We start from the raw sequence: 288,358 nt of genomic DNA on the forward strand, positions 1-288,358 counted from the left end.
GTTACCCATATTGTGTTCTCAAATTTTCTCTCAGCAAAAGTATAATGACTCAGTATTGTATGGTTGCATAGACAAGAGCTCGGAACAAGAGACACTAGTTTTGTCTGACGGTGTGAGAAAGTCGTGAAGGGATCTTTTCTTCCAGATGGTGTTAAATTCAGCTGCCTTTTTAACATTGGCCTTGCACAAGCAATCTGCTGCTACCCTTTCACAAAGACTGCACTTGGTTCCCACTAGTTAACATGCATACTCACGCAACCTGCAACTTCACTCCAACTGTTTTACAATGCAGTGGCATGCTAAATAAACTTGATCCGGTTTCTGCCAATGTTAAAACTAGCTTTCAAAGAACTACTTAACTGATATTTACACTTCTTTTGACTTAAATGTACATGCTTTTGGAATATTTCAGATTTCAAAGAAATATCACCTTATTATAAGGTCATTGCAGGGATTACCTCACACACCCTTCAGACCCACGGTCAGATACAGTACCTCTCTTAAACACACACAAATAAAACAAAATGTCAAAAGTTTGATGTGTAATAGAAAAAAGAAAAGTTGGGACATGTTGCAGCAAGAGCAGTGGAACAGCAAAAAATAAAATGAAAATAATAACATTGAAATGCATTTTTATTGATCGATAAGTCATGTAACATTAGTATGATACAAAGCAAGTTTGATATGACAATGGCAAACACATAATTATAATATTATTTATTTTACTTATATGTTATAGTTAACATATTTACATAAAAGACCGAGATGTAGGCAAAAGCTTCAGTAATTTGACTCCATTGAGTGCTTTCAGTAAACAATAGGTTTCCCCAGCAAACATCTTATTGCCTTAATTGAACCTCCTTGAGAAAGAAAACCACACACTTTGTAATGTAAATGTTAATTGTAGTAGACAATGGGTCTAGGTAAATAGCACCCCTGGACATGAAGTAAATGAAAGGAATACAGGCACTTAACAATGAAAGGTTGTTTGCACAAACAGTGCTTCAAATGTAAATAAACAAGGGTCTTCTCAACGGTCACTACAGTAGTAAAACTTTGGCACGTGTTCCTCGGCCAAATTGAGAATTTAGGTTAACACAGTCTCTGGGAGTTTCTAACCGAAACTATCAGGGGTTTCACAGGCTTCTCCAGCCTGAAGTCCTAAAAGACGATGAAGCTACAAAGGAAAGTGTAGTGCTTTTGAAGAAGAGTTGCAGAGTTGGGACTGGGGTTGTCAGCCATCTAGGCCATGTGGATTTGGGGCATTTTCTTATTGCAACGTTTGAATTTGTGTTTAAATGCCTGTACAGATGTTTGCCTGGTGACATGTGGGCAAATGTGAAGATATTTACAAAAAGATTACTACAGGGGCCTTCAAAGAGTCAAAGTTTTGGTTAAGCATAGTCACTTTTAGATTAAATAAAAATGGCTGTTTAGAACGTTTCTAGCTGAGACTACACCAAAACAACCTTTTATCATATTGTTACTGTAATCAACTTTCTACAGGTTGATGATTTTATAGTTTTACTTCCAGTGTGTCAACTAGCATAATTAGGCTAAGTTTCTATAATTGTTATGTAAGAGGTAAACACTTTGATGAAGTGATGATAATGTCTGTTATATAAAGATAGGTACTTTTAATATTACTCATCCAAAATAAAAGCCAAAAGGTGATCACAAGGCCAAAAGTATGGACTGAGAATCTGACATGAGGAACGGGCAGGATTGGTGCTTTCTCGGAACTGCTTTCCTTAAATATGGAAAATCTCAACCAAAGAAGGGAGCCGAACTTAATTGTGGCCAGATTACACAGTGGTTATAAAATTCACAGAAACAGACAGCATGCAGCAGCTACAGACCAGTCCGTGCTTCCATTTGGGAGGCTGCAGATGGCTGTGGGTGGGAAATGCCTCTACTTTCTTAAGCGATGGAGATGAGTATGGTGTGTACTTGATGTTTTTTTCATACCCCCCCCAACAGGGCTGTCTGTCATAGGCTGCCCGCCCCGCTTTACCACTTGCCCCCGAGCGTGGGAATCAGAGCGTCCTGCCGTTCACATCTCCTGCATTCCGTTTAGCGGAATCAATTAGGCAAGACAGACCCTCAGATTCCCCACCCCCTTTCCATTTTTGTCAGGTCTATATACGTCCTAATTATTTCAGTTTGGGATGCCAGAGCTGTTTCCTGGATAGACCTGATCATCCTTAAACAAAAAGAGAGGAGGCGCACACGTGGGTTGTGGCGTAAATGTCACTTTCATTTCCAATGCTAGGCCCAGAGTAAGACAGAACATTTTTTTAACACTTTGACAAGAGGGGAGGCGATCTCGTCTCCATCATGTCTTTCTGCTTCAATAGCTTCCTCAAGGAAACCCTCTTAGAACAGAGAAGCATCTGTCCTTGTATTTTGAATAGAAGAATAAAAATCAGCCTCTGCTTTTTATTTTTTTTGCATTTCCCTACTAGCAGTATGTCCTCAGTAGACACAAAATACTAACCTTCCAGTATAAACTTTTCTGATAGTCCAGTGTCATATAATCTGATATACACCCCAAATACATGCAGTTTCCAAGCAAAATTTAAAATTTATCAGAGGAGGATGCCTCAGAAGAGAACAGTCTACATCTACATAATATAAAATCATTTTAAAATTAGGTATCGGTCATCTCTACAACAGCCTTCTAAAAAAGGGGGGGGACCTCATATTTAAACTTTTGCTTTTAAGTAGGACAGACTGAGCATGCCTCTTAACTCATTAGCACTATACAATTCTCCCTTGTAACAACCCCTCTCAAAAGACCTGGCACCTTTATTTTTGGCATATGTATGTCACTTAATTTCCTCTAATCCAACCTTTAATCATAAGGAAAACAAAAACGAAACAAAGTTAGATTCAATAAGTATTCCTGACCTTTCTGGTTTTTACTGTCTCTTGGTTGTAGTCTTTCATTCTCACATGCTCCCCGGCGATCTTGAAGGAGTTTTTACTTTCGGTTATCTAGCTTTATGAAGACCAATACACTCATACAGCTAGATAACCAAAGATAACAACTCGCTTCCCTCACATTCCTCTGTCTTCCTCTGGCCTGCATCCAGATCCCGGTCTTTCCGGCAGTACCGAAGAGCAGTCCTCCAGGACACTTGCAGGCGCTTAAGATTCCTCCTTGTATGTAAATAAGACCTGGTTTCTGTTTGTGTGTGCGGCTAAAACATCCAAACGAGATCTGTTGCTTTGAGAGTTTATTCCGAACTTTTTTCCCCCTTTCAGCAAGTAATCTCCGGCAGCGTTAGCCAACAATTCATCTATTAATATCAGAAAATAAAACCAGCTATTAAGGTGCAGCAAGCGGTTATGAGTGAGCAGCAGTATCCGTCCCTTCAGAAGCCTCTATTTGCATTGTAAATTGCTTCATTCTCACGCAAGACTCCTTAGCCTCCCTCTATGGAGATGTATGAAGCCAACGGCAATTTCCAGTGCAGGTTAAGGAGGAAGAAAAAAAATCCCATTCTATAGAAGTGACAGCTGATTCAAGGATCTGCTCCTGATCCTTTTTGGTTAGGCACCATGAGCTTTTTACCAAGCAGTGGCAGCTTGATTGCAATATCTCGTGTGTGTGTGTTTTAGGGGGAAGATCCTCGATTTCACAGGGCTTCTAGGCTGGGAAAGAGAAGATGCCTTCTTGCTGGCGTGCTGCTGCCCCCGGTCTGAAAGAAGGAGAAAAGGGCCATCATTGGAAGGGCTTTCACTGCCAAAATGTGGACCAGCCCGGCAAGGTCAAAGGTTCGAGACCGCGGGAGACCAAGGTAATGATGATGTCATGAGAAATCTCAAGTACACGGTTATTGATATGCATCAGTGATCAGCCAACTGCCCCAGGCCCGCTGCCTGAGCAGCGGCAGAGGCAGCAGCAGCAGCGGCAGCACTGCAATAAGCCTTATTTTCTCAATCAACATCTCTTCCGCTACCACTACCGACTGCTCCTGGAAGAGCTACCCGCCGCCTTTTACCTTCTTGGTGCTAGTGTAGATCGCTCTAATATCCAAAGACTGGAAGAAATCTCTCTCTAAGGACAGATAAAAGCATTTCAGATCTGGGGGACGTCTTTGCCTGAATTTCTCTTCTGGCAGATTGCATGGGCAGACAGATGGAAGGCACTTTGCTATTGCTTAAAGCAGGGCCTTGCTTTCTGGGGCTGGGAATCCGCTCTGCATTACGCAGTGAGTCGATGTGTGATTACATTGCTCTGGTGGTGTGTTTTTAATGGCTTCACAGCTCAGTCATGTTTTGTATCTATGTATCATGGTGATAGGGTAGTGTATTTTGTTCTGTAAGTTCAAAATGCATGCTGTAAGCAAGCCGACTTCATCCCGATTTTTAAAAAAAATAACTCTCTCTGTAAGGTGTGTGCCTTAGAATGAAGCACAGGTAAACACGGCAGCAATAGTTTCTAATGTTGTACACAACTCCACTGTAATAAATGTTGAGCCTTTGTCTATAGTTTCAAACATCAATTTTCACACAGAAGGTCAAAATGCACTAAGCTTCCTTATGAAATTATGAAAAAAGACATGAGAAAGACATAAACACTTGAATGGTAAGAGCAGAACTCTGCCCTTATCTTCCCTACCCTCACCCTCCTGTCTTCGGGGGAATACTGTTTTATGGATTAATTAGCAACATTCCTTTTCTTAGCACTTTTCAGAGTGTAAATATGATCACTTAAAAGAGCTCTCTTCTTCACAATGAGTAATCTCTGTCTAGTGTGTCTATAACATGTACAGTTCTAACAGTCAGATGCCCCTCAACAGAACACCTAAGGCACAGTCGATGGGCAAACTTTATGGACTATTTCCCAAAATTATGAATTATGTTGGTGTTATTACTATTCTTTAAAATATATGATATAAGCCAATGTCATAAATCTTCATATTCATTTCACACATCACTAGTTTATCACAATACTCTCATTTCTATAGAATAACTATTTTCTCCAATGACTAAAACACTTTCAGAATTAAAATGAACTCTTTCATTGAGTCACTAATTTATTAATTCATGACATGAGTGAGAATATGCTTACCAAATTACATACAGAGTACACATATATAAATCCTATAGAAAAGACTGATAAGTAAAGAAAATCAGAATTGCTACAAAAGCCTCCAAATAAGAGTACAAACAGCAATATTACACCAATTAAAGATATGGTTCAGTAACATGAATGCCAACTTTTCCCTAAATATTTTATTAATTTACTTTTTGATGAGCATTCTTATTCTGGTTACTGGGGAAAAAAAAACCTACACTAAGGAAATGCTCATCTATTTTTCTTATCAAATTTTGACCCAGGATGTACAATCAGAAATGGCTGCATTGGAATATATGTATGTATATTGCAAACTATAAACTAATTCATAGAAATATACTCCTATAGAGTCACTGTTTTTTCTTGCACTAAGAGGTGATAGCATAAGGTACTGGGCAAGAACTGAACACATCACTGAAGCACGTGCCATTTTTGACATTATGTAAAAACCCAATGAGCTTTTCTGCCCTGGAAGACTGAGATTATTTTAGACTTGCTTTCCAAGCCCTAGAAGCAGAATCATTGGTGAACTGGCATCTACTACATAGAGCAAGCATATGACCAGATAAATTCAATTCCTCAAGTCAAAACCCCAGGATATGCCAGATATTTTTAGAATATCTTTTGCTCTATGTATGTTTGGATGGGGGCTGGTGAAAATAAAGAGATGTGATACATGAATGCATGTGTATCACCTCCATATTTGTGTGAATTTGCAAATTAATGCTGCTATGTTTCCACAGTGAACAATCAAATGCATTTTTAGAACATAAGTAACTATCATGAAAGTCACGACACTGACCATTTGAGATGCTTCTACAATTAGAAGATACATAAGGTACTGTCTTAAGATAGCATCTTCTAAGGCAATACCACACAGTCATATCAACTGACTCCAGGACTGGCCTCCATGCCTGTTACATGTACTGTAGATTCATTATGAGAGCCTTGAAAAGTGAAAATAGCCAATATAATGGTTATGGGCAGTCAATTAAATATTGTACCTCTCCATCATCTTTCAAAATTCAGAGAAGAAAAAGATATATAGCAAGATTTAACACTGAGCACCTTATTATTTAATATTGCCAGTGTTCATATCATGGTTTATCATACACATTTAAAGGACAAGTTGAAATATATATGTGAGACAAATTGAAACAATTGTGCTCTAAAGATTCCTAACAATGTCTATAATACATTGTTAGGAGCAACTATTAATACCTACGGGTTCTTATTCCAGATATTTTCTGCTTTTCAAAAAGCTATTTAGCTGAGCTATAGAATATCTTTTTTTTTTGAAATCTGCATATTGAAGAATATACTGAATTCAAATGGCTTGCCTGCTTATTCTCTAATAAATTCCCATTAATGGCCAGTAGACTAGGACATGATTGTCATGCTTTTTAAAAGATCTTTTTATAGGTTTCTAGATGGCTGAAACATGAATTGAAACATCCTGGTTTTCTTGGGAATAAACAGTCTCTGCTTAAGTTAAAAGTGAAAAGTTATGAATTTCCACATATTTCTATCAGAATTATGCTATTCCATAAAAGCAAATACATCAGGTTTGCCACTAATATTTAGAACACCTCTATGAATCCTATTCAGACTATTGCAGAGTATATAAAGAATTGGCCTATCACCAAAATTCTTTTTAATATTGAGTTTATATGATTCTCATGCATGTAAACCACAGTCCACTAATACAGTCAAGACTACCATTTTCTACATAAAACTTATTTAATTTACAGTGAATTGTATAGTTCAGGCAAAGTACTTGACTGGCTTGCTTTCTAGTAACAAGTGTCCTATTATTTATCCTGTGTCCCCAATTTCTTTTTTATAGGCAGTTACAGGTTATGTTTACATTATCTTTAATATCTTAGATAAAAAAGCTACCTATGAGTAAAAACTGCACATATGAAAACTTCGATTTTTCTGGAATTGTATCTATTGCATGAACTGTGAGATAGGAGATACACTGCAGACCTGCCACCCAGTAAATAATATTCTATTTTGATTCTGTACATCACTTTAATTTTGTAAAATGTAGATTTTAAAATTACCTTTGGTTGGTGGGGTTGTCTATTCATTTTTTGCTTCTCTGTAGTCATCTGAAAAACAGTCAAGAAAACATGATCATAATTTTAATATAAATATATATATTTGTGCATGTATACATTTGGCTTCATTTAAAGTATTGCAATTGCAACGATTCCTTAAAATGCTGAGATTCCAGAAAACCCCAGTGCAAGGTATCCTGGGCTTTGGCACCTACAGAGTTAAATATGCTAATTTGCATTTAAATGGAGACTCGCATGATAATGGGAATGCAAAATATGCAGAATCTTGGAGGGATTTGGAAATTAATTTTTCTTCTTTTATTTTTAGCTTGGAAGGAAGAAGGACTCAAGAAATAGTAGGGATTTGAACATTGTAACCTGCCATACAAAAGAGGAGGGAGAGTTCTTCTCTGAAAGAATTTCAAGACTGGAACAAAGTCGTATTTTCTAAATGTTTAAGGGACTGAATTTCCAGGCCTTTCAAACAATGGGAATCCCTGGGTAAATATCTAATCCATTAGAAAGATGCAAATAGTTTACTGTAAGGCCACAGCACGGTGAGATGTGCATTCATATCTATGGCTCCTGATTGGCTATTTCCTCCAGTAAATCAATGAATAATGTAAAACCTGATTGCTCTAAAGTGGTGGATTTTTTATTCCCTTCCCCCACCCCTCATGGTTCAATCTATTCAAGAAGTCTTACGCTCCTGGAAATAGGTTGCTTTTCTTTTATGATTTTTTAAAATGCTTATTGTTATTTTGAAGTGGCAGGGTGGGGCTATTGGTTTTGCAAAATGAAAGTACTGCACTGGTTCAATTATCCTGACTATGGGAGCTTGTATCCTGAGACAGCGTCCTAATTACTGGTGCCAAGGTGGAGAAAGAGGGTGGTGGGCAGAGGTGGGCATCAGGAGAGGGAGGAAGCCGGATCCAACCCCACTGTTCTGGTCCCATGGCAGCCGTGCTCCAGAAGAGCCCCCGGCCGTGGCCGTGACTTGACAGGGCCTGCGGTCTAACTTCTGATCAATTCCATTGCTGCCCTGACCCCTAAAGACAGTCCTCCATTCAAGCACCGCAGGTACCTTGCAAGAGAAAAACGCCACAGACTCTAATGCAAATGCATTGCCTGGGTTCCCACTGCCCCGGGTTTCCTCAGACAATTCCAGGCCGCGGAAGGACGATCTTGCGTCCCTCAGCAGAGTCTGGGCTTCCAGCAAACCGCAGAGACTGGCCTCCGCTCGGATGCCAGGAGCTCGAAGTCCCAATAACTGACTGCGGTGGTTGCATCGTGATAAATCTGAACTTGGGATAACCCTGCAAAGCGTCCTCTTGCCTCGCAGAAACCAAAAAGCAAAGAGAAGGAAGTGGAAATCCACCAGGTCTAGTTAGCTACTGTGTATAAGTTTCCACCAAAATCCTATCAGACCCTCTCTTCATTGCCAGGTAATTGCAACTTTGAGGGGGTTAAAGGAATTTTTCAAAATACAAATCCTGAATCCAGGAATGCAAAATACAACCGTATTTGGCTCTAGGTTTAAGAAGGAAAATTCCCACCACCACCAAGACAAAATTACATACAAAATTTCCCTTCCCAGCACGAAATTTTCCTGGCTTCTCTTTGCAATGGGGAGTCAGGCCGCTGGATAATTAACAGTCTTGGCTTAGACAATTCATGAGATCAACAGGTTTAGAATCCAAGACACACAATCATTAGCTGAAGCAAACCCGGGACTGGCCCTCGGAGCGACCTGCAGCGCGTCGCTGCAGGCACCGGCTCGCGGCGAGGTCAGGAGCGCGGGAGCGGGGCTGCGGCGGCCAGGGAGGGCCCAGCGCCGCCGGCCGAGTTGCCGCCTGCGGCCCGCCACTGTACTCACTTGTGCTCTGCTCCTGAGCGAGGCAGTGTTGCCCCCAAATCCAAAAGCGCGGGCCAGAAGACAAGATCCAGTCACAGGGTGGCCGCAGTTACACAACCAGGCTCCTTTCGGCGTCTCAAAAAAAAAAAAAAAAAAAAGAAAGAAAAAAGAAAAAAAAAATTCAGACTATCCCTCTCCTTAGCACATTTAAAACTGCCGCTCAATTCCACACGGTGATTCTTGCTTGATTGGGTCTAAAATAGTTTGAAGAGACCTTCCCTTCTGGGGAAGGAGAGAAGGGCGCAAAAGACGAAGAAAGAAAAAAAGCCAACTTTTCCCCCCCACGCCAGGCACTTGCTCCTTGAGCTTCGGAGTGGAGAGTGAAGTGGTGTGTGCGAGGCTCGGCAAGTTTTTGGGGGGGCTGTCCAAGGTCTAGTCCAGCCCCCTCTGCCGAGGAGGACGTGCTCTGAAACTCAACCAATTTCCCCACTGCTTTTGTTACTGATGAACTGAAGCCCTATTGTTCATCCATTGCCACGGTCTTTTTCAGTCCCCACACTACGTTCTGCGTTGCCAGAGATAATGAATTTGCACCCAAACCTCTCATAGTCCCCTCCTGACAGACGGAACAAATTAGAAATGTCTCGTCTGAAGGAGGGCAATGGCTACATTTTCCTATTGTAGGATGCACAGCACACATTTCTTTGGAAACTTCTTTTGCCTTTTCTACCTTTTATTTTCTTCTCCCTCTTTTTCTTTTTTCCCCTTGATTTCTCTCTCTCTCTCAAAAGCAGTCCTGTTTTATTTTTCCAATGCACCATTTTATGTAACTTGTGGATCTTCTCTACCTTTCTTCTTTACTCTCTTTCTTTTTAAGACTCCTTTTGCTATTTTATTTACAAACTTGGAGAATGACCTTTTGACTTGCAGACTTTTTTTTTCCTTAAAGAAAGGTCTTTTGGTTCAAGTCCCCCTTCCTCCTCCCCTTCTTTCTGTAGTGCTCGTTAATGTGTTTGGCTAATTACAAGAAATACATTATGAGGATTGTTATTCTTTAAACTCCAGAGCTATTCAAAGATACCAGGGACTCGCCATAGGGATTATCTATTTGAGTGGGAAGAAAAAAGCGTGTGTGTGTGCGTGTGTTTCAGGGAAAGAGGCAGAGAGATGTGGAGGGTTTGAGTGGGAGTAGGCAGTGAGAGAAGGGTGGGGGTTTGGTGGGGAAGGTGGGCTTCCTGAAACACGATCGGGAAGGCTGTCAGGGATGTAGGCGCAAGAGGGAGGGTGCAAGAATCCTTTTTGCTGAGGGCTGCTTGTACCCCTGGGCCTGTTTGCGCGCCCTGGCAAGCCGCAGCCTGGGCACCGAGGTCTGCGCGCGCGGGCGCTTGTTTCGAGCCTGCGCGCGTGCGACGAGAGGCGGGAGGGGGGGTTGTAAAAATTCTGACGGGTGGCCCGTATGTAAATGATGCCTGCGGGGAGCAGGGAGGGGGTAATAAGAGCCGGGAGCTTGCAGCCCGGCTGGCGGCCCCCAGCTTTCCCGCCAAGTGCAGCCGGAGGACAGACAGCCAGGCGTGTCCTTGGCGGGAGGGCCCCCGCCCGCCGCGCGCGCCCGCCCCCCGTGCACACGCACACATTCCCCTCGCAGGCGTGGGGCCCAGTGGCCACGAGCATGTCAGGAAAACAAAGCTAGGGCTGAGAGGTGGAACGAAGAAACCGCAGCCTTGGCGGCCAAGGGCAGCATTGAGAAGCGAAGACCGCGGCTTCCGGAGCCCCTTGCTTGCCAGCCTTTGGCTCTGCCCTCCGCCACCAGCTCTGCACGGGCCCCGGTCCAGAAGAAGCCAAGGACCATTTCTTAGCTGCCTGGCAGAGGGTGGTCAGCAGAGGCGGAAGCAGATGCGCACAGGGAGTTGCCAGCAGCCCCTTGCCCAGTGCGTGGACACGCACAAGCTGGCCTGCAAGGCTCCGTGGGGAGGGGGGGCGGGTGTCTGAATGCCTCCCTGCCGGGTAAGGAAGAGACGCTACCTCCTCACCGGGGTTGCAGAGCTCCAAGTGAGAGACACACCAGGCTAAATCCGGCCAGGCATCGCCGGAGGCAGCGGCAGCGCAACGGTTCGCACCTCAAGAACCCCTCCCTAAACAATGTAATCCGTAGGGCCTGGCTGTTTAAGAGAGAACCTCCTCCGACAACCGCGCCACCATCACCACCAGCACCTCTTTCAAGTGGGTGAAACTCGAACTCCTGCCCAGCAGCTCTGTCTGGCCTACATGTCCCTGCAGATAAGTCCCAGAGGTGGCCGTGGAGAGACACAGACCTATCTCATCTGACTCACAGCGCCTGCCTCGGTGCTCACCAGCCCCAGCACCTCCCACACACACACACACACACACACACACACACACACACACACACACACACACGAGACACTCCCATCACATTAAAAAGCATGCTAGTGGCATGGCTGTTATTGAAGCCAACGTGCATAATGATTGCACAGGTAAACAGGTACCCAAACGAGAAGCCCCCACCAATCGACTGGGCGATTTACCTCTCCCTACTGGAAACACGTGTAGCTTATCGTGTTTTAGGAGTGATTTTCTGTTGTCTGAGGTCTCCCCTCCTCTTCTTGTGGAGAGAAGTAAAAAAAAAAAAAAAATTATGTTCCATTGTCAGTCTTCTTTCTGATAAGCTACCCGAGCATTGGTCTAAAACATTTGGGAACTGGCTTTGGTTTATCTGTTGTCTTTGGTTTGTTGCTTTTTGGGTGTGTTGGTTTTCTGAGGGAAGCAAAACAACGTGTATTTACGGGGCTGGAGGTTCAGGACCAGAGCCTGCGAGCGCGCCGGAAGGCTGGCGAGGCTGGGAGCCGGGCAGTGGAGAGAGAAGGTGGCTGCGCGTCCTCCCCTGGGGCTGGCAAGGACCCCTCAGCCCCTGCAGGCCTGGGCTCGGCCCCCGCCGTTGCCCCTGCCCGCACTAGCGGGCTCCGTCGGCTGCCGCTCCGTGTTTTCCCCCATCCCGGCTTCACGTTCAAGGTTTAGCTGCGAGGTCACGTCCATTGACGTCAGCTCCCCGTCTCCCACTACGTCCGGCTACATTTACATACATCAAGGAAATTAGGGCATTAAAAAAATATGCAAATCCTGCGCGAAGAGGAGCCGGTGAATTCCTGGCGCGATCGCCTTTTATTGAAGCTTTTAATTAAAGGGGCCAGTTGGCGAGCCCATGAAACAACCGCCAAAACCCCCAAAAGAGAAAAATAAACGCTGTAGTCTTCGGGAACGGTTGTTTCGGTTCCTGTTCTGTGGGCGGCTGAGGACCGCCGGCTGCCCGGCTCGGAGAAGAACAGGTTAGAGGAGGCAGCTCCAGCCCATGCATAATCAGGGCTCCGCGGCGCCTCCATTCTTTCTCCTCCTCCTCCTCCTCTCCTCCTCCTCCACCTCTCCTCCTCCACCTCCTCCTCCTGCTCCCGCTCCTGTTGGTTCCAGCGTGTATTATTTTTAATACTGATGCATATGTAAAGATATATTTGCATTTTTTAATTCGCGAAAAGTTCCGATTGTATCGTTTTATTGATTATACCCCTCCCTTTTTTTGCTATCTTATTATGTCTATCTGTTTCTCTTGTCCCTCTCTGTCTGTATTTTTTAGCGAGTATCTGCTACTGTCTCTTGCTGGATAATATGCACAGTTGTCTCCCTGCTTCTGTTCATTTAAGGCTCCAAATATGCACATCTGTCGTGTATGCAATGCCAGCTGTATAACCTCCTGGTTTGGTCATAAAAGAAAAGACACATTTTTTCCCTTTCCTGACATACACCCTAGATGGGCTGTAATGCCCATTGCTCAAGGCTCAAAGTTTGATTGTCTAATTAACTTCATATTAACAAAAAGACAGCTTGGGCCAGTGCATCTGAAATAATGTGTGTATAAAGGAAAGTGACTCTGAAGATTTCTATAGAATTTCTGTGCTGGTTAACTGAAAGGTGCGGCATTCACTGTCCTCTTGCTTTCTAGCATTTTTTTATTGCCAAAAAAATCTATTTTAGAATGTGTAGACACAGCAATGGACAGCCTTCTGCAAGGAAGACATTTTCAACCATGTTGTACATTGTACCTTATCTGCTGCATTCAAAATTTACTGAGTGTCATTTTTATCTTAGGATGGCGGGTGGGGGGGTGCCTATTACCTTGATTGAAAAGTGTCCTTAATCCCTGACTTTGAAATGAAAATAAATAAACAAAACACTTGGCTATATTAAGCCATTTGATTTGCCCTAAAATATACAGGCCTTGAGTTAGATGTCAAGCGATGGTAATCTTATTTATAGAGTAACATTTCCTTTCTGGTGATATATCTATATTCAGCACAATGGCTTTTGAACAATATATATGTATGAAGTCCACTTTAAAAATTCCCTCCAAGCCATTATTTTTAAAAAGATGAATCTATAATTGCATAGCCACAAAGAACAACAAATACGAACACATGCAGCTTATCCAATTAAACAAGTCCAAGTACATGCACAGGTAATTAGTTTTCTTATGAATGACTTACCTGCACAGATACCCAGGACAAGACTTAGCCCTCCCCAATAGCTTTCTTATATAAATATTCACATATATTTCCCCCATTTAAAATCTACAGCTACATACCACCTTTCATACTGGACTATCCAGCATCCATTTTTGGCACCCTTAATTCTTATGGCATTTTCAGCCTTGCCTCTGACTGTAGTTTTCCCAAGCCTACACCAAAGTGCTCATATGATATGTCACCCAATAAAAAGCGGTCAGATGGCTGCACGTAAAACGTTAAAAAATGGAAACACTCATCCTTTAAGTTTGCCCTTACCTTGCCATATATAGCAAGATTACCTTTTCTAAAGTACATTTTCACACATTTTATGAATAGTTGCTGGATTTCGCAAATGGCTGAAGAACTGCCGGTTTCTTGGGGGCACCTGCCTGAGTGAAACAATTCGGCAGGTTAAATGTCTTTTCGAGTTTGGCTGCAATTCAATCGTGCCTGTTCGTTTGTTCCTGCCTGGATTCTGGCACACACCTGCCTGCCTTTATGCAGGGATCAGGGCAAACACACCGGCCACGTCGCAGGGCTTAGAGTGGCAGTGCATATATTTAGATGGTAATAGCAAGGAATGTGTGCTGTGTAAGTACGGATGTTTGTGCGTACATGTGTGTACAGACGCATGTGTGCGTGTGTGCGCGCGCTCTGTGACAAGGGACATAGAGAGGTACACCTCATATCTGATCTCTCTGTAATCTTTTTCTGTTTCTAATCTCCTTTATTGGTGCAAGGTAGTAACCTGAAGCATCTGAACCGTCACCGTCACTGCCGTGTGCGCGTGTGGCTTACCCCGGGGACCGGTGGCTGTGTGGATCTCTGGTTCAGGGGATGTTGTGCTGGAGGGTGGATAGAGCCGCTGCCGCCGCCGCCGCGGGTCCCGGTGCTCTGTCCCAGCCCGGCAGCTGAGCGCGCGGTGCTGGAGCCCCCTCCCACCCGCCCTCACCCCCATCCTCTCCTCCCCGCCCCTTGGCACCTCCCCCCCACCCCGCATTACCACATGGAGGCTGAGTCCCTGCGAATCACAGCAGCAGCGGGCGGCATTTGAATAAGCCCAGCACAGACCCCAACTCCTCCGCAAGCAACGTGCCCTGCACCAAAGGCCACCACTCAGGCCGGTAACCTGGCGGCGGCAGACGCCTCGCCCAAGTGCCCTGGGCGCTGGTGAGAGAGGGTGCTGGGCCTCCCACTTGCTACTTTTATATTAACTTGGCTGATAGGATCAGACAATAAATGAGGAGGGGAGAAAGGTACAAACCGAGAGGGGGAGCGGGAGAGTGCGGGGCGGGGGTTGGGGTGGGGGAGAGAGAGAGAGAGAGGAAGAGGAGTCTGGAGAGGAAAGAGGAGAGGCCAGGGCACGAGGGGGGGGAGGAAAGAAAGACAGGCTGAGGAAACGGGAAGAAAGCGGGAGAGAGGAGACCAAAGGGTTGAGTGAAAGAGAATAAAATAGGGAGGAAGAGGAGAAACGATAGGAGGAGGAGAGGTACCCAAATATATGAATTTAGACCTTCCAAGCTAAAAATATCACCTCAGTGAACTTCACAGCCTCCAATTAGACACGTGTTTCTCCCCCACCCATGTCACCAAATGATTAATTTGCCATCTCAATCAGAAATAATTACTTAGAATTGTATTGCAGATATAGGATTTAACGGAAAGGAGCCAATTTCGTGAAACATAGCAAAAGGCATGACATTTAAAGATGATGTTGGCCACCTCACGTTACAAATTTAAGGCTTGCTTCGAAGACCCTGGCATTTGCCCAGCATTGCCCTGCGATATAGCAAGACCCAGGCCCAGGGTCGAAGGAAAGTGTTCCGAAGTATTTTGGACTTTAAGTAAGAATTTTTCTTTCTTCCTCTTTGATAATTGATTGTTATATTCTTTACATTTTTCTTCACGATTTGATTATGTTAAACCAAAATACAGATGAAGTGTGGGTCTTATTAAGAACTTACAGCCAAATGCCTCCACATTGTAAATGAAAATATGATTTCAAATGTTAGTTTAAATATATTGCCCATTGCATTTTGCATACTAATTCTCTCAATAACACAAGGTTCTGAATTTAACGTTTTGAACACGATCTCCCTCCCTATTTTCAAATCGCAAGTAGTGATTTCCTTCTACGAAACATTCAAAATCAAAATAAAATCTCCAGTCACCTATGGGATGTACCCATTGTAAATGTCCTTCTCGGTATTCAAAAGCCAAACCCCCTCCTCCTGAGACACAAACAAAAAGAACGCTTCTGATTAACAATCTCTTAGGCGGCACACTGAGGCCGCAGACAGGGAGCCCCAGGGTGCCAGAGAAGGGCGTAGACTTCTCCGCACCTAGAATTCAATCCAGATTCCCCAGACGTGCTAACTGCTGGGTTTCCAAAGAGGAATAATACGTGGCAAGCAGTGCTTTGGGGGGAGACGACCACGTCCACAAACTGACTCCTTCCTGGGCTGGGGGCGGGGGTGGGCGCCGCTGGCCCGCACTTCTGCGCACAGACCCCGGGGAAAGACGGCACGCGGCTCCCGCTCCGGGCCAGGCCCAGGTTTCTTTCTTTTCTTTTTTTTTCTCTCCTTCCCTTCCTCCCTCCTGGCCTCCCTCCTCCCCTCCCCCCACTTTAGGCAAGAAATTGAAATCAATCCACGCTCTCGGTGGCCAGCTCCCACGAAGCTGGGGTTTCCACCTCTCATTCGTATCTAAAGACACTGTGGAGTCCGCGCGCAGCACCCGGCCCTGGGCTTTACTAGGAGGCGCCCGGGCCGGGTCGCTGGCCACAGCAGGTGAAGAGAAGAGAAAGGGGAGACTTGATGGCTTCGAGCTGCTTCCGTCGGGGCCTGGGTTTTGCCCCAATAGACGCTTCTCTTCTTTCTCTCCTCGAGGGCGGCCCCGCTGAGCCAGGGCGCGGAGGCACCGGCCGGTCTCCGCAGCTCCAGCGCGGGGGTTCCCAGCCCGCCCGGCGCGGGGGCCAGCGCGGGGCTCCCGCTCGCGCCAGCAGGGGGACAGCGACACCTACTGGCTGTGCGGTCACGGCGTCGGGGCCGTCGGGGCGGCCGGGGCTGGGCAGTGCCCGGCGCGTGGACGTGGGAGGCCGCGGGAATCTGCGCCCGAGGACCGGCCCGCCCCGCTGGGCCTCGTCTGTCCTGGGAAAGGCAAAGCTTCTGCTTCTAGAGACGCCCCCACGGGGACTGGAGGGTGAGGCCGCACCGCAGCGCGGGCACACGCTCCCTCCAGCCCGCGGTTCTTCCTTCCAGGGACCCGGAGGCGCGGCTGGCCGCCTCCTCCCGTCCGAGGAGAAACCCAGGAGGAAACCGCAGCCCTGGCCTCTTTGGGTTCAGAGCCCGGGCCTCGTCTCCACCCCACGCCCCTCCCACTTCGGTGCCGACTAAAGATGATATCTTTACAAATTAGGTAACGAGGAGAGTTTATTAAGGAGGGAACTGTGCGACTCAAGGTCTCGGACTCCTGGGCCGTGGCTGGCGCCAGGCACGCGGCCCGCCAGGCCCCCCGGCCAGAGTCCGGCGCCCTGAGCGCGCCCTCGCCGCCGCCGGGGACTGAGACTTGGTAGCTTTTCTTCCAGAATTATGATCTCAATTACACCGGAAGTAGAGGCAAATATGGGGTGGTGGTGACATTTTCGAAATCGAAGAGTGGACAGATAGATAGATAGACGTGTAGGTCCCGCTAAATGCAATAGTAAATGCGCAGGTTGGGAAAGGTGGGAGAAGGCGCCAAAGGAGGGCGAGGCCCGAGGAGAACCCAGCGAGGATGAGGGTGGAAAGAGCCCATCCTTGTATTACAATTTTATTTCCTCTATCAATCTTTTCCGTTCAAACAAATAACCATTTCATATAAAAAGGAGATGTAGGTGGTCCCAGCATTGGGGGATGCAGCCTCTCCTCGTCTTTAGGATGCCTCCATTTCCAGTGTTAGGTTCTGAGGCTCACCTGGGCCGAAGAAACCTGATTGAACGTGGTTCGGGTGTTAACTTGCTTGAATGTTAATTTTTTTTCCCCTCCAACACAAATGGGAGTATTTGAGCTTATTTGAATCCTTGAGATTTTCCCATTTAAAATATTACGGTTTGAAAATCCCAGAATTAAAAAGCACAAACTCGTCACTGAAAGTTCCAGTTCACCTTAGAAATTGTTTTCTTTAGCTTTATACATAATGGTTGGAACAAGAGTTTAAAGTGGAAAAGGGAGGGTCTGGTAAGGGCTCAATTTTTGTCTGCATTCTCTATAATTGCAAAAGTTTTGCAAATTTTGTTTTGTTTAAGTAACAGCAAAATCTCTTAGTGCCCCTAATGTTGAGAGTTTTAAATCAAGTCTTTCTATATCTCTTTTTAATTAAACAAATTTCTAAAATGCTCAAGGAGCCTGTTCCTCAACTCATTTTTCAAGTATTTTTTCTGTGTGTGTGTGTGCAAGTGTGTCCTGGTAATATATGCATTCACATCCCAGAGCAGGCCGTTAGCAGTCTGTATGATGTATGAATAAACCACCTGTATTACTAATAATTAATAAAATAGAGCTATATCCTAATGGCATATCTCTCAATTGATTCTGCATCCTACTGCATATCAAAGTCAACTTTCTCCTTGTAAGATGGAAGTCTTAACAGGAAATTAATTACAGAAAAATTGAAGTACACTAGGTACACAGCAAGCACCCACCAACCAAACCCAGTTCAGAGGTATCTTTGGGTATTGAAAGCACATTGAAAAAAAATGCAGCACTGAATTTTTCTCCTTTCTTTGGAAGCATCGAGTTTCTAGAATGTAGCTTTTTTGTGTGGCTTGAAAATCTTAGCTTAAATGGATTCTCACTGTTGCTTGATATTCTTTGATTTTATTGACTCCAGAATTATTGATTAGCAATAAAGAAAATAGAAAAAGTAGAATTTAAGTGTCAAAATGATGGGATTTCTCTGTATTCCTAATCATCTCCAAAGCAAAAGCATATTAAACCCTAATTACAGGAATGTTTCTTGATTTAGAACAGAGAATTAGGCCAGTGAAATTGATTCTTATTCCACGAGAAATATCCATGATTATTATGGTGAAGTAAGGGTTGAGACAAGGCTTCTCATTCTGTTTAGGTCTTCCTCAATAGATTTCTCTTTTAATGCCTGTTGTTTAGCAAGAAAATTAAGGAGTGAAGTCAGGCTAAATAAACTGTCATTGGATTCTCTGTGTTCCTTTGTCACACCTGCCCTCCCAGTGGGCATGCCTGGTGTGTGTGTGTGTGTGTGTGTGTGTGTGTGTGTGTGTGCTTCCATTTCTCCTGGTTGAGGAGCCTAAAGGAAGGGTTTCAAGGATGGGAATATTAATCAGAAGGGACATCTTTGCATGTGAAAATGCAAAGCTGGATACATTTGAAACCTTGCTAAACCCCACCTAGATGTTTATCTGGGCAGGGCGCACGTAGGTGTGGGAGCTGGCAGGCTGATTGCATACATCGCTTGGGGAGAGAGGGAAAGGCTGCTGCGTCTGGAGTCTAGAGTCTGGAGTGGCCTCGCGTTTAGCTTCGGTGAAGTCCTCGGGCTCAGTGAGGTTCGGCTTCCAAGAGTAGAGCTCCAAGGGCACCTGTGTGCATCTGGTTGGAGATGTACGTGTATGTGTGTGTGCAGGGGTAGGCACTTCATCAAAAATTCATTTAAAAAATAGTAGTCCTAAAATTTTGCTCTGTCATCAGTTGGGGTCAGCCACCAAGGTCACTAACATGTCCTAGGTTCACTCATGGGCCGCCGCGATATTATTGCTTTTAATGGTAAGAATATGGCTTCTTTCATGTCTTTGGTTCTTTATGGTGCTTCCTAATAGTGGGGCAAGGCTAGAGCCTCCTCCCTTCTTGATCCCCGCAAAGAAAACCGTTCTGCCACTTGAGCCATCTGCAGCAGGTGTAATGGATGGCAGGGGGCCGACCTAACCACACTTCAGTCTCTTCTAGGTCGTCACCGCTCTGCACCAAACAAATGAGTCCTGTTTCGCCACTAGGGTGCCGAGGTGGATGGTGGATGCCGGCCCCCGCCCCTGGCATCGCTCAGCGCTTAGAAACCTGAGCCAGCTGACAACACACGAAACACACAGGCACAGAAACGCCGAGCCAACTGCGCGCTGCCTCTGCCCACTTCCTCTGTTCTCGGTACACATGGAGGACACATACGAAACCTTTACACATTTAAAAGCCCTCGCAACTCTGAATTCTTGGTTACTGATGACGACCTTCCCCACTGTACATAGTCCCTGGTGTGTGTGGTGTGTGCGCGCGCACGCGCGCGCGCGAATGTGCGTGTGTATTTAAAACGCTTATTGGTAGGTCATCAGCAGCTGATCAGACATAGTAATCCAATAATCTTTTTGAATACATACACATTTTCGTTAGAGGTAATTTTTTTTTTTAAAGGAAAACCGTCAATCTCCTGCGAAAGTCTCGGATCCCCAGTGTAGGTTCCAGGGAACCGTGGAGCTGTGCAGCCCCGGCCTTGCCTAACTTTCCCTTTCCAAGGTTTGAGCCGTGCGCAAACTGTCACTTCAGGGTAAAGCAGGAGCTCACTTGCACGCGTGTATGTTACAGAGGGGACCTGTGGGAACGCGCAGCATAGGGAGGGGAATCGGGTAGCTGGAAGCACCCCCTCCCCGTAGTCGCTTGGAATGCTTGCAGGACGCACTGGGTGCCCCACGGCAAGAGCAGAGGGTTCAACCTCCTGGGCGCAAAGCATCCTCTTGGTCCGGGCTCTCCGTCTGGAGCCTGCCCACCACGCTCCACCCCCATGTTCATCATTATTTTAGTAGCCCCAGGTAATGGTTTGCATCTCTCAGGCCCTGGGTCGGGGCGGAAGCTGGACTCTGCCAGGAACCGATCTCCACCGCCCCCAGAGTACTTACCTCGAACGAGGACCTTTCAAATGGTGGCCCAGAAGCGTCAAGTTTTCTCTCCCAGCCGTTGTGCCTGATTTCAGCCCTTGTGCCAGATTTCCCTCCTGTCTGCCTCTCCTCTCAGCAGGCTCTCGCCTCTCTCTCTCTCTTTCTGTCACACACGAGGATTACTTGTGACTTTTAGAGGCAAAAGCTTGCTTATTCAGAGGAGAGAGGGAGGGGAGAGGAAGAGGGAAAGGAGGCGGGAGGGAGGAGAGAAAGGGGGAGGGAGAAGTAGAAGGGGGGATGGGGGATGAAGAGGAGGTGGAGAATCTGAGGTGGTGAAGGCGTAGGTAGAGGAGGAGGAGGAGGAGGAGGAGGAGGAGGAGGAGGAGGAGGAGGAGGAGGAGGAGGAGGGTTGGGTGGAGTAGGGTAAAGTAACCAAAGATGGGCTGGGCTGGGTCGAGGAGGGATAAATTGCTCCCCACCCAGCTGCTGTGCGACGCCCCCAGAGTCCCGGGGGAGCCTGTGCGTCAGATCTTGGCTGGCCAAGGCGGGGCAGTACAAAAGCGCTGCGGGACCCCCTTCAAGAGCTTCTACCTCGTCAGACAGAGAGCCCGAGGCCGCTCCACGCTGGAGCTCGGCTCTCCTCCCGCACAGGGGTGGCTGTCTAGGGGCTCCAAGCTCTACGGAACTTTGATTTCCTGAGCGCCTGGCCATCCTCGCCTGCGTCTCAGACAAGAGCTGGAAGCCCGCACATTCCCCGCGGGTCCTCATCCTGGCCGCTGGCGCCCACCTTAGCCACAGCCCTGGTGCGGCGCGCTCACTGGGGTGTCTTCGCACCACCCAGGGTCAGCCACAGCCCCGCGTCTCTGTTCACTTTTGGGACACTCCTTCAGTTTGGGTTGGTTTGTCTGTTTGATTTATACAGAGGGGTGTGTGTGTGTGTGTGTGTGTGTGTGTGTGTGTGTGGCGAGCACTCTCCAGGCTAGAAAAAAAAGGTGAAATACGGAAAAAGTAGCTTCAGGATCCTGCAGCTCGGAGCCCAGGACGAAGTCCGAGCGTATCCAGTATTTGAGATACAGTTGGTAGAAGGACCAAGGCGAGAGCTCACCCAATCACTTCAATTGAGTTTCTAAACAGCAAGGATGGTGTATTATTATAAAATAGGAAAATAGGCTAAAAAACAAAAAGTAGTTGCAGAAAAAGGAGTGGGATGGTCAGGAACCAAAAGTGGTTGAAGTAGTTTTCTGGGACAAGAACATCCACTATGGATAAAGGTGGAAGTCTTGGACTGGAACAAAACAGATTCATTACAGTGAGGGGATTTAAAAAATAGGAGCAGGCTTTTCGACACAGACAATTCATTAGTTCTCTGTTAAACGTATTAAGCCAGTCCCATGGAATGATTGCGTGGCAGCCCTTAATGTACAAAAGCAGGGTTACTACAGAGGGTGGGCACAAGTATTCATAGAATCCTGTGTACACATACATACACTTATAGAGAGAAAAAGTTTGAATGCCAACACTCTAAGCTCATACATACCTATATATTCTGAAGCAACTATCTTTAAATATGGTACTTTTTCTCTGCTTTTTTTTTTTTTTTTGCTGACCTGTAGATGAGACAGCACACTTGTACAATAGGCTACCTAAGGATCAACAATTCTGCTTACACAGAAAGGTGAGAGGGCACGTCCTAAAATACCAGAGGGGGTGGAGAGACCTTGTGGGGCGGGGGAAAGAAGGCTTTTATTAACAACTATATCTCCCCAAACACTTCAATTTAAATGATAGCAATGATGTCATGATAACTGTCCCCCTCTCCCACACTAAATGATTTGGTCAAGAATGCATTTGTATATTTAGTTAAGGGATTATTATTGCTATAGAATTTTAGACCTATTCTGTGGCCCACAAAAAGTCTCCAAACATTAAATTAGAACATCTGTTATGTTTTAGAACCTGCCAAATCTTGTCCCAGAATAAGAATGATAAAATATTGCTGCTTTTTACCCACCACAATTTTGAAGATAAGTGGAACAAACGAGGTTGTTTTTTTAAAACTTATGTTAGTTTCAGGCAAATAAAAATATTTCATTTCAGCAAAACGAGCCACTGGGCAATCTATCCAATGAGAATCACATTTTGCTAATCTTCAGTAGAGTTTTAAAAATGCTTTTGGAGAGCGATGAGAGAAGACGAAGCATGAGGCACGCAGGACCCCAGCCCACCCAGCCCGCGCCGGGAGTCCCTGTGCCAGAAGCGCGCTCTGCGCCCAGCCGCGCCCCAGTGCTCCAGCAGCTGCCCGCTTTGGGGCCTGGTTTCTGAGGAGGAGGGGATCCCATGGACCAGCCACACATTTAGAAATGGGTATTTTTATAAGGGCAATGTTCAGGCTATAGTACAATGGCATGGTGGAGATAGAACTTATTTTTTTCATTATGTAAAAATTGCTCAATAATTAATTTCTTTGGTTATTGAATATCATTTTAGAGAATTTGTCTCTTTCTTTGAAATTATCAGGCAGTGTTTGCTCCAGTGAGGGGTTAGGATTGGGTTCTCCGGAGGATGGGGAGGTGGCTCCGGAAGCTACAGCTCTGAGGCACAGTGTAATTACTGTAGAAGGAAGGTAGAGGAGGACTAAAGCAGCTTTGGGTTATATCTACATAAAGCTTGTAGTTTGCAAAATTTATCGTTTTTACATTTTAAACAGCCAAGTTTATAAAGTTAAATTCCTTTTTAAAAATTATCTCAAATCTCAGAGATATTATCTTCCTTGCTAGCAAAATGCCTCCAAAGGCTTTAATGAGACACAAGTTGCCAGTTACGCCCCAAAGGTGCATGGCCTGCCCCTTTCTCAGAGGCCCTTTATGGGAGCCCAAGAACCCCACCCCCAAGCCTAAACCAGCTCAGTGGTGACCACACTGAAGAGTAAACGCTTTAAGTTTATTAGTCTGTTTAGTACCACGTGATTAGACAGAACTCGTAACTTGAAAACAACTTGATTCAGGGCAAAATCATTTTGTCTTTTTGGCATAAAAATGTCAGTGTATTTCCAAGTTCCATCCAGGAACATGGGGCTGCATATGAGGGTTGGTACCTACCTAGATCACTACAGGATCTTCAGTGGCAAATGAGACCCAGCCAATGGGATTCATGGAGAAACTCACAGGGTAGGGGTAAGGGGTGCTGCCTCCTGATTCCTCCCGTTGAGAGCTCCAGTGATAACAATTATTGGCTTCTGCAGCGCCCAGGAAAGCAAGAATTGACTACTCAACAGTTTTGACCATGATATGCTTCATGGAGCTAGTTCAATTTTTGCTTTAAAAATGCCCCTGCAGATATTACTTTTCTCTCCACTTATCATTTACAAGATTTTTAAAAACCTCATTTATAGGTAGTAATTACTCAAGTTTATTACTCTGTGCTACAGTTCACACAGAGGGGCAGGAGAACTTTGGGGTCATGTAATTATCAGAAAAAAGGGTCTTCCACCTTTACCTGGCATCCTTACCTCTGTAAATGAAAGCTACTCCAGAGAGACACATGTTTTTATCTTGTAGTTGCAACTCAAGTCTTTGTAAGTGTGAGCTTTCAGTTGAATTCATCGTTCTGAATTAAGGAGTTGGGACGCATGCCCAAATCTGCAGTAAAGAACCACTTGGACAACAGCCCCTTGTCAATGACAAGAGTTATTGTCATAACTCTTCGAGACTTTGTTTTTAACCTTCATATCACCTTTAATGAAATAAATTAGTCCTATTGGAACTAAGCGCAGAGATTCAGATTTAGTCTTTGAATTGTTCATGTAAACATCATTCCTTATTTTATCATTTTAAATTAAGCCTACTCTTCAAAATTAAGCATTTGGCTCATTAAGGCTCGAACCCTTCCTCTACTTTCTAAATGTACAAACCAGCCATTGACGTCCAAGTCCAGGAAGTAAACTGAAGGTTTGGAGAGGGAAATGCCAACGTTCCTAAATTTTCTTCCGTTTCTGCCTAATAAAGTGGAAGCTGATGGTATATGCAACCCCCTTCTACAGCTTGCCAAAATCGGTAACATGATTTTAATCCTCATTGGGTCAGAGTTCCTTGCTTTCATCTCTTAGAAATGGTCCCGAAAGGACTCCCTTTGGTTGATGTTTAGAGACCTGCGCTGCTGCTGCGGCTCTCAGGTAACGCTTTGGAGATGAAGGCGGGGCTCCCAGGCACCTCTCGAGGTATTTTACCCAGAATCTCCTGACTTTGCATTTTAACTCACATTCATCCACACTCGCAGGGGCTGGAGTGTGGATGAATTTATTAGCCTACCTCTGTGAAACTGGTAGGCTAATAAAAGGCAAATGGTCATGGGGTTGAACCTAACAGTTTCTGCCAGCGAGACCTCGGCTGGGAAATAGAAGGGCGCGGGCAACCCCTCACTCTTTTTGAGCCTGGACTTCAGGCCACACGTGCTGCTGCCGAGGACCTCAGGTGGGCGCGCCGGGCGGGGACGCTGGGTGCTGCCTAAGGCCCCTCCCTGGGACCCCTTTGACCTGGGCCGCCATTCCGCTTGGTCTTTATGGGAAAAGGAAAAAAACACCTGCTGCTGCGGATCAAGTACACCTGACACCAGATGTAGTAAAAAAAAAAGAAAGAAAAGAAAGAAAGAAAGAAAGAAAGGGGGGGAGAGGAAGAAAAAAAAGACCCCCCCCCCCAAAAAAAAACCTCACCCTCCTTAATACCGTTTGGTAAGAGCCCCGGCTGCCAAGTCCATTACATAACGCCAGCTCAAGCTGACACCTGTGCGGTGCTGGGGCTGGATCCGGTTCTGGCGGCGGCTCAGGCCTGGAACCTTGGCTCGGCAGCACCCGGACCAAATGCCAAGGGAAAGAGAAACGAATTTCGGGCTGGAGGGCGGCGCCTCCGTCTAGGGGGGATGGGGGAATGGTGGGGACTGGATCCTGGAGGGAGGAATCAGGGTGGCTTCCCAGTACTTTGGGGATGCGAAAAATCAAAGCTGCGGCTTCGAGGTTCCAAAGTTCTCGCAGGAAACATCCGACAGAGCTGGCTGCTCCAGGCTGGGGTGGGGTCCCTGGGGCGCCCCCTCAGCCTCATTCCGGACTGGCACCAGCAGCCCTGCAGCGGGGCCTCCCGGAGCCCTCCCTACAGGCCAGCGCCTGCCACCTGGGTGCTACTGACGGCGACTTTGGAGGTAGCCACGGCATGGCCTGATAGGATGCCCCTTTCCCTGAAGACGGACAGTAGCTTCATTAATCAGCCATCATTAAACCAACCCAGGAGAAGCTCTGTCCCACAATGGGGACACATCAGATTTCTTTTGCCTTAACTGAGCAGTTCAGACTAACGGTGGTTCACCCGCAGAACCGCGCTCTCCCAAACACCCAAATGTACAGATAGTTGGAAGTCTGCACCAGTGACTCTGTGAAAAAGGTCAACACACAAACTGCTAGGCTATGCACAGCCCCACTCCCTCCTGCTTCCCGGATAAAGAGAAAGACCGCAAACCCTGTAAACTCCTCTGTTAGAACCAGCCTTAATGCTTCCAAGATTTTTCTCCCAAAGAATTAGGAGCTCCTCAGGTGACTGGTCCACCTACCAGGACACCATGCCAAAGGAGCTTGTCATGACGGTTTACAAATACCACGAACTTGGAAAGTGTTACTGGTTAAACCCTGGCTTCCTTTCATACAGTTCTTAGGGATTTGGTTAAGGCCCTGAGACATGACTCAGTCTCCCCAGTCTATTGTGGAAAATGGATTTGAACTTTGGTTAAAAAAAAAAAAAGCTACATCTCAAGTTTCACGTGGATCTTTTAAAAACAAAACAAAACGAATACCACGCACACTCAGCAAGAGGCAGGGACCTTCCCTTGACATTTGCAGGTACTCCCTTACTCACGGGTTAAAATCACCAGAGGAGATTTCCTGGCGTCCTTCTCAACCATCCCCCTCCGCCTTCCCCAGACTATATCAATAGGCATGAGAAACGCTGCCGCAGTTTCCATTTTTTCCCTCTACCAATTTCAAAGACATCTGGGTGCGCTCTCTCTCTCTCTCTCTCTCTCTCTCTCTCTCTCTCTCTCGGTACTCCGTAGCCTAAATAAATATTCTTTTACTTTCGTGTGCGCTAGGACGGTGTGGACCTGGGCCCCTCACCCGGTGGCTAGCAAGTTGGAGAAATCCTCCCGAGGACCAGTTTGCTGGAGGGGCCAGAATGCGCCCTGCCCAGCCTCCGAAAGATGGAGCGCAGCGCTGGGCCCCACCGGTCTGCACTCGCAGAACGTTATCTTCACAGCAATTTAGCAAGCCCCGCAAACAAAAGTTAAAGCGTGATGTCACTATACCTTGCCCCGGTTACTCAGGCGTCTCCCATTTTGGACATGCTGGAAGTGTTGGGTTTGGGGAGATTTGCTTTGGCTGGGTTTGAGTTGCCTATATAAGCCCTGCTGGAGTACTGTACCGAGGAACGCGCTTTGATGGACTCGGGTGTTAATTAACGCGCAGCTAATTTGAGCTCCAGGAGCAGTAGGCGGCCGGTCGAGCCGCCAGCCGCGAGGGGCCAGTGACCTCTAGTGGACACGAGGGGATATGCCGCTCGGACTAGTTTGCACGCGGGGGCTCCAGAGCCGAGGAAACTGCGCTGGTGTCTGTCATAGCTCCCTTGCACGCAGAGACGCGGAGTGACACGAGTCCCCAATTTAAGAGGGAAAGGCCCTCAACAAGTGATGTCGAGCAAGGGCCTTAGTTCTTCTGATAGATCTGAAATCTAAACCCGAGGCGGTTAAAAATACAAACGTAAGCATCTTATTTAGCGCTCTCTCCGGCGAGGGAGGGAGAAGCCTGCAAGAAAGATCTGAGAAGTGAGTTTCAGGAACTTCGGGAAAACAGGGGCTTCAAAGCTCGGGGGTGGCGGGTGGCGTTCGGCCAGTCGGGGGAAGGAGTTGCAACGTGCTTCGGTAAACAAAGTCCATCAGCACTCCTATGACTTAATCTTGTTTTAAAGAATAAAAATAAATAAAGAAGATACTTGGTTGGCTCAACGAGAGGAAATCAACAGAAGACATGATGTGTGGAACAGCCCAGATGCCTGAGTTCGCACCCCTCGGGCAATGAAGCAGACAACACCATAGACGTACCAATAACAATAACACAAAGGAGCCTTTATAAATAATAAAAATAACAAAAAGGTCCAGGAGTCTAAAATAACCTGACTTCCCCCTCCCCCTCCACTTATTTCATTAGTTAGCTAAACTTGTGCAGAGGTTGTTTGGGAAATGATCTTCCAGGCACAGCGCACGTGAAAAGTAAAAGCAAGGGCGATTCAGGCAGAGTCCCCCTTTTTGGACAAACAATTCTGCGTCTTCCCTCTCCCCCTTTCCCACACAGAAACAGAACGCAGAAGCTGGCCAGGCCCCAAAGCAACACAACGACCCGCTGCCTGTGAGTCCAGGTTCCGCCGTCTGGCAGTGGCCGAGCTGACCGGTTGAGCGGCCCCTGTACCCGCCTGGACCCTCCCTCCCGGGTCCTGTCCTCCGGGCATTTGAGGACTCTTTGGTCTCCTTTCCTCACAGGCTCTCTTCCCGCAAGGGCCGAGTCCGAATTCGGATTCACCAGCCGCTCGGAGCCCTACTGTGGATGCGATCCCATCCCCGAGGGTAGCTTCAAGCCGGCCGCGGGCCTTACTGCCTCCGTGCCAGGCTGTCCTTAAGGGCAGGGAGGAGGATAGGGGGAACCTGAGGCATTCTCTCTCCCCAACTTGTGAGGGCGACCCTCTCGGAGGTGGTTTCGCACTTGCGGTGATGGAGCGCCGCAGTCGGGGTGCGCAGGCGGGCGCCGCAGGGAGGGCGTCCGGGGTTCCCTGACCGCGGACAGCAGCGTCTGGGAGACGCAGTGGGGTCAGAGGGACAGCAGGGAATCAAGTTTGGGCCGCGGGGCCAGGAAGAGCAGAACTGGGCACTGGGCGGGAGAGTAGACCATGGTTTATTTCTCCAAAATTTCCCCTCGGCCCTTTGAGCCTTGGGAAATGTCCTGGAAGTAAATCGCTGAGGCTGAGAAGCTGCGACAGGAGCAAGGCCTCACCCCTCCGGGCCGTGGCCGGGTTTCCTAGTGGAGCATGGGAATTGGGGGATTGAGCTCCCCCGACAGAGAAGCTCAGATCCCCTCCTTCCTCGGCCAGAGACGTTGAGGGTGCTCCATGAATTTGGTCCCTGTGAATGGGAAGACCCAGAGTCCGGAGTCACCCACAGGGTACAGCAGTGGCTACCCTGGAAGCGAGGCTGTCAGAGTGCAGTGCGGGGTGGGAGGTGGAGGGCCCTGTACTTCAGCAGGGTCAGGAGCACTCGATGACAATGAATCCATGGGGACCGAAGATTTTAAAGGGCTGCGTTTCAGTGCATACCAAAGAAGAATAATTGAGAGCTGCTTAAGAGAAAAGGGAGCATTTTAAATCCCAAATATAAACTAAATGGTGCAACAAAAATGCAATAATGAAATGCAAATTCTAATAGTTAAATGAGAATTGTAATAGTTTAAGAAATGATCTCTTCAGCAAAGTAAACCGGAAACGAAACAATTTTCAACTTTTAAACTCCCCAACCTGACCCGCGCAGCCCCAGCGGAGGGTGGGGAGGCGTTCGTCTCCGCCTCGCTCCCGAGTGCTGCAGGAGATTCCTGTAACCCCGAACTAGAAATATCCATCAGATTCTGAATCAGATAAAGAAAAAAGAAGACAAAACAAAGCGTGTAGCGCCCTAAGCCAACACTGATTCGCGTTGCTGCAACCTTGCTGAACCTCCTTCCCCCCAAGACGTGACTCGAATCACTCTGGGCGCGGCTTGGGGCGCTCGGAGCCCAGCTGCCGCCGCCTGTTGGCCAGGCGACCGCACACCTGGGGCCAGAGGTGGGGAGCGGTGCCTGGTTTCGAGCAGACTCCAAACCGGGGTCCTGCCTGGCTTGGGCCCTTGTAAACTCGGGGCCTGGCCTTTGGCCGGGTAGCAGCCCGTTTTCCCCTGTCATCAGAGGCGAAGGGAGCGCTCTTCTCCCTGTAAGTTGCGCCTTACCGAGGGCATACTTGAGCCCACCAGGCCCCCAGGGACCCCGTCTCAGGCCGGAGCACGCAGTTGGACCGTTGTCAATGGCGCTCACAGCTAGCAGCCTCCCTCAGCAACCTCTGAGTGGGTGCCAAAGAGCAACAGTCCCCTGATTGTTATGGAGAGTCAACGCGGCGAGCTCCGGGCGCTCGCCCGGGTCTGGCACCCGGGCTACTAACCCAGGCTCCGAACGTCTTTACTACTCCAGGGCTTATTCCCCGGTTAACAGTATCCGTAACCCCGGCATTACTATGAAAGGGGTCGCCACTTTTCAAATGGTTCAAGTTCAGGATCTTTTCACAATAAGATTTAGAAAAGACGGGACTGGAATAGTTAGCGCCTAGAATCTCTGAGAACTTGGCCAGAGGACGTAGCCACCACCACCCCCTTCCTCACCCCGCCTCGCCACAGCCTCTGGTGGGGACGAGAACACTCAAAGGCTGGGCCGTCCCTTCTCCCCAGCTTCAGGAGCCCCTGCCCCTGAGAATCTAGAGACAAAGTCACTCAGTGTATTTGGGAAATTTGAAAAATAAAACAAAAAAGCTGGAGTCCGGAGGCTGGAGAAAGTGTCGCAGGCTCAGAGTGCCCGAGGCCTGCGGAGCTCGCGGGCCGAGGGGCAGGAGTGGGTGTGGAGGAGCCGACCCGGGGCCCCGGACCCGCAGGCTCCAGGGAGCTGCGCCCACGACAGTGCCGGGCTTTCCTCCGCATCCAGGCGATCACACTTCCTTCTTGGCTCCGGTTGCAGAGAGATTCAGAGAATAAATACCTTTGAGCAGTTCAAGCTAGTCTACTTCTATTTAAAAAAAAAAAAACAACCCGAAAACTCTCGCACTACTTTTCCTGATATTTTTCTTAATTTTCTTTTTCTCAAATTGCAAACTTTTAGTGCCTGGATGGAGGGTAAGGAGGAGAACCAGTGGAGAGACTGGGGCGTGGGACCCGAGGTGTGAAAGTGAATTTCTTCCTGCCTTATTTACTTTCAATGTCTCATGCCATCTTAAATGACAACGACGGCGACGACGATGATAATTTGAGAGGCAACAGTCTATTTTGCTGACAAGATCGGCGGTGCAGTTTGGGGAAATCTTTGGAGCCAAACCACAGGACCTTAGATCCCCGTCCTGAAACTTCTGAACGAGGGAGGATGCGGAGTGGCCGGCTCCCACTCGGAGAGTGGCGTCTCCGGAACCCCTGAGAGCCGCCTCGGAGACTTCGTGAGAGCGGTCCATCCCATGGCTGCGCTGCCACCTGCACTGACCCTCCAACTTTGTCCCGTTTCATCTCCCCTTCGCGCTTTTCTCTGCCCACCTCTGCAGCTGCTCCAGCAGAAGAACATCCCGGGGGAGACTCCACTGTGCGGTTCAAAGGCACTTTTTAGGACGCCCGGGGAAGACTGAGATTTGGGCTGAAACTTCGCAACGTGGGCTGGGCGCTGAGGCCTGAAATTTTCTGCGGACAAGGACCTCTGGGTCCAGAGAAGGGTGGGGCGAATCTCCAGCAAAGGCGAGGCCCTGGAGAGCTGCCCCCACTGTGAGGGTGGGCGAATGAGAATGTCTTCCTGACCTCAGTTTCCCCATCTGCTTTAGATGAACTTGAAGGAATCTTACTCTTTTAACTGATCTCCCCACCCCATATCTCTTGTCTTCTCCCCCGGAGAACATCGTAAAACTCCCCCCGCCCCTCAGGGTTAATTTAAAAGAACCACAAACAATCCATGAGACAGAATTTACCTGCCCATACATTTCTGTTGCTGAAAAAACTATTTTTACTTATTTTTTTTATTTCTGCTGATTAAAAACAAAATCTGGAAAATATGTGGCTTTTAGTCGAGGTCAGCAGGTTCAGTACTCTCCAGTACCCTCCAACCTGTGACTCTGGTTGCCCATTAAAATGGATTGCGGTGGAGAAGCAGCAGGAGTAGAGTCTGTGGGTAGCCAAGATGCAGTTGACACCCAGGAAGTTCGAAAAAGGCCCGCATTCCCACCCTCGTCAAGGCTCTTCCCAGGGGCAGAGTCAAACCTTGCGTGATGTTAATCCTGGCATCCTCTGTTTCTTCTTGATCATTTCCTCAGTTTCTGTAAGAAACTCAAGGAAACATTTTGCTACTCTCCTTGGTGGTTTAAAATTGTGAGGTTAGAATTGTGGAAGATACAATGAAATAATATAAAAAGGAAAATCAAGTACCAAGAACAAAGATTATAAAGGAATTAGTCTCTCAAAGATTATTGGTAATAATGCCAACACACAGGAAAAATTAAGTAATAATTTAATAAAAATTCATGCTTTAAAATTTACTTTTAATTTTATTATTTCCGATATAATCTTTGCATTCAAAGATTTTTGTATTTAGCACTTTGTACTTTATGTATCCCATTTAAGACAAATGAGTTAAAATTATAAAGAGATTCTTCCTCTATACATTATGATATGTGATAATAAAGTAAATTTAAAAAATTTAAAGTGAATGTGTTAAAATATGCATGCAAGGTATTCATCTGGGGAGATTATGTACTTACTTGAATAAATCACTTTCTACAAATATTTGGATTCTTTTTCTTCTCTTCCTTCTCTTTTTTTCTCCTCTATTTTTTCTTATTCCTTTTTCCCTCTTCCTTCCACAGTTTTTGTCCTTGAGTCCAATTTCTGAGACAGACAAGAAAATAAGCCTCAACAGTTTATTTTTTTCCAATGGTATTTTTGAAAAATATAGAAATACCTTTTGATATGCTAATTAGTATGTCATTTCAGACGGTGGCAGATATTTAGGGCAATATATGCAGTCCCAAGAAAGGTCTTCTATGGTAGCTATTTTCTAAGATGTTGTTTCTGAGTTACAATAAATTTACTCTTTGGTTAATATCAAGTTAAAATAAGTACCATAAAATTCAAAATTGACATTTAAAAAAAGATTTTATTTATTTATTTTTAGAGAGAAGGGAAGGGAGGGAGAAAGAGAGGGAGAGAAACTTCAATGTGTGGTTGCCACTCATGCAACCCCTACTGGGGACCCAGCCTGCAACCTAGGTGTGTGCCCTGATTAGGAATTGAACCCGTGAGCCTTTGGTTCCCACACTAGTGCTCAGTTTACTGAATTACACCGGCCAGGGTGAAAATTGACACCTTAAGGGTACCATTGTGATGTGCACTGCAACCTCTTTATTTAAGGAAAACACAGTCTGGTGAGGCACAATCAGCAGTGGACACAATCAGAATACACACACACAAGGAAAATGCAATTTATCATGGCCTCAGGAACAAAAATGTTAGTTTGCTTTGTAGTCTCATATATTCTATTGCAGCAAGAAAGGGCATCCTTCCCTGTAACACTATTGCAGAACCACTATGTAGGATGGTTGATATTTGGAGCATAAAATAAGTCTTTATGAATGATCAGGTGTTGATCCTTTCCTGCTTCACTCCTTCATCAACTAAACTTAACTCGTCTTTCTTCTAGTTTTCCTGCTCTTTGCATTCCAAGCCAATGATTAGGTCATGTGATAAATAAATCCAGATAATATAGTCATGATTAGAAATGTGTGAATGTTTAAATCCTAGGCCACAGTCCCTTCCAGCTTCTCAGTTCAGGTGTCCATTCTAACAAATGTGTTTGAAGAGAATATGCTTGCTTTTGCTGTCGAACTTCAAGTGATGGACACAAGTCATACCACATAGGCTTCACTTTTCTAAGACTGTTCTGTCTTCATGCTTCAACTCATCAGTTGAAGCGATATGGAGAAAGCCCATTAGAGAAAGACCTGGAACACACCTCTTAGGAACACAAGTCTGGTGAGTAAAAAAATGGCAAGGACAGAATTAGTACCTAGACCATTTGGAAGACCAGTTTCTAACTCTTAGAAATTAATTTTAAAACTATTGAGTTTATTTAGAAAGATTGTTCTCCTGCTATGTTAAAACCACATTCATCTTTCTGTCCTCAGAGCTTTTACAATTACTGTTCCCTATGCCTGGAATACTTCCCACAGAAATTAATATGACTCCACCCTTACCTCTGCATTCTCAGGCCAAACCTAGGACCTCACCAGTCTTTTCCTGACATGTTAATATATTTTTAAATATTTTATTTATTTATTTTTAGAGAGAGCAGAGGGAGGGAGAAAGAGAGGGAGAAAAATATCAATGTGTGGTTGCCTCTCTTACTCCCTCAACCGGGGACCTGGCCCTCAACCCAGGCATGTGCCCTGACTGGGAATTGAACTGGTGACCTTTTGTTTAGCAGGCTGGCACTCAATCCACTAAGCCACACCAGCCAAGGCAATATATTTAAAAAATAGAATCTATAGCCCTGACAGGTGTAGCTCAGTTGGTTGGGCATCGTCCCACAAAGAGAAAGGTTGCTATTTCTTTTCTCGGTCATTAATTCAGCAAATACCCATAGAATGGCTACTGAATGAATAGTACAGTGCGTACAAAAACAATTGACATGGTTCCTTTCCTGGCAGGTTGGAGCAGTACAGTGATGGACACAAACATTCAGTCTATAGCCGACCTATTTTTTTTTCTTTAGATAATAACTTTTTGCCTCTGAGGGTGATATCATGACACCTCCCATTTGGGGATATTGGTGATTGTAACTTTTTTGTTTCATTGATGCCTTTGTTGACCTTAAACTAATATCTATAGTAGCACTACTGATGCATTTTATTTTTCAGAATATGAGTTTGCAGAGAAACAGAGTGAAACATCTTTCTGAGCACCATGGTCAATAGTCAGGCAGTTTCTCTCTCCAATTTGCCAAGCAGATTATTCCTTTGCATGCTTTCTTTCAGAGTGTTGCATATTTTACACTAAGACTTTTAAGTTTTTGGAAACCTGGGATTATACCCCATTTGTTTTATTCAAACTTTGAAGGCAAGCAGGATAAACAAACTAGCGTGTAAGGGGGTTGTGGAGAGAAAGAAAAATAGGTAGAGAGGTTGGGGCCCCAGTCAGCACAGCCAGTCAGTGGCAGCGAAGGACTTGCTTGTGAGGAACAGGTCATTCTGGAAAGTGTTATTCAGTTCCAGCCCTCTGCCTGTGGCCCAGCCTGGAAACTAGCTAGTAACAACAGCAGGATGTGTCCTCAGCTTAGAGACTTGAATTATTCATTAGTCTAACATACATTACCATTCAGAGGCAGGTGACACACATGTTTTCTCGAACAATTATTTTCACTAATCATCATTTTCTACAGTAATTTGTAAGCTTTCGTTATTAGTCCTTGATTTCTATGTAAATCCTTTTTATAAAACTGCCACAAGATGGGAGTTTTTTTTTATTGGCTCCCTTTACCTCTTGCTATGTTTCTTGGCATTTTTGCTCTCCTCATCTGGCACTTGATGGTTGGGTTTTCAGATTAGGCTGACTGTTGACATGCCCAGATAAAACATTCTTTCATGGAGCATATTGCATTTGTAGGGGAGGCCACCTTCCTTCACCTTCTGCCATATTGTACCCATATTTTTTTAAGATCAATTGTCCAAACATTGACTCTCACATTTCCCCCTTTTTGATTTTCATTGTGCACCATATTTGACACTTTAACTACTTTTACTATTTGTCCAAGCCTTGTCACAGAGACTGAAGCTGACACAGGCCTGCCTAAACAGTCGCCTTGAGTAAGTACATTTGCCATATGGATTTACCCTTTCAGATCCTGCAGAGCATCTTACATATTTTTCTTTTCTCTTTTATTATAGTTATATGGGGTATGGTACTTAGCTCTTTGAAAAGAGCTAACATTTTTTGCAACATTTTATATCTCCCAGATTCAATTTTTAAATAAACTTCAGAAAAACTTCTTGAAGCTGGTTAGTCCCTGGCAGCATGAGTTCCCATGTAGCCCATGAGAGAATGTCGGATGTTTTTGTATCATTCTACTGGTTTGTAAAACTTCTCCCCACTAAATGTAATAGCAACATTTTTCACCTTTAGCGGCAACTCTCTGCACTTATGGTTTAAGGGTCATAGGCTCAGACCATCTCAACTAAGTTCTGGCGGCCTGGTCTGCCAATGGGGTGACTTTGTGGCAAGTTGCTTTACTGCTCTGTGCCTCAGTGTTTCTCACCTGTAAAAAGTTTAACATTGTGCCTATCTCATAAGGTTGTTGTGAGGGTTCAATGAGTTAATGCATAGAAAGCACCTAGTGTCTGGCATAGAGGAAGTGTGTGGATAGTGTCGGCTGTTATTGTTATAGTGATTACTGTTATAACGTGGTCAGAATTTGTTTCTTGGAATGACGGGGTAGAGACTGAGTGAAATGGACAGAGATGTATATATAGGTTCTTATCCCTGGAAGTCAAGTAAGAATGGCCTGAAATGCAGGCATGTCCTGTAGAGAGCAGGCCTAGGTGGCAATTTCCAAGAGAAAGTGCTGGGCGTCCCCAGCACCGTGACATCATGGCTGCCCAGTGCTTTGTGCTTGGTCCTTCACAAGTGATGAGGACAGGTGTTCTGGCCAAGCTTTCTCATGAAGCTTTCATTACCTATTAAAAGCTTGAAGGAGAGGGAGGCTTAGTGATTTTTACCTAATGGTATATGGCCTTAGAAGAACTGTGCTTTTCATTATTCCTTTTGAGAACTAATGCTGTGATTACCCATTATATATGGGCATCACCAATTGGTTTCCAACATTAAAAAAAAACACTGTCTCAGTTTTGAGTTTTACCTCAAAGCTGGTTACACCAGGTTCTTTTCTGCAACATTTTAAATACATTAAGCCTGCGTTCTGGCTCATTGTTGAGTCTTGTCATCTGGTCAGAAGATCTAATAGTCTGTGGTCCTGGTAATGTCTTTACATAAAACACTGTTTTCTTAAACAAGGAAGAGAAGCAGCTGCAAGATTAGTGATACACACATGAGCACACACACAGACTTCAGAAATACGGGTGGAAGAAAAGATCGGTTAACATTTCTCATTGTCATGGAGCTTCCAGAAACACAAAGTCTGGGGACTCAATGCCACATCATTGTAGGAGATGGCACCGCATCCCGCCTGCTCCTCCTCCTTTTGTCGTTTCTGGAGAAGAGAAGGCGCCAGCTGCAGTTCTCTCGGATCCAAGCAGGAGGAACTGCACTGGGTGTGCCCGCGGGATTTGCATTGTAAACTGGGTTAAAATAACTTCTCTGTGAAATAAACACAATGGGAAAATCATGTCACTCCAGAAATGCAGTGTTTCACAGCTCCCTATCTCATTATCATTACAGCTTAAAATTCAATTATAGAATGCTGAATTGAAAAAAAAACCTGGGTACAAAATCTGAACATAAGTAACAACAATACGGTCATTAATACACAGCAGGTAAGTTTTCCTTAATCTGATGCTTTTGTTTTTGGAAAAAAATGTTACTCATCTAATCAAAGTAAAAAAAAAACTTGTAATCATGTTGCACACTAAAAAGCCTTGTTTTTTCTGTAGTCATCATATTCCCTTTCTTGCTTAACTTGGTAGTATGTATTTTATCTTTACCTAGAGATGTGCTTTGATGATATTGCTTATGATATAACCCATGTGTTACCACTACTGCCATCCTACAAACCACTCGGTTCAGCTGGCAGAGGATGGAGGTGAAGCAGCCAAGACATTTGGTTGGCATCCAGACCAGCAGGGCCTGGTTGGCTTGGCTCTTTGCCACAGCAACAGATATTTCTAACTCTTCATGACATCTTAGTTTCAAAATGCCTTAAGGACTGGGGCTATACTTTAGGAAAATCACTTTTTAAAGTACCTAAAATACTGATGTTCTGCACTCAGGATTTAATAACTATTTCTTTAGAGAGGGGAAAAACTAAGAGAGCATCACAAGTATCTCTGTCACGTTGTCCTTCAGTCACAAATGACTAGAAGACCACCCACCCCACTCTTGCTTAGTCGTATTCTTCAATAAAGCAAAAATGCTCGGTCAGAGTCTGAATGAAGTTACATACTCAGTTATTTGGTAAGTTTCTAAAAGTTGCATCAAACTTTCCACTATGTTGGTGCAATTTCCTGAATATATGTATTTTGTAATGGGAGAATAAGAAATTCATCTTCCTACTCTTCAAAAATCCTTAGAGTTCACCATCAGGGGAGACTGATCTGCAGGAAGACAATGCAAATAAATGCATGATCACATGTAACTGCTTCTTTTTTAACCCTCACATTTATGTATAGTAACAGTGTACACAATTATGTTATCTAGATGGTACCTGGTCTTTCAATGTAAGATTATTGAAAATTCTAGATTGCTTTGACTAAAAAAAATTTAGCTAACTTAAAGAACTCTGGCTTCTCCTTTTCCTGCTTATAGATATGAGATCTTCCTGCTATAGCAGACTTACATTGTTAAATTAGCTGGAATTCTCAGACAATTCTCCCAGGTGTCTGTGTAAAGTAAGCGGCAATAATACTGGAGACTGGATTTCCAATTAGAATACAACCCCTGACATCTAAATGGTTGCGATTATAAGTCTAGTCTTGGTAAGGAGGAACATGCTCCTATGGAATTATTCATTATTATGACTGACGAGACTATCCTTCACGAAACTGTAACCCTAAGTACCTGTATAATTATAGTAAGTTTATGTAGAAATTCTGCAAAGTTAACTAGAAATGGGACATTATCAACTTCTCAAATAATGGAGACGAGAATGATACTAACATAAGATTATGGGAATATAAATAAAATGGAAAAATTAGTATTTCTCATTAAACATTCAACTTTATTTTCTTTCTATGTATATAAAAGTCAACATTATAGTATTAGAAATCATTTATTTTGAGCATAAATGAAAATAGTATGTCGGTTTATTTTTCTTTTTAAAATATTTTATTTGTTTATTTTTAGAGAGAGAAGAAGGGAGGGAGAAAAAGAGGGAGAGGAACATTAATGTGTGGTTATCTTTGCATTCCTCCTACTGGGGACCTGGCCCACAACCCAGGCATGTGCCCTGACTGGGAATTGAATCAGTGGACTTTTTGTTCAAAGGCCAGCACTCAGGCCACTGAGCCACACCATCCAGGGTGGTTTACTTTTCTTTGTTTGAACTTAGTTCTTATGTTTCAAGGAGATTGTTAAAGTCAGAAATATTACCATTTTAAAAATAATAAATATAATAATAGTTAAAATAAAATATTTTAAATATAAACATTGAAATATCATTAAAATGATGTTTTTAAATGAAAATTAAAATAATTATGTATTTCAATAAAATATAATAACATTTATATTATATTTTATTTAAACTCATTAAAGTATTTAAATATATTATTAAATAAAATATTTGAATATATTAAGTATAAAATATTTATGCTTAAAATACAACAATAATATATTATATTTTATTTTTGAATATAAAATACTCAAGTACACAGAAAAATGCAAACAAAAGAAGTCCTTACAACCACCATCCACATTTAAAAGGTTTTGTCTTTCATTCAATCTCTTGTTTAAGAAAAAATAAATTAGCTATCCCTCCATTTTCCATCCCACTTTTCTCTCCCTTCTTCCCCAGATTAACCACTATCTAGGTTAGTATATATCTCTCATGCACATTTTGAAAACCTTTTCCTACATATGCAGATAACCAGAAATTTGCTTTTTCTCTAAACATTATTTTTAAGATTTTTCCACGTTGATACATGCAAACTAGTTGTTCATTGGTAGAGGAAATCACACATTTTTGTTTATTTTTACAAGCAATAGTAACAGGAGTTAAAATGCATAAATTAGACCTGAATGTATCAACATATTAAGCTATTTTAACCAAATTAAAGAACTCAAAAGTTGTGAAATATTTTATATTTCTCATATCACTCAATCTCTAAATCAATACATATTTTTTAAATTTATTTATTTATTTTTAGAGAGAGGGAAAGGGAGGGAGAAAGAGAGGGAATGAAACATCAGTGTGTGGTTGCCTCTCACGTGGCTCCCACTGGAGGACTTGGCCTACAACCCAGGCATGTGCCCTGACTGGGAATTGAACCAGTGACCCTTTGGTTCACAGCCCATGCTCAATCCACTGAGCAGCACCAGCCAGGGTTATTTATTTATTTTTAGAGAGAGGGAAAGGGAGGGAGAAAGAGAGAGAGAGAAACATCAGTGTGTGAGAGAAACATTTGATTAGTTGCCTCTTGTACACCCCCTACTGGGGACCTGGCCTGCACCCCAGGTATGGGCCCTGACTGGGAATCAAACTGATGACCCTTTGGTTCACAGGCTGACACTCAATTCACTGAGCTATATCAGCCAGGGCTAAGTCAATAAATATTTGTTGAGAGTTGATTCTATGCCAGGTACCAGTCTAACATAGTGTGTGTGCCATAGTGAACAAAACAGATAAAGCTCTGTTTGGGCTGGGCTGTCCCCTGGGTTTTATACCAGTTAGGCCTGCTTATGGTTTCTGTTAGGGGAAAAAAGAGTCATACCCAGTAATGGTCAGGGTGAATCCTAAATTTCCAAAATAGGTATATGTAACCATTTACCTTTTTCTGATCATCACCCAAGAGTCAGCCAAAAGGAGATGAAAGCTTCTGGTGGGCAGCTACATTCAGTGATCAGACTGCCTTACTAACATGTACGAAGGTGAAAAGGTGGTGTAGGCAGAAATCGTTCCAAGTTAATTTTTGAAAAGTGTTCACAAGATCAAGCGCCTATGAATGGTTCAGTTCATAGAATATCCATTAAATATCTTGACCTTTGGTTCCTTGTTGAGTGACTATGGAGAGAAAAGACATATATTTCAGACTGTAGATGGTCTAGAAAGCTGAAAGCTATAACATAGTTGGATTTCAAGACCTGTAGTAGTGTTACCAAAGTCAGATAATTAGCCTGGAACAGTAACGTCATAACCTCAAAATGTTTCAATAGTAGTAAAGTGTCAAATGTAGTCAAGAGTAGGTCAGAGGTCGATGTAGTCACTTTCCCAGGAACGGGCAAGGGCAGTGCCTGATGAAGGGTAGAGATTTCCTTCAGTGAAAAACAAACAGGCTGACTTTTGGCTGCAGTCAGAAGTCTGGCAAGCAGTGGCGGCATCTGTACCAGAAACATACCATCCTTTAATTTGTGCTAGTTTGCGCTGCTGTGGGAGATGTGATGTTGGAGCTATGGCTAATGGTGGCCTAAGCACCAGCTTGATTCCAGTTGTTTTCATTAGAAAATGGATGCTTACAAAGGCATCGCTCGACCTGAGTGACCCAGATTATCTGATCGACAGCCGCAATTTGTTTTTAGTTTACTGCCCTGAAGAGGGCTGTCTCTACTCTGTCGGTCTATAGTCTCCCAAGTTCTAGACCTAATGTCTAGGATGTTGGCTACAGACCAAGAGTCAGTAAAAATACAATATGCCTGGTCCTTAGAACTATTGTCTAAGGCCAGGACAATGGCTTTCAGCTCAGCTCATTGCAGTGACAGGCCTTTATTTGTGTTCAGTAACAAACAACAAACAAACAAACAGACAAACAAACCAAAAACCCACATTCAAGGTCAAAAGTTTTTCTGTAGTACAGGGTTCTTTGGGCCATTGCTAGCAAGAGAAAAAGACCAGTTTTGGGGCATGAAGTCCAAACCACCAGCGGCCTCCTAGGTGGAAAAGGCAACATGTTGCTGTCCTGGAAATATTCAGCGTTTTTACACATCAAGTATCGAGGAGAAGGATGGAACCTGTTCTGAAAGAATTTACATTAGCTATAGACAAAGGTGGTGGGAGAAGCTGATGCAGGGCCAGCTCTGGGATGCGTGCTGAGCCAGCAAGGAAGATACTCTGCTCCTGTGGCTTGGCTGTGGGCAGCAGATTGGTCAGTTCATGTGTAAACAAGATGTGGACGCTCCTGGCTGGCTGGCACCTGGCCATTGTCTCTTTCTGATAATCATGGACATATCTATCTGGAAGTTAATCCAAGGCTCCAACAGACATGTGGGAATGTGAGAGTCTTTTGTCAGCTGGGCCTCAGCCATGGAAAGGCTGTTCTGACTTTCGCTGTCTGAACTCTGTAATTTAATTTAGAACATCTCCGAATTTTGTCCTTGTTGCCTGTGGACCTTCAGCATCTGAAAAGGGCCTGCGTTCCGGGGGCTGCTTTCTTTCTGCTCCTATGTATGCCAGTGTATTTTGTCCTGCAACCTCTCAGCACTTAGCATTCAGTGCTTGGACTCTGATGCTGGCCACATCTGGCTACGGCACAGGCCAGGTTCACAACCATGGCCCGGTCCCACAGTCTGGCAAAGCTTTGCATTCATTTTACTTTTGAGGGATTGATTGCCTGCTCATGGGTCGACTAAACGAACTTTTGATGTTTTCAGTTAACCCAAAGGTCTATATCTATTAGCAAAGTCCCTTTGAAAATTTTTATTTATTTATTTATCAAAATATTTAATTAACTTATTTCTAGAGAAGGGAAAGGAGGGAGAAAGAGAGAGAAACATCAGTATGTGGTTGCCTCTCATGGGGGCAACCCCTACTGGGGACCTGGCCTGCAACCGAGGCATGTGCCCTGACAGAATTGGACCAGCAACACTTTGCTCCGCAGGCCCATGCTCAATCCACTGAGTGACACCAGCCAGGTCCAAAGTCACTTTTTTGTACACCATTTGTTTCAGCTTTGGATGCTACTTGACTCTGTAACCAGAACCACACTTTCCCTTGGGATCCTGCCCCTTGCCCAAGACCCATTGTCATGGTCACATCTTTTTCCCACCTGTCTGGAGGAGAGGGACTTAGCATCTGTAGCTAGTTTCTTATTGTTTATCATTTATTTTTATTTATTGATCTGAGAGAGAGAGAGAGGAAGGGAGAGAGAGAAAAACATCGATTTGCTGTTCCACTTATTTATGCATTCATTGGTTGCTTCTTATATGTGTCCTGGTCAGGGATCAAGCTCCCAACACTTATCCAGACGATACTCTAACCAACTGAGCTACCCAGCCAGTAACTCATTTGTAGGTAGTTTCAATCCTGCTTCTCATTTGCTTAGTTTTATGTGCCTCATTAATAGGTACTAGTGTGGATAACTGTTACTCTCCCCCCTAGCTACCACTTGGGCAAGAACATTAGTTACTGAATTCCAGGGAGACTCTTCATATCATTGAAGACAAATTGTAGGGCCTTTGTCTTTCCTGTTTTAAAAAGTCATGTTCCTTGCCAGAATGTACAGGCTAATAAGTTAACCGGTGACTGTCCCATGCGTGCCGGAAGAAGATCTGGTCAGAGACAAAGGGCTGCACTACTCACACAGAGCAGGTGGGGAAAGCATTGCCACGTTCCCATGGGCACCCTTTGTCCGCATTTCTGCGGGGGTGCTGAACTTGGGGTGAGGAGGCAGCACCCAGATGGAGCTTGTGGGTCTGTGCAGTAGCTGAGGAATACGAGCTTGAGGAGTTTCAAGTAGTAAAGAGGCAAACTTTTTGTCTTGAAGATATTACCCCATCCCTCAGAGATACTTACTGCAAAGGCAGCCCTGAGAAGTGGCAAGGTAAGTGTCTTACATTCCTGGCAATCCCAACAAGATGTATATTAATTTGAGAGGTTCATGGAGGACTCTATCCTGACAATAATTTTTTGCAATAGTTTTATTTTCTAGTATTTCTGCAAACACTCTAATTTTAAAAATGCATCATTAATTCACATTTAAAAAAGATTCAATATTTAGTTCACTACTCTTAAGGGTTGGTTCCAGGTAAGGAAAGCATTCATTTACCACACCCAGGTACTTCATGGAAACTCTTCGGTCATTGCGGCAGTGCATTTATTCTTCACTAAGATGATGTGAGTATATGTGATATAGTGCACTAAACTAGTCAAGTAAGTACTGAATGCCTGATTGGTATACACGTATAGGTACACATACACAGACATACAATATATGCACACACAACTATCTAAAAACTATATGCATATATAGTTTTATATAGTTTTAACTATATATATATACATATACATATATAGTTACTACACACAATTTTTCAAATCCTTACAATATCTGTAAACATAGATAGTAGTATTTCCATTTACAGGTGAGGAAACCAACCCAGAGAAGTTTAACAGTCTTCTGCATAGTCATAGTTGACAAACGGGGCATTAAACATGGACTGGTTTGCTTTGAAGTCTGTAGTAGTTTTATGATATCACGCTGCCACTTTGCCAATGACCAAACCACTGTAAATGAGACCATAAAGATTTAACACATTTCTTTTTTTTAAGTTAAATTATTTAATTTATTTATTTAAAAAAGACTTTATTTATTTATTTTAGAAAGGGGAAAGGAGGGAGAAAGAGAGGGAGAGAAACACCAATATGCAGTTGTCTCTCCTGTGTCCCTTTTTGGGGACCTGGCCCACAACCCAGGCATGTGCCCTGACTAGGAATGGAACCGGTGACCCTTTGGTTTGCAGGTTGGAGCTCAATCCACTGAGCCACCCCAGCCAGGGCCGATTTAACACATTTTCTTAATTCATAATAAATTATACCGTATTCTCAAGGTCTTAAGACGGTGAGTTTCAATGTTTTTATCTTATGGCACACATAAACTAAGTACTGCAATTCTGCAGCACACAAAAATATGTTATGTATTTTGCCAATCTGACAAAAATAGGTATAATTTTGATTGATTTACAGAAAATAACAATAGCAATTACCTACCCTTTTTGCAGCAAAGTGACTTTTTAAAAAATAAGGTGCCTGTATTTTTAAAATAATTTTATTTAGTTATTTTTCAAGTACAGTTTTTTGTCTATTTCTCCCATCCCAGCCCCCCCCCACCCTGTGCTCCCACCTCCCTCCCATTTCCACCCCCCTTAGTTCTCGTCCCTGTGTCCTTCATATTTGTTTCTCCAAATCCCTCCCCCTTTTCCCCCTTAAATTCCCTTCCCTCTTCCATCTGGTCATTGTCCCCTTGTCCTCTATTTCAGTCTCTTTGTTTTTATTCTGCTTGCTTGTTTGTTTTGTTGTTTAGCTTCCTGTTAAAGGTGAGATCATATGGTATTTGTCTTTCAACTCCTGGCCTATTTCACTCAGCATAAACATCAATTTCAAAAAACCTATGCACCACAATGTTCATAGCAGCACCATTTACAATAGCCAAGAGTTGGAAGCAACCTAGGTGCCCATCTGTAAATGAATGGATCAAAAAATTGTGGTACATATACACAATGAAATTCTATGCAGCAGAGAGAAGGAAGGAGCTACTACCCTTTGCAACAACATGGATGGAACTGGAAAGCATTATGCTGACTGTATTTGTATCTAAGTATTTCTGGTAGTAAGAATTAACCAGCCCATGCAAACTTTTTATGTATCATCACTGATAAGATGCACCTGTATTATATGACCTATATATTTATGGTTCAAGACAGGCCTTTTACACCTGGCTCTATTATTGTGTTGGCTATTGCCAACAATTTAACAATTTTAAGGGAAATTGTTAAATTCTTTTAATTTAACAATTTAAGGGTAAAGAGGTCAGTGGCTCTAACTAAATAGTCAGTTATTGCATGTTTTAAAAATTCTCGCAGCATACTAGTGTGCCCTGGCACACTGGTTGAAAATTGCTGACTTAAGATATTACTTATTGAATAATTAAAATAGCACAGGACCAAGACTAGGGAGTATTTTAATTATATGATAGCTTATAATAAAATGAATATTGGTGGTTTGCATTTCTGTGGGACCCTTGCTTGCTCACCTTTTTTTGCACATGTACACCCTTGCATTCTCCTCTTCAGTGTGAAGAAACCCTGGGGAGTAATACGAAAATCACGCTTTGATGTTACCAGGAAAAACAGAGTAGAAGCCGTGATCTTGTGATTGAGATGAAAATGTTTTCCTCTCATAGAGCTTATATTCTGGCAAAATCCAGTCTTCTTTTCTACCTTCATTGTATTCATCTGATTCATGTTCCTCACATACATACTTATGTGTATGTATGTATAGATAATATATTTTAATATGTGTATAAGTGCTGAATATTAATGATTTATATGGATGCATTTGGTTAAATGCATAAAAGTAAATAGTACCTAATATTTTATGCAAAATATATTATGTTTTAAAGTTTTGGGATTTTTTTCTTAATAATCAAGAAGAGAATGCCATGTTTTCTCACTGGTAGCTTCAGAGTACTTAAGCAGATAGGTCTTGCACTTAATTTCACTAAGTGCACCTCCAAATTCACTGAGGTTTTATTTTCATTTGTGTTGTCCTATATTTAACCTTCAGGGGTGGGTAGGTGGATGATCACTTTTATAGAAAAGTGGTAAATTATAAGGGTTGCATATTACTATCACTCGTGGTTCTATACATATTGCAACTTCAGATAGTTTCCCCAGAGGAAAAACAAATGAATTCTCTTTGGGATAGTATAGAAAGAGAAGATCAACAGCCTAGCTTTCCTACCCTCTTTGCTTTCTGAGGTTTAACATCATATTGAGCAAGACTGGGAAGAATATGGTATAAGACCCTTGACAGCAAAATAGTCAAGTCATTTAACATTCCCGAGTACACCATGCCTTCATCCTTGAAGTAGTCAATTCAAGGTCAGGATTGAATGGAAGTTTACCTCCCTTTGTTTATGAATATTGTGAGTATTTATCAATGAATATTGTGGGGGAATGTGTTACAGAGATTTAAAAGAATGAATAATTTTGAGCCGTTTATCTTGATTTGAGTTGAGGCTCAGGATTATCTGCATCGGAGCAGGTCCTGCTAGACCTTAACAGGACGCACACTGGAGCGGTAGTTCCTGCTACTCTTTCTTATTTAATGTCATTATATAAGATATATAACATGTCCCATATGTGATATTTCTTATACAATATTATAAATTTAAGGTTTCTCTTCACATAATTTTTTTTAAATTGAGGTAAATTTTACAGAGCGAAGTGTATAGATCTTAAAGGTAAAAGGAGATGAATTTTCACAAAGAATCCCATTTAAGATATAGTGTGATTTCTATCACTCCAGAAAGTCCCTTTGTGCCGCTTTCAGTCAATCACCACTCCATGGTCAACTAGTGTTTTGATTTCTGTTACCATAGAAAATGAGTTCTGTTTGTTCTTGGGTTGTAAGACCCATATGGAGCTACACAGTGTGGAATTTTATGCTGCATAAATGAAGTTATACAGTATGCTTGTTTCAGTGTTCAGCTTCTTTCCCTCGTTATAGTCCTTGCATACATTTCAATGAGTGACATTTAAATAATTATCACAATTAACTTCAGCATCGATTGCATTCTTATTTATCTAATAACAAGTCATATATAATGTTCTAAATGCAGAAGTTCAATGCATATTGAACTCATATTTCTTGATTCTGTACTTCATAGTACCTCCTCATTCCCGAATTTTACAAAGTGCACTGTTAAGGATAAAAAGAAAGCCGGGCTTCTCAAAGTGAGCTCTCAAGAGCTGTAGTACCTATTCTCATCTCATCACAGCATCTTTAAAGAGGATTCTGGAGAAGGTAAGCTATTTAAAAGAAGTAAGCAATTTTTCTGAGTTTTTAAAGAGGTTTTATTTATTTAGTTTTAAAGAGATGGGAAGGGATGGAGAAAGAGAGGGTGAGAAACATCAACATGCAAGAGGTACATCCACCCCAACTAGGGACCTGGCCCACAACTCAGGCATGTGCCCTGACTGGGAATCAAACTGCCAGCCTTTTAGTTCACAGGCCAGGGCTCAATCCACTGAACCACACCAGCTGGGGCAATAGCTGGTGGTGTTTTTTTCTTTTTTCAAAAGAAAAAAATACTAGTACTAAGTGAGAATTAAGGGGGAGAGGTGGTGAAAAGTAGTATTTTTTGTCTACTCTAAGTTCTACTTAGAGGAGAACTCTAGAGAATAAGTTTTTTGATTTGCCCAATACTTTAACATATTTTAATGGTAGAATGTTGTACATGTAATAAACATAAATCAGGATAGTAAATGCAGAGGACAGGAAGGTGGGAAATCATAAAAGTAACATTATTTTGAGCCCTCTACATCTTACCTGGAAATTTAGCTAATGAATTATAAACTACCAAAACATGATATACTGTACATGCTATTTCAGCTGTTATGGGCACAGACGTTGGTAAGGGAAATGCATTTTCTGTGTTTTAATATTATAGCTGGGTTGGTCACATGTGGGAGCAGCTTGCAACGACAATGAAGGGTAGCTGTAAATTCAACAAAAATCCATCCAAGAGCCTAGATTTTGCTATCTTAAATTAGATGGTTCAGTAAGACAAATAGATTCCTGATTAGGTAGAGTAAATGAAATGTTATGAAATAAATTCTGAATTCAGGTTAAAAAAAGGCAAGTAAGTGGAAAAATAGCAAGGAAAACCATGCATTCTTAGAAAAAAAACTTGTAAGTGAACTGTGGGAAACAGCTTACTTTAGTAAGGCTTTCCCCACCCCGGCACCTGGCTAGTGGAGTCAGTAGAGAAGCAAACCCCTAACCGGAAGGAATGAATATTCCTGTCATTTAGATGAAGATGAATGCTGAAGGCTCCTGCATCTGGAGAGTCCTAAACCAACATCCACTCTGAGGTTCGCTCTACTCATTGGCATTTTCCAAAGGCCTTGTCAGTCAGAAGAGAACTTTTCATGAATCCACTTTGTGTGGCATTTACATTTGTTTGCAAGGCCTTTTTTTTTCTAAACTAAAACCTTTCTCTTCTTGAATAAGCAGCACATTCATATAGTTTAAAAATCAAAATGACATTAACAAGTATACGTGTCAAGGCTTGCCTCCATTCGAATCACCTCCCACCTCAAACTCAGCATCACTTTGGCGATGACCTTGTCAGTCTCTTCGCCTGCCCTTCCAGTGTTTCTTTATGGAAACGTAAGTGCATTTCTTGTTTTTGCATCCTGCCCTTTTAGTTGAAAGATAGCATAGTGTATACACTGTTTCACTGCTGATTTTTAAAATCTAACAATATATCCAGAAAATTTTCTATATAAGTACATAGAGGGATTTTTGTTTTGCTTTGGTTCTTAAACTGTTGTGTAGTATTCCACTGTGTTGGCCTTCCATAACTTATTTAAACATCCCTTTTACAATGAGCACCTTCCGATATTTTAATCATAAACACTATACATACAAAGAAGTTTGCATTCCCTGGCAGGAGAAACAAGCGTTATCGTATGGAACATTTATAAAATCAATACTTGAAGAGGTAATTTTATCCATACAATGACTGCTTCTAGAAAAGTCTGTATTGATACACGGGGTCTGGCACAAATAATACCTCTTTTTTATTACCAAATTATAAGCATGTAATTCTGTAGCATAACAATATCACACTCAAGCACACCATATGACATTTTAGGTGACGTGTTCAAATTGCTGTCCATCTTGTGTGAGATATTCACGTACCCTGCCAACTACACTCAGGCAGGTGTTACTTCTGCCGGACCCTGTGTTCAGTACCATCAGTGGGATGCTGTGGGGTGGACGCTGCAAAGCAATGCTTTCTTCATAAGCAGAATATGCAATTTGGGCATTAGCAAAGCAGAGGCATACCAAAGTGTCCTTTGAGAAAGAATGTGATATTGCTAAGAAAAAAAAACAAAACAGAACTTTGCTGATTTTACAGAGTAGGTCATGTTTATTTTTAGTAACTTGTAGAGGAATAAAGTTCTGATCTTTTCAGTGATCAGCAAGTATAAAGGTCTTAATTGGGCCTCAGAGCAACTCTGTGAGTTACTGCTAAGTGAGAAAATCGATGCTTGGAATAAATAACTTGACAAATGCTACTTAGCTTGTGAGAGACAAAGCTGCTCGGTGTCAACCAAGAGACTAGCTGAGCTCTGGAAAAACTGCATCCAGTGTTATTAAGCAGGTTAAATAAGGTATGGCAGGTGAAGGCCACTGCAGAGGGGTAGTCACTGAGTTAGCGTCTTACCCGCACTCACATACCAGTTTCAGCTCCTGTTTCCTCAGGTTGCCTGTGCTGTTGGAAACTTCCAGGCATTGGGGCTCTTTGTGGAGGGCAAGGGAACGTGCATTTCTGGCATTTCTGGCACTGGAGTGTTTGGGTGAAGCGTTTCTTAACTACTTCCTATTCAGCATGGAATTGCCCCACAGGGAGTTCACGTTTTGGACTTTTCAGCCTGGCCCCGGTACCGCTTACCAGATTCAATGGTAATTATCATCCTATTTTGCCTAGAGCAAAGGTTGGCTGCTAGGAATGGGTGCTTTAGGGCTGGAGGTTCTTCCTTAAGCCCCAGCTGATCAAGACTGGCAGTGTGATGGGGTTGGTGATCCGCGAGGCTGCCACTAAAACCAAGAACCACTTTAGAGCCAGAAACTAGGAACATTTCTTCTCAGGTTTCTGTAACTTTAACTCTCAGGCAAAAGCGCCCCAGGAAAGAAGCTGTGCCTGGGAGAAAAGAGGTTAAAGGAATAGCCTCATTTTTGGTGATGGAGACATTTGTTCTTAGAAAACAGGAAGAGTGGGGATTCAAGGGAGACCTGCAGTGGGGAAGCGAACTCAGCTTTCCTCTTTCATCACTGGGTCTTGCTTAGAAGTCTGTCTGTAAGAATAACACATAGGAAAGCTGAAAAGTCTTCTCAGTTTAAAAGTGAAAACTCAGATGTTCTGTTCTGGGTAGTTTTCCTTTATCAAATTCAGTAAGTCTTTTAAATCCAGACTCTCAGACATCATTGGAATAAAAGACCCACATCCAAGTAGAGCCTGGGGCACAAAGTGCAATTCTTCAGCCTTTGGATAATGGTTCATGTCTGCCTTCTGCCCCCTGGTCTCCGCCAGCCCATAAGCATGCTCAGGTCCCACCTGGTCTCTTCAGAACCTCTCCCTTCATCCTTGGTCATGCTGACTCCTCACACCAGATCTCTCCTTTTAATCACAAACATCATAAAACATTAGTTCACACTTATTGCCTGAACTTTCACAACACCTGCTGGACAACCTCTTGCTCGCCCATTTTATTGAAATGACCCTCACATACCACCCAAGGCCAAAGCACTTGACACTACTTTGAAACTATTGATGGTTTTTCTTTCCTTTGAAACCCCTTTGCCTTAACAGCACTCTGGCTTTCTGTCCACCTGCTCCTTGGTTCCTTCACAGGTCCTCTCTCTGCTGCGAGTCACCCCCGCTCAACAGCCCCTTTGAGACCTGTGTATTAGCTCTCCCATCACCTTACCCTTACCCTTGACGAGTTCCTCACAGACAAGGCTTTCCCTACTACTTCCCTCTTAGTAACATCCAAAACTTTATCCTCAAAGTTAGCTGGTATCCTGAGTTCAAGTGTATATTTACAACATCTCATATTCTACGTAACTCCGCCGCACTGACATGCTGCAAACGGAATGACCTTGTTCATGAAGCAGTGGTCTCTCCATTTCAAATCTGAACATTACTAGGATCCTGCACATTGAAGCTTACAGTTGTACAGGTTAACACATCCTTATCTGTCATCACTCCTGCCATTAACCTATCATTTGCTGAATTTTGACATTTCCACCTTTCTTAAATCTCCCATTGAATTTTTTAAATACCAGACTTCTTAACTTGAAATTATATAATCAAACCCCAAATGACTCCTCTAGTCTGGCAAATTTGTCTCTTGCTTTCCCACCTCTGTGCCTTTGTACCTATTATTTCCTTCTTGAAGAATGCCCTCAGGACCAGAGTCATCATTTGTGGGGCTTCATGCTTAAGAAAACTGTTCTTTTTCAGAAAGTGGGAAAAAGGTTAAAGGTACTAAAATGAAAGCGTTTCACCTGCTGCGATCTCCTCTGCTCACACACACGTTCTACTGTCCTACCAGACTTGACTTATAAAACACAAGATCAAAGACAAAATTAAGAATACCAAGAGATGGCAGCAGAGCACAAAACTAAGAATGGGCCGTTCTTAGTGACTGCACAGGTCACACACATGCCCACGAATCAGCTCTGTGCTCTCATCTGTCTGGGATTTCCTCTGGCCGCCCTGCCTCCAAAGACGAGTCAAAGGCTGCCCCTGCCAGCCCAGTGATAGAGTCCCTGCTCCCAGCCTCTGCCCTGATGGGCCCCAAAGATGCCTCTAGTGGTTTCCTCCTTGCACTTGGCGGAACTTCTGAGAACATTTTCTTTCTTTTTTTTAATAGATGAATTCTTTTACTTAACCCATAATATCTGTAGACTCTCCTGTAAAAATCCAGCCTAAATTAAATATTATCTCAAGTTGGCATGCAGCTCAGTTCTTTATTTGATAAAACCAGGCCCAAAAGGAAGGTAAGTTTATATATTCCAAACTTAAGCTATGGATTTCTTCTGCAGTAACAGCATTTGCATGTATCGACTCTACCAGGCCCTAGTGTGAAAGGAGGCAGAATTTTTCTTAATAAAATCTCATCACTTGAAGAATATTCTGGTATTTTTTAATGAAAAAGAAAGTAAGCCTTCTGAAGACCTGGGTTTAACTAAAAGATGAGCTGTCTTTTTTCTAGAATATATCTAAGGTTTCATGGGCGAAAATGGTGGAAAAGCAAAAGATCATCGTAATTGGATATCATTTTTAGAAATATTAATATCTCTGTTTTTGAATTCAATCTTTTTTTATATGAGTAGCAACAGAGCATGAGCTCTCTCATAAAGTTAAGAATCCCACAATTAATTTGCTGTTCATTAAACGCTGCAGGCTGTGGACCTGAAACAGCTGCAGCTCCACCATCACTTGGGAACATTTCCTATTTGCTATTAGTCTATTAGTTTATGTTTCTTAAAAGCTAGGGCTAGCTCTTCATTCATCCTGGAATCTATGACTACACATAAAAATTGCTTAATAAATGTTTGCTGAACATAAATAAAGAGACCGAAGAAGAGAAAAGCACTGCAGTTTCAAAGCCACATGCAACCTTTTCTCCAGCTGCTAATGCAAAGTTCTTCCTTTGGCTGGCCAGGGCCTTCTTATTGTCCTTTTCATTTTCTAAATTAGTCTTTACATTGATCTTTCTAAGGGCGTGCCAATTATAAATAAACTTTGGTAATGGATATATATTACAGTTTATAAAAATGTTGGCATTTATTAAATTTCTCAACCATTCAGATATAAGTCTATTTTCAAGCTCTCTTTGGTTAAAGAAACTATTTTGATAAAGAAAGCAGAAATAAGCCTGGAAGTGCTTTTTACCCATTTTTGATTTCAAAAATAATTTAACTCACTGAATGGTAGTGCCTTTCGCAATGACTTCTGGAAACTTCTGTGTAATTAAACAAGGTATCAAAGACTTTCATGAAAATGCTTTGGTACAGAAGTTGAACTTGATAGGAACTGTGAACTGCCTACATTGGCTAAACACATGGATTACCCTAAGAACTATGATCCAATTCATATCCAACCTCCCCCACAAACACAAACATCCCTCTTTTTGAGCATTTTGAGTTGCAAATTGAGAAAGCTCACTTGCACCTGTGAGAGAAGCTACCTTTCAAACACAGGATAAAACAAAATAAATTTAAACAAGAAAACATTAATTAAAAAAAATGCACCACAGACACTGCATCACTAAGAAAGCCAGTAACTTTACTGAATTGTCTGCAAAATACAAATTATACCTTATTTCCATCGGAGAAACTTTGGAAAATTCCCCACTTTTATTCACTACAGACAGCTGAATTAAGTCCCTTGAGATACAGAGATGTGGTTCAACTTAGTTATAACATCTTGTCATCTAGTGGCGACAAAGTCCAGCTTATGCCGCTGTGAGCCTCTATTTGAATATTTGTTGCAAATGCTTGTATGCCCTCATTTACAAGCTATTTTAATTACTGTCATTGAATGGAAACAAATCCCCAGAAAAAGAAGGAAAATGATACAGCAAACCATCTGAAGCAATCCAAGTCCTATGCCTACAGTGACCCAGGTCTACTTGGCTCTGAGAGAACACTGGTACTGCATTCAAACCACAACAAAATCTGCCACTTAGCTGACCTCTCGGAATTAAAATGAGGTATGAATCAATTTGAGGTATGAATAGGGAAGGCAAATGCAATACCCGATTATGAACAGAACCAAAATGGACAAATTTAATGCAGAAGATATGTGGCTTGGATTGCTCCACATCTTTGGTTAAAACATATTTAAGAAAAGCCTTTAATTACATCTGTAGTCTGAAGCAGTCTAACAGACACCAGTATTCCATCAATCTTTAAAAGATCTGTAGTGGCAAGAAATTCACGCCATAAAAGCGATGACATCACAGCAGATGGCACAGACGGGAACAGATGAAGTATGCCATGCTTTAGCAGCAGCCTTTATTGAGGGTTCGAGTGGCTGCTTCTTCTTAAAAGAATTTTTTTTCAAGAAAGAAATACAAGCATTACTCTCTGGAAAAACAAACAAAAGAATAAAGGGAGCAAAACATGCTATTTCTAAATTAAAAGACAAGTGTGTAAGAAAAACAAATACATAGAATTGTGAGAGGGCAGATATTCTTTTAAAAAGTGTATTTGAATTTTTAAAAAAATTCTCACTTTAGGTAACCTTAAAGTGATCTGAGGATGACAGGCATTTTCATATTCATCACTACAAAATGCTAAATTCCACCTTTGGGAAAAAATAAGCCATTTTACTAAAAAACACAATTTTAAAAAAGGTTGAAATGAACAGCCTTCCACGCACCAATGCATACAATATACAGTTGTGCATCTTGCGTGTATTGCATCAGTGTTACCAGTATTTAAGCTTAATATTACCAAAAAATCTTTTAAAATAGGATTAGGTATAACAACACTTGTAGCTGTGTAAAATGCCACTTACGGTTCTTTGACTTGCAATGCAGAATGTCGCCTACCACGTGAGTCTAGGATGGGCTACGTAAAGTACCACCCCCTCAGGGCTCTGCCCTAAACTCCGGATACAAAGGATTTACTGTGATAAAAACCCAAACCACACTAGCTTTGCAAATACAATAAATGGTAAATTACAGATAAGGTATAAGGGTAAAGATAGACAGTAATTGTTTACAGAAAGTGACTCATCACAATCAAAATTGTGCTTCTTCTCATTAAATCATTTTTCAAAATTCTCAGATTATCCCTTCACTATCTTGCCACCACTTTTTGTGAATTCAGTAGTGGGAACAAGAGATGACTGGCACCCATTTTCAAGTGATGCTGTTCTTTCCATGTTCTTATAAAACTATTGTCAGAATTGCTATAAATAGCCAAGGCTTCTGCTGGTACTTCAGCATTAGAAATTCACTTTTTTCTTTGTCGCTGAGGCAAATTGCAGGTAAAAAATTTATATGGCTATTTTTTCATATTTTTTACATAATGACCCTTTCCCACCCACTGATAATTTTCTACTGATATTGATAAAGTGTTTTGCAATGACAAAGAACATCTGTGATATGTTTGCATATTTTATACACATCAAGTTATAAGGATGCATTGTAAGGATGGGATCAAGTTGATGGCGAGAAAAATGATTTTCTTCGTTTTCTTCCCCTATGTGTGAATGTGTGTGCATATTTTCAGGGATGATTTTCTATTTTTCCTTTGCATAAATGTTTTTCTTTCATGTTCGATGGGTACCTTGAGTAGTGAGTTATATGAAATGATTACTAGATTTTTTTGTTTGTTTTTAGTATATAAAACATTAGTACAAGGCAGGTTAGCATCCCATATGGATACCACCAAAGGTGCATTGCGGTCTAATTGTAGATTTCAGATTAAGTTAAGAAAAATATAGCCTAGTTTACTAAGGTCTCTTGGCTTTTGCCACCCAGCGGCAGCCTTTTTCAGTGAGAAACACATAGCAACTGTGCAAGGAAAAAAAGGGGGGGGGTTAAGAAACGTCCTGCATGTGATCTAGCAGTGTCGATCCGACTGCATCTTCTTTGCTGTGTATGTCAATGCATGTGATCGGAGATGAATCGACAGATCTTCACATTCCAAGAGAAGGAAAATCGTTCCTGGGCAGAAATCTTTTTTCAACAACAAATACGAACTTTTTGTTTATGGCACTCACTTTTTAAAGGGTCTGAAAATTAATCCCTTATGGACAAATATTAGACAAGTGTCATCATTACTTCTTAAAAAATTTTAAAAAGGGACATAGAGAGGTTCTTTAATGGGATTTCTTGAAATGGCTATTAAATCTCTTTATTGAAGAAAAAATAGATGACATACATGCTTTATGCAGAAGTGACATTTGGGGGTCCTGACACACTGGGGTCGTTCAACAGTCCTATACCGCTGACAAGGTTGAGGGTCAGTTAAAATAATTAAAACCGGATGGAGAAGCAACTATCCCTTCACCTGCTTCCTTCTTGTCTAGCACCCAATCTTTCACATTTTTCTTCTGTGGGAATTTACAACTTATACACCGAGTAAACATCATATCACTTGTTTCTAGGGCCATATTTGCAGGACATGGGTCCCAACACAGCTTCTCTATTCTGGGCATATTTCTAAAAAAAACATATGAAATTCTGGGCTGAAAACCAATCTGATAATCTAGGATACAGATAAGTTATGGTATGCACTTACTGAATTCCAAGTTGCATGATGAATGGTGAGATCAGATAGGGGCCCGGCATTTGGTAAAAATTCAAAAATAAAAAGGATAAAATAAACTAATTAGTGTATACAATGGATGTCAGTTGACCCAATAGATTGCTACTATATTAAAAACAATTTAGGGTGTTGCAATGTGATATGTTCTAATCCCACAGGTTATCCTTTTGACAGCTGACCTTGAACTTATAAAATGTATGCAGAGTAAAAGAAAACAGAAAGAAAATAGTTACTCAAATGTGCAACTGCACAAATATCCCCCCTCCCGCTATTAAGATAACAAAACTTCTGCTATTACCATAATATTATATATATTAGAAAGCTATACACAAGCATGTTAATTTCACAGATTTTTTTAAAAGATTCTTAATATTTTATATAATTAGAAATACACATTTCAAAAACAAAACTTCTACAAAGAGAAAACAGTTATCTTGGTTAGCAAAGCATGGAGTTCTTCATGGCTTAGGGTAGTGCTTTCTATACAAAAAGTCCTTTTTGGTTTTTACAGGACTGTTTAAAATATTAGCGAAGCTATCAAGGGGGAAAAACACATTTTGGCTTAAGTAAACTACAAAAAGCCACAAATGCTTTGCAAACTCTGTCTTACCTTTTATATGAAAATAAGCAAAATGTAATGTACATATTTTTATACTTTTATTTAATAAGAGATGCAGACCCATAATTCTTTATTTATTTAATTAAATACGTTAGCCCTCAAACTCCACATATTTTTCTAATAGGTATGGTCCTCTTTTAATGGTCATTGATCCTTTTGACTGAGTGCCATACATCAATGATATGCTTGCAGGTTTGTGAGCGTTCTCAGGATGGTAGGTGACTTTAACCAATGGCCACCCTTTGCTGGGTCTGTCCAAAACATCTATACATTTTTCTATATGTTGCATAACAGCTGCTCTCTCTTTCAGTAAAGATCTGCCGCTTTTGGCAAATGTTTCCTTTTGTCTATTTACATGTAAATAACGTTGAACCTGCAACATGACACTATCTATTGTAACATACATTTTGCAAAGGAGCACAACAGTGAAAAGAAGTTAGCCTTAAAATCTATTTTGTACAAGTGTTCTGTTGTACAACTCAAGTCCTAAGCTTATCTCAGCATTTCTGTTTATCTTTATACTGTATCACTGAGGCAATTTAAAAGTACTTTTACAAAACAGAGTACCTGACTTTTTTTTTCCACACACAGCACATATAATGCATATCGACCCCCCTTCCCCATTAAGGTATAGCACACACACACACTGCAAGAAAAAAAAAACTATTAAGTAATAATCTGATCATGTTGCCCATCCTTCAGAGAGTCGCATGCGCTTGACGGAGGGACTTTCCCTTTCGTCCGGCGAAGGTCTGGTGAGTCCAATGGGGGAGTGGAATTCGTTCCGGTGATCCTCTCGGTCGCTCCCGTCATAGGAACTGCTACAGCTGCTCAAGCTGTCAACAGGAGATCTCCCCGCCTCGTGGCGCGTGTGTTGTGGGTATCTCGAAGGGGTGGTGGTACGGTCTCTAGGAGGAGAAACAGGTTCTGACTTGATGTTGAGGCTTTGAGTAGAAGGCAGGGAGAGATTTGAACTCTGAGATAAATGAGTGCTAGTGCAAGCTCTGTAGGAGGAAAGGAAACCCAGTTACAGATGGAGGAGGCCTGGAGCCCCCAGGAACTCACAATTACATAAAACATCAGCTTAAAGACTTGCATAGACACCAGAGTATGGCCAGAGTGGGGAGAAGGTGCTTAGAAGCACAGAGAGGCATTGCCTTCTTAGGGCAATTTAGGACACCTCTGTTGATTTGTCGGGCAGCAATTACACAGTATTTAACTGGCCCAGGCTCATGAATAGCACCTCTGGTCTGACAGGCTTCCTCAATGTATAGGTACCAGTTTGAAAAGGTTGAACCAGACATGCTGAAAAAAGCACTTTTTGTGTCTGTGGAATTTCTCCCTAGACTAGTTCCAAAATTGAATTTAAGATTTAAGATACAGTGTTTAGCTTTTGAATCAGACTTCCTTGATTTACTAATGCCAGTGTTTGAAAATTATTGTAAAGACTTTATTATGGGTATAAATGTTTCTCTCAATTTAATAAGCACTTATACACTAAGTTGCATCATCTTCTAAGAAAGTAAGAACGAGTTCAAATTTCAAGTGAATAGAATCCATAAGAGGCTACCTACAACCATACCTAGTGAAAGGTCGGAGAAGGGAAAGAAGAGGAAGGGGGAGAAGCTGAAAATTATCTGCAGAAATTTTAAGTACTGGCTTAAACCACATTCAGACTTCCTACCTCACTGAAACTGCTAAAATTGTACTGTCTTCATCCTTTCTCAGCTACATGGGATGAAAATGCTGTTTATTTTCCACAATTGACCTCAACTTTCTGAATGTTAGTCTTACTCTGCTAGGGGACTTAGGCTCCACTCCACTTATTTTTAATAGGCATTTACTGGTGAATCTGGATTTGCCCAAGAAAAGTTTGTTGTAAAGAAAGATCTAGTGTCATTTTATTTGGCTTATAGCCCTTAGCCCTTATTCGTTCCGGAAGAGCATAACTTGCTCTTATTCCAAAATGTGGGAGGATTCAGATACTTCCAATTCTGGAGGGAAAAGCATTAAGCCCTGAGGGTAAATTAGCAATCTCAATGACTTCCATCAGGATAAATGATCGTAATGGCACTGATAAAAATTTTAAGAGGATTTCACTGCTCTTATACTCTGATTGTGCTGACAACCACAGCTAGAATCAGCATTACCTGCCTTACTGTCCAGAGAACACAGAAATCTGACTGAGGGAGAGTTCCCGCAAAGAATACTCCACAGACTCACCCAGTTTAAACAAAGGAAGAAAGCAAAGCCTACCCACCCATGTATGTGATTATGTTACCTTCCAATGGGGGGGAATGGATGGCATTAAAATGTCATTACAAGCCATGACAAAAATGGGCATATATTTCAGAGCAAAAGTGGAATTACTCGGGGCTGGCTTTTTGAAAGATGCAATTCAGGCTCAAGTTGTATAGAGATACAAAATTAGTCAGAAATGAGTTTATCTTTGAGTGATGTTTTATACAAAAGCACCACCTACTGGCAAAGAATTACTTTCCTTCTCTTATTAATAGATGAGATAATGTCGAAAATGACATAAAGGGGGATTGTTTGTTTTCCTAACGAACTTTTCTTCCTCTGGTTTTTATGATCTTATAGAATCAAAGCAGTTTTAGCCTTTATGTCAAGATACTTTAGTGAGTATATACATAGTTCTCAATCACCTGTTTATTTTATGGGTTACACACTAATTTTCTAAGAGTTTTAACTAAGTAAAGTTTAAGTCGGTGAGATATTAAATGGGAAGGGAACCTGTATTTCAAAAGGGTCCATAATGGTAGGCTATTTTATCTTGTGTCAACATTACTTAATAATTCATTTTGATGTCAGAGGAAATCAACTTTTGATTTCTGGAAGGAAGAATTTTCCTGGCTCTGGATAAGAAAGACTATTTCACTAAAATTTAATGAAATGTCTCTACTGTGAGTCACACACCGTTTGATAATGGATGTCAACTAGGAGTCTGAAAATAAAGTGGCGTATCAACGAATAGTTTCGTCTGCCCTCTGACATTTAGATTGTATTCATAAGCTGGGGACATGGAAAGCAGAAAGAAATACTTGGTGATTTGGACCAGTAAAAGCAGTTAATCTGGATAAAGCAAGCAAAAAGTAATATAATAAAAAAGCTATTTCTTTTTTTTTAAAGAATTTTTATGTATTTATTTTTACAGAGGGGAAGTGAAGGAGAAAGAGAGGGAGAGAAACATCAGTGTGTGGTTGCCTCATGAATGGCCCCTACTGGGGATCTGGCCCACAATCCAGGCATGTGCCCTGACTGGGAATTGAACAAGTGACCCTTTGGTTTGCAGGCTGGCACTCAATCCACTGAGCCACACCAGCCAGGGCAAAAAGCTATTGCTTTAATACAGTGTTTAGAAGCTGCATTATCTCCCCGTGCCAATTGGCTTGTGCAGGTTTTGTCATATTTCTTCCTCATAAAAGACAAAACACTTACTGTTATCCCTTCCCATGAATAGATAGGCAAGTCCCTAAGTTTATCTTTTGATAGCATTTCATTTTACACTGAAAGCATATATGAAGCATTTTGAGTAGTTCTGGGGACTCTAAATGCACAGTAATAATATATAAGTGATATCTGAGATTCAGCTTCATTATACTGTGGTAGAAGATTCAAAATAGAATGAAATTTAATTGGCTAGCCTCTGTTATCAAGGAAGAAGTTTCTTGAAAAAAAAAAAAGGAGCATTAACAATCACTTAGCTGTATACAGGCTGGGTTCAAATATAAGCAGATTAGTTTACTTGTTCTTGAAAACAAAATTTGTATAGGCACAGATAATTGTGGAATACTTCCTATGAGTAGGTGATAAAGAGGTGAGTGGGGAGGACAGAAGCCAGACATGCAAGGTGCCCCTATCAAGTCCTCTGCAAGTTTTCACCAACTACAGATGCCTTCCAACTGCAGGACACCTACCCTTCTCCATAACTGTTCAAAAATGAAATGTGACTGGATAGTTTTATTCAAATTTCTTACTGCCTCCACCTGGAAATTAGGCTATCAGATAACCTGACCTTTTAAAAGTTTTCTTTACTTGAAGTTACCTCCTTTCAGTGTGTACTGAACACTCACATCAACAAAGATAATGTACAGAAGAGCTTCCAGAAAACTGGCTGCCCTTGTTGTAGGTGATGGGAGGAGAACCCCTGCAAATTTGAGGGTCTTTTTCTCAAATCTAAGTATTCAAATGGCTTTCACTAACCTTTGATGGCAAGGTCCTTCTGCCAGTTGTCTCTGCTTCCTACATCAAATCAGGTTTTTTTTTTTTTTCTTTAAAGATTTTATTTACTTTTAGAGAGGTGGGAAGGGAAGGAGAGAGAGAAAGAAACCTCAATGTGTGAAAGAAACATCACTGATTAGTTGCCTCTTGCACACCCCCAACTGGGGACCTGGCCCACGACCCAGGCACGTGCCTTGACTGGGAATCCAACTGGGGAGCTTTCGGTTCACAGGCTGGTGCTCAATCCACTGAGCCACACCAGTCAGGGCTCAAATCAGTTTGCAATATTTATCTAACTTGCTCACATAAGATCAGACACTAGATAGTGTTAAAAATTTAATTTTGAAGAGTTAAAAATATTTCCATAAACAAAATACAAACAGCTCTTTTGTACTTTACAATTTTGAGAAAAAATCTTGGTGACCATCTTGGGCTGCTGGGAGTATCTACTTCAGAGAGGCTGAAATGCGTTTCACTCTGCTGTGAGCACTGCATCTATCCAAAATAATGTGAGCCCACCACACATGTGTATGAGACAGACCACTTTAGCCAGGGGAAAAAATCAATTTTTACAATTAATTTACACTGTAAGAAACTAAGTCAGCTCAGAAAATTCATTTTTATATAAATATTACAACTTGGGATTAAAGAAACATTTAACATTCAATTGTGTGAGCATGGACAAGTCCGCGTGAAGGATGGTCCTCTTGCAAAGTTACTCTGGGTCCGCATATGTGTGTGTATGGGGCGGGGGGCCTGGGGTTGGGGGCAGGGAGGAAGGACCGAAGAGAAGGAATCATAAATAGGTACGTGGGCCAAAATTAGAAGGATTGGATGTGTATCCCATCCTATCTGAGGGATAAGGGAAGTGATTACGTGCAATAAAAACTCCTAGACCAAATTCAGACTCAAATTATGCACCATGAAAACTGGTGTTGAAACAAATCAGAACTAAACAAAATGCTTCATGATTGTCTGTTGCAACGCAGTTCCTCTCTAGTGGAGTCCTCCCCTTTCTCATTTACTGAAACCTCTACTAAGAGCAGCAGAGAATTAGATTCTTCCCATGAAATAGAAGGTAATTTGAAAACTGTAGCTAAAATACACAAATAGGGGTTTTATATGTAAAATGCAAATTGTCAGATGCTATTAAAAAGAAAAGAAAGCCACGTTCAGAGAAAATATAGCTTTCGACACTGATAATTTCTAAGGAAATCTAGTCCTGTAACAGATGAATTTTCTGAAAAATGAGAAGCAGACAGCAACCTTTCTTTTTGTCAGGAAGCATGCACCCGGTGGATCACCACCGAGCCACAGGGGCGCGATGCCACACGTGTGTCTATTTGAAGACTGCCTGGACGGTAGAATATACTTTGTGACAATCACCTAGAAAAGTGATTGCAATGCATTTCTACCTAGTTAACATTTCTGAGGAAATTTAAATGTTCTAGAAACGCGCTGATGATGATCAATATTTAATATATCTCTAAAGTTAACAAATTTTCAAGAAAGCAGAGCAACACTGTTGTGCAAGTTTATTATTTACACAAAAGCTTAGCTTTCTGACAATAGTCATTAGTGAGCAGGGTGCAGGTAAGCAAACAGTGGGTGGGTGAGGACCCTGTTGCCAGAGTGCTTTGCTTTATGGCAGCCGTCTACAAAAGCTGCTGGGCCAGGGAGGGGCGAGAAGGATGCAGCTGGGACACCAGTCAGTGATTTTTATTCTGCTCAAGTTGTCTTATGCTCATTACCACCTTAGACACGGATGTGGGACTAGTTAACTACTCTAACCAAATGGTCCAGCGGAAGAGTAAAAGTGGGGTAGGCATACAGAATGTTTCCACAATATAAAAACTCGTTTTCTTTAAATATTTCATATCCTTCTAGTATTTTCTTTTGAAGGTCAATTGCAGTTGTAGAATTATTAATGAAACAAAGCATGGTCTTTGATTTGTGTTTTAAACTTTAAAGTAAAACCTATTTGTTTTACAAGGGATGTGAATATGACTTCAAAGCCTTTAAAAGGTTAGAACATTTCCATACTTTAATGACGGGAGTCATTTCTGTGATAAAGGAATTATCTCTAAATTACCACCAGGGGGCAGAAATACACATGTTCTGACCAGAAAAACAAAAAAATTACTTTTATACCCAAATTTAGATAATTAGTATATGGGATGCGCATATACATATATGTGTATGTTAATGAATACAATATCTATAAACATACACTTTGGATAAATTATAAAACCATGAAATCTGTATATCAATGGAACAATCGATCCTATGAGTATTACTGTAACATTAGAATGAACTATGTGGTTTATGCTAAGTGAGAGTTTTCCAGTATCTCAAAAAATTTTAGGAACTTATAACCAAAAACGTTGTCTTATGTCCTACATGGGCTACAAGAAAACTTCACTAAGTAAAAATATGTTATTGATAGAAGTGGGAATGAATATGGTCTAAAACAATAGGGAAATAATTTACATCCTTAGCACAGAGCTCCCCCTCCTCTTAAAGAATAAGTAATATTTAAGCTGCTTAAAAGCTATCGATTGACAATGACTTTCAGATTTCGATAAGGTAGAATTTTATATCCTCTAATGGGACAATGAGAGCACAAGAGAGATTGCCATTTGTCATTTAAAAATGCATTTTAAAAGCGCATTCTAACAGAAATGACACTGCTTACCCCAGCTGACTGAGGGCGGACGGCGGCATGTTATGTAGGTGCTGCTGTTGCCAGCCAGTGACTGAGCCCAGGTGCAGGGCGCTGGCGGTGTTGAAGCCGGACAGAGACGACAGGTCAGCGCTGCTCAGAGAGTACTCTGGGTCACACACAAAACCGTAAGGGAAAACACTTAATCTGGATATTGTTAAATGATGGGGAGAATAAACCTTTTCAATTTTAAAAACATTGTATTTGTATTATTTAATGCTTGCTATATATTTTTTAACTTTTGGGGTGGGGGAAGAAAGAGAAACACAACAGGGACAGTTTTAATTTAAAAGAGCTATTCTATGTACCAAAAAATAAGCATTCTATGAAAGCTTCAAAGGAACACAACTTGCAATTCCAGTTTATTAGAAGTACAATGTGGTATTACAATTTATGCATATTTGATGATTTAGAAATGTTTTTAAAGCAATCCCAAGCAAGTGAGCTATCTAGTACATTAAAGAAGTAAGCGCTCATTTTCCTTGAAATTGTTCTCTGTTGAAGTCAGGTTGGGTTAGTAAAACTTTCAGTCCCTTGAAAATGTAAATATTCACTCTGCCTTAGTGATGAACAGGTAATCATGTAGTGCTCCGAACACCACAGGTACTAAACAAAGCCTAACAGATTAAAAGGTAGTCTCTTTTTCATCTTGCTTTATAAAAGTATTTAATGTACTATTTGAAGGTGGCAAAGCTACTCACCAGTACCATATGTGGTTGAAATGGCTGATGGATATCCTCCCATCCCTTGTCCTGGTAAAGTAGGAGTTGCTACAGAAACCACTGGGGTAGCCAATGACTGAGCAGACTGGGAGTTATTTATCCTTTGATTCTTTTAAAGTAAATAAAAAGACATTGGTGAAATTTTTAAAAAGTTAAAAATATTAGATTTCAGTGTTGGTTTTGCACATAAAGATATAACTTGGTACAAATCTCATGAAATTAATCATTTAACATGTGTCTCTATGAACTCTGCCAACCCTATCATTTACAATCTTTCAAGAGACCAGTTGTTACCATAGTAACCCATTACATCAGTATCTCCTAGGCAACTGAACTAGTAACAAGTACCATTGCTTTATTATGGGTAAAAACAGACTATGTTGAAAACTGATGAAATATGTATACAGTACTTCTATTGTTTCAGTTTTTATTCAAATGCAAATTAAAAAAAAATTAAAATCAACCACAGTGGTTCTATCCTCAGTTCTATATACAGCAGAGCAGACTGGTAGAGTTTCATGCTGTATTCTGACCAGAAGGTGGTGCTCTGTCCACTTTTTTCAGATTCTTCTAAACTTCCCTCAAACTAGATGGCAAAGCAGTTAACAAGTATATTTAACTCCTCACAGCAAGGAAATTTAAGATTCACATAAATTTAAAAATCATGAGAGAAATTTCTTTGAAAAAGAAGTATCTTCGTGGTTTTAAGTAACTAAGAAATTTCTTGGGTGCTAGAATTTTGCTATAAATTGAGTCCTAAAATACATTGAAGACATGGCCTTCATTTGCAGAGGTTGACACAGAAAAATAACCTGAACTTCAAATTAATGGAATTTAAATATAGTCAATATTGACACACTGATAATCTCCCAAACCCTCCCATTCTGCTAGAGCTACCACTCCACAGAGAGTCCTTGCCCTGCCGTGCTCTCGCCACTTACCAAAAGCAGGTCGACATCCTCAGACTGAGAGCATGGGGAAGGAGTTTAGAAATTAGCGTCGGTAACTATTTATGATTGGGCGAAATCTTTTCAACACGAGGACAAGCATCTTCTGATAGACACAACAGTTTAAACGCCTTACAACCTCCACTCCAAAGATAACTCCTGACAAAGACATTCTTTGTTTCCCTTAATGAGCTGTTTGTCTCGAATGTGAAGACGATCTATCCAGGTTTCAGCCTAGGTCAGTGTCTCAACATTCATTATTTCACTGTCGTGTTTTGGGGGAAAAAGATCGTCCTTTAAAATCCCACTTGCTCAAGGAGGGGGCACTGCACCTGGCCGCCAGTGAGAGCCCTGGCGGAGCACTCAGAGTCTCTGGGAAAGCAGCAGTTTTACAGGACTTGGACTAACTAACTGTGCGGGGAGACAGCCTGCCCCGCGCGGCCCACACTGCTTGGCTGTGGCCCTGTGGGAGGTTTTATTTATTAGACCTAGTCTTTTCCTAAGGGAATGTTACATATTATATGATTTTTTTTGGTTTATATTCAAAATTAATCTGCACTGTGCCATAATAAACTAATCAGCTTGCAGGACTGTTTTACCCTGAAGCTTGCCACAGAGCACAGAAAGAAAAAAAATGTGTTTGCAGAATGATCTAAATTTGTCTACTGAATCTTGATTTTTAAATGTTCTCACTCTCAAGCAAAGCTCATTTGGAGAGCACTGATGTAAGTCTCTTTGTTGCTGAATTTAGTCCCACAGTATTATCTTCACCTTAGACCTGCAGACGCAGGAAAAAGAAAAATGGGAGGCTGGGGATATTCTTCCTCTATTTCTGTTTCTCATTTAGTTATTTATTCTTACAAGCTCCACAACTTTCTTTTGATTTTGTAAAATACAACCTTTTTTCCCCAAAATGCCTAGGATTTTGAACAATTTGCTTTCTGACAGGTAACTATCTGCCTGAAGCACGTAGAGGGAAGGCGGGAAGATGGACTGATGCCATGCACAGGCATGTGATGTATTAAACATTATTGCTACAATACACCCAAGACTGCGATGCATTAAATTTTATTGCTGCAGCATACCTAAGAAAACAGTTGTCGATTAACAGGAGAAAGCTCATTTAGAAATTACAGAAAAGGTTTTTTCATTGCCAGCACTTTGAGGACACAAATAGTTCAATATTTTAAAAATCTGTTATGAAATGATATACCTCATCCTGTGAGTTTGATTCTACTATTGGCCAAATCACATGTCCCATAAGCAAAATAATAGGTAATTTTTTTCTAATTATTGTAAATTTGATGCCTTAAAAGGAAATGTTTTCTTTGTACCAGAACATAGTCCTATAGTGGAATTTCACTGGGATGTTGGTCCTTTTTTTATGTAGAAAAGGGAACGAGAACCAGTTACCAGAAATAATAGCCAAATACAAATAGGACTCCAGCAATAGCACTGATGTGTTAATTTTATGGAAGCACTTAAATAATTCATAGAGTCAGACAAATATAAAAACAGCAAAGACATACACAAAACATTATCAACATTGATTTAAAATGTAGTTATTCATTACCACTGATGGCATCGTATTCTTGCTGCCTGGTGGAATAAGAACTCGGAGATCTGGTTTACGGTTATTCATCCCTAAATTCATGGGGGGAGGAGACTTCGCTTGCATATTCTTGTTCAAGTTACCAGGTGAGACCAGCAGACCTGGCGAGTTTCGGGGGTTGCCATATCCATTCCCTGTTAGCAGAAAACAATGAAAGCACTCAAGGAAAAATCTAGACTCAAATACGTTTCTAGAGAACACACTACATGAGATTAGGGATGAACTGTAACAGCCTAAGACATATAATAACATACAATGAAAATCCACAGGACGACTGACTTAACTTCCATCTGAAGAGTAACTTAATCAGTTATTTAATATTTCTCTGAAGAAGATTAAAACCTTTTCATGAGAAGAGAGCTAATATCTATCAACTTACTCAGAAATCAACATACACCCTTTTTTTTCCCTATGAAAAAAATTCTGGAAGAAAGTCAGACAGTCATTCAAGGTCTAAGAAAAGCCCACAATTGGTCCTGCACTTTAATTGACTGGCTCTGCGGAGGCCTGGCTGGCATGACTCACTCTTTCAGTTCAATGGTTTGGGTTTTATTTTGTGTGTCTGTGTGTCCTGAAATGAAGAAAGGGCACAGCAGCAAGGCTGTAATTTCTAGGACATGTAGGAGTAGCCTCTTACACAGCTTGCTGTTCAGTTCCCTTTTTCTTTGAGCGATTTCTCCCCATGGTTTTCTTCTGTCTCTTTTGCCCTCCTCACCAAGTTCAGTGTACGAACCTGAAGGCTGGCTCTCCTGCTCACACAGAACTTCAAAACGCAGGACTCCTTCTCAGGAGCTAAAGGAGAGGATGACGCCTCCACTAAAATGCTGACTCACCAAAGCCGGGGAGTAGCCGTCTAACACGAACACAGAAAGGGTTTTCTTAGGTCTCTGATGTTTAGCTCCCTATTAACAGAAAATGGGTATCTGAAGGACTCCATTTCTCATCGCTTAAAATATACTTCCCCGTGAGAGGAAGAGCTCTGGATGGAGTTGGTACAACTTCAGGATAGGCAGAAAGTCACCTGTTGGCTTCCTCCACTGCCTGTGGTCAGGGACTACAATAATCCAACTATCTGATTCAACAATCCTTTCTGGAAACTAGACAGTTGTTTTCTGCAGCTCTCTGAAGGAGACAGTCAAACGGCCTTGTGATTGTCACCATTATCATTATTGTAACACACAAATATCTATTACCCCAGGACGAATGATACTGTGTGCTATCCAGTGAGGAAGCAAAGACTAGGCCCAAGTCCCTCGAAACCTTGCTATTGCTCTGTGTTAATCTGGTACAGACATGTGCAAAACGTACAAACTCATTCCAGGCCACCTAGGCTGAGGTGCCCACAGAGTAATCCAGATTAAGTGTTACTGAGTTTCCAAGAGGAAAGAGATTAATCAATAAGATTCACGTAAGAAGCAGGAACTGGTGTAGGTCTTGTAAAAAGAGAAGTGATAGTAAAATATGCTGGGCTTGTGATTAGGTGCTGGGAAAGGGCTGAGGTGGGAATTTCCAGAGCAGTTGGGGACACACCTGGTTAGAAGGGAACCATGAAAGAGAGGAATGCTGGGGACTCTGAAGGTACATAAAAGGCGAGGCTGTGGAGACCTTGAAGTCCAAGCTAACAGGATGGATTTAAATAGTGGAAATGCAGATCCGGGAAGACTGCAGAGCAGAGGAAACAGGCCTGCAGGTGGACAGAAAGGTGTCCGGGCATTGGGCATTACTTATGGCCCCGTAATTAGGAAGACCTGGCAGTGCAGGCCAGTCTGAGAACTGCTGGGACAGTCTGAGCTACAGGTGACGAAGAACTGGGAAGGCGAAGCTCGGGTACGTGTCAGGAAGTATTTATGGGAACAGCTTTTGAATTAGAATACGTATGAAGCACACGGCATGGAGCAGAGCTGTTCTTCACAGCCATTCACCTACCTGTCTCATTTTATGCACGAATAAACAGGCTGAATATGTAACAAATAACTACAAGATTAAATCTGTCAATTAGATTATGCATAAAAGGCTTGCACTACTGGGGAAAATGCCCCCAAATACAATAAACATAATACCCCCCCAAACATGCCTTGAGTACACAGTAGTTGTTTAAAAGCTGTTGGTTGAATTTGAATATATATTACTCTTCTATAATAAACTTGAAGAAAATTAACTAAATTTTCTACAGCTAGTTAAGTATGTCAAAATCCAAAATTTTCTTTTTAGTTAATCCGGACAGCTTTCCGTGGCAAAAGTTATATGAAACAAACACATGTACCTTTTATCAGCAAGAGAAGTACAAAGAACGTGTTCACAGAGAAATGCTTGGTAAAATGGAATGCTGAGAGGAGTTTTACATTTAACGTGACCTGCTGAATCATTGTCTGGAATATGTTGGGACTTTAGTACTTTTAACTAGTAGATTCCACTGGATACAAAGACAAAGAGCCAGCCACGACAGAATCTGCACTGTCCTTTTCTGTCAGCTGAAGTCCACAATGACACACAGAATACATATGCCACTTGTCTATTAAGTCTGGTGAGATCTGGTTTAAATAAACAATCAAATGGAAAATTAGCTGGGTAATTTCAAAAGAAGGGGGGGATGTCAGTTACGCAGTGCAGTGAAGCTTGAACAGACCAGAAGAAACTAAAACCCCGGCTTGGTAGACGCCGATACTGGTTTGCATGGAGGAGTTATTTTGCTAAAAGGAAGTAAAACTGCTCCGTGAAATGTGTTGTCCTGTGATAGGACAAGCACTTGGCCAGTTGTGCGAAAATGGAAATGCTTCACGGGGGCTCTGAGAAAAGGTCGTGCTTTTTTTTTTAAGAAAACATTTTCTACAGTAAACTCTGAGAAATCCCAAAGCCTACATTTTAAAAGATAATTTGGGGCAGCAGCAGGGACAAAAGCCCCGACTAAATACACATTTTAGTTTTTAATCCAATAAATGCCTCATAATTAAAAACACTGATTTGAAAAGGATTCTGTTTTCCTCCTGGGATATTTCTTGTTATTTGGAAATTATGTCATTTTAGAAGATTACTCTTATTTTAAGGTGTTTACGTATTGAATATAAAGTATTTTGAACCATGATGACAGTTCTTAAATTCATATTTTTAGAGCATAAAGTTATTTTTAAGAACAAATAAATTCTGCCTTTTACTGGCGAATTCCTGCTCTTTTGAGCATATTGTGCCAGCTAGCATTTTGGAGCCGTATAATAACCATTTCTGTTTCCAGCCACCAAGTTGTTATTCTTCTGGCATAATATAGATTCAGAAATGCAAGACTGTGGATCCTAAACCAGTGATATAGAAACCTATCATTTCAAAATCAATGATGAATACATGCGTGTGGTTTGCTGCTAAGAAGAGCCTGCATTTAAACCAGCTCGGAAACCGCAGCCTCCTCCTCACTCAGAACGCTGCGGCCCGAGTTGCCTTCCCATAGGGTGAATTCACCGAAGAGAAAAAGCTCGTTCCAAGCCAGGGGTCAGGGGGGTGGAAAACACCACCTCTCAATAACCTTCTCATACACAGAGTCGACTTTTCTTCCCACTATGTTTTAAAAGGACCCTCTGCCTGAACAATGATCAATTTGGATGTGACCGTTTGCAGATGCCACATTCCCGAACCACTTAAAAGCACAAAAATTATAAAGCATGAGTGAATGGATTTCCTGATTATAGATTATGAGAAAATGAAGAACAGACCGACTTGAGAGTAAGATCGTTTTATAGTTCATTTGATTGAAAATATTGTTTCACATAACAAAACAATTTAAGCATTCACAATATAATTTATATGAAGGATATGAGAATCTACCTTCGTTGGTTACAAGTTTCTAAACACTCACGTTAAAACTCGTGTAAATATACAGAACTTGAAATGTAGTGTTAGGAGAAAAAATTTTTTCTCTCCAGTTAACTTGAAAACACTTGCTGCTTTTCTTTCTTTCCTTTTTTTTTTTAAATTGACTCCTATTTTAAGAAGTTGTAAATTCAAAGAACATATTCCTGGCATAAGTTGTAGTGAGGAGGACATTTTGCCTTGTCTCACAGAGCCCAATTGAGCGTGTAGCTCTCTTTGAGCCCAAAGCTCTCAAATTTTCTCTTATTTGGATATTTAGACATTATGAGTCTTTTCACTAGATTTTTCCCCTTTTCTGGGACTTTTAGTTACAAATACAAGCATACAAAATTAATAAGCACAAAACAGAAACTAGTCCTTATGGATCAAGGCTAATGTTTTTCATGGGCAAAATCTTTTTTTCAGTGTGTCAAATTGTCATGTTGACTATTTCCTCTCCCTCTTCCAACTCCAATCAGATACCAAATATTAATTTTTTAAAAAGAAGGACTCTCTCCATCTCTGGTGCCACCATCTTGGTTGAGGCTTTCTTGACTGTTTGACTAGGTCTTTCAATAACCCCCATGCAGACCCCTGGTCTATAATCAAGATGGGCTTCAGGAAGGCAGTGAGCTCCTAAGCCATATGCAAGCTATGTGCACATGTGTGATGATATTAAGTCTGATGTACAGTCTCAACTCATGCCAGGGGATCTTTTTAAAATTCTGCTCACATCGTGTTCTTGTTCAGATCATACTTAATACTGTTGGGACAGTGTCCTGGGTGGCTGTCAGGGCTGTGCAGAGTTCACCCATTCTATCATCTATCTATCTATCTATCTATCTATCTATCTATCTATCTATCTATCCATCCATCCACACATTCACCCACCCACCCATCCATCCTAATTTCCGATGGCCACAGCCAAACACACAGTCTTCTGAAAATGTCTCAGTCCTTGTTCAACAGTTTCACAACCTGTGTCTGCCTTCCTGTTTGATGCAAATTCATTTTTTTAAAAGAATCAGCTAATGTTCCAACTGTTTCATGATGCCTTTCAGACAATTTCAGTCCACCTTGAACTCACTAGCCTCTAAAATCCTGCTGCAGAGGCAGTGATACCATCTAGAGTATTAGTTTTTTAAGTGTTTCAAATTCTCACAAAATGGATATACAAAGTATGCTGAAAAATTAAAATTACTCAGGAATGGCACAAAAAGTTGTTCCTGAAGGAAGTGAGATGGCAACTGGAAACGTACAGAGTAACATGCTAACTCCAAACATTGAGGGACTCTCCTCTTCTTCATGCTACTTGAAAAAATTTTTTCTTTAGGTGATTACATACTGATGACTGAGTAACCAGTGAGACAAGCTGCTTATCAACCATATAGTATGAAAGTCAGGAAATCATGCAAGTGCCCACCTACTAAATTTGTTTAGAGAGTTAATGAAAGCTTCTTTTCTGCCTGTTAAAACTGTTAATCATTTCACAGCACATTCCCTTAGCTAACTGGAGTAGTAGAATAAAAAAAGTAGAAATTTTCTCTAATGAAAAAGACAACTCTGAGACAATGGATTATTTCATCTACAATGACAAGTATTTATTGTCATAGGGTGCTTCTATGTCAAGATGAACTTCAACAATAATTTACTCATACAGAACATTCTTGAAAAAAGTGGGCTGCATGGTGCTCCAGTAAAAAGAGTGGTGAAAGAGTGGCGATGAAGAGTGAATAGGATTTTACTCCACGGTTCAGGGAGAGACTTCTGGAGAGAGGAAATGCGGGACAGGGATCTCAGAGTCTAAACTATATTTGAGAAGAACTAGCATTTCTATGAAGATGAAATATCCAGTGTTTTAGAGTATGGAGTTTTCAAAAGTTGGAAAAGTAGGCTTGGCTAACATTAACTTTTCAGATAATGTTAACTTTCTACCTAAGACTTTATACTACATTTTATACCATAGAAAATGAGCAGCTGGATTTGGTTGGTGAGTGGTGACACCGTTAACCCTGTCTGTGAGGAAACTAAAAATACTGACAGCGGAAAGAATAGAGTCAAGGGGTTTAGGGTGCTCCTGGGAAAGCTAGTTAGCACACACTTGCCTTAGAACATGTGAAAAATGAGATCTGATGGGGGCAGCAGAGATGGGAAGAGTTACAAGGCAGAGGAGAGTCAAGAACAAAAGAAAAAAATAAAGTAGATAAATCCAAGTTCTAGTCATAAGGTCTCCATCAGAATTCCTTCAGCTATACTGAGCCTTAGTTTTCTCAACACTAAGTCATGCTTTCATTCGGGAGAGAGAAGTAATCCCATGTGCTTGCCCAATACAGCCATCACCGACATGACCATGTGATATTAATAACAGCAACACTTTATATGGTACATGATATTATTGTTAGCAATAATAGTAACAATATAAAGCACACATGTTAAGTACCTGGAACAGTACCAGGCACCTAAGTAACTGCTCTATAAGTGTTTGCTATTATATGTAGATATAAAACACCTTCAAATCTTCACAACCACAACCTTAGGAGGTACTAATAGTATCCCTGGATTATGTAATGAGAAAAATAAAGAACAGAGAGGTCCAAGAACTCGTTCAATGTCAAACAGTGATAAACTGGTGGAGCCATGATTGGAACCCAGCAGTGTGTCCAGAGTCCATACTTTGAAGCACAACGCTGTCTTGCTCTTTGAGAAATGAGTCACACTCTGAGATTTTGAAACCCTTTGTATCAAATGTCATTCTGGAATGACAGGAACACAAAGAAACAAAGGAAACAGATGAAGTGTAAGACCAGGGACATGACCAGAGACTCAAAGGTCCTCCTGAGTCAGAGATGATGTGGAAGCTTGAGAAACACCTTACATGGTCAGCTTGGCCATCATAAACAGCTATTCTGGTTCAGAAGGTTGCTGAACTTATATAGGGGTGGGCAAAAATTGGTTTACAGTTGAGTGGTTCATATAGAAAAGGATATGAAGGTTATGATGATTATGATAGCTTTATTATCTCAAAAGAACGTTACGATGCAACTATAAACCCAATTTTCCCACCCTGTATAAAGAGGTGCAGAATGGTGATGTTCTAAATCATATCTCTGGTCTCTTTCTGGATAAATATTACAAATAAGAAATACTGGGTTTAGCCACACTTAACTTTTGATGTGCTATTCCAGTAGATAATTAAATATACTCTATTATCTATTTCAGAGACCAGCTTCCAACAGAACCACTTAACATGATACTGAGATGCCTAGTATTTTACAGTATCTGTTGTTGGTTATCTGGAAAGCAATTTCTAATTATATATAGGTGCGTAAAATTTAATTTGTTTAGTAATTTGTTAATGATATCTTAATATCTTAATCAAACTGCCACAGAAAAACTGAACATATTAAGCTGAACATATAACTGAACCTCCAATGTATTGATTGTCTGCTTTTACTTAAGCAAAATGTTTTACCAACCTTTCATTAGAAAATTCTTGAGGACATTTACACAGTACACTGTCTTGTTAAATTAGAGAGGTCACATAAACAGGGATGCTCCTTGCCACCAGTTAATTTACATTTGACTTTGACGGTTTTAAGGTAAGTTAGTTTCTAATACCAGGACATTGTTTTGTGTCTCAAATAAACATACATATTTCACAGAAAATTCTTTTAAATTGCATACAGCAGAACTAGTTTATACAACCCAACAGTTTTAGTGGAAAATATTATGAACTTCTAGACAGACTTAAGTCTTACATGTATTTTGCCTGAAACCCTGTAAAAATTGCTAGGAACCATAAGTTCTCCAGCTGTGGTGAATCATAGTTTATTTTTTGTTTTTTTGTTTTTGAGCTTTGAGAAAAAAGAAGATCTTTTTCATGGGATAGCTCCAAGGGAAGAGGCAACCACAAAACATTTGGAGGTCAGAAATCTGGGAGTGATGAAAATCTCAATATGCCTCCTACGGAACGGGGGCAACTCAGATTTCTGATTCTCATCCTGGTTAAGACCCCTGATTATAGATTCTTAAACATAAAATCGCTCCACTCTATCTGGGGGTTTCTTAGGGAAATAATATAATAACGCATAATGTCAGACTATGAAGAAACTCCTGTGAAACCTCAATGCCTTTGTGGCGTATTCTTAGAAAAATACCCAAAGAATACACCAAAGCCAAGACTATTTTTGGCTGTACCAGAGGGCAGCAGACATTCTAAAGGCAACTCGTCTCTTCTGCCTGATCATGTCACCCTGATGCTGAACTGGATCTTCATGGATTTCACACCTACCCTACTTGTCCTTGATGTGTTTTGCTTAGTATCTTTTGTGAAGTTAAGTCTGACTGCCAATTTGATACTGAACTTTAACCATTCAGCACATATAATAAGCTTTGGATTGTGAGGCAGAAGCAAAGAATTTTTACCCATTACTAACTTGTTTCTCCAAAGATCATGAGTCCATGTCATAAAGTAGGTTTGTGTTGGCAAGCCACTTGCTCGTTTGTCCTAACAGTTTTGTGGGTTAGGTGTGATCATCCCATCTTTTGACAGATGAGGAAACTGAGGTTCAGGAGCTTCTGTGACTTGCCAATAAGTGGGAGAACTTTGATCTGAATTGAAAACACAAACTGCTTCCACTACATTATTACAAAAGCCAGATGTTTCAATTTAGAATGCATCCTTACATTTCTTCCCCTCTCTCTGAATAAGGGCTCCATTTACAAATAAGGAAGAAATAGACAATTTAGTATTTCTAGTGCAAAAAGGCACTTGAAATATCGTTCTGCTTTGAGTACTGATTTACTGCAGGGATAGTTTTTAATTGCACCATAAAAATGATACTGAATCTTGCTATCTTCAAAAAATTCCACTTAACGATGAATGATAGATTGATGACTCACTTAATTGTTCACTTCTTGTGATTTTGGGGCTGTCTCTTTGCTAAAAATGAGGGGGTGTCTTCATTATTGACACAATCGCTCATTCTTTCAGTCACTTTTATAAACAAAAATATTGAGACAGTACAAATTAGAGAGAACGTGACAGAAGAGAATGAATAATTACTTGTGGTTTTAACATTTACACGGCTGCAAACTCATCAGGAGATCATAATGCTCAAGAGAAACGTGGTGCATGCACTACACTGCACTCCCGTTCTGCCTCGGATTTATTAATGTATCCTCTTTACTCCCACCCTTGAGGGCAGGGGCCTTGGCAGACGTCTCTGGGAAGACTGCTAGCGCACTGCACATTTAATAAATATGACCGGAACTGCATTAAACTAAGCTTTATTTTTTGCTTAGGAAATATCAGTAAAAATAATTTTAATACTAACAATAGCTAACATTTATCAACAAGCACTTACTCGTGGGGCAGAAACTGCTAGGTGCCTTGCATTGGTTATCTCATTTAATTTTCACAACAATCCTGCAAAATGGAAATTCGCAGACATTCCAAGGGCAATAATGTCATCCCTGAAATAACTCGCGTATCATATATTTTCTTTGGTGATTTTATTATTTGAAATACTGGCTTCTGGAATATTTTCCCAAATAACTGTTTGAGCAAAAATTTTGCTCCATGATTTCACAGTTTTGAGTTGCTTAATAATAAACTAAAGGTTCCTTTTTCATGATTGTTATATAAGTTAATGTTATACTTGAATATGTAAATTGACCATAGACTTGGATTTGCTATTATTACTATAATAACTTATATTAATATAGCAAGGTTCTCTGCCCTACACACTATAAATACAACATAATCAGTTCTTTACCATAACTGTAGGTTGTAAGTGGAGTCCGAGGTCAAAACATTGTGTAAAGAGGGTGAAGTCTTTGGTGAAATAACAAGTTAATATTAAGGTCAGTTGAAACAATTGAAATGGAGTAATAATACACCCAGTGACACATCTGTAGTTTAAAAATTGAAATTGTTTATACAAGGTTCTGGTACAATAATTTCCTTTAGTTTATTGATCTTTCAAATATGAGACTGTATCATGACTATAATGCTTTGAATTGAAATTCAAATGAAATATACTATGTAAGTCTAACTATAAAATTGAAGTGACTGGCAAAGTTATATTCGAAAACAGCAAATTATACTCTTGGCTGACTGCCTTGAAGTCCTGAAAAGTCCCTGGTAGGTAAAACACTGACTTCTAAAAAAGGGGTTTTTTAACCACATCTCTCCTTTCAGCATCTGCTGTCTGTTGATGCACAATTTCGTATCACTGATGATTTTGAAAAGAACTTTTCTTTCCATATTATCTTCAAATAAAATCTTATGATGTCAAAAATCAGGAAGAAAGAAACCAACAGTATATAGAAAATAAGACTGCTTAAAAGACAAAGAAAACTTGAATGAAACTAATAATATAGGAGAAAATATTACCTGCCTGAATTAATATAAAAAATGATCAAGGTTTTATTATCAGTCACATTCCTAGGTTAAATCAATGAGCTCTGAGTGAAGTGACCAATTTCACATTGCTTAACTGAATGTAACAGAAGAATAGGCGATAGAAAAAAAATGCAATTTGTGAGGTCAGAGATCATGTTTTACAAAAAGGCTCTGAAATCTGTTAAAACACTCTCTAGGAAGTTATAATTTAAAATTCTCTTTTTTCCACCAGAAATCAAACTTAAGAATTAAGTCACATTTAAAGGGGTTGAAAGCAGATTTTACCTGCTCCTCACTTAGCCTATAACATGCTTCATCTGTCTTCTCTTTAAGCTGCCTCCCTCACTTCAAACTGGCCCCTGGAGAACAGTGCACTGCTCTACCTGTAATTTTTCAGGTCTTGTGTATGGAAAGTGGACAATGATTTTCACGGCTGTGGCTGTGAATCACATGCTGTAGAGATCACCCAATCAGAGGGCTAGGAATTTTTTTCCTTAGGATATATCTAGATAATATTAGTTTGGGTTAAAAATATCTTTGTTACTTAATTTCATAGTTACTAATAAAGGAATGTGGTTGGATCTTTATTTGTGTTTTGGGTGAACTCCCAAAATAAAACTCCAAACGAACTCAGAATTTTCATCCAGAACAAATCAAACTAAGAATACATTTAAAACAAGAATCCAGCAATTAACTTAGATTTTTTCACGTTACTTAATGATATTTAAAAATATATATAAAATTATATTTCTATAGTAACAAGAGCAGTTTACTTGAGAGCAACTAAATGGTATCCCTCTCTTTTTCTGCAGAATTGCAATATGAATTTGTGTTTTGTTAGGCAACTGGGATGGGAGAAATAGACAAAAAAACTGCACTTGAAAAATAACTAAATAAAATTAATAAAAAAACCGCAAACTTGTTAAAGCAATTCCTTTTACACTGAATTTTTAACCATTTCACTGATATTTTAAACCACTGAGTAGAAATTTCAGACAAGTCTTTCTGACTGATAAGAAAGCCAAGAAATTTTTGATAAGTATTCTCAAGAACAAAAACTTGCAAAAACAATGGTACTGGTCAAGAATAATAAACACTGTATGACCTTTTCCTCTCCTCACTTAGTTCTATTTTATAACATGATAAAAATTTCTTTTTCGATGCTAAATGAATTTCAAAGGAAGTCATGTAATTAAAGTTTTACAATTATATGATTGTAACACATTCCATTTAAATAGACAGTATGGATTTTTGTGCCTTACCCCCAGTGGGAGTGCTCAGTTCAAAGGTTCTAAGTCTAAGGTTGTGTGTGCTAGATAGAGTTTTTCAGTCTGGAAGCCAGGTCTCCTTCCTCATTCCCTGCTCAGCCATTTATCTACAGCAGCACTGTGACATCGAGTCTCCAAGTATGTAGCTGATATAAATTAAGCAATCTAGAAGTGATAATGCTTGACAACCAAATGCATAAAGTAGTAAACAATTGACAATCAAAATAAGGAACAGCTGTTAGTTTCTTTTTATATAAAATTATATCTAATTTACAATAAATGCCAATTAAAATTATTAACCAATATACATAAATCTCCTCTGCCTTATTGTCAAAAAGCTATGTAGACTCTGAAATTCTCTTAAAATTTTAAAGAGATTCCTAAAGGGTTTTTTTTTCTCTTTATCACAAATCAGTAAATCTTTGAGCATACTGGTCCCTCTGACTCAGGAAAAAACAACCATGTTATCAAAGTGAAAACAAAGGATACTAATAGGACAGTGAATAATTTAACACAAGGCATTGCTGAGCTAATGGTTATTCCTATTAAATCTAATCATGATGAAAACTCAACTGAACTTGATCTTACCATCATCAATAACCACTTAGATTAGCACGTTAAAAGCTTTAATATGCAGAGATATGGCAAAATGTACTTTTAAAAGCAGTGACTTTTCATTTTGGTTATTGAGAGGAAAGGATTAAGTAGTGGATGAATAACTGTCAACTGAAACCTAGAAATGTCACTATTACTAATGTATTATAATGACTTTCTGTATATTTCTCTCACACCAAGAGCACAAACCCTATCCGTTACTTCTTTATTACCACTTGCCTTCATCTTTGAAATTACTTCAAGTGGTAAGACGTTCATTGTTTTAAGAGGTGATTTGTGATGGTCTGAGATATCAAACCACATTTCATACACTGCTATATATATATATATATATATATATATATATATACACACATATATATCAGCTCTTTGGGTTTTCTATTTAGTAAGTTAGAAAAGTTAGTAAAACTTTATTGGCCAACAGTGCTCAGCCATTTAATCAAGTAATTAATTCATTATTCATTGTATTCAGTATTAGAAGAATACATTACTTCTTGAATTATAGATAAAGGGCATATCTTTTTTATTTAAAATTATATAATTTCTTTGAAATAGTTTCTGTTTTTTTACATAAACATTATTAAAAATTTATGACTACAAAATTAAATTTTCCTTTACTCAGCAAACAAACATTTACTGAGTATCTGCCATTTACTGAGTATCCTTCATGTTTCAAGCTAGGAATCCAAACTGGGTAAGATGCAATTTGCCCCCCGAGGGCTGAGGGGCAGGAGAGAGCTCTGTGCCCAGACACTGCAATTATACTGCAATGAGATAAGTAGTGTAGGTACAAGCAGCCACTAGAGAAGAGAAGTTCATAATTCCTTCTGGAAGAGACAGGAAAGGGTTTCCTCAATGGCTGAAGTGAATTCTGAGGGAGGACAAAAAAGGGCTCAGTGGCATGGAGCAGGAGTGCTAGGAATGCACATGTAAAGCCCAGTAGCCTCAGCATTGTTTGGAAAGGGGAAGCACAATGCAGCTGTTATGAGCCAGGACTCTGCAGACAGACTGCCTGGGCTGCAGCTTGGCCAAGTCCTTAACCTCTCTGAGCCTCAGTCCCACCATCTGTAGAAGGGCATATGAATATGTATTTTAAAATACTTCTAATTTTACTTTTTAAAATACTTTTAATTTTAAAATTAAAAGACTGCTATGAGAAAAGTGAGTTACTTTTTGTAAAGCACCTAGTCAGAACTATTTCAATGTTCGCCATTATTAGAGTTGGAGCACAGGCTTCTTGATGGCAGTGGCAGAAGGTAAAGAAGGCTTAAGACTAGAGAGCAGGTTGGGACAGAGAAACAAGGCTCATGGTTAATTGTGAAAGAGCTGGGAAGCCACTGCTGGATTTTAGGCTGTTGAATGATGGGCTACAAGTAGCTTAAGGATTTAATGTGAGAAGGAGTAATCGGTCATGGACAGAGTGGAGTGAGATGCAATCTGAAGCAGGGAGATGAACTAGGGGATCTGGGGGGTTGGTATGAGCCTGGCCTAGGGGAGTGGGATAAGAATGGAGTGAAAGGGGTAGATTTAGGAAATGCCTTGATGGCAGAGCTAGACATGTGGGGAAGTAATTCTTTCACAACTACACAGAAATTGTGAAAATTATATACTCATGACTACAAGATACAGTCAGCAAAAGATAATATTTATTAGCATGAGGGTGGAACAACTGTTTTCCTTTCTGTTTCCTTTGACCGTTTTTGAAGTAGAAGATTCTCATGCCTATGGCAGATGTCCTGAAGTAGAAGGATGAATTTGCTAAGCTCATATGATTTTTTTAGTTCAGTGACGCTATAACCTATATGTGCCCAACTTTTTTGCTTACATGACTGAGTATGTTCTCTGTTCCTAGAGGGCCATTAAACTTTGCAGACTGTCAGGGAATTGACAATGACAGCATAATTGAGCAACCAAGCACTTCTGATTTTTAATATAGGATTCTAAAGCATTCCAGCTGTTAAGCAGTACTAAGAGGCCACTTCCATCGAAGCTGAGAAACTCACTCCCCCCACTCCACGTTGTCTTTACTACTCCCAATAACTTTCAAGACCATTACTGGCTGTTCCCATAAGAGTAAGCAAACATATGCAGCAAGGTACTGGATAAAGTATCATAACATATATACCATTTTTCTTATATTATCTTTTTCTTGGTATTTGTAAAAACCCAGGTCTTAGTCTCCACCATTCTTTCTAACCATGGTGTTTGCCAGAGACTTGAATCCAAGAAAGAGTGGTCTGGTTTGCATCTGGTTCTGTAATGTTGAGGCAACAAGCCACAGAGTATTTTTTGAGGGGGAAAATGAACATTTCATTTCAATATTCAGCAAAATAGCAAGTTGTTTACTCATTAACTTGACTCTCACTAATTTAAAAAAAGAGACAAAATAGGAAGCGGTGCCATTGATTCTGTTTATTACTTCAGTGTATATTCTAATACTCTTTATTACTCACTGAATTAGGGAAGAGCTAACATCAAAAGTGAGAAACATTATCCCTACATGGATATATTTATAAAAATATTTTTATATGTCAATTTTCTTTATCTTCTTTCTTATAATTAGCAGGCTATTATATTTGACCCTAGAAAAATATTTTAATTAGACTATCCAGGGACAGTTCAATAAACTTGATTTTTTTGACATTTCAAACATAACCTGGTGTCATTCATGCCTGCCTCCTACTAGTTGAAAAGTGGAGCATGTTCCAGCTTTCAGGAATTACCATGGTTACTTGTTATGCCAATTGTGAACTGCAGTTAGCATTAAGAAATACTGTGTGCTGCTCTGCCTCTGTGTTGGAAGTGCCATCAATACCTCATATCGATAATGTGAATTAATATGGAATTCTGGAGGAATATGACAGTGAGACAACCGCTCAAGGTGGAAAATGTTCTTAAAAGCTGAAAACCATGTAAGTGTTTTTTTGGATCCACACTATATTAGATTCTCTAAGAGCTTATTTTAACTGAATATGGTTTTAGTTTATTAAAATTATTGTTGAATGGTTATAATCCCACCCTTCATTTTATTTTTATATTCTCTGTTAGAAATATATAGGAGTTTGGTACTTTTTTGGGTAGGAAGTGAGTCACCTTTAATGTGAAATGATTAACCGAGACCCAATGGCAAGGCTGGCTAAAGGCACTCATGGGTCTTGGGGCCATTTTTCCATACCTCTCACAGATCTCTCAACTTTACTTGGTTCAAAAGATGTATTTCTGGAAAATCTCCCAGTAAAAGACCCCCGAACCCTGATATATGCAGCAGCACAGTTATCGCTACTCACCTGCACTGGTGCCTGCACCGGATGTGAGGTCTCCACCCATCAGACCACCTACAGATTAAAGAGGAAAATCAGAAGGAGGAAGGCTAAAGGTCCACAGAACAATGCACTTCACCCTTAGCAACCTTGGTATTTTGTCCTCTCTCAAGAGTCCTACATTTTTAAACTATTACCTAAGTCAGATGGCTGACATTTGTTTTATTGTGACATGCTGCGCTCAATCACTGACATTTTGCAGAATCTTTATTCTAAGAAAAATTACTTTAAAGAAAATTCAGTCTTGAAATGGTCTCTGAATTTTATCTTATTTTCAAATCTAGTTTTTCCTAAGGGGATATTCAATTGAAAGTAAAAATAAAAAACTAAGGTTTACTACATATTCAGATAACCATACATTTGATGTTTAATTCTTTATAAACATTTTATACATTTACTTTTGTGCAGTGTTAATTGTCCAGGATTTTAGTCAGTTCAGAAATTCACCTACAGTGAACAACCTCATTTATTACCTGACTTTTACTCATTCGTACAATAAAATAGGTCTCACTAGCCACAAATTTAGAAACTTAGGCTTATTCATTGCTAACTTAAGAAACTAAGTTGAAATTTGTCAAGATTTATATGTGAGCATTGGAGTATTTCAATAATATATTAAATATAATAATTACTGTTAGTTGTTAAGGAATAAGATTTAGCAAAAAAAAAAAAAAAAGACGAGATAAACAGCTGATTATTTCCTAATCGCTTCTAAGAGATACTCTATAATTATTGGTAGGTTATAATTTGGAATTAGAAGGAAATGTTTATTATTTGCGAATGAATAATATTTTGGAAATAAAGCATAAGATTGTTTAAAATAAATGAGGCTAAGTTCATCTGATAGGAAATTCAACTGCATTTGAGTATTATCTGAGAGGAGTACATGATTATTAAAAATTCCTATGAAAAAATTTAATCATATTTCTAAGTAGAGAGAATGGCCTAATGAAGTCCTTTATCCACCTCTTTCAGACTGAAGATTTATCAAGATTTTTTTTTATCTGGCTGATTTTGATTTTATTTTCAATATAGAATGTTTGTACTAAATAGAAATATGTTTAGTTTTAATCATGAGGAAGATATTTAAGTAATCTAAAAAATTTCTTTTGTGAATAAATCACTTTTAATACAGTTATGTATGCCTAAGATATTAACATTTTCCTATGAAATGCTTTTAAGAGAACAAAATATAAATATATAGTGGTTTGCTGGACATGATTTATAAATGCAATTATTTATGTGGTCCTTCTTTTGAAAATATGCAGGGCATATACACACACACTTAGTTTCCACTGTGAGTCAGGGAAATCAAGAGGATATTCCTCCCTTCAAGTCTCTTTAAACCCAGTGGGGAAACAGATGCACACTCAACACAGACCTAATATGTTTTCCTGGATCTGTGAACCGAGAATGGTCGAAATTTCCCTGGACGATAATTTCTTCTCTATGGGACACTGTGGACTGTACCACAGCAAGGATCTCCTAGACGTGTGGAGATCTAGGAGGTATATAGATCCTTATGGCAGGTGGATATGCCCTTATGGCGTGCTCTTCACTTATTTCTGACTTAGTTTTGTTTTTATTTCACAATTTTTATAAATTATGCTGTCCTGTCACATTTCCTTGCTGCCTTAAATCCTTTGTGGTATAAGTTACTGTATAAATAAGTAGAAGTTGACCATGGAGTATATTGTAAGAGGACACAAGGGAAGGTTTCACAAAAGAAGTTATGTTCGGGGGCAGGATTGAGGGTGGGAGGTGGGGGTAGGTGGGGGAGGGGAAAGTGGTGGTGGGGAAATGAGACAACCGCATTCGAACATCAATACAAAGATAAAAAAGAAGAAGATACTATGTCTGGCAAGCAGGAAAAGTGGATTTTAGCAGGACAATGGCAGAAGCAAAAACACAGAGACAGGGTAACTGACATTCTGTTTGACAAAATTATGTGGTTAAAATAGAGCCACAAGAGGAGATTGGTGACAGATCTGAATAGATGCATTACAGATTATACGAGGTTTTGAAAGATATGCTGATGGAGTTAGGGGTTATCATGTGGCAGATCCAGCAGTGAAGGAACAAACTCAACATGTTGTAGTTAACGTGGCCTTTTGACAAGGGTGGCTCCTTCCGATGATTTGTTCCCATTGCATTCTTAGGGAGACGTACCTGTGTTACCTGCACTTGGAGGTCGATGTGTTACACCAGGAGACATACTATTCCTCTGCAGAGAAGGGTGGGCCAGTGGCAAAAGGTTGGGGTTTCCCAGTGAGCTGACGGGGTTGCTGTATACCAAACTGTTATGGCTGGACACCGGGATGGAGACTGGCATCTCAAAGTTGGGAGGTGGAACAGCCTACAGAGGGGGGAAAAACGGGTTAACAAAAAAGAGACTAGAAACAGAAGCTCTCAGGTACCGACAGCCTTCACTTTAAAAAAAAATGTCAAATTCCAAACTTCTTGGTGGCTAGAAGACCATTAAGAAGAGCTCTCAAGATGCTCACATCATAAATTGATTTCTTTAATGTGCTTAGAACTCCTTCTATGCAACTATTAGAAAACGTTTCACTTTTGTCTAAAACAAAGCCCCATTTCATTAGACTCCATTGTCTTTGAATTCCATTCTATTAAGTAATAATTGTTCATCTGTGATATCTGAATCTGGTGCCAGAAATGACTGCAAAATCAAAGGTACATGATTGGGATGACTTCACAGAGAAAAAGGAGGATTAAAATGCAAACCAGAGCTTTCGGTTTAATTGCTTATTGAAGCATATTTATGCAAAAGTTTAATGATATAAAATCATCCCAGGATTGTGAATAGCACATATACTTTAATTATTATTTTTTAAAGTCTGTCTTTTGAAAGTAACTCTGAAGATAATAGACATTTTAACATACAAGATCCAACAGAGCTTATGTCATTTAATAATTCATATTTTAAAATGATAGTTCAGATATATGCTGCACTTCACATTTTTGATATAGTAACACTGACAAATGGCAAGCCCTGCATTTCAAATGAGAGAGTTGGCACATATTTAGTGAGCTGAAGCTGTGTGGCTATCTAATTAATCAGTTCCCAATTATTGATTTTTTTATATTATTTTGGCAATATAAGCAAAGTCATGCTTACTTTTCTGCTTGTACTAACTAGATACTCATAGTTGCAACCCTCTTTTTAATATTATAAAGGAAAATACTGTGCGAATATATTGCCAGAGGGCTCATGGTGTCAGACCACAACAGCATTCTTAATATAAAATGGATGCGTGTATGTGTGGATCTAATACGTATATTGGGGATGAGTGTAAATAGAACATTCTCCCTCAGGTGTTCTTAAAAAAGCCAGGGGCAAATTTAAGTGCATAGATGCGTGTGGTTCAAAGACTTCTGTTCTTTTTATTGAACTATTTTGTTCTATAATCCTAACATCGGTTTTCTGTTACTGGTTGATTGGCTGGCCTGCAGCGCTCACCATGTTCTGCAGTAGTTCCGTGTTCGCCCCGGTGATGATTACGACACTCTTCTCTACATACGCTATACTCCTTCTACTCCTTATTCCTTATTTTTCCTACTTCTGTTCCTTCCCATGGTCAGGGTGTGTTGGTATTAACAAAAGTACATGTTTCAGAACTCTTTTCTTTTACATCTTGGATTTTTCATTGTTTTAGAGGAAAATAAAATAAATGCCCAAGTGCTATATTAACACAGTTGTTCTTTTTAAAAAAAAATTATTGACTGATTTTGGAGAGAGAACAGAAAGGAGAGAGAGGAACATCAATTTGTTGTCCGCTTATTTATGCATTCATTGCTTACTTCCTTTTTTAAAAAAATTATTTATTTTTTAGAGAGGGGAAGGGAGGGAGAAAGAAAGGGAGAGAAACATCAACGTGTGGTTGCCTCTCACATGGCCCCCACTGGGGCTCTGGCCTGCAACCCAGGCATGTGCCCTGACTGGGAATCAAACCTGCAACCCTCTGGTTTGCAGGCCTGTGCTCAGTCACTGAGCTACACCAGCCAGGCCACAGTTGTTCTTTATTAGGATTTATCTCTGGTAAATAGGGTATAAAAATAATTTTATACAGATACCATGATATAATGGAATATAAATGATAAGATAGCAAAGACTGAATATATCCCAAAATTTCCAGAAACCTTTTAAACAACAAAAAATATTAGTATATGCTATAAGATAAATGTCTGTAGAGTAAATAAAATATTGTATTCCTTTATTAAAAGATCATATCATAAGAATCACTGTAGTATACCTGAGAAAACACAGTCAAGTAACTGTGCTACGGCTTCTCCATCTGCCCCTCCAGAGTCACTGTGCACCCTGCTGCCTGCTCTGGGCCCAGCAGCTGGCCCTCCAGACTCCCTCTACCCTGTTCACCTTGCCCTCTGGTTTCAGCTTGGCCGGTGGAGGTACTGGCAGAAGTACAGAGCATGGGAAGAGGGAGTCAGGGTGTTTTCCTACAGTCACATCCCTTTGCTGGCCCAGGGGTTGGTAGAGGTTGCTGTCTCCTGATTACTTTTCTTAGCTCGTTTCCCTTCTATTATAAAATCAGTTGTGATGTTGGCCAAATAACGTCTCATTTTATCCAGGTGCTAAAGTTTTTTTGCTCTAAGGTAACGCAGAACCTAGTCTACTTCTCATTATGTGAATTGAATATTTTTCTTCGAAACAGAATTTTTAGGGAGACACTGTGCTAATACAAAAGTATAAGCTTAAAATTTACTGTATGTTATTTATTGAACAGGCACTGTACTGTATAATTTATATACATGATATGATACACCCCATTCAACATTCTTTCACTGCAGATATAATTCTTCCCTTTTAAAATTAGTGAGATTAAGTAAGGGGCTCAGTGTCATTTGACTAGTAAGTGGCTGAGCCTATTGTTTTTGCTACTGAATCACCTTGCAACACAGTATGAGTTTTGGGGTAGAAAGAGAATTTGCCAACAGAATCATACCATGAAGTGAGTAAGAGCGGATGCTAGTAGCTTATTATTTGTGGCCCACAAACATAATGAACTGAATGGTGCTATGGATGTGGGTGAGCATCCGAGTTAGAATGCAGTCTGTGCTCACTAATGGCCCTTCTGAGACTGAGGTCTCGGGGAAAAATAAACCTTCAAGTCTCCCCGCTTCTACAGTTACTCCAATTTAGCACTGTAAAGCTATCACTTGTTTACACATTTTTAAATTTATATTTATTCACTATTACTACTCATACAAGCCTAACTACTACTGGATACCTAAAGATCAGCTATAAAACTACTTGAATATTCTACAGCATGTTGACTGTATCTCAGTAGAGAGCAAAGCCTCTTTCCTTCCCTCTCCTGGGTGATTACATGCACATTGAAAATAAAGAGGATTATTAATAATTCTTTAATAAATTCTGAACCACCCTAATAACCAATTCATTGAATGTCTCTCTCTGTTTTTCCCTTCCTCAACCACAATCCCCAAGAATTACTCAGCTTCTGGCATTATGGATAGTAAACACTTTGACAATGATGACTATAAAAACTCTCTGTGATGGACTACACAGCAGTCAGGTATAATTCTGATATCACAGTATTCTTAAAATTGGCAAGTCATAAAATATGCTAACAGCCTTTGCATTTTCTCTGCCTTTTTCTTGGTTTCCTTATCTGCATCTGGAATTGCCTAGATAATTTTGAAATCAAATTATAAGCATAAAAATGACCACATGGAGAAGATATCTCAGAGAATCAGAAAGAACATCAGCCTTAATATCAGAAATCTCACAGGAGTCCAGCCTGTGTAATAAATTGCTGTTTAACCAGGCAAATCATTTAACCTCACTGGACCTGCTCTCAGACATGAAGTGATTGCATCCATAGAGAGACCAACTGGATCTAAAAGTTTTAGGCAAAACAAAGGCTTCAATAATGCATAAATATTTATAAGAGGTTGGTGTTATTCTTTTCCTTCTTGACTTTTCAAAACTAGAGAACTTAAAAGAATTAAAAATTTTAAAAAATTGTTTAAAAAGTGAAAGCCAAAAAGTAGTTAAAGACTCCAAACTTGCAAAGATGTCAGGGCCAGACTCCAAATTTCAGAGCACTCACAACAGAAAGAAAGAGGGAACTGGGGTGATCAAGTGAAAGGCTATAGGCAAGACGGGCTGTATCATTTGCAGGTTCCAGGGCAAATCGAAAATGTGGGTACCCTTGTTAAGAATTTCAGATGGTGGAGGCATTTAACCGTGTGGCTCTGTAAGAGCAGTGCCCTGTGTGACTGCACAGGGCAGACGTCAGTGACATGGGCCTGGCTGTAAGAGATACGGCCACAGCAGCTAAAAGCCTTTCAGTTTCTGTCCTGAATAAACTGATCATGGTTACCGAAGCAAGTCACTGTGGTCAGAAAGGTATCTGAACTCTTATCCAAAAGCCACTATTTTCCCAAACTTACCACAAGCAAAAGTCCAATAAAAAGTCAAATAAAATATTTTTAATAAAATATTTTTAGCTAATAAGCTCTCTTTTATTCAGTGCGAATGATTGAACTGAATCCTTTTTGGGGGGGGCACTAATGACACCCTTAGCTTTTGATCAACTGTTACTGGTCTGCTGAAAACCAGCAGCGAAAAAAGAAATCACACAGCTGTATTGACTAGTGACCACCAATTGCTGGTGTCCAAATTTCCTCAAGGCTCCCTGTAGTCTAGTAGACACTTCTCATTGCCTCTCTATCTGCAATACCTCAGGCCTCTTTCAAGCACCTGCTCCCCAGCCTCAATGTCTATAGAAACTACATTCAACATAAAAAAATATAGGTGGTCACCCACTCAGCGTCACTCTGTCCACCAACCACCCCTTAACTGCACTTGGGTCCATCTGCAGCTCTGTCTTGTTCCAATTCCATCCTCCTCCCTTCCTTGAGTGTTGCCATTTTATCTCCATTGTATCTATGTGTTCAATCTTTTCCTTCCTTCAATCGTTCTTTCTCTGCATATAAATAATCTCAAGTGCTTTTTGCCTTTAACCCCTTCTTAGTCCTAGTTAGAGTACGATTTCTCTCTCTTCACAGTCCCTTATTTGAAGAGAATAGAAACTATTTCCACTTCCTCCCCATTTGCTCCCCACCAGCCTTGCATCCCCTCCTCCTCCCTTCGGCCCATTTCCTAACTCCTGGTTCCTCAAATGAAGCTGTTTCCTCTTGCTGTGCAGCCCGGCATGAACTGTGGTGATGAACACCGCATGAGAAAACGCTGGCCAACAGGATTCCAAGCCATCCATGAATTATTTCATGTCATTGAGGAATATGGGCATAAATTACGTTTGTACCAACAGGTGACTGCAATATTAAATTTTCTGTTTTAAAAGAAAAACTCTTCGAACTAGGTCTTTGAAATAGGAAAACAGTCTTGTAATGTTTTTAAAGAGGTGGAGACACCCTCTCCACACAAAGGGCAGAGTGTCCTTGCCCTGCTGCAAATGTTTTAGCAGCTGTGGAAACTTTCAACAAAATTTACTTCCAGCAACTGAAAGCAATGTGCGAAAACTGGGCTTTTCATCCTGGAGACCGAAGCACTTACGAAAGAAATGGAGACTTGGAGGCGCAGCTAGGAGCTGTGCGGCTCCTTCTTGCAGCCCTGCCTCCAAACTCTGATGTGGTTTTTCATCCCCCACCGCACACCACTGCACCTCTTAAGAAATCGTGTATCCTGATTTTGAACTCTTTACGTGACAGGATGAAATACTGTGAGGGAATCTGGGCATGTGCTATGCCTCTTTCCCCGTAAAGCACAGGAAAAATGATCTGATGTACAAGTTTGGGCTTTCTCCCAGAACCCCTGGGGTTAAAGCTACACGGGTATTTAGCATCGCTGCCTTGGAGGGTGATCAGCAGTATTATATATACAGCCCCCTTCCCAACTGTGCCGGGGATTTCTCCTGTCTGAGACACCTCATAGGCTTCACCTTAAAAATCTGACATTCGCAAACCTTTGAGGCCAGCAGCTCCAAACCAGTATTGACTAGCAAGAGAAACTCAGGCCATAAGAATAAAAAATTGGCCCAAAGGAGCTGTTTCTTTCCTTCTTCTGGGCAAGGTAAAATCCCGATGGAGATTTTATCATTTAAGAATTCTGGGTATAACAAGCATCCACTGCAGCATCTGATGGGAAATATTTCATTTGATAAAGTACCCGCTGTGGTTGTTCTGTATGTCGTACTCGGTTTACGAAACCTTTAAGAATTTACAGCATTTAGCCTTCCTTCAGGATATAGGGCAATAATAATTCTGATTCAACAAAAGCTCCACTGCTGATAATATTTCACCTAACAGAAGAAGGCCTGTATTTATGAAGATAGAAAGTCTAAGAGCCACGCATTTTCTGAATGTTTTAACGTATTTAAGTCAACACAGGTGACTGTGCACCTACTACGTGTAAGACAGTGATTGACCTTGTGAGTGCACTTGTGGATTTTTGTCCCCAAATACACTGCACCTGCAATCTCAGAGGCACATCTTCACTGCAGTCTCTCTCGGTGCTCAGGTGGAGGATGTTGGGTTAAGTTACCAAAAATGTCCTTTTTTTGAGAAAGGAATTCATTACCAACTGAGGAGCCTGTGTACGAGGAGGGTGCAGACACCGGCACCGGGTATTCGGAAGGCACGTGAGCCTTGGGCTGCATCAAAGTCTGCCCCACAATTAACATTGGTCGACTGGCGGCAGAATATAATTAAAGGGACGTCCTTCTCCCCTCTTTATATGGGCAAACAAAATAATACATGCAGAGTTATTTCTCTCAAATATCTGGCAAGGCGTGTGATTGACTGTTAGAAATTCTTTGACTTGGTTAAGACACGATTTAGCCGATTGTTAAAGCATGGAAATTGTTGGTGTAGGCAAAGCGGGTATCTTGACGAAGCTTTAAAATCACCCCAGCACACAAACATGTTGAAGTCTTACCATTAGGTTCTCATGCAGTCTGTTTCCTTGCAGCGAGCATTAGCTTTAACCCTTCAGTGCTGCTGCTGAATTTCATGTGTCGGGAGAGGGACCGAAGCTTTATTCCGAAATAAGATTTTATTTGGGTGATGATCCTCAGTTTACAGGAGAGGACTATAGTTCCACTTGTGTAACTGGTCTCAGTGATATATATGAATATATATATGTACTTTATAGTAAGCCTTTAAACTCGCTGAGGAGATTCTAGTGCTTACCTAGTGCACTGTGATTTGGGTGCACTGTGTGTTTAAGAGATTGTGTAAAGTCAGGGTGTGCCACATAAATCTTTCTTTCTCTTCCTCCTGTGAATTTTCTACTTTTGAATGAACTCGATGGCAACTCGTTTAGATTACATAATTCGAGCGCAAATTAAGGGTTTGCTTTCTAAATGAACTGCCGTGGGATGAGATGGCTATTTTACTGCTTTGACTTTCCGGTGCTTCTTAGACCAAGCCATCACTGAAAGGGTTAAGGTGTGTTACTGCAGCAGTTATCAGCAGACCAGCCATCTACCTTTGGTACTTACAGGAATTTTATGACTCTTGATCATATTATCAAATTCTTCATTAATTTTTTTGTATTTTTCTTCAGTGCGTGGGGTGAGTGCATAAGAGGAGTCGGGATCGGGGCTTTCACAGCCTTTGTTTTCTTTCTTGTTCAAGGCCTGCCAGGTTCAGAGAAATATCAAGAGTAAAAAAAAAATGAAGGGCGTTTTGAGTACTTACACACAATCTTTGCCTGCTGATCATTAGATCAATATCTTCGTTAATTTTCCTGTACTTGTCCTCAGACTCAGGGCTGTGACCTACTGAATCGTCTGCATCGGGATCTGGGCTGTCACAGCCATTAAGGCCCTTCTTTCTCAACGTCTGAAACACATAATTCGGAAAGTTCAATCCCAGACAAAGGCTGTAAGAGACATTCAGGGCTGTTAACAGAAGTTTAAGCGGTCCGGTGTCCAAGGTTGTCATCACATGTCCTGCATTACATTAGGGTAAAGAAACCACAGAAAGAAACAGAGTCACTTCAGTAACACAGTCATTATTAGTTAAAGAAATAAAGGAACTTTTCCTTTTGCAATTATATTCCGTCAGTGGACAAAGACAGTAGGAGGGCTGAAGTTTCATGATATGGAATTCATACATGCTCCACACCATCGAGGTCAGTGCGCCCAACTCATTTTCACCAGGGGGCCACGTCAGCCCTGCAAAGGTCTGGAATAATTTTAGGACTGTATAAATGTAACTATTCCTTAACTGTTGAGGAGTTGAAATTACATTCGGCCCTGGGAAGGCAACCTCGAGGCTGATGTGGCCCCCAGTGAAAATGAGGTTGACACCCCTGATCTAGTGAGAGACAATCACAGAAGAACACAAGGAAGGTGGGAAATTACAACACTCCATTTTCCCACAGAAGAATTAGAAGCCAGGACGTTACACAACAATTTCGGAATCTGTGATCATGACAAAAGGAGAAATGCTGGAGACAGACCCTTAGTTCAACGTAATGCTTGGCACTGACAGCGTCCCGCCACCCCTTCGGGTGCGCACACTTGACAGGAAAGGCAGCAAGATAACCAATCTAATATTCTCAGAAAGCACCTGTTAGGAATGTTCAGACACCATGATCGTAAGGAAAAATCACCTTTGTTTTGTCTGGTTAGAATTCTGTATGTGTGAAAATGTGTACTGAAATTGATAATGCTGAGAAGTTTTCTGCCTAAACACAAACTGAAAGAAAAGTCAAAACTGCTGAATTTAGGGCTTCATTAACAGGAGCTGAGTAAGGAAGCCAGAGAGTACTGAAAGTCGGTAACCAAGTCAGTCACTTCCAAGCTGGCAAAAGTTCCCCCGGGTCCCAGCCGAGCAGGATCATCCTGAGACTGTCTCCTGACACATGGAAGTGGCAAGTCAGTGCCTTATCTTACACCTCCTGTCTCCTGAATGTGGGTCTGGTCTAGTCTCAGCTGTCACAGGAGGATAAATACGAATGTAACATTGCAACAAAAAATATGAGTCAGGAGTCCTGAGATTTCTTTTCTTTTTTTTTTTTTTTTACTGATGGTTGTCAACTTAATTGTACATGATCTGATTTACAGAGATAATGTTATGTTTTTAGAGATCATAAAACTTCTGATTAATCACACAGATTGCCATGTTAATTATTAATAGACAAGCAACATTTCTGAATTTTCCTGGTGCTACCTAAATTATTACAAAGAGCTGTGTACCTAAGTGTCTCTCATTAATGGAAAGTTCAGCAGAGCTCATCTTTATTAAAGACAGAATTCACATACAAATAAAGCTAAAACTGTGACATCAAGCTAAGGAATTCAAAGCTGAGATAACACTCCATCTTTAATTCATGCGATTGGAGAAAATAAATAAAACAACATGAGTTTAAAAGGGGTGTCAGTCTTAAAAATTTAAACTCCCTGGCTCTTATCAATGTGTAACAAATGTAACATTGTTTAAAATTAGATTCTGAGGCAGCAAAGATTTTCACTTAATATCAGACTAAGGGAACTACCATTTCTAATGCATTTCTGATACACTGTGGCTCTGTAAATATTTATTAATGTTATAGTGGAAAAATATAACAAATAAACATATGGTTACAGCTTATTATGTGGTAAAATGTTTGAATATTAAAATGAATATTTTGACACAAGATGATAAAATATACATTTACAATCTTGGGGAATTTATAATTGGTGGGGCCCCCTGCCCCCCCGTTGTGAATCCACAGTCATCATTTCCACCCGGAGTAAGTACTCCAAGAGGGCTCCATAATACTTAGAATAATAACTTTCTTTGCTAACTTAATTCCTTTCATTTTAAATTCTTTGCTAGCACTATCTCAACCACAAAGAGCATGCTTCTGGGTGAAAACTACTTGCTGTATTATCATGTGTCTTTGCTTTGATCTCCAGATACCCCTGGGCTTCCAACAATAATTCCTGAAGGTCTTGCATGGTACGCCACAGACTTTTCATAAAAATTCACTTATGCAGAGAAAAATACGTAAGATGAAAAAAATCTTCTATTTTTCAAACTGTACCTATCTTCCTATAAGGCATGTTAAGGATATTCTTACATAAACCTTCCATTTAAAGTCTTATCCAGACAGATTTTTCAGGGTGCACCCGAGTCTCTTATCCAGTAAATCTGATCATGAAAACCACGGCTGTTTTGATGCGCAGATTTTTGACAGCAGAATGCCAGGGTTAGGAGGAGCCTGGCGACTGTCGCGGCGGTCCATCTGGCACGTGCATGTGTGCTGCACGCTCCTCGAAGCTCTGGGGGTAGACACTGTGTTTGGCTTATAAAAATTCAAGCACCCATTACATGTCATTGAAAGATCTCCACAGACATTAACTCTTATGCCTCACAAGTCTTCCTCCCATAAGGGTTTCAGGGAAACCTTGGGCCAGGTCTCGGGCCAGCGCGGCCACTCACGGTGGCCCAGGCCTCCTGCTCTTTCCCTGGCCAGGCTTTGCCACACGGGTGACGTGAGGGATACAGAACAGAGCTCCCTCATTCCTACGCACCCACAGCAGGAGACTAAGCACTGAAATAAACAGGCAGACATTTCTACAAACTAGGCTGTGGAAAAATTTTTAGTATGAAACTAGGGCTAAAATATTGATATTTCTTAGATGTCAAAGTTTAGAGAGAGGGAATGCTCATGAGTCAATGAAACACATCAGTTTACCAATTATAAAAACGAATTTGATCAACAGCTCACTTGGTACCTGAAGAATTATGCAAACTATTAGGCGAACAAAGCAGGTGGTTCCGAGTCACAAAGAAAAAGGTAGTGATGAGATGAGGGGGGGAAGAGGCTCATTTTCTTCCAATAAATTCTTCTTGTACCAGAACACATTATCTTATAATGAGTATCATCAGTACTTAAGTAATGAAATACCTCTACCATTTAAATTATAGCCTTATTTAAAGTTAAATCATGTTATTTTAAAAAGGAGAATTTTTAAATTATACAAACACAAACTCCAAAAGCATATTAACACAGAGTTCCAAAATTCCCGTAATCAGAATATTGAAAAACTTGTTAAAAAATACTCAGCCGAGAGCTTGCAGAACACATTTCTGCCAAGAACAAATGACTACAGTGGGATTACAAAGCTCTGAAAATGAAAGTGATGGAGAATACCACAGTGTGCAGGTAGAACTGCAAGGGCCATCTTGTTTTTATTATATTAAAAATCTACAGCTGTTTCATAATGACAAAAGAATTCCTGTTGGATTCACCCAAGTCTGTCTTGATCACAGTAATAAACAGTTGGTATAAACTAAAGGATTACTAAATGGATAAATAAGCATTATTCCTTCATGCCCCTTTCTAGTAAAATGAAAATCTCTGCCGCTGGCCTCTGAAAGCTTCTTTGATCTTTTACAAATGTTATCGGTAGGATAATGTAGGCACTTATATCATTACTCTTTTACAGGGGCTAGAAGTCCTGGATTTATACGTGTCTCTCAGCCGCCTATATTTTGAAAAGATTTATTCTATATGTCAAGGTAAGGCGAGAGATCTACCCAAACCACCAGCTTCTCTAACTATGTACCCGCTGAAACTCACTTCTCAGGGAACTCTTGGAATCCTGAGTCTGTACACCGACCGAAGCCAGCTTTCCCTGTGGCACCGACACTGTCAGGTAGATCAATGGACTGCAAGGCTTCTGGGATGTTTTCGAAAGGCAGCAATTGTCATGCAGTGAGCTAACAGCCGTTTTTTCGAGAAGTAATTAGATTGACAGAAGGTGACATACTCCAAACAATAAAAGGGAAAAGGATTCCAGGCAGGTAATCCAAAAACCACGTGGCTCCCCCCTTCCCAGACATATGGACATATGGACCCTGCGTTATTACATTTGTTCATTGCAAAAACTCGAAATCCATATAAACTGATGATAGGTGACAGGTGCTTCAAAAATTCTAATGAAATAGATGAAGGGAACAGATTCTGTATCTTTACTGAAAGGAATATAAATGAAAAAGAATGACACATGGTGGGCTCATTCCTCATCTTAGGCATTATGTTACCAACTAGAAAACACCTTCAGTATACAGTGGTTAAAACTGAGTGCCCCTTATTAATTATTTCCTGTTAGTAAAAAAGATGCAAGTAGATTATTAGTCTTTTTCAATCAAATGAAGCTATACAATTTGCACTATTTAGGTAAAATCAGCTTCTTCCGGAGAGCTACCATCAGATTTAAAGCTTCCAACAACTCAATTTCTTTCCACATCTGCAGTTTTAGTTCTCAAGGATGTATATTTTCATCACCTGTATTTTTCTGTACTTGCCCACTATACAACAGAAATTTTAAATCCTTCTGTGAAAATCCCCAAAATACACATTAATTGTTTTAAAAGATTTTATTTATTCATTTTTAGACAGAGGGGAAGGGAGGGAGAAAGGAATGGAGAGAAACATCAATGTGTGGTTGCCTCTCACATGCCCCCTATTGGGGATCTGGCCTGCAACCCAGGCATGTGCTCTGACTGGGAATTGAACTGATGACCCTCTGGATCCCAGGCCCTTGCTCAGTCCACTGAGCCACACCAGCCAGGGCTCATTAATTTTTCTTAAAACCCAAATAATCACTTTTCTTGCACAGCTAGCATTATCCTCACTTCAGAGGGCTGATGTGTCAAGAACACATGCAAGAATTATTTCTATTAGTTGCATGATATCTTGTTCACACAAAAGCTGAGGAAAAAAAGACATCAACTTAGAAAAGGTAGTTTTCTTTTCTCTGACACTAAGTCATTTTGTGCTTGTCTTTCACAACTTTAGGAAGATAAGCAATCTACTCTTATACTGAATAACCTTCACAGTAGTAAATCCACACAAGACTAGGAGAAGCAGTTGAACTGGACACTGCCTGCATACGAAGTTTCTGAGAGTATTTCATACACATCCTCCCTCAGCTGCTGAAACTCATGATGCTGCTGCTTCTGGCCCCATCGGTATCTGGGGAATGGCTGCCCTAAGCATGTATTTCATTTAAAACATATTCAGCAAACAATTATTGAAAACCCACTGTACTCCAGATGCTGTTTTGTGCGTTTGTTTTGTAAAGAAGCAGGCAATACAAATTCAAACTAAAAAGTTCTGAACTGACCTATAATATTGTATGTATTTGGGGGATTTCTAGCAGAGATCACTTAAGCTGGGGGAAAGTCAGGTACCAAAAATTTCTGCATAGGTTTCATTCATTGATTGTTTGTTTGTTTTTGTTTAGAGAGAGAGAGAGAGAGAGAGAGAGGAAGGAGGGAGTACCGGTGGTGGGGGGAGAGACAGAAAGAGACAGACGGAGAGGGACAGATGTCTGTTTTCCCACTTATTTATGCATTCATCAGTTGATTCTTATATGTGCCCTGACCAGGAATCAAACCCACAGCCTTGGTGTATCAGGACAACACTCTAATCAACTGAGCTACCTGGCCAGGCCTCTCCATAGGTTTTAATAATCAAAACTGTTTGCGTCTTCTGCACTATATCTCCTCATTCCTTAGTTCTTCTTTGTTCTTAATATAAAAGTGAAAAGACATGAAAATACTGTAAATTTAGCACAATTAGTAGCTAGATTTTAGTTAGACAAGCAAATTATATCTAGTACAGAGTATAAAAATTAAATTTTACAAAAATTATTCATTTGTGGTGAAAGTTTTATAAAGAATTGAAGGTGTAAACCTTAACAACATCATATTTATGTAGGCTATAAATGCTCGTTGTAATTAGATATTAACTTCCACTCAGGAGAAGCTGGAAAGAGCTAGAGATTTTTGTTTTATTCTTTTCTTCAAAATATAATCTTAATATTTATTGGACTTGAAATTTTAGAATGGAAATAAAAGACACTAATTAAAGATTTGAAGACTTTTTATGTGTAAAACATAATAAAACACCTACCCACTGCCTCCTGATAGCCACAAATTCTTCATATAAACATCAGAAGGTGATAGAGAGTTTTTAAAGTTACTGGAACTCTATCTCGGGACAAGACCACTAAGGATCATCTGGCCAGTTGGTCCTCATGCCCAGAAAGGGGGGGTAATGGTGCCTAAGCAACTGGCCTCTCGCAGAAAAACCTCATGTGTCTCCTCAAGCTGGCGCCTGGAACCAGCCCTACAGCACTGGTTCCCCGGATACAGACGGTCCTCCAAGGCAGAACTAACACATCGTCTCTTTTCTAGAGACTTGTCTTATCACCAGGGCTGAATTGATTTCTCCCTCATTCATGCATAGATTTATCGTACACATTTTTCCATTAGAACCTTAGCACATATTATTACTTATGTGTTTGTCTCCTCTGCTAGCTTGCGAGGTAATTAACAAATCATCTTCTTTTATTCACTTTTGGAGTTTCAATATAGAGTAGAGCCTGACATGCTGTAGGTGCTCAATAAATGCATGTGGAATGAACAGAACACACATTCTCATGTCACTGTTAATGTACGCAGAGGGTTCCGCCAGTGGACCAAGGCTTTCTGAGTGTTTGGAGATGGAGATGGCAGTGGGATCCAGGCCTCCTGACACCATTGACTAAGTGCCACTATGTGTCAGGTGTTGTCTGTGGTCCTCTGGATGCAAGGGTGCTTTTTCTTAATATATGATTAAGATAATTTGTTTACATGTTTTTTGTCCCCATACATGAACTCCTGGAGGTGAGGGATTGTTTACTAGTCATCTTGTATCACTGGAATTTAGCACAGTCCCCGGCGCATGGTAGATAAATGCTTGTAGCGTTAATAACAGACTGCTGTAATTTCTTTTTTCACCATCTTATGTTGTTATTTCACATTAAGTTAAAAGTTAGTTATTTTACTCTTTACAAGTAACTGTTACAAATGATTTTTGAAGTGTACAGTTTTGAAGTTAGAAAGCAATGTAGGATACGCATAATTTATACAGTGATGAAACTGATTATAACTCAGGATATTTATGTCATTGAATACTTAAAAATTTTGGTATTGGTCTTAATATGGAAGGTCATAAAAACTAAGCATTGATTAAGTCATTACAGGACAAAAGCTATAAGCATGTACTTTCAGTGATTAAATGTATAGCAGGAGAGAGGGCACAGAATTTAGCATAGAAAGAGAAAAAAGGGGCGTGGTATTCTATGCAGAATATATGAGGAAAAACAGAAACCACGTAGGCAAGAGCATGGGGAAATGTTTGTGAATGTGAGTCAGATAATACAAATTTGAACTAAGCATGTTTTAAAATTCTTGGGAAAAGTTCATCATTGTTTTCCCCATCCTTGGACACTGGTCTTTTGCTCTACTATTCTGGGCTTTGACATTGGTCTTATTCTGGGCCAACCTTACCCTGGGGAATTCATGGAAAATCAGGGTGATTCCAGGACCAATCAGGTGATTCAGGCTTCCTCAGGGTAGGTCAGTGGTTTGGTGTTTTTATTAAGGATTTTTCCACCACACCTCTCCTGGACCTGCAGAAGGCATGTGTCATGAGGCTGGCCTGGAACAAAACTGAGAGGAAGAAGTTTTGCACCCTTAGCCATGAAATGCTCCTTGACATTCTGAAGCCAGGAAACAGCTGAAGTTAAACACTAAACGGAAAACGTTTTAATATATAGTGACCGAACTGCATGCTAACATGTGCAGTTAGTCCCAATAATCTCTATAAAGCAAGTCCAGAAAATAAAGGCTGGAATGCAAAATAAAAAGCTGGAATACAAAGAATCACATCATAGGTGGGTGTGAAGAACGGACAATGTTAGTCATTTCTTAAATAAGAAAAGTAAAGGCTGGTTCTCCCCATGTTCCAATCACCTTTCCTGCTTTGGGCCGGGTCTCATCAAAATGCAAATCTGGTTGTACCACTGTTCTTACGAAGGCTGGAGCTCCCGACAGCCACGCCCACCAGTTCTCACAGCCTTCCACCTGCCTCGCCAGCCTCACCGCCTCTCCTCTCCCCAACACTCTTGGGTTTTGCCAGGAGGGAATGTCTCACCATTTGCCAAGTCAGGCAGGTCCTTTAAGAACAGCATTTTGATACATGACATTCATTTCTGTCTGGAATATCCTTGTTTTCCCCTCCTCTCTGCTACAGAAACTTTAGTCACCTTAGGATATCGATTACCTAATATCATCGCTGGCTCCATGAAGCTGTAAAAAAAAAACCTCTTAATATTTAGAGACTCCTTTATCTGTGTATTTACAATCCTTGACTTCTGGTGTTTTAAAAAATAACACGTTGTACGGTATATTGTAATTTATCTTTTTAACATGCCTGCTGTACCACTTGATTGTGAATTCCGTGAGGGATGGGTCTCTCTGATCCCTAACAGAAGATTGGGTTAATATATGTGGCCTCGGCGTAAATTCTCAGTAGTTGCTCATTAAATAAATCAACCAGCAAACAAACTTGACAGTGAAACTTTTTTGACAGTGACAGGCTAACTGAAATGAATGGGTGGTCTTCTAAGGTGACAAAATTATTTATTTGTTGTAATAACATTATAAAACCCTGGCTCACACAGCTCAGTCGATTGAGCGTGGACTGCAAACTGGAGGGTCACGGGTTTGATTCCCAGTCAGGGCACATGCCTGGGTTGCAGGCCAGGTTTCCAGTGGGGGCCCCATAAGAGCAACCACACATTGAAGAAGAAGATTATTAAGTCAAAATGCAAGGAGCACAAGTTCTGGTAGGTTGAAGCAATTTCCCTTTTTAATCACCTCACAACTGTGGCACAGAATATACCTATGAAAGAGGAGGGTACAGGGGAGGTGACAGACTACGGTAAGTGGGGTGCAAATGGTTGGTTTCTCTGTGTTTGGAATCGTTCAGGGTCCTGGGCAGGTTGGAGCGGTCCTTCCCAGCTCCTTTTGTGGATATTGGTGTTCTGAGTTACCACCAGGAGGGATAAACATACTGAAAGCCAGATGTAATCTAAGACGGGGCCCAACCTCTGGGCTGTGGACCGACACCAGTCTGGGTCTGCTGGGAAACTGCGTCGCAAGCGGGAGGTGAGCTTAAATGTAATACGCTTGAATCGCCCCAAAACCATCCCCCTCTGACACCCCGCCAGGTCTGTGGGAAAAATTCTCTTTGACAAAATCAGTCACTGGCGCCACAGAGGTTGGGGACTGCTGTTCTGAGAGATGCTTTTGTGCATTCTATTCTCTTTCTAGGTTTCCATTCAGAAATGAGGGCATTACCTTTAATGTATTTTGAAGAATCTCTATTAGTTGGGATCTGTAGTTTGTCACCAGCTTATTTGACAAGCAGAACATTTGATAAGGCAACAGATAATAAAAAAGATTCGAGGTAGGAAACTGATTGACTAATGCCATAACAATTTTGATCATACCCGAGAATGGTACCCAAATCTTCATTTGTAAGAGTCGGGGACTGGAGAGAAGTAAAGGGGTCCAGTGGACTTTGCTCCAGCCCACTGCTCCTGTGCTGGCCCCTAGCCTCATGGAAAAAGCCCCTCTGTGCCATCCACTCTCATTCATTCTGGATGTTGCAGGTACCACGTCTTACATCACAGGACCAACACGCACCAGTAACAGTTTTCCGCCTGGGGTAGCACAGAATATACTTCACCAACTTCCATTTTATTCCTTAATTTAGGAGTCGACAGAGAGATTTTCAAGGACAAATTATGGACTGTGAAATGCAGATTTTATTTATGGCATCCTCAACCATCTTTCCCCATAACCCCTGACATTCAAATCTTTTTTTCTATTAGATTTATCTCTCTTCCCAATCAACCAGCCTGCTCTCCAAAGAGTGGTTTGACAGGAAAGGTGGGTCAAGGACTCTTCCACTCCACCTCCCCACTTAGTGTACCCTGTGAGTGTGCCCTTGAAAACTAGCCTAGATGCTACTTCAGAAGGTTTTGCCTGAGCCTGATATGCCACCCAAGACACTGGTATTGACAACTGCATTAGCACATGTTGTTTCAGAGACACAGGGCTCTGACAGGTTAACAGGAGGTATCGGGATGGTAGAGCACTGCTGGGACTGTGTGGAAACAATGTATGAGTTATAGCTACTGTGGGTGCCGGGGAGATGAGGTGTCATTACGGTAGAGGAAACCTCCACTCGAGTGTCCAGTGTCAGCACATAATGTGCCAGCTCATAGATGCCACTCAATAAATATCACTGTTGTTAATGAAACAGTAATGGAATCTGCTACACAGACAGAGGTTCTTATTTAAGATGGAATCACAATGGGAGCTGAGAACACACAAGGAGCCGTTGTTAGATTTGTACTCAGAGTTTATGCTGCTTTCACCCCCCCACCAAACTCTCTCCTTAACCCCACCCACCCCCATCCTCACACACGAATTTAAATAAAAAAAGAAAGAATGCTGTGGACTAGAAAGTTAATGGGATTAATGTGTCTCTTTTGTGCCTCCCCAGAACTTTGCAATGAACATTTATTCATAATGTTGCTTTCGGTAATCTTGTTTTTATCGCATTTCTAGATGATGAGATTCCTATAGAGAGTAAATATCTCTTGAGAGCTTTCTATCCTTAGCAACTAGCGCAGGATCTGACAGTAGAAGGTTGCAACACATCGATTCAGTCTTCTGGGTGGGTGTCCTGCAGGAGAATCCCTCCAAGGAGAGCCCGACAGCATGTAATAAGGATGCTCACTCAGGAAGATGAGGCGAAAGTTAGTGGGGATCCAGGCTTCCCCCTCCTTGAACGCTGAGCCTCCTCTCCCTCCTTCCAACATTGGTAATGTTGACTAGGTCTGTCGCAGGCTGGCGGCCTTGGTGCCTGACCTTACTCTAATGTTTTCTCTCTCTCTCTCTTTCTTTTTACGTATCTTTTTTGATGTAAAATTCTGAGACTTTCGTCAGTGAACAAATCTCTACCCACACTCACATCAGGCACTAAGAAAGTCCCTTAGGTCGTGTCTCCACAATGCGCAGCAGCACACTCACAGCCTGACTTTCTTTTCTGCAAGTAACTTTACACTGTTTTATACCCCTAATCTCTCCCACCACACGAAAACTGCCTGTGCAGAAGAACGGGGTCTATCCAATCTATTTATCCCCTACAGCTGTTCTGTCATGGCCACACACCTAATATGTGGACTGGTAATATGTGGTGGATTTTACATTCAATTGCCTTAGGTTTGGTGTCCGATGGAGGAAGGTCTTGTTAGAATTGCACTTAAAAGCGAAGGAGCTCCATGTAAATAAAAGGTGCTTGAAAATAAAAGTGCTTCAAGATCCTCGGGCAAGTGTCTCAGTCTCAGCCCTCCATTTATGTTTTTGCTGTATTTATAAAGCACACTGACATCCTTCTTCTCTGTCTTTATTTAAACTGCCTGCCCTGCGTGCCTGTCACGGCTGTGCACTCTGCAGGGCCACCGTGTGCCGCCTCCGTTTTTACTCAGGACTGAGCCCTGGGGGGCAAGGGCTGTGCGTTTCCGCTGGGTATCCCTAGGACCAAGAAGAGCTCCTGGCCCTTAGAATCTCATAAATTAATGTGAATTTGAAGTCCATTAATCAAAGGGCCTCTATTTGCTTTCTTAACAATATAATTATTTCCAGCTGGTACCAGAAAAATAACCAAACAGAGTATGTATATGACAGACATCAAAAGTGCCAGTGGCATTTCAGAGCTGGGACCCTGCACTCAACTTTCCACAGGGACGTGCCCTCTCGTTTCCTGGCTCATTTGTTATTGGGGGTTGGTGTCTCCTGGACTCACACTGTAGTTCTTGCTATTTTATAGTATTGATATGACAGGTCCTTTCTCATTAGCGTAGGTGATTATGAATTGTGTAATGATTAGAAACAAACAGGCCCAAGCCATCCACAGAGCGGATTCTAAAAATAACCTAAAATATATTCCTTTATGGCAACTGGGATCTTTCCTTCTGGATTAAATAGTTATAAATAAAATATAGTTCATATGAAATGTTTTGGAAAGTCTAGGATTATCAATATTCATTGCTGATCAAGGTCTATATTGGCTATCACATTTACTTTGTGTCCAAGTATAATTTTTTAAAAATTTATGCTTCCAAATTAAGTGAATTAATGATTAACATCAAACTCATTTCAATTTCTTTTCCTTGTGCTATGAATGTTATCCATGCATCAATTTGTGGTCGCAGAATCTTGGGCCAACTTGTAGTTCACAAAAATCACATTTCCCATGACTTCCTATATCATACAAACAAGTAACATTCTCAGGTTTTGCATTCAGTCACCTCGGATTTCATACGATGCTACAAAAGCTAGAGAGAGCATTAAGAAATAAAAATTGGGAAAGAATGGTGCATAAATGTTTAAGAAAAAGAATGACAAGAATGAAAGAGAGAGAATGGTAGGTGGACAGACAGATGATAGACACTGTGAGGGAAGCTGCGGGACGGAGGAAATGAGAGCAAGTGGGAGAGAAGCTGACTGTGCCGTAAAAGCGGGAGGGAAGATCATCATGTGAATACAACTTGCTGTCCCTTGGTATGTCGGCTGGCTTCTCATTGTGTCTGGGCTCACCACTTTTTGATCTGACGCGAAGCTTTATCACAGACAGCCTGCAGCTTCGCTCATCCCGATCCCCACCGTGAGTGACTCAGCACCTGTTGACTGAGTGAGGCCTGCCGAGAGGTGACGCCAGCCCTGCAGACTGCTCTGTCCTCTGGCCCCAGACGGCCTTCTCTGGGGAGCTCGCCGCGTGGCCCTGGGTTCCTGGCTGCGGTGGCATTAGCTGCCTGCTTTTGTGGTCACCATAGTTTTAATAATTACTGGAAATGTATTGCAACTTGACTTTTAAGTTTGGTATTTCAATTTCCATAACCTGTGAATTAACTCAGTGATTATGTTGGTGTAGTGGCGAACTTAGATTTTTTTCATTTGCACAATAATTTCTTCCATATTATTCATTAGGTAATTATAAAAACAACATTTCCTCTTCTGTGGCATAAAGAGGAAATTAAACCAGTCTCTCCACACTATCAAAATATTAATTTTCCCTTTAATTGAATCTGTGCTTCAGCAATAACACCTACCATTAATTGAGCATTTACTATGTGCTAGGGACCGAGCCTGCAGCTTTGCATGGATCTTTTTTTGTAAGTCCTCACAATCACTCTTCCATTATGACTGCCATTCTACAGATAAAGAAAAAGAGCTGCAAGATGTGCAGGCGCCTGCTGAAATTCACCGTGTGTGTTAGTGGTAGAACCAAGTTAATGGACTCACCCGGGAGCTCCAGATACTCCTCTGAGCAATCTGACTAGTCTGCCTGTGCACGTTCGTCCAGTTATACAGATTGCCTAAATTATGTCTATGCTTTCCTTGAATACGTATAGCTAAAATAAATGAAATGTTTGAAAATCTTTTTTTTCCCACAGAGGGATACATTTGTAATAAAATTTTATGTTCTTATGAACACTCTTAACTACAATGCTTTTCCTGTTGTTTTATTGTAATATCAACTGAACAGAAGGGAAGATTCCCTTTAACAATATTTAAGTTGTGGCTACTTAGTTCAAATAAAGCACAGGTTGTCGAAAACCTAAGGCAAAGCAAGCTCATTTTTTGACTCCTACATTTTTAAGACTGGGAAAGATATCCTTTGCAATAGCACTGAGGCTGTCTCTATCTGGGTAAGATGAAGAGTAGGTTTGTTGCAATTATTAGACTAGTACTAGTAAGAATAAGTCTCAGTCCTAAGAAGAAAAGTTTGCTTTATATATTTCAGCACCTAACTGCTCAGCTCTTCACTTCAACTCGTGTGAGTAGGATAAGAACGCCATGGCTGGCAACTACAAGATGACATTTTGTTGGCAGTGAGGGGGTAGGTTGGGGAACAGAGAAGAAATGTATGCTCCTTTGGAGACATTTCTATTTCTGGGCAAACTTATGGGATCATGGAGAAATCTTATCTATACTTTAAAAATTCTTTCTTTAAAACACTGGTGCACAAGCTCTTCCCTTCCTTTAATTTTTGGAGTAATACCTATAATACCTTGTTACTTTATAGCCTGGGTAGGAGGAAAAGTGAAAAAAAAATGATGGTAAAAGTGCCCTATTTTTTAAAAAAGTTCTGAGGAAGATATAGCAAAATGTGATCTTCTTAAGTGAAAATTTCCCAAAGTTCCAAGGAAAAGAGGAAAACTGCAGGAGAGCTTTGAGAACCACAAACTTTGGGGTTTTGCATCGAAATCCGCACTGTTAGTAAAAGCTTGGGGAAGGCCTGGCACAGCTCTGACTCAGCAGAGAAATGCCACCCACAGGCACCGGCTGGGCTTCCGCAGTGGCGGAGCGGCCCTGTTTTCGCTGGAGCTTTCCCCAGCTGGGCCAGCACACCAGTTTCTCAGATGGGAAATGGAATTATTGGAACATTGGAATTACACAAAGTTGTATAACATTTAAGAGAAGTTTACAATTATGATCCTTGGCTTTTTACACAGGTCTAAAGTCAATTTTCTGTTGAATAAATAACATTGACCACATATTAACCACCTAATAGTTTTCACATGCCTCAAACAGCCATCACCATCATTCAGAATAGAATCGCACTCTTTTTAAAGACCACGGTTAAACGATGAGGGGAATCAGCACCATTAAGAGAGGAAGCAAAACATGGTTCCAAGTCTGTTTCTACGAGGTAATTCACACTACTGAGTGATGCGCAGAGGAATCCAGTCTATATGGAGAGGAAAGGTGGAGTTAAAGCCAGTGGCTGGAAGAAGTTAGAAACCTCCCCGGTCCCCCACTTTACTGAATTACTTTATTGCTGAAGCCAAATGGGCAGGTAGAAATCAATGAAAAGTTTTGTTGATCTGACACAGGAACTTGTGCATCAGTGAGATGAAAGTTAAATATTTGAGTCAATCTGTTGGGAACTGCCAACACTACATTAACCATGTATGTGTGCACATGTGCACACAAGCACAGCATGAAGTTAAAATTCTTGAAAGGATCTTCAAATTGTTTCTGGGTAGATGCAGAGCTATTGTTTTAGTCTTCCTCCGCCAGGAGAAAAAATTTTAATTTCATAATTTAGATGCCCAGAAAAGTTAAATTGTTTCGCTGCAGTATGTCTGCAAACTGAACGATGGTTTCTAATGGAAAACAGATTTCTTCCCCTAATCATAACAAAACATTTGCTATTATATAATTTATTACAATTTTCTCTAATATAAATAAAATCTTATTTTAGGAACTCAATTGTCAAAAGCACTAAAGTGTTTCCCCATTTCTTCTAATGTTGATCAGCAAGTGCTCTGATTTCGGTAGCCAGATATCAGGTGCAGAGTTCAGAACTATAACTTTGTTGTACCTCCTGTCTGTAAAAGTAGGGCTCTGACGGCTGTCCTTTCTCACATCACAGTTCATCTTTACTAACTCTTTGGAGAGCAAAGGAGGTGTGGTTCCGCTCAGAGTGTCAAACAAGTATCAGTGGTTCAGAAAAAGATATCCTTTCCCCAGTAGCAACATACACTGCGGGTACATGACTGGAATATTTAAAACACCTGTTCGCTTGGAACTAAGCCAAATGTGTAATACTTTAGAGTGCGCTTGGCTCACTTCCAAGAGCATGTATCCTTAAAGCCATCAAAATATGGAGAAAACCATGGCAAAGATACACACTAGAATCAATGGAAGATAGATGTATTTTATTGTTAACAATATCATTGCACTAAACACTGCTGGCTGGCTGGCTAGTATTTTCATGAAATCAATAACAATAATAATAATTATTATTATCTGCATCAGAAAAAAAAACTGGCAGTGTAGGGACCTTTAAAAAAAAGATCTTCTTTCTTTATTTTTAGAGAGGGAGGAAGAGGGAGAGAAACATCAATGTGTGGTTGCCTCTCATGCACCCCTCACTGGGGACCTGGCCTGCATGTGTCCTGACTGGGAATCAAACCAGTGACCTGGCGGTTCACAGGCTGGCACTCAATCCACTGAGCCATACCAGCCAGGGCAGGACACTCTTGTCTTAGCTTTACTAATTACTTTCATTGCCTTAAAATCTCAACCAACCCCCTTCTTCTACCTCCCTTCCCCTCAGCCCCTTTCAAATGGTCTAACTGTGTTCTTCCCGGCATACGCAGTACTTCTAAGGGAACTCCAGGGAATAAATTGTGTTCTAACTTTACCTACCAGAGTTTACTAACAGAACTTGGGCAAACCCTGTCTATTTACCAGGCTTCCACTTAATAGTTAATTTGTGACTCCTTTCTTTATGTTTTCCTTAGTTTTAACATATGTATAGTGAAGATCTTACCTCTGAAGAGTTTAATAACTTTTTTATATAAGAAATAGTTATATGTGTATTGTATATTACAATTTACAAAACGTGACAGCTTGTTTGGATATCATCACAAAATATACTGAAGATTTCAATGTCTGAAGTACGCGTGTGTGCATGTATGGAAGAGTAAAAAGTTAAAGTTTGGGCCACAATTTACAGATGCAGGAAGGAGAAGCAGGAAAGACTAGACGTGTTTATGAGTACCACGTGCCCGAAATGGTTAATGGCTATACGCATACCTAAATTAATCCTTATAAAAAGACCCAAAGTGAGATTTAATATCTCTAGTATACTGCCGAGGAAGCTGAAATTTGGTAGCTTAGAGGCACGCCAAAGAGCACAGAATTTAGGAAAGTGGTAGAAACCATGTTTGTCTAAAACTCATGAAGCTCCTCCTACATCTAAACTCTAAAACTCCCACTTTACGTTGTCTTACAATAAAAAAGGCCAGGTTTTTAGATGGTGGGTGTGGAAGTGCACAGGCAGAGTTCTTATATCAGGCAGTGCTGCATCCAGAATCCCGACCTGTGTATGTGCCTGCCAGGAGTGCACATGCTCCACTAGAAACTTCTAAATGTATAGATTTTAATTTCTTCAATAGAATCTAGAGAAGCTTCTCTGTGTTAAATACCATTTTACTTTGCTCCTTTAACACACCATGTATGAGAAGCAGTCCTCAGACAGACAAATGCATGTGTCTGTCATCCGTGCAAACTGAAATTATATGTATATTTCAAAAGTAACTGGTTTTATGTTATAAAGCCATAAATGGCTGACTTATGTAAGTATAACGAAATGTTTCAGACTTTTTTAGCACACACACACACATATATATGTCACTTACAAAAATTAAAATCTTTTGGCACTTCCTTTTTTACAATAAATTGCTCTGTCTAGAGAGACTTGGATCTTCCTCAAGAATTGGTGGTTGCTGTGCTTTTCTGCTGCTTGAGACCATACAGTATCTTTCTCTTGGGTCCTGTATCGCACCTAATCCCAATCCAAACATTGAGAGCACTTGATTTACCTGTATCCTCTTCCCCATTCACCTTGCCATCTTTCTTACAGCTCCTTCTGTATTTGAACATTCCATTCAAATCAAGCTAATACTTTTCATACTGTTACTCATTTCTTCTTGTGGATCTTTGCATAACTGGCCTTTTGAAAGGTTTACCCATATCCTCTTCTTCAATTTATATCCATCTTTCAAACATGACTTATTTGAGCCTAAAAGGGACTGATTATTTATCATGGCTACCTTTCCTGACTTTTGAATATTACAGTTCAAGAAGTTATTACTTGATTACAAGGTATGATCATCATCACCATAAACTTGACTGTGTGACAGACTCTGTTCCAAGCATTTTATAAATGTTTGGTCATTTAATTCTCCTAACACTTATGCACTAGATATTATTACTAACTCCCACTTATAAATGAAGACAGCTCAGAGAACCTAAGTAACTTGCTTGGGGACATACAATTTGGTAAGCAGTGGAGATGGGCTAGGAACTCAGGTGGCTTAGCTGCAGACCGGATGTTCCCAAGCACTAGACTATGCTGCCTCCTCCAAATATCTCAGAGCACCTGTTAGGTTGTTTTGCCCAGTTGATTCACTTGTGTATCTTCTACCTTAACTAGACTCTAAGTTTTGTGAGGTCACAGCCCATATCTAATGCACAGTATCTCTCTCCACATCACGATCAAGTTCTGTAAATCCTAGGATTCTAATAATTATTGCTTGAATAAAAATGTCTACAGATGAAAGTGGAAGTAAATTTCTAAAGTGTACATAGTAAAATGCTGCTTTAAAATGTGAAGGTAAAAATGGAATGAAAATCTAGCATGCTTTAATTAATTAACAAAATAAATCTAATGTCACTGGTTATCTCTAATGAAATGACCATATTAACTTCTTTGCTATCACACAGGGTGAGGCCAAAGTAGGTTTATAGTTGTGAGTACACGAAACACTTTATCCTTATATTATTATTTATTAATTACTTTATTATTTTCCTTACAAACAACTGTAAGCCTACTTTGGCCCCATCCTGTATTTAATACTTCTTAACTGCCATTATAAGCTTTTGATGCATAAAATAAACATCCCTTCTCTGGTTTAAAGCAAACTGCTTGTGTTATTTTGGCTTCAATTACAGATAAATAATACTGTAGACATTTAAAATCCCCAATGATCAGGAGGCAGTCAAATCAATATCAGCTACATAATACATAAAGGATGGATACAAATTTTATAGCAAAGAAATTAATTATTAATTTATATCTGTTTACTGTAACAAAAATTTGTTGTCAGCTTTTTCTGAAGTTTAACAAGGCTTGAGCCAAGATCAATATTTTATTTATGAAAACATCACTGTTTAAGGTAAAAATGCTACTAAAACAACGATAATCTTTAATATTTATAAATGTTGTTCTCTATATGGTAGTCTACCATAGTTATTGCAGCTCTCTCATCATTACATATCTAGCAAAATTTAAATCTTTTTAGAAATTAAAAATAGCAAGTATCTTCCATATTATAAAATTTTTGCCAAAGAGTTAGAAATGAATATATCCAAGGTAATCACTTTTCAAGTGAAATTTATCCTGCCCAGCACCAATGGCTCCACAAGGGGAATTCTGTTCAAAAAGTGTGTGTGTCAAAGGCTTTGTCCCTGGAATGTCCCCTAAGTGGCTCACTATCTAGGCTGAAAATGGCCATGCAGGGTTGTATGTCCTGTTTTTCCACGCCTGCAGTAAAGATACAATATGGGAATTCAGCTTGGTAATTGCTAATACACCACACAGGCACAATTACACCCTGTATGCTGTATGAAGGAATCACTTGTGGTCTGCGTCCATTACAAAGAGCAGCAGGGGGCCACCATGCAAGAGGACAAAATGCTTTAGAAGGCGGAAGGAGACCAGAAGAGTCGAAGTGCACAGATACAAGGACCTTGATTCTTCTAGCAATGATTTAAGTCTCTTTCCATCAATTATCATCCTTTGTCTCAAGAGTCTTATCACCAGCAGCATTACAGGAACTGAATACAACAATGCTCCAACCGTGCAACCCCATGACCTGTGCTGACATTTCCACACCCTGTTGCTATGTTTGACCTGCTTATTCAGATTACTTAAGCAAAACAAAATGGAAGAAAAAAAAGCATTACCATCGTAAAACTGGCCGATGTATTTTTTAATGGTTCACTCAGAATTCAATTTCTTTAAACTGAAATCCATCCTCCCCTCAATATGTTTATTTTTCAAAGTATTTTTGACTTCATTTAAAAAATTAGAAGTGAAAATCTGGTTGCATGAAAGTTATAATTGTAGGGAAGAGACTAAATGTTGGAGTACCAAGGGAATTTATACTTACTTAACAAGAGAATTTTATATCTAAGGAAGCTAAATAAACTAAAGTCAGCCAGCTGCCCTCTTAGCTGCAGTGAGTCACAAGAAAAAATCTTTCTGTGAAACTCTTTAAAGTTTCAAGTTTAATTGCAAGCAGTAAGCAATTTTTATTATAAGTTTCCTCTTAATTATTATACGATGTACATTATTTTGCAAAACTTTCATTTAAGATGCTCTTTTTAAAATATATCATACAATTATGAATTTTTAAGACCTTAGGAAAGTTAGTTAGTTATGGCAGTTTGTCAGCTTCTGTGAAACAAAGCCTTGTCTTTCAGAAAATGTTTACAACCTAAGAGAAAAAAATGTATCCTGGGGCAAAAATGTTTATTGGCACCTAGAAGTCTGAAGAGAGAGTCAGGCCTGTGGTTTTTTGAGGGCACTCTATCATCGCCGCATTCTCAAAGGGTTCTCTGAATGAATAGAACTGGATTACTCAGCCTTCTATTCCACGCCTATTCCTCTCCATTTTCCTTGGCACGACTGAGAGTCAGGCTATTTTTAGTTAGGCAGTTTTCTATTTTTAGACAACTACCAGTTAGAAGACATTTGTTAGGAAAAAATTTAAACACACACACACACACACACACACACACACACACACACACACACACACACAGGCAAAGGGAGGAGAGAAAGAAGCTCCCCTTCGCATATTGTAAAGCAGCCTTCAACCTGTAACTTCAGGCGTTTCAGCTGCTTTCAATCTTGGAAAAATAAAGAAAAATTCAGAGTTCAGGGTTTTAAAAATAAACCTACCCTCTGGCAAACAGACCAAAATGCAACAAGCTGTTACTATGTGAAACAGTGACTACAAAAACAAAGACCATTCTCCAATGATTAAACTGCAAGAAAAGTTGTCGAACGATTAGCTTGTAAGAACGTTACACAGGCATGTAACAATTTTCCAGCCTCGCAGCCAGAAGTATCATGTTTTAGAATTTAGAGGAAGGGGGGTAAAAACCTCATCTTTAAAGTTAAACCAAGAATGTGAGATGTAACTTTAAGGTTTCCGTTCTTAGCGAGAGAGGACCTTTTATCAAACTTAAAGGAAATTATACTCACAGCATTTTTCTAACATTCGTATTCTATAAGTTTCTCCAAAAATTATAATCACATGTTTACATAAAGAACCATATATTAAAAATTCAATGCCAATGGGAAATTAAAGGCTGCTGCATGTGTATTACACATAAATGTGTAGGTGTATAGACATATACATGTGCATATATGTCTACTTACTCATATATATGTCTACATATCATTACCTTTATTAGTCTCACTTTTACTTTAAATGGAACAAATGACTTGCAGATTGGCTTATCAACTAATTCTACTTATCAAAGTTATGCTTTCATCTATAATCCACCAGGAGATGTTTCCGGGTGCTCACAGCTGTCAGTACTTTCTTTCGCCTCAGTTATCCCTCGGTCTGTGTTACTGTGGTTCAGATTGTTGGGCTGGAGTCACAGACGCATCACCAGTAACTAGCACAATGTTGGGCACATCAACTTCTGCTGAGTGAAGGGACAGATCCTGTCCGTGTCTGTGTTCTCCACGCCCACCCCCGGGCCCTGGAGGGAGGGCAGTGGGCAAGCCACAGTCTCTCGCCTTCCCAGGGCACTCAGCACAACATGCGCTGCACACAGAGGACATGTCCACAGATGCTTACGGAAACGAAAATCCATTGGCCTTTAAATCATCTTAATTTATATAAAAAAGTTAGATCTTACAATTAAAATTATAATTGAAGGCTATTCAATTAAAGGCTATTCAAATGACATAAAATGCAAGTTGTTTCTATAAGAATGCCTTATTTATTTATTAAATGAGGCATAAATATATAATACACAATAAATATAATACACAATAAATATTTATAAATATAATACACAATATTATATCATTACTGCCAAATTAAGGAATTGCTGCTCCTCTCTTTTTTGGTGAAACAACTTTGATTGCCAGGACTTCTTCCCTTAATGTTGAAAGTAAGAGCACCTTGTACAACTTAACAGTTTACAATGGCTTCTGACACCTTTTATAGCCTGGAGTCACGATGATAGCCCAGTGAGAAAGACAGGGTCAGGGGCTGCCTAACTCAGAGCAGGAACTTGAAGCCCACGAAGGTTAAATAACTTGCTCCAGGTTACAGAATTCTTGTGTGATGTTGCTATAAGTAGAACTTAATTTCTTTCCAAATTTGTGGGGCTTTTAAGGTTCTATTTCCTCCACGTAAAACATACAAGGTGAACCTCATTATCCTTCAACAACATTCTTAAGAAAAATCCTTCTGCGGCTTTCTTTTCCCCCCATGAAATTACTTCAGAACTCCACATTTCAGGAGAACCCAGTTTTGAATCCCAGATAAAAGTAAAAGTCTGCACAGGCCTGATTAGGGTAAGTCACAAACACTGTGCATGCACCCTCTTTTCCTTCCTGTTGGAAAAGTTTAGAATTGACCCAGTTGTTTCTGCTTCTGCTTCCGAGTGACTCTTCTGCCCTGTCCCTGCCTCCGTTTTCTCTTTTCCTCAGGGCAATTCCACCTTCGGTACTCTCTCCATCCTGTCATCTCGCTTCATAAATCACATTTATTTTAGCAAATATTCTGTTCCTGGGAATACACACTGACCGAGTGCCTCGGGCTCTCCTGACGGTGCTGCTCCGGCTGGCACAGGCCCTGCCCAGCTGCTGCAGGGATGAAAGATGACACACTGTGTGCTTCCTCTCTGGTCTGTGTGCCCTTTGAGGGGGCACCCATCCTCCCTCGTGCTAGTTACCTCAGTGAACACGAGCATTAGATTAGCCACTTGCACCCCTATGCAAAATGATTCCCAATAAGGTTTCTGGGGTCAAGTACATTTCTATACATATCCTGACCACTGAGCACTTACAATGTGGCTAGTGAAGCCAAGGAACTGAACTTCTCATTTTACTTAATTTCAATTAAAATAGCCACATGTAGCTAGCTGATGGCTACCTCATTGATTAGTACAGATCCCTATTATTTCACCTGAAATTTACTTATATTATCGAGAATGCACATGATGGAGAAGAGCGGGTTTGTAATTTTCAGGCCATAGGCATTAAACACAGCACTTATTTACAATGTTCACAGTAATCTTGGAAGGAGTTTGGTTTCTGGAACTAAAAAGGAACCGAGACTGGAGTTGGCTTTAGATTAGTGGCTCATTCTGACCTTGATTTTTCCCTCAGAAATGGTTTTCTCTAGGTCATAGCAATGGTATTTGTTTATGATTAAGGAGCAATTTGCATGCCATTTTGAAAAATAAAGTATCTAGTTCAGAAATTCTGAAATAAGATTACTATTAATTCATATATCAGGTTTTTTTTTGTAATAATGTTTTCTTAGATGTCAGGTAAAAGCCCAAATACCCACTACACAATTCATTGCTTACAGTATTTCTTACCCCCAAACAGTAGCTCTAAATAGTTTATTTACTAAAACATAAAGATAAGAGATATAATTGATATGAAGAGGCTTTCAGATTCTAACTAACCTCCTGGCTAGTCATTAACTCTATGACCTTTAGAAAGAATTGACAGGAATTTTTTCCCCCTTATTCAGAAGTTCCATCAGGTGGCTAAATTTCAGGGTAACAAATACACTAAATGCCATTGAGATATGACTGAACAGTATATCAAATAGCCATCAGTAAAATGAGATATGTTTCCAATGCTATAATCTATGCACCCAATTTGTTGTATAGATATACAGCATTTGCCTAATTACAGTAGTCTTAATGATGGAGTCCGAAGTTTTTTTCCCCAGAATGTCAAATGAAATATTCTGATCCTAAGGATAAGGAGGAAAGCACAGTTACTCTCTGCACCCCTGGTACCCACTCCTAGCCAATCACGTAATACCTGCCCTCTGGGTCTAGTCTCAGGATACTTTCAACAGGTGCTGCTCCCAGCCACTGCCAACTGATGGGCATTTGCCAGACGGGACAAGCAGATGCAGTGCTCCTGACAGAGACCCACCTCGCAGAGCAATGAAAGGCTTGTTATAGTGTACTTCCAAAACTAACTCACTTGCTTTCAAGACTCAGTTTCATCAAATATAATTTTTTAAAAACCTGTCTTATGGTACCATTCTAACCCTCAGTAAAGGAATAAAAAAGAAATGTTCAAACATGTACTTTTGAACTCCAGACTAGAGAAAACACAGGTTTGCAAAGGTCGTCTAGATTCTCACTACTCAAGTTTGGTTTGCAGCTTCAGCATCATCCGGAAGCTTGTCAGGGATACACAGCCTTGTGCTGTGCTCCAGATCCACTCAGTCAGAAACAACCTGGCAGCTGGAGCCCCCAGGGATTCGGACTGAGCGAGAGCCATCTCGTTGGAGACCCACTGACCACTCCTGTCAGAAGCTGGCCAAAGTGCCAACAAGTTGCTTCCCACTTCCCGGGGAACCAATCAATGCACATTGGTTCAAAAGTCTTTTACTTTCCACCAGTACTACAAGCAATATTTCCATGTCGTATCTTGTGCATATTTTTTTTTGCTCATCTCTGGTTCACTTGAAATATTTTTACTTTTATTAATATTAGAACATATCTGACTTCAACTAAGAAAACATGGTAAATCTTAGTAATAACCATCAGTCAATTGTTTTATATATGTTTATATATACATATAGGGGTGTGTATATACATACATATATGTGTACATATCTGTGTTATATAAAATATTCATTGAGCAATTATTAGTCTCAGTGGCTGGTGTGGCTTGGTGGACTTAGTGTTGGCCTATGAACCAAAGGGTTGCTGGTTTGATTCCCAGTCAGGCACATGCCTGGGTTGCAGGCCAGGTCCTCAGTTGGGAACATGCAGGAGGCAACCACACATTAATGCTTCTCTCCCTCTCTTTTTCCCACCCTTCCTTTCTCTTTAAAAATAAATAAATAAAATCTTTAAAAAATGTTTATATTAAAAAAAACATTATTGAATGTCTACAATGTTCCAAACATTGAGCTGGCAGCTGGAGTTAACAGAGACAAATACATTTAAACATCATCATGTCTTCCAGGGAGAGGAACAGACTTAAAATAATAATGTTTAAAACATGCAGTGAGGTAACCTAAATAATAAATATCCTTTGGTTAAAAGACTCATCATCTTTTATTCTGAGCCTAGGTAGGACTTTGGAATATTCCTAAAATTTTACTTTGGAGTATTTCACATAATATATTCAGTAACTCTTGAGGAAGTAAGGATAGTCTCCTCTTTGGTATCTTATTTAACACTTTTGAAAGGCAAACAATGGCTAGAATGGACCCTTTGTTTCAATCATGCGGTCTAGCACCAAGTTCCACATGCCGTGGTATCTGGAAATACGGAAAACTTGATGAGTGTGATCCAGGCTAAACATTTTTTCCTTCAGTTTTGGATACTGGGGGAAAAAAACACGAGGACTTTGGTTTGCTCCAGTTAAGAGAGTTTATGTAAAATGACAATGATAATAAAATGGTGATGATTTACAATTATAGGAAGCTGCATTACTAACAAAAAGGGCTTTATTTGAAAACATACTGTCTTTTCTGCTTCTATTATTATTAAGTAATTCTCTGTTGATTCTGTGTTGATACTAATGCCTATAAGCCATTTGAATTGTGCAATAATAAAGATGAGAGAAAATTCAATTTTACTGTCCTGTGTATATAACAAGTAATCTAACATGCACTTTATTTTTTAGCAATGATTTTCTTAAGAAATGAGATGTGAAGCAGCTTGTATGCTTACAAAACTCATGCAAATTAAGCAAAGGCATTATTTTTAAAAAGGGATTTGATATATAAAAATATGATATATAAAAAACGTGCTAGTTATGAGAAAAATTAATAAATATGAATAAAATTTTAGAGCCATTTCTTCTTTTGGACTTTGGGGAACAAATATAAATATGATTATAGTTATTTGTAAAAACCTTTAAAGATATATAAGAATGAGCATTATAATGTGTAAGAAATATGCAAAACCTTTTTTTTCTTTAAAAAAATCACTTTTCCCCCCTTTTCTAGGAAGCCTCAACATTGAAGGTTTAAATCTTTATGAAGTATACTAATCCTTTTTTCATTTTTCAGTAGTCGCTATTAAAAAACAATTATATACTTTCTTTAACAGGAGACTGGGCAGAGTTACTGAGCTACTCACTATAAGAATTATTTAAATTATATTTTATATTAACCCAAGAAAGATTTTAAATGGTTCTCAAGAATATTACTTTTGTACGTTCCTTTATAAAAAACTTTTTTTTGAAGAAAATAATTTACTAATTATGAAGTTAAGTACTGGCCCACGTAACTTCAAATGAATTCAAAATAGTAACATGAAAGACCTACCATCTTTCCGTTCCCCAGCTTCATTTAAACAAAAAAACAACACCCACACATTACCTAGGTCATGTGGTTAGTGCTCCCTGTTAGCCTGGATGACTTGTAAGAGTTTTCCGACCAGGTAGTACATTTACTGATTGACTCTGTGGTTATTGGTTTGGGGTAAAACATGCCTTTTGTTTTACAGTGAAGTATTTAGTTCTAAATAGGTGTCTCTAAAAGTGAATATTTATGCTGTGGATTCTACACAGTTCTTCACCTCTGAAATGCACTCTTCAAACTGTAAATTGAAGAATTAATCTTGGTGTTAATTTGAGAACACAGTTGCTTTACATGCCTCCCTTTGCACAGGTCAGTCTAGACCAGTGCTGCCCCACAGAACTTTCTGTGATGACCGATGCATTCTACACGTCCCCTCTCCCATTCGGTAGTCACCAGTCACATGTGGCTTTGAGCACTTGAAATGTGGCTGGTACAACTGAGAAAGTGAATAAGATAAAACATCTAGTTTCAATTCATTTAATTCTACTATGAAACAGGTAAGTGGATAACTGCTTCAATAGTGCTTTGATGGAAAAAACACAACAAATTGTGACTGTGATATAGGAAAAGGATCTAATAGTGCGTGTGCAGTTCAAGCACGGCTATTTAAAAGTATAAATGATTTGAATGGAAGAAAAAGAAAAGCCAGAGAAGGCCTAGTAAGGAATACTGAAGACAAAACAAAAGGGGTTTAGAGAAGCAGAGGGCAATAAGCTTGTTTAGGTGGCTTGGGTACAGGATGCGAGTGGTGGGAGGAGTACACTGAGGGGAAAACAGCAAAAGATGAGGCTGGAGAGGAAGAGAAACACGGGGCCGGCTTCTGCATGGCCTTGTGAGCAATCTTACGGACCAAGAGTCCTTGAGGGGCCGTGTTTATGTTTATATCTCCAGGCATGTAGCACATGGTAGGAATCCAGCCAATCTTTGTTCAGTGACTAAATAAATGCATGAAAGAATGAAAATTCAACAAATGATCAAACAAATGTGAACGTGCTTTCTCTTTAAAAAAGTATCCGTGTGTAACATTTATCCACAAAGCACTCAAAACAATAATTTTACATATCTTTATTTTTATAAGTATAAAATTGAAACCTATTTAACTGGTTTAGAAATAATGAAACCTCAAGTTAAATAGATAGGTTTTCATATTTTATATTCACTCCCAAAACTTTGTAATATAGAATTTGTAAAGAGGTCTAATTCTACTATTTACTGTATTTGCTTTTCACCAAAATTGCACTAATCAACTTTTTATTATTTATCTTTAATTCTCAATTTTGCACTAGTCAATTTTTATCAAACTCTATAGTTAGCTTATTGATAACCTCCAGTGGCACTGTGAAACAATGAAGTTTATAAGCTAATTTAAGGCCTTTCCAGTCCCAATTCATTCTTTAAATGTTACTGTGCGAGAAAACATTGTACTGGAACAACTGTTCTCAGAAGTCTTTAAGTTCAAATAGGATTCAGATGACAGAAAATAAAATTTTATGTAAATATCATCTCTTACTCTCCCCTCCACAACCCACAGTCTTCTTGATTATCCTTGAATTAAAGAAAACAGGCCAGCAATCCTCTACTGAGATGGTTGTGAAGCAGAGGTTTCTTCTACGAGACTTCCATCTGCCTTTTTGATTTCCTGGGGAGTAACAGAGGGCCTCTGAACTCCCTTTCCATACTTAGTCACTAGACTACTGGCCCACACTACTGGGCAGATCCGTAGAATCACTGAGTCACAGAGGGGTGGGAGGGAGCCAAGTGTCACTCCCAAATGGGTTTTGTGGTTAGAAATCATTTGCTGGATATAGAGTAACCTGTGCTGGACCTTCTGTGACTCCAAAGATCACCTGCACGGATCTGGCGATGACCGGCCAGTTTGAATCAAAGTTTTGATATATTGTTTAGCTTATGCCTTCCTTTTAGTAACTTGTACTACATTAATGAGGTTATTGCTCATTTGCCCTCTCCTTGTCCCTAAGTTGATTTTTCTGTTTTACATCCTTAACAAGGATGCCTGTCTTTTGCCGGTGCTCGCTAAGTCGTTGCTAGGTGAAGGAATAGCCTGGAAGCATGTCCTTGGGGACCTGCGTTCTTCAGGTCATCCCGAAGTGCTCAACAACACAGCTTCCAGCAACAGAGCCCAATGTGAACTGTGGGGGCAGGAAGGCAGGGAAGAAAACCAGGGGTCGAGCTAGACAGGAGACATGGAGGGGCAAGTTTCTTAATGCCATCAGAATCCCTTTGGAATTTCAATGGCCTCATAAACGAGCATTTTGGGTAGATATACAGTATATTTGTACAGATTCAAATAAAATAGACTTTCTTCAAAGGAAATGCTTTTAATACAATAACTGTTGTGTGTTTTTTAAACCAGTGGATTAAAAATTTAACACATTTACTAATCTGGCATATTTATGTATTGTATCTAAACAGATATTCAAGCTGCATTACAATATGATAATGAAAAAAAAAACTCTCTCAGCCTGTCTGTTAAACCTCTATAAGTCTTTGTGCCATTGTAGCGGCAGTGCTAATTATTAAGCTAAGACATGATAATTATGCAGAGCTTTTTTGTTATAAGAAGGAATCTTTCTCAATACCCACTCACTGTACAATTTCCTATGACCCTGTTACACAACTCTCTGGTATGGTCCAGAAATTTATATTTCAGTCTAAGTGCCTGGAATCATATTATTTCTCTTTCCTCACTATTTCTTATTTGTGAGTAAATGATATTCAGAGGGTTAGGGAGAGGGGTAATGGTCCAAGTGGGATTTCTATAACTAATGACCCTTCCTGACACACATTATGCTTCTCATGAAACTTACTCAGTTAAATGTATTCCATTAAATTAAAAATAAGTAACATTTAAAATTGTACCCAGAAGTAGCAAAAGAAAAGCCTTAACTCTCAACTTCATGTTAGCTCCATTCTAAAACCAGATTCAAGCCCCTGGTGTATCACAGGTTTTCTAGCGTCCCACACAATTTATGTCTTAGTGTTGCCCGGGTCAGTGTGTAGAACTCATGGACACCAATGACAGTGTGGTAACTGGGGGAACTGGAGGGGGAGCTGTGTGGAGGTGGAAGATGCATGGGGATAAATGGCGATGGAAAAAATTGAACCAAAGAAAGAATGATTGAAAATGTGTCATAAGTGCAGATTCCCACTCCGATCCCCTCTTCACCAAGAATCTCAAGCACACTGGTTTCAATGAACTGCATGTTGAGAAAGAAAGACTCTACATGGAGGTGATGTAAATTTTACTTAGCTTAGCACATCCCACTTCACTCTTTCTCCATCATCTGTTATTGCTACTGTGTGGAAAAGGCAAGTGGGGAAGAATGTGTGATTCATGTAGTTGAGCAGAGCAGACTCACATGTTATTTTCAGCCAAAGAATCATGCCTTAGAATCTTTACATTGTAGCCTAGGAATCCCCTAATGACTTTAAGCTTCAGAGCTTTCATATACTAACCACAAGATAACACAGCTGTTTTTTTAATCTCTTTTAAAAGTATTGCTTTTTAAAGAATTATGTCATGAAGGACTTTCAAATTCGATGACTTTACTTTTTAGGTGAGAAGCAGCTAACTTGTCACATGGCAAGATTGTGCAAGACAAAGGTTCAAATGCAGGCCATGTGACTTCCAACCCAGTGCTCCTCTTGTAGCCTGGGAGGATGTCTGGCCCAGATGCCCATCTGTCCAAGAATATGCAAGTCTGTGCAGTATGGAAACTGTTAAGCTGCCTTTAAGTCACAGAGGATGTTGTTGAGCAAACTCATCAGTAGGTGAGGTTTCTAGATTTTCAACTCCTTTAAAAAACCAAATTTTAAAAGTCAACAAATTTTTTTTACTAGTTTAACATGGTTCTACTTCATTTCATGTCATGTTAAGGACTGGAACAGTTCAAGTCTAATGCCAAATTCCAAATCAAATTATTTTGTTACCCTGAAATGTCGGTTGTAATAATTTTGGTAATGGGATGAAGTTTTGAGTATAGAGTTGTTTTGTGTTTGGAACTTATGTTAAACAGGCACGGCTCACAAAGACAGACAGACAGACACAGACAAAAGTACCTATGAGATTTGACAATTGACTAGTGCTGTTCACATTCTTGTTTCTTTATACATTTTCACATTTATATGTGCACCTGAATAAAATACTATCTGAAACACACAGTAGGTAAGTATTATAAATAATCTAAAATTTCTAGATTGAGGCAAGTACACAAAACCATCAGTCAATGAAAAACAAAAATGATATGCAATAATGCAAATATTTAAACATGTATCATATTTTGAAGTATTTTAAACATGTATCACATTAGGTCTAGTTATCATTCACTTTCGTTTCTCTGAAATCATTTGCTTGGTCTTATTAGGAAGAAAAACTTGTTTAAATTGGTTAGCAGAATACTTTTACAAAACTTTCAAATAAAAGCAAAGCAATGTCTAGTTGTAGACAATTATAATAAATAAAGCGAAGATGGATGTGAGAGACAGGTTAATTTGGCCAGGATTAGTACTGGATATTTTTCATAATATGGAACCAGTTTGAGCAATGGCAAGAATGACTTAGACTCAGGCAAACTGACTCGGACCACATACTTTAGAAATATCTATCAATTTTTTCTGCATGTTGGGAAAGCAGTCATAACCTAGGAAACCATGAGTAGACAGGTAAGAAAAACTGACAGGTAAGGATGAACAGTCCTCGCTACACCTCTTCTTTTCTGGTTCAGTATGCGTTGCTTATGAAGGGTGCTACAAGGCAATAATATTAAAATAGGACACACGCGAGAGCACTTAAAATCGTATGACAATGTTACTCATGTTAACAAATCTAAAACACTTTTGAGTTTCAATGTGCTTATTTTATAATTGGCATAATAAGGCAGTGTTTTAAATCTGACCTTGGTAAAAACACTGAGCTAACATAGAGAAATACATTTTAGTCAGATTTCTGATAGTATGTGTATTAACAATTTTCATTGTTATATTTGGAGGAAAAACATTTCTAGGGGAATAATTATCTTTCTGTCAGTAAGAATGCATTAGGAAGAATAAATTAGAAAGAAGAGCTAGAGAGTAAACACTGGAGTGTAGGTTTAGGTGAGCTCATTTTAAAATATTTTTTTCATTGACTATGCTGGGAAACTAGTCTATACTGAAAAGAAATGGTGAGAAGTCATCCAAAATGTGGTAAAGCCGCCCCTTGGCCATAGTTCCCAACCTGGTGTCCTGACCTAGCAGTGGACAATGGGGACATGTGAAAGATGAGGCCAATAGTTTGATACCAGGGTTTGATTTTTAGCAAGGGGGCAGATTTACATAGTCCTTATCATCATGTCATTCTAACTTAAGTTTTGAAGGGGGAAGAAAGGGGGGATTATTAGTTGGGGGTGATAACCCTGGGTGCACCTGTGGGGATGAACATCTTAGGAAGGAATGAGGTCGTCCTTGCGTATACGTGTCGGGGGAAGGGGGTCCAGATAACTTGTGGTTCTGCCAAAGTGTGTGGGCTCACCAAGCACACACGCGCTCTCACCTCCACGATGTCGGAGTTGGTCCGGCTCTCGTGCGGCTCGTTGTACTCCGTGTACTTGAGGAGCACCTTGTCCATGTCGGTGCTGGCGTACTGGAACAGCTTGTTGGTGCTGTTGAAGATGATCAGCGCGATCTCGCAGTCGCACAGCACGCTCAGCTCATACGCCTTCTTCATCAGCCCGAACTTCCTCTTCGTAAAAGTCACCTGGAGAAACAGAGTAGCAGGCAGGTTTTTTACAGAAAAAATAAATCATGGCTTTTTTTAAAAAAAATAACAGTACATTTTATTTATATATTTTTTGTAAAACAAAGTGTGCCATTGTCAGGGCCCTTGGGCACTAACACATTCGGAAAGGAAGCAAATAAATCTAAAACTAATTTCTGCTCAGAATTTGAAAATGTGTGATTTCTAGCTTGTTGCTGAATGTGAAACTGTAAATGCCAGAGTTAATGCAGGAAATTTTAATGAAGGTGACCAGAGTACCGTTTGTGTTTCTTTGAACAATGTAAGATTTAAAAAAAAATGAATTTCAGCATGGTTGGCATCTTTCCTTTATAATTAAGTTTGGAACTATTTTTTGACCACTTGAAAACTGGACATGACATTATGAACATAGCATTTTCTATTTGTGTTCAAAAAAATTTTTAATTGTTTAGTCTCATGCCATTTAGTTGAAAACACTTGGAGGGATATGACTGACTATGCTTTCAGACAGCGTTGTATTCTGTTTTCTGAAATCCAACAGGGAATTGAGAAGTACTTTAGGGTTTTGGTTTCATTCTTCTGTGTATCTTTCTTCCTCTCCCAGGCCAGGAACTGCACTGTTATCTTGGCTCTTTCCTTCTCTCAATCTAATCTATTACCAAGCCCCATAATTCTTTCCCTCAAAATGTTTCTCAGGTTCACACTTTCTTGTCTATTTCCCAGGCGGCTCTATCATTCACGGCCTTATCAGCTTCCTGTCCCAGATGTTCGCTCTGTCTGGAATCATTCCGTCCTCAATTCATCCCAACCTTCAAAAACCTCCTCCTCTCACCGCCTCTCTCCCGATCAGCCTGCCCAAACAGCTCCTTTTCTCTGCCTTCGGATACTTTCTACCTGCCAGTCCTACCAAGTGCAAACATAGATTTCACGATTCCCAGTTTCAGTCCTCTCTTGATTAAATCCCAGTCTGCCTACCCAAACCTACAAACATTCTTAATGATAAGCCCTTACATGACCCAGTGTTCCCCAGCAGGTCTTCTGTAGAATATCATTTCCATAAAACACTCCTTAATAGAAAAAGCTCAATGGCCCAATGCATTTGGGATATGAGGCATATTGGTATATGAAAGGCTGATAAAGTTTTTAAACTTTGTTTAACCTGCCTCCCAAACCTAGATGTGACAGAACACTTATTTCTTTGCTTATTTATTAATTTTGAGAAGCACTTACTACCATTCGTCAGAGCTAAATTTTTGAGGTCTAGACTCTTGGAAATGCTGATTAACTTGATTTAGTTATTATTTTCAAACAGGACTAGTATTTACATTTCTTTCTCACTGTCATATTCAACCCATGTGGCAGTGGTCAGCTTGGTTTTATCTAGCATTTGTAATTCTCCTATCTAGACTCCCACTCCCACTTTTCCTCCTTGTCTCCAGACACCCAGGGGATGTCCTTCAGTCCTAAGTGTATCTCAACGTCCTAGGAATCTCAACACCCCCAATGCTTAAACTCTTTATGTTTGTCCTTGAATCTGCTCTCCCCCTGCATTCCCCATCTCAACGTAAACTCACTCACCCAAACTAGAGCCCTCAGTGTGAACTCTGAATCCTTCCATGTCCCCCACACCTAAATGAATGTGTCGACAGGAACCGCAGACTAACAGGCAGACACCTGGTCTCTGGTCTCCTCATTCCTCCACACCTTTGTTAATTCTTGCTGTTTTAGCCATCACTCTTTATTTTTCCTTAACAGCCCTTGTTGAATGTTATCATTTGTATATTTTTCTGTGATCATTTGTTTAATGCCTGTCTCTCCCACTGCAGTGCGTGGCCCAGGAGAGCATGTGCCGTTTTTGTTTTGCTCACTGCTGCACTCCCAGAAGAGCAGACAGGGATGGGAGCATGCTCAAGGTTTCTGGTACAAAAAAGTGAAGTAGGAAAAACTTTTATGTGAAGTTTTTAGAAATTTCAAGCTGATACACTATATAAAATTATTTCATAGCTTGTCCCCTAATTTTTTAGTAACTCATAAATAGAACTTTAGAAAGGTAAATCTGTATTTAATAATGATTATATTGTTTTATCATATCTGTCATGAAGGCAGCATCATAGAAAGGAAAGAATGTGGGTCCCTGGATTTGAAGGCTGAATTTGCTCTTTACTAGTTATGAGAAATTCACTTAACTTTTTGAGTTTGATTTTTCATCTGTAAAATGAAAAGAACACTTACTCTTAGAATTGCTGTGAGGATTACATAAAGTAACATGTGTACAGTATCAAGCACTGTGCTTAAAGTGGCAGCTCAATAAATCTTAGTTTCCATTCCTTTCTGAGAAGACCTACAGGAAAAGAAGAACTTACGAAATCTATCTGTCTTGGTGGCTTGAAAAGTCTCTCGATTAAGGGCATTTGAGGTGCTTACTATTCCTGATGGAAGGGTAAAAGCTGAACTATGAAATCCTTGCTGATCATTCTTTGGAAAACATAGCATTTAGGTATTTACCAGCTCATATAACTAGTCAATATCTACTTGAATATGTTACTTACATCTCAACTTTGACAGTTTTTCTTTGTAATAACTGTTAATGTGGCACCTTCTATTGATATTTTATGTTTATTGACGGTCTTGCTAAAGTGCTTCCAATAAAATATAGCTAGTGGTTTAGCTTCATATTTGATTATCATATTATTTTAGAAAATGTTTTATTATGGCTCATTCAGATGAGCCATAATCAGTATTAAGGAGAAGCTAAATAAAAACTATTATTTTGAAATGGGTAAAAATGCACAATCATTAATCATTTAGATTTATACAAAATGTCTTTCAATATTTCTTTTAGATGCAATTTAGCTATGCAAATATACCTGCACATTGGTATTTTGTTTAGTGAAATAGGCTACAGAGTAGGTTCAATAGAAGAGGCACTGACCCAAAATGCTTTCATATATCTAAAACCACTTTTAATCAGACTTTCGTGACCACAAACTGTAGGTGGAATGTCTCAATACAGTATGGTTTCTGTTGCACTGAAACCTCAGAATTTAGCACGTTACAACACTCACCATCAAAGTACATTTCAGCACAGAAATATCATTAGGGCCACTATTTGTGTTTACTTTTAGGTACTCCTTGACTTTTGTGTAACCAAATAGGTTGCTGGATGATGCACACTTATTTAATGTTGCCTGTTAAAAAGTCAGTGCATGTAGCTTTTCTTCATTGAAACTGCAAACTAAAACCACGACTATAATAAAGTATTTAATATCTTTGAACTCTACTCATAATTGCTCTAAATTTAATTCTGTACCATGTTCCTATTCATCATGGAATACTCAAAATGTATTTTATAATGCTTTTTCTCATTGTTCATAGTTAGATAAAATTTTTGAGCAAAATGCTTTATAGAGAGACCTGAGATATTACTCTTCCTTTAAAACATGCCACTCAATGGCAGATTGCAATGCAGAGCTTTTATACTTAAATATAATAATGTATTATAATCATTATATTTTTCATAATGTAACAATAGTTTGTAATGGGAACACGTCCATTTCTATTTCAGTAACGTATTTTGAACCTTAGGTGAGATGGAAAGCTGTTTTCACAGCGGTAGGCAAAGAGATGCTCTTTTCCAGTGTTTGCATCAGCTGAGGTGCACTGAGAGGAGAATAAAGTCTCTACTAGTTAAGGCAGCATTAGAACTTGAAATTTAGCTTTCAGAATTAAAGAGACTTGATATGTAAAAACGAAGGGAAAGCAAAATGACTCTGTATAAATACTGACCATTTTACGTTTTTTCCTAACCTCTTGAAACAGACCCGAATGCAATGATGATGTTGTATTAAGGTGTCTCAGTATTAAGTTTGAAAGTGACCTCAAGTGTAGATCCTAGCATAAGGCCAGGCATCACATGTCCTATACTGAGAATCACTCTAGAACTTTCTAGGTATGAATCAGGAATTGAAATTAGAATTTGAAATGGAGAAGAGGCACATTCATTAAATACAGCTCCATATAATTCAGTCATAAAGAAATTAGAAAAATCTATGTACATGAACAGAAAACAATTCAAGCAACTCTTACTGGGCATCTTCGACACACCAAACCTCACGCTAAGCGATGCTGAGCCTTCCTGGCTGTCAGACCTTTGTGCTGGGCGCTGTGGGGCTTCTACTTTGGATCTACCTCCCTAATTCATGCTTCTTTCTCAGGGCTAGAGACAGAATGAGTCATTTAATTCTTTAATGTTTAAAGGCAATTTATTTAAAACACAATTCGTTATTTGGTTAATAGTGTTATGTTTTCAGTCATGTGTAAATTATCTGAAATTGTACTTTTCCCTAGAGTTGGGTGATTTCAGCTTTTGTTTTCTGACCAACTTTTTCTCTAGACTGAACAAGAAAGATAACCATAGATGTCAACCCAGTCAAGATGAATACCAAATGAAACCTGACATACTGGTTCTTTCTCATCCTGTACTTGGTGAAACCTAATGGTGGTGAGTGTCCCTCCCCCTTTTCACCTGGCTGCTGGCCAGCTCCAATTCCATTGCAGGACTTAGTTTAAACGCCAAAGTCCCATATGCAGCTCTCCCTGCCACATCAACTTAAAGCTCATTCCTTCTCCTTGTTGTCCACCAGAACTTTTACAAACCTTTATTCTGAGACTCACTTTAACATTACAGGGTTGGTCGTTTTTAAGTCTTTTTCCTGCTGGCTTTTGATTTCCCGGAAAACCCCACCTCTGGCCTCACACAGACTGTGCCCATTGGACACTCGGTGAACACAGCTGAAGGAGTGGATTAAGAAATAGATGTATGCTCTGTTTTAAAGCCTGAATGTCTCAATATAATTTTCTGCTGAAAGTAGATTTTTTGATAGTTAATCTCTAGAAAATAAAAAGATTATATATATGCATATATATATATATATATATGCATATATATAATCTTTTTATATATGCACATATATAAAACTAAAAAGCTTAACGTATTAGAAACAGGAATCTTGAGAGCAAGGAATGAAATAACACCTTAAAATCTATAATAGACAAGCCAGACAATGTCTGGAGGTAAATATACATGTATATATACTCTAGATTTCAAGAAAAAAAAATTCAGAACATTCAGAGGAAAGCCTTTATTCCTTGCCCAGTGACTCATCATGAAGGATGGAAAACTGTGAAGATAAAATTTTAATTTTACAATCACAGGATGCAGAGAAAAAGGGGGGAGGATCTAAGAGTTCAGGATGACTTCATTTGTTAAGCAAAAATGTATCGAACTTTCTAATGAGTTCAGATTTTCACAGAACACTTGGCAAAGAGTTGGATTAAATTCTCTTCACACTAATATAGATTTGAAACTGGCTGGTAGTAATTTCGACAATTTAAATATGAATTCATTGGTCAGTGCTGAGTCTAAGGGAAAATCTCTAGAAAGGGCCATGGAGTTTAGTAACTTTCCTGCCTCAGGCAACCTCTTCATTACTGGTTAAGAAGAAGATGCAGATGGCACGCTCATCGGGTCCACATGTAACATAAATCTGGGCGATAACCCAATAGATGGTAGAGGCTCTCTCCATAGCTTCCTCTACAGACTAGAAACAAGATGAAACAGATCATTTTAGTCCTCATTTGCATTAAAAAAACAATTACATAGGCTCGGTTGGAGGAAAATGAACATGGTAGCTGTTTTTGGAAAATGGCTCTAAAGTTATAGTGTTCCAATATGGGAATTAATTATCCTAATGATTTTATTTTTGTTAGTCAGCACCAATTTTCAGCACTCTATTCAATTCTGAGAATTAAAATTTAAAAAGACACTGACAAAATTAGAGAGGTTATCGGGTGGCAAAGGGGTTGATGTAGGATGGGAGAACAATTTTGCCTGAGAAATCTTAAAGGTTATCTGGAATGTCTAAACCAGAAAATAAGAGTGAAAAGTGAAATGCCAAATCCGAAGACCTGTAGCCATGTGAAGAGGTAGATGAGTTATTCTGTTTTGTTCTGTGGAGTGGAGTTAGAAAGTATAGTTGAAAATCACAAAGAGGTGCAAATAGGAGAAAACCTAGTGATGAGAACTGTTTGTGAGTGAACCAAGTCTCAAGAAGTACAAAGCAGTTCATTCCTGAATGTGTTCAAGTAAAGCTGCATGTCAAGGAAAGTGCAGAAGGTGTTCCTGAACTAGGCAGGAAGCTAGAGTAGGATCTTGAAAATATTCATTCTAGATTTCATGTCTTCGGATTCTTTGCCTAGGCAGCACAGACTGTTGGGTCAAGGGGAAGATTAGAGTAATGGTGATACGGTTCAAAACAAGAATCTATTTATTCAACTTCACTGTATAAAATGTCTTACTTTTTGATTACCCAACCTCATTAATGTATTATCATAATCATCTCTAATTTCCATATTCCAAGAAACAAATGAGGTCACTTTCTTTTTGTAGTTAGAAGAGATAGAAAAGACTATAAAAATTTTGAGTAGACAATGTTAAATTATGTTTAGTGCTGAAATTGCAGAGAAAAATGGTCTAGATTAATAAAATAGGAAATTCACATTACTAAGCTATTTTTAAAGAAGCAGTATAAATGCATCATTACTAGGGCAGTTGAGTATAGAAGCAAAAACATGGGAATTGAAAATGAAGTCTGAGCCCTGACATTTATGAGCTATGTGGCCTTCGATAAACTGCTTAACTTACCTGAACCCCTGTTTCCTCACCTGTAAAATGGAGGTAATAAAAGGCTTCTTTCAGAATTATTATGAGACTTAAACTAAGGGACATAATATAAGTGTGAGTGACTTGTTGACAGTGAAACACTGTAAGAGGTAGGTCGTACTTTTTTCTTTGATGCCTCAGGCTCAGTCACTTTCTGTTACATACTGCTGTTCTCCTAGGACCTGTCCACTTGGGTTGCTGTTGTTATGTTGGGATCAGAGTTTCTCTCTCAAGTAGACCTTGAGCTTCCCTTGAAAGCTCAGGATATCTCCTATCTGATCTCATAATCCAAAGTCCCAGAAAAATACTTGGCTAAATATTTGTTGAATGAATGAATGGAGAGAGGGATGGAGAATTGTGCATGTTCTGCTATCCAAAAGGAATGGCAAAAATAAATTTCTATGCCTGCTAAAACTGTGTTAATAGGAAGTCCACCCCCGAGAGGGGAAAATTTCACATAGTTACTTTTTTTCTTTGTCATATTCACTTACAGTAAAAATATACATTTGATAAAACTGAATAGAAAAGTTGGACTGGGTCAAATTTTTTGTGTGGGTTTGTTGGTGAAATTCGAGCATATCATATTATAGTTATTTTTAGGTAAGAATGTTGATTGTATTTGGTGAATGTTTTCTAAGAAGATCAAAGACTTTATAATAGGTTATCTTACTACATTCGATAGTAACTCTTGAAGTTATTATGTGGCACAGTTTTTTATTCCCACTTCTCAGATGATGCTGTAAAGAAAGACATGACTTGCCTTATCCAATGTCACAAAACTAGTCCGTGGACGAACTGGGAACAGAACCTTCTTCACACTTCCCTTAGCCAGCGGTCCTGTCCTCATTTAGACGACTGCATCTCTGGGGCTTAAATGAGCACCGAATGCACCCAGTCAGCCGTTCACTGAATAATGTACAGGTCCATTAAGAACCGTCAGTTTTTCTGAAGAGTACAAGCAAAGTACTGTATAACACACTCATCAATGTAAGGGAAGTTTTCTAGGTTAAAGTAAAAAAAGAATACTGATAATACTGAAATTTAGAAGCAATTGGTTTCTAGGTTTGACAGTAAAGCTCCTTTTGTGTGGTCTCCACAGCCAGCTCTGTCCTCAGACCCTCAGCCAGTCCCAGTGAAGCTCTTGAGGACCACAGGCATGCACTAGTGGGCACGAACTGGTTCTATGTTTGTGGGTGTTTATTTAAATTTCACAAAACGAGAAACATTTTGGTTGGTAGCAAACACAGTTCTGTTTACAGCCACAACACAAAAGGTGGGTCTCCAATTTACACAGAGGCAATGTAAATAACAAGTTCTAAAAGCAGAGGACAATTCCTGTATCATTTCCTACAGGGTAGGGAAATTAATCTGACTACTGTGGAATGGAAAGGACACGTAATAAGTAGTCTCCATACCATGTGCATGCCTCCTCTGTTCCCCCTCCTAATCCCAACTGGGTTCATAACATCATCTCAGGAGAACTCTTCTGCCATATTAGCTGTGGAAGTCCTTGCAACTTGCAGGGAAGTGTTCTGAATAAATGACAGCAAAAGGCCTTTGGAAACATCAGCTACCCACATCCGTGAGAACTGAGGCCTAACTTTAAAGGACTTCAAGAGCATTAATTACTAAGGAAAGCAACAATAATTTTATTTTTCTTTCTACCCATCAGAATACTTTCAGCCTGATCTTTTAAAAAAAATATTTATTTTCACTATCACCTGCGGGCATTTTCTCACTAGATTGAGGAGGGAGGAGGAGAGAAAGAGAGAAACATCAATTGGTTCTCATATGCACCTTGACCAGGGATCAACCCTGCAACCTGGACATGTGCCCTGACTGGGAATCAAACCCATGACCCTTTGATCTTTGGAATGACACTCCAACCAACTGAGCCACACTGGTCAGGGCCTTTTGGCCTGATCTTAATTCAACTGCTCAATGAGTCTGCTCAGTGAGTGGAGAACTTTTTACTCATTTCTTTAACTCATAAAGTAGTATCTGTGTCTTCACTTTAGAATCTGTTTGAGATGGTGGCAGAAAGAGACTTGACTTTGGGTGGTGAGCACACAAGCAGTATGCAAATGATGCATTTGAGAGTTGCACATGTGAAACCTGTACGATTTTATTAACCAGTGTCACCCCAACAAATTCAATAAAAGTATTCTGTTACCAGTTCATTTGCTGACACAGAAGATGGTACCGTGTGGATGAACTTGGCATCAATAACCCTGAGCTGAAGGATGATTCCGAACAACTGGGTCGAGGGTGAAGAAGTTTTATGAATGTCTTAAAAACAATTGTGTACCTTAAAAATTCCTATTTATGTAAAAGAAAGCCATGGGAAAACTCTAACTGTAGTTTTAACTTGTAGATAAATGTAGAAGTTATTTCAATTAAAAAACATAAATTTGAAGAGACAGAGGAAAAATAGAATTTGGGACTACTAAAGTACTCAGCTTATTCTATTTTCAGATTAAAGTATTATTTTTTTTGTCTAAATAGAGTGATGATTAATTTAACCTTCATCCTATGAAAATATTTTAGATCGACTCCTCCTCACTCCCAGTCTTGATAATCTGATAATCTGTTTCCTCCGAGTTAAGGAAGCAGCGTGACTAATGAGTGACCAGACGGACAGGTCAGAGACACAATGCACTCTCTAATCCACAGCCACAGGTCTTCCTATGTGTTTAAAGGGTTAGGGATGGAGTCAGGAGTCTGCAAGGACAATCTCTAATTGAAAAAGGGAAATGCCCTCTTAAATGCTCTTTTTCTTCTGGCTTGTTCCTGACAGTAAGTAATGGTGCAACTGTTCTAAAGTATTCCTCTTCAATTTTATTTTGTTTAATTCAGTCTGTCATTAGAAAGGCTTTCGAGCTTTAGGCTTGATGATTACTCTCGGTGGGAGGAAGTAATGCCACTGCAGACTTGTGTTCTAGACAAGCGCTCCTTTATACAATGACTGGGCCTGCCTTTGCAAAAGAAAGGCTCTTTAAAGAGCAGTGAGGGACTCTTTTAAGCAGACTGCTACCATGTGCTTGTAACCCTCCAGCATAACTTGCAAGGATGAGACAGCAGTGCATTGGGGCTGCAAAGAGGACTATTGTCCTCATTAGCCTCCAGCAAACTGAGCTGGGTTTCACTGCAATGCAGGGATTTCCAAAGGAGTTTTGAGCAGTAGTTCCTAAAATTCTCAATGCAGTAAAAGGATTAAAATAAAGGGCTGAGAGTATGGAATTTAGAACCCTACCAACCCCTCCCCCTAAGTCAACACCCCAAACCTCAAAAAAGCTTTAAATCTTAAGCTTTGCATAATATTTTGAAAAAAACTTATAAAAAATAGGTTAGATTATAATTAAATAATTGAATGCATGTTAATAAACTTTCATGTTTATTAACAAGCTCATAGAGCCCTGGTTTTAAAATGCATGATAGCTGAATTCTGATATATTTGTCTACTTGAGGCAAAGGAAGAAGGATAATCTACAATTATTAAACTTATCAGGATTTAAAGATTTTATTGTGGTCCATTTTTAAGCCTAAATATGTTTCGGGATTTAAAAAGAGAAGACTGTTGCACAATATATTTTTAATTTCTTATATGTGCTGTTGAAGACTGCTTTGTTTGATAAAGGGCTGATTTACATTTTAAATCCAATCAGAAGATGCAGTCATAAAATAAATCCCCCCATTTCTTTATACCTCATATACATAAAATATATCATTTGAATCTGAGAAGAATAAAATAAACCAGATTCATATTTGGGGGGCAAAAACATGTTTACTAGTTTAACAAAGCCAAAATGTACCTAAGGTAAAGGTCAAAGACTACTTCATTCCCTGCTGAGTAAATGCTCAGGAAGCACATTTGTCTACATTTCCTGTCATAACAGGAAGAGTGTAACTTCTTCCTTTCCACAATGGCTTCAGGTTTACCTCCTAACTCCAATATTTTCTCCCTCAGGGCCTTCCAAATCAATCCTTGCAAGACAGAAGGCAGGAGGCTGTCTCCCTTGTAGTTTCCAAACAGTTACATTTGTTGAAATGTTATTTAAATGTTAGTGATTTCTTAAGCTAAACCGTTCCAACTTAAAATTAAAAGTCAAATTTTCAAACATTTAGAATGGTTCTCTTATTCCTATGAGAGGTCTAAAGTATTTCAAAGAAATGTAAATATACATCCAAAAAATAATTATGTAAGTTTTTTTAAACTAAAGTTATTATTTTGAGGTGAGGTGTTCTAAACTGTCTTCAGAGTGTGCTGAAGAGTGTGCTGAGATGTAAATTTTCAAAATGCTTTTATCATATTAATTTTTGAAGGAGCTCATTTTAAACGAACAAATTACAATTTTAAAGTTAGTCTAGACTGCAAAGGACACGGCTTTTGAAATAACCAGCAACATGTTCTTTAATCTACAGTTTAGAAGAAACCTTTTGGTTTACGTGGTCTATTTATGATGCTAATATTTTTAGTGCTGGTTTCTCAGTAATATAATGTCACACAGCGTTTGTGCATTTGCAAAGCACAAGGTGACTTGTAGCAAACAAGGTGTGTGCATGTATTCACAGAAGTGGAAAGTGTCATTTGTTGTCACCTTTGTACACAAAATTATTGAGATACAATAAACCCAAACATCAGAATTTTAAAATGGAAATTATATGAAATACACAAATTGGACTGAAACAACAAAAAGTCTCGAAGCCCTCAAGTTTATGGGGAGCTGATTTTTTAAACCCAGTCACAGAATTCTAGAGAAGCAGTTTCCTTCCCCTTGTAAGCATTTTGACCTCCCGTGGATGTTCTACAAAGGACAGCTGAGTGAATCTGACTGCGGTTGAGACAATGCCTTTCTGACAGTGAAAGGATAGATCTGGCTCATATAAGTATAAAATGTCCCACATTTATTGGACATAAGTATGTGGTGCACTCGACTATGATTCAACCATATAGGGGGAAGACCACTTTTGAGTTGTTTGCAGATTGCTAGGAATATGATACAAATGAATGGCCTGATGCCATAGCTGTTAGACATCTGAGCACTCTGGCTACTGCTTTCCTTGATGAAAATTCTCAAAAGTACACTTTCTCATTTTCCTTTTATGTTTTCTTTTTTCAGTCTCTTCAATCACCAATAATTCCAACAAAAACTTTTCCCCTTGGTGATTTTTAAGATTAATGAAAGAATGGTTTAGCTTACACACTTGGGGAATTTTTAAGTAGGTATCCACAGGATGCATCAATATACCCTGTAATTCATTCACTCCTGAGATATATTGTACTACTATGTCCTAATAAATTACTATGATACATGCTAATTTCATTTATGTAAAATGAACTTAATAAAAAATTTAATAGAAGTGTAAGGGAGGTAGTCAGCTGTTAAGAAATGATACTGAGGGCAAAAAGGCATAAAAATCTTCAATATGAGGTATTTGCAGGTTTATTTTCGATTTAGAGGTAGAAAAATCAACACTTTTGCAGTGATTGAAATTTTTCTTCACTTGATCTGAAGTTCCACATATTCATTGCTTAACATAGAGAATTCTTCTCTACTACCTAAAGCATAATTTCCTCTCAAACAACACACACTGGCTTGACATGAATACCAGCAACTGACAAGTTGGAAGTTCTGTTTGTGGAGATGACAAAGGAAAACAGTGTGATGATTACTCTGGTTTTTTAACTCACGGTTTACTATTCATTACAAAGTTATTTTCTTGAAGCAATTAATTTGCATTTCTAAATTATCCAGCTCCTCATATTTAAAGAGTGAATCCATCTCGATTTTGATACATTTTGTATTAGTTTAGTAGGTTGTAACTCTCAAGTTTAGAACTGTAATTACCACTTCTGTTTACTGATATCCTGGATTATCACCTTGAAGGAACGAATGTTACAGTAGAAATTCCACTAAAATTAAGAAGAACCCAAAATAGTGGAAAACAGGAGAAAGGAGTAAAATTTGTTTCTTTATAAAAGAAAGTCACTTAAGGAAATCAATACATCTCCAGAGAAAAAGTTACACAATTTAACAGCTATGAACTCTGAATTCCTTCTAGTCATAAGGGGATTCTGCTGTTCTATTAACAGGAGAATGTTGCTAATTGTCTTTAATTTGTGCTCCAGTTATTGCACTGATAATTATATAAAATTTTGTTTGCTGGCAAAAACTATTAGTGTGCCAGATCTGATGGAAGAAAAGAACTTAAGACATTTAAAAATCTTTTCCCCTTAACATTACTGCATTAGGCTCTGTGTTATTTGTCAAATATTTTTCTCTTTTAGTTATTCAAATATTTAATTGTCTTTTACTAACAAGCCACACAAATAAATTTGGGTTTACCTCTCCTATCTTTTCAAAGTGTGAAAACTGGAAAATTTAAATACAAATATACAAGTCAACAGGTTACAGGTTCACCATACCTAACTTTGACATGTTTTCTTGATACAACAGATATAATAGATTTCTAGTTATATTGTTTGTAAAAAGAGTCATACAGGGAAAAAACTCAAGAAATATGGCTGTTTCAGAGTATAGTAAAATAGTACTAGATGAAGAAGGGTAAGATTATTGCCTTATTGATGAAGGTAGCTACCGGGTAAAAATATAAAAATGCGGACTGAGAGCTTGAAATTGTAGGGTTAGAATAAGCCAGAAATTGGAAGTGGTAAGAATGGCGATCCATAGTTCAAAATAATTTGGTGAGTAACATACATTTGACAGTAAGTTCCATAATACATAGACCTTAGAAAACTGCTTCTCCTCATTTCTGTTTCCTGCCCTGCTCTGCAAATGTTCTGAGTGATTTTTCAAACTGTCCACCAGCCATCCTCTTCCATCAGCCAGCTCTTGCTATGATAGGACTTGCTCACCCCTTCAGCTTCCAAAGGCACCTTTATGCTCCTTCCTTACTCTGTTCCACTTTCCTCCTATCTCCCCAATACCCTTTTAAAGTAAAGCTCTTGTGAAATGAAGGTTCAGGTATTATTCTTTAATGTGCTCCACAGAGCAGGAAGTCTTTTGATGCAAATCACATTAACTCTACCATAATAGCTCATGGTTCAAAGAGCATGAGTCTTAATAGAAATAGCTTAATAAGGAAATTCATTGAGCACTTATAATATGTTAGGTGCTTTACTTTTTTTTCTCTAATCATCTCAGTGACCTAATGAGGTGAGTATTATGCTTTTAATCCTCACTCTACTACTGAACAGGGAATCTATGAGACTCAGAGAGGTGTTAAGTCTCTTGTGGGAGGGTCGGTCATACAGCTAGTAGGTTCCAAAACTGGGACCAGAATTAGGTTTGTCTCTAAAACCATGCTCATTACTATCATATTATACTGGATGCAGCACGATGTAATTGGGAAAGGCTATGACTTAAACATTATATTATACAGGATGAAATAAGATTTAATTAAGAAAATTATGTTTGTTTTGTGTTTTAATATGAAAGATCTGGACTCAAATCTTTGACAACCATCAAAACTGCATGGTCTGGGCCATGCCTAGTCCAATCTTTTCTCTCATCTCTCCAAAATTAGACACACCAAGGTCAAGTTCCATGGGCTTTCCTTCAGCTTCCTAGCAGGCCCTCTCCTTTCTAAAGGAGATTTGCGAACACTGTCACCTCTGGAATGTTGCCACCTGCCTGACTTTGACTGTCTTAATGTTCCCACCTTTAGCATTTCCTTCCAGACGCATTTTCTGACCCCAATCTGAACAAAACACCTCCTATTACTCCTTCACAACACTTTGAAAATCACTGATAGCATCTATGAACAAAACTTTCATTATATATTTGCCTGTTTCATGGCTGAATTCATCCACTCGGCCAGAGGTCCCCATACTATGGCCCACAAGCAAGTTCATCCCCCTGCATCTTCCCCATGGCCGCTTTCACAACTCATTGAGACAGTCACTGCATGGTTTACAGGACCAAAAATATTTTCTCTCTGGCCCTTTACAGAAAAAGTTTGCTGACTTCTGCAGCAGTTGACAAGATGGGTGAGATTCTTTTTGCTTACCACTGACTACTTAATGGTAGGCACATTGCAATCCAATAGTATTTGTTGATTTAATAAATAAATGAATTATTAAGCTATAAAGGGGATTGATAAGGATTAAGTGGAATAATATGTATGTAGTTCTTGGAACTTGTAGCTTCTTTTACTAAGTTATCTGAAAGTTTTTGCAAGACAAAGAGAGAATCTAGGATTTTATTTATTTTTACATACTGGCCCAAGAAATCCATCTTGTGTAGGTTGGCATTTGAGAAATAAGTAGTTTTCATAAGCTTAGAAACTCTGGAAAATTTAAGAAGCTGGTACTATTTTTCCTCCCCTAAACTATTATAGGTATACAATTGGAGTTTCTAAATTTTAGCTGTTCCCTATTTCCATTACAGAAGACAAAAATAAGGGCAAAATTCTATTTAAACAGTTAGCCACTCTGTTTTATAACAGTTTCATTTCTTAATGATATACAACTTATCACATCAGTTCTGCAATATTTCATTTCACACTTTACACCAGAATTTCTTGTTCTGTAAAAACACACCCTGTTCTCTGTATTGCCAAATAAACACCTGCAGTAGCAGAGCAGATTTTACTACTTTTAAGAAAAGATGACTGTGAACCATTGTGTGAGGTTCCATTAAGGAGTCTACCGTGGGGGAAGCTTCCACAAGGGCAAAGCAGTTACCTTTTTCTTTTCAACATGTGAACACAGTTTAAAGGCAGCTCAGTTTAGGGGTTCCTCCCTACTTCATAGGATACACTATGGCAGATATGCTGGTGTGAATCATTAGAAGTAATTTATCTTTTTAAAGCTCTCTTCAAATGGTTCTTACAACCGCTCTTTGCATGTGACAAACTTTTGTAAGTAAGATGGCTGTTGAATGTTGTCAATGGCCATCTAAAATAACCACTGAACTATATGTTAAAAACATGGCAATTCTCATGTTTACTAATTCTGTCTGAGTCTTGAATTAAAAGACCTGCTATACCTAATGACTAAAAAAAGAAAAAAGAAAAAAGACTAAGAGCCTAAATTCTATAGAATAAAATCAAGAATATTGTCTTCAGGATTAATAAAAAGATAAATGAAGATGAATTTAAATAAATTTTCTTTTTCTAATATGGGTGAGATCATAGCAATTGTAGATACAACTATATTTAAATTAATAAAAGATGTTCAATTATTAGGTCAAAAATAGGCTGTTAAAAATTTGTGCATTCCTGCAGGAGTTTTATGCTCTTTTATAAAGTACGATTTCTGCCTGCAAAAAAATTCTTCCTTCTTTGCAAGCAAAAGGAAGATATAATGAATTTCATGAACTTAAAAAATAAAATGAATTTAAAAAATTACTTGGTATTATTAATGAAATGTAGGTGCTAATTCACATAATTTTTTATTGTATCTAAAATAGATTCTAGTCCAAATAACTGGGTCTAAATAGTCAATGGTACATGATGTTCAATATTTCAGTTTTAATTTTAATTTCAATCTATAAACCGATTTAAAATGTGGTTTTATATTGAAGAAATTATTGCTTTTTGACTTGACTCATAGCAATAAATAATATGCAGGAAAACAGTAACAGAATACATTATAAACCTTAGCCTTATTCATCCTTTAGCTCAATTTTCAGCCAAAAATAGTTTAAGTCATATGTACCTTGAACATAACAATTTAAGAAATTATAAACATAAAAATCAAAAAGTTTCTTTAACTCTTAATAGCATTCTGGCTTTGACAGCATAAGTAATAACTTATATTCATTATAATTTACACATTTTACAATATAACATTTTAAACCAGGAATTAGTTCTAGTCTCACAAGTCCAACAAGATAGAAAGGGACAAAAGAGATAGAGAGTCTTTATTTGGGGGAAATTACAGCCTTAGAGGGCATCCCCAAAGCTGTCCTCTTAGCTTCCTTTAGTGTGAAGGGAGGACAGTCAAAAGAACCTTCTCTTCTGCAGTCAAGGAATGCCTGCTTTGTAGGCTGCACTATCCACCCGCAATGGCTGGGACCTGGCAGTACCATGATTTCTCCCAGGAACCACTACTTGGTATTTGACATCAGAATACAAGCAAATTACCACACATCTCTCTACATTGCCTGGCTACATCCACACTCCCAAGTATGAAAAAGTCACAGATATTCATGATATATAAGTATTTATTGAACAGAGCATTTGGCTGTAAAATATCTTTAGAATACAGGGTATGAGGCCTGCCTGAGTGTGGTTTGTCAGGTAATGCCATGGATGTAATAATTCATAGTTTTAATTTGATCATTTCACCTAAAATATCATATGGTGTGCTTGAGTGTGGTAGTGTTATATGTTACGGAATTACAGGCTTATGACTTTGTAATGAAAGATTTGGTAATAAACAGGGGGCATTATTTGTGCTGGACCCTGAATTGGATCACACAGGTATTATCACTGGAGTCCTAGGAAAAATGACAACATCACTTGCCTCTATGTTTGTAGAAGTCAGGGTTTAAAGAAAATAGTAGAATTAACCAATACTCCTTGCCTACATATTTTAAGTTACTAATATTTTATGTGGGTGTTTTCTTTGTTGTTGTCAGGACAGTTAAATATTTTGGATGCATTTCAAAGTTTGTGAATAGAATAAAAGTTATTTTTATTCAGGATATTTAGCCTATAATATAAACCTTTAAAATGGATAACCACAAAAGGCCTTGTACCCATGAATACTCGAATATCTTTGGTGATGTGTGCAATGTAGCAATGTTATGCTTATTAACTCTTAATTATTAAGCTATTTATATTACACAAGTACAGCTCCCACTTAGAATTCAGGTTGAAGTAAAAGCTAACTAATCACGAATGTGTAAACTATATTTCTACAAGAGAAGGTTATTTTTTTCCCTTTACATATCAAAGACTATTAGCATTTAAACTGGCCACGTTTAATTCAAAATATTTTTCAGGACCCTGACCACATTTGGGGAAAATGTACTAGATAGAACATGTACATAGTGAAAGAAAAAAGTTTATCTCACTCACCTGCCTGTTACGTTCATCCATAATCCTCGTGATCTGAATCTTTTTTCTCCCCATAGTCCCCGTTTTTCTTCTCTCTCTCGTCCCTGAAATTATGTATTTTTTCCTTCCTTTTCTTTCTCTTTCCTGTTTCCTCCAAACAAATCTCCTTCTTCAGCACTTGCACCGGTCAGTTCCCAAATCCCTGCATTCGTTCCTGCTGAACAAAAAAGAGACATTCAACACCCTTTAGCAGCAAGTCCTAAGAACTATCATATTCTAATTTAAAAAAAATTAAACTACATGGCTGTAAGCCAACCCAATGAATGAAAATAAGTGCTTGTTAAAAGGACACAGTATATCACATACAGGAGCACATCAAGTAGGATTGGTTTGTTTTTATAATTAAGATCATCTCATAAGTACTTTAACAAGCAATTTAAATGATGAAAACTATGTTTTAAAACCTGACAGTTAAAATGCATCTTTTGCAAAGAGTTTCTTAATATTTTTAAATAAAATGAGGTGACTACTTGCACCTTTCTGTTATGAAAAATTACCTAAATCAGAGAGTTAATGAACCTTTATGTACCTGTGTATGCTAAGCAGGGCAGCTAATTCATTTCTGAAGGGAAAACAATCTCCTGTTTTGACAGCAGAGGTGATAACGTTGTCCCTCGTTATGCAAATAGGATGGACTGTTATCAAAGTGCTATTTGGTATATGGGAATGGCAACTAATTTAAATCTAAGTCTTTTAATCTTATTTTTTAAAAACCACCGCTATGAGAATGCTGTAAAAAGAATATGGGATGTTTAATCTTACATAACAAGCAGCTATCAGCAGGGAGATCTCTTTTTCTTTTGAAAGCCCTTAAGCTATGTTTTCAATATAAGAATCCAAAAATATAATCATTCATAAAAAGAAAAAAGAAAGGCGCAAAAATTAGAATATTATTCCATTTATAACTACACTTTTTTATAATAAGCCATCAATCCCCTAAATTTAAATATTTTGGAAAGACATCATATCTCTTTGGGGAGTAAGATACAAAATTATAAAAGCTTGTTGTTGTATACTGGATATCTTTAGGCCATGAATTAATAGTAAAGAAATGATCATCGGTAATGGAACATACACCCAGAAAATCCACAGTATTAAAAGCATATATTTTACTTTGTTTTAAAGTACATCTGAATGTAATGAAAGAGAAATGCCGTGCAGTGTGGAAGTGAACAAGAAAGCATTTCACAATGGCTTCTTCACTTGCAAGCAACAGCCTCAATTATTCTAACCCATCTCATGTCAAAGAATGTAACTACTTTACACACCCCTCAGAATTTCCCTGTTTATTTTAGTTGGTGTCTCACAACCAACCTGATAAATTCCCACCTTGGTTATGTAATGCTAAGCCAGTGTCCTGGCTATTTAATGGATCAGTTAGCTCCAAGAGAAAGTTATTGGAACAGGAAAGCTGTTATATACTTGGTCTGATCACCAGCTCTCTGTTGGTTTGTTTAATTTAATTTCTTCTACCACCTTGAGTAATTGTTTTTTTACAATTTTAAGTTTTCTGTGATTATCTAATTGCACGAGCTATTATGATATAATTAGTTCTGGGGGATTAGGCGCTGCTTAAATACTAAGACCATCTATTCTCTTTTGCCCAAATCCTTTCTATTAAACTGCAGCTCACTCTTGCCTGAGAATACATGTATTGAGTAACATCATGACCACACAGTACTTATCAAAAACTATTTGTTACCCCAGCAGTAATTCTAAATGTTGGAAGCAGTTCAGAAGTGTTAGAGTTCTATAAACAACACACATTTGACAAATACACAGGAAAAAAATTAGCTATCCTGAGACACACTGAATCACGTTAAAATATGAAAGGTCCACAAAGCACAACTGCATCACATATTCACTGTTGGCACTGTATTCATCTATGTTTAGAAATGGTCTCAAACATCACTCCACTGGGCAGCTCTCCTGCGTTTCCTACGGTCTTACCTTGGAAGCAAGCAGCACGTTAGAATGGCATTTCCCATGCATGTGCAAGACCCCACAGAGACAAACGGGCTTCCTCTGCCACAGGAAAGCCAACAGAAAGGCCAACCCATGAATCCACAGCAAATGCAAATGGGACAATTTCCTTTCTTTCATTTAGCTGAGGCCGGTGGCACTATCGGTTTACAGGACTATGCCTGCCTAAGCGCTTATTGACTCGAAGGTGGAAGGTCAGGGTGAACAGATTAGCGTGTGGTGACGGGGCGGGCAAGACGAGAACTTCTGATCCTGACTTCAAAACACAAATAGCCAGACAAGTAGAGAAACATCCCCGGAGAAAAGGCCTCCTCAGAGAGACGGGGAGAGTTCCTGATGAACCAAACTCAGCAGAGTTCCTCCATACCACAACCCCGCATTTCACACGGTGAGAGGAGAGATGTTTTTGAAAAGAGCAGAGCGAGAATTTTTTTTAATTCTCAAAACATTGTGGGAAATATTTTGCTGGAAAAAAACTTACTGTGTAGATGTCAAATATATATATATATGATATATATATGATATATATATGATATATATATGATATATATGATAATAATGCCACTAAATATAATTTCCTTTTTGAAATAGACAAGTTAATGTACAGAGAACCAAGTGTAAATTTTAATACAATTAAAATATTTCCTTGTTTCTGTAAAAATGAATATTTCTTCAAGTGTTGCCTTTTGAACATTCCTACAATGCAAAGTTTTATATTATTAAGTATATATGCAGAATAATATGTAGTGATGATGTGACTCTTTTCCTGAAGTAAAATCTGTCATGGAACATATGGCCTAGAACATTTGATTATGAGTCACCACATTTCAAGGCTGTCAGTAAAAATTCAAAGAGTTAGGAAGGTCAGCAACAGTTATGTAGTTGTTTTCTCGGCATAACTATTTCTCAAACCTGATTTTTATGCAGAAATAATATTGTAAGGTTGGTTTCAAGCATTAATTTGTAAGAAGCCTAGAAAGGCTAAAAAAGAGATTATATAACTTCAGTAATCTGTAAAATTGTTTTGTATGTCTATGAAGAAATGATTATAATACCTAAACTACATGTAGTAGAATTTCAAGTTATGCTGAAAACTTTCATTGTGGACAATCAACCATAAGCTTAAAATAATTCCAGCAGGCTTGCCGCTGCTTCTTTCCACATGAAAGAAGCATTCTTGGAAAATGACAGAGTTCCATAGAAACAATCAGTAATTTAAAAAAAATAGAAAAGAAAAAGAAACGCTCAACCATAGTTACACTCTCTAGAGTTCCAGTCTGCATTGTTTTTCTTTTTGCCAACCTAAGTATAAGAGAAATAAAATCAGGCTGCTTACTAAAAAGGGGAACTTCATTATGGCAGGCTTCTGTTCACTCTGAGTTTGGCACAAGCAGACAGATGAAGGCACAGTGGCGTGAGACCCAAGTAGAGAAGAATTTCTTGTGAACAGATGCTAAAGATCCTTCTCCCACTGGCTCTCGTTTATAAATAAGTTCCCTCGAGTGATTACACACCTCCTCTCTCTCTGCCCCCTCTTCCCTCCCTCTCCCTTTCTTGCTCCCATCCTCCCTCCCTCCCTCCCTCCTTCCCTCCATCTCTCCCTCCCTCCTACAAATCCCTCCCAGTAACACAGAAGAGTCTTGACAGAATGGCAGGAAACACGCACAGACTGGTCAGGGAAGGATATGATGTCAGCAACCACGAACAATAAAAGGTGTAAAGGTGCTTCCTTCCCTAAACTGTTCCAGAAGTGTAAAATGGGAACCAAAACTCTTCACTTCCTTCTCTGAGCAGAGCTGTCTGAGTGTACTGGACTGCATGCCCCACACAGAGAGGCCTTTGAGTGGTTCAGATAAGGGACAATGAGTGAAATCCAGACATGGGGACAGCATTTTTAATTTCTATTTTTAAAACACCTGAGAAAAATCCATGTTAGCTCTAGGTTAGTATTTTCGCCTGACTGCTTTAAGAAATAGAAAATTAGAAAACCAACAAGTTCACTTTGGTGCAGAAGCTGTGCCTCCATTTCCATTAATCCATCATGCCTCAGAAAAATCGGAACAGTTAATGCAGCCACATAAACTTCATTTACCCTTCGAGGCAAATGAACAATTTTATACAGGCAAAGAGCCAAATGGAAATATTATATTTTTGCTCAAAATAGAAACACAAAAATTGTGCAAAAAAATCAATGTTGGTAAAATTAAGTGATGACCTCTGTCCCCATAGTTAATAAAAGGACATATACTGGGTGGATGGAAGAGGTTCCTATGGTATTGAAGCTTATAAAATTCTTTTTTTTTTTAAAAGACTAAGAGCTGAAGTAACTAACACAAACTTTCAGTATATAGTGAAACTATTTTAATCGCATCACTATTAGGTTCTTTCTAACATGGAAATGGCAGTCTACCATAAGGTTTCTGTAGGAAGAAAACCACATATCAAGGGATCTGAGTCATCTTCAGATTTCAATCATCTTCCCACAACACTTTGATTTAGAAATTAAACATAACCTTCAGTTATGTGTTTTGATCTTAGAGTGAAACTGCCATGCCACATTAAAAGATGTGGGAAGAAATTAATTCTCTCCTGCTAAACTTATCAGTGCAAAGCATGTATTTTGCTATAATAAGCACAATGCAGTCACTTAAATAAACACAGCTTACGAAAAATGATAGAACACTAAAATATGTGATGTCAATTTGCAAAGAAAAACTCTGGTTTTCTTTTACACACATTGGCAAATAACTTTTTCACTGACTCATGTACTGTTTTGTGAAAACTCAAGGCTGAAAACCAAACACACTATATCACAAAAGAAATCATAGTGTTAAGTAAACACAAGCCAAATACTTAGAAAGGGGCAAAAATGATCATAAGCCCAGTTGCTGCAAGCCCAGTATTACTGATTCAAACAATTAAATGAATCATTATTATTTTAAGTACAAAACATTGCTCGTTATGGTGCATCTAGATACATTTAACTTTCTACTTTATGTTTGAAAGATGTGAGACATCTAATTATATTTTGGTTAAAAGGAACAAGTAGAACTTTTACTTTTTTTCCCGTAGAGGTATTCAGGACTTCAAAAGGTATAATAATTCTTCTTGTTACTTGATTATATGATGTCTTATGAGTTGGGAAATATTTCCTTGGTCCTGAAAGTTACTCCTTATCTCTTTAAGCTTACCAGGCATTATACAGAATGTCACATCATTACCCGGGCTACGAATGGAAGCTGAGTTCATTTTGAAGACACATAGCCAAGACTCATTGTCCTAACGGTGACAAAAGAGCAGACATTCTTTCTTGCTGGATAAATACCATCATTCCAAACAGTTACTTTCTTTGTCATTAGAATCAATGTAGATAGAAAATGATGAATTTTGAGTCACCTGTGAGTTTCAGTAACATAATATCACACATACAAATAACAAATAATGTTGACAGTCTTTCCTACCACCTGCCACACTCCTTCCGACCACAGGGCCTTTGCATATGCAATTCCTTCTGCCCAGGAGACTCCTCTTTCCCCTCTGTGCCTCCATAACTCCTTCCCTTCCTCTCCATTTCACTTCCTCCGGAAGCACTTCAAGCTCTCCCAATCACATCAAATCTCCATAAAAGGATTCACAGCACCACTGCTCCTCCTCATACTTGGAACTGCATGTTTGCCTGTCTTCCTTAAAATCTGTGGGCCAGGTATGCATGCAGTAGGCTGGTCCTATTAGCAGCATACTATTAGTTCATGAATGAATTAAAGGTTTTTATTGCAAATGAATATTTTCTGCAGTCAGTATTTTTAGTGACTCCTACTTAAGAACATTTTCATATTTTTGTTTATACAAAAGCAGGCTGATAACTGGTAACCTGATAATTAATCCTTTGTATATTTATATAGCATCTCATACATGGAATAAGACGTGGAAGCGGAATGGATTTTGAAGTCAGGGAGCTCAGGGTTTGAGAACTCTGGCTTGGTACTTAGAAGCTGAGTGACTACAGGGTGAAGATTTACTTTCTTGGAACCCTGTTTCCTTGTCCTACAAAAAGTTGGGAACACACTTCTTCATTTGCAGCATGGTTATGGTCACTAACTCTGGTGCTATAGGTGAAGTGCTGGGTACACGGGGGTACTGGGAACCTAGCCTACCAGTTGTAAGACTGCTTCTACATTGAGATGTAAATTCAGTCTCAGCACACAGTGACTATCAAGTGAACCAGAGTTCGTGCATACAGCATGAAGACTCCTCTCTGCAGAGCTAACAATAAAAAGCTTCTAACAGGTAATGCTTCATTTATCCTTTAACAATAATCACGCTACAAAGAAAAAATTTAGAAGGTTACAAAAATTAAGAAGTTTCTCTTAAGTATCAGTCATGGAAGAGCTTCAGGCTGCAAAAGTAGAAATAACTAGGGAAATATATCAATTTTCCCAATGACCACGGCTGCTGAAAACTCTACATTAATGCTTCTAGTCCTACTTTAATATCTTTCCCCAAGGACAAAAGGAGATGAAATGTATGTCAGAAATATAATAAGGCTAAAAACGAACTCGTTTTGAAAACCCCTGCAATTAATTTAATAAGTGGGTCTAACCTTCCATTAACACTGGCATAAGTGATTTTATTTACACAGTTCTAGAATCTAGAAGGCACATATCTTGAAACAACTGTATCGCATTGTAAACAATTTAATAAACAGGAAGGGAGGCATAGCTTCCTGGTCATGGCTCTTCACGGCATATTTTGTCTTGGGCATTTTTTCACACTGCAGCTTAAACAACATTCTCCAATGCTCATTCCAAAATAAACTCCAAATGGTCTAAATATGTCCAGAGCCTTGTGCTATTCAACCACACCACAGTTTTTAGTCTTCCCACATTATACTGAGTAATTAATTCATGGCTTTATCATGTCTTTGATTTCCTGATTTTTCATGATAGGGCAGTTTACCACGTTTCCTTTCAATGGCCACTTAGTGATGTGCCAGGGCTTACCATACAGGTCAACCCTACAGCGTCCTCATCACCAGGCAAGAGCTCGTGTTTGGCATCCCAGAACGTATTCTGTTCCCCGGCTGGAGCCCCTCCAAAGTGCATGCGGCTGGATTTTTTGTTGCAGTTATTGAACAAAACAAGTTCAGCACTGTACAACACCGGTATCAGTGAAACGAAACTGTCAGCCTTCAAAGCAAGCTAGGCTTTAAGTGGGCGATGTTGCTATTACACATTTTCCTCTTATTATGACAAAAATCTGAATTCCCAGGCATCTTTTGATCCTGTCAGAAAAAAATCTTATGTTCATTATTTTCTTAATCTTTATTTAATATATCATATTTCATTATCAAAATGGAAAAACCCTACAATTTTTTTCTCACAAGTCTGTATGTATTGAACACCACCTTCAGCCTTACTGATACATTTGTGCATGTGTGTGCAGAGAGAACATTTTCCTGCAAAACTGCAGCAAATGGAAAAACACATTTTTGTTTTTCACACTGTATAGATGACACAGTAAGAGTCCATTTTAAGACACTTGAGTAGTCCTGAGTATTATTACCAATAAATAATCACATTATTAAGTTTGTGATACGGCTATGAGGACATTCTAAGCAAAGGCTTTGTTTTATTCTGTATTCAAATATTATGTTAAGTGATTAAAAATGATGTACTTCAAATAATTTGTCTTTCGTTTACCTTTCCAGTTCATTTAACACTTTAAGATGATCTCCATATGGGAAGAAATGCTGTGGTCCTGTCAGTACCTTCGTGATACATTAGGGAGCAAATGCTCGGTGAATCCACTGCTATTCACACTGAATATCATTTATTTTAGTCTCTAGTTAGACTTCAGAAATTTAGAAAGTTTACATAAAAATCTTCCATGCTAATACATACAAGGTACAAAATGCCAGAGTAATATCTCTCAAAATGCAGATATTTGATACTGCTGTCCTATGTGGCTTACCATGAAACCCAGTGATTCATCAATTTTTCTATTTCTCTTCATCTCTTTTATAGCATCCTAATCAACCTAATTAAGGCTTTGTTCATCTGAAACCTCTGGTGGCAATGTGTTTAACTCTATCCCACTGTGGTCTTCTTATAAGGAGAATTAAATCTGATCTTCTGACAGCAATCATGAAATGATCCCAACTGGCCCCAATTAAGCCCCATGGCCCATGGGCTTCCATACAGTGAAGTACCAAGTTCCCGGCTTCATTTACACATCATTCTTTACCTTGGTTTATTTTCTTAAAACCAATTAAGTATGTGTCTTATCAAGTGGAACTGCATTTCCTTGTGTACACGAAGTCAAGACACAGCGTGTTGAGTGACTTTGCAGTCCCACTGAAGTTTCATGCAGGCCTGCTGAAGCCATTCTCCCTAGCTGTAGTGCTATTAATGAAAAAACAAAACAAAACGAAACCTTCCTATTTATTTACTCATGCTGAAATTGACCCACATGTCTCTTCTCAAAATAATATACATGTTTAAACAGGTCTGGCTAACATAAATTAATAATGACTTTAATTTTATGTATTTACCATGATCTGTTATATAGTATCAGCATTTGAGTTCAATATTCCATTTTTTTAAAAACATTTGACATAATCTATTTCTGACCCTCTAAAAGAGCAGGACCAAAATAAGACTTTTGAAGTTAACCTTTCTTACCTTGAATTTCTGCTCTAATTTTTTCACATATGCTCAATTGTAAGTTCTGTAATAACATTCCCAGACCTTCCTCTGAGCACAGGTAGCCTCAGGATTTAGAACTCATTGATTGTGAGCCACTCCAGGGAAATGGCTGATTAAAAACAGCCTCGCGAGGGGGAGTGGCTCTCCTGTTCACATCCGGCTCATCTTATTTTAAACTCTAATACCTGTATGGAGATATGACCCCCAGCTTCAGCTTCGGAGTCCCGCCCTTCACACAGTTCTTTACCTTTAGACGCCAAGGCAGAAGCACAGCTACATCAATCCCAATATGACTTCTGTTTGACACAGTTTCCGTAGGCCTTCGTTAATGACCCTGACCACTTTCCTGTGAATCGGAACAAATACACTATTTTCTCATATCTCTTCTAATTATAACTATCACCGATCATCTGTTGGTATCTGATGCTTCCATCTATCACAGTTCTTAGAGCAGATGGATTAGAACATATCTGTTCATCCTAATCATTAAAAACTGACATTAGGATAGAGAACTTGAACGGATGCTATGCATCTTATGGGACATTAACCTTAATAGAACACTTAATTCTTCTTATCACTTGACCAAGAGATGTAAAGAAAAATACAACAGGATCTTTAACATGCTAATGTTAGGCAACACCCAGAAAAATCAGTACCTGCATTTTCTTTATGGGAGAGAAATATATACTCAATCATCTCAATAAGTCACTGTTTTCAACAGAGGGAAATTAAAAGTACTTATTATAAAAGGCTGATAATTTAGAAAATATACACCAACATCACAACTGGCTGACTTTTAAGAAATGTAGAATAAATGCACTAAAATTTTAGTAAGGTAAAACAGACGCTGGGGTGTTGCATTATGAAATATTTCTCACTGTATTATAGTAATCTCCAATAAGATTTGATGTTAATTTTAGAGCATGCTTCTGCTAAAAAGGGCAAACCCTGCAACAGATTTAGTACAAAGAAGCTGAAAATATCCTGTGGAAAAAAAATCTGTAGTGAAATCAGCCAGCCCAAATCCTGCCATTACTCAGCAGTGCAGTGACGTGCGGATGTTTGTAGTGGTTTGAGGAACCAGCAGGGGTGGAAACTCTACACACTCGACTCCAACATGATTGCAATTGAACCTCATCAAAGTAAGAGCTCATAATTTGTCACAGAAAACAGCCAATTAACATATGTTAGAAAAAGGCTTCATAAAGATAATATATGATTAAAGACCCAGTGCAGCTGTTGGAAATCAAAACTATGCATTTGAAAAAGAAATCTTAGTCTGAGCTTCCGTATGGTTAAACTGATAATGGCTACTATGATTTTTTTAAGTAGAAAAATATAATTACAGTGCTTCTCATAAGTTTGGGGTTATGGCAAAGGAGAACTGGGTACTTGTGGCACTATTTACTATGCCTTGCTTAGTTCTATAAATAGTTGAAGCCCTTGCCAAAACTCTGTAGTTACTTTGTTATAGTGCTATTTTAAAACACAGACCTTCATTGTGAGCTAAATGGCCTTCAGGATGCACTTTGTAGTTATAGCATTCCTCTCAAAACTATATCCTCCCTTTATCTGTGCATAACTCCAGGACAAGAGGACTCTACATGCCTGCCCCGGTCACTGTAAAACATGTTAGGGCTGTGTATCACGAGCTTTAATTCGTCAGAACTTTTGTCAGGGTTGGTGGTCAGGAAGGGTGAGAGTTAAACGTCAGAAATGAGACCAAGGTGCGTGTATGCAGTGCAGGTCCTGCAGGCTGCCTGCTGCAGCTTTGGAACTGATGAACTACAGGTAACTGCGTGTACTTGGTCTATTTGCACCACAGGTTTAAAGCTAAACTTCAGCTTGGACCACGTAGGCAAGCAAATCCTGGCTAAATTCACTGAACACCATGAGCCAAAAACATGATTTTGAATATTACAGCTAACAATTCAAAAGTTTGATCATTAGTCACAGAGACATAAAAGTGTCAAATGTGATAGTAGGTGAACAAAACAAAGGTCTTCACGAAACACATTTTAAAGAGGCAATAAACAAGCACATTAATATGAGGACTTTATAGGAGTGCCATAGAGCAAATACCACAGTAGAACAGGTTCGGGGCTAACTGAACAGGCAAGAGCAGAGGTGGACAGTGCTGTCTGGGAAGGTCATTTGAGAAGATGACATGTGAGGCAGGATCTGAACCACAGATGGAGGAACCAGGCAGTACTGGGGGGGTGAATACTCCAGCCCTCAGTCACTGGTGGTACCAGCTTGGCTATTCATAATTTCCTAAACCTCGATTTCCTCTTCTACAGAATGGGAATAGTAACACATATATTCTATGGTGAGGTTGTGAAGCTCAAATAAAAAAAAAAAAACAAGCCACATTCATTTGTGAAAATTCACTGTGTAAACCTGTTTTCTTTACTTCAGTATTATATAATTTTATAAAAATTACAAATACTTTAAAGCTCAGAGGGTATAATATAATGAGAACATAATAATGCAAAGGTTTATAAATTGATATTAATTGAATCCAAAGGTATGTCTGCCCCGAAAATGTGGATTATTTCATTAAAGCAATTCCCACTAGTTGAAAGAAGTTCATTTTGCAATGCTGAATGTAAAAAGAACCATGGATAATCTGACAAATACAATACAAATTTTCTGTAAATATAGAATAATATTTTTAAAATTATATTTTTTAGCTCTTACAAATAAATACTTTTACAATTTTACTGATGTAACTGAGTCACTGGGTTAGGTTGATTTATTTCCTCTCTCACAGGGCCCAACTCCCAAGCAATCAGCACAGTTTGATTAAGATCTCCACAATATTTGAAAATCCCAGTGTCTCACTGTATGGGAAATAGTCACATATCTTTGGACATACCCATCTAATGAAAGTAAGCTATCTAGCCTCAAGCCAAATAGATTAATTTCCAACTTAGAATGAATAGACAATTGAATCACCAAGTATTTTTTAAATTAAACCATTTTAAGAGAATACAAACTTTAAGAATTATGAATATTTATGTAGAAAATTAGAGTACAGGACAATACACACTTTAATTTGAAAAGTTGTAAAATGAAAATGTCCAATGAAATGCCATAGTATTTTAAGTAAGGGAAGGGGGGCAAATTTTCCTATGCAAAATAACATTAGTTAAGAAATAATGGGTATGCATTTTCAATTCTCCCTCCCCTGTCACTTTTTTGTGGGGGAGTGATATAAATTTGACCCTTTATGCCATCATGTTCTTTTTCTGTATTTTAATTGTTGTTCAAGTACAGTTTTCTGTACTTTCTGCCCTTTACCCCTGTCCCAGCTGATCCCTCCATCATTTTCATTTTATTTACTATTTGCTGAACATAATTTGTCAGGCTTAAAATAGAGTAAGCTGTATAATTTACAAAACCTATATTAACACTAATCTACTTTCACTTGCAATTCATGAAAGGCCCTGAAATTGGAAAAGTTTTTTTTTAAATCAAACCCGTCCTTTCTCCATTCCAAAATAAATCCTGGTACAGATATTCATTCTAATAAAAAAATCAGCATAGTGTTTGGTTTTACTCTCCATGCTAACCAATACCTCACACTGCATACTCACCTCCCTCCCTCCCTATCTTACAAAATGACCTTCGGAGGGACTCTTCCTTTCTCTTCCAAAACCTAGTCATAACTCATACAAAGCAGGCATGGGAATACAAGTTTCTTCTATTTGTATTATTTCCAACTCCATTTTTTCATTTCATCATCTCTCTTTATCTGTTTTTCCACATGTTTAGAACTGAGGGGATATGGAAAGTGAAACTGTCGCACAGCTAGAACTGGAGGTGTTTTCAGATGAACAGAACCTTTCCTCCATCGGATCCAGGCAGGGCTGCACAAGACTGCAAGCTGGAGGAAGGCTCCTTATCTGAGTATGTCTACACATTCTGTCCCAGGCTATTTTCAAGGATAGCCCAAGGCATCCTTGGCAGACAGTATAATACTACATGGAGAGTAATGCAGCACTTTCCCTGTTAAGAAGACCGTGATACTGTGGAACAGAAATTACTGAAACATGTGGGTTTACTGAAAAACAGGGTTTTTAACCCTGATTTTCTAAAACCTAGTGTCCAGAAGAAAGCACTGGTCAGTGGAAGAAGCTTGTAACTCTCTTGAGAAATACCAAAGTGGATTCCACAGATCACTAGTTCTTAAGGATGCTAACAAACTATTTTCCCCAACCCCTCCAACCCCCCAAACCCCCAAAAGAGCAGGGAATCAACAACAATTAGGAAAACACTGGGTTTATTTGCTGCAGAACTTTTCATAATCTTCAATATGCTGGATGCCAGAATCTGGATTATATTCAAATTTGTCTGGGGTATCCTTTAAAAAATGGTAGCTTTAAAGAAAGGACAAAGCTTCCTTCCTCTGACTGCTGCACATGCAGCACTGTCAAAATGCCCCTAATCCACACTTCAGCTCAGTGCCCAGCTCAAGGAAAATATAATGGTGCTGTTGAATAATTGATCAAATAAGAAAAACGTATTCTTTTAGCTTTACAAAGAAACACAAACATGACATCAGGTGCAGAAAAGTGTTGCTGTTTTGAAGTAAAAATACTTAGCATTTTTGTACAACTTGTTTCCAAAGCCCAAGGTACCAAGGAGCGGTTAGCGCAGTGGGAGGAAAGCTGTTTGCACCGGGCTCTTGTTCAGATCCTGCCACCACGGGCTGCAAGGCCCTGAGCCAGTCGACTCCTCTGAGTCTCATGTTCCTCAGACACAACGTGAGCGGGGTTCAACTTCTAAAGGGCCCTTTCAAGTTGCTAAGTGATAGAAATTCAATAAAGGTATAAGACAAAATGAGGTTAAAATGCTTCTCCAAAGGATATAGTCCTAGAAAAATAAGCTGACAAAGATGTTAAAAAGGCTAGAAAAATACAATTAGTTTTTCAAATTTTTTTTTTGCATTGAAGAATTGGTTTACTTCATCTTCAAACAATACAAGCAATTAAGACCAAGGTTACATTATGAACTTTGGACCCCTAATCATATTTAGAATTTTAATGAATAATAGGTATAAATTGTAAAATACTGTGGCACTAAAAGCTTTACATATATTAACTCTAATCCTCTTAACAGCCTATGAGGAAGGCAGCATCATCATCTCGATTTTTCAGAAAAGAATGAGAACAGAGAAGTTAAGTTATTTGTCCAGGGTCACACAGCTCATATTAGAGCTGTAATTTAAATCTCTATTGTAAGTCCAGCCCCAGACTCGTACTTGAACAATATACTCTGCTACTTCTCCATTCTGCAAAGTAATATTGAAAAGAGGACTTCAAAGTTAAAATTGTATTCAGAGAATGTGATGTTCAGGGGGACTTAGTGGAATCTAAGAAGGACTTTTAAAGTTAGTGTTCTTTACTTCACACTCTTATTCTTGATGGTAAAAAGGAGTTTACTTCATTGTGCTAGTAAAGGAATACAACAAAACTCAAGTGAGATGTCAGTCATTAGAATATCAGCATTTACTGGCTGATTGGCACCGTGGTCTGCCCTCCAAATTTCTACAAATGAACATGGTTGCTCGTAAGGAAAACCAGGTGAATGCATATGAGTCAGCACATCCTCATTATGAGTTCTGGGAAAAACCATCAAAGCAGGTGTCTTTCTGAGGATGGGTCAGAGGAGTGAATTTCATTTTTGATCAAGTTGAGAATTACACAGATAATTACAGATTTCCTGTCTCCAGGCTTGAGGCAGTTAGCTGGCTCTCCTGTGGAGTACCTTGGTTGGTTTCTGACCCAGACCTCAGCAACAGAAACTGTGGTATTACCCGGTCATTATCTCCTCCACCCCTTTCTGTTCCTCCTCCTGTTCCTCCTTCTCTTTATGTTCTCTCTCTTCCTTTTCCTTCCTCTCCTCAAATTACGGTCTACGACAATGTTTTTCTATATGCAGTAGAGTTTCCACTTCAGAATTTTACACATTTACCTACTTCTTTAGAATTCTCTGTGTCTGAGACCTCTGGGTATACCTGTGCAATTCGAGCTCTTTAAATATATTGTTTTAGAAGTAATTTTATGGCTATCAGCTTTATAAGACACACACCTAATAAAATAGAGTAATTATATAAAAATAGTTGACATAATTGGCAATATAATTATTGAAGAGAAATCACATACTTTGGTGTACTATAGACCTCCACACCAGTTTTTTCACCAAGTGTGGTAGAGCCTCCCTCTCCCAGAACCTAGAGTGTGAGGAAGTAATAGTTTGTACATTCTAAGCATACATTAGACTTTTCTCCTGTGTTCATAGGCAGAACACAGTGGTGCAGATATAGGTACATATATTCTCACCTATGTATTAATATATGTTATTACACCAGCTGATGAGTACACAGTGGGTCCGAGCCACTCAAAAATTCCATGATTAACAATGAACGTGACATCCAAGCCTGAATTCAATCCGAGAGGCTGGCCATTCACTTTGCAAAGTGAAAGCTCAAAATGGCTGCTTCTGTAGCCCATGCACTTTAAGAGAGGTTTTGGCAAACAGGAAGTCTCTAAACTTTCTAATTCAGTAAAAAAGGGCTTGTTGACAAACACTGCCTTTCACAGCAAAGAAACCTCTGGAACCATGTTTATATTAGTGTTACTCATGCGTGGCGGTGGATCCAGTAATTAAGGTGTTCTGAGAAGTGTAGGGGGTGGTATTTCTTTTCGACGCTAGAAAAATGGACCTCACCATCAACTAATACCTAGTTAACACACCTAGTCATTATTTAGCCATATTCCTGAGATTCTAAAATTCAAAATTATTCTAAAATGTCCATCTTTTATATCCTACGAACTGGAAAACAATGACTATCGTACAGTCACTATTAAGATCTTTTGAAAATAACTGGTTAAGATGAATATTTAACAAATGTCTCCCTAAACTGATTATGGAGAATTTCAGAAAGAACTTAGAGATTTCACTTGCCACAACCTGGATCTTTATGAGATCCATTTAAAAATTTACCTACATTTTGACATGAGAGAAAAAAGTAAAACTTTTTTTGGAAATATGTGTCTCAATTTCCATTCACCACAGTAAGGGCAGAAGTGCCTGATGGTAATACTGGCAGGGGCCACCCAAGGTCATATCATTTTTACCTCCTTCAAATAATACCATGCTCAAACTATTTCACAAAGATTCCACCTCTCCTATTTTTAAGGCCTTCCGGAAAAGGAGCAACATAACCTTCCTCAGTAACCTCACTCAGGAAATTCTTACTTATAGCTAATCCCTCACAGAATACTTTATGTCCAGTGTTCTTGCTCTCGCCTTTGTACGGAGAACAACATTCGGCGATCATGGCCTCATTTCATATACTTGAAGGCTGTGTACTGAATTATACCCATTTTTGTTATGCTTTACTTGCTTTACTTTCTATTTTTTCCCCGTCTTTGAAGCTCTTCATTTCAAGTCACACTTGCTGTTAACTACGGAGTCCCCCAAAATGCATAATACTCAAAAGAGGCTCTTTAGTCTATTCCTATCAAATACATACTTTTAATTATCCACACACTGCATAATTTTAAAAATGTTTATCTTCTCATTTATTTCAATGTTGCATGTTTCCCTTACCAGATTTGTTTCTAGCCAACTCTTCTATGCTTTGTATTTAAAGCTTTTGTTTCTCCTTGGCTTCATGATTTCTGACCACTTCTCCAGTTTACCAAGGTCAAGGTCGTGCTAATTTCTGATCCTATCTTTCAAGGGCCAGACTTTGCACACTCTCTTTACACAAGACTCAGTGGCATTTTAAAATTTAATGAATAAATTATTCATTTCACTATCCCTTTAGCAACCATTCAAATCTGTGTGGTTTAGAGAATATTTTCCCAATTTATGGATGAGGATATCTTACAAAACAAAACCTAAAGCCTTGAAAAGCTGAGATTATTCCTTCTTCTTCACACTCCAATTAAAGGTTTAAGTATTCTCATAAGACCATTTTTTATGATGCTGTGTTGGTTCACACTCACACCCAGGGTGTTTCAGGATGTATAACCAATGTATTAACATATAACAAATCATTGTGATTTTTCCTTGTGTATATTTAGGGGTGAACATAAGAGTTCCTAACTGCAGTTCCCTGCATCATTCTTCATTTTCCTTTAAAAATGTTGTCACTGATAATCACTTTCCAGTCTTTATTCAAAAAATTCTAGTGATAGCAGTAACATTAGATGAACATGTCCCAGAAGTATTATTTCTATTATTTCCATTGGATCTTATACCTGGATAAATTTGTGCTATCATGACTATCGCACTTCATATTATATTTCTGTTCAGAAAAAAAATCAAGGCACAGAAAACTATGGAACTTGCCCAACTTTACAGTGCAAATAAGTAGCAAAACTAGGTTTTGAGATAAGGGAACTCGACTCCACACCTCAGACTCCCACTCCTCTGTTGTACTGCCACGTGTGTTAGGGCCTTACAACAGTCTTAGGAAATATTTTCATCTTCATCATCAAGTTTTGAAATTGATGTCAAAGTGCTAAATCAACTGGCAGTGAAATATATCAAATTCAACACATCCATGATGTGTGCTTTTATGTAAAAATAAACCTAAAAGTTAGAATTTACTAGAAAAGGGTGGTTCATGTTGTTTGACTTCTCCACTTCATCCTTCGAAAACTGGCTTAAAATGGTGCTCTTTGTAGCTTCAACACAATACACCAAAAATACTACATAAGTTTCTTCTCTGACTTAAATTTTATCTCAATGTGCTTCTATTTACCATTATTTCAAGAACAACGTTTTCCCAGTGGTTAAGGTTTTAAATAGTGTTATAGGCTACATCAACCATTTACCTGTAATTTATAGATAGTGATAAGATGCCTCTAATTTTTCCATTTTTCCTTAGTATTGTAAACATAATAAGGAATGCTTATTATATAGATTGGCTTGACAATGAATTAAAAATTGATGTTGCCAAAGGTTAAATTTACAGGTGAACCGATGAGAAATGCAGTATGCTCTAATTTACTGAACATGTCTTATCTAATAAATTTCTATGTCCTGCTTCTCAAATAATTCTTAAGGGTTCTATATATTAAAATAATTCACATTATGCACTTATAATGACCCATTAATTTAAAGCAGCTAACATTCTGCTTATACATTCATACATGTAATTTGCAAAAATATTAATGACCAGTGAAGTTAATTTGCTTTAATTCCAGAAATTAACTAATTTGAACTGCTTGTAAAAGTTTAAACTAAAATGCACATTACAAATGATGAACACAGACCGGAACTGTGTCAATCTCCAGTGACACAGATCTCCAGTGTCAATGGCGCCTATAAATGCTGTTGTTAACAGCTGGTTCAAATTGCAAAAATCCCCAGAACTGTTCAGGAAGAAATAGCTTTTTAAAATGGATCCATATTATGGGAAAAATGCTCTTCCTCTCTAGTCATTGTTCATTTCCTGTATTGCAATATGATGCAAAAGCAACTCTAAGAAATTATGACCTGCTTAGAGGTTTTTTCCTAAGCCAAAACTCCACTATATGAAATGTCTTTCTTAAAGGCATTTTAGTACATATATTACTAAATATGAGATTACAGTGGCAGTAGAATGTTTTTAAAAGAGTATAACTTTACTATATATCGTGATCTTTTCTGTTTGCTTACCTGAATTGTTTATGCACCTCAGTTCCTTTTTTGTGTGACAAACTCAGCTGATATAGGAAATAAGCAATGATGTGTGTGAATCTTTTACTGCAAAATCCAAGAAGTTGTGATAGAAATCATGTTTTCTCTTATATAATCTAAGTAAATCCTGAATGGTAATAATAATTATGGGACTGAAGGTTTATAAAACATAAAACAATTTTCTTCAACACTGTATTTTCAATCTACATCTTCTCTCTATATGCTTTCTGCTTTTCAGAACTTTCGTTCTGAGAGGTAGAAAAAATTTGACCACAGATTTATGCCTGCAATAAAAATAAAATTGACTTCAACCCTTTATGAAAGTGTTACCAAATATATAGCAGTCTCCCATGATGACAGAAAAATGATAGCAACAATGCACTGGAGTGAGCTGTCATTTGAGAGAGCAAAGGGAAAAAAAGAAAATCATTAAGGGAAGATTTTAAAATATTTTTGTTAGGAAAAAAGAAAATTAAGTGGTAAAGTTCCAAAGAGAACTTAACATGGTAGAAATATCATTCAAATAGTTTATCCCTGCAAGGAGATTACCTGTAATGCTGCCAAGGTCACTGCCAAGTTGTATTAATGGCCATGTTCAGTATATGTCAGTCACATGAGTTAGAGCTGCCTTCTTCTTCTTTTTCTACTGCATAATGACCTACCTCTTAATGCACACTGACAAATTGAGGTGAGTGAATATGTTTTTCCACAATAGAGATGGAAGAGCTCCATTCCACCACTCTTCTATTTTAATTGTACCAAACATGTGGAATGTTAAGTCTGGCAGGAAGGGGGTTTTAAATACTCTTTTCTGAAAATTGAACCATTTTTGAAAATGGCACTTTGAATCTTAAAGGGAATTAGTTGTGGCTGCTTTGTGAATTTTCTTTTAAGTGCACATTTTGCTTGCATTGCTGCAAAAGCACAAAATATTTTTAAAAAGTAGGAATAACATTTTTTTAAATCTAGAAAATGTCATTGGAACACAGAGTTAGTAACAGAATGATTTAGCAATCAATAGTTAAGCTCTATTGCAGATTTGTAATTTTCATGTATCAATATTATTCATCATTTACAGAAGAAATGTGAGAGTTTAGGCATATTGGCTTCTGAATATACATCTACTGATTAGAGTGTGGCAGACATATTTATGTATTTAGAGTAAAAACAGATTAACACATCTCCTTTACAGGGCTTATATTTAAATAGAATAAATCACTCCCTTAAAGAATAGATGATATTCTAGTATGTTATAAGACTCATTCATAAAAGACATCTCTATTAAAAATGTACCACTTTAGTCCTAGAATACCAATTTAGTTTTGGTTTTGAGATTAGAAATATATTAAAAGTATCAAGGGAATTAGCAATTTCAACTCTCAATTTGATACTAGAACTTGGCATTGATTTCTTTGTTTCTCTTAAATGCATTATTTCATCAAAACACTACTGAAATGATTGGGAAAGAAAGAAGACATGAAGCAGCTCTCCACTGCTCATATGTCAGCTGACCAGAACAATATTTTAAAACTATATATAGAAAAAGATGGAAAGAGCTGAGTACAGTGACAATGCTCCATGCTAACTTCCTCTATTACCACTTTTCCTTTTTTCACTTAGTAACTCATCTATAAAACAATGGCATTAAAAAGAGAGAGAGTAATCCCTGGACCTCTAGGTAGAATTTGGACAGGCTGATTAGATGTTTAATTAGGAGACTAGATCAGATACCAATCTATAGTTTCACATAAAACCACTATTTCTGTTTTATCTCATTTATAGTTACACATTTTGGTAATGACCTGGATCACAAATGCATTACAAAGGAGTTCCTCAAACTGGAAGTGGAATACAAAAAACTATTATCTAAATTACAAAATCAGATTCAAATATATTTATAAAGTACTTGAGTAAAAACTGGCAATACACCGAGTTCAAATAAATTTCATTCTGCAAACTTCTATCAATTATAGCTAGTAATTGGTGAGTAACTAAAGTTCATATGTAATATATTAGCTGAGATTTATAATCTTATTATTAAAACTTTTCCAAAGATGATATAGAATAATTTGCTATTAAAAAGAATTCCCAAAGGCAAGTAGCAGAAGGAGATAATGGAGAGACTCTGTGATTTAAAAACCTAATGACAGGACACTGTCCCAGCTGCCACCTAGACTCGGAGCTCGCCCAAAGCCCCCAGCCAAGACATCCAGCCATGGCCATGCAGAAAATCTTTGCCTGGGAAATCCTGGACTCCTGGGGCAACCCCACGGTGGAGGTGGACCTATACACGGCCAAGGGCCGATTCCGAGCAGCTGGAGCGGTGGAGCTTCTACAGGTATCTATGAAGCTCTGGAACTAAGAGATGGAGACAAATCTCCACACCTGGGCAAAGGTGTCCTGAAGGCTGTGGAACACATCAACAAGATTCTGGGCCCTGCACTGCTGGAAAAGAAACTAATCGTTGTGGATCAAGAAAAAGTTGACAAATTTATGATTGAGCTGGATGGGACTGAGAATAAATCCAAGTTTGGGGCCAATGCCATTCTGGGAGTGTCCCTGGCCGTGTGCAAGGCTGGAGCAGCTGAGAAGGGGATCCCACTCTATCGACACATTGCAGATCTTGCTGGGAACCCAGACCCGGTCCTCCCAGTCCCTGCCTTCAGTGTGATCAGTGGGGGTTCCCATGCTGGAAACAAGCTGGCCATGCAGGAGTTCATGATTCTGCCTGTGGGAGCCAGCTCCTTCAAGGAAGCCATGCGTATTGGCGCCGAGGTCTACCACCGCCTCAAGGGGGTCATCAAGGCCAAGTATGGGAAGGATGCCACCAATGTGGGTGATGAGGGCAGCTTTGCACCCAACATCCTGGAGAACAGTGAGGCCCTGGAGCTGCTGAAGACAGCCATCCAGGCAGCTGGCTACCCAGACAAAGTGGTGATTGGTATGGATGTGGTGGTGTCCAAGTTCTATCGCAATGGGAAGTATGAGCTTGTTTCAAGTCACCCGATGACCCCTCACGGCACATCACTGGGGAGAAGCTGGGGGAGCTGTACAAGAGCTTCATTAAGAACTATCCTGTGGTCTCCATTGAAGACCCCTTTGACCAAGATGATTGGGCCACTTGGACCTCATTCCTCTAGGGTGTGGACATCCAGATCATGGGAGATGACCTCACAGTCACCAACCCTAAGAGGATTGCCCAGGCCTTTGAGAAAAAAGCCTGTAACTGCTTGCTGCTGAAGGTCAACCAGATTGGCTCTGTGACCGAATCCATCCAGGCCGGCAAACTGGCTCAGTCTAATGGCTGGGGAGTGATGGTGAGCCACCACTCTGGGGAGATTGAGGACACACTCATTGCTGACTTCGTGGTGCGGCTCTGCACGGGACAGATCAAGACTGGTGCCCCCTGCCGCTCAGAGCATCTGGCCAAATACAGTCAGCTCATGAGGATTGAGGAGGCGCTTGGGGACAAGGCTATCTTTGCTGGACGCAAGTTCCGTAACCCAAAGGCCAAGTGAGGAGCTGGAGGCCTCAAGACCCTACAAGACAAATGTAGGCTTTCAAGACCTTCTCCCTGAAATAAACACTGGTGCCAACAGAAAAAAAAAAACCTAATGACAGCCCTGGCTGGTGTAGCTCAGTGGATTGAGCACGGGCCTGTGAACCAGACAATCGCGGTTCGATTCCCAGCACATGCCTGGGTTGCAGACCAGTTCCCTGCAGGCCAATTCCCAGCACGGGACGCATTAAAGGCAACCATACATTGATATTTCTCTCCCTCTCTCCTTCCTTTCCCCTCTAAAGATAAATAAATAAAATATTTAAAAAAAAAACCCTAATGACAATCTGTATTTGAAAGTCAAAAGCTATAGTGGCTGAAAACAGTTTAGGAGAAAATAACAAACCTACTTCCAGAATGTGACTGAATGGTTACAATTTTCTAGTTATGTCCTGTCTCTTAACTTGGTAAAACACTGGCAAGCCTTCTGTGGATGAAAACCACTTCCTTAAGATAAAAATTCATGTTTCACTCATTTACATCTTGGAACATAGCAATAATAATAAAAAATATGCTAAGTGATTTACATATATTATTTATTTTTTGTTGTAATTATTTTAGCTCTAAAGTAGATAAACTGAGATATATTTTGAAAATGGAAGCAGTGTAACTTCTTCCTCCCTGATATCATCTAGTGATTTGCAACTTGGGTAAGCACATAGAAAATGTCATAAATTCATCCCTACCTCCTCTAGCAAACAGGGTACACTAATGTGAAAAAAAATAAAGGTCAGATTTTAGTCCAAAACTGACATACTTAGGAATAGAAATTCTGTTTCCTAATGTCATTATTCTCTGTGAAAGAGATGGTTAAGAGACTCCCTGTATTAGTGAACTGGTGACTTAGAGTTCTAGGTAGGCCACGTGGGAATATGCTGTTTTCTCAGATAGATACAAAAATTCTTTCACGTTATAAAATATTTCTTAAAAGAATATGTTAGAGCCAAGCACTTTAAAGTGCAGTGGACCCTTGAACAATGTGGGGGTCAGGAGCACCGACAACCCGCCCACTCTTCACATAGACAAAAATGCACACATAACTTTCGACTCCTCAAAAACTTTATCCTAAGAATTTATTGTTTATCAGAAGCCTTTACCAATTACATAAATAGTTGATTAACACATATTTTATATATTGCATGTATTGCATATTATATTCATACAATAAGACAAGCTAGACAAAATAAAATGTTATTAAAATAATAGGGAGGAGAAAATACATTTATGGTTATTTATGTTTTAAAATACATGTGTAAATGCACCTGTGCAATTCCAATGTGCGCTGTTCAAGTGTCAACTATATTTTTAATTTAGTTGTTTCTAAATCAGTTAATTTGAAAAGCAATGTGTTCGTAAATAGGTGCGCTCCAACTGTCTAAATCTTAAGATTCACATATGTAAGGCCAACTACACATACTTCAGCTATTCTATGGAATTCTATGGAAAGTCACTCTGATTTACTGCACAAGGTTTGTGAAATGTGTTAGCTTTTAAACAAGGACACACAGACATGATAAAATACACTGAAAAGGGATTTGGTATCTGGCTAGTGCAAAATGTTGTCTAAGGCTTAATTTAAAAATCTGAGCAAAAAGGAGAAAGGACTCATGGAAATGGACAACAGTGTGGTGACTGCCAGGGGGAGGGGTATAAGGGAACTAAATGGTATGCCCCCCAAATACAATAGAGATTAAATTTTAAAAATATGCAATAAAAGTTTGAACAAATTTATCTATTGACTTGTGTCTAAAAGTTTTAACTTTATATCAGTGGGATTAATGGTTGACTACTATTAAATTTCAGTTTTCTCTGATGTTTTAGGAAGATGAATCTTCAAATTACTTCAGGAAATTATCTATTGTTAATCAACATTCTAAAAGTCAGAAACCTCCAGAAATTGTTAAGTGTGGTATTTCCTAGTTCTATTTTATTTTCTGAATTTTGATAAGAACTTATTTGAGCCAAACTGACAACATAGCCAGAGGGCAAGATCTCAAATGCTTCCTCCCTAGTTCTATTTTAAATTTGTCGATATAAATTGAATCTATTAAAATCCCACAATGATATTTTTTTTAAACTTAGAAAAATAAAATCAAATAGTAAAGTTGCCATAAATAACTTTAGGATTTGTAGGATAATGTAGGAAATTATAAAATTTATTTCCCTAGGTCTTCCCCCCAAAAATCTGGGAAAAAATATTTCAAATCAAACTTTCTTGATTGTAGAAGTTAAAAAAAGTAATGACTACTGATCTTTGTTTTGTGTCATGTGCTGTTTTCTTTACATATATTAACTCATTTAATCCTCACAACAACGTTACTACTGCATTATTATGTCCATTTTACATAAGACGAAATGAGGCAAAGAGGACTTCTCTTGCCAGAGGTGAGTGGCGGCTTTGGGGCTGGAATCAACACAATGTGACTCTAGCCTTTGCCCTTTACATCATAATAAAAAGAATCCAACATTCTAATGAAAAGTGATGGCTACTTTGGTTTAAGAACCCAATTATAAATGGTAACTGACGAAGTAGATGAGGGACTGGAAGAATTTAGAGTTGGGGCAGATCTTAGAAACCCACTGCTCTTCCGAGACACCAGAATGCCCAGAGTGCCATTCAATTTATCAGGAGGCAGCAAGTAAAGCTTTCAGACCTCGAGTACTCACTCTGACCTCGGCGATCCTTGTGACATACACACCCACACCCACACCTGTGTGTCTGTATGTGTGCATATATATAACATATACTATTAAAACTAGAGTATATAATAAATTTTTAATAAAGAATATATTTTTAATGAACTTGGCTTTGTTTCATTATTAGAATAATGCTAAGACTTGGCTTTGTCTTCTAGTAAACATTCACACATTTTGATATCAACCAAACCAACCTGTCTTAATAATACTGGGTATAGACTTATTCAATTCACTCAGCTTTGGCTCATTTTTCTACTAAATTCTGGGTTCTACATGCTACCAATGTTAATAATTTCACATTCTGATTGACCAGCTAGCTACCTTAGGGTGTAAAAACTCAATATTTACTAAAGTACACTTCTCTCTGTTATGTTTTAAATTAATGTAATAATTTACACATCCATAATCATGTGAATAGACTACAATATTTATCCTAGATACTTGAAACTATGAAATCTTTTCACCATCTCAAAAAAAACCCTAATGGATTCTAACTAAAACATACTGGGATATTATTGTTTGAAGCTTTAAAATGCAACCAATACAATCAAACTCAATCCATAAATACTTTACATACCTACATTATAGATGCTCCTTGACTTACCATGGGATTACATTCTAATAAACCCATCATAAGTTGAAAGCATCATAAGTTCAGAATACATTTAATATGTGCTCAGAACCTAACCTACTGAACAGCATAGCTTAGTCTACCTTGAACATCTCAGAATGCTTACAGTAGCCTAGTGTTAGACAACAATCATCTAATGCAATGAATACACTGTAGATTATCTGTTGTTTACCTTTGTGACCACATGGCTGGCTGGGAGCTGTGGACTGCTGTCCCTGCCCAGCATCATGAGCAAGTGACGTACTGACTGTCGCCAGCCTATGAAATGATCAAAATTCAAAATTCTAAGCATAGTTCCTACTGAATGTGCATCACTTCCACACCATTATAAAGTCAAGAAATTGTTAAGTTGAATCATAGTAAGTTGGGGATCATCTGTGAAATAAGCTATCTAACTCTATTTGTATTTTAGGTTGGGACATTTCCACAAGGATAAATGAAAATTTAAATGGCCCAAAGTGATTACATATGGAAGTAATTTTTGGAGAATTCTCTGTATCCCTTAGTCCCATAAGGGCAAACAAAAAGTAATTAGTATCTTTTTAGATATGATAAAACAATTTTAGAACTGTATATTAAAGTGTTTCCCGTATTCATTAGCAATAGTCAAATTTATGTTTAGAATCACATCCTTTTACTATGTGAGATTTAATTTTAAATCTCTCATAATGAAAGAAGGTAGAATCATATTCTAAAGTCAATTCCTGTAAAAGAATATTCAAGGTAATGTTCAATTTATTTAAACACTGGTTTCAGGTTGTATTAACCATCATTTGAAATGAGCGTACTACATAACGAGCAAAACTTTTGAACAAGAATTTTTATCATAAGTATTATATTTTCCAAGTGATAACTAAAATGGCCTTTCTAAAGTGATAACATATGCTACTCTTAAGAATGTAGTGTTAAAATGAACCTCTAGGTGATGTGGCTACCTAATGGATAATGAGGTCTTCTAGGATGGACTTGTACAACCTTGAACAAGAGTCAATTACCAAAGCTGTGTGTATTTGGTAGCCAAATATCTTCCATTAGAATGACTGTTCCATTAGCTACATAATGCCTTGACATCGAATAAATTGAAAACTGTAATAAGTCACTATACTTAAATGAACACACACAATTAGAAATTGCCTGAATAAATGAAATCTATGCAAAATAAAATAGCTATAATATTTAGATAACAATATTATTACAACAGACATATCATGAAGATTGCTGGTGAAGAGGAAAACCTATAATTTGACTATCATTTTATTCTTATTATCCCCACCACATATTAATGCTAACTAGTAGTGGAATAGATAAAAGACTTAGCTTTTGTTAGCTGTTTACATAGTGGATTTACAAAAGATAAGCCCTTTCCAGTATTTGGTATTTCATATATTTACAGGAATTAAGAGATCATTCTAGTCAGATGCTTATCAGAAAACAAAACAAGAAACCCAACTTACAGGATTCGACTGGATAAAGCTTGAACTCCAACCAAGGCCAGTAAGATACTGTCTTTTAATGACTCATAAATGTGTCTTTCAAGATATTTTATCACTTACAACATTTTCTTATGAGTTTCACAACATAAACAAGAACCACAAAATTGATAATTTTTATATAAGGGACAAAATCTGAGAAAGAAATTTAATTTTTTTGCAAATGCAGAACCATTATTCATTCATCTATTACCCACATATGAAATTAAGGTCATGGATAGCAGTTTTTTGTAGCTATTTAAGAACCATGCTTTCAAATCAGAGCCCAAAGTTTTAACCTATGTACATGACTTCAAAGCTTCAGACTCTTCTACTGTGACATGTACGTCAGTACACAACAAAGAGCCTTAAGTGACTTGAGTTTATGGAGTAGTGAGCAACAGCATTTGACGACAAGAACTGAGCGCACACACAAAGGAAAGATTTTTGGTTCCAATCAACATTGTTCAGCCAATCAGGTACAATAGCAAACCTGCTTTGAAAAGTGATTTGTTAATTGAGGTATTATAAATCCAAGAGACAGTATGACCTGAATACAAAAATGAATAAAACTTAATCCCTGACATCCCCAGAACTCAATTTTTATCAAATTAGAAAAGACACTTTAAATATTAACTTTAGTCTAAGACAGAAATTAATAAATATAAGATAGGTACACATAAAGTCTTCTAAAAGTTGGATATGGGAAAAGAGAACTTCAAAGGTAAAGGCCCCATGGTTGAAGTACTTAAGTTTTTCCTAAGTCTTTCTCATTTGAATTAGGCACAATTGTTACCCTTCATTCATTTACTGCAGTTAATTCAACAAACATTTATGGAACAACCATTATGGGTAAAACATTCATTTAAATGAGAAAGAAAACAAAAATATTCAAGTATGGTACGGTCCCCAAACTCAAAGAGTTACAATTTAAAGTGAGTTAAGAGTAACTTACTTGTGTATAGTATTTCCATTCTACAATGCTATTGTACATGTATCATTTCTCTAAATCCTTGAGAACCATGGTTGCGAAGACACAAAAGTTGACATTCTTTCTATAGTGAAGAGAACAAAGGACTACATCGAATCATGATCGTCTTCAGTAGAGCCTTCAGGGTTTTGCGTTTGTGTTTCTGAAAACACATTCTAATTTTAGTGTGTATGTGACTATATTGACCCATTCTAAAATAGTTGTGCTATTCTCCAATGTGGCTCCGTGTGCAGGAAGGGAGATGAGTAAGCAGGCTTGAAAACACCCTGCAAGGGCGTCAACCCCATTGCTCTCCTTACTGAGGGAACCTGAAGAACAGACACGAATTTATAAAGCAGCCTGGAGTTCTTTCTCAGATATATATTTTATTTTGTAGTGGCCACTATTAAATTTTTGGATTTGAAAGAGTCTTGATAAATGCTAGTAGTGGACTTTGAGAAGCATTAAAAGTATGTCCCATGTTCAACATAATTTTCTTAAATAAACTGAAAATATTTTTATTGCCCCAAACAAGTTACTTCATTTTTTAGAAAAGCATCATCAAAGTTTTAAGGGCAGCACTACATATAATAATGAGATGATACATTTCTTTTTAATAATTTTGGGTATTTTTCTGAACTATTTACAGTTTCTTTTTTTCTAATACAGGATAATAAAATAACTAGTTGAGTTTTTTAGTAATTTAAAAGGCAGTAAGTAAAATAATGCACTTCATGTTGCATGAACTTTCAATTTTTTCCTTTACATTTCTTGTAGAGTAGTCAAATGTCTGAGTCAAGTATGGTCCAAGACTAGACTGTACACAGAAAAATTTCAAAGGAGGATTTTTGTTTTTGTTTTTTTAAAAATAATTTTATTTAGTTATTTTTCAAGTACAGTTTTTTGTCCATTTCTCCCATCCCAGCCCCCGCCCTGTGCTCCCACCTCCCTCCCATTTCCACCCCCCCTTAGTTCTCGTCCCTGTGTCCTTCCTATTTGTTCCTCCAAATCCCTCCCCCTTTTCCCCCTTAAATTCCCTTCCCTCTTCCCTCAGGTCACTGTCCCCTTGTTCTTTGTTTCAGTGTCTTTGTTTTTATTCTGCTTGCTTGTTTGTTTTGTTGTTTAGCTTCCTGTTAAAGGTGAGATCATATGGTATTTGTCTTTCAACTCCTGGCCTATTTCACTCAGCATAATGCTTTTCAAAGGAGGATTTTTGAGACAACAGAGTTTAAAACAGTACCACCAATGCCCTGGCTGGGTAGCTCTGTTGGTTAGAGTGTTGTCCCCATATACAAGGGTTGAGAGTTTGATCCCTGGTCAGGGCACATACAAGAAGCAACCAATGAATGAATACATAAATATGTGGAACAACAAATCTCTCTCTCTCTTCTCCCCCCCTCCTCTCTTTCTCTACCCCCTTCCTTTTTCTCTAAAATCAATAAATAGAAATTTTAAAAAGTACCACTATCAACTCTTTGAGTTAAATTCATGAAGTACTATTTTTAAACTCATAAAACCATTCAAGAAAGTCCTCTCTTTCTCTTAACTCAATCTCAACATATTTAGGCATTTCCTGGTAATAAAATCCATCTTGTGAATGTCTACTTTAAATAAACTAATGCATATATCTCTATTTTTGTATGTAAGCAAATCACCTCACGTCCAGGGCTTAGAAGAGATTCTAATTCAAGTCCCATCACTTTTTTCTCAGTTCAAGTCAATTCGTGTGTATTATCCACCTACAATATGTTCTAGGCACTTTCCCAGTCATCAGGAAACCCTAAAATGAAGACGACTCCACAGAGATTGTAATTTAGGAGGAAGGAAGTGGCAGAATTCATTTGCTCATTTATTTAACAAGTGTCTATTAACCATGTGCCTGGCAGAGTCTAGAGTTTGGACTCATGGACAACAAAACTCCAAGTTGCTCTGGGACTTCCTGGAGGAGGGCAGCCCAGTAAGAGCTTATTAGAGGCCATGGAAAGAAGTATCATGTAGCCAATAAGGTTACAGAGTCCGGAGCCCAAATGCCTGAATCTTAATGCTTCATTCAAAGTTTAGTTGAATCCTTCTCAGGCACTCTCATCATGCACACATCCTTGTCAATCTCCTCTGTCCTCTTCTTTATTATTTTTAAAGATTTTACTTATTTATTGTTATAGAAAGGGGAGGGAGAGAGAAAGATTGGGAGAGAAACATAGACTGGTTGTCTCTTGCGTGCCCCCAACTGGGGACCTGGCTTACAACCCAGGAATGTACCCTGACTCGGAATCAAACCAGCAACCTTTTGTTTGGCAAGCTGATGTTCAATCCACAGAGCCACAGCAGCCAGGGCTCTGTCTTTGTTAGTTTTTATTCAGTCATCCCTTGGAGAAAACACTTTCTGATATGTTCTACACGTTAGCTAACAATAACTAATAAGTATTTAGAGTGATACTTACTATATATATGGAGAAAAAGAAAAAGCTATTTTAAAAAGAAACGATAAGCTAAGAATGCTTGCAATCTTTAAGCAATAACCCTCAGACTTCACGAAACATCTAGCATTACGCTGATAGTTCTCCCAGGAAGGTGGTGTTGAGGGAGCTTCCTTGGGAGGAACACTGCATATGATTCTGAGGTATGGACATGGTAGGCTGCACTTTGAAACTCAGAAATTGTTTTATTTCCATAAAACTTCCACTTGCCGTGCAAATGAATGCTTTGGCCAAGCATTACTGGTTAAGGAAACTTTGAACAATCTAATTCAGTTATTTGTATCACAACACCCCTATGGCTTCCTACTATTTCAAAATTTTTATTGTAACTGTACAAAGGGCTGCTGTGGACACAGTCTGAGAAACTAACCATTTAAAAATGCTTTCCGTGTAAAGTGAATCCTGGGTTTCTCAATTTTAAAGCAGATTTTGGGGGCACACATTATTTGTGTTGGGGATGTGGCTGTGTTGTTGGGTACGTGGTGGGGTGCTAGAGTCTACTCAAAAGGCCAGACATGGTGCAGCAAGACGTGGCACATTCAGGCTCTTCCTTTAAGACCCAGCTCAAGTGCTTGCTCCTCTGTGAAGTGTTTCCAGAACTGGCATGTAGTACTGACGAGCTCATTTATTTCCTGTGTATCAAAGAATGTATTATAGAACCGGCATGCAAGAAAAATAAAAAAAGAATGTCGTTTAGCATGCAAATGTCCAACTAGTAATTATTCAAGAATAAAGTATTCTGTACTAGAAAAAAAGCATTTATTTTTTCAAACTCTCACAGAATATTCCACTTCAGTTCATAGCAGACAGAATGTTAAATATCTACTGCTAGCTCATCCTAAGATGCTAGTAAGTTGGACACTAGATGATACAATTAATTGTACACATTGGAAAGTTGGTCCGGAAGAGAAAAACTTCTTTGTGCTGATATGACACAGAAGTGATGCTAATGGCCATCAGTTGCAAATATATGTGTTCATTTTGGACCAAAATTTTGAGATTTTTTTTTGTTTTAGTAGGACTGAATTCCATACTGTTCGACCAGTTATACTTTAGTTTTGTTTTGTTTGTTTGTTTGAGAACAGAGCAAACACCCGGGCTACTATAATAGACACTAATACTTTCCTTACACAACTTGACAAAGTTCTCTAGTGAATTCCACAATAGAGTGTTTAAAACCTATAGTTCTTATCATTTTATTAAATACTTTCTGTTAGTAGGAAAGGGTGTAAGTTCCTTTATGTAATGGAAATAAGTTATATTTTTATGGGCAGTTCAACTTTCAAATAATGAATAGAAACACCACTGAAACACTATGCTCTGCAGGTAGGAAAAAGGCAGCAGTTTCTTTTACATAATGGAAATACATTGCATTTTACTAGTAGATTCAACTTTCCAATACTGATAAGTACCCATGAAATGAATGAAGTGCCTTCCAATTTTCTTCCACATCCCTCAAGGCTAGAAAAAGAACAATCCTGCTACTTCTGATGTGAACAGGTGAATAAATAAATTAAACTATTACTTTGTAGGTTTCTTTCTTTTTTTAATAGTAAGGTTGGTTATTTGGCAATGTCTTCCTAATTGCCAGGGTGGCATGCCTGCTCACCGCGCTTCTGGATTTGTCTACTCCATTTCCTTTAACATCTTTCCCTTCTAGAATCATAAAACAGAATGAACTGTGCTATGTTTTGCTGAGGGTTTTTTTTATAAACTGTAATTTTTTTCATCTTAGAAATTGCTGTATTCCAGGGCATACCTTTCAGACACAAACTTAGACCACATTCGTGTGCCGAAGGCAGCTGGCCTGGGTGATCAGACGATGGGCAGAGCCCCGCCGCGGGGATCTGGAAGCAGCGGCCCCCACCACGTGCGTGACATTAAGATGATCCACAGCAATCCTGCAAGACTACAGTTTAAGTAGAGCTTCCAATTTGCTGTGGTTGGCATGACCTAATTTTGGCTTGAAAGGTACATTTTTTCCCCTCTGGGTTTTACTGACTACACATTGGAGAAAAAAAAATTATGTTCTTAAAGAGATTCTTACTCTTCCCTTTCTTAAGGAAATTTAGGAAATTTAACAACTGTTGGCTGCTGGCTAATACATAAACCAAAGTCTTTTTCTAGCTTCGCCTACATCTTGACCCCTCATGCCAAATATTTCAGGCAGTCTATTTATAAAGTTCATCACTTCCCCTGTTACTTCATCTTTAGAAATGCCAATAATTTAGAAGCTGGAATAATACAGCTGGTCTCATAAACCAGGAAAAGAAAGATTCTATGGGAGAGATAATTTTCCTGTTATAACTTAAGAATTCAACTTCTTGTCTTCTCAATTTTATAGTTAAAAGGGAAGTAATGTTGATATTTCTAATTTATTTCACCTTAGTGTCCAAAGATGATTCAAAGTTCTAAAGATTTTGAATGCTAACAGAAGTTTTTAACTCTTGACTGCACATTTGAATCATTCGAAATACTTTTTCAAGATAATGATATGTAAACACACCCCGGATCAATGAAATCAGAATCACTGGAGCTGGCTCCCCAGCAGTGTTTTTTTAAATTGTATGTATTTATTTTTAGAGAGAGAAGAAGGGAGGGAGAAAGAGAAACATCGATGCGAGAGAGAAATATTAATTTTCAACAATGATTGGTTGCCTCTTGAATGCGCTCCAACTAGGGACTGAACCTGCAACCCAGTCATGTGACCTGACCAGGAATCAAATCAGTGACCTTGTGCTTTGCTGGAGGACACCCAATCAACTGAACCACATGGTCAGGGCCATTGCTATTTTCTAAAAGCTGTCCAAGAATTCAAATGTGAAGCCAGATCTTGAAACCTACTGTAATAAACTGTCTTAGAAATAATACAGGTATGTTATAGCATAATCTTTATGTGGATATAGTAGGATCTTGAATTTTACTAGTCTATCCATTTGTGAACTGACTGCCATTAAAGAGCTTCTCAGCTATTTCATGATGTGAGAGAAAAATTCATTGAATAACCTTGCTGACTCAATAAATTTGTAAGTTGCAATCATAGGAAGCTCTGCCTTTCAAAGATAAAATGGCCCTTATAAATATGCCCCTTTCCTCCAAAACCAGCACTGGGGGCTTCCAAGGGCTTTAGAATTACTTGAATCTTTGGAAGGTTTCCAGTTGCATTAAAAAAATAAATCTCACCTTATGATATTTACTGACTTGTAAATCTCTAATAATCCACTAATTGAATTCAATGCTGTATACTTAATTTACTCAAGGTGATAATTTTCTAATTGCATGTGTGAGGTTAATCTATTTGAGATCAAACTCAGTACATTTTATGACTTCCAAAAAAGGAAATCCATTAGATCAAATTTCTCAGTCTTTCATAACTAATTTAATTCTCTAATTCAGTCACTGAGAAATGATAAAAAATCAAGGTGTGCAGCCCAGGTCCTCCCTTTATCCTTGCCTATGTGAAACTGGGCTTTAAATAAGGAAGAATCTGGTTTGTGGAGGGAAGGTGCTCTACAGACTTGGAATTTTATTTCATTATGTAACTAAGACGGTTAGCTAACCGCCCGCCCCCCAACCACCCCAGACACACACAAAACTAGATGTGGCTCATTTCACAGTAAGGCTTCCTATGAAATAATGCAGTCTATTTATTTTAACTTGTAGAACTTGTATATTTATTTTCTAGTCATGTCTGACCTTTTCTGTCCTCTGATATGCACACAGAAGCTTGTGTGTGTGTGTTATAAGTATGTTTGGCAACATAGGAGGAACAAGTTCAGTTTTTTGGACTCGATGTGTCTTATAAGGCTGTGATTTGTTATGTCTTACAGACGTATTCCTTTCTACTACCATACCTCATTTTACAAATATGCAAGCGCCCTGGCTGGCGTGGCTCAGTGGATTGAATGCTGGCCTGTTAACTGAATGATTCAGGGTTTGATTCCCAGTCAGGGCACATGCTTGGGTTGTGGCCCAGGTCCCCAGCTGGGGACATGTGAGAGGCAACCAATCAGTGTATCTCTTGCACTTCAGTGCTTCACTCCCTCTCTTTTTCCCTCCCTTTCCGGCAAAAAAGTGAATAAATAAAATCTTAAAAAATTAGAAATACACAAGAGTTTTTCCAAAGCGCATGACATCCCTAAAGTACATATATCTATTTTTGCTTTTTTAGAACACAAAAAGGAGAAATACCACTTGAATTTTTTTAAATTACTTTTTCTAAGAGACAGAAGTTGAGTCTCCACTGTATAAGATATTCTTGCAGTGTTATCTCCCTGTTGACGCTGTTGTCCCTCATTCCTAACTTTTCCACATCCTTGTTAAAACAGTGAATTGCAGGGGAGGGCCTGGCTCAGGCCATCCTTCCTCTCAGCTGTGTCTAGGAAATAGAGTATGAGTGGGAGTGCAATAGAGGCGAGGCCTGAGGTCACCTCCAGATCCGTAACAGTGAGGTGTTCTGTTGTATCAGAGAATGGAAAGAGGATTAACTAGACTTTTCCTACCTTTGGTACCATCCTCATGGCTTCATTAGCTGCCCCCAATTTCAACAGAATCTACAGTCCTGGGCAAGGCCTGAATGGGGAGGCAAGGTTGAGGATATGGGAGTTCATATAAAAACCTCCTAAAAATCTGTTATGTTGTCAGAGGGAAGAGGCATAAAAAATTCCCTTTTTCAGAACACTACCAGGATTCCACTCATCATTTAAGACTCACCTTAGATGTCCCTTCTTCTACTGAAGATTGACCCTACCAGTCATCTCCCGAAAAAGTTGAACATTCCATCAACTGAGTATCCACTTTACCTACAACATACCTGCAGTATAGCTTCTATCACCTTACATTCATAATTGCATCTGGCCTGTTCATCCCCCTCATCAGACTGAATCCCTGGGAGGCAGACACTCCACCTTTCACTTTTATATCCCTAACATCGAGCAAGCTGCCTCCTATTACATACTTAGTGAATGAACTGACTAATAAATTTGTAGTGGATGTCCAAAGGGAAAGTTTTGGAGAACAGCAGTAGATATTTTATGGGCACTTGCCCAAGATAGTTTTCAAGTTATATGCTTCTTTGTTTCTTTAACATGGAATTGGATGACCAAAATTCCAGATTTAGATTTATCTTCTAAATAGTGGTTTCCACCCAGGCTTCACCTTAAAATCACCAGGCAGCACTGAGAAACAGCTATGCTTGCATTGCATGGCAGTCCAATTTAATTCATATCTCAAGGTGGGACCTGGACCTCAATACAGATTTATTTATGTTGAGAGAGGGGGAAATGGGGGGAGAGGAACATCAGTGTGCAAGAGAAGCATCCATTGGCTGCCTCTTGCATGCCCCCAACCAGGCACCTGGCCTGCGACCCAGGTATGTGCCCTGACTGGGAATCGAACTGGAGACCTTCTGGTTTGCAGGCTGGCACTAAATCCACTGAGCCACACCAGCCAGGGTTTGAAATCAATATTTTTTTTAAAAGCTTGCCATATAGCCAGGATTGAGAACCACTGCTTGAAACTAATTATAATGAGGACATGTCACTTAACATATACCCAAGATCAGTTACAGTTTGCATTTTTTGAATGGATTCTGTTTGGGAAAACTGTTAGTTGATTTTAGTCCTTGGATAATCGAAAAATTTGAAAGGGGTTTCAAAATGCAGTATTTGCTACATCACAACCTTCTGGAAATATTACTAATAATTTCATGTGATTAACCTTTATAGAATTAGCCCATAGCTATGACTTCCTCCTCAGTCTTTGGGTAACCCAGGCCTTTATAGCAAATACTTGTTTCCTGTATATTTAGAACTCAAATGGATACTAAATATAGATCTGGTGTTCTGTGGAGTCCTAAGAGTGTGCTTTACAGCTGGAAGGTTCCGAAGAGGGAATTCAAATAATATAGTCAAAATCACATTAGGAAGTAGACATAACCAGCTTCAGCGGTTTTGTTGGAGAGAAATGAACACTGAGCATTACCAGTGGCACTTAATATTGCATAAAGTAAACAGGACTCCCCTTGCCAGTGGGCACCGCAACGTGACATGGGGGCTATTTATCACTGCAACCAATTAATTTCAAATTACACATCTAATGCCTAAATCATGAAGTCACATTTCTAATAAAAAGCACTTTTAAATACAGTGAACACAGGTTATTTTGGCGTTTGCACGGTAACCTCAGTAAGCATTTGCTTTTCTTCAGCAGCATAAAATAAAGTAGAACCAAATGGAGTTACTAAAATTCACTGTGGAAATTTGGCAAGGAACCCATGATTTTAAAGATATGGTAGCTATTAATTTTGAAGTCCAAAGCATCTACATTTGGTAATTCATAAGTATCTGAGTCTTGTTTGATCTCTGACCAGCCTCTCTGTCCTTACTGCTAGTCAAGGACAGAGTAATGCTTTTATGAAAAAAAAAAAAAACAAAAAAACCAAGAAAACTGTGATATGAACAAGAAAGTTCATATTACTTCTTATAGTAAAAATTCTGAACGTGACCCTTTTCCTTTTCTTTTTTAAAATCCTCACCAGAGAGAAACATCTATCAGTTGCCTCCTATATGCACTCCAGCCGGGGCTCCAACCCACAACATGTGCCCCAACCGGGGATCAAACCCAACCTCTTGGTGTGCGTGGGGGGTGATGCTCCAACTGAGCCACCGGGCCAGGGCTCCTTTCTGTTTTTAAAAGTCCTTTTACTGAACACAGAAATATTCTGTTAAAAAATGAAAAACCAGGAATCTGATGAATAAACTTAATATAACATTTCCTAGTTTTCAGATAATGCAAGTTGTTCTAACTTGTCAGTATTTATTCCATATCTATCTCTGGTTTTAAGTTTTTGTTGTTTTTTTCGGTTTCAACTACAAAGGAAAAGTTAAAAGTCATGCTCGAATTCAAATTCTCCAGAATATCTATTTGTACTTACTAAATTAACTAATTCCTGAATTCATTTAATATTCATTTATATATAGGAAAACAGGACCCATATATGAGGTCTGTCCAGAAGGTATCCAGCCATGTAATATGAAAAAGAGAGACATTTATTAAAGAAGATATAAGATACAAGAAACACTGTACGTAGGACCATGACACCTCAGTCCCCTTCAAAGTAGGCACCTTGAGACACAGTTCTCCCAGTCACCATCAGCTGCCCCTCGTATTTTCCTGAATCTCATCAACAGTCTGAAATCTCTTCCCTTTCAAAGGTGATTTTAGTTTTGGGAAAAGGCAGTAGCTGGGTGCCAAATCTGGGCTGTAGGGGGACTGAGTCACCTGGATGATTTGATGTTTTGCCAAAAAACTCTATAAAAGATGTGATGCGTGAGTGGGTGCATTGTCATGGTGAAGCTGCCAATCACCAGTTGCCCATAGCTGGAGCCTTCTGAATCATCCGAATAGTTTCTGAAGAGAAATGGTAAAGCTTAATGCAAAATTTGATGCAGATTCATTGTTCTGGTCACTCAGTCATTTTGAATGTGACAGCCACACCGTACACATGATCACTCAATGGCATCTACCACCCCCACTGACTAGTACAGTGAAATTGTCATTGTTCACACATCTCCTTGGCTGCCACATTAAACCGATGCCATGCAAACCATTCTCAATATATTTACAATGGCTCAGCTTTTTCTGGACAGACTGTATTTATATTTTTTCCCTCCATGTTAACAATGTTGAACTGTACCATAGACCAAGAATTAGTTCATTTCTCTTTAAAAAACCATAGAAACATATCACACAAACTTAGTTTTAAACATGTCATTCTGCGGTCGTTACTCACTACTTTTCCCCAAGATGCCATGTGAATTTAAGTTTCTATAGTTACATCATTTTCTTTTTCTTGTCTAATTGCTGAGATAATGTGTGTGAGATTCTGCCTTAGTTGGTAAAACTGTAGTCTCTGGAGATCGACTATATTTCAGGTTGTAGCTCTGCCATTAGTGAAGTGGATAACTTCAGCCAAAATGCTTAAACATTTTTGCCTTAGATTTTCATCCGTAAAATGGGGATAGTAACGATGCCTCTTTCATTAGTTTTGAGGAATAAATGAGTTAATGCATGTAAAGCCTCAAGCCCTTAGAACAGTGCTCAAATATATAGTGAGCCCTCAAAAAGTGTTAGCTGTGATTGTTACTGTGTAAAAGTAGATGTAATTAATAATACTTTCTAATTAACAACACGCATTTTCAGACATAACAAAAATTATTAGAATTAGTAGAGACGTCTTGAGTAGTGATGCTGGATAAAAGTGCAATTGCTAATTCACAGTTGAAAACATCAATGACATTTATAGATCAGTCTTACTTCCAACCACTAAGCCAGTAAGAGTCAAAACCCAACTGGTCAACATGTGCTCATGCAGATGGAAAAAGGGGGAGGCTCTAAATCCCCTAAAGAGAGCCGTTCTGGTCACTGCAGTCCAACCTATCATTACCCGTGCAGTAAGACTCTTTGATGGGCTTCACAGTCTATGAATAATACATATTTTGGGGACAGATTCACAAAAATAGTCTGTCTTTGTTCCAAAAAGATCTGTGACTAAGCAAATGCAAAGAAAGCAATACCTCCCAACCACAAAGGAGGGTGGAACCTACGTTGGAAATTGAGGCAACTGGCAAAATTCAAAAAAAGTATTTTTGCGATAAACTGGCCCCACTGTTCATATCCTAGAGAACCAGAAAAATTTCAAGTTTCAAAAATACTCTTCCCTTAATTTTTAAAAATAAAATTAGAAGAAAATCTGATTATTTCATTATAAGGCATTGTAAATAAAAGAGGTTACCATTTTAGAAGATCTGGTATTTAAAAATATTTCACAAGGTAAACTGTATTTACAAATATTCTTTACCTTCTGTGAATCTCACTAAGAGGAGTAAGCTCCCCCCACCCCCCATCCAGTGAAATTTAGGATTGTAGTAACACTATGAGTAATAAATATAGTAGAGGATTTTCAAGATTACCATTCAGGGTAAGTACAATTAAATTTGCCCATGGAGTGTTGTCTCAAAATGGTGTTGCACATGTATATTGAAATTTTAGCAAAAAAAAAAAAGATTCTGGTTGTTCTCCGGTACCTGTGACTGCTCCTTTAATACTGTTGGTAGTAGTTATTAAGGTTCAGTCTACCGTTGTCATGTGGGAGGGCAAATCTCCCCCTCCCCACTCTGATGGCTTAGAGTGGAAGTGTAGGAAGCTCTCATATCCTATGGGATTCCACCAAACATTTTCTCAGTTCATCACCTGTGATTCTTGTCCTATTTGCTTTTTATCCCAAGAGCAAATATTCAGGATTATGAAAACCAAACAATTTCATGCACCTACAGACTAGTTAAAAAGTAAAGTTACCTGACACATAAAGTCATGGATAAATTAGAATATTGCCAGGAGAAAGTGAATTGCAAAAATGTTCTTTATCACTCATCTTAAACATATGTACCCTGTTTATGTCATCAAAAACATTTCAAAATCAACTTATGACAGCTGTATACATTTCTATCTTTAAAATATAATAGAAAAGAATTCACCTTCCTTTACGAATTAAAAAAACTTACTACAACAATGATTTGATACAACTCGAGACAAGAAAATTTAGCAGTTAATCTGTACAATGTCACAGCAGAGCCAATGAAGTCCAAGTAAATTATTTTCTTGCTAAAATGTGAAATGTTGTTTCAAAAAGATCTGTCAATGTATATGAGTACTGCTTATTTATCTATGTGACAATATATGTCCTGACAGAAATGATGCCTTAAAATGTATTTTATAAATTTTCCTTATGAAGAAATACAATAATTAGTTATCCTACATGTAATTAATGTTTACTTTGTATGTGGCTATTCATTAATATAGTTGCTGAATCTTCACTTTTAGCTCATGTGAATTATAACTGGTAAAATTGCTTAATTTTCCTGAAATGAGTTGCTTTCATTTCAAAAAATATTTCAAAAATCTAGAATTAGTACATATGTACATTTTAAAATATTCAGTTCTGGGAGACATTTAAATACCATAATCTGTATACAAAATACAAATGTGTCCATTATCTGTCTGCATGAGCATATATATAAGCAGAATATACTTCCTACACATACATAAAACTTAAAATTCTTTGCTAACTTATTAAGCTCATTATTTCAGGAATGAACGCAGGTCCCATTGCTGATTTTTTTCATTTAAATAAAAACAGAGAAATTGTTTGCTATGAAGACAACAAAAATGTATTTCTATTTAGAATACTTGGCAGGAATAGAGACACCTTAATAAATGAAAATCAAGTTCAGAAATATTTACCTATTAGGATTTTAAAATGTGAACATCTACAAAGAAAAATATCCTACTATTTTCAGAGAGTATAGAGTTTATCGTGTCTCTACAGGACAAGATCATTTAACTGCTTTTGGTTTAATTTAGTGGTGTAAAACACTTTAAAAAATCTATATTGTCTATGAAGTCAAACAACTGGTATATATAACCGTACTCTAAACAGTATATCACAATATTTTAAAAGAACACTTGGATTTAAGAAAAGAAAGTTTATTTTTAGTAAGAGGTATGTATTTACTGATTATGAAGGACATTTTGTAATAGGAAATTTAATTTTTCATAAAAAAATATTTGGTTGATTTTAAACATTTCTACAAAAATCTACACAAATTTAATACAATAAATGTTTCTAATCATTAAAAATGTTTGTGAACTTTAAAATTTTTATTTCTAATGGAAAGTAAATTTTTGGTCAAAAATATGTTTAAAAGAAAGCTTTTGGTCTACTAATGTTATGAAAGTTTCTTAGAAACCTCTTAAAGGCCGAGTACAATAAAATGAGGGTGATGCATATATCCTCAGTTACTCTTTAAAAAAAACCTGCAAAAGTGACTATAGTGGCATGTTCTGACACATTCTTTTCATAAACCGAACCCTGTTAGTGACAGCAGAACAGATTGTGTGCATCTGCTGGGAATGAGCCAGATGACAGCGGAAAAACGCACATGGATACCTTGGCACAGCAAATAAAAAAATGGGGGAAAAAGGACCTGGAAGCGAAAGTGCTCAACTTTAATTGAAACATTCTTTCCAACATGATGAACTTCATCCAACCACCTCTTGTAGCCTGTCAATTTTACATATAAGAATGTGTTTTAAAGGGGTCCTTTGTAAATTAGAGCTGTTTTGTCTTCTCCTAGCACTAAATATTGACTTAGGCTTTGGAATATTTCTTCAAATTATGGCAAATGTAATAAGATTTAAGGTAGAAAAAGAGGCCAAACCACTCTACCACAGTCTGGTGCAAGAAGGCTAAACTTCCAAAGCCTTTTCAGGTTCAAGTCAAATTTAAATATCTGGGTTAAGTTTTGAATTATGTGGGTGTTTTACTGCCACATACTAGAGACGCCACAGTTCAAATATTCTGCAAATGTGACTATTGTAAACGCTGCTTACATTCAATAGTGCTACAATATTTCACTGCGTGCTGATCAACCACAGTATTGTTTAAATAGTTGGCTCAACAGCACTGGAGAGGTCCATACATAAAAACAAATGTGCTTCTATAAATCACATTAGGAAGTTCTCTTGGATGCTCTGACTACAATGAAAATCCATTCTATACAGTCTACAATGCAAATTTTAAACTGGAGACCAAGTTGTTTAATAGATTACTAGTCTGACTGAAGCAGCTGCAGTAAAAAAAAAAATTCTGGTGATTAACTGCCATTTTCCAGTAATCATAACCCTGGAAAAGGCTCCCAAGCAGAGGGAGGGGTTGCAGATGGGAACAATTCTCCAAGCCCGTGTGCCTTAGAGGGCTCCATCATCTTCATGCAGACATTATTAATATTATTATTATTATTATTTTTAAATGAAAGCCTTTAGAGGCATCTTTGATTGCAGTGTTGGGAGCCGTCCATGCTGTTTTACTACAGAGAAGTCCACTCTGCAAGTGTTTCTTGTGCTGAGCACTCTTTTGCCAGGCATTAAAGTGGGGCTGGAAAAGGAAGCTGAATGCAAGGGGCACACTAGAGGGGCATTATTCAAGAGCAGGAGGGTAATTGCAGGAGGTTGCAACTCCACGGGATTTCTAAACTCGGCAGGCCTCGTTAGCATCACCTATCTTCGAAAATATGAATTTATTTGAGAAATTAGGTGGCTATAAAAATGAAAAAGTGGTAAAACAGATTCTGAGACCAGAAATCGTCCCATTTTCATCCACATCTTACCTAAACTTGTTTGTATTATCAAAAAAGGTGTATTCCTCAGGTAAAACTTCTTGCATTTTCTGGACTACGTTATATTTCTTCTCACATGAAGAAAAAAATACTCAAATTAAAATAAGTTCACTTGTTCATCATCTTAAAGTTGATAAACTATAATTAAAATGAACAATCTCTCAAATCTGGAAAATAAAAAATGACAAAATGCCATTTACTTACTTTTTAACTATTCAAATAAAAATGCATTTTATCTCTAATTAGTAAATACAATTCATTTATTCAACACATGCTTATAGAAAATGTATTACTTGCAAGGGTGACTGTAAAGAAATAGAAAAATGAATGACACGCAGTCTTCATTAATATTATTCATTCTTACTGCATACAATGAAAATTATGTAGTAAGAAATATAAGAAATATATCCTTCAAAAAATGGGTAATACTAATGTTAAAGAAAAAAAACTTTAGAATTCCTGGTGTGGCTGTTTCTACTATTAAAACCATCTAATAATTCTATTCACATCAAATGCTTCCTTCAATCTGAACTTTTATTAAAACTAAGCAAAAGTTTTGAGAAGTTACCTTTAAAACTTACAAGAATAATAATTTTGTTTTCTGGTTCCATATGGTTCTAAATGTGACACTTATTTAATAACATCTGATTTGTGTGAAAGGGTTTCATGTTCTTGAGGAAGTCTATTGTACTTACTGATAATTAACACTTGCCTCACATAGCATCAGAATTAGAGACTTGCCCTGACAGTGACCCAATTCTAACAGAATAAAAGTATTATTGAAGAAGAACTAAAAATAATTATTCCACCAAGCATTTCTAAGTGACCATCACAGGCAGGAAGATAAAATAAAATATAGTGTAGTGTTATGAAAATAATTTACTAATTACTAATCACTACATTGTGATTTTATATGTATCATGCTATTTAATTCTTACATTTTGAAGAGGTGGGTAATTATACCCCCATTTTACAGATGCTGAAACTGAGGCTTTCCGGTGATTAACTGACTTGCCTAGAGCCACTAACCAGTAAATGGGAGACAGGATTTTGAACCCGGTTTGGTCTTTGTTCTAAACCATTACCCTGTATCACTTTGGGCCACTTCATCTAATAGGACATATAGGTATAATTAAAGAAATGATATTAATAATGGCAATGAGGTTTGCAAACTCTTTGTTTGCAAATCAGAAAAACTGGCTTTCTCTTTCTGTTGCAGTCATCCTCATCCTCTCATGCTTTGTGTCACTCTCTGCTCTCTCCCTCCTAGCCACCCCTCCCTATACACACACATCCCAAGTGCACAAACACGCACCTCACCTTGGACATTTTGCCTGACACAATGTTTTCACAGAATATCGCACAAGCCATAACTTGGTTCAACTAGTCCAATAACTACTCCCTCCCGAGAATTTATCATGTTGTGCATTTTTGCCATAAATGTACTGTCCACTGACTCTAAAGCTGCCAGCAGTTCCTTACAAAGACACCATCCTATAGTCTGCTGTTTCAAGATCACCACTGGGGTTCTTTCATGACATGGCATTGGGCCGTGATGAACCACATCAGTGTCTCAAGTATAAGAAGGTAAGTCAACACCTAAAACAATTACATGACCTCAAATGTGTAATCAAAACAAGTTAAAAGTGCACCTGCTTTCTTGCAATACCAAATATTTTGAAGCAAGAAGAGAACTCAGGAGAGACTCCAAAAACAATAAAAAACTGAGAAATAAGGGTGAGGTTAAGAATTTTTTGATTTTTGAAGTTATAAAAAGAGAGAAGGGAAAAATCACATAGCGCTCACTCTAACTCAGGTCAAAAAAGATCAAAAAGTCCTAGAAGGGACATTGCCCATTCATCTCAACCACAGGGCCATAGGGAAACAAGCAATGGGACTGAGCATTTTACGTGGACCTGTGTAGATTTATTAATGTTACTGTGGAAATTTCTTTTTTTGGTTTATGTAAGGGGAGAAAAACTCAACTGTGAAAAAAAGGAAAGATGTAGTCAAAATTATTTCCTTAACCTATAACCTATACAGACTCTTAAGTGGTCTTTGGATAAACACCAGAAATGAACAAATGGATACACTTTCTTTTTTTTAACATCCAGGTTTGCTAGTATTAATTTAGTTAAAAAAGTTCCTGATGGAATTAGGTCTGGATTTATACCATTTTAACATATTAAAGAAGGGTGAAAAGATCTACTTTCTGGACCATAATACCTTTCCTTAAAGACCACCCAACAATTTAACGAGGTTCCTCAAATGTGAATGGAAATCAGGCACCTTGAAAAAGAACAGTACTTGGTAATTTATTGGTTAACAGTTAAATTTTTTTTCAAAAATCTTGCTCAGAGAATTACCTACTATGAAACCTCCAAGAGATCCATGTTTTAATCAAGTACAGTTTTTATAATGCTTAAAGGGCAAGAAAACTAATTTTCTACTGAAAAATTTTTTATCCTGTACACATTAAACAATTGGAACTTTACAATGTGTCTAACAATATTTGTCAATTCATAATGATTCCAATTATAGTTCAGGAGAATTCCAAGAAGATAAAGAAGTCTCGTCATACCATATCCTAAATAAAAGCAGTTTTAATAGTTGAATATGATTTTTAAATAGAATGCCTAATTTTGTAAAAAATAAATGTCAAAAATTACTGACTCCTGTGTATATTGATATATGCAAAAAAACTTTCACATTTTCCCTCTTTGCTAATGAGCCTTGAAACTGCGCTGGTGTAAGGCCCTTCCTTGCTCATCACCTTGCTCAGCGTGTCAAAAGTAGGCCAATGTGATCAGACTCTTAGGAGCGCCTTTACATTTTAGGATCTATGTTGTATTAGTTTCTTGACACTATTAGGAAACACATCCACATAAAAATAGTTGCTTGATATTTAAACATAATTAAAAGTATATCTCTTATCTATTTTAAAGAAAAAAATTAAATTACATTTAACAGTTGCTCTGACTTGGTAAATCTTCTATAGGCAGTTAACAATTGGATTAGTGGGTTAATGGCTAAACTAATGTTTAAACACTATTTGTATAATGCTAAATCATTAATTTAGTATACAAATAAAATGGAAATAAATGTTTATTATATAGTAGCACTTTCTACTTAGGGCTCCCACGTAATACATTTTTGTCAGAGGAGGCCAGTTTGAGACGTGTGTGCTGGCAATACTCTGACTCCACTCCACACAAATGAGAATTCTGCTGTGACTGAAAAGGACCATGGCAGCTAGAAATTATTTTTTAATAGGATTTTAAAAATCACATTGGTAATGACTGAAACTGTAACTGGTAATTAAAGACTGGTTTTAACAATTTTTTACTTTATTTTACAAGGAGAAGTGTGAGCTTTCAGACTACAGTTCCAAATGCAGAGAATATTAACGCAGATATTGGAAGTTGATTTATTTTGCATGGTAATAGGCACACTACCTACAGTGTACCTTTCAAATGAAGAGCATAAACCAAATCTGAAAACTAAAGCCCACATTCTTAATTTGTATTTTGACCTAGCAATCATTAAAAATGTATGTATCCATAAAAATTACTGTAGTGCCCCATATTGTGGTAGAACATTGCTATTTCCCAAGATAAGTACAAAAAACACACAACATTGATTTGCATCACAAAATGACCTAACATAGCTGGAATATAATGCACAGGCTTCATTGAAAAGAAGCCATTATGTTTTTCTCTGCAAAGCAACAACAAAAAAATACAGACATCTGATTGGGCCTGCATGGGCTGGGAGGCGGAGGGTGGGGAAGAGGTCTCTGTCTATCTCACACCTATTGTTTCTTGCATTCTAAACTGCTATAGGAAAGGGAAAAGGCAACATAGTGAATCCACTTTGCAGGTAATGTCTCAGTGATTTAAGAGGCTGAATCTTCAAGCTAAAGAAGGGAAACATTATGCTTTTTCTTTACCAAAGTGACTGCCCAGGAAGAAGGCCCTCTGCTCCTTAGCCTACGCAAGGGGAGAAGGGACATTACTTGGGGCTGAAATCAGTCTGAGGCAGATGAGGGGCAGTGTACGATGCGGCCCTGTGCATGTATCTGGTGTGCAGCCAGCAAGTTTTCAGTGCGTAGCTCTGCTGCCAGTACCTGTGCTGAACACTCAAAAATAAAACTCTCCCAGAGCTCCACCTTAGAAGCTGGATGTTACAAAGAATTAAGAGTATTTCACTTTCTTTATCCTGAGGGTAATTACTGTTTTTAAAAAGAAAGAGCTGAAACTATAGTAACTTAAGGGTTTCTCTCTTTTTAAACTGCTCAAACTACCTTCCCACAAAGCCATTTAAGTTAAATGGGACATTTACAGACTCACCTCCATGAAGGATATAACTTAAAACATCTGCTTAGACACGTATGTTCTGTTCGAATATAAAGAATGTGGCAAAAACCTGAGGAATATAGGGGCATTATATTCTTATAATGTGTGTTCTTCTGTGTGTGTGTTCATTCATTAAAGAGATTTTGACTGCAATTAGGTAGTCGGTCCTATAAAGGCTTCCTTGTGTGACCATGATTTCTAAAAATAAAATGCTCCAGTGAATATTTCTGCTAAATAATCACATCTTCAAAATTACTTTAAAGAAATCCCAATTCCCTCATGTTACATTAAGCAATAATACCAGCCTTCCATAATAAGCCTTGGTTGTACACCTCATGCATGGTCAACAATTAATTAGAAGGTTAAAAAAAGTTATGTTTACTATATTAAGTACTAGACTAATTTCCATGTCTGCCCTTACATATTTACATTAGTGAATCTATTTCTGATTTTGAAAAATACATAAGCATAGCTAAGTCAAAGCTGCCTATATTCCGATTTAGGGAAAATGCATTCTCTTCCTTATCATTTTAACTTGCTGGAAGAACACAGACATGAAAAAAAGAGAGAGGTAGTTGTTAGCTGTTTAAAAAAACACTTTGTATTTTATCAAAGGCCCATATTCTTCATTTTTAAAAACCAACATGCTAGAGGGCCGTAGTACCTGAAAACAATATATATGAATTCTTCATGTGCATCTTATGTATGACAAGAAGATACAAGAAGAAAACCAGATCCCGCTCAGGATGCTGTTTACAAAAAGCAGGTTCTCACTAGGGATTGCTTCAGAGATCAGCTTCTCCAGTCTCTAAAAACAAGTTTCAGGTACTTTATTTAAATAATTACTAGAAGATCTGCATCGTCATTCTTCATGAACAGCAACCACTTGCAAGATGAGCAGCACTGTTCCATTCATTTCAAATTTACAGCATTAAGAATTAATAAAGTCTCTATAATGTCTGCATTATTAAAGAGTAATGATTCCTGCAGAAATCTGCCTCTAACAGGTTTACTGTTTTTATTGCTAGTAATTATCACCGATTTCCTTTATAATGTCCTCAAAAGATTCTTTTTATGTGTACTTTGAATTTTGTTTACACTAGCCACTATATTTTCCAAATAAATACAGTGATTTAACTTGGCCGATACAATGACTGTATAAAACAAATGCATTATGGAGATGACAAATTAATGTGACTTATTTTACCACCTGAAACCAAAACATGGATTTATAAAGCAAGTACCACATAATATTCATCTTAATAGGAATATGGCTTTTTTCCTGCAGTTAACATTAAAATAATACAAAGAACTGTGATAATACTACTTTGAATAATCTTTTTTATTATGATCTTATTTTTTTAAATGGTACTCTCCTTTATAGAATTTTCTTCATTGGCACACATAAAAACAACTAACGTAAAAGAACATTGATACTATCTACTCATTCTTAAAAGAGAGAAGAAAGGTATGGGTACCTCCATCTCCTTTATCTCCAAATTTATGTCTCAATACATCTGTAAAATAGTTACTATTGAATACTCGTTTCGAGCAAAATTAAGTCTAGTGCACTTTGTATAAGTTAAATAATATTAAAACTACAAAACTTTCAGACATTTTCCAGCATTCAATGTGATAAGGGTTATCAATAGCTTTCAGAAAAAAACCTGACAGTTTCCTTTGCTTAGTAACTACAGCAGACCATTACAAATTATTTTTTCTCATGCTGTTATTCACTTACAGACTGCATATTTGCTTCAATTCTCCAAGGGAAGAAATGTGGTTCTTGTGGGAAAGGTCCACCCCTTTCTACATGTTTGCTTCCTTGAACGAAAGGAATACACCCCCTTACATTCTTTGAAATGTGTCCAACACACACAGAATTGTGTTAGTGCTGTCTGATTGACCAAATTAGAAATCTTAAATGAGATTTAAATAGTGGTAAGTGTGCTGTGTTTGAACCAGGAGAACTAAGTGACACATATGCACACAGGTAATAACAATGAATCACATTCACTCAGGCTAGTGCCTAAGTCAGGACTCTTGGAACACTTGTCTTGATGGAAGAAATTCGTGAATATTTTTGTGCACGTGTGTGTTGTATGACAATTCAGGAAGAGGCCCATAAATGTTACAGGTTTCTAAGTGCATCCTTTGAATTTAAGACCCATTAAGGGAATGACACTTCCCTTTCATAAATATTTTAAAGAAAAAATATTGAGAAACTAAAAGATCTGTCTTCATAAGTAGAGTCAGAAAGCTGTTTGAAATCACAGAAGTGCAAGAATATCGAAAGTGTACACTCATTATCCTAATTATAGAAAACTCACACCAAAGTTGGTATCCACTAACTTCAACCTCATTAAAGCAATCTGCAGGTCATGAGAAATTATGTTCTAATAAGTCTTCCTTCAATTGTGTAGTTATATACTCTCAAGTTAAGTATTATTTTGTTATTTTCTAATAAAGTGGAAGTGTGTGCGTTTACTTTTGTTTTTTCCTAAAAGCCAGTTTTCTTTACTGAACTTTTACAAAGCAATTTGCAAATGTCAGACACAGGGTAGGCAAAATTTTAATTCCCTTTTAAGACAGTTTAGTGTTTAAATGTTAGTCCCTTTGCAATTTGTTCATCAGACAGTTCTGACTGAATACAACCACATCATTTCCAGGCCTAGAAAATGGAAGGTATGCTATGCTGCCTATGTTTTTCACTTGGAATAAGAGTGAACATAAATAGTAAATATATAAACTGGAACTGAAAATAATAAACTTATTGAAACTTAGTAAGATATTGTTATGTTCAAAGAAAACCTGCAAGTGCGTGCCACAAATCCACTCATATGAAACATCTCATTCACTAGAATTTCCTATCTTATTATAATGCACAGAAAATTAAACACATAAATATTAATTTTATGTATCATAGAAGATGAAGGCAATGAAAATGCAATGTTTACATTTATGGATGACTCATTAGTGTTTTATTGTGTGAAACACTAGGAGGCATCAGTTGGGTAAAAAAGGACTTCAATTTTTAAAGAAGCAAGAAATTACTGTAGAGTTGGATGTGTAATAAGTTGGTGTTTTCAAAATGTTATTACATAAACCAAACTTTATTCTCTGAAATAAACTCTGGAAACATCGTATTTTTAGTACAGAGTGATCTTTATATAACATTCATGAAAAATATATATATATATATATATATATATATAAAATTTGATGAATAAACACCTATAAAGGTTTATTTCAAATGTATGGATTTATAACTAAGTAATTACACATTCTTATGAAGAACATACTTGGTAACAGAATAACATAATGCTATAGGCTATTGACTACTATGCTTTTCTGCTCAGTTACTCAATACCATGAGTGTATGTTTTATGTCTGGCAAATTCTGTTTTGTGCTCTCTACAATGCCTCTGAAAATGTCTACTGCAATTAAAAGCCTTATAATAACTGGTTCCCACAAGCATCCAGAACTTGATATCTGTTCATAAAGAAGTGATGGAACTTAAAATTTAAGCAATGAAGACATGTATAAAAAGGACATTTTCTCTTACTTCAATATTTAAAGCTTGTCATTTGAAAACTGAGTTTTCCGCTGTTTGAATGGCCCTTGATAATGATGAAGCAACAGGGTTGTGGTACACTTAGCTAGCAATCATTTGAAATTGGAGTGTCTTGCCATTTCCCAACAATCAGCTTTTATCTTTGACCTATCAAAATAACACGTGAACTGGGTAATCCGCCTTTTGTAAGGTGCACAGACCCTGTTGTCGCTCCTGGTTTTGTGAATCGCCTCTGTAATCTGGTTTGATTTCCTAAAGATGACAGATCTCGGTGAACAGTCAGGCTTTGCTGAGTGCAAGGCAATCCACGCGCCCATGAGATTAATGTACAGTGCTGCGGGCGGGGATCTTAATCACCCATCCTAACCCGCGCAGCACACAGGCTGAGCGTCCGTGAGTCAGTCTTCGCATTGTGTCCAGGCAGTCGCTCTATTCATAAAGTGAATATGTGCATTTTTACAAATTTTAGATATCAATTTGTGTCGTGTTTTCTCAGAGGATGTGCTTTTGAAAAATAAGTAGAACTTTATTAATCATCTCTCTGAAGTCCACACTGTGACCCTTAACTGCATATAAAATTCTTCCATGCTGTTTTGAATTGTGTCCCTGAAGTCAGAGTTCTCTATTTAGTAACTATTTTTTGTTGTTGTTTTATGTAGCACAAGTGTTGCTGCACAGATATTTCCCCATTTTTTGTCACTTTCTGAGATTTCAAAGACTCAAGATATACCACATGTAGAGTTGGGAAATAAAACCACAAAATATACTACAATAAACAGAAGAAAGTTTTGAAATATAATGTTCACATAGGCAAAGAAGGTATTTAGCTTGTTTTTGTCTAGGAGAAATTTAAATGTAATAAGTCACTTATGAGGAAGATTTGGTTGTAATGTTATTGATTCGGTAAACTGAGGGATAAGGAAGGAATTCATAGAAACCTGAAAAATATAAAACATGATGCTTTTTCAGGATTCAGTTTTGAATCATTAGGTTGCCCTTCTCCCTATGGGAATGAACCATTCCTCTCAAGTTTTGAAAATTGAATATATTTACAAAGAAGAAAAGAGGCAAGATTCAGTAAAGTTCTTATCATTTACACTTCTGTCTCTATGTTGAACGGTTAATGTACATGAGGGCATACTTTTAAAGTGTGAACAGCTCAGGAAAGGTGGAAGACTGACTTTTTATCATAAAGTGCCCATTTTTTATTTAACTGAAGAAACAAATTAATATTTAATCAAAGTTACCTTTTTAATATCTTCTTTCACTACATTCCCCACACATATATGGGAATTGGCATATAAATAGTGTAATTAATGAAGTCTTTAGTAAGAAATCTGGAAAATATGCCACAGATACTTTAAGGCTGTGTGAATGACACTAGTAAAAAAACCGTAGATTTTTATAAAGTTTAGTAAAATTTAAAGTAAAGATAACTGCCAACTATCATCTCTTTAACCTGACTGGTGGACCATATTTTAAACAAATATTGAGTTTAAAGTTGGTTTCGACAGAAACTTTTAGAATTCAATTAGTATTCTAATATATAGCCAAATGTACTTTCCTACACATAGAAAATATTTTTGAAATTTTTTTCTCTTGAGATAGGATATTAGTTATGTATATTTCATTTTACCTGTCAATTTCTGAACCACTTGTTTTAGAACTATGACTTCTTTTAACTTAATAAATAATTTCTTGCATACACTGGGAGACAGTACTATGGTTTATTAACTGCATTATATTTAACCCAAAATGATGAAGAAACAGAAATGCTACTTGCACCATACTGGCACATACTGAATGTTTTTTAAAAACTAGTCAAAACTGACATTATTTAAAAAATTAAATAAGATGTTTTATCTTCAGATTGGAAATTGTTAATCTATTTAAAGCTAAAAGTAGTATTCAGTTCAGAGGTTAAATGGGGTTCACAGGTGGTCACATTTCTATGTCTTAGCAAGTCTCTAGGGATTGAAGTTATTACACTCTACATAAACATCTTTACTCTGCAACCACAATTCCATCGCAAGGTGCCAGTGAAGAAGAGGCTGGTCACTCTTTTTGGCTGGTATAATGAGGCGGCTGGAGTTCCCTTTATAGCACTTAGAAAATATATGCAGTCACTAGCCATTTCACAAGACAGTTACTATTAGAGTTAGTTTCAGATTCACAATAGTAAAACCCACTTTGTGTCAAAGCAGTTCTCCACTGAGAACCAGTTAAAGAACTGGCAGACAGCCCGAATCTACTTATTATACTGTCAGCATTTACATACAAAGGTGTTTTATACAAAAGACACACATTCCTAAATTGTGAAGAAAAATAATTTTCCCCAAAAATGACTACAGGAACTAGAATAGTTGGAAATGTTTGAGATATAATTTTCCTTTAAGAATTAATAGCCATATTCTGGGAAGGAGATAACACTAGTATTAAATATAAATAATTGCATAGTATTTAATAATACTATAAACATTGTGCCATATCTATATATACCTCCTTTGTGCCAAACTTTATCACTGAGTTTGGTAACTTTATCCAAAGTACAAACAGAAGGCAATTTAAGTGACTTAACCTTGTTTGTTTTAAAACAGCTATGTATTTGACTTGACCTAAGCAGCAATGCCTGTATTGAAATGCCAACACTAATTGTGAAATGTATAGTCTACCACGGCCAGGGTGTTACTTTTTGTCCACACCAATTAAGAAGCCCTCTATCAAGCCAGCACTTTGGTAAGGGAAGGAGATGCACGAAGGTATTCTCTGACAGACAGCCATGCTTTAGCTCAAACTAATCCCAAGAATTAGCATCTCGGAAGCATAACCCAAAGCAAATCAGTCTTGGGGGGACTCAGAAGAGCATCTTTCCACAGTGAACTAAAGGCTGAATCTTAAGACATGTACTTCAAGGTCACAGACCATTCCGTGAAAAATTAAAATCTGCCAGGCTCCACACACTCCACCATATCAAACATGCTAATGATGTGAACTAACTTCATGAAACTTTAAACACATTGATGTGACAAGAACAAGTCAGGAGTGATTTCAATAACTGATGGCAAACGGATAAGACTATCTAAAAAGTTACTTTTCGCAAAAGACAAGGAAATCATGGAATCTAACGAAAAAGAATGCACAACAGCCCTCAACTTCAGCCTCCAAAAAGGCACAGGGATAGATCCAGTGCTGTGGAATATACTGGTGCAGATTTCAGAGACAATACCTCAGGCTATTTCTATTTTCCTCGAAAAATGTCAGAGGTACTTACATGAAGGAAGACCAGATCAGATTAGTCCTTGGGATATTTTCCTTTCTTAAAAGAGAGAGAGAGAAAAAAAATAACAACAATAATCTTTACTTCGTCCAGCCTTGAAGTGCTTCTCCACCTGATTCAAACATGCAGCCACGGTGACCCACACAGAATCTTCAAAGTCAATCCAATAGCAGCCCGAAGATGTCTGGGTGTACGCGTGTGCTCAAGTGTCTGTGACTGCGAGCAGAGCAAGCAGAGAGCTGGAGATGATGTGTGTGTATGCGCGCGCGCGCAGAGAGAGCGCGCGGGTGTGTGAGTGTGGGGGGGACGCGCTCGGGGACGCGCATTCGAGCGCGAGCTGAGGCCACTGGAGGAGGAGGAGGAAGGAGAGGAGGAGGAGGAGGAGAAGGAGGAGGAGGGGAAAGTGGCTCTCAGCGGCCAGCCGATTAAAAGTAACCAGACTCGTCCAGAAAACTGCGTCCAGGAAGGAAGTGACAGAAGACGAATGGGAAAAGGAGAGCCGCTCACAGCCTTTGAAACGTCGCGTAGAAAAGGCGGGGGTAGGGGGGAGTGGTGGAAGGATATTGGGAAGGGAGGCGGGGGTGGCAGGGAAAACCGAGCACACAGGCTTGGGGTTCTAAGCAGCACGAACCATGAAGTGCCTCTTGTCTTCCTTTTCTCTATTTTATTTTGTCCTTGCTTTTGCCTTTGCCTTGCGCTGCCTTTTCTTTCTGTCTTTCTCTCTCCCTCACAATCCCCAACCGTTGACTCTCTCCTCGTGAGCTGGAGAAATCATCAGTTTCACTCTTGCAAAAGGGGGGCGGGACTAGACCTCGGAGCATTTTAATAAAACAAACGTACAGCAATTCGCTCCTCACCCCTCCAGTCTCAACTAGATTGATAAATTACTCCACTACACTACTTTAATTATGTATATGGTATGCAGAATAAATCACTGAACATCAGTACCTCAATCAAGCACTTTTAAATGATAATTGCATCTTGGTGAATCAATCTTTCCATTCCTGACATTTTGCTAATTTTAGTTTTACGGTGGGGTAACGGCACATGCCATACGCAAACCTAATGACAATTCTTTATTGCACGAAATGAAGACAACACCGGGAGCAGCGGATCCCTGCTCACTGCCTGGGGGCGCCTAGGACTCTCGGAAAACCAAGTCACCCGCGGCTGCTGCGCGCTCGCTCCCCGGGGACGCCGTGAGCCAGCCAGCAGGAAAAAGTCCTTCTAAAATCAGGATCTTTCCTCTGACCAATAGGAGCGCCACCCTAATAGTTGCTCTGGTGCCTTTTCCCCGGTTTGGAGACGCGTTAACCACTTCATTCTTCCACCGTCGGAGCGCTCCGGTGTTACTTACGCGTAGAAGCCACTGTCCAGGAGGTCTGCAGCACTCGATTCCAGCGCGCTTTTCCTGCATGCCCAGAACACGCGGTTTTCGGCCCTGAGAGGTTGGAGGGCTAGAAAGTTAGCCTAAATGCTTCCCAAGTGCTACTAATGTACAAAATAATAAAATAATGACTACATTTGAAATCTCGACCTCATCGCGGGGCCATGAACTTTCTAATCAGTTTGGAAATATTTACCACGGCGGCAGCCTCCTCAGATATTTCCCCTCCCTTCTCCCACTCTATCTCTTCCACACCTTATTGGATTTTATCCAGGGCATTCACATGTAAACCAAACCAACTTCCCAAATGCATTAAGCTTCCCTATCCGATAGCTGATGACTTCACTTATCCTGAAGAGTTTCAGCTGCACAGGAAGCAGAAATCGAGACTGATAAGGAAGATACTACTTACGTTCAAGTTTAAAAAATAAAGTTAATATTAAAGATGTAGGAAACGTTACTAGGGATTGGGTACCTCCCTTCCCTAGCCAAATTACACCACGCCCAATAAAGCCAAAGATAAAATACAGCAACTCATACACAAACCGTGAAAAGACAAGATTGCATGCCTGTATTACTCCAGGTTATGGGAAATGTTTCAAATTAAAACATTTTAAAAGATAGAAGGGAAAATACACTGGGAAAATAAAGACATGGAATATTCAAGAGTAGACAATAGGAGTACACTGAACTATCTAGCTAATTAAAGTTATTTCCTCACTTTAAAAATTCCTTTCAGCACTGTGTATTTAACCCAATGACTAGTTGCATTTCCTCTGAAATCCTGTACTGTGTGCCTCTAGACTATTTTAATGTGGGAGGGCAGTGTGATTCAGAAAGCCTCCTCCTTCATTGTTGAGGCTATTTGATGTGAGTAGCTTTTCTCAGAAGAGGAGGTTCAACATTTAAGCCTGTGCCCCAAGGCTTTACTTGAAAGGAGAAGGTTGGTTTTACAGGCAAGTACAACTAGATCTGAATACTTCAGGCAGATTCTGGCTCATCACTATCAGCATAGCTAAGATGAAGCTCTTGCTTTTATTATAGGAAAGCATGGCAAACTGTCACAAAAGCAAGAAACATCTGAGATAGTATCATTTCTTTCAAATTGGTATCTACAATATATGCTTGCTTGTTTGTTTTTCAGCTAGTGAGTTTGCTAGTACCATGAATTCTTTTTAATAATATTGCAGAAGCAATCTGTGTTAGGTTTTCATTTAAGGCACACCTACAACTTCTAAAAAATCCAAAAGTTGAAAGATTCATTGACATTTTGAATACTAAGATATGTCTTTATATAATGGTAAAAATGATTTTTTTTCCAGATTCACAAATATCCTGACAAACCATTTGCAGAAACAGCTAAGCTTATTGCAATAATGCCTGAAAGTAATATAATAAACTCTTAACATTCTATTTCACATGAGCAAATAGACATAGGCAATTCATGACTTTCAACCATACTATTTATGATGGATCATAGAGAGTTTTTATCACAGTATACTTCAGTTTTATGTTGTTTTCTTTCAAAAAGAAACTATCTTACCTTTTATCAATTTAAGGATCATTTTACAATAAACATTTTAACAAACCTATAATTATCAGTGAAGGTACGAGCATTCAAAAGTATATATAACTTCACACTGTGGATATTTTGAAAATGATTTGGATCTGGAATGTATTTCAACTGGCCTTCTAGAACACAAGATATTCCCCTCAGAAGATTTAGCTTCTTAATTATGTGTGACCCCAAGTTAATATTAGCATTAGTTTCTTTCCCATGAGCTTTTATGGTTGAAGCAGAACAAAAAGGTTGTAAAGAAATATACAATAGAATCACCTAGGATTTAAAATTATTCATTGGTAATCTACAAAGTGGTTAATCCAAAATGTGCTTTATATTCTTCTCTAAATAATTTCAAGGCTTAAAAATTATTCTTATCCTTGCCACCTAATGGTACACGGATAGGATCAGAATAATTTCCGGTGTATGAAGAAGCCGATACTAGGTATTAGGAAGCCTGGATTCTCTGGTTCAAGATTGGTGCCTTGAATGTGTTTTGTTTTTTCTGATCTCAGTTTGCTTATGCATTAAATGAATTTTCCAGTCTATTCCAGTTCCATGATTGCAAAGTAGAAAATTCTTACACCCTTTAAAGCCAGTCAGGAAGCTCGGGGCCTATACTGTTAAGTAAAAGGTGACACTCCCTTTAAGAAAAGATATCTGGGAGGGACTGATGCACTATTTAAACCAGCTCTCTCCCCCGGTCACCAAACATTTCCTTCATTAAAGAATTATCATGTTTTTTATACATGTAAATAAATATTAACTTGGCTTCCCACAAAAGAATTATTTATTAACATATTAAAAGTGCCACAGAACTTCCAGAGAGCACGACCCTCAGGATTTATAGTCTAGGGAAAGCTAGTGTCTAATTTCTGTTCAGGGCTGCATACCAATTTGCTCCATCCTCCTCTCTGCTACTTCCCTGCATTGAATCAGCAGGTCTACTAAAACCTCATGCACTGGGTCTGCCTGCTTTCAAGCTTGGCCCACACTGGGTGTAGCTCTTGAAGTGAGCTTTAAAAAAATTACTTTAAAGTAAGCGGGATTGTTGCCACAGAAACCCACTCTAAGATGAAGAAAGGCTATAGATTAATCTACCTCTCAAGATTGTTCCACTGTATGGCGCACTGTATAGCATTCAACTGTACAGCATACTTGCAACACAGACCTGGTAGTTCCACGTAGGAGTGCAGGAAAACATGAAAAACAGTAAGATACAAATTCTAATGGCATTAAAAATGTTACTTTTTTAATCGTGAAAGAAGACATGAATAAGTTGCCCTGAAACGGATTAATTGTAAAAGGGACTTGCAAAGATAGGCCCTGAAAGGCAACGTGAGCTTTGTACAAAATGCTTATCATATAAAGAATAAAATGGTTTTATTTCTCTTTATCACTTTTATCCATGTCTATACCACAGATACCTAGTGACAAAGAGTTTGGCAGTTTTACCTTTAGGAGTTAACTGTGTGGGAGGCGATGGAACAAATGTTAAGCACTCACCACATGCACATACAGTCATTTGCCTTCCATTCTTCACTTCATCTCTTCATAGAAGTTACTTCACAGTTTGCAACTCTTCTTTGGCACCTGAAAATATGTAAGTACAACAAGGTATACAGTTTAAAAAATGTTAAAAGAATGTTGATGTTAAAGTACACTTGAATAAGTTTATTTCTAAAACTTCTAATCTGAGGAGCATTAATGTTAATTCTAATATTAAACCAAACAAATGTGTATTGAATATAAAGGAAATAAAATTATCATTAAATGGTGGTAATATGTATAACCTTTAACATAAATAGTGCCAATTATCTAAATTTCAAAAATTCTTCAGGTCCAGCTTTATTGCATGCACAGTATATACCATATGAACTGCTCATGTTTGAGAATCTGCAACATACAAAGGATTTGTTATTACAAGCCAAGGTGTAATCATATCTTTCATATCTAGAGATCCTACAATTTTTGTACCTTTAATTTTATATCTAATAAACAACAAGGAAGATAGTCAATCTCATGATGTCCCAAACTAACAAAATTCGTCAAATTGGGATACTAAAGTTGCAAATGAAGTTGCTGAATGGGCTTAGTTTATTATACATTGCCTAAAGGACGGTTTTCAACACTGGGACTAGTGATGTAGATTCAGTACCCTTTATGAATTCTATTACCAAAAGTACCTTATCCTTCCAAGCACTGTTTGAGTGCACAAGCACAGACAAATGCCCCTGTGTCCTCATCTGTTTGGAACTAGCTGTCTGACTTTGAGAAGAGAAATGAACTTTTTCCTTGCCTTCAGAATGGGTCCAGTCCTCCCGACCTTCAGACACACCAGACCATGATGTCAATATCCATCCTCTCATTTGTCATTAGCAAGAAGACTTTTCAACTTAAGTCATTAAGATTTATGAAATTTCTATATTTGGTTTGACATCCTAAGATTTCTTTTTATTTTTAAGTTGCTTCAGAGTCAAGGGCAAATGAAGAACTTGGGCCACTTTTATTTCAGGACTGTTAGCTGATTTTATTCTTTTAGGCTCAGACCCACAGTGAGTTAGTCTCAACTTGGTGACTGGTAGTTGGTACCAGGTGTCCTGGTGAATTTTCCCTGAATCTGCTTGGTTTTACAGTCTATTAAGTTGGGGTCATTATACACATCTCCCAGGGCCTTTTCACATTACAGAAATGCAATCTTCATGAAACAATATCTGAGAGATATGTTAAGGTTTTTAAAAATGCCACCACAAATTATGATACATTTCCTCCTTTTCCCAGATCAGTGTGCCCAAATAAGGTTCGATCAGTAATTTTCTTGTGAATGTGTGGCAATTAAAAAGTATCTATATGCACGGCTAAATTTAAATGGACTTTACCTTTACCTACAAAATTGTTAAATGTTCATCGCAACATTGATTCCATCCCATTTCTCGAAATATCACAGGAACCTTCAATTCAAAGAATGGATTTTCACACTTCCTCTTCTATTTCTTCTAGATACCTCTGTCTGTGTGTGCCCTTTATTTTTTAAAGATCTTTACCGGGATCGCGTGGGGGTTAAAACACTCCTCCTGCGTTTTGGTGCCCACTTCTTTGTTTGGAAAGCGGAGGGCTGGGACTCAGTCCCGATGGCCCCTTAAATACCCAGACGGGGGAAGCCTCTGGTTTCAGCAGCTCACTCTCCTAAGTTATTGATTGCAGGCAGCAACAATCCCTCCATATGATTTTTGTGGAAAGTGAATCCGCGCTTGCTGGGCGTTCAGCGGAGACACAGCAGCCGCAATGCCACCCAGTTATTATGGGTCCTCCCCTCAATGCCGCTGTCAGTACCTTCCTACTCCGTTCTGCCCGGCTCTGCTTTCCTCCCCCCTCCCTCCCACTTTTCTCCTGGCAGAAGGAGTTGATGGGCGGGGGCTCCCTCCCTCCAGGGAGTGCTTCCCGAGTTCGGAGGCAGCTAGTAGGGGGTGAGTGGGCCACGTGCGTGCTCTGCGGGCGAGGAGCAGGCGGCTTTGGAGCCCTTCTGGGGGCCTGCTGGGCCTGGGCGCGCGGAAGGGGGTTGCCTCTTGGCGGCGGGGGTGGCTGCTTGTGTCTGGAGGGGCGATTTCACAGCTTGAGGGGCAAGCCGCTGGCGGTTTGGTGGAGAGGCCGCGTGGTGGGTTCTGGGGAATGGAGGAGGGCGCAACAGTGATGTTTTGGCTTTGGAAACGGGCGGTGTCGGTGTCGGGGGAGTTGCCCTCCTGGTCTGGTTTGGTGATCTTGGGGATATTTTCTTTAGACTAGAGAAAGACGACTCCGAAGAGCTGGAGATGAGCGCGGAGCCACGCACGCAATGAACACCCACACACTGTGCACAAAGCGTTGGCACGCGGGCCGCTAAGGGCAGCACGAGATTCTCGAAGTGCTCCTAGCGTTTTGCCAGCCTGGGACACGGAGAGTGGCAGCCGCAGGTCCAGCTGCCCCCCTGTCCCACACCAACCCGCCTTGTTTTTCACCAGACAGGCCAATAGGAAAGGGCGGGGTCCCGGAGCTGGATTTTATAGCCCAAGCTGTTAGGGTCTTCAGGATTATTTTTAAAAAAACTAACAGCCAACAGCTGCCTCAGTGGGTTTGTGAGCGCTTTGGCTAGGGAAGGGCCACAAACTCAACGAGAAAATACATGCTAGAGAGAACCCCACCCCCTCAACTCCCCTTCACCTTCCGGCCTCCTTTATTTTTTAGCACGTGAGAACAGAGCCAAGGATCTTTTGCAAAAATGCCATCACAGTCCGTGCTGTTCTTTCACCTGTGTGTGGAACAGCACTAAGGGTACCAAGCTTAGTGGAAAGATCAGTGCTCTGAACGTGTTCTAGAGTACTCTGATGAATAAATCAAAGGTGTCAGATGTTTACAATTGCCATGTTCTTAAACCTGTAGGCTGCTACCAATTGTACAAGGTAGCCATATGTAGCTTTTAAAGTTTAAATCAATTAAAATTAAACAAAATTTAAAATTCAGTGTCTCAGTTACACTAGTCACATTTCAAGTACTCAGTAGCCGCAGGAGGCTAGTGGCTACCTTATTTGACAGCAGTGTTGACAGTTTTTCTATCGTTGCATAAAGTTCCATTGGAGCGTGCTGCTGTAGAATTGTAAATGAATAACCTGCTTTATGACACCAGCCAGACACTTCGGTGTTTGAGTTTCTTGGCACTAATGTGAAAAGTTTTAAAGTCAAAATTTCAGTATTTTCTTGCCAAGAGAGATACTAGGGAACACTACACAAGCACCTGATTTTTTACAAGGAGGGTGACTGTGGCCCAGAGCAGTTAGCTATGCCCCTGAATAAAGTTGTATATTTGGAAATATGATAAAGCCACCTGACAGGGTCTAGTATGTTTTGTGCTAGACTAGGGCATCTTGCCTGCAGTTCTTTAGACAAATGAATTCTACAGAAAGATGATGTGGCCTAAGATTTTAGATAGAAATACTCATTTACAAGAGAAAATACTTGTTACCATTCTTCTAAGAAGAAGTTCCATTTGGAAAACCAGTGTCTCTCAAGCTAAAAGTATATTATGGGTGGTGCCATAGACTCACATGATGCCTTGTTAATGAGACCAGTTGGGATAACATCATGCTTACTTATACTTAAAAAACTCAGAGGAAATGGAATTACTCTTTTAAAGTAAGAGCTAGAAAGCACTGTTAAGGTCAGGGAAAAAAGGTGTTACATAAGGTAAGAATTGTTAGCAAAGCATAGTCTTCAAATTCTATGAAGATATATTTAGATGCATAGATTATATCTATGAATGATATTACTAGGGCAAAATTTGACCAGAAATGTTAATAACATGAACAAGAACAAAGCTTAATTATATATCATACATATAAGGCGATAGAATGCATCATAAAGATTTAGAGACAAAACATGAACTTTCTAACTTCAGTGTTCTGCTTGTTTGAGTAATTGGTTTTTGCAATGATTATCCCCTATATTTCTTCTTATTATTTGGGGGTAAAATTTTTGGTAGTAATTCTGGTCATTTATGGCAATGAGGTTTTATGTTAACCCTTAATGAAGGACCTTCAAGTATTGGGATAGGAGAACTCATGAATAATAAATAATTTTAAAATAGCAAGAGTAAAATGGATTTTAAAGCTTGATTTCCCCTGAACTGAAGCATATTTGAATTATTGTCTTCATTTCTCTTATTAATTTACAATTCCACAATTCCTGTGGTTCAAAGTAGAAAGGCTTCTTCCCATTCCCCCTGAAATCTAATAACCTAAGAGAAAATCTTTTAATTCTTCAAGTGCTTACAGATGTGCTAGAAGGCCTCAGTCTCTCCATGGCTAACTACTGAAAAGGTCGGTTTGCATAGGAAGCGGTATGTGGCCAAAAACTCTGATTGTGCGTAAGTTACTGACCTCTCCTTTGCCTCAGCTTCCTCAACTAGATAAAACTTGGAACATAAAGTACTAACCTCAAGTCTTTGTTATGAGGATTAAACCAGTTACTCAGCGTAGGCACAGGGCTGTGAAATTGGTTAACTGCAGTAAAAGTTAGCCATTCTTATTCTCCGGCAAAGAAATTCTACTTCTATATCATTAAGTCCCATATTCAACCACACTGTGGCTATCACAACAGAAAAGTTGAAGAAGTCGGTTGTTGAAGAAGGGCTGGGAACTGATTCAGGATGAGAACTGTTCTTGAGTCTCACCTTGAAAAGGCAGGGATCTCTTCAATACTAAAATTCCCTGATTTAATGATTAGAGATTGTCTCATTTCCCTTTCACAGGCATGGGGCCTCCTGAATACTTTCAGTCTGGCTTTCTCTCTCTCTCTCTTTCTTATTTATTCTTGAGGGATGCCCCCTTGTACTCTTTAGCTGCTGGTCATTGAAAAGGCCCTGGAAACTCCAAGTTCATCCTCTTTTCACCCTGGTTGACCTTTGGAATGTTGTTGTGAGCCAGGAAGACATTGATATCTTCAGTCTCCTGCTAACTTGAATTCTTTAGGGCAGAGCCTGCTCAGATTATCTCCTGATGTCATTGCAAATGTCTGATGGCCATCTATGGCAACAGTGCTGGGCAGTGGCCTGCTGGGAAGTGGCAGCCCATGGAATGATTGCCTAACAGAGCATTCTGTGGGAGAGGGACCTAGAAGTAGTTGTCTACTGGATGCATGGTCAACATTACAGCTAGGCCTAGGGACTCTCTGCTGCTTTTGGAAAAACAAAAGGTGCAGACATTTTTCATTTTTGGTTTTAATAAAGTCTCACTTGGAATGTATATGATTCCTATATCTGATATTCTTGCTAACTCTCCCCATTAAGAATACCAAAATAAGAAAAAAAGAGTCTAGAAAGGAGATAATAAAGCCACCACACTGCAAAATGTACCTTGTTCCTCTCTATCAGTGGGTTATTTTCCAAATGATGGTGTTTAACTTAGCTGAATACTTACTCAATACTTTTTAAATGTTTTATTTATAATGTAAAATGTTAAAACAAAAGAATCTAACACTTTAATTTTTCAATAAGGCAAGATCATGCATAGATTTTTATGATCCCAACAAATATTTATACCCATATTCTAATTTACTATGAATAGACAGAATTCATTTTTATTATTTGAAACGAAGTCTCTAAATTATTTTGGAATATGGTGAAAATTAAAAGTAGCATGTAATAAGACTCTTAGATTTAAGTCAGTGATTAATACTATTTTTTTCAACCAGTGTATACAGTTCACTGAGTCAAAAACCCAAGCCAAAGAAGTCTAATATCCTGTAGATGATTTTTAAAACTAAATTTGCAGTTACATATTTCTTTATCAATAATACTCATATCTGCAATGCAGTGATACTTGTACTATATGTGAAAAACTAATACTATCATTTTAAAATGTGAGTTGAAAGGAATAGGTTCAAAGTACTTAACATTTAATGGCCACTCACTTGTCAGTGTTGTATTAACTGCTTTAATTAATTTAATTGCATTTTATTAACTGCCTTATAAACTTTATTTCTTCTTATTGAAACAACAACCTTTCAGACAGGCACTACTATTCTCCCCATTTTACTGACTTTAAAAACCAAACCTCAGAGAGGTGATATTGCCTGCCCTGGATTACATTGCCCATAAGTACGAGACAAGAACGTGACAACAGGTTCCCAGCAGATGCCCGTAGCTATGATGCTAAACTGCTTCCTTGTACGCACAGCCTTCGCTCACTCGCAGGGATGATGTGAGCTGCACAAGGTATAATCGATATTTCAGAAATACCTGTTTAAATGCTTGTTATCTTCTTCAAGGTAGGAACTTTAGGAAGTTATTGTTTTCATATTTCAGTAATGTTGTCTTTTCGTAAGTCACATCTCTTTTGAATTTGCCATGCAGTCTTAAGACCAGACTTATCGCTGGCAAATCTTCACCATTAAGGGTGAATTTGTTGGTGAAACTAAATCCAGATCAAATGTAGTGAGAAAGTGCTTGATAACAGCTACAACATTCATACAAAGAAGCAGATTATTGGGTATTTGGTTTATAAATTGACACTAATTGCAGATACTAAAGGGGAATTTCAAGGGTATCTCTGATAAGAATGTGTAGCCTGTAAGGAGACAGTTTGTTGAGTAACACTTTCAAAAGGTCTGACAATTTTCTAAAACATCCATTTCACTAATAAAAAGTTATACATCATGAATGAATATTGTGGGAAATACCTTTTCAGAGACTACAATAGACACAGCAGGGTGAATCAGAGACCCTGGTTTAGAATCCAGACTCAGACACTTAATAACAATTTGACCTTAATTTCCTAAATGTCCTCACTGTAAAATGAGTTAAGTGGCAGTAGCTACCCAGGATGGTAATTTTAGTGAGAGGAGGACAAGAAATTGTACTTCCATAGCCACTTAGTTCTGGGCATGTGGAAAAAAACTCAGTAAATGTTAGCTATTGTTGTGCTATTGCATTTATAAGGACTATCCCATATTCCTGAAAAATATCTCAATGTCTCAGTTATCTAACAATAGTTTAGATGGTTTCCTTTCCATCAGTTTACATGATTCAAAGTAGCTTTCATTTTTGTAAAAGAGCATTTTATATTTAATATAAACCTAAAACATATTTGGGATATATATATTATACCAAGAAGTCTTACATTTTAGGATTGTCAATTTACATTATCCTTGTCAGTGTCATATCCTTGCCCATATAATATTATTAAAAAAAACTTTTTTATATTTATATTTGATTTTTGTCAGACTTATGAAAATAATTTGATATTCATTTGCCCAGCATAAAGCTAAAATATTTTATTTTTTTAGTTCTAGCAGACATTTCTAAATTGCTTATTGATTACATAATCTCACACTTAAATTTAAGGAACCTTAGCAGAAGTATGTAGAATTAGTGGCTTCCCATTAAATCTGAGTTTTTAATTCCTTTTAAATTGATATTACGTGTGTGGTGCAGGCAAAATCGTAAGCTTGCTGCAGCCTGCTTCTGTGTCACCACCTCCCCTAGTCTCCCCTCCAGGTCGTCCTCTTTTTTCTCTGGCAGGCTCTCGTCACCCAGCAGCAGTTTTTAAAGTCAGTAACAACTGTCCATTGAGGGCCTCTGCCTCCTCGCAGCCTTTCACTGATGTGACCCGCAAGCCCTCTCATTCCCCAGCAGCCTCTTCATATTTTAGAATTCTCCTGCACTTGGTCCTATCAGAGGAGCCAGTCACTCCAACAGCTTGCTTCATGACACACCATAACATGTTACTTTTCCAAATGAACTTTTTTCTAAAGTTTTCTGAAAAAAGTTCAAATCCAAAGGCGTATCCATGGCTACACAAATTCCACAAATTCCCTGCTGTGTTGGTCAGGAGATGCTTTGGGGAGGAGTCTTTCAGCCTGTCTCTGGTCCCTTGCCAACAGCAGTCACTCCATCCGCCAGCAAATAGGTAAGCCCTGGGTTCAAGCCCGTGGGAAGCCTGGCTCTTACTTGAAAAGGAAATTTTACTGTTTTCGAAGACTCTGGGATTGGAAGATGAGCTCTCTATCAACAAAATATCATGATGCTCCCTGAAAATATGTCTCCTTATATATTTAAAAATATTGTACACTTTAGTACTTGTCATTGTAGTTTCTTTCTTTCTCTTTGCATAGGAGGCACACGTGTTGCTGCATGTCCCTTGTACCATAGCTACTATGTGTCGTCACTTGGTCTCATTCTGTGTGCACCCCCCTCTGTTGTCCCCACTCCCAAAGCCACCAGAGGAATAATTAGTGATTATTTCTCCAGAAACATCTTGAAGGGGATATAAAAACCCTATGAGGACAATTTGTGTTGCTTCCTGGATGAAGGGAAGAGTTTGGAAAAGCTGGGTGGAAGTTCAAAGCTGGAGGGCAAAATGCTTTCTTCTGTTTATTTCCTCTGTTAAATCACCAATAAAGCATCTTCCTATGTGCAAAGATGGGCACATAAACATGTCCCAAGTTTGTGTAGCATTAAACCTGTAAATACAGAGTATCCACATCAAATGGAGTGCACTTTATATTAAAATTATCTCTCTGAAGAGATTCAGAAATATAGAAACATGGTTCTAAGTAACAGATTTTGAATATTACTTAAGGAGGGGTAAAAATATTCTTCAAGTTTCTTATTCTTTCTCACCCCCTTTAGTAATAGTTAAATACCTAATCATATATTTACTCCTATATTTTTCGTTTTCTTGATTTTTTCTTTTATTTCCTTCATTCCCTCATCTTTTCTGCTCCATCTTTAGTTGTAAATTTTTTATTTTCAGTTCTAAACTGGGTATACTAAGTTACACACGCATCCACACAAACAACTGCTTATCAACTATTAGTCAGAATCTTTTTCACTGCTTTGGAAGTTACATTTTCTGTTTCAGACCATAGGATATAATACTTTTCTATTTATCAGAATCACTTCAAAATAAAATACTGCTAACAAAGGAACTTATTTCTAAACAATCGATATATACTATAGATGATAGAGTATAGAAGAATTTCTATGATTATTTTTGTTATTAATCATTATAATTATTCTTTGATTACAATGAGGATGAACACACAGCAAATAAGACATGTGCTGTGTTCTTTATCTATTTATTACTTGCAAAGGATTTATGTTATCCATCTACACATTCTTACCTCAAATTTATGTATCTGTAAGATTCTATTTTGCGCCGCCAATGGCCACAAAATAACTTGCACAGAGGAGAATAAAGCCTGTGGTTTCCGTTACATTATTGCTAGTCTATAACCTCTTGAACTTTCTAGGTCAGTGGTGATCAAGTGTTCTAAAACTTGGATGTGTATGTATACCGACTTTCATAACCATTGTCTATACTGTTTTTTAATGACATTCCTAGTAAGTTCAAACCACTTTTCATATTGCAAGCTGTATTATTTAGTGCCTGAAACTCAAGTAGAACTTGGGAGTAATTTTTGGCTTATAACTTGTATTGGGTGAACCTTATTATTCCCCCATCACATAAAAATAATTTCAACAAGTAAACTACTTAAGTGCTAGTTGTCTTGTTATTGTAGGAGAGAATCTACCCTCTTAAAGGTAAAAAGACTTGCAAGGATAGTGCAGCCTAGTGCAGAGGAGAGTTTATCAGAGTTTCTAAAGTTTATGCAGATTCCTGGGCCCCACCTTGGACCACTGACCCATCCTCTCAGGAACGTGCATTGTAACAACTTTCCCTGGTGTTTCTAGATACATTTTGCTTGCAAGCCATTGTCTTAGGGTAATAGTAAGCATTAGATTTGCAAAGGCCTTCACATTTAGTAAACTTGAGTTTGTGAACACTTTTCAACATGTGAAGAACGAGAGTTCAGAATGATATAACTCTCACCATTGCCTGAATTAGTTCATATTGTAAATGAGCAAAGAGAATGCCACATATATGCTGTCCCTTATCATTAGAAAACTGATTAACCAATATGAGGACACAATTCTCTTAAATTTCTGAACAATTATTAATCTTTACTTATCTGAGGGATAGCTCTGTTCTTGGGTGGGCTATATTCCTTGGATCCTGGTATCTTAGGAAAACCTATAAAATAGGCTTCAGATCCAGGTACCTCCATAGTTGATGACCCCCAGACATGTTCATGCTTCAGCGACTGCCAGCTACTTGTGAGCTTAGATTCTGTCCAACCAGGACTAGCACTGCTCATGATCTTCTGAGAAATGTGGCTTTCCAGTAAAGAGACATCCAGTCAATGCAAATGTTTGTTATGGCCTCAGTAATTGCCTCAATCTTCCAAGCAATTATAAAGGGTCTTCACAACATGGTCATTCTAGGCAACATGGTGAGCCATATTCCAAGCCTTTTAAAAAATATTTTTAATCATATTTTTCCATTACCATTTATCCCTGCCCCTGCAATTGCCACACTGTTATCCATGTCCATGAGTTCTTTTTTCCTTTTTGCTTAAACCCACCACCTCCTAACCACTCCCTTAGCCGTCATCCTGCTCTTTATCTGTGAGTCTGTCTCTATTTTGCTTGTTAGTTCGGTTTGTTCATTACATTCCACATATGAGTGAAGTCATATGGTATTTGTCTTTGTCTGACTGGTTTAGTTCCCTTTTTTTTAAGATGGCCGAGTAGTATTCCATTGTGTAAATGTCCCATAGTAGTTTCATCCACTAAACCCGAAACACTAATTCAAAAGAATACAAGTACCTCTATATTCATTGCAGCATTATTTATGATCTCCAGCCTTTTAACCTCTCTCCATACTCAGCTGTTGCCATTAACCTCTCTTGGATCCAGATATTTTTAACACTTCAGATTAGGGGTTCTCCAATCCTCCTGTTCCTTATCACAACTTTATTTTTTCTTTACACAAACACATTCTTATACTGACTTACTACAGCAGTAAGTGTGGTAAAATTCTTTTGCTGTTAAAATTTTTCTTCTGTTATAAAACTAGAAACATGAAGTGACCATTAAGTCCTTTGCATTAACTTAGCCCTACAGAGCTATGGGTGTTAATATAATTTTGAAGGTGAGACCTTCCATGTTTTGTTACCAGGGTACCCAAGTGGGAAAAATATGGCCAGCTGGTTGGTAGTGTATTACAGAGTGATTTTGTTTTGCCCACTGATTTCACGGGCTAAATACTGTTGTTAGTTTTAATTATTTGGAATGCCGACATGGTGGGCTACTTATAGCAAGAGAGAAAGGGCCAGGCATGCTGTTGCAGACTGAAAGCCACCGATTTGTTCTGGTGTTCTTACACCTCTTATCAGATAACTAAAGCTTCCTTTCCAAAATTTACACGTAGCCTAGCAGAGTCCCATCTATTCAATAGCCTCTCAGCAGTTACATGACTTGTTTCCAATCACAAAATTACTCCAACTCGCTGCTTTGTAGCAGTGAAACAGACCACGACTCAGAGTGGGCTGCTTCTGCGTTGGTGCTCTTTGGACATCACTCTTCAACTCTAAAGAGGAAACACTGATGATCTTTCAAAGGCCAACAAGGGATGGCTTACTCACTTCCCCTAACATCCCTTTGAGATGCTGGGAGACAATGGAATCTTTTTGAAAATCTTGTGATTTTGCATATTTTGTTATGACACCCCTGTCTTTCACAGTTGTTAGAAATGGATAGTATTTACCCATTCTTTTGCTTGCAATTGATTTGCATAGTTACTGCATACTGTTAAATGGTTTGCGATGAAAAACGAATGCTGATTTGTACTAAATGTAGTGGAATAAGCAAATACATTTGTAAATTTAGATATATAATTTAGTGGCTAAATTGTACTATAGAACTGTTGGAGATTATTTTAGACCAATCTTTTGCAGGGAAACCTGTCTACAATTTTCTTCCATATTCTATTTCAAAGTTTTAAGCTGCCCCCTCCTCTTTTAAAAATTAATTTGTGTCTGGGTTTTAATGCAAATACTGCTGCAAAGCCTAGGGTTAAGATAAATTCTTTTAAATTCAGAACAAGATAGATATCCCCTGAACAGTTTCTTTTCTGGAGGGCCAGAAAAGACTTAAGTATTTAGTTTGAATATATTTTCATGACCTGGACTGAATCAGTATGTTGCATATCATCATCTACAAATTTTGTTATAGCAATATAAAATATTTATTAATATAACTAATAACTATTTGAATAAATGTAAGATACTTATATTAATACAGGATTAATGAGTCATAGAATTTCTGAGCTGGTAGGAAACACTGATGAAGCCTTTGTGGTCCAGAGAACTTTGGTAGTCACATACACAATCTAGTTAGCTGTCGAGCCAGTTATGTGAACTGTTTAATACATTCTGCACTTGAGTACTATACATATGCTTATGCTTTAGTATATTTGGTATTTTTAATTATCCCCTAATATTTAAAAAATTTTCAATCACAACTTTTGATTTCTGCATTCATCTTCTAGACATACTTATGGGCACTGATTTTTAAGAAATTTCTGCTGTTTTACATATACAATCAATATTTTCAGTTTGGAAATCAATCTAAATGATAAGAGAATCAAAAAATAATTTAGCATAAATATTTAAAAATTTTAAATACATCTTAAAATGCTCTGATAAAATTGTGCATTTCTATAAGAAAGTATTAAGTTTGATGACTGAAAACAGTTCTCCAAGGAAATGTAACTCACTTTAATTTTCCATGTTCCCTTTTGCAGTCCATATGTTTAGAGCCTAATAGGAAAAAAAATCACTGGATATGACATTGAGAGACAGACCCAAGTCTGCATGTACATCATCACACTGGTGACTTTGGGTAGGTTTTGTATTTGTGCTTCTGTTTCATTTTCTTTAAAAAGAGCAGTTCAAACTTCAAAGGTGCTTTCCCAGAAGTCGAGGTTTCATGAGCAGCAAAAAATATTTGACTGAGAGAAATGTGTGGGCATCATCACTTGGCTGCCCAGTATTTTTCACGTACATAAACTTGCTACATACATCTGAATTGCTTGTAAGGAAATTAAATCTTTTAAGAGTGAGATAGGGACACCAAGAGAAGTGGGTAAATAAGAAAAGGAAGGGGAAATAAGTTGATTAACTTACTTCCTAACAAAGGAGGAATGGTAAGTGGCTGAAATGAGTCCTCTTTTACTTCTTTGTATCTACAGTCTAGTTATTCCTATTTGTAAACTTACTGGCACCAGGTACTTTGAACAGGGATGAGTAATATGTAATTTTTATCTTTACTGGGTTCCATTTGGCCCAAGGACAGTTGACAGCTGTCAGTCAGGTGTCTGGTCAATGAGGAGATACATATAAAGCTGCCAAAATATTTTTGTTTCTTTAAATACTTACAAGTAAATCATTTTAGCTGGAAACTTCATTGTCTTGAAGTTAAATAGATTGATACTTAGAATATAATTTATTGAAGTTAGCTGCTGGAGAATCAAGATTGTTTTTATGAATATACAAGGTAAACAAAATGTTTTTCAAATGTTTTTATAAATCAGAGGAATGATTATTTTTCTCCATTATAAATAAGCTGGCCTTAAGATATGAAGATGTATTGCAAATAATGCTTAAAATGCATATGTTTTCAAATTAAACATTTAGGGCACATATGAGTTATTGCAACTTTAAGTCACAATTTCTGACTAGGACTTATTACAACAAATCATTTTTATATTTTGATGGAGTTGGCATAGGTATTTTTGTGACATGAAAGTTGAAGTTTTATCAGAAAAAGAAAAACATGTAGCTGCATGTCAAACTACTAATTAAAGCTTCTTCTAATAATTAAAAGAAAATGCCCTGGAATTTTAGGTCAAGCCCATGATTCAAGATGTGGTTAAAATAATAAATTTTAGTTATTTAGAAAAATTTTGCCTAAACCTAATATTGTTACTAGGAGGTTCAGTCACACTTTAATAATACACAAATGTCATAAAAATCATTTGGAAGAAGTTTTTATTGCTTCTATTTGGTATGAATTACAAATAGTATAATAATTATAACAAATAGTAATGTACATAAAAACATAAAAATGTAATTCTGAAGTTGAACATATCTGAAGAGTGCATGTTCAATTGAGTTGTATCTAGTTATCTTTTAAAGCAAGTGCTCTGATTCTTTAGGGATATAGTATTTAGCTGATCAGATAAGTAAAAAGAAATCATCAAGTGCATGGAGTACATATTTACTCTTTAAAGGACTAATGAAGTTCTCTAAAAAATTTAGCAACTATGGTTACTCAAGTGTCAGAATCAATATAATGAAAAAAATTGTTCACAAAATAGCACTTTGAAAGCACAACATATTCCGGTTTAAAAATAAAATATGCTTTAATTTTCTGAACCATATTCTATATATAATAATTTATAATGAAAATTAGGTTTGGATTTTAATTTTTAATATATGGGACCATTAAATATAGACAAGTTTATATTTCTAAAATAATAGATTTTTTATTAGGTGGATCATTTCTGATCATTTTAAAACCACAAATATTTCATAATTTTAATCAGCAATTATTATTCTAAAAGAGTATGATACTTATAAACTTGTGCTATATCTGTCATTATTGATTTGTAATTTGTTTTTGATATAGTGATCATTTAAGAAAATCAGATCTTATAATTTTCTCAGTATACAACTATGTTAAACATGTAGATTGAAAATTATTTATGGGATCATCAGAATAAAATAATTGTCTTATAGTGTTAGTAATTTATATTGGTGGGCCTTTCTCTTCTTAAGCACCAGTTCTACCCCCAACAGCTCAGAAAATTGATTTTATGCATAATAATTTATAGCATTCTTGATCAATGTATGCTGTGTGTCTTTTACATTCATTAGCTCATATTGCATATGAATATGGAATTTTTGTTATTAAAATGGTTTCATATGTTTACTATGTATAGTTCTAGCTTTGAGCTTCTTACTTGCTTAAATAAATGTTTTCAATTTGCTATAATACAACAATTTGTAGAGAAATGTTTGAAGCATGGTTAAAAGAATGAGTTATTGAAATAAAATAACTTTTAAAAAATATGTCCTAACATGTGTTCTCATTTTTCTATGTTTTGCATTAATTAAAATCCTATTCTGAAAATAAAATATATTTTTGCCTAAACTTTTGAATTCACAAAATAAAAATACCAACAATATAAATGTACTAATTTTGGAAATCAGTGATGTAAAAACATGTTTTAGAACTGTCTTGGTTATTTATTTCAAAGAATTTTTTCTAAAGAAACTTTTTCTAAAGTAATGAGAAATGCTGCCACTTTTAATTATAAAATATTCTGTGCAATGCATGTTTTTAAACAGTGTATTAAAATAAAATTAATTTAATATTCTCCCTACTCATATTCCTGTCACATGCACACATAAAAAAACACCAACACATAAAATGCTTAAAAAGAGCATGTACCACTTCACATTTTTACTTGGAGATTTATTTTAAAAACAACATTTTATTCACAATAGATGATGGCAGAATTAGGAAAAAAAGGGATGAAATAATATTTATGTATTTATTTAAATTGTCTAACATCATACATATAATTAATTCATCTTTCAGATATTGAAGATAGTTAATGAAAGAGACCAACATTAAAAATATAAAATATTTCCTTTAAAGAAACTTATTTTAAAAAGTTTTCAAAAACTTGTCAAATAGTAACTGCTCCACATTCTATACTAGGCAAATCCACTGCTGAGTTAGTTGGCTCTGATTTCAGTGGTCTCATCAGCTATCTGAATGTAGGTACCTCCATAATGCCTCTTCTAGGACAACAAAATCAACTTTTAGAGATTAAAAAATATATTTTGGCATTTGAAACTCACCAGTGCCTTTCTGCTTCTCCAGGAAGTTGTACCCGTCAGCACCTGCTGAGGGCTTTGTTGTCCAAACTCTGACAGGTAAAAAAATTCCTGTAGAATAAAGCCAGACCAGCTGGCTTTGAAGAGAAACCCCCCAGTTTGGGCTGCGTTTGCCTCCTCTCCTTTTCTATGAAGACCCAGGCTTTCCCCCCTTGATCGTCAAGCCGTAAGATGCGTGATCCCTGTGCACAAGTGTCTGGCAGGCCAAGGTGCACCTGCTCCTGTCACTCTGGAGTAAATTTAGCTGTAAAGGTATCACTGACAACCAGACCTTTGTCAGTGCTGGCAAAAGAACACAGAACTGCTTCCCTCCCCTCCCCCCTTCCAAGCCCCCAGGCTGCTAGTTCAAATGGAAAATATCAAATCAGAAGTCTATCCAAAAATCATGCCTAAAAAATAGAGATTGCTTTCATATGGTAAAAAAAAGCAAGTTTCCTTATTTCATACAGATTTCAAAATTACATTTTCCAAGAATAATCTTGGAACAAGACAAGTTTTTGTTCAATTAATTGTGGCTGGAAACTTGTTAATGGAAACATACCACACACTTCCTTCATTTCAGGTTATTAAATTGTGTTAAGCATTAAAGTTAGTTGCCATTTGTTCCTTTCGATCCAAAGAAATATTAGAAGGCTAAAACTTATCACATAAGAGGATTAATCACACTACCAAAATTGGAAAGCATGTAGTTCTGAGAGACTGGGCGTCAAAATTGCATGCTCATAGCACTTGAACTATTGGGAACCTAGGAACCTACTACAACATTTAAAATGGCAGCTCATGTCTGCGGGTGTTTAGGAGCTGGCAAGAGCTGGCATTCTCTTAGTCTTTCATCAAGGTAAGGACATTTATCATTTATGTGATTTTTTAAAAGATGAATTTCTTTACTGATGGTTGGAGAGCAATTCCTTCTGAAGGAAAGCAGAGAGGCAAGCAGTGTTCACTGATGCGTCTCACATAAATACAGTATCCAGATATTAAAGCTGCCCAAGGAGTAAAGTGCTTAGTTAGCCAAAGGATTCTGAGCTTCCCTCTAATAATTACATTTTCTTAAGTGGTATGCAAAAGAGTTGTACAAAGAACCTGTTCTACCATATTATTGTTGTTTACAAGGGTTGGGCGTGATGAGAAAAAGAAATCTGGGTCAAAATTTAAAAAATGCTTTGTAAAATAAACAAAGTTCCTATTTACTTACTATATATAAACAGCCACTCACCAAACCTTATTTCTCTGCAGGGCACCACTTTCAGATAAAAACATAGACCTGAATGGCATCATCCAGTATCCAAGGAAACCATGTAAGTACCTCTCTCACTGTGTACTTCTCTTATTCAGAGTTTAAAAGCTGGCTGAGTACTGAATAAGTGAGTGTTTTTATTTAATAATTATACAAGGGGTAATTTTTAGGAGCCAGCTAAAAAGAAACAGGTTCTTGATTGCTACATGCATCACAACAAAACCCTTATGTTTTCATCATATTTCATAAAATTATGTGTTTGGTCCCAATGTCTCTATCAATGCTCATTCTTGGGTACAAAACAGCTACTCAAAGTCTTAATGAATTGAGAGTTTCAAATTTTTCCAAGGCCCATTAGTGTTCGAGAAAGAGTGTTCCAGAGGCTTTGTGCCAGGAGTAAGTAGTTAACCTAATTGTAATAGAACTCTTTAAATTTTAAAAGTTAAGAAAAAATTACTTGGAAAATATTTTATTGGTAATCATTTATAGCAATTTATTGGATTTTAGACTTGCCTAGAAGGTGTGCAAGTGAACAAAGATATGAGGTTATGAATTTAAACAATGCAAAGAATCTTGAAAGCAAGTATAATTTCCAAGAGGCAAAATCTGTTTCAGAAAAGTTTGGGAAACCGGGACGTTCTTTTTTTTTTTTTGGTCTGCCCCCTAAGTAATGTACATTTTCGTAGCTAATATCAAGGCTGTAATTAATTTTATAAACTATGGAATCTGCTGTGGAAATTTAGATTCCAAACATCGTGCTGTTCTGAAAAATGACCTATTTCTAAAATGCTTGGAATATTCTTTAAAGTATTTATTTACCTGAGTTTATTATTTTTAATAGTTGTATTATATACTTTAAAAAAGATTTTGTTTGTATATTTTTAGAGAAAGCAGAAGGAGGGGAGAAAGAGGGAGAGAAACATCAATGTGTGAGGGTTACATCCATTGGTTGCCTCTCACGGGTCCCCAGCTGGGAACCTGGCCTGCAATCCAGGCATGTGCCCTAAGTGGGAACCAAATTGGAGAAGCTTCAGTTCACCGGCCAGCACTCAATTCTCAGGGCTACACCAGCCAGGGTGCATTATATACTTTTAAAATCAAATCTTTCAATACTAAATGATTAATCATTAGTATTTATTTTTTATTAAAATACTAAAAGTTCTCTGTATACTCATGTAATTATAGATTTCTTTCTTTCTGTTTTTATCTGGATCAGTTGGTTTATCTAGTATTTTAAATACAGACATTTTACTTTTTGTCGAGGTTCTCAGGAGTTGTATTTCAGTGCAACTGTTTTAGTCCTGTGGTTTGGGAGTTTTTCATAGCATTTTCATTTAGTTTAGTTACTCCTGTATTTCTGTTCTTCTTCTGCAACATGATTCCTTTCTAAGCGTAAAGGATAGAGAGAATTTCACTCATAGTTTCTCTGCTGAATCAGACAGACCCTCACATTCAATTTCTCCCATCCAAGTACTAACCAGGCCTGACCCTGCTTAGCTGACGAGATCAGACGAGATCAGGCGTGTGCAGGGCGGTATGGCCATAGACTCAATTTCTAACTGCAGGAACATTCTACTTCCTCACATAAGGATGTCAAGCGGCATTGTTTATGCATTTCTATGTTTCTGTCTTTTCATGTATGTTACAAAAATGCTTCTTTCTGAATTGAGAGATGGTAAGTTGAATTAGACTAAGGAATTTGCTGGAACTTTGGAAGTGTGTAAGAGCCTCCTCACCTGGTAAAGGAACCTGGCTAGGAAGTGAGTTTTTTTAATGCTAGTTACAAATTTCACAAGAGTGTAGTTTGAGGCCTGAACTACTCTCCTCTAAAATAGGAATTTCTTGCCACAAAATAAGGGTTTGGCCTTTGCTGGATAAACTTGGAAGCAGAGCAAGGTTAGAATAGGTCTTTATAAAGAAAGAAAATGCAAATTGAAGAGGAGGACTGACTAATGTTATAATTCTCTATCTTGAGGAAATGGAATCTTTTGAAATTCCATTGTCCTTGTAGGAAGAGAGAGAAAAAAAAAGAAAATCTACACTGCAATGACTGTGGCACATTTTTAACTATTTACATTAGAATACAGATTTTTAAAAGAAAATATATTTAAATTTGATATGATTAATTTAACCTCCTACACCAAAGGAAAAATGACTTGATAAAAGTGAATTAAATCTGCCATCCATTCATCAGTAGTAGACTCTTTCATAAAGACCATTGTTATTCAGTAGAATTTTCTGTGACGATGGACAAGTTCTATATATTCACTGTCCAGAATGGAAACTAGTACCCACATGTGGCTATTGAGCACTTGAAATGTGGGTAATGAATGCAATGGAGAAACAAAATTTTGAACGTTGTTTAAATTTAATAAATTTAAATTTACATAGGCCACACGTGACTTGTGTCTACTAGTGTTCTGCTTTCATCAGAATTCAAAATGCCCTCATGCAAAAATTTTCAAATCTGTTGGTATTCTGTTGTACATTATCATATTTTACATTTACTTTAACATTTGAGCTATCATCACAATGGAATTGCTTTAAAGCTTTTTCCCAGAAATGAATGTTTTTAATACTGTTAACAGGAATGCATTATAACATTGTTTTATAGGCCCAGGGTAGCAAATGAGCATTATAAACAAGACTGTGTCTAAAAAGAAAATGCTCTAAAGAAAGTTCTAACTATGGTGATAAATATTTTGAAAAGTTCAATTGCAACTCTGCAATACATCCTTGCAAATAATTCCCAAAATGTAATGGGCCTACAAAAATATCCACTAGCCTTGATTCTCCAGACCAACTCTGCTTTCAAAACACATATCAGGTTTTAAATCTGCTCTCATGACCTTTTCAGTCATTTAGTGAAAATGAACATTAGAATGCATGATGATTATTTTAATAATATTATTAGTACATTAATATTATTGACAGAATAATTACCTAAAATATGCTGAGAATTTAAAACTGACTTTGTAGTTATTGGCTATTTGTAATATACCGAACTGGAGACAATGAGGGAATTTTTTAAAAATACAAGATACAACGCTCATCTTCATAGGAAGTTCATTGACTGGATTTGGGCATATCCTTTTGGATGCGTGGCATTCATGTGGTAGGAAGAGAGAGGAGAGTTCTTCTTTTGGCAGAACCTTGGACAAGCTATTCAGAGTGTCCCTATTATCGCAAAACAATAAGATCCTAGATCAAACATACATTCTAACGAATTATTTGACTCGAAAAAAATTCTAGACATCTCCAAAAATTCTTCTCCCTCAACTCAGAAGTAAAATACCAAACAGCATGAGTGGAGTTGAGAGCAAAAAAGCAAACAGGAAGTGTGGGAATGGCAAGATTGACTTGGATGAGTTGTATTGCAAGGCTGCTGTTGGCAGGAGATCAGCCACATTCTCTATTAGACTTTTCATTAGCCTTGCCCTATTAAAAGAACAGGAGGAAGTAACAACCACCCGTACAGACCCAGTTTTTTGTTCTCTTATGTCTTTTGGTGTCTTCAATTAGGTAGTCAACAACTTGTATGATGTCAGATCTATTTTCAGAAAAGAATATCTATCCTAAAAAACCAGTGACTTGTCTGGGGAAAATGTCGTCTTCATGAAACGAATCCTACAAATCACAGTCTTCAGTGTTCTTGTAAAATATCACCTTTGATATCTCTATGCCTGAAGGATTGTTTTCATTCAGAAACATGTACTGTAACCTCTAAGTATTTGACCACTGCTTCAATTTATTAAGTATTTATTTATACATTTTAAAATGTATCTACATTTTATTATGTGAATTCTAAACATATTAAAATAGAATAATATAATGAACTTACATACAACTACACCTGCCTTCAATAACTATCATCTCATTGGCAGTTCTGCTTCATCATTTCCACTTCACACTTCACTCCAGATTATTTCGGAGTCACTCCCAGACCTGATGTTATTTCATCCTTTAACCTTGCACAGGACTCTTTAAAAGATTAGGAGTTGCTTTAACTGAAAATATGAACCCCATCTAAAAAATGAATTGCATGTAAAAAGTCAGTAATTCCTTAGTATTATCAAATATGTAAAATGAGTATTCAGATTTTTCCAACTGTCACATACATTTTCATAATTACTTTTTACTCTTTGAAACAGAATACAAATGAGATCCATTCATTGCAATTGGTTGATATTTCTCTGCCCCTTTAATCTACAGGTTTTCCCCTCTGTTAATTTTTCTTGTTGAGGAAACTAGATTATTTGTGCTGTCAAGATTTCCATGGTTTATTTTGGTTGATGCATTTCTGTGAGTTTTTAAAATAACTTCCTCTGTCTGATGTCTTTCCTATTAATTGATAATTAGGACTAAGAACTTGACCAAATTTATTTGGAGAAGGCTGGGCGGGACTACTGGTGCTCTCACTTTTTGCTATGTTAGCAAGTTTTTATCAACACATCCAATTATTCATTAAGGTTAAGGAATACCCATTCTCGAATAGTTTCTTCATGCATTTGCCCAGATGAGTACTCTTCTAAATTCCTGAATGGAAGTCTGCTGATTTCAGCTCTTCCTGTGCGCAGCACCTCTCTGCCAGGCGCTCTCTTCCGGGAGCTGTATCTACCTTCTTCTCCGCAGCTCTGTGTCCTCCTGCCTCTGGAGATACCCTACATGTGTCACTGCCAGAAACCCTTCAAAATGGTAAGCAAGGGAATAATGAGATCCCCCTCCTTAGCTTTTAATCTCTTAGGGACTACTGTTCTTCATTGCCCATGTCTTAAAAATGATTGTTTCATGCATTTTGTCAGAGTTTTGTTGTTATTATTGTTGTTTTAGGAATGAGGGTATATCCAGCCTCTTTTAGTCTATCTTGGCTAGACTTGGGAGTCTCCCCAATTAAAAAAATACTTCATTCATAGCTTATTAATCTAAACATCTTGATATGTAGCTCAATATTTCAAACAAACTGGAAAAGTGTTCCAATTGAAGTGTGCATGTGTGTGTCCCCTTTGAGCATGGCTATCATCTTAAAAGCACTAGAGCACTTTCAAGGCCTCTTGGCTGACATTTTCCCTCCTCTTTAGTTTTCTGCCATTTAGAGGCAATTGCGCAGTTCATTCATTCTTTCCTTCAACAACTATTTTTGAGTACCTCCTGTGTGCTTTATAAAGTGTTGGAGGTAGAGTGATGAATAAGACATTATTATCCCTTTAAAAATCTTATAATTTATCTTCATGCTGAAACTTGTACATGAATGCACATAACTGCCTTGTTTGTAACATCCCCAAACTGGAAAAACCCAAATGTCTGTTGGTGGCTGAATACATCCATAGTATGGTGATACCCAGACTGTGATAAATCCATAGTGCATAATACTACTCAGAAATAAAGAGTGATGAACTACTGATACAGGCAATAACTTGGATAAACTTCAAGAAAATTATGCTGAGTGAAAAAAGTTTGTCACAACAGGATATCTTATTGCCTATATCTACTTATAAAACATTCATAAAATAACATAATTGCAAAGGTGGGTGACAGTTTAGGGGTTGGCTGGGTGAGGGGGGAGGGGAGGTGGCAGGGGTTGTCACAAAAGGGTAGCACTAAAGAATCTTGTGATGATGATACACTTAAGTGACTTGATTGTGGTCCTGGCTTTGCAAAACTGCCCACGTAATGAAGTTGCATACAGCTACACGCACACAAACACGAGTAAGTACATGCATAATTGTTGAAATATGAGTAAGCTCTATGGGTGATACTAATGTCAATGACCTGGTTTTGATATTGTAGATATGCAAGATATGAACACTGGGGAAAGGGTACACAGTGCGGTACATTTCTTTGAACCTTCTTGTGAACTTCTAATTACTTCAAACTAAAGTGTTCCTTTTTTTTAAAATTTTGCAATTTCATGGAGAATATAAAGAACTAGATAGCCAGTAATAATACAATATACTAATACTCAGTTAAAGAAGAGCACTGTAGAGTATGTATGTGTATGGAGGAATACCTCACTCCTATTCCCAAGTCCCTACCATCTTTGGTCTCCTAAAACTTCCCAGTCAGGTCCTGCTTCTGTTTGAGAGGTGTGTAGTCGCAGTAATGGGCTTGGGGAATGCTTGTGATTGACTCTCATTCCCCTCCACCACACAGAGTGATGCACCCTACCCAGTAAGTCCTCAGCAAAATACCTTAACCATACAAGGCAAACATTTTATAAGAATGAGCACGTATAAAATAACAGGAATCTCGTGTTCTCACAGCACTTCCAAATGTAAGCTCAAAGATCCATTCTAAATATAAAAATCAATGAGTTTTGTGTTACATCTGGCTTTGGCTCTTCTCCGCCGCTATTCTGCCATCAGTACCCATCAGCCAGGGCTTCACTCTGACCTGTTTAGAAATAGCCTTTGTATGTGAAGACGAACACATGGCTTCAGTGTGTTCAGTGCTTTATAAACACAGTGTGAACACATGTGTTCAGTGGGTTTTGTATGTACATTATCACTTGTTACTGAAACTCATTCTAATTCCATGACAGATTGTCACGTATTTTGAGTTTGCATAAGTTTTAAAAGATTTCCCCCCTGGGAACTAAGAAGAAAATATATTATTTTCGAATGTTGGGGGACACACTCTGTTTTGTTGGTATTTAGTGGGAAGCACTGGAAAAGCCACTCAATATAAATGTATGATTTTGTCACATTATGATCTGTGTCACATTATGATCTTGTCATATATATTAGAATTTTTATTAGACTGTGTCTAAATTTCACAAACCCCTGAATAGGTGGGTTTATAACACATAAGCTGGAAATGTTTGGGTATTTTTTCTTGTTTTTTGCAAAGATGACCCCTCCTCTCAGTGCCAGGAAAACCCCCTAGGAGCTGTCACTGGAGGGAGGAGGGTGCCTGAGTCTGTACCTGTGTTTGCTACTGGAAAGAAAACGTTCTCAGAGTTTTTGATCTGGTCTGAGTCTCTCTGAAATAGAATCTCAAGGTGCATGTATGGGCAGTTTTGGTTTATGTCATTTATATTTACTGCCATAGTAGCCAATTTGAAATTACCTACATGTACTTTGTAAAATTCACACTTAATTTTATTTCTTCAGCTCATTCTTTAAAAACAATGATGAAATGGTGGGGTCTTGAACTACTTTTTTTCCAAATTTTCTTAAGATAGAAATGATGTATTTTAGATTTAATAGTTCATTCGTTATTGATTGGATCCTAAGACTTTTCTTCATTTTTTTTCTTGTGGCCAATTGTATACTACTTTTCACTTTTAACATTCCATTAATTTAGATTTTCTGAAATAAAAACACCATTTTTGTGCTAACTCACTTAAAACCACCGTAAGAAAATATACCAGAATGTTAATAATCTAAAGGCCTCTGAGAAAGAAGGCTTTTTTTGAAGTATTTCATGCTAGCAATACTGATATTTTACTCTGATTATTTGGTATAAAAAACTTTGTATAATGAGACACTCAATACAGTCCCAATAATGCACAGCTAGGAAAACAAGAACATCTCTCCTGATGAGTTGAATCTCTTGCCCTACTCCGATCTGAGTAAATGGCATCAGTATTGATGCCTCCTTTTTCTTCTGACTGATGGGACAACTGAACCTAAAATTCACATTATAGAATTGCAGGCTTTTGGGGGAGGGCCTTGGTTTTGTGGTGGAGTTTTGCCCCACCCCCTCTGTATTACTAGCTTTGGTGTTGCTCTTTATTTTAATGATTGTATTGTAAGTTACAGAAAAAAGCTTTTTTGGAACTGAGCAAAACTACATAGTAAGTAAAAAAGTGAGTGAGCCTCTTATTATGGTGCAATCAGCCAGACATCATCTCCAGAATGTGGCAAGCCTCATATCTGTGGCTCTTCTCCCTGTTACACATGTGAGGTTCAACATGTGTAGCAATACCAGACCAGTACTCACATTTGGGATCATAAATACAGAGCTGAGCTCATCCATGACTGTTACCCCAGGGTCAAGGAAATAGGTCAGGACAACATTCAAAGAGCACAGAGAGTGCTGAAGTCATGCAAGCAGCTATAGGTCTATGGTATCAAATCAGGTAGTGGAAAGAATGACCTGGAACACCTAAAATCAGATGGTCATGATCAAATCTGATCATATCTGTGACACACCACAGTATGGAGACAACATCTAAAGATCCAAGGAGACCTCACAGAGGCCTAGTCCCATAAGGAGAGAAAGGGGATAATTTCTTAGTGATAGAGCCACGCAAGTACCCGGGTGAAAGCCCGCAGGTATGGCCTCCTGGACCTAGTGGACTACACAGATTCAAATGGAGAGTGAGCAGTAACATGGGAGCCCCGCGGTGGTAGCTGGGCAGCAGACGTACCTAGTGAGGAAGAGTAAGACTCTGTACATGCTCCCTATTTTTGTGTGGTTTGTTCCAGGGATTGATGGGCCTGCTGCAGGCTTGGGGATGGGATCAGTACATTCATCTCCGCTTTGCTCCAGCAGACAGAGGGCAGGAAAGGAAGATGGTAGTAGTGCCTGCTTACAAACCATAGTGATTATATCGGGGTCAGTGCAACTGTTACTCCAAAATTGATGTTTCAAGGATATTTTGGCTACCTAGGAGAAAAAAAAAAACTCTAGCAGCTTCCCAAATCCATGAAGAAATCTTCTTGATAATCTCTATTGCTCTCTCCAAAATATCTTGTAATCCTATGTAACAATGTTAAAAATTCAACCTAACACAAGTACAATCTTAAGATTATTGGTTTATTTGTATTTAGTAGCATAGTGCAGGGTATGCAGTTGGTGCTTAATGAATTCTTCCTGACTGGACACAGGACTTATAATTGACTTTCCTAAGCTTGGTCCCAAACTATATCCATCAAATTGTTAAATTACATCCTTGAAAAGAAAATTATTGTTTTTTATTTGGAAGAAGAAATACAAAACATACACATTCGCCAACCTTTCTTGTTGGTTTCTAAGTGAATCTATGGGGGAAAAAAGAAGATTAATAAAGAGAGTGCCACTACTTTTGGTTAAATACCAATAATGTATAATAAATGTTTTTTGTCAGAAGAAAAATATGACTATTTTTGTAGGTCCTAAATATTGTAATGAAATAATCCAGTTTGTGGTTATTTGAATCACTCATTCTTGCATTCAGTAAAAGCCTACTGAACACCTGTTATGATTAAGATATTGTGTGGGGCACAGGGAATAAAAAGGTATAATTCTGTCCCTCAAGTTGCCCATGTTTTATTGGGAAAATCAGATGGTGCCAAAGGCCTCTTTAAAACATTGGCAAGTGTAGAGCTAGAAGCTATCAACTAATGGCAAAAATATTCAGTAAGTCTAATTTTCACTCCGCTTTTTCTTCAATGGTATTGGCTAGTAAGTAGTTTTAGGATAAATGTGTAGAGAGTGATTTGGTTTTAAAGAAGTTACATTATTTGGCATTTATTACATTTTATTTATTTCCTTGATTGATTAATTGCAGTTAAATTACCTTAGCATGCTAGAGCAGATTTTACAGATTTTGACATATGATTAAACAGCATAAAGCATAACTAATGTGGTTTTAGTGGCATGCTATGTATTAAAGCATAAAATTTAAACACACACTTCATCAGGAATTTTTGCAGTTACAGTGAATTAGGAGGATTCAGATACTGGAACTCCTTCCATCTCCCCTTGTTAGGGAGGGGCAGGGGTTTTATGATTGAGATTATTATGGAAGAGTGTCCTGACATAACTGATTGACTTCAGTGATATGCCTTGAAAGTTCAAATTCAAGGTGTGCACTTATTTCAGTCAGCTTATTCTGCATGTTTAAATAAGAAATACTATTTCTGGATATTCTGAATAACACGTACATTTATTCCTAATAGTGAGCATTTGGACTAATGATGGATTACTAATGAGCATGTAAATGTACCACCTGATTACATTAATATATGATCTTCCATGACAAGGGCTGAAATGAACAGTTCTAATATGTATTTCTATTCCCCAAATGGCACTGTGGTATATACCGAGCAGGACTGAGACAAGGGTGTTTTCTTAAGAGCCACTGATTCAGTCAGTTATCAAAAATCACATTATAATAAATACCGTTCTAAGAATTTTGATTAACCTTTAAATAACTGTTACTTTGGAAAATCTGCCAAATGCGTTAAATGATGAATTATGAAATGGTAGTAATTGCAGGTATGGCTTTATAGGTAATAGAGCTAATTGATACTACCCTCTCAAACACATACAGCCTGCCGGCTGCTGGGAGGCAGGGTGAGAGTAATGGTGTCTGTGGCATTTTTGATGCATTGAGCACGACATGGCTAAAATGGAAACTTAGAGTGCTCACCAGGGTCATACTTTCATGGACATCTGATGCCCACGAGCAAGTAAATTTTTAATGACACACAGTCACTACACACCTTACAGCCTTCTGGAGAGGTACGTGTACATTGATCTGTTCTAATTAGCCTTGCAGCACACTTCAGACATCCTTGCATGAGCACTAATAAAATGGGAGCGGGTTTTTTTTTTTAACAAGCTCAGCACTTGTTCTTTTGAAAGCTGTATTGTTGTTGTTTCTTTTAAAACTGAAGTTACACATTCATTCTTGTCTTTGTTTGATGAGGTAGTATTAATGCAACTGCATTAAAAACTAAGCAAAATTAAGGAATGGATCTGATTATGAAGATTCATTGCTTTCATAAGAAACCCACAGAGCACACATCCATTCCTTCCCTAATGTATAGGGTACTGACTGCATAAAATTACTTGGAAACACATTAAGGATATACAGACAATTGTATCAAGGTGTGCAGTAGGATGCCTTTATATTTGGCATTTAAGATGTTTCTGGAATATCTGATTTGCAAGATAAAAGGTAGCCAAAAACAGTTTGTAACTGCTCTAGACCAAAACATTTATGTAGGAACATCTACTTGTTTTTAAGAGTTTCATTTTCATCTGAGTTTGGAGTCTATAACAAGAATCCTGAGTTCACTCAGTGTTGGAGTAAATCAAGCATTGTTTATAATTAGCTGATAGTATTTGGGGGTAAAAGAATTTCTAATATGGATGCTTCTTATACTCGTGAAGTTATTAAGTTCCAAACAGGATACAGACCAGATGGAGTTAAATCTCATCCTAGGGATAAAGTCTACAGCCAGAACTTCTTAGAGGCATGGATAGTTCTTGGTGGACATGGGTCACTGGCTACTAGATGTACTTGCTCCTAAGAAAATGGAACAGGAGTGCGTTCCTGTCAAGCTGTAGGGCTGGCTGCTGATGACAATGTCTGGAGTTGCCCTGATGTTACTGGGAAGTCAGGCATCTCTTCTTGGTGTTTCATGGCTGCGGAGTTGGCTATCGGGGTCCACAAAGGCCCCCTTTATCTGCTTCCTGATATCTGAAGTTAGAGATGAAAATCTTTGTACTTGAAAAGTACCCCTAGAAATAACAACATTTTGTTTAAATCAGATTCACAGAATTCAGGGTGAGCGAGTTTACTGGCTCTTTCTGGAGAACAGGTTTTGAAGGGACGTGGGGAGAAAGATAGCAGGACACCGGGTGACCAGGGAATAACAGAACTGCCTTTGGGCACAAAGGGGAGGGTTGGGTGAGATGAAAGGCATTGAGTGAGCAGAGGTCAAGATTTACTTTCTTTACAATATAGGGACACCTCTAAAAATGCTAGTGCTTTTAAATGTTTTAAAACACCTTTTGAAGATCTTGTTTCAAAATTGAATTTCTTTTCAATTTTATTTAGGCATAAACTTCATAATTTTATTGTTATCATATTTTCTTTGAATGACCCAGTTTATTTATTCTAGAAGCATTTATTGAACAACTACTATAGGCTAAATAATGTGTTAGATGCTAAGGAAAAAAAACACAATTCCCACCTATGATGTTTAATCAGTCGCCTTGCTTTTGGCTAACAGTAACATAAAACCTAACTGGCTTTAGTAATGAAGAAATTTCTTGGCTTATACCATGGTAAGTCCAGGGTAGGGTGGAATTCAGGGATATATTAATCCAATAGTCTTATTTTAGTTTTCTTTCCTGGATAAGCTTTACCAGTGGCTAGTAGCAACATGACTATCAAGTGAAAGAGGCTATTACAGAGATTTTCTAGAAGAGTTAGAAAAGCTTTCCCGGAAGCATCAAAGAAACCTCTTCTTAGATTTTTATTAGAAGAGACCAAGATTGTGCCCACGATTCCAGGAGTGGTGGTTGCAGACATGTGTGGGTTCAGTGAGATTATTGAGGGCAGCAGCCACTCTAGACTAATGGAGATGGGGCGTTCAGAGAAGGCTACATGGAAGAGATGCTGCCCACACTAAATCTAAGAGGATGAGGAAGGAAGAGGAGGTGAGAACGGGTATGTAGGGAGTGAGGAAAGTGGGCACACAGACACAGAGGCCAGAGGGTCCATTGCTCAAAGCAGCTATTCTTACACATCATCCTTCGAATCTTAGCTTCACCTCATCTTCCCCAGGAGGTTTAACAAAGCCTTGTGTGGTCCCACAGTTTCCTGCACTTATCCTGTCTTAACATTCACTAAACTTCATTGTTACTCACTTCCTGACTACCCTTCTCCACGGGACTCTGTGATGGCCACATCCATGCTGACTGTTCTCTCCGTTCCTGGTGCCTAGCATGGTGTCTGGCACATGAAACACAATAAGTATTAATTAGATGTAGGACTGAATGATTTATCATTATTTTGTTAAATGACAGCATTTAACCTGTTTGTTTCTATGTTGGTAACTTTTGTGGCCCTGATTAGAGTTCTTATAAACAGTCATAAAATGTGGGCAGTGTAACTGAGTCTTGAGGATTCTGAGGAGTTTTTTTTGACTTTCATATGACTATTTTGAATAGAATTTTCTTGAGAATAGTTATGTGTTTTTATATATTCTATAATTCCAAAGCAGGGGAAGACTTATTTGTTTATTAATTTTTTATAGTGCTTCAACGACAGTTATCCCCATTTTCTCCCATTGCTCTCCCCTGCCTTGCCCACCTCTCCTCTCCCGCATTCAGTTCTCCCCAATATTGTCCTTGTCTGTGCATCCTTCACACCTGTTCCTTGACTTGACACTTTCGATTCTTTCCCCAATTATCTCCCTCCCCTCTCTCCTCTGGTCACTGTCAGATTGTTTCCATGTCTCTGGTTCTATTTTGCTCGCTTGTTTGTTTTGTTGATTAGGTTTCAGTTATAGGTGAGATCATATGGTGTTTGTCTTTCACTGCCTGGCTTATTTCATTTAGCAAAATGCTCTCTGTTTCTATCCATGCTGTCATGAAGGGTAGGAGCCCCTTTCTTTCTGCTGTATAGTATTTTATTGTGTAAATGTACCATAGTTTTTTGACCAACTCATTTAATGATGGGCACTTAGTCTGTTTCTAGTGCTTGGCCATTGTAAATAATCCTGCTGTGAACACAGGGTGCATAGGTTCTTTTGAATTGGTGTTTCACGATTATTAGGGTATAATCCTAGCAGTGGATTTGCTGGGTCAAAAGGCAGTTCCATTTTTATTTTTTTGAGTGAATTCCATACTGTTTACCACAGCGGCTGAAGCAGTCTGCATTCCCACCAACAATGAACCCACGTTTACTTTTCTCTACATCCTCACCAGCACTTGTTTGTTGATTTGTTTATGTTGGCCATTCTGACAGGTGTGAGGTGATATCTCATTGTGTTTTAATTTGCATCTCTCTGATGGCTAGTGATGCTGAGCATACTTTCATATGTCTCTGGGCCCTCTGTGTGTCCTCCTTGGAGGAGTGTCTGTTCAGGTCCTTTGCCCCTTTTTTAATTGGATTGCTTTTCTTCCTGGCAAGTTGTATGAGTTCTTTATATATTTTGGAGATGATACCCTTGTATGAGGTATCATTGGCAAATATATTTTTTATATAGCTGATTCCCTTTTCATTTTGCTGATGTTTTCTCTAGCTGTACAGAACTTTTTAATTTGACATAGTCCCATTTGTTTTTTCTTTCCTTTTTATCTCTTGCTCTAGTGGACATATTGATGAAAATATTGCTGCATGGGATATTGGAGATTTTCCTCCTTATGTTCTCCTCTAGGACTTTAATGATGCTGTGACTTATATTTAAGTCTTTTATCCATCTTGAATTTATTTTTGTGTATGGTGTAAGTTGCTGGTCTAGTTTCATTTTTTTACACATACCTGGTCAGATATCCCAACACATTTGTTGCAGAGGCTATTTTTATTCCATTTTATGCTCCTCCCCTCTTTGTCAGATAATAATTGATCATAGAGACATGGGTTTATTTCTGGGCTCTCTATTTTGTTCCATTGATCTATATGTCTGTTCTTATGCCAGAACCAGACTGTTTTGATTATAGTGGCCTTGTAATATAATTTAGTATCAGGTGTTCAGATCCTTCCTACTTTGTTCTTCTTTCACAAAATTGCTGAGGCTAATCTAGGTCACTATGGCTCCATAATAATTTTTGAAATACTTGTTCTATATCTGTGAAATATGTCATTGGTATTTCAACAGGGGTTGCATTGAATCTATAAATTTCAAAGCAGGAAAATACTTTAAAAGTCATCAAGACTCTTATTTGTTGGACGAATGAGTCTTTTTTCCACATCTTCAAAAGATTAGTCCCATATGTAGAAAGCTCCATCTTAGGTGCCTTCCTGATGTTTTTTCTTTTTTAAATGATTTTTGAAATTTCTAATTAAATCATTAAAACATTATTCTATTAACATTAATCAGAAATTGCTCTTATTTTTTCTCTGATATGTGAAATGAGTTGGGAAAAGATTTTCTTAGATTCCACCACAATGCATTTTGACTCAAAGTTTTTAGCCTCATATACTGAAACGAATTAATGGAAAAGTTAATTTTGGATAGAGCTGTATATAATATATCTCCTGTTCATTATCATTAGTATTATAATTTCCAAATATAAAACATTCTAAATATTGAAAGTATGAAATGTTTCACTTGAAAAAGGATATAAGAATGGAAGAAAATATAACACCGTCTCATGGCAAAATTAGTCCCCAATTCTATATGTGGTGTTAAGGACATTCTGTGGTGTAGCACAGTTGTCTAGTGGACCTCTAAATATCCAAGTCAAATTAGATGTTTTCCCAGAGTGTGTCATGACTGTTTTATGTCGTACTTACAAACACTTGAAACTTTTTTTATCCTTATAAGTTTGAATTCTCTTAATTTAATTTGTTTTTTATGATGTCATTAAGACAGAATAATTTTATGAAGTCCTCATTGTTAAGTTTATTTAGATTTCTCTCAGTTATAAAAACTCTTTTAAAATGGAAACAATGGTTTCATTAATTATAAATATTTTTGCACCATACTCTTTACCCTGCCTGTAACATATTTGGGACAATTCCAATTGAAAGATGTTTTTGAACAGTTCATGGAGCACCACACAAATATACCTTAAGATCTCCACTTCCTGAAAGAAATGATGGGACAATGTAGACATGAGAATAATAATGAGAACTGCAAAAATACTGTAACTTTACTGTTTTTATCCTCACCCAAGGATCTGTTTATTGATTTTAGGGAAAGAGGAGAGAGAGAAAGAGAGAAAAACACCAATGTGGGAGAGAAACATCAACTGGTTGCTTCTGTATGTGCCCAAATCAGGGATTGAACCTACGACCACGTATGTGTCCTGAGCAGGAACAGAATCTACAACCTTGTAGTGCACAGGACGGTGCTCAAACCAACTGAGCCACCTGGCCAGGCTATCGCCTCATTTTAAATTTAGAATTGGTTATCATTATCAAAGACCACACTTTCCTTTATGTGAAGAAATGTCATTTCCTTATAATAAGTTCTTAATGCACCATATCTGTAGTTTTACTTTCTGTTTTATCCCAAATCAACCATGGTCTGAAATGACAAGTATGACATGGACAATTTCAGAAACAAACAACTCATAAGTTACAAATTGCTCACCATTCTGGGTAGTGTGATGAAATGTCTTGCTAACCTGTGAATCATCCCTTTGTCTAGCATCTCCACACTATATACACTCACCACCCATTACTTAGCAGACATCTTGATTATCAGATCGACTCTCCAGTTATCACAGTGCTTCTGTTCAAGTAACCCATAGAGTCGGCTAATGTTATGTCGCAATGGCTACATCCTTCACCTCACTGCATCTCATCACATAGGCATTGTAGCAGCTCACATCGTCCTCAGAAGAAGGGTGAGTACGGTACAATGAGATATTTTGAGAGGCCAAAATTACATAATATTTATTATAGTATATTGTTATATTGTTCTACAGCAGGTCCCCAGAGAATAATTTTATTTAGTTCAAGGCCACTTCATTAAAATGTTGATGAAAAAAAAAAACCAGTACATTAATTCCCAGCCAGGGCCATTGTCTGTGTGGGGTCTGCATGCTCCCCCACCCCCCATGTCTGTGTGGGCTTTCTCTGGTTTCCTCCCACACACCAAGCACGTGCCCGTGAGGTGTGTCTGGTCGTTCCAGTCTGAATGACTTGGGGTGTAAGCGAGTGTGCCTGGAGAGGGCAAAGTGTCCTGGCTGTGGAGGGCTGGGTCCTGCCTCGCTCCCTGAACAGCTGGCACAGGTCTGGCTTTCTGGGATGCTGAGCAAATAAGTGGGTTGGATAATCATTATCTTACTTTTTATTCATTTTTCTTAAATATGTGTGTAGCTCATATTTATTTAACTATTTAATATTAGAAGCATTTGGGGTCTTTATTTAGAACTTTGGTGATGTTTCTGTAGCCAGAAATGTGCTTTGGGAACTTAACTCTTATCACTTAGCCTGTGATAAAATTGGTTTCATTATAGGTTTCACTTAAAGTTGCAGTTTCTGAGAACCTACCAAAACATTAAGTGGGGACTTTCTGTATTTTATTATTATTGTTAACTTCTCAGTGTGCATAATTTATAAAGTAAACTTTTTCATAGGTATGTATGTATGTATATATGTATGTATAGGAAAAACATAGTGTATATAGGAATTGGCACTACTGTGGTTTCAAGTATCCCCCGGGGGTTTTGGGGTATCCCCCTTGGATAAGGGGTTACTACAGTTTGTTATTAACAATCAATTTTTAAATATAAGTTGTGATTTATTTCCCATGTAATTACCTTTCATGATAGGTAGAAAGCAAAGGAGATGACCAACATGAACCACAATAAAGTGTGGTTGGTTGGGACAGCCCCTGTTTTACAAGCTCTGTTTTGAGCCTGGGAAGAAGAAGGACATAACCTTTATTGAGAAGCTCTCTGGAAGTCCTGCTGTTTGGAGGAGAATCACAGGACTGGAAAAGTTCCCTAGGAAGTATGTGGTTCACGCTTCTCCTACGGAGCATGGGACTTGGGCTTAGTGAGGTTGAGACCCAGAGCTGTGCATGATTAATGAGCCCGTGGGACAGATGGGCTAACACTCATGTCTCCTGCTTCTCAGTCTGATGGTTGTGCCTTGAACAATGGCATGCTGCTCTCTTGGACTCCTTGATCTTGAAGGAACTGGATGTCAGACGCAAAATCCTCCTGTGTGGATTCATTAAAAATATGCTACACGGGTTTGGTAGTTTTACAGAATGGAGAATTATTGACTTCAGAAAATTAAGGAGTCAAGCCTCCCGAATACCAAATTAAATATACTCATAATTTTAAAAAGGAAACTTATTTAGAAAACTTTTGCTAAGTTCAACAGAAGCCAAGACTCCTCTCGGAGAGAAAGCAGGTTGAGGCGGCTGAGGCGGGCGGTGCATTGTGTTTTTCTTCCCGAGCGCCGGGAGATTGGCATCGCTCCGCAGTAGAGTCACAGCCCGCAGTCATTTAAAGCCTCTTCTTGTGAGGCCAGGATTCCACGCCCAAGTGCATTTAGTAGGTCAGTACAGTAATTTTAAATGTCTTTCTTTCAATCTTTTGCCATCTTCAATTATACCTTTCCACCCTACTATTTGTGTAATTTTCTTCTGTCTGAAGTCTCTTTACTGTTGTTCTCTATTGCACAGCATGACAAATTACCCATCAAGCCATATCTTTTCAGCCCAGAAATGCGCAATAACACGGAGTCACGGCATTATCGCATGTTGTGCACTTTATTTCCCACAGTTCATTCAAGTGTGTCATTTTATTTTCCTGGCTTCCTTTTGTCATCATGGAGATTAACCATTTTACCCTTACTAAACTTTAGAAACAATTAGAATTTCATTATAGTGGAAGCTGAGGGGGAATGCTTGCTCAGTGCTGTATGGAGTGTACTTTTCATATTATCAGTGGCAAAATTAAAGCCATGAATCCTGAGTCCTTTACGAAGGAGAGACTTTAGAGCTTATTATACTGAGTAACCCTGGCTCCGGACAAGAGAATGATTTGAGTCTGTGGCCCCCGAACACATTAACTGTAAGCAACCATTTAGCCTGACACTGAGTACCTGATTATTCTCTTCTGGGAATTAGGAAACTCTCTGGGGCCCATGTGTTCTCTATACAAAATCTTTTTTTCCATGTTAGCTTTGGCTAAATACCAATAGTGTACAGTGTACAATGAGCCACAATAGACATTGCAAGTATGTGTTAGAAAATCAATTGGTATTGATGTTCTAATCAGCAGGGCTGCAGCTGGTATGTAGACACATCAGTGGAAATGGTGATTAAGATTGCATTCAAAAGCACTAAAAAAGCCCTCACAACATTTAGATAACTGTTCAGATAGATTGCTGTTTTACTGTGATAGTGGATGGTATCACTGGGCAGCCAGTGATACTTCTAGATTCTGCCAGATTAATGTGTAAGATGTTTTATAACTTAATAGATTTATATGTTACATTTATAATTTAATATATATATACTTATAGGATATAATATAGTAGTTGTTAGAATAGAAACAAACAAAAAGTTTAGCACTAACTGGGTAGCTCCGTTGGGTAGAGTGTTGTCCCAATGCACCGAGATTGAAGGTTCGATCCCTGGTCAGGGCACATACAAGAATCAACCGATGAATGTGTAAGTAAGTGCAACAACAAAGAGATGTCTCTCTAAAAATAAGAAAAAAGTTCAAAGTTCTTTTTCCACAGCTAACTTACAGCCTGCCAGATGCTAAATACAAGCTGCTTTAGAGAAAGTGCAGAGAAAGGAAAGAGGTGTGGTTACAGTTCAGCTCTAGTCTGAAAAATCCATTAAGTGACGAGACAAGAGAGCAGGGGAAGAAAGAGAAGCAGGGAGGGAGAGAAGCAGAAAAGGAGGGAGGAGATGGAAGTACATGTGAAACAGTCTGGAGGAGGACAGGCAGTAAGAATCACAGTATGGCCCTGATCGGTTAGGCTCAGTTGGTTGGACACCAACCCATGGGGCAAAGGGTCACTCTTTCAATTCCCAGTCGGGGCACATGCCTGGGTTGCAGGTCTGGTCCCTGGTCCCCGGTTGGGGTGCCTTTGTGAGGCAAGTGATAGGTGTTTCTCTCTCACATTAATGTTGCTCTCTCTCTCTCTCTTTCTCCCTCCATTCCCCTCTCTAAAAATAAATAATAAAGAAAATAATTTTAAAAAGACTCATGATATGGCACAGGAGAAATTCAGAATTCGAAGAAATGTAACAATAAGAATATGAGACAGAGTTTTCTATCTAGCCTTTTCCTTCCTGTGAGAAAGTAATTAACTAAAAATATTAGCAAAAAATTCTTTTAGGGAAACTTAAAGATGAAAAGAGATTTGAACTAGATAGGATGGTTGCTTTCATAAAACTCTTTCATTTTCTAATCTAGAGCCATGGTTTTCTGTGAACACCTTTAGTTTGTTCTAAAAATATAGCCACTGAAAGTTTAACCATGTACATAATTTTCAATTTTAAGTATTTTTATAAATAGAGAATAAGCTGGATATTTAAAATAAATATAGTTACAGAGGTCTTGTCTTTTTATCTCTACATTTGCTTTAAATTAAAAAAACCAAATTTATTGGAGTGACATTTGTTAATAAAATTATGTAGGTTTCAAATGTACAATTCTATAATACAACATATGTACATTGCATTGTGTGCCTACATTATCTTTGACACTAGTTAGCTCTAGTCTAGAAGTATCAAAGCCCAGCTAGAAGACAGAAGGGTTCCAACACTATGTGGATGAATGTCTTTTAGAAATAGTGACTATCATGGAAAAGGCAAGCTATTGATATTATCTTAAGCTTGGGATTTCATGAAGGCAAATTGCCATTGAGATGAGAAAAAAACTGGTACTTTAGCATTGGACAGCAGTTTTTTAAACCATAAAACACATTGAGCCTTCCCATATATGATTTTAACTAGCAGCCAGTAACTTGGGGAAAAAAAGGAAAGTGAGGGAATTCTGGGAAATGGAAAAGGAAATAGCAAAAACTGGGGAGAACTTCCTAGTTTTCAAACTACTTCTAAATGTATTTTCCATGTGTTGACACAAACTACATGCAGATAAAATAGGACAGGAATTATTAAAGACCTTTTTAATGGCTGGAGAAAATGAGATTCAACAGCAAAGGTACCTACATGAAGTCACATAAGCAGATAGACAATGTGCTAGAACTGAAGTCTGTAGGATTCTGCTGTCCAGTTTGGCATGTACAAGCCACATGGGGTCATTGAGCACTTGAAAAGTGCCTAGTTCTATCGGAGATATGCTGTCTTGGCTAATTTATGATTTGTTTTGGTTCACTAAAAAATGAGAACCTATTATTTATAAGATGATTCTAGGCATTATGTTCAGTATAGTTTGAGGAGACAGGAAAAGGATCATAACAAAGGGAGAGAGTACTTTTCTGGAATTGTCTAACCAGATCCACATGAAGGAAATGTACAAAATATTCTTTCATTAGATTTTGTCAACTCAGTTTAAAGGAAATATAACTTCCTTTTATATTATAACTACGAAAACCCTGAGGTTTTCTTGGCTGGATGAGCATGCTGATCTAACACACCCGGGGCTTTTGGGCAGGTGCTGGGGGAGGATGTGTGGTGTCTCATACAGCAAGTCCAAGCGGACTGCACCCACTCAGAGGAGGACCTTGGCTTAAGAAGAATGAGTGAAGCACATGAAGGACTAGCTGTATGAAAAATGCAGCTCAGAGTAGGAATAAAGGAATTGCTGAAAAACTAATGAACCATAAGATCGCTGTAATCGACTGTTAATAGGTACATTGTTGAATAACACGGGTGTGCCGCTAGGTCAGTTGTAACTTGTTACATCCAATTTCATGAACTATATAGCAATGAGCACTTAGTTCTTGCCGAAAGGACTGAACCTGCTGTTGTCACTTAGAGCTCACCCTAGTAACTGCTGCTGGAGATGCCAATCTCAGAAAATGTTAATACCTTTACAGTAACAGTTTTCAAAATCTGAGTGCAACAAAGGAAAATCGGGCAACTATTACAATTTTTTTCAAGGTTTGAGGGGAAAGGGAAATTACGCTGGTGTGATATTTTAAATGAAATTCCTCTTGAAAAATTCTAGATCTATTTGATACCTGTCATTTAAAAATTAATAACTGTTTTCCTTTTACCAAGTCTGTATAAAGAAACCCAATCCACTTCTGAACAGTTCTCCTGCCTTCCCAGATACATGGAAATTCACTACTGTTGCTGACAAACAAAATGCCACAAGATTTGTCATACAAATCACATTATAAGAGGTTCCAAAAACTTGACAACGTTGACAGTTGTTTTCAGCAAATGGCTGCTTTACTCTGTACTGTCAATGTTGATGTCCTTGTGCACATGTAAAAGAGCAATGTGATTAAGGCAAGCTTGTCCACGCTCTATCTGCGCCAAGTTTTCCGTCTCCGCGTGGCACTGAAAGATTGCTCAGCTGTTGCAGATAAGGCAGGAATAGCTAGCAGATTTCTGCCATTTAAAAAAAATTCTCTGGGCATGCATTTCTGTAGGAATTTACCAACATCTGCTGCTGACCTAAAGTTTTCTATAGAAGTGGCATATTTAATTTATATAAATAATTCACAATGGTGTTGGTCAAGCCTAATTTCCTTGGGAAATAATGCATTGTGTTTAACAAGAAGAGATGGGTTGAAGTTTAATAACATTTATATTCACTAAATTGTCATTTGAGCTTGAGGCCTCATACTTTTTTGGCCCATCTTACATTTATTTTCTGCATGTTCTCTAAATTATATTTCAGCAGAGAAAGTTTTTATAAAGAAGAATAAAGAGCTAAGAGATTTTTGGTGATTCCACAGAAGGCCTACACTTCACACTTATCTTTTTTTATAGGCTCTCTGAAAATGTTTGATTTTTGGAAGCTAATTTATTCTGGGAGAATTTTGTAGTTGAATTTTAGTGTGATTTAAAATTGTCATATGTGCAATCTTCAAAAGAACATATAGGATTTAGGTAGCTACCATTTTCGAGGTAACTCTTGATAACCTCTATTTTTTTATTTTGGACATCATTTGTTTAGCATTTTATTTACCACTGCTCATTTCCAAAATTTGTTCTCTATGTTTATATTATTTTAATTCAGTTTCTTTTGAAATATAAGTGCTCTTCAGGTAAAAATACAAAAGTTAGTCCTGGCAATTCAATCACGTCCTGTGATGCATTTGTTGTTTGATTCATCTATTCTTACTCTTGGTCACCTTCTAGTGCAGCTGCATGCTTTAACTGTCTGACTTGTCTTTGAAAATCTTAAGCCACATTCTTTGGAACAGTTGCTTCGTGTTGGTTGAAATTCTCTGTGGCACTTTTTTCCATTCACAGGAGCCAACAGCCACCATAGCAGACACATAGTTTCCAAGAACTTAGGCATGGTTCATGGTTCCTGAATCTCAACAATTTCTTGTAGCGATTGCAATACCATGTACAGAGTCTGAATGTCTTGAGCTGTAACTTATAATAAAAGAGTATACATTTAGACTGTGAAGTTAAATTAGCATATATCATTTATAAATATTTTCATTTTTGTAGCTAGCAGAGGGACAGAATTTGAATACCCTCTAATAAAGTAAAATTAACCCAGTGGCCACAAATAAGTTATTAGCTAAAGATATTAGTGAAACAAATTTTTTTAGGAAAAATAAAAAATGAAAAGAGATTCAAACTAGAAGGAATAGTGGCTTTCATAAAACAACTCTACATTTTCTAATCTAGATCCACATTTGCCTGTGAGCACCTTATGTTTTACTTTTACAACTATGGCAGCTGGAAGTTCATATTTTAAGTCCCAAATTACTGCCTTTAGATCCATTGAAGCATCTAAATAGTGGGTCACAGTAACACATGCATAATTGTCAAAGTTAACAAAAAGTTGCTAATGGAAATAAAATGAAGATGAATATAACTGTGATAACTTTTCATGCCTATCTTATTTCCATTGTCAAAGATTTTAGGGAGCAGAAATCCTTGTGAAATATTTGCCACAGCTAACATCTTTGTTTCCATATAGCCAAGGGAGAAGGAAGGAGAAAATTCTCATAGGTGGTTTAGATCCTCTGATTAAGCACCTGATTAAAAAAGCATGAATGGTTTATAGAAAAAGAGCTGAAGTAAATACAAAGAAGCAAGATGTGTGTCGACAGAGAAGAGTGTGCAGCAGAAAAACATTGACATGCTCTTTTTTCCTGTTGAATTTTATTTTCACAAAATTTTATTTTATGAACTTTCATTAGAATCATATCAATGATGACTTTTTATGCTTGAATAAAAATAGCTTACAAACTGCAAATAAGGTTTCATTCATGAGATTTATGAAATTCTAGCTTTAGCCTCTTTTTTACTTTTTATTTTGTTTTTAATTCTTGAAGTACATAATGTCTCTGGACCTCATATCTTTCACTGCCAATACTTTCCCAAGGCTTTGGTTCAATTCATTTATACATGACATTATTTACGTATACACAAATTCCGAAAGAAATTCCTTTCTCTAAATACACCCATATGATTATGTTCTTCAATACACATTTTGAGTTCACCTTTTGGCACAAAGCTGATAGGAGAGAAGTGAGGATAAGTTGTTCTTTATAGGCATTTGTGAGATACCAGAATATGAGGTCTGTCCGGAAAAAGGCCAGCCATTGTTAGTATAATGAGAATGGTTTGAATAACATCAATGGGACCTGGTGGCTGAGGAGGGTGGACTGGAATGCACATGCCTGAACAATGACAACTTCACTGTACTAGTGAGTGAGGGTGGTAGACACCTTCGGGTGAGTATGTGTACTGTGTGGCTGTCACATTCAAAATGACTGAGCCAGTAGAGCAAGAAATCTGCATCATATTTTGTGTTATACTTGAACATTCCTTCATGGAAACCATTTGAATGATTCAGAAATCCACAGCTATGGACAACTACTGATTGGTAACATCATCACGGCAATATGCCTGCTCATGCATCATGTCTCACGCAAAGTGTTTTAGTGAAACATCGAATCACCCAGTTGACTCAGCTCTGCTACAGCCCAGATTTGCTGCCCTGTGACTTCTGGCTTTTCCCAAAACAAAATAACCTTTGAAAGGGAAGAGATTGCAGACCATTGATGAGATTCAGGAAAATGTGATAGGGCAGCAAATGGCAATTGGGAAAACTGTGTGAGGTCCCAAGGTGCCTTTAAGGGGACTGAGACATCATTGTTTTATGTGCAATGTTTCTTGTATCTTATATTTTCTTTAATAAGTATTTCTATTTTTCATATTATGTGGCTGGATACTTTCTGGACAGACCTTGTATATCATGTAAGTGGCTCACACATTTGCATTTCCCATTACTCTATCACTCTTCAAAGCCATAAAACACAAGTCTACAAGGTGAGTGGATTTTACTTACAGACTGGATGGATGAAGGCAGGGATTGGTGGTTTCTTATTTGTCTTTGAACTGTCTCAAAAATGATGTAATCAGTCAATCTACAAATACACGAAAGTTTTATTGTGTTTTTCTGGTATGCAGAATAAAATCCATCTACTGGATATTTCTAGTGTTGGGAAATATTGTACTAGTGGGTTGGATTCTATGTTTTCTATGTTATTTGGGTATGATGCAAAATATGAGCCAGGGTTTAGGAATGAAATGTTGTTCAAAACATAGGCCTCCTGAAGACTGGAAAGTCTTTTTCCTTAGAGCCCATAAGAGGCCCAGGGTCTTTCTGCTCTGGCTGTGTATCTGGGGTGTGGCAGCACGCCAAGACTTCTAAAAGGGGTGAGAGTAGATGCTAACTTAAGTGCATAGCTAAATTTTAAAATTGCATGTTTCATTTTTTGGTAAGATTAGTGAATTTGATTGAGAACCTACAAGAGCCTGCTGTCCCCTCCAGGACAAAATCTAGATTCCCTAGTGCATCACAAAAAGACTTTATGCACTGTCTGCTTTTCAGACTCTTCTACAATTACTTCTTTATTGCTGCACCGTGCTGTGAATTTACCAAATGTTAACCAGGGTCTGACCATAGCTGGAATGTCTTCTGCAGTTTTATCTGAACATGAAGATCTTTCAAGATTGGGTTCAAATCACATCTTCTTAGTGAAACATCCCCTGACTATCCAGAAAAGTCATTGTAGGTCCTTCTGCATTTCTCCTATTTTGGGCAGTTATTCATACTGTATCACACTGTAGAGTATTTGAAGATATATTTATCTCCCAACCTAGATTGTAAGTTTTTTGAGCATAAGGACTGTATTGTATCCATTTTTGTATTCCTTGGGTATTGCATAGTACCTGGCTTATGACAGGTGCTGTATAAACTTTTGTTGAAGGAGATGTAACTTTGTGCAACATCTGTGCCCCAGCCTTTGATCATTAATGAGAGCTCACCTGTCATAAGAATCTCATACCAGACATGTTGGGAACTCTGTCTATAAAGGAAACACTCTCTGTGCATATCATTGACATTCAAGAGTACTTGCTGGTTCTTTTACCTTAAATAAAGCTTATGTCCATGTGCAGTTCTTTTTGCGGAGCCAGCATCATTGTTCTGAGCATCACACGTTGTACAGATGAACTAATTTGGATACATGGCACCTCATAAAGGTGCAGCAGAACCACCTGCACATCATTTTCATTTAAAAATATTCATTGCAGTTCGAAACTAAAGTTGGTAGGGAACATGAATTATAAACCTTGAAATGTTAATACCTCACATAACAACTGGTCAATATTTCAAACATTCAGACCATAGCTAGGAATGTAGAAGCAATTAAATGGGCATAGAAATGTAGAGGAAAAAAAGCCCACAATGTTCATATTAATAGAAGAGCACTTCATTCTTCTACTTAGACAGAGCCTACTCATTTCTACTTTACAGTTTTAACAACTGTTTGTTTCCGTCCTTTAGGAGATTAGAAGGGGCACATCACTCAGATTTGGGATTATAAGATTTCTAGATGCAGGCAGATGAAACAAGAAATGCTGGCTGATAATCAGATTCTGGAATGTCAGAGAAAGCAATATCAAAATGAGTGGCAGATAGGCTTAATTGTGGGGTAATTCAATATAGTTCTAGTTAATTTAGCCTTATATCTGCATTAAGGGCTAATTTTATTTTCTTGCCTCCTTCCCTCCTATATCTACCTGTTTCTCCCCTTCTCACAATTTTGCTCTGTCTTTGTTGCATTAAAAACACACTATCTGAGTTCCCAAAAAGCTTAACATGGTCCTTCAGAGGTCAGGACACATGACAGTTCACGCATGGGGTCAAGATATGAACTGAACATTTGGTACTTCATGACCTCTTCTCCCCCAGCCATAAAAAATGTCAGCTTCTGAATCCTGGCAGCTCCCCCCATTTCCCCATGGAGCTCCCAGATGTGCCCAGTCTTCACCTGCTTTCTCACTGTACCTGCTCTTAGATGCCTCCAACACCTGTGCTGCTAAACCAGTGGGACTGCCTGGTCTCGGGGCGTCGCCATTCCTATCTGAGACTTTTCACTGCTAAGTGTGGGCAACCTGACCAAGGAAGTTTGAGGTGATAACTTGTAAGCACCTCTGGATTTTGTAGCTACTCACTGGAAATCTCCAGTGGAACATTTAGGGTGACGGTGGCTTTAGATGTTCAGGGGAGTAGTAAAGATGACCACAGAGACCATGGAATTTTCACAGCAGTGTTGTCCTTTAGACCATGGACTGCACTGGAGACAATCTCCCCTCCCCAGAATGACTCTCCTCTAAACAGTGCTGTGCTGAGAGTTTCTTTGACCATCTCACTGGCTGTCATAGACCTCCCCAGAGTTCTTCAGTGTGGAGTGGGTGGTTCTGCACCGCTATGCCACCCACGTGAAGAGTGTGCCTGGGGCTTTAATTTGTGTTGCATTGCTTTGCTGACTATGAATTTTGAACTACTAGTGTTACGACCTTCCACTTAGTGATAATTTACTATTCTATTACATGCTTGTGTTTTAGATCAAGTTCGTATGGTACAATTTAGGCACTTTTATGTGCCTTCCTGCTTGCTTAGATAAAATTACAACACATGGCTTAATTAGGAAGATGTTCACAAAGAAAGACACATTTCCCACCAATTTCTTCTCCTGTTCCCAGCAAATTGCATCATGAAAACATTTTGGAGAAGTAATGGAACCATTCTCTAAGTGGCATTTACTATCATTTAGCAGTCTATGATTGATCACTGAGTTACTAACAAACCTGTACCGCCTACCTTGGTTGCAAACATCATCTCCATAATTCATCAACTTCTACCATCAGGACTGCTGCAGGTGGGTGTGACTTGATGTCTACCCCTGAGGGCCGATACGAAGCTCTTTGAGAGCTAAACATTATTCTCATTATTTATCAGCCTTTTGAAATTTCCCTATTCATTCCTTGGAGTCTTGAGAGCTTGTGGTCTTTAATGTAGTGGTAATATATGTTGTAGGGATAAGATAACATGCCCAAACTGCCACCATTAGTATTTTGGTTCGAGCAACTGGTTGGTTCACTGAAGGCAGGGCCTAAGAAAGGGGGATATAGAGGTGTCACCTGGAGGAGACAACAAAAAGTGGAGAAAGAAGTTCTGAAAGCGAGAGCTGGAACCTCTGAATTTGTCTCTTATTTATTTTATGTACGTCATAAAAATCATTAAGCCCTAGTTGCATAATTTATTTACTGAATCGTGCTGGCGCTATCTCTTATTTTTTCTACAGGCTTCTATTTTCAGGGTACTTGTTGTGGTTTCTCCAATTTTTATTTTATTCCCTGAAAATAGGTAATTTTATCAGCAGTGACCTCTAAAATTCTTTGCAACCTTAAGTTCCTATGGTTTGTGATTCGTATTTGTTTCCTGAGGAGACTTCTCAGGATGTTTGGTTCTGGTTCTCACTTACACAGTAGTGCCGAGGCGGTGCTGTGTCTCGATGAAGTCATCGGTTTGGGCACAGTCTGGATGGAGCTGATCTCACCAAGATAATCATTCAGTAATTTTTTTTCTGTTTGGCATGAGTCTAAGGTTTCTTAATTATATCTGGCTCAGCATATGGCATTGTGTATAGATTTTCTTGCCTTTCCCTCTGTTGTATTTCTAAATTTTTACAGATAACGGGAAGCACTGATACCTTTAAGAGGGACTTATAATACACTCAGTAATGTTTCCTATTATATTTCTTAAAAGCCATGACAGATAATACAATGAGTAGAACTAGAACATGGAGATTCTTAATTTTAATGAATGTTGCAAATATTGATAGAGTTTATTTCATGTTAGAGTAACTAGAATTTCTGTAATGCCTATGTAGCTCCCAATAATTTAGAACAAAGAAAATTCCATATTTAACATGGAGAATTTGGGGAGGGTATTTTAAAATTCTGGAAAAAATGAATTGACTTTATAGAAGTTATTCATGTCATTGACATGAAGAGTTATGTCATGAATAGTAGGTATTTTGTTATGTTTTATATTAATTTAAATGACAAGGATATAGTATAACAAATAAATTTTCTGAGATTTGAGTTTAGTAAATGAATATATTATGTATAAATTTGCTGGTAGGATGGGTGGATTCTAGTCAATAAAATCTTTAAAATGATTTTCCAACAAGTGAGCATTTACTGAACAACTGTAAAATTGGTATAGTCAGCATGACTTCTTAAATATTAAAGGAAACCTGTCAAATAAATAAGAAATTGTGGATATTTATTTTTTATAATAAGTATGCTTTCAGTGAGTGCACAGAATCAACTTTGCTATTTTGCAAAATTAACAGTTATGTGTGAAAATAAGTCACAAGAAACCCCATTGAGGCAAACTTTGCAACTGTTAACTGAAATTAAAAATGTTTTAGCACAAACTTACTTCTATGTGTCCACTCTCTTAACTCTGTTGTAAAAATCAGTAAGAAAGGATGAGTTTATATAAAAGCCTTAAACAACACTTCCCCAGACTGTGTCTGCATCAGTAAAGCCGAGTGTGTTCCAGCCTTAGGCCCACAGTGCCCCTTCCCTAGAAGGAAGGCAGGGAGCAAGTTTTCAAAGAAGCCAGCTTTTGCCTGCAGTGGCTTGGATGACTCACTCTGTCTCAGGGGATAATTTCACTGCCACCATTGAGATTTTAATTTTCTTTCTGGGAGAAGGAATGGATGGGTTTATTTTAAGTACGGGGCAAAGGGATCGTTAGTGGGAGTTCTGCACGGAGCTACCCAAGATGTGAGCTGGACAGGAATCGTTCATATTCTTAAGATAAGTTACTTCAAAATATGAGTATAATTATCTTTGAAATGTTACTTCTGAGTGTTTTGTTTTTATAAACTACCCCCCCCCTTTTTTTTTCTTGGAGGGTGAAGGAAGCACTTAAAATAATGGAGGGGGTTAGTGGTATTTGTAGGCCAGGATTGTCTGGCAGTCTTTCTTTTCATCTTCAAATAAACAGATGACCGTATGTAAAGACCTTATGTAATACTCCTATACCATAAGTATTTTAAATCCGACTTTCAGGTTTGGAATGCTCCTGACATCACCCACAAAGATCAGTGTTGCTAGCTTCACGCTTCTGCTTTGCTTAAATGTCCTCAGAAGGCATAGAAAAGGAACTTGTCACATGCTCCTGCTTTCCCCGTCAAGAAACTCACCTCAGGCTAATGAATGCAGAGAGACAGGTCTGTCCTGTGCCAGGGGTGCACGCAAACTGCTCAGGATCATTTGGGGCCCCACTGGCAGCTCTGAAAGCATTCCTGGGTTTACAGCCCCCGGAATATCTTGGGCAGAGCTCATTTCCCTAGCTCTGACCTGTTACTGAGAGTCAAACCTCTATGGAAAAAGAAGTGCTTCATTTTCTCAGGGGCTTCTCTGCACGGCCCGTGGCGAAAGATCATAATGCTGCTTGGCTTTGTTTTCCAGAAAAACGCATCCCTGCATTTGTAGCTGGTGGGGGCACGGCTTTATTGCCCATTGTGGAATGTGTACCAATAAAAACCACCACGACTTGAAACAAGCCATCCTATAGTTTTCCAGGTTACTCAGATATTCAAACCTGCACAACCAATCATCAGGGTAAGAAATTTTCCTTTAAGCTGTTAGCGTAATACAGCCCGTGACTTTTCAACTCAGGGAATGATACTCATTTCTCTATCTGTCCCATTCAAAACAACTTCTCCTTTACTGCATTTAGAACAGTGTAACTGAGAGGCAATAAGGGAAGGCAATATCATGGAGTGGTTCACATTACACTGAATTTTATTGTAGTCTGACATTGTGAGTGAACCTTTGGAATCCTTGAAAGTAGCATAATGGCAAAACCTGCTTCTAATGGACTGAAGAAAAATATTCGGACGTAGTGATAAGTGGGGCGACTTTTAGAAATCATGACTTGAAAACATTTTCTGAGTAAGTGCGATTTCTGTTGTCCCGATTCATGGAACGATATTAAAATAGTCAGCCATTGGCCAGAACTACTGATTTTCCCCCTTAATGGGCAGGGCTTCATTCTTAAAGGTATAATCTGATCTTCAACGTCTCCAAACTCCAGCTAAGTGCACCTTCTCTGTCTTCCATTCTCCTTTACTTCTTCTCCCAAATTATTACATCAGAAGTATTTGAATTTAGGTGCTATGAGAGTATTCACTTTAATCTGTGTATTTTAATAGGACAAATCATTGATGTTTATAATAATATACTTTATGTTTTTCATAAAAGCAACCAATCATTTTATTTCCATGATTCTCTACTCTGAAATATGTGGCATTGTATATTCCTTAGGTCTGAATTATTTTTGAAAATTAGTGTAGGTATATTTTTCAACTACTATGGGAATGTCAGTACACATAATAAAGGGCCCACCCACACGGGACCCTTTCACTAGAATCCCACGGTTCAAATTAGAAAGGACACCTAATTAACAAGACTGACAAGTTAGACTGAGAGACGGATTTTTACAGGATGTTAGGAAAAGAAGCTCCCTTTTATTAATCTAATCCCAGACTATTTTTTCCTTTTCCTTCCTTCGTTACCACTGCCGTGTCCCTGTTCTTCACTTTTCCTCAATTAACCTTTTCTGTTGTTGTGCCTGGCACATAGTAGGTGCAGAGTAAATATTTGTGTATGTGAATGAATGAAGGACGTTCAGGACACAAAAGCTTCTTGGTTCACTTGAGTCAGCTGGCTCTTAGCAGTATTCAGTGTATAAACTGGACGTGTTGTTGACAATTCTCTTTGCTCTTTGTGTGCATAAGCTAAGAATAAACAGCACTGAAGGGAAGGGAGTGCTTCATTCATCGGAGGATTACACCATCATAAACTCAGCAAAGTGTACCACACAGAGCTAGTGATCACAGAAGACGAGCAACCCGGGCCCCATCATTAAATATAGAAGCCTGTCTTCACTGTTCTTACCCAAACAGACACTCTGTATTTTGGAAATTTCCACCACACTTCCTTTTGAGTTGCTTCTTTTCTCAAGATACCAAGACCAAAACTTTAGAAAAGTAGACACGGTCAGGAAAGCTGGCAAAATGATGGCAATATACATTTCTTTGTCCTCCTCACCCCACCCCACCCCTGCCCCCGTGCAAGGGACCATTGTGTTAATACTTCGTGGCTGAATTTTATGTCCCTGACAAATTTCTTTACTCTGATTGAAAGACTAGAAACTCTGACATTTCTAAGATTTCAGGTTCAATACTAAATGATTCCTTTTTCTCCAGACCAAATAAAAGTGATAATGTCTCAAGTCTATTCTTTAATTAAACACCAGCCATATTAAAGAAACTGAGGTAGAGTGGGTAAAGCTATTTGTGGTTTACCAGAAAAGTTTCACACCTGAAGGCTCAATAGTTTTTCTTTCAGTAGTGAATCATTTGGTATGTGTGTGTGTGAGCGTTAAGTACCATCTTTGTTTTACGTTATTTAAAGTACACAACATTAAATCCTTCATATAGCTTTCAAAATATCACTAGTGTTTTTATTGTTTTCAAATACTTAATATTTAATACAATGTTTTTATTAAATTGAAATATTTTAAAACACTGACATATTTTTAAAATATTTTATTAAAATTTTTAACTACCACTAAAAATTTACTAAAATAAGATAATAGGTGAGAATACAGGTGAAAGCCACAATAAAGATGAAAATGTGCTCTTCTGCTGAAGTGACAATGTGAAAACCACGTCCTGTGGATTCAGGCTTCCGACAATATTCCTGTCCCTGAGGAACGTCCAGTGTCCATTTGCCTTGTCTTAAAGATGCTGGTATTTCTCACTGTCCTATAATGCTTTATACTGACTTAAGGTAACTTGAATATGTTTCTCTTTCTTGTTATCTGACAAAGCCAAATATACTCATGTTATGATGGTAAAATGCAATTGTATATTCTGTAGAATTATTTGTAAACTATTTGTAAACTCTAAGCTGGCGTTCAAAAACAAGGTGGGATTGAAGATGCTCAGGATATAAATTAGCCTCAAAATTTTAATGCTTATTAAGGAAAAATTTATTTGGTGCCCATCTCTGATTACAGTTGTGTAGGTATTCCCTGACTTTGTGATGTAGTCTATAGGTAGTCAGGGCTGGTATATTACAGTAACTCCTTATATACCTGAATCCTGATATTTTGACAACTTAAGCTTTCATGGCAGAACAAGCAGTTGCAGAACATCTAGAAAATTTATATAGTAAGTTTTTATCCAGAGTCATACTGATTGCTATTTAGCATAAATTGTTAAAATATTTAGATCTCTTTTTCTAAACAGAACAGACTATAAAGGAGAAGGTGACAGGTAGAGCAGTAGACACATCTTTACTGGGAACCTGGCACTGAAAGATGAAGCAGTCAACTTCAAGGGCAAATAGGACACAAAGATATCTAATATAATAGTGGAGATTCACAATGATGACATAAGATAAAATTTTAAATTTGCCTCTGAAAATTCTTTAATGGAGGTAAGGACATTTAGGAAACAATTTATAAACTATTTAATAAAGTAGCTAAAATTAAAGTTTTTAGTTTATATAATCAATAAATAATTATTTGGGAAATACATTCCTGAGGACATCTCATTAATGTGATGAATGTTGTTTTAAGAACTGAAGGCAGTCCTCATTCATTCTTTCAAAAGTTGACATTTTTTGTTCCTCTTATAATCCTTCCAGTCTTAATTCTCAGAAGTTTTGATATAAATCAAAAACACTTTTTGGTAGATCAGAATACCTTTAAACACTCCTCAAAAGCACAAGTTGATATCTGGGATATCTGAAAAAAATGTACAATAAAATATACAGTTGTTTCCTCTTCCTTTAATGCTCATATAGTCACTAATTTACTGATGCTGTAAACTGTGTAAGTAAATATAGGCACTTTTTATTCTATTAAAGCCAATGTTCCTGCAAAAAATGGAACCCAAAAGGCAATCCTGGGTATCCTGTGGATATGATCCCCCAAACCCCAGTTTTTGATATTATATAGAAAAAAGAATTCAATATATAACTAATGTTTTATAGTAAATACTTCATTTTATTCCTTTCAGGTACCAACTGTCCTGTGTAGTATAAGTCCTTATGTGTTTAGTGTTTAAAGGTTAAGGAGGGAACTAGAGTTGGTCTAGGAGACCTTCGGCTGCCCATCATGCCATTGTTTGCTCGTGAAGGCATGCTTGCTCTCTGCCGTCCTCACTCTGACACACCAGTCTTTTGCGGCTGGGAAATCTACCGTCCACACCAAGTTATTTCTGAGAACAAAATAGTGCCCCCGGCATGCAGAGCCAGTAGACAGCTCGGAGGACAGGGGTGGGCATGAAGCTCACACAGCTCCCTCCATTTCCCTTTTCCCAGCACTGGCCATGGATTGTCAGTTGCCAACTAGTTATAAAGAGGCTTGATTTAAACCATTTTGTTGTCTACCCTTCAGAAATTTGGTTATTCGTTTTCTATGAAGGTCATCGTCAAAACAAAGCAACCGTATTTTGGCAAAAATTTGGCTGATCCATGAAGAGTACTGTGAAGAGAGTCTACCTATGATCCTGAAAAATACCAGACCACTGCATATTCCGTTCCACAATTTTATAATCGTAATGAGCTCTTCAGAGTGCCAAGTCGCCAATCCAACTATCTGCATGGGAACTTGTCACCAAGATGCCCGCTTCCAACAAACCACTGCCGTTACTCTGTGTTATCCGGCTTGGTTTGGAGACTGAAGGCTAAAAAGCATGTTGAATTTTTATGGTAAAAAAGTGCATCAGAAGGGCAACTACATACTAGGTTACCCTCCCAGATTGACCCCTGTCCTTAGGTTTTTATTGCCTGAACTGGCACCAAAGAAACTCCTCGAAAATAACACATTCCTTGTCCATTCAGTGGTTAATGATGCTTAAAAAAATCACAGTTTGTGACTGTGACCTAAATTATGCCAGAAGCTGTAAAACCATGGTTTCTTTAAATTCAAATATGACCCACATGCTTTAAAACCACTACACTGACCCTATAGTGCTGTTGCTGAGTGTACGTGTCCTCACATAAGGACACACACACGCACACACACACACAAAACACTTGGCAATAAATGACTCGATAAAAGAAATGCTATTTTTCAGACTTCCATGTTAAAGAAAAGGCTCATGAAAGAGATGTAAGTGAGCTTTAAGCCAAACATTTGTTTGGCTTTGCTGCAGCAGGCTGCAGGAATGTAAACTTTTTTTTTTCAATGACTTCAGCTCCTAATTTGAAAGCTTGGATTTTTAGGAGTGAGCAAAGACTATATTTGGCCAAAAAATTCTGCTGGCTTTACTTAGCCACTCTGCACATTCAAAACAATACTTCTTTATCAAAAAAACAATAGTCTGTTTTATTCACAGCACATGTAGAAGTTGGAACATCGACTAAATTCCACTTTCTTCTCTCGCAGTGTGTCTGCAACCAGCTAATGAGCGGCAACAGAGCCTGGCCTTCATTTTCAGCACATTAAGTTCATCCCTCCTAGGAATTGTGGTCGGGCTGCGGCACCGCCCCTAGGTATGGGTGGGGTCTGTTTCTCCTACCAGTGGTAGGTTCGCCACATGGGTACGTGCTGTCGCACCACACAACAAAATTTTCTCTATAATAACCAGTCTAAGTAGCCTTTTACCCCACAAAAGTAGATCCCATTTAATTTACTTTGTGTTTATAGCACTCCCTCTCAAACCGCACCGTTGGCACAGACTGATATTTATACAACTTTTTATTTTAAACTATTTATTTAGAGTTGAGACTTCAGTAGCACTGCCTGTCAGAGTCGCTGGGCGTGCTTCAGCTCAGGGCACTGAAGTTGTCCATGGGGAGGAGCGACGTGTGTCCGTGGGACTTGTTTCCTCCGTGCGTGGACGCCCACACGAATAGCCCCCGGAGGTTACACGTGTGTTGATAAAATTTATGATACAAGTCGCTGACAGGAAATTTTATGTTGTTAGGTGATTAAAAAAGAATTGCTTTTGTCTATTGTGTCTCCACAGTTTTTTAACAATATGGTTGATCAAATCAGTTATGTAATAGGCATCTAAAATTTTTTAATTTAGAAGTAGCAGTGTCATTAGGGACTTCTTTTTGCACACAACGCAATATTCTATTACTCAGTTATTCTAATGGAAGTCTCTGGTCAGCTGAGCACTTACCACAGAAGAAAAGGAAAATAAATTTCTTGATTTTGTATCTGACTTATTTTGGAGATTTACCCAAGTTATATTTTTCTTAAAGTTTTTTTTTTTTTTTTTTACTTTTTCAACTTTTAAAGTGAGGGAAGGAATACAAATTTCAAACTGACACTTAGCCACATAAAATGGAGTGACATCTGGTCAATTTTTCTGCTTATGGTGGACATTTCACACTGTTAACAATGTTGAATCTTCATTTCCTATGAGGTTCTCCGCATTGTTTTTAAATCCTATAATATTTTGTGATCTAACAATACCAGTAGAGTCTTGCTTCCATATTTGATCCTCTTTTACTTTCTTCTTTTGATGAATACCTATTCATTTTCAAGACCTGGCTTATGCATTATCTCTTTAGTGAAAAATGTCTCATTTCAAAGAAGAACACTGCTCTATTAGAGTAAGGAAATCTTTTGAGATAGTAACCAATGCTTCTGTCTTCCTGGTATTCCCCACAACATTTCCTCTTTCTCTGCATTCAACAGAACAGGCTAAATAAAAATGGACAACAAAAATGAAACAAGCGACAATAAAGGAATTAACTTCTCTGTTTTTGTAACTCAGAATTAAGGTCTCAATTGAGAAAATGGATTTGAAAGAACAAGGGCTCAGTTTCTGTTGTGCTCCCCTCAGTCCAGGGGAAGTAAAGACTCCGTGGGTCCTGGGAAAGGAAGAGACTTGAGAGGGAACTAAAGGAACTTAGATGCCAGGAGCGGGGATCCCTGAGAAGGGGTGCAGACAGGGCCTGGAATGGTAAACAAGCAGAGGAGGGCTGGGGTGAGGAGGGTGTCCCAACGTCAGCACAGAAGAGAAGAGGGCTTTCCTAGAGTATAGTGAGGAGGATGCAGTGAGGGCTCGATTCTCTTCCCAACTCTGCTCTCCAGGGTCCCTGGCTCTTTTCAAGCCCCTAGAAATTAGAGGCAACCCAGCAAAGAGGGGGCTAGAGGAGGCCTAATTTCTCCATCCACTGTGTGAATGAATGGAGGCTTCAAATCAAACAATAAAATGTTGCGGGGAAAAATGAAAAAGTTTTTGCATATCTGAGTTTGGCAGCTCCAGGTTTGTATGTATCGAAAAAAAGAACTATACCTTCTTCATTGTCATACATCTGTGTCACAGCATGCGTGACACATAGTAGGCACACAGTAAACAGTTGGTAACAGAATGAATCAATATTGTAGAGCCGGCGTTAAAAGCCAACAGCTCCATATCTTTGATCTGGTTTTTCTGTTGGGTCAGAAAAAAAAAAGTTTTGCCTCTCCTGCTTTATTTTTGCTTGCTGCATGCCAGCTTGGCCTGTTTACTCCTGTGGTTTCCCGAATTCCAAAACAATGCGGCATTGCCTGAAATTACACTTCAGTGCTTTCTGGAGCCTTCTGCTGCCCACCCTACTTGCAGTGACTCCACTTCAGTTCCTTGAACGCCAGCTGCTGCGACAGTTCGCTGTCACTAAGCCTCTACGTGCATCCACGCCAGAGGAGTTAAGTGGGACCACATCAATGCTGGGGAACTGGCTGTCTTCCAGAGCTGCACTGTGGGTCATTCTGTCTCGTGCTTTGGTAAGGTCTATTTTCTCCACGGCCTTTCAGTGGGGAGAGGGGCCTGGGATAGGGCAGAGCCTGGAAAGTAGAAACAGAATGCCCAGCGTGGGTGTGAAATGTCCCCTTTCCCTCTTGAGCCAAGGAGATCCATTCGGGGGACGTTCCACTTACACGTTCCCTTATAGTCTAATTTTCACACAACTTTTTTTCCCTGACACCTGTAAACCAGATGGGATATCCACTGACATACTGAGCTGTGTAGGATGAGAGGGCTCTCTGTTTCCTCCTTCAGCCCTCGTAAAAGCACATGCTATTTCCCTCGTGCACTGTTTAGACCTCAGTATCCACATCTTCTAAGTCACAGGTGTGTGATCAAGCACTTTCAAACTGTAGGACATTAAGTACTAATGTCACTTTGATGCCTTTTACACCTAAGTCTGAAATATGTAAGAAAGTGTAAACTGCCCCGCCCACTCCTACTTCTTTCCTATATCAGTTCGTTTATTTTTGGTTACAAGTAGCAAAACACCCAATTCAAGTTGGCTTCAATAGGAATGTAAGGGCCTCTTAACTGAAAGGTGGCATAGTGTAGGCGGTTCCTTTTTGTCAAGAAAATTTGATTATTTCTGTCTTACCGCTCTGCCTTTCAGAACCTTCCTCATGGTCACAAGATGACTGCCAGCAGCAGACACCAGGGCCACCTGTTTTCCTGTGCATGTCCTATGGAGCCATGGAAGCCACTATGGCACCTCCCTTGCCAGAAACCCTCAGCAAACGTATCCTTGAATTGAATTGACAGAGTTATGACGTACACATCATATCATGCAACATGTCACTTTCCTCCTCCCTCTTCACTTATCACCTCCATTGTCTCTTCGGTTAAAGTAGATAAAAGGGAACGAGGACAACATAACACATCAAAGTGTGCCTGGATGAGACTGCAATGAAGAATGTACTCTCAGTGACACAGGCTCCAGCTGCTTGCAATTAATCACTCTCACTTAATTAATTAATCAATTGACGCTGATTGAGGCTGCAGAAAGAGTTTAGTGAAGCCGTGTCCAAGCTCCAGCGTTGCTGTTTACTAATTAGATGGGTAGTCCCAGTCAATTTGTCTCACCTCTCAGAAACCCCGTCTTCTTGTGAGAATCAAGCGAAATTCTTGTAAAAGAATGTTGATCTTGTCTACATGTTCCAAATGCCAAGTAGTACTATTATTGTTCCTGCTGTAAGTAAAAGAGGGAGAATGGTCTTCATTATAAGAGATCTACACTGAAAGGTTTTACAGTATATCAGAGGCTCCATTTATTACAAAAATAAAGTTTATGGACAGTCTGAAACTGTGCCAGATGCTAAAACTCTGGTATGTAGAAGGAAATATGAATGTTAATTATATAGAGAGAGAAAATTAATGTAAGATGATATAAGAAGTTGAGTGGCTTCTTCCAGGGCATACCTAGAAAATTCCTTTTTTATCTTTGAGTAACCACCTCATATTTGTTTGACTTTCCCCCTTTATTTTCTTTTCCTCATTTGAGTGAAGAAAATAAAATTTAGTTAGCTAAGGATCTAAGTAAACTAGATTTCAATTTAGAGTTTTTGGTATATATATATATATATATATATATATATATATATATATATTATGTTAAGAAACTTGTATGCTTAGTATTTTTTGATTTATAGATGATGTTACAATATATATTATTAATACACCAACTGTTTTAAAATTAGAATTTTTCAGTACTTCTTTAGAAAACCTTCTTACTCTGTAGCTAATTTCAAAATTTTGAAACATAAATATAAAGTTAATTGTTTTGAAATTTGGAGTTCATGACCACCAAAACAAAACTTCCCTTTCCACATGAACTGGCATAAAGCTCAGAGTTAAATGTAGACCTTACCTGAGAAATAGTCTATTTCAGGTTCTTCTAAGTTTTATCTCTTTGCTCCTTTGGTTCATCTTTATCTAACTTTACTTTTAATTGATATGTGTTATATATTTTAACTTTTTAAGTGTTTTTATATCCTTTATGGATTTTACAAAAGAGAAAAAGAAAGATATGGAGGGAAGGAGAAAGGAAAGGAGGGAAGAAAACTAGAGATGGACGTGGAGAAAGGAACGAGCAGCTCAGGTGAGAGGTAGTTTGGAAACGAGAGGGAATCCGGCGAAAGACCAGTATCTCGTTAGAAGGTACAAGTGTCAAGGAGTAGAAATGAGACCCAAGCAGAAGGTCATGACAGAGGAGATAAGGTATAAACCTAAGAACTGTTTCAGGTGAAGAATAGAGAGTATTTGCCAACTCAGGAATGATGGTTTTGAAATGATGGTTAAGGAAATTGGAATGTCAGTGATGCTGAAGGTTTGAACCAGGCTGATCCCAGAAAACTTATGAACATGGGATGAGGGAGGGGTCAGAGGTAATGGTACCAGACACTGTGCTAGCCAGTTTACAGACAGCCTTTAACTCCTCATAAAGCATCTCATTTAATTCCCCAAATAACTACATCAGATATTAGTATTCCCTTTTAATATATGAGTGAACTAAGAAAGAACAAGCTTTTTGTCTCATTTGATTTTTATTTAAACTGGTAACTCTGACTAATAGATACACAAAAAAATCCAGAAAGTAATCCAGGAGGCTATTTGATCAGTTTGATTAACATAGTCATAGTGTGGACAATTCAGGTCAAAAAAGGCCACCCCACTTTCCTCACCAAAACAATAGCATGTTATGACCTTGCATGTGTGTAAGAATGTGTGTTTGGAGAAAATTATTTTTACTACAGAAATTTCCCTCTTTTTGTTGGCTATATACTGTTGACTTTACTCACACGGTGACTTGGATATGCTTGGAAAATATAGCTCCATTATGTTGTCTATAACTACTGTGGTTCTCATAAGTTTAAAGTCCTGTGTGGTTTAAAATTTGGTCCACAATAATTAAAACCATCCCTTTTTGGTAATGCTGCTCCTTTAGGGAAGCATGATTTGTCTCTCTGACTTCTGAATATTCTGTTCTCTGTGCCCCACCTCACAGTTGGCATCTGGGTGTGTGCTAGAGGGGTAAGGCTTTTCACAGCTGGCATTTTCAAGTGTGCGTCCTCCTGACCCTCTCATTTTCAGGGTAATGTCCCTTGTCTGTTATCTTGATGGCACTCACAGCTGATGCAAGCACCTTTTATCTTGGCTTGCTTGACTTGCCCTCACCACGTGGCAGCACCTTGCCTGCTAGCTCTCGACTCAGTTGTCAGTTCCCCATGGGACAGGGATGGGTGCTGTGGAAGCACCCGGTTTCTATCCAGGCTACACTGCAATGAAGTGGAGTTTACAAAAGCCACTTGTCAAAGCTAATAAGTGACTCTCAGGAGATTAGTACAGGCAGCCCTGGAGTATGGAGGAGGTTGCATTTTAGTCAGATATGGAATTTGAGGTTGTTTTCCCCTGGGACTTCCCACACCATACCACTCCAAAGAGTGAAAGCCAGAAAGGGAAATTGGGAAGCATTCTTAGGTTGCTTTCCACACTCTACCATCCGCAGTTCCCAGAAAACAGAAGGGGTGCGCTGCTCTGTTCCCCGTTCTCTTTGCCCAGAGTTCTTCTACCAGAAAGCAGCCGGCCACATGGCCTGGAGAGTTCCTGAGTGGGAGATATCCTCTCTTCATTATGAGAGTTCTAGAAAGAGTCCTTAAAATGATAAATAGGAACTAAAAGAATTTAGCAAATTCATCTCCTCTCCACAAAGCCTTGCTTTCAAGCTAAATTCTTACTCTTTCCTAATGTAGGATAATAAGTTTTCTGATTCTATCTTAAAGGTGGTGGGCTGCAAAGAAATAGGATTTAGATAATGTTGTGAAATACATTGGTTTAATATTTGCAAAATACCCTCCCTGGTACCATTACACAGACACAGTCAAAATCCAGAAATCTGTGGAACTAAATGTTCAGTTTATACTGCCTAGAATCTGGTAAATTTAACAGGAGAATCACTTTCTAATCCATTTTGTCTAGCAAGTAAGAAAGGTGGAGAGCTGATTTTATTGTGAACTAAAAGTGGATGTAAACTAGTAGTATATTTGGAATACAGCCTATAAAAAAGAAATAATTATAGCCACCATGACAAAAAAAGTGGGCTGACACTTCTTTTATCAATAAATAACAAATTAACAAAAAGGTGACTTTTACAGTGTTATGTTTCTGAGCTGTTTCTAAACTAGCATTTATAGAGATTGGTTTCTAAGTGTTTTGTCAGGAGAAAAAGCCTTAGTAAATTTAATTTTATGAATGCTACAGTTTAAAGTTCTTTTTTATGTGATAGCAAAATAAACTTCTTTCATATATTTTTTCCCATTAGATTTCTCTGTTTGTAGCAGGACTTGTCAAATAGAGGTGAAAATTAAATTATAGTAACATAACAAGTGTACCTAGAAAATTGTGTGAATTCTTTAACGAAAGCTGTACATTCGCTTTACTCAAAGGAATATTTCTTTTGTGGTGTAAACTGATAATTAAAAGTATTGAATTAGATATTTGTAAAAGAATAGTGGGAATTACCCACTATTGCATGCATTCTATCTCTTGGTATTCTGTTCTAATTGTGAGCCAACATTTTCCCCAAATTCCAATTCATCCTAAAAAGAAACATATAATGACCACATTTCCTAAAATAATCTCTGAAATTATGGACACATTTATTCGTGTTAATATGAGTTTTGCATTTGAATTTAGATGATGGCGCTGTGGATTGCTTTTCTGAATAATTTCATATAAGGACAGTTTGTAGGAACAGATAAAACTAAAGGCAATTATAACATGAACCCTTTTTTTCCTCCTGTATGCACGCAATGGCTGAAGCCCAGAACCTTTTTCTTTATCATACTTGTCAGATCTTAATGTTTAAAAATTCTTATTCCCATACACATATAAGATTATACATAATGGACGGGAGAGTTATGACAGTGTTCTTTATTTCCTCCTCTTCAATAATCACATGTTCATCTGTCACTGACAGAAAAGTGTGGATTTGTCACTGCTTTCGTGTTGTTTCCTGAGAGTTGCCTGCTTTTCTTCGTCTTCCGAACTTAGAATATCGGTGCAATGAAATGTTCTCACGCACATAACAACATCATAGGCTTTTTTGCTCTTGTGTTTGGTGACCTGAAAATAAAATGTTAAAGATGATTTTTAAACATTTCTTCCTCTGTGTGTGGTAATTTAGGTATCACCTCTGGAATGCAATTCGGGCTTGAAGAATTCAATACATATTTTAGTAGTGGTTAGAGGAAGAAGCTTATTTACGTATGATGCCTACGATTACTTTAATTTCAAGACTTTAATTTGTCATGATTTCTGAAAATTTCTATTTTATATTTTGGAAATTTTATATTTCAGAAATTTATATTCTGCACACTCTATTAATTGTCGCTTTTAAGAGAAGATGAGGTCCTAACTGAGTTTTCTAGTGACCATGCCTGGGCACTGGTGGCATTCTTCCACCCTCCTTGCCTTCAGTGAGATGACCTACAATTTAGGATATAAAACCATAGCTATACATCATTGTCAAAACTTTTTTCTTAATCATATAAAAATGACACATTTTCAAATAGCTATGCTTTCACTCCATAAAGTTTAACTTAAAAGCAACATTGAAAATATGAAAATGATCATCTCCTTTTATTAAAACTTATTATCCTTTTGGTGGCTTAAGAGGGAATTGGATAATATGATTTTTAATTTGTCTCAAGGCCTGTGGAAAGAAACTGGCTTTCTAGAATGTGCATGGTTGAGCATCGTACAGAAATAAATATCTCCCCCTTTGGAATTTAAATTGTATCTAGTAGTACTATTTTTATACCTCTTACTAGGAAACGAAATACCTCTAAATTTAGTGCTTTGGAATTTTATTTCTACTAAAATTTTTTTTCAGATATTTGAGCACCATAGTAACAGCTTTGCAAGCTGATTCTTCATTACAGTTCTCCGATAAGAGCTTCACTCAAGACAGTTCCTTTGGGATGACTGAGACTAAAAATCAATTCTGATAACATTAGGACAAATTTAAAGATGAAGAATAAAAAACAATCGGATAAGGCATGCGCGCTGCGAATAAATAGCTTCCCTTAATTTACAAAATTTGTTTTTTTTGCTCAAAAACTAAAATACATTTTATTCCATTTAAAAAATTTCTTTATTATTTTATATCTAGGTAGGATTTTTTCCTCCCTTGTAAAAAGTATCTTTTATCAGAGATATGAAAAATGTAGCTGAATATTTATGGCATAGCTAAAGGTCTTGTTTATGCTTTACAACAATATTTTTATAAAACCTATAGGTAAGTAATGGGTGTGAAAAGATGAATTCAGCGAATCTATTTTTTTAAGTTAATAATTAATTCATTATTTTCAAGAAAATCATTGCATTTTAAAAAACGTGTAGTACACTAGACTGAGCTCTGATCATTTTAGAAAGAAATCTGTCAAAATAAATCAGGTTGATAACTGATTAGCAGAACGTGTAGTCTGTCATTTTTAAACACATGCCCAATTTCTTCCCATAAATCTTACCTTTAAAATCTTCAAGGGGAAAATTTATTTTGGGCGCATTGGCCATGAATATCAGTTGACATTTATACAGTGCACAGAATTTATACTGTGGGTTAGGATGTCGGCCATAATTCTAGGCTGATAGTTTGTAAAGGGAAGATTCCATTTTGTACTGTTTATAAAATGTTACTCTGCAGTTCCATGCTCCAAGACTAACAAAGTCTATCCAAGTATATTCAAGTGCTGCAGTTTAACTTATTACATTCATTAAACTAGGCTTAGATTGTCCTAATTATATGTTATCAACAATTAAGGAGTGGATCATATGCTACAGACTGGCTAAAACATTCTGTATTCCTGGCTGGATGCCAGCTGAGGTGCCAAGTTCCATTCTACCTTGTCATCAGCTGCATCTCTGCTTTTGCAGTACAAGCAGCAGCTGTGCTAGACAAAATAATCTAAATTCTCACATGTACTTTTCCTTTAGGAAACAGCTCACACTGAATTGCATTTCTGGTGTGAATAGTGCTACACCTGAGTGAGTTTGTGCTGAAAGCGTATTTTATGCAAATATAATCTTTAACAGATATAATCTTTTGTGACTTTCGAATGCCTGTCCTATCAAAATAATGGTTTTACTTTTCATCCTGAAATTATTACCAAATGGATTCTTTGGGCAGCAAAGTACTCTTTGCTTGTTTGGCAATGATTTTCCTATACCTCAAATTACATAATTTTATAGGTGCTCTGTTTCAAAGGAAAACAGTCTTTATTGATCCAGGCAGTCAGAATCAATCACAAATCTCCAATCTCAGAGTTCCTAGCAAAAATCCTTGTATTCAGAACAGCCGTGTGCCAGACTCTCAACACTTTACAGATCCTTGTGGGATGACGGGTGTTTTCAAATAGTCTGATTGTTCAATCTAGTGTGGCTTCTGAAACAGAGATTCAGCCAGGTTTTTCCCTCAGGAGACACTGGTCCGGCCAATTTTATGAAGAGCTTTTGTGTCAGATTGTCATCTGTACTCTTGGTCACAGAAAAATGAATGTCGGAAGTTGTTTACCTTTCCACGTGTTTGGTGGAGAGAAGACCCTGGAGTGGTAGGTGTGTATCACAGCAGGAGCAAAAGGCAATGGTCCCAGGGTGTCATTCTTGGCAAACAAATCCCAGCAGCCTAAGGTCCTTTGCTCCTTCAGTGGAGCCTGTAAAAGATGGTCATGGAGAACTAGTTCCTATAAGAAGAAACAACTTTAAAGTTCACCACAGAGTTTATATGTGGGTTGATGTGTATTTTCAGGTTACCAATTTACGTGGTCATTAAAAGCTTTTCTGCATCTTACATGAATCAAGGCAGAGGGGTCATGCTAAGTCCTTAATTAGAAAGAGAAGATATCAAAGAAATTCAAAAGACCCAGGTAAGGTCTCTAATTTACACAGAGTTTGTCCTGTGCCACTCTGTAAGGCATCTGCTGAGATCATTTCTTACTGGGAAATTTAACTTTTCAAATTTTACTTCATACTAGGAAATCCCTTACAATTCACAAAAATGTGCCAAGAAATTCTTTGCCAAAACCAAGTTCCTGGAATAATAATTTCCTTTTATTTCATAAAAGATTTTTATTTTATTTCCCTTTAGCAGATGATCTATCTAGGGATTCAGAGTCGTGCTCCGAGGGGAGAATCTATTCTGTTTGACCTCGATTATATATTGCCTTCTCTGCTCAAGAGCCAACCAGATAATCCCATTTTCTGTATGTATCCTGCCTCTCTCTCTCTCTCTCTCTGGTCTCTTTGCTCTTGGTTTAATATTATTCCATGCACCAGGCTGTAATATAAGAAATGCAAATTTACATACCATTCATTTTTTCTGGCCTTTGCAAACAAAGTCTGGGTGAGACAGCACATTGGAGACGGGTTAGAGATAACTTTGTTTTCCCCTCATGAACTTCTTTATTATCTATTGCTTTTTTTACATCTTTTGAAACAGACTTTTTGTTTTTCTTTGTCAGATTTGTTTTTCCTTTGCTCTCTTTCATGTTGCCATTTAGACTGAGGCTAAATTGCTGGGACAGCTGCTCTCTGTGACCTGCTCTAGACTTTGCTGACCACATCACCAACTGGCAGGGTGTGGTGCCTTAAGGTCTTGCAGGAGATTTGCTTCCAAATGGAGATAATGGAGTGACATTTTTGAGTTATATTTTGCCACTGACATAAGAGAATCCTAGTAATCTTAAGCACTTTAAAGCACATTCATTGTATTACAAAAGTGATCATCAAAATTCTAAATCTTAAAATCAATTTCATATTGAAACTACATGTGAATATTTGATTTAGATAACAGTCATTGATTTGTAATAGCACCAGAAAGAGGCCCTGGGGAAGTCATCTCTTCTTCAAGGAAGCTATTCTTGGTAGAAGATGGAGTTGTCTTTACTCAAAATAACTTTTTATTTCATCTCTGTCTATTGTCTTATCACTTGTATAACTACAGAATTATTTTAACTAGACATATCCTTTCACTAGTTTACTTCTTCTCAAACACATATACAAATATATATATATATATATATATATATATATATATACATGCTCACAATGTAGAAGGGAAAATAAATTTATTGGTTTATTTCATTATTAGGAGGAAATCTATTTTTTCCTATCAAAAGAGTAAAGATTAATTTGATTTTTCTTCAGAATACTTAGGACTAGAACCAAAGTACATTTGGTTAGTTTTGAAATTCCTTCCTTCCTTCCTTCCTTCCTTCCTTCCTTCCTTCCTTCCTTCCTTCCTTCCTTCCTTCCTTCCTTCCTTCCTTCCTTCTTAGAGCCCAGTGGGCCATTCTGCCACTCCCATGCTTTTCCTTTTCATCACAACCTTCTTTTCAGCTGCTGTGCAGTAAAAATGTGTAAAGTAATGCCTTGTACCTCCATAGGAGAGGCCCAACTGCTTAGGGGAATGCATTCTGTAGCCAGCAGGACACATCACTGAAATCCTCTTCCATTTTAGAGGGGAATATCCTAAGCTATTCTGAAATTGCAAAAAGACTAACAAAGTTCATTCCATTTGTCATTGAAATGTGACAGTGATATAGAACAAAACCTTTCTGCAGTGGGGGATGTCTGCACCGAATTCTTTTTGCAACAAGGAAATTAGGTCAGAAGAAATTTAGGTCAGCACCTTACAGAAATGCCCCCATGCCTGAAAGGAGCCAGGAGAACTTAAAATGTTGCAAACAGAAAGGTTACTGTTTTTATACTTAATTTGAAAAATGGTACCTTCCAAAGCTTAGAGTGATGTAAAACTCAGTTATGATTCAGCAAAGAAAATTACCTCTTGCATCACTCTCCCTGCTCCTGATAAATCAAAGGGTGATCCCGTAGCACTTCCAACCAAGCCCAGCTTAGCTGACCCAGTTTAATCATGCGATTCAAGAAATGTTTATCAAGACTTCATGATGTACAATGAACTTCTTAGATAATTTAAAGGTTATAGAGATTAATAAGCAGCCTCGTCCCGCCAGCTCCATTTTTGCCATTAAGAAGCTTGTAAGCTAAGAAGGAAGAAAAGGTTCGAGGGGTAGATAAAAGTGCAATACAATCTATAATTCTTTGGTTCACCTAGCATACAGTAAATGAGCTTCTACCATGTGCCACAAACTAGGAAAAGTGATGGACAACAGTTAAAGCAAAGTGATTTCAAGATGAAGAGGAAAAACAGATTGAGTTAGTTTGGTGTGGGCAGGAAGGAATAATTTCTTGGAACAAGGGCAGTTTAACTAAACTTTAAATGGGTATCATTTCAACAGATGGTGCTCTGAAGAGGTGTCTGAGTGGAAGCATTAGGAAGGGTGGTGGGGTGCTGGGGGTAGGGATGCCTGGGGCTAGGAAGGGAAATGGTTAGGGGGAGAGAACAGCGTGCAAAACAAAGGGGCAGAAAAGAATGTGCTCTATTTGGTAAGCAACTAATGATCCGTTATGGACTACCTTGAGCACAGAGGACAGAAGTTGAAGTAGTTAGAAAATGTGAATTGGAATCCTATTTAGACATACCTCAAATGCCAGACCGAGAAGTGGCCTGCCCATGATGAACCATTCGAAAACCCTAGATCACGGTGGCTTGGATGGCCTCTCTGACCAATTAGAAGGCTGGATAGAATCTGGCAATATAAAGCCACAATTCTTGGTCTGTTGTTCCGGACTCTCCAGATCTAAGTTTACTTGATCAACATCTATACTATAAATGTAGAATACAGATTTTCTAAAAGGAATAAGTGAAACTTTACTACATTCACTTTTTAACATATATTAACTGAAGTCTAATTTGGTGTTTGGCCAGTTTAAACAAAAAAAATGAATGAGAAATATAAAAATGAGCATTTTTTAAACAATTTTCATTGGCTATGTGACCACCTTCTCACTACATACATCAGTTAGCAAAGTCTGCTTTCAGCGGTGGAAATTTCATTATCACATCTAATTCTGGTTTGGTAGCACATTAAACTTTCAAACAGTTAATGACTCTGGTTTTCTTTCTGTTCAGCTTTACCTTTCATAAAAGCACCGCCAAGAGGAAAGAAATGACAGTAAGACTGAGTTATGAACTTTAAAAAGTTGAGAACAAGTAACTACTTGTACTGTGAAAGCTGCTCTCTCTGCTCTTGATTAACTGTCTGCAATAGGTCAGTGGCGAGCACCGGGTGCCATGGCGATGACGGCTGGAGGGACAGGCAGGTGGGGATGCAAGGGGAGGAGCTTCTGTTAGGTTTCTATTTGACACAGGGGCTAGCTAAACCCTGCTTGTTTCCTAGATGACTTCCAGAGTCCTCTTTAGATTACAATTTTAACAACAGCCAAAAAACCAATGGCATTTGTGATGAAGGATGTATTAGTTTCTTAATTGCTCACTTTGAAGTTCTTTGGAAATTGGTGAGTAGGCATTTTTTTGGTAAAGCTTCAGCATGTGTGTGTGTAGTAGAGAGAGATGTGCACATGTGTACATGTAGATATGTGTATGTATATATATTTCTCCATATGTGACATGTATCTGTATGCACAGATTCATTGGTAACACACAAACTTGATTTTGATGGTGATGAAAATATCAGGGAAGACGAAAGGAACTAATGTTAATTGATCTCTTACTGGATTTTCTTCATTCAGGTAGGTACTGGAGTTGAGACTCAGAGCAGTTAAATAAATTACAAGTTATGAAACCTACCCAACAGGAAGAAGCTAGAAAGCAGTGGGACCCCAGTCTGGGCTGGGCAACTCTAAAGCCCAGAAGACACGCTCACTCTCTTTCTCTTTGTCCCCTTCACGCCCTGCATTCTCATCCTTCCCCTTCTTTTCTTTTATTGAAAAGTCAAAATAGTTTACAAAGGATTTACCATAAAGTAAGTAGAAATGACTTAAATTCATTAAAAATATTGTATAGCCACGGTGAAGATGAAGAAGGAAGACACGATGAGGTTAGATGTGCATTTAATGACAAATATGACATTTACCTAGCAACCAAGATAAAGAAAGAAACAAAACTAACCATTTAATTCACAAACCAGTTATTCAGAAGTACCCAAACCAACAAACAGTTTTATTCTGCTTGGTTTTCATGATGTCCTTTGGTTATGGATTTGGTACCAACCTCTGATGATCTGGTTTAATTTACTGCTTTATCATTACAATTTTTATATAGCTTTATTCATGACCCCCACAAAGATACCTTGGCACAAGGGAATAAAATATTGGGAAATGGGTCCTCCCTTTAAATCGAATGTTCACCCTCTGGGCAGAGATAAGCTGTTGCCTCTAAGAAATAACTGGCAAGTAGGGGGGCGGAGCTAACAGACTGTGCTGAGAACCCTCGTACTGAGCACCGTCCTGACAGAGGCACCCCTGTGACTCTGCCTTTGCTTGTGCCTGTCTCCTAACACCCTCGCCTATGTCTTCCTCCTACTTTGCCTGCCATCATGTGATATTATTTTCTCTGTTGTTCATGAACAAGCCTCTCCACAAACTTGATATTATTTTACAACTTTGTACAGTTTTCATCCAGACCTCTACACATTCTGGGAAGTATTTGTAATCACAAATGAAAGCTATTTTGTACCTTGGTTAGATGCAATAACTCATGGAGATGAGTGTTTTCAAGAAGAGCATGCAGGCCAAACACCTGCTGTAGAGAGTAGAAAAGAAAGGTACGAGCCACCCAGCTCCAAAAGTTGTCAGGCTTGCTTTTAGTTTATAAAGAAAGAAGTGGACTTCAGGTTAATTTTTTTTTGATTTTTTGTAACAGTGTTCTAAGAGACTAAATATGCTTATTTTCTCTCTTGTCTGATGCACACACATACTCTCTCAGGAATAATAATTGTAAAAAATTGCTTTTCCTCTTTATTAAATCCAATTTAATAAAAGCTTGTTATTTAGAAAAAAATACTAAAAATGAGTTTTACTAGCTTGATTTGTTTTTACAGAAATACCAGCAGTCCAATAGAATTGAAAGAGAGATCAAAATATTCTTACATCCATTTTGAATCAAACATTCCCCAGTAAATCAGAGAAATCAGAGAAACCACTAAGCAAACTAGGTCACAGATAACAAGGTAGCAATTAAAATGACTATATCAATTATTTGGTTGTTATTTCCCAATATTTCACACTGTAGGATATTTTATATAGGGCCCTTGTTTAATGCTCTATTTTAAAGAGAAACTATTTTTAACACTAAAAAACTATTTATAGAATCAGTTAAAATATGATGAATGAAAAACAGCATTCATGAAAGAAGAGGTGAGGGATAATTACCAGAGAACTCTCATTTAGAAATCTCTTCAACTAAAATCACCAAATTATAGTTGATTTGGTCAAAAACAAATTTAATAATATGTTACCTAAAGAATATCATTTGTAACATTCTAGTTTCCCTTGCTTCTGTTCTAGGAAATATACTTCCTCTAAGCGTTGAGTTTCCTGCCGCATTTTGCATCATCGGCTTTTCCAATGTTGTATCTTCCCTTCCTAAGCCTAGATTAACCTATTAATTTAAAAAGCCATACCTTCCACAATGTGCTAGGAAACCAAGCCTGAGCAACCAGAGACTCGCAGTGCAACAAATGATTTTATTGAGTGCGCTCTGTTCACTTTAACCCCACAAAGGCAAAACTATGTTCTTTTCATTGTACTATTGCACATTAAAATGGGTTGTTTCCCACTCTCCAGTATTACCAAACCTCTTTGGGGCCTTTTGGAGCCACATCTCCGAGCTTATGGATATGTTATTTGGCTGTAGGATTGAAGTCCATAGGAGAAAGGGTTTCAAAATACATTAAAGAGCTGAATAAAATTCTGCTGATTCAGCATTTGTTCTCATTGGATTCGAGTTCATGGGCATATATTTTTTAAAAGGAAAAAAATAGAGAAGGTATTTTCTGCGAGATCCCATGCTGCATGCTGGAGCATACAGAAATGGCTCTTTCCCATGGGGGCTCACTTTCTTTTGGAAAAGAGAAAACATACTCAGACCACTATGATCTGAAGTACTTGTGGTGATGGGCGTCATGCACAATGTTCATCCGCAAAGAGGAGTAGCTCCTCACCTGGCCAAAGCCTGGGCATGTTGGGCAAAGCCAGGGACCGTTTTCTGGATGATGCTATGCCTAGGTTTTGAGGGCTGACTTGCAGTTAAACAGGTTAAAGGAGGGAGGAGTTGTAATTGAGGGAAGGAGGGGCATCCCTGTGGTAAGAGGGGCAGGTAAAACGAAAGTCAAAGAGGGAGTACTCTAAGCAAGTAGTAGAATTACTTTCTTCTTCTGCTACTAACGTTTTTTTGTTGTTGTCTGAGGAAGAGTACAATAAATAGTGAAATATCACTTTAGCTCTTTTTGTCCCTTTTTTGTCTTTCACATTGAAAAATGAGAGGATGGTCTAGAGTACCATCATTTTTTAGATTGTAGTACATATATTATATGAATGCAAATATTACCATTTGCAACAACATGAATGGACCTTGAAGGTACTATGCTAAGGGAAATAAGTCAGAAAAAGGCAAATACTGTGTGATCTCACTTGTGTGTGGAATCTAAAAACAAACAAGTAAACAAAAACACCCCCTACCAAACTCATAAAAAGACCACACATGTGATTAATAGGGGAGAGTGGGAATTGGAGGAAGGTAGTAAAAAAGTATTATCTTCCAATTATAAAATAAGTAAGACTGGGAATATAATTTACCACGTGATGGCTATAGGTGATGTTGCTGTATGACAATCAGGAAAGTTGTTCAGAGGGCTGGGCCTAAGAGTTCTCATCATGAGAGAAAATGCTTTCTTCTTTTTTTGTATCTATAAGAGATGATAGATATTAATGAAACTTATTGTGGTCATCATTTTACAATATACATAAATCAAACCATCATGCTGTACAGCTTAAACCTTGTAGTGATGCATGTTAATTATTTCTCCATAAAACTGGAAAAAAGTTTAAACATAAAAATAGATTTCTTCAGGGCTCTGATATTATGTGATTTGTGTATTTAATTAAGATAAGGAGCAAAGCCCTTACACTGTTTGCCATTAACAAATGCATAATCTCTTCAGGAAAACAATAAAACCATGTTTCTTTTTAGACACAATTTATAAATTTGCATATTGGACTAGTACCGGTCTTTCCCTTCATGGAATCTGATTAACATCAGTTTCACTGCACAGAGATTTGTTTTCACAGGAATTTCCCAGGAGACCACTCTCCCATTTATCCAGCAAAAGCTGTGGCGTTACTGTCGCATTCAGGATTTGAGATTCTTTAAAACTGGCAGAGTTAAACAATGAGAGATAAATTTTTATTGGGAAAGTTTTACGTATGTGGAGTATCTTTATTATGCTACTTTTAAGCTGTGGGAGAAATTAAAAATTTTTACCTTATGCTTTTGTAAAAGGTGCAGGATTGTAATGAACAGGAAGCAATGGAGAAGAAAGCCCAAGATTCCAAGGCTGCTGTGTCACTATGTTGTCACCCATTCCTCAGGATCCTCCTCGCTGTCTGCTGCACTATTGTGACAGAGGAAGTTCTGAACAAAACACGACCATTTTAGGCAGAAAGCACAGGGAGGGCAAAGGACAAATGCATGTACCAGCTGAATCAGCCACACCCAATAGCTTCTGCTTATGTTTTATTGGCAAAACTTAGTCATAAGGCCACCCACCTGCAAGGGAGGTTGGTAAATATAGCTTTTAGATGATTATGCTGCAACCCCCAACTAAACTGGGCCCTATTAGTGAGAAGCAAAGAGTAAATGAATATTGTTTAGGTCACTAGTTACCTCAGCTACAAGTCTCAAAAATTAAAAAAAAAAACCAAACCATAAATCTGGCTCAGAGTTTCAAAATAAAAAAGTCTACATGGGCAAAAGAATAGAGTGTCTAAGAGGAAAGTTAAGCTTATTGACTAATTGTACTATGCTGTAGCAATCTCCCTCATATTTGTTGCCTGAATCACTTAAACTTCCCTGAGGGAAACAAAACCTGGATGAGCAGTTAGGAGAAAGGGGCTCTCATTTCAAGTCTCAGGAAATTCACTTTAGTTCCGGACTAAATTAGAAATTTTCAAACTTTTTTTTAAAGCTGTGAAACACTTGGTTCAAATGCATGTTGCCTGAACACTGTTAAGAGCAGCCTGTGCGACTTGAAGGGCCTGCGGTGTGGTGGGTCAGAAATCCCTCTTGGCTCTCTCCCAAAGTGTAGATGAGAAAAGGTAAGTCTCCGAGCCCCCTCCTGGCTTTACCATTTCATGTGTCCTTTGGAAGCAGGGACCAAACTGTACTTGCCTCATGAAGCTATGTAACACCAAAGGAATAAATCTAGGCATTGTTGTAACTACACATAAAATGTAATTTTGAAAACTTTTTTGTTTTTAACAAAAAATTATTTTTCTCCGTCTTTCAACTATTTATTTGCATCCGTCTCTGTTTTGTAAAACTTCATACTACATTCTTTTCAAAATGTGGAAATGGTATGAAGCTCCTGGGAAATTCTCAGAAGTATGCAATTTAGAGCTTTGCATTTTTCCCTAATTTTTTGGCCTCCTACATCAATTTAGTTTTTCTTTAACTTGTCTGTTCAATACTTAATTCACATTTACAACATCACACATAGCCCATGGTGGGGGTAGTAATGTTTTTGCTTCAAAGGTCACCATAGCAGGAGGTCAGTGAAAAATCAAACATGAGTTTAAAACCATGAGAACAGAAGGATACCCACAAGACTGAGCATGTGGACTGAGCGCTAGATGGGTGGTCAACCCAACCCAGACAAGCCAGTAATAGTCCAACCACATAACAGACCAGGAAACTCTAAAGTTGCTAACTAAGAAGCCAGTTTTATGTTATTTAATTTTTTTCAAGAATTCTATTTCCAGTCACTACTATCAAGGGGTAGAAAATGTGCTGATTGCTTGTGTTATTTCTTATTGGCCTTTTATATAAGGTGATTTTTATGAACATATAAAATGCATTTACATTTTGGAATTTTGTGAACGGAAAACAATATTAACTTAGCATTTTCCCAGTATATCAATTGAAATCATAAATGTTCCTTAATTTTTACATAATGCATATTTAGAAATTAAAATAAAACATTTAGTAAATTAGGGTTAGTATAGTTTCATTAGTTTAATTCTTAATAGTCTAAGCAGAATATTAGGCTTATAAAATCTTATTACTTTAAATTTGCCTGCTAAATACAAGTTTAATGAAGAATTCCCTTTTGGGGAGTGGGGTAGGAGAAAGTCATAACTTTGAAGTTAATCATATTTAAAACATTTCAAAGTTTTCAAAATTAATTTGTAAATTAGAATTTATAAAATGTCTGAATTGCTAATCTTTTTAATCTATTCAGATAAGAAAATGTTGCATAGCGATAGTTTGGCTTTTCTTCATTAAATAGAACCCCTAACATGCTTGTGTTGTAGGTAAGGTCCATTACTTAGAATATTTGGCACCCATATTCATTAATTTATTTCCCTCATTCACCTTTAAGATGGATTTAGAGACAATGCTTCCTTCACATGCAATCAATTAAGAGTATGTGATAACCAAAACATTACTTTGTGGTTTTGTTTTTTTAATTATAATTGAATATCTCTAGATCTTTTTTCTTATTTCCAGACACATATATAGTAACTCCTTGACATATGTGGTGAAATTATTATCAGAGAAGCATGAGTAATCCAAAAATGTATTCTATCAAAAATAATTTTCCCATAAGAAATCATGGCACAGGACTTTATGACATAATTTTCAAAGCTGTGTAGCTGCCTGTTGATTTTCTATCAGTGGCCAGACAGAACAAAAACACCAGGGACCACAGTCCGTCACCTCCGGGTACCCACAGAAGAGATTAGCTCCCACCCCTTCCTGCCCTTACCTTGTTGTACCTTGTGGAAAGCTGGCCAATACACATAGATAGCCCTAGGGAAAGATTTATATGACTTTTAAAAAAATTTTCCACCAGAATTCCCAGGAAGCAAGATAACTAGGACACAGATTCGCTATGATTCAAGGCTAAATCAAAAGTGACTGAAATTCCAAAAGCAAATTTTGCATTGTGGGTAATTAAATCATAGTATGAACCCCATTAGCCATGCATATTACCACAAAACAGGAGTCTGGAGTTAGCAGCAGGCTTACAGGTGACCAGCTGGTTTAAGACATGTAGTGAAAGCATCAGGTCAGACAGAAAATGGGGCTGGCAGGAAGAGTAAAACTATGTCACTATAGAAGCTGAGCAGTGTGCTCTAGTCGGTGTCCAGCAGCTATTTCAGCTCCTCCCAAACTGACCTGAACATCTTTCCTCCAAAACAGGCTCATTTCTCAGGATTCCCTATCTCACCTGAATTACTACAGTAAGCCTCCAACTGGTTCTCCTGTCTCCTTTGCACTCCAGTCAGAATGATTTTTTTCTAGTGACCTTCAGGGTAAAATCTAAACATGGCATGACATGCTGTTGGCCATCAGGGCCTGCCTACTACTCCAGCTTCACCTCTTTACACCCTCACACACATCCCTGGCTCTAGCTACCTCTAAAGCCTGAAGTCTCTAAAAGTACCACTAGGCTTGTGCTTGCATGCTCTAGCATCTGTGGTTCCTGATGCTTAAAACTCCCTTTTCCATTATTTAGCCTAACTCTTACTCATCTTTCAAAAATGTATTTAAGCAAGGCTTCTTCTGAGATGCCTCTTGATGGCCTCTCTGGAGCCCCGCATGCCTCCTCCAGCATCTTTTAACATAACTCCTACCTATCTCAAGTGTTTATCATTGTCTGTGAATTCACTGTGGAGTTCCCTGAAGGTAGTGCTTGTTCTGTGTATGCTATTATTCATAATATATAGTTTAGTACTTGACCCTAAGTAGAAACTCAATGAATATATATATAGTTTTTAAATGCCCTGACTGGGAATCGAACTGGTGACCCCTTGGTTCACAGCCCACACTCAATTCACTGATCTACACTAGCCAGGGCATCAGTGAGTATTTGTTAATGAATGAATGGCCAGAAACTATACAGTTAGGCTTCAGCCTTGCAGTTAGCTTGAAATAGGTTGTTTAGTAATTTATCTCTTGGGATATGTAGTAATAAGACCTATATCAAATGAACTAGATTTCTTATTGTGTATGATAACTGCTCAAACCAAGGGGAGTGTATATAAACCATCTTAAACAAATCTCTGGGATAAGCAGACCCTATGAATGATCAAGTACTAATGATAGTGGTAAGGTGGAGATGGGGAAACACTCATTGCAATAATGGGTATTAAAAATGAAGATATGATCATGGTGCTGTGGCAAAATTAATTTAAGTGTTTTCCATTTAGTTACATGGAGCAATAATAAAATTACAGGAAGACTTTTTGTTTTTTAAAAAATGTTCAAGTAAGTAAAGAAAGATACCAAGTGATTGGTACAGGGGGTGCATGTAGTTAACAATTCCTTCTGACATTTACATGTTTATAGAAATTGTGCAAATTTCCAATAAGTGAAAAGCAGTTATTGTTTGACTGATCTTTTTATTATGAGTTTTTAACAGAACATCAGAATGCCTTTAAAGAAAGGTAGGGTCATGGGAGCATATGAAAAATAAGCAGAATCTAAAATATGAGCAAAGTTCAGATGAACATCACACTAGGTTGCAGGGATTTTTGCTTAACTTCTTGGTAGTATTAGCTAATTGCTTCTTTCAAGCCCCAAGTCCTTAGGGGACTCTGAACTTCTTAAGATTCCTCAGTTTCCATCCCATAAGTACTCAGCCTAATTCTCAGAGGTGAGCCAGCCAACTCTCCTCCAATCTGCCTCATCCGAGTTTTCTTCAGAGCCAATTCAAAGGGCTTTTTAGCAATTTTCCATTTGACTCCCCCCAAATGGCCCCTAATCATGGTCAATAAATATCATCATGCAATGAACCAAATTCAGCATGCAGTTATTACATTTGTTCATTGACTACAACTTCCAGTCATCATACCAGGTACTTAATGGTCTAGAGGTAAAAATGAAGTTCTCGAATAGATATTTTCCAACCAATACCATATGTGACATTATAGAAGTATGGCTAAGAAATGGAATTGATATGAATAGGGATGTAATCAGTTCAGAAAAGAGGGGTGGGTATGAAAAATCTCAGAAAGAGGCGAGTGTCTTATCAGAGTTTCAAAGAATAAACCACAGTTTTATAGTTAGATGAGATAAAGAAGGAATTCCAGGGCAAAGGAACAATAGTGCAGAATAAAGGTCAGAAGCATGAAACAATGTGGTAGAGTTTGAGGCACTGAAGTATAAGGTTAACAAAAGGGAAGTATTTATAAGGGAGAATAGAGAAGTAGCTAAGAGACATATCATAAGCACTATCCTTGATTAAGGTACTTGAACTCATCATTGATGTTTACCAGAAGCTAGTGGAGCATTCAATGCAAGTGTGTGCCATGGTCATATTAGATTTATTTAGATCCAGTGCGGTAGTCAGGAGAGATGTGGCTCTGGGAACAGGAAGCACAGTTAGGTGGCATTGTAGTATCTGCAAAGGCCTTCACTAGCCCAGTGGCTGGAATGTTTTGTTTATGTGTTTGTTTTCCTTCTTGACCATGAACTCCTTAGTAACAAGGATGTGGTCTTATTCATGTTTTCTCATTGTCTACTAGCATACCTGACATGCAGTACATTATTATAGCAAAAACATTATTTCTAAAAGTCGTGTTTATTCTGTTGGACTATGAAAGTATCTTACTGTATGACATTTTAAAATTCTTTATGAAGATAAGATTTTTTTGGTTAAAAGTGCTACGGTGATTTCACTGTTTTAATCATGAAATTAAGAGGCTATTTTGTGTCTGTAAAAATAAGATTTGTCATATATATATATATACATATATACATATATATGTATATATGGTGACATATACAATTTACTCCAGTGTAGGCATTCAAAATAGCAATGATCCAGTATTTATCACTGAACCAAGCATACACTTGAGGTCTTTCCCTAATGTAGTGGCAATAAATGTATACAAATTGATGCAAATTTGTCATTCCATTCCTGTTGTATAAAATAGCATGCACAACCAGTTTGTTCGAACAACTAGAATATGTTAAATAATTCCTATAGCTTTTTCCCTCACTTTTTCTTTAAAATAAAAGAAGCACTCTTAGTCACGTAGAGTCATACTAACAGTTTCATTTCAGTAATTAAAATAAACTCCCAAATTCATATAAAGTTAAAAACTTCTCTCAGCCCCACTTTGGTCCTGCAACAGATGAGGAAATGTCCTGCCATCCCCCAATGGCCAGCTTTGGAGCTTCACAGTTCCTTACTGGGGTGGCAGGGAGGATCAGCGGGGCAGGTAGTCTGAGATCTGTGCTGGCTCATGTGTACACAGCTGACCCATGGGACACCTCTCACCAGAACCATCCAGTCACCCTGCTTCTGCTTGAATGCTTCCAGGGGTGTCCAACATTTTGGCATCTCTGGGCCACGCTGTAAGAAGAAGAGTTGTCTTGGCCACACAGTAAATACACAAACGCTAACAAAAACTAATGAGCAAAAAAAGGTTTTAAGTAAACTTATGATTTTGTGTTGGGCCCCATCCATAGCCATCTGGGCTGCAAGTGGCCAGTGGGACACCGCTGCACTGCTTCACTTCTCAACTTGGCCGTCAAGGAGGACTCCACAGCTTCTCTGTGCTCAAGTTGCCTTATGCCCAGAAAAAAACATTTTCAAAAGAAACCTTCAGCCAGCTCCCATCTAAAGGACCCACACTGGGTCCACAGAAACACGGAGCCTGATCCTTTCATCAGGAGCACAGCTGGCTCTGAGCATAGCTGTACCTCTTTTCTCTGCCACCAAGCAGGTGACTCCAGCTATACAGTCTTATGCCTGCAGGTCTCAAGGGTTGATTTAACACTATTCCACTGTCTTTCCAACTTTAAGGTATAAACATCAACCACTCTGAGAAGTGTTCTCAAAACTCTCTTATGGGTGAGGAGGATGGAAAATTGTGGCAGCCTGCAACAACTTTCTCCTGAGAAACTCTTTGGTCTCTTTCGGTTTCTTCAATTTCAACTCTTTGAGACCCTTGAATTAAATGTTGTCACCAAGTGATTATTGTCTGGCTCCTTTTGAGTCTGCTGTAGGAGGTTTAGTGCCTGCCTCGCTTTGGAATGAGGGAGAACATGCCACCTATTGTTTTGATTTTACTGTTGGGGGTCTCCTCCAAAACTTTGACAGAAAGGATTCTTGTTTACACAGGCAAGTCTGTAAATCATGACCATTATCCAGAACAAAACTAATTTATCTATGGGGAGTTAAATGCTTAGTATTGGCACACAATAAGCAAACAATATTAAGCATCATTTTGAAAATGTAAAATCACACAGAATCAATCAATTTAACAAAAATTGCTTACTATCTCTTAAATACTGGTATTATCCTAGGTGCTTGATGTGAGAAAATTAAACATATTGTTCCTTTCCTCATGAAACTAACCATCCAGTGAGAGGATCATATGCTGAAATATGCTCAGAAGTAATCACAATACAATTTAGCATCACAATAGAAAGATCTACAAAGAGCTAAGGGAGCACAGATGACAGAGTATCTGAATTTAATAAAGGCTTCACAAAGGACATTGGAACTGTATCTTGAATAAAGGTAGGATTTCCCGAGGGAGAAAGGGAGAAAGCAAGAAAGGGCACTGGAGAGGCACCATGGTTGTGTAAAGATAAGAAAGGAAGATTGGGAAGCTGTGGTGAGGGACTGTTGAAGAGGTGCGGCTGGTACACAGGCCAGTGTGATTGTGAAGTAGGAATTTGGGGATTAGAAAAATTCTACTTTATGCCAAAGAGTTTCAACTTCTTCTTGCATATAATGAAAGATTAAAATTATTTTCTTGCTTTTAAGAGTTTATTTAAAATATTATATGTATTATATATCAATATATAAAATGATGATCAGATACATAGTGTTTTTCCTTTTCCTTTTTAAATTGGGTCCTTCCTCCATTTCTTCTCTCTCTCTCCCACCTTTTTCGATTCCCTATTGGCATCTTTCCCCCGCATCTCATGTTAAACTAATTTTGTATCCTTCATTTGTTTTCTCTTTGGTTATGTAATCGTATTCAAGTGTACAGTGTATGAATATATGTGTATTTGATATATATATGTATATCCATACACCCAGATTTTTTGGCCATTGTTTGCTTTACAAAAGAATACTTTGCATATTCGTCTGCATCTTGCTTTTCTTACTCAACTATTCTTAGAGGAAATTTCTCCAAGTCCATAGGGCTAGTTCATTGCAGGTTTTAAAATACAGACTGACATGATTGGAATTTTATATCAGAGATAAGATGCTGGAGTGGAAAACTGGCTAAAAAGGAGGCAGAAACTGGAAGTGGAGGGTAAATTGAAAGATTAATTAGGTAACAAGTGATGGGGCATGAGCCAACAGAGTCACAATTTGGGTAAAGATAGGTTTTCTGCACATACAAACCTCAAATAAAGATATAACATAACACATCTCAATAAAACACCAATAGGTACCTTCATTTAATTGTAAAATTTTGATGTTATATCTGAGTGTGCTGCTTAGAGAAGCAGAGGTTCAAAATATTTACCACCTGCTTAGCTGGAGTTTTTGGAAAGGTTCATTATTCTTCCATATACATCCATATTTCTCTACTTCCTCTTATTCTGCATATTTCTTTGCAAAATATTCCTGATCCCAAACTCACTGTGAAACTCAAATGACTAAATCCATTTGGAGTTTAGTTTAGAATTCATGCTGATATTATCTTTGAATAACAACAACATTTTCCATTTTCTAGTCACACTATAATCTTTCCTTAGGTTGCTCTTTATTGGATGTGTATACACTATTTTTTACCTATATTGCAATTAATGCAGTTATGTAGCCCATTACTAATGCCAACTGTGACTAGGACTTCCAGTACTTTGTAGAATAAGAGACCTGAAAGTGGACATCCCTGTCTTGTTCCCAATCTTAAGGGGAATGTGTAGTTTTGCCTGTTGAGTACAATGCTGGCAGTAGGTTTGTCATATATGGCCTTTATTGTGTTTATTTTTGTTCTTCTCTTCCCACTTTGCTGAGAGTTTTTATTATCAATGGGTGCTGTATCTTGTCAAATGCTTTTTATGCATCTATTGATATGATTATGTGGCTTTTATCCTTCATTTTGTTTATATGGTGTATCACTTATATTGATTTGTGAATGTTGTACCAACCTTGAATCCCCAGAATAAATCTCATTTGAACATGGGGCATGATCTGTTTTATGCATTTCTGTAGTTAGTTTGCTAATATTTTGTTGAGGATTTTAACATCTATGTTCATCAGAAATATCAGCCAGTATTTTTTATTTTTTGTAGTGTCATTATCTGGTTTTAGAGTAAGAATTATGCTGACTTTGTAAAATGAGCTTGGGAGTTTTCCCTCCTTTTGAATTTTTTCAAATTGTTCAAGAAGTAGAGATATTAGTTCTTATCAGAATGTCTGGTAAAATTCACCTGTGAAGCCATCTGGTCCAGGGCTTTTTTGGGGGGGAATTTTTTGATTACTGCTTCAATTTTACTAGGTACAGCCTGTCAATTTAGATTCTATGATTCTTTCTGATTTAATTTGGGAAGATTGTTTCTAGAAATTTTAGCATTTCACCCAGATTGTCCAATTTGTTGGCATATAGTTGTTCATAATAGTTTCCTATAATCCTCTGTATTTCTTTGGTGTCAGTTGTTATATCTTCTCTTTCATTTCTGATTTTATTTATTTGAGTCTTCTTTCTTTTCTTCTTGATGAGTCAGGTTAAGGGTTTGCCAATCTTGTTTACCTTTTCAAAGAACTGGCTCTTGGATTTTTTTGATCTTTTATATTGTTTTTTAGACTCAGATTTATTTCTGTTCTGATTTTTATTATTTCCTTTCTTCTACTGACATTGGGTTTTGCTCATTGCTCTTTTTCAAGTTCCTTTAAGTGTAAGGTTAAATTACTTATATGAGCTTTTTCTTGTTTCTCAATATAAGTCTGTAATGCTATGAATTTCCATCTTAGGATAGCTTTCCCTATGTGCCACAGATTTTGGATTGTTGAGTCCCCATTTTCATTTGTTTCAAGATATCTTTTGATGTCTTTCTCGATCCCATTGTTGATTTATCCATTGTGCAACATGTGTAACAGCATCTTATTTAGCTTCCATGTTCTTGTGTATTTTTCATTTTTCTTCTTGTGATTTTTTATAGTCAGAGAAGATGCTTGAGAAGATTTCAATCTTCTTAAATTTATGGAGTTTTGTTTTGTGTACTTCATGAGGTCTAGCCTAGAAATGTTCCATGTGCACTTGAAAAGGATATATATTCTGTTGCTTTGGGGAATATTGCTTGAAGATATCAGTTAAATCTATTTGATCCAGTGTGTTATTTAAGGCCACTATCTTCTTGTTGATTTTTCTGTCTGGAAGATCTATTCATTCCTGTCAATGGGCTGCTAAAATTCCTTACTATGATTATCTTGCTGTTGATCTCTTCCTTAATGTCCACCAAAACTTTCTTTATATAGATGCTTCTATATTGGGTGCATAAATGTTTACAAGAATTATATCCTCTTGTTGGATTAATTGCTTTATCATTATGTAGTGACCCTCTTTGTCTTTTATTATGGCCTTTGATTTGAAGTCTATTTTGTCTGATATTAGTATCACTACCCTAGCTTTTTTTCCCTTTTCATTAAGTACTTTTTTCCTACCTCTTCACTTTTAGTCCGGGTGAATCTTTTGTCCTGATGTGGGTCTTTTGCAGATAGCATATATAAATTCTGTCTGGAAAAAGTCCAGACATTGTTAATACAACTAGAATGGTCTGTGTGACATGAATGTAATCTAGCAATCAAGGAGAGTGGACTGGAATGTGCATACATGAACAATGACAACTTCACTGTACTAGTAAGTAAGGGCAGTGGACGCTGTTGAGTGAGCATTTGTGCTATGTGGCCATCACACTCAAAATGACGGAGCAAGTAGAGTAATGAATCTGCATCAAAGTTTGCATTAAGCTTGAACGTTGCTCCATGGAACCTATTTGGATCGTTCAGAAGGCTGTAGCTACAGGAAACTGCTGATTGGCAGCTTCGTCACAACAATGTACCCACAAATGCATAATATCTCTCACAGAGTTTTTTAACAAAACATCAGATCAGACAGGTGACTCATGCTTGCTACTGCCCAGATTTGGCACCCTGAGATTTCTGGGGTTTCTCAAAACTAAAATCGCTTTTGAAAGGCAAGAGATTTCAAACTGTTGATGAGATTTAGAAAAATATGATGGGGCAGCTGATGGCAATTGGGAGAACTGTGTGAGGTCACAAGGTGCCTACTTTGAAGGGGACTGAGGCATCATTGTCCTGTGTAGAGTATCTCTTGTATCTTCTATCTTCTTCAATAAGTATCTGTGTTTTTCATATTACAGGGCTGGATATATTCTGAACAGACCTCATATGTGGGTCATGTTTTTTTAAAATTTTATTTAATTGTTGTCCAAGTACAGTTTTCTGTCTTTTACTCTCATCCCAGCCCACCCACCCAGTCCTCCCCACCTCCCTCCCATTTCCACCCCCTTAGTTTTTGTTCATGTGTCCTTCATGTTTGTTCCTGTATACCCTACCAATTTTTCCCTAGGGTCATGTTTTCTTATTCATTTAGCACATATGTCTTTTGAGTGGGAGCATTTAATCCATTTACATTAAAAATTATTGATAGCTACTCATTTATTGCCTTTTTATTTTTTATACCTGTGCTCCTCTCTTTCTCTCTATTTTTCTTCAAGTATACCTTGAACATTTCTTAAAATACTACTTTGGTGGTAATGAACTTCTTCAGTTTGTTTGTTTATTTATTCATTTGCCTGGAAGCTCTTTATTGCACCTTCAAATTTAAATGAGAGCCTTGATGGATAGAGCAGTCTTGTTGTATGTCCTTGCTTTTTATCACTTTATTTTTAATTTTAAAAATTTTATTTACTTATTTTTCAAGTACAGTTTTCTATTTCTCCCATCCCAGCCCATCCCCTCCCATGCTCCCCACCTCCCTCCCATTTCCACCCCCTTAGTTCTTGTCCATGTGTCCTTCATACTTGTTCCTCCAAATCCCTCCCCCTTTTCCCCCTTAAATTCCCTTCCCTATCCCCTCTTCATTTCAGATATTGTGTTATTCATTTCTGACTGGTTTTCCTTTATGATTTTTTCCTTTTAATGATTACTCTTGCTTTGTTTAAGTTCTCACTGAGATCACTCATCCTTCCCTGAAGCTCCTTGGACATCTTTATAGCCATTGTTTTAAACTCTGCATCTGGTGTATTGGTTGGTTCCATTTCATTTAATTCTTTTTCTGGGGATTTCTCTTGTTCTTTCATTTTTGGCATATTGCTGTGTTTTCCAGTTTGTTTCTGTTATGACTCCCAAACTTGTCATGATGGCTTTAGGATGTAGGTGTCTTGTTTGACTCAGCTGCACAATCTTCCAGATCACATACTTAGGGGCCATGGATTCAGGCACTCAATGAGAGGAACTTGGCCCCTACTCTAGAGCCATACCACTCATTCTCTGGCAGAGCTGCCCACTCTAGCTTGACTAGGAGGTGCACATCACAGGTTCAGGTTGAGTACAGCCAGCCATCCCCTCTTTAGAAGCAAGCTGAGCAGGGCAGAATCACTGGGGCTCAGGATGGACAGTTCAGAAGAGTCTCTCATTGGAAGTGGTGCTGGCCAAGCTTTCAAGAGGAAGCGAAGCAATATGGTCCCAGGTAACAGCCTCCAAGGAGACACTCTTTAAATGCCCCAACTCTGAATAGTACTCCCTTTCCCACCATAAACATGAGCACAACAGGGTGTGGCCCTGTGATTTGGGACAGTATATCAAAACAGTCTTACGTTGGGGGTGGTATCATAGGCCTTTGAGGTGTCTGGGTACTTCTTCCCCTTCCCAGGCAGAAACCTCCATTGTGCAATGAAGGTCCCAACTCCAAGCAACTCTCAGATCTCTCTGTGGAACTGAGCTCAGCAGGGCAGCGTCTTCAGCTTCCAGAAAGGCAGGTCGAATGCGTGTCCTGTTGAAGGAACAGCATGGGCTGAGCTTGCAGAGGAGATAGGTGTGCCCCCACTGTACTGTGATATAGCCACACTACCCAGCTCCTGCCCATCTGATTCCTGGACCAAAGCTTTCCTGGGAAATGTGCTCCAAAAGTACCTGCTCTGCATGGTACTCTGATCCCCCTGTGGGACTGAAGTGTGCAGAGTAGGACCACAGGGAACAGAAAAGCAGAACAAGGGATGTGACAGGTGGAGGGGGTATTTGCTGTTCGCTTGGGGTAAAAAGAATGGTCTCCTTTCCAAAGCTACAGAATCTAATCACTGTCTGAGTCTCCCCTAAGAGCTTCTCCAGAAAAAGACATCCTTCAAAGTCCCTGCTGAGTGCCACCAGAAAACCCCTCTGTAGGGCCTGAGCAAGGCAGAGTGGTGACACCAGTAGTTGGACCGGGCAATGTACTCCCCAGGCTGATGCTATAATACTAAGAGTGCTTGACTCTGGGAAGGTGGCATCTGGGTCTCTAGCAGACAACCTTGTCTCCCAGGTGGACTTAATGCCCATTGATTTGTACCTCCTGAGGCAATGTGGGCTCTTTTTTCCATCTCTTTGGCCCTAGGTTGAGGATCCCTGTATGGGGCTGAGACCCTGCACTCCTAAGAGGAGGGAGTTTTGCAGCTGAGATATCGCTCTGGCTTCTCAGCCACTGCACATGGGTGCAGAGGCCAGGTCTTTCCATGTCTAAGCCCTTCTTACCACTCTCTATGTGGCTTCTTCTGTAGATCCTTGGTTATAATGTTTCAGCTCAGCTAGCCTTCGAATGGTTATTCAGGTTGAATGCTCTAGAATTTATCTGTAAGTCCAGTTTGGTGCCAGGAGTAGATAAGTGTAACTCCTACCTACTCTGCAGCTATCTTGGAATCGCTACATAGAGATCTAAAATCCCAATAGAAGCTTTCATCTGAATTGATGAAATAAATTTGTAATGCTATAAAATTGAAATTTATTAGAGGATGGATCCATAAAGCTGGTATATCATCACTTATCCTCTTAACAAATAAGATTCTCAATTTGCTATACAATAAGTATAATTAAGTCAAACTCTTACAGTCAGGATTTGTTAAAGCACTACTATCGTAGAGCTCAACTTAGAGAAGAGAACCTGTATTTAAGGCAGAAAACTATTTGGTTATGAAATAGCTAAATTAATATCAATTTTAAAAGCAATCGAGAAAAGATAAAAGCATAAGAAGAGATTAATTTCTTTTCTTCTCTCAAGCAATATTTTTGAATTTATATAAGTTCTTGTTCAGTCACACATTCCAAATTTGAATAACTGTATAGTTATAAAGGAGAATTAAAATAAGAATAAAAAGTACTGGTCTCAAGCAGTAACTGAACACATCTGTATGAAGCCTTAGCTTTCCTTCTTAGAACACAACTGACTAAAACATGGACTGGAAACAAATAACCATTTGAAAAATAGTCTACATTCAATGTGGAGTGCCTTGGATATAAAAAAAATTGGAAATTGGGTATGGTTTGAAATGGCATTTAAGCTTCCATTTAAATAATAATTCATTGTTTAAATGAAGCTTTTGTTTTAAGAGAAAGAAAATTTTGTTCCCATGAAATAAAAAGAGTCTGGGGAGAATATAGAAAATTCAGGGTGGTCTATACAAAATAATGGATCATTATACCATAAATTGGGAAATAGAATCCCTTTTTCATGGAACCTGTACAATAGTTGGTGATTTCCATAATAGAGTATTTCTCCCTTAACAAAACTAAACCTTTGTAGGGAAACTGGTGATTTTTTATTGATTTTGAATTTTAGAGAAGCATCATAAATGAGAAAGAGAGGAATGAAGAAAGGAAGAAGGGAAGGAAGGAAAAAAGAAAGGAAGAAAAGAAAGGAAGAAGAAAGGAAGGAAGGAAAGAAGAAAGGAATAAATGAATCCTGGTATTTTTGACACTTAGAATGACCTGGATTCAAACTCTATTTCTACCATTAATATTTTTTTGAGTAAGTCACATATACTCTTCAAGTTTTCTTTCCATCACTTAAAAAGTAGAGAAAGCAATACACATAGGTTTCTACAAAAATGAACTGAAGGACTTTATAAATTGAGTAACTTATGCCTGCCACACTTAGTAGCTCATTACCTTCTAAATTTTCCAGTTTTAGGAGTTAAAATGTTTTCTTACACCTATAGAGTTAAAATGAAATATTTTTCATTGAATAAACCATTTTGTGTGAATTCTGTTGCTATATATATATATATCTGGCCCCAAATACTAGTGTTTAACCTAACCATTAATATAATTTTTTGTAAATTACACTTTGTTCTATACATTTAAAACTTGGCAGCACTTCTCCAGTGTGTTCTCCAGAATGTTAGTCTTATGAAATCTCCCTTGTAGTCTGCAGAATACATTTTGTGATACATTCATGCAATTGATCTGATTTGCTCCACCAACTCTGTAGGCAAGTAGTCATATTTCTTTCTATTTAAAAAGATGCATTTTGAAGACTTGATTTAGCATTACCAGCAGGAATATCTTCTGTTTGACCAACATCTCCACCATTCCCCACCCCACCCCCATTCTCTGCACTTGTCTAGGAACTCTGGTATTTACTCAGTCCAAAAGGAGGTTCTTCTGCTGAGAGTGAACCATAGCTTGATTTTCTGCTGCTGAAGGTTTGTTTTGCACAGTCCAACAGAATCTGGTCCATATGCTTCTCTTTGCTAGCCCTGGGAAAATAATTTCTTCTTACCCTATATTTTCATAAATAATTCATAAATACTTTCATAATTCAGCTCATTCAATAGATATTTACCGTCAACCATGTACTAGAAACTGTCCCAAGACTTGCGTATAGTAATACACAAAACAGATAATGTTTCTGCTTTCTTGGAGCTTATGCTCTAAATAGATAATATACATTTGTTAGTGATGCTTGCTTTGAAGGAGGAATAAAGGTATATAGAGTGATGGAAGTAGGATATTATTTTATATTTTGTTCCCAACAAAGCCTTCTCAGAGTTCCATTGCTGAGCATAGAACTTGAGAAAGTGATGGAGTAAACCATGTAGACATTTTGAGGGAACCTTTTCTAGACAGGGGAAAATGCAATTGCAATGAGGTGGAAAGGTACTTGGACTATCTGAGGCATATGTAGCAGTCTAGTATTACTGAATTAGAATTAGTAGAAGGATGATAGGGGACAAAATCAGAATTTGCATGGTGGGTCTGAGGAGATGATTTAGCTCTTGTATACTATGGAAAGATTTTGGGTGCCATTCTCAGGGATATGGAAAGCCAATGGATGGTTATCAACACATGATTTAATTTATTTTTCTAAGAATATATTTTTCTTTGCATTTATTATTGTTGTTCAAGTACAGTTGTCTCCATTTTCCCACTGGATTTTGTATGTAGAATAGACTGTAAGAATGGCATGCATAGAAATATGAAAATTTATTTAGGAGCTCATTGCAGTAGTATAAGTGACCAATGGACAGTGGTGTCAATGAGGATGTTAGAAGTGTTAAGACATAGTTAGGAATATATGTTCAAGGTAGAGTTTATGGAATTTATTGATAGATTAAATGTGTAGTGTGAAAGAGAAGAGCCTATGATGACTCTAAGTTTTGTTGCATAAACAATTGAAATCATGATGATGCCATTTATTAAAATGAACAAGATTGGAGGAAATTTTAGGCTTTGGGTAAGGGAGACAGAGTGAGTTTACATTTGGGAACATCAACTTTGAGATGCATTCTAGACTACTAAAGTGAGCATGTTAAATAGGCATTAGATTTTGACTCGGGAGTTCAGGAGGGAGATTAGTGATCTAGATTAAAATCTGAGTTATGAACAGGCACATAGCTGGTACTTAAAGTCATGATATTTGGGAGGGATCACATGTATGCTGAGTGTCAGTGGAGAATGGAAGCAAAGAGCCTTGAGGATGGTCCTAGGCCATGCCAATGATCCAAGGTACCAGTTGGAAGGAGGATAATGAAAGGTGAATGGTATCCCAAGAGTCAAGTAAAGAAAGTATTTCAAAACCATATTGACCATTGACTTTGACAACATGGAGATCATTGACAACATTAACAAAAAACGGTAGTTTTAGGGGTGACTATAAAGAAATAATGTACAGGGAAGGAATGGACTCAGAAAATGGACAAATTTTTTCCAAAAGACCCATGTTAAAGGAGCAGACAAATGAAGATATAGCTGGGGAGAACTATGAGGTCAAGGCATTTTTTTCAAGTTGACTAATTACATATGGAAGGGAAGGATAGTGGAAATTGATGATGTAGGAGAAAGAAGAGATAATTGTACCTTAAACATGAGAAACCTACCTAAATAGAAGAGAAAGGGTGATACAATGCAAAAACATTAGGGTTGATGTTAGAAATCATACATCCATTTAGAGTAGGGGTGAAAGTCAGAGGATAGGAGTACAGAACACCAGGGGGGTATATTCGAGGGATGTATTCATTCACTCATTTACACATTTATTTCCCAAGTATTTTTCAGCACCTATGTCTTCTTGGGCACTTTTTTTAGCTATTGGGGATATAATAGTGATTATAATAATTACAAATCCCTGCATTTTTCTCTAGTGAGGATGAAAAAGATAAAGGAAATAAATACATAAATTATATAGTATGATGTATTACATGAATGACATCACCTTGGGTAAATTGTAACTAAAAATACTCTGTGTAAGTAAATTAATTTGTAGGCATATATTGTTATGAGTAGTTTTCCGGTCTATTTTTTGAGATGATCATGTTAGTTACATAGAGAAAGAAAATTGATGGTAAGCATGTGGGAACCAAGGCAGTGACCAGTCACCATTCCATCCATGGAATACTCCTTCTTACAAAGGACCTCCTTTGCCCTGCACTTCCTGGTATCACAGGTCACTGGTGGAGTCTCAGAGAGAAGCTGGAGTCTTAAATTTTTTGACTTCAGAAATGAAATAAAAGAAGAATCTGTGTAAAGTAGGAACAGTTTAGGAGAACTGGGTACATACTTTCAAAATAGCTGTTTGATGTTTTGGTTTTTTTCTTCCCTTTTTAATAAGAATCAAATAAAATTTGTTTGGCTTAAAAATGAAGAACTCATGTGCACATTGGTGAGATCAGAATACCCAGCAAAAAGTAGGCAAATAGAAAATTCTGCATGTTGGAAAAGAGATATCTTTAAGTCAGGAGCCAGAAATCTTAGAATCTGTACCCAACTCTGTTCTTATCTATGTGTATGATTCTGCAAAAATCTCTGAAATTCAATCAAGCCTTAATTTTCCTATTCATAGAAAATCGGTAAAAGAACCTGCCCCATCTAGCTCAAAAGGCTGTTACCTTCTTT

The 288,358-nt window shown here is 38.4% G+C and overlaps 2 protein-coding genes and 1 long non-coding RNA gene across 17 annotated transcripts; 1 reads left to right on the forward strand and 2 right to left on the reverse strand.

The window, feature by feature from the left end:
• Positions 1-721: 721 nt before the first annotated feature.
• LOC128627287 (uncharacterized) lies at positions 722-9,131 on the reverse strand. Its single transcript, XR_008391454.1, has 3 exons — positions 9,026-9,131; positions 7,153-7,200; positions 722-3,704 (listed from the first exon to the last, which is right to left on the reverse strand). It is a non-coding gene; the product is annotated as an uncharacterized LOC128627287 (long non-coding RNA).
• Positions 9,132-53,010: 43,879 nt separating this feature from the next.
• On the reverse strand, positions 53,011-216,040 carry MEF2C (myocyte enhancer factor 2C). 15 transcript variants are annotated; one of them, XM_037159629.2, is made up of 11 exons: positions 215,902-216,040; positions 200,104-200,190; positions 141,976-142,168; positions 124,002-124,205; positions 92,061-92,204; positions 84,507-84,693; positions 82,305-82,352; positions 66,853-67,025; positions 64,312-64,441; positions 63,584-63,719; positions 53,011-57,650 (listed from the first exon to the last, which is right to left on the reverse strand). In XM_037159629.2, the coding sequence occupies exons 3-11, from the start codon at positions 142,027-142,029 to the stop codon at positions 57,329-57,331; spliced, it is 1,398 nt and encodes a 465-aa protein (XP_037015524.1). In that variant the 5' UTR covers positions 142,030-142,168; positions 200,104-200,190; positions 215,902-216,040; the 3' UTR covers positions 53,011-57,328. The 15 variants fall into 15 exon arrangements, with proteins under 15 accessions (XP_037015524.1, XP_037015523.1, XP_053520419.1 ...); XM_037159628.2 differs by having other exon boundaries at positions 141,976-142,171; XM_053664444.1 differs by lacking the exons at positions 200,104-200,190; positions 215,902-216,040 and adding exons at positions 195,644-195,688; positions 196,281-196,381.
• Positions 162,560-163,962, forward strand: LOC119059809 (beta-enolase-like). The gene is given in 3 exon segments (XM_053664446.1): positions 162,560-162,718; positions 162,721-163,392; positions 163,395-163,962. Coding segments are annotated over 3 exon segments (1,299 nt in total). The 5' UTR covers positions 162,560-162,618; the 3' UTR covers positions 163,922-163,962.
• Positions 216,041-288,358: the final 72,318 nt, after the last annotated feature.

This window comes from Artibeus jamaicensis, unplaced genomic scaffold, assembly GCF_021234435.1.
Source record: "Artibeus jamaicensis isolate MK-2021 breed Jamaican fruit bat unplaced genomic scaffold, CSHL_Jam_final contig_373, whole genome shotgun sequence".
NCBI lineage: Eukaryota > Metazoa > Chordata > Mammalia > Chiroptera > Phyllostomidae > Artibeus > Artibeus jamaicensis.

What these genes read in the sequence shown, in the direction of transcription:
- MEF2C (XM_053664445.1), bottom strand. Translation starts at nt 142,029, where the DNA reads ATGGGGAGAAAAAAGATTCAGATCACGAGGATTATGGATGAACGTAAC. An exon ending in TGGATGAACGTAACAGGCAG is followed by an intron (nt 124,206 to 141,975) that starts GTGAGTGAGATA and finishes CTGTTTCTCCAG; the next exon opens with GTGACTTTTACGAAGAGGAA. An exon ending in AGAATACGATGCCATCAGTG is followed by an intron (nt 64,442 to 66,852) that starts GTAATGAATAAC and finishes TTACTTTAAAAG; the next exon opens with AATCAAAGGATAAATAACTC.